General features: G+C 41.2%; 6 protein-coding genes across 9 annotated transcripts; 4 read left to right on the top strand and 2 right to left on the bottom strand.

Moving 5' to 3' along the window:
• Positions 1 to 27,318: 27,318 nt before the first annotated feature.
• On the bottom strand, positions 27,319 to 69,241 carry pth2ra (parathyroid hormone 2 receptor a). The gene is made up of 12 exons (XM_085764552.1): positions 69,136 to 69,241; positions 67,469 to 67,579; positions 66,308 to 66,429; positions 64,241 to 64,338; positions 61,082 to 61,265; positions 57,203 to 57,356; positions 53,230 to 53,290; positions 50,614 to 50,680; positions 43,244 to 43,338; positions 34,008 to 34,146; positions 29,034 to 29,075; positions 27,319 to 27,705 (listed from the first exon to the last, which is right to left on the bottom strand). The coding sequence occupies exons 1-12, from the start codon at positions 69,239 to 69,241 to the stop codon at positions 27,319 to 27,321; spliced, it is 1,566 nt and encodes a 521-aa protein (XP_085620678.1).
• A 40,974-nt stretch (positions 69,242 to 110,215) lies between these two features.
• On the bottom strand, positions 110,216 to 125,715 carry mrasa (muscle RAS oncogene homolog a). The gene is made up of 6 exons (XM_085764332.1): positions 125,535 to 125,715; positions 116,794 to 117,052; positions 115,857 to 116,010; positions 114,300 to 114,399; positions 113,579 to 113,658; positions 110,216 to 112,865 (listed from the first exon to the last, which is right to left on the bottom strand). Exons 2-6 carry the CDS (start codon positions 116,984 to 116,986, stop codon positions 112,766 to 112,768), a joined length of 627 nt encoding a protein of 208 aa, XP_085620458.1. The 5' UTR covers positions 116,987 to 117,052; positions 125,535 to 125,715; the 3' UTR covers positions 110,216 to 112,765.
• A 7,112-nt stretch (positions 125,716 to 132,827) lies between these two features.
• LOC146964800 (zinc-binding protein A33-like) lies at positions 132,828 to 134,243 on the top strand. Its single transcript, XM_085764217.1, has one exon. The coding sequence runs from the start codon at positions 132,828 to 132,830 to the stop codon at positions 134,241 to 134,243; it is 1,416 nt and encodes a 471-aa protein (XP_085620343.1).
• A 1,379-nt stretch (positions 134,244 to 135,622) lies between these two features.
• Positions 135,623 to 138,571, top strand: tmem177 (transmembrane protein 177). 2 transcript variants are annotated; one of them, XM_085765510.1, is made up of 3 exons: positions 135,623 to 135,725; positions 136,548 to 136,814; positions 137,323 to 138,569. In XM_085765510.1, the coding sequence occupies exons 2-3, from the start codon at positions 136,614 to 136,616 to the stop codon at positions 138,052 to 138,054; spliced, it is 933 nt and encodes a 310-aa protein (XP_085621636.1). In that variant the 5' UTR covers positions 135,623 to 135,725; positions 136,548 to 136,613; the 3' UTR covers positions 138,055 to 138,569. The 2 variants fall into 2 exon arrangements, with proteins under 2 accessions (XP_085621636.1, XP_085621637.1); XM_085765511.1 differs by lacking the exon at positions 135,623 to 135,725 and adding an exon at positions 135,744 to 135,762 and having other exon boundaries at positions 137,323 to 138,571.
• A 2,550-nt stretch (positions 138,572 to 141,121) lies between these two features.
• On the top strand, positions 141,122 to 203,604 carry ptpn4a (protein tyrosine phosphatase non-receptor type 4a). Of its 2 annotated transcripts, none has more exons than XM_085764638.1 (27): positions 141,122 to 141,615; positions 165,621 to 165,775; positions 173,234 to 173,341; positions 173,772 to 173,814; positions 174,535 to 174,613; positions 175,719 to 175,763; positions 175,970 to 176,022; positions 180,167 to 180,287; positions 180,702 to 180,789; positions 182,111 to 182,199; positions 185,888 to 185,951; positions 186,334 to 186,506; positions 187,412 to 187,480; positions 188,376 to 188,510; positions 188,843 to 189,004; positions 191,785 to 191,944; positions 192,266 to 192,349; positions 192,556 to 192,612; positions 192,999 to 193,155; positions 194,172 to 194,338; positions 194,733 to 194,823; positions 195,032 to 195,093; positions 195,954 to 196,100; positions 196,956 to 197,084; positions 198,540 to 198,688; positions 199,117 to 199,252; positions 199,338 to 203,604. In XM_085764638.1, exons 2-27 carry the CDS (start codon positions 165,638 to 165,640, stop codon positions 199,737 to 199,739), a joined length of 3,108 nt encoding a protein of 1,035 aa, XP_085620764.1. In that variant the 5' UTR covers positions 141,122 to 141,615; positions 165,621 to 165,637; the 3' UTR covers positions 199,740 to 203,604. The 2 variants fall into 2 exon arrangements, with proteins under 2 accessions (XP_085620764.1, XP_085620763.1); XM_085764637.1 differs by having other exon boundaries at positions 188,373 to 188,510.
• Positions 203,605 to 204,978: 1,374 nt separating this feature from the next.
• epb41l5 (erythrocyte membrane protein band 4.1 like 5) lies at positions 204,979 to 238,282 on the top strand. Of its 2 annotated transcripts, none has more exons than XM_085764640.1 (26): positions 204,979 to 205,167; positions 206,368 to 206,579; positions 211,490 to 211,594; positions 212,730 to 212,772; positions 213,006 to 213,084; positions 213,481 to 213,525; positions 215,287 to 215,339; positions 217,467 to 217,587; positions 217,835 to 217,922; positions 218,159 to 218,247; positions 218,352 to 218,421; positions 219,836 to 220,005; positions 220,804 to 220,910; positions 221,178 to 221,196; positions 221,774 to 221,819; positions 222,131 to 222,249; positions 228,986 to 229,137; positions 229,511 to 229,608; positions 229,799 to 229,933; positions 230,905 to 230,972; positions 231,786 to 231,908; positions 233,081 to 233,162; positions 233,484 to 233,564; positions 234,658 to 234,720; positions 235,020 to 235,159; positions 236,163 to 238,282. In XM_085764640.1, the coding sequence occupies exons 2-26, from the start codon at positions 206,400 to 206,402 to the stop codon at positions 236,230 to 236,232; spliced, it is 2,346 nt and encodes a 781-aa protein (XP_085620766.1). In that variant the 5' UTR covers positions 204,979 to 205,167; positions 206,368 to 206,399; the 3' UTR covers positions 236,233 to 238,282. The 2 variants fall into 2 exon arrangements, with proteins under 2 accessions (XP_085620766.1, XP_085620765.1); XM_085764639.1 differs by having other exon boundaries at positions 228,986 to 229,164.
• The last annotated feature ends 41,274 nt before the right edge of the window (positions 238,283 to 279,556 follow it).

Below are 279,556 nucleotides of genomic sequence, written 5' to 3'. Positions count from 1 at the left end.
CCTGTGTAAACATCTCTGTCGTATTTCTATTTTTTATTCAAATACTTTTTATCTATTAAATTGTATTTCTATTCTATTTATTACTGTAAGCTACTTTGTGTGTGTGTCCCTGCACGTATGTGTTTGTGTGTGTCTGTGTGTGTGGGGGGGGACACTTGGCAGAGGTTCATAAAGGGACCTGAGAGTGTATTGTCTTACTTTCACTTTCGTCAACTTACCAACTGGAGCTTTACCTGTAATAAAAAAAAGAAGAAAAAACAGGCTATTTGCACAGCTTTGCAGTAGAAATACCTTCTCGACAGTGCAGTCAGCCCCAGTTCGAATCCTGCATCAGGTGGCCCTTTACCACATGTCACCCCCCCCCTCTGCCTACCCATTTCCTGTCATTCTCAACAATGCTATCAAATAAAGGCAAAAATTTCCCCAAAATTATACTTTAAAGAAATACCTTCACTCAGTCAGTCAGTCAGTCAGTCACGGATATTTGAGGTTATAGTCCTGACTTCTCTGCTGCAGTCCAACCAAATATCACCAAAGGTAACAGGTTTCATTGTCTGGGAGCTGCGACTGATGGTTTTAACATTCTAACAGCGTGTCTGAAAGTTGTTGAAATATTTCAGTTTGTACCAAAGAGGTGAACCCACTGACTGTCTCTGCCATCCCAATAGCTGAATCATCATTATTCAATGTCCAACTGAAGGAAGTGATCGACTAATATATGAAATTTATACTCCTTTAGAGTTATGCTGGTTGGATGAAATATACTGCACATATCAGGCATCAAGGTGAGGAGATTTAATTGGCCCTGAGCTGAGAGCCAGCTTTACTACCTTGTTAATGGATCCTAGGTATAGTCTGTGCACCAACTTAACACCTGCATACACCAGGAAGTGACACCTCAACATAAATTAACTAATGATTAAGACAGTAATTGGAGAAACACATCCTACATAGTGCTGTCTTACTTAATGTTTTGAGGGTTTATCTAAGACTTAGTTTTATTGGAGCAGTGAGCAGCAAAAATGTAAACCCCCTTTTTCTGTTGTCAGTCTGATGACATCTAATGCAAAGTTTTTTGTTTTTTGATTGGTGTATGTGCAGAATATTCACAACTTTATGAGATTAGGCTATGATTTTTCTGACAAGCAGGGTACAAAGAGTCTGAGATAGGACAGTCACCATCCAGCATCATGAGGAAATAAAGCACAAGGCTGGTGTTTGATCTTATTGCAAGAGCCCAGTGAAATTTCATTAGAATAAAAAGCTTTTTGCAGTTTCTCAGTCACGTATTTCATCGATGGGGGAATGAAGTAGTGGTAGGAAGATAACTTCAGAGGTGGTGATAAAAAAAAGGTGTATGAAGTGTGAGTGTACTAAAAAGAAATTGAACCACAGGGTGACACTCACTGACTCATGGCTCTTTTAACACAAAGTGAAACGCTGACATCAAAGGGAGGACAGTGGCACACCAAGGGACTTTCAGCCATGGGTGTGTGTGTGTGTGTCACTGTGTTCTATGTCTGTGTGTTATTATGAGTGTCTCCTGCGTTGCACATGATTGCACCAAAACCGTACTTTAATTTGTGAGTACTCAGGTTGTTACAGCCTCGGAGTCAATGGACAGAAAAATGATGACTATGGTCACAGTGAGCTTTCCTGGTAGGAGCTGATGGTTATCTGTCCATGTTTTTCATTCCCTGGGCCTGCGTGATGGAGAGATTCTCCTGCTGTACCATCACTTTAACTCTACTGGTGGGTCTGAATGATAATGGAGATTCATGTCTGTATCACAACTGTAAGAGAGCAACAAACCTCTTTGCAGATTTACATCGGGGCTTTTATCACTCCCTCAGACACAGCAGAGTGATGTGTTCAGGGCTCTCATTAATTTTGTGCAACAAGAGTTACAGAAGTGCAGAGTTCCAATTTGGGAGCATTCACTGATGAAATCCTTTATCCTGCTCCCCTGGCGGCAGGTTGTTGATGAACCCCCATTCATCATGGATATTGATTTTGTTTCCATAGACTTTAAAAAACAATGAAACATAAACACAAAATTAAAGTGCCTGGACACTGTTTTGACACTGTTTTGCTTCCACTTATCACATAAAGTGCACCACCACCACCACCACCACCACACACACAAACAAATGACACCTGCACACTTGAAACCACCTCCGTGTTACCACATTTGATCACATTAAAGATCCCCATGGCAACTTTGATAAAAGGTTTGAGGGTGATGACAAAAGGTGTCCTCCACTTCAGGAGCCACATCCTTCATGTAGACTGAAGACTGAACTGAAATGATGTAGGATTTACACTTGAAGTCTGCCAGTTGTATACCTTTATGACTGTCACCAACCCCGTGTCATTCCTGCATCATTCCGACCTTGACAACACAGTTTTTTTCTTTGTCAAAAAAAAATTGAGACTTTAAGGCCCATTTTTTTCAATTCTGACCTGTTCAACTGAGTTGAAACCAAACCAATTACTTAGATGTAAAAGTGTAATCCCCAGGCTCTCTGTCAGTGTTGCTTGCTGCCTTTTCATTTTCATTACAGTAGTAGTACAATGAAAATGGCTCTGACTGTTGGAGCCTTCCTTGAAAAGGAGGTCATACCTAAAGCAGGCACAGTATAGTTACATTTGTGTAATACAGTTTCAGTTCAATTTAAATTTAAAATACTCTTTTGTGAGGATTTCCGGGTCACTGATGGAGTAGACGTGCTTTCCTCGAGCTCCCGCTCAACTTTGCATATAAATCGGTTTCAGAGCCTCATTTGCACATCCAATCGAACTGGACCAAACAATTAATGCACAGAGAACCCATTTTCTCCAAAAAACACAAAAATGGCTGCGAAGAACAACAAAAAGAAGGACTCATCCGCCCCGGCCCCGGCTCCGGCCCCGACCCCGGCCCGGGCCCCGACCTCACCAGCCCCGGCTTCCACTCAAGACATCATGGCTAACATGACGAGGGTCCTCAAGCAACATAAAGAAGCCCTCTCGCTTGAATTCAAATCGGCTATTACACCGCTGGAACAGAAACTGGACTTTGTTCAAGCCACGGTCACCGACCACGAGCACCGCCTGTCCTCACTCGAAGAGAACGCTAACCAACTCAGCGACCAAGTTGGGATGCTACAGGCTAAGTGTGAGGCTATGGAAGAGGGCTACGCTAAGCTAAAGGCTAAGACCATCGATCTTGAGTCCCGCTGCCGCCGCAATAATATAAGAATAGTCGGCCTACCGGAATCTATTGAAGGCACACAGCCCACGACTTTTTTCTCCAAGTTACTGGTGGATATTCTCGGTGAAGGGATCCTCCACGCCCCCCCAGAGCTCGATCGTGCCCACAGAGCCCTCACAGCAAAACCAGCCCCGGGGTCCAGGCCCAGAGCGGTAATCGCCCGTGTCCACCATTACAAAACCAAGGAAGCGATCATCCAGGAGGCCAGACGAAGACGAGGTGAGCTGTCCTATCAGGGAAAACCGGTGGCGATATTCGAAGACTACTGCCCCGAGGTCATCGAACAGCGCACGGCGTACCGGGGGGTGATGTCGAAGCTGTACCAACAAGGCCTGAAGCCATCGCTGTTGTACCCGGCTAGGCTACGGATCACAGCTAAAGACGGGAGGAAAAGAATGTTCACATCGGTGGAGGATGCCGAGGCTTTCGTGACACGCAGCGATGATGCACCACACTCACCAACCGGGGAAAAGCGGTAACTTACTCAGGGTGGCCGATGCTATAGCAATGATGCTATTTAGCATGACAAGCTAATGTTTACAATGAATGTTGCGTTCACTTTCTCTGTTTACACCTAGTAGGCCTTTTTATAGCACTTTGAATACAATATAAACATATGTTCCACGTTGGACTGTCTTTACAATGATGCTTTTGTACATTCGGCTGCCCTGTAGTAGGTCAACTACCCTTCTTTTTTTCTTTTTTCTCGCAACAAGCTGCGGCAATAACATTTTCACATGGCTACTACGGGGCCGCCATGTTGTTGTTTACACGGAGACTGTTTAACACTGTTGCGTAGCAACAGAGACATGTGCCTGGGAACTCAGCCACTATACACTGCACTTGGCTGAGGCTCCTCACAACTCCAGAAAGATAGCTTCTATTTATTTGTGGCACCTCAAATCTTTACTTCTGGTCACTTATTGTTATTTTGAATATTATAATTGGTGCTATTTTTAGTTTATTTTACTCTACCACTATTGCTATCTGTATTTATTTATCCACCACAGCCAAGTGTATAAGACAGCTTTTATTTATTTACATTATCTAGCCTACTACTATTGTGACTAGCCTACTATTATTGGTTCTATCTCTTTGTTTATTCTACTACTGTGTTAGCCATGTATTTCCTCATCCACCCTAGTGTCATTTGATAGAAGAGTAATCAAAGACAGCCTTTATCTGAGGCTCCTGTTATCATATGGGATTGAGGTAATTCCACAGGAAGTATATGTGCAGTTCTGTAAAAGTTAGGAAGAGCTTGCAACTGGCTGTTGCAGTTGCTGTCTGGGATTTACATGACGTTCTCATTTTGTTTTTGTTTTGGGGTTTTTGGGGATTTTTGGTAGTCTCTCTGGGACAGAGACTGAGGGATGTGTTACTGTGCTCCAAACTAGGCACACTACTGTGTTTTTTCAGGGAGGCTGCAGTGGTGCTACCTCATGGAGTCTGCTTCATTGGGAAACTTTTCACTCACATCTTGCACAAGACTCATGGGTAGCCCCCTTAATTTTGTGAGTTGGAATGTCAAGGGCCTAAACCACCCAGTAAAAAGAAAGAAAATATTCACTCATCTCAAACAACTTAAAACAGATATTGTCTTCCTACAGGAAACGCATGTGCGCTCCTCTGATAACTCCAGACTTATGGCGTGCTGGGCGGGGCAGCATTTCCACTCCACCTTCCAGGCAAAGGCAAGAGGGGTCTCAATTCTGGTAGCCAAACACATATTATTCGAACCAAACAATGTTACAGCAGATAAAAATGGAAGATTTGTAATTGTCTCTGGGAAGCTATTTAACACAAAAGTTATCCTTGCCAATGTATACGCTCCAAATGTAGATGATGTCAGCTTTTTTGACCGTGTCTTCTCTCTCCTCCATGACCTCAACTCACACTTCTTAATACTCGGAGGGGACTTCAACTGTTGGTTGGACCCAACTTTAGATCGTTCTTCTAGTAGACCTGGGGTAGTGAGTAAATCTGCCTCGTGTATTCAGTCTTTTCTCTCAGAGTTTGGGGTATCGGATATATGGCGGTTTCTCCACCCGCAGGATAGACAATATTCCTTTTTCTCCAGTGTCCATCACTCGTACTCGAGAATAGACTACATCTTTATTGACAATAGATTGATCCCCCAAGTTCGCTCTTGTACGTACCACGGTATTGTCATATCTGACCACGCCCCTGTAGTAATGGCATTGTTTCTTCCTAATGCACCACAACCCATGAGGCAGTGGCGCTTTAACTCAACCCTACTCTCAGACAGCGAGTTTGTCAAATTTATTGAACAAAAAATTAGCTTCTTTTTTGAAACTAACATCACTCCAGATGTGTCTGCTCTCGTGATCTGGGATACACTTAAGGCTTACTTAAGAGGGGAAATCATAGCATTCACCGCAAATAAGAAAAGACTTTCTCAGAAAGACCAACTAGACTTGATATCCAAAATTAGAGAGATTGATCAACAATATGCGCATACTCAAACCCCCGAACTATACAACAAACGTCTGGAACTAAAAACTAGGTTTGACCTTCTTACCACCTATCAAACACAGAACATTCTGTTAAAAAACAAGAGTAACTACTATGAACACGGCGAGAAATGCGGAAAGCTCTTGGCTAGCCAACTAAAAGGGCAAAGGGCTAAACAACTCATAAAAAATATCAACACTAAAAGTGGAGAGGTCACTGTAGATCACACTAAAATAAATGACACCTTTAAGGATTTCTACTCTGAACTGTACACCTCCCAATGCGATGATGATGCTGCATCAATTAAGGCATTTCTTGACCCACTGTCCATTCCAACAATTTCCCCTGAGGTGGCAGGGGGATTGGAGGCACCTCTTACCCAGACAGAAATAGCCCAAGCAATATCGTCAATGCAATCTGGGAAATCGCCAGGCCCGGACGGCCTTCCGGCCGAATTTTTCAAGAAGTTCTCAACGCTTCTATCTCCATTCTTGACAACGGTCTTAGCTGAATCCCTTAAGCAGGGATCACTTCCCCCATCAATGAACGAGGCCCGTATAGTTCTTATAGCAAAGAAAGGAAAAGACCCTGCTCACTGCGCCTCATATAGGCCGATTTCTCTGCTGAACACGGACGCGAAAATCTTCGCTAAGACGTTAGCACATAGACTGGACGATGTGGCCCCTTCAATAATAACACAAGACCAGACGGGTTTTATTAAGAGCCGCCACTCATTCTTTAATGTCCGACGTTTATTTAACATTCTGTACCCCACCTCAAACAACACACCCGAGTGTGTTGTATCCTTAGATGCCGAAAAGGCTTTCGATCGGGTGGAGTGGGTGTACCTTTTCAAGGTCTTGGAGAAGTTTGGATTTGGACCATCATTTATAGCTTATATCAAGTTACTTTATACCTCTCCCATTGCAAAAGTTCAAACAAACAGTATAATATCTCAATCTTTCACCCTAAGCCGTGGAACCCGTCAGGGATGCCCACTGAGCCCGATCCTTTTCGACCTAGCAATCGAACCGCTTGCAGTGGCCCTCCGAAATAATTTAAACATCCCCGGCATCTTGAGAGCAGACACCGAACATAAAGTCTCGCTATATGCAGACGATCTCTTATTATATTTGTCAGATCCGATTGCATCCCTACCCACAGTGCTCGCCTTGCTCAAACAGTTTGGATCGATATCTGGGTACAAGGTTAACATGCATAAGAGTCAGCTATTTCCAATCAACAATAAGGCACTTGGCCTTGATTATAGCAATATACCATTTCAAATTGAAAGGAAACAATTTACCTATCTGGGAGTAGCAGTCACAAGACAATTCAAAAATCTTCTGAGAGAAAATTTTCTCGCCTTGCTAAATCAGGTAAAGACTTTGCTCACACAGTGGTCCCCCCTCAAGTTATCACTTGCCGGACGAATAAACTCCATAAAAATGAATGTCCTCCCGAAATTCACATATCTATTCCAGTGCATCCCAATATTTATTCCCAATTCATTTTTTCTGTCACTCAATTCAATCATTTCTTCGTATATATGGCAGGGTAAGAGGCCTAGGCTTAACAAAACTTTGCTTCAGAGGCCAAGAAAAGATGGAGGTATGGGGCTCCCTGACTTCCGCCACTACTATTGGGCCGCTAACATTCGCTGCATGGCCTTCTGGACCCACTCTTATCTGCGGTCTAAGGGCCCAGACTGGACCCTTTTGGAGCTCAATTCATGCAAAGATGTCTCTCTCGAGGCACTCTTAGGTTCACCCCTTGATGGCTCCTCCCCAAAACCTCTAGACAATCCTGTGGTGCGTCACACCTTTAAGATATGGGTACAGTTTCGGAAGGTCTTTGGCTTAAAACGCCTTTCCCTCCTGAGCCCAATTGCCTCTAACCACCTCTTCATTCCCTCGTGCTCCGACCCAACTTTTAAGACATGGCACAGGAATGGTATCAAACGTTTTGCAGACCTGTTTGTGGACGGATATTTTGCCTCCTTCAACCAATTGTCTGTGAAATACAACCTACCAAAAACCGACTTTTTTCGATATTTACAGGTTAGACAGTACATTCGTTCTCACCTACCAAGCTTTCCCTCAAAACCAGACATTAACCCGATAGATTCCTTTCTTTCTTTCGACCCACTATCTAAAGGTTCAATGTCTAAATTATACAGGAACATATCCATATTGTCGCCCCCGTCCCTGGATAGGACTAGATCAGCCTGGGAACAGGATTTGGGACCCTTGTCTGATGACCAGTGGGACTCTATATTACGGGCAATACACAAAACCTCACTCTGTGCAAGACATTGTTTGATTCAGTTCAAGATTGTCCACCGGGCTCACATGTCTAAGACTAAGCTGTTTAGCTTCTACCCTAGCTTAAGTCCAATCTGTGACAAATGCAAAGCCAACGACGGTACCCTCTTCCACATGTATTGGATGTGCCCCAAATTACAGATATTCTGGAGCAATGTTTTTAATACGTTATCTAAAATTTTGGGCAAGAACTTTGCCCCTAGCCCCACTCTAGCTTTATTTGGCATTGCCACTGGTGGCAACCCACAATTGACACTTAGCGAACAACATATGGTTGGTTTTGCCCTGCTTCTGGCCAGGCGCGCAATTCTGCTTAGATGGAGGGATGCTGCCTCGCCCACGCTGAGCCAATGGCTTCAAGACATAATGTCCTGTCTCAAGTTGGAGATGCTGCGCTTCTCTATCGGCGGCTCAGAGAAAAAGTTCTATAAAACATGGGATCCTTTTTTGTTATATTTTCATAATACCCAAACAACATGACGGTGCTCAGATTTGGCCCTTGACATAAGCATTTGCAGCCTGACCCCGTGAGGGGGATACACCATAAGCTTTTGAACTGTGCCTTAAAAATGCTCTCACTACTGTAAAGGGAGGGGGGTTGTTACGTGCAGGATTGTTAATTGTACTTGTTAAACCCTGCACTTATTGTTTGTTGAAATAAGGATCTACTGTCTACTTTGTGATCAACATGAACCTATGTCTGAAAAATCCAAATAAAAATATTTGAAATTAAAATACTCTTTTGTCAATGCACAAAATTATCCAATGGCACATAGATTAAACATACTGTAACTATATATAGTTAGAACAAGTTGGCACATTGCAATGGTAAGAAATAAATCAATTGGAATTCTTATGCAGCTACCAAAGAATGCAGCCTCTAAAGTGGGACGCCACAATTGACTCCTTCAGATGACCAGCAGTGCCACAGACCTTCTTGGTGACTCTTTTTTTAAATTATTTGTTTGATGCTTTGTTTGTTTATTTGTTGATTCCAACAGTACAAATGTCTGCTTTTGGTAGAACATTAAATCCGATCTGTGTGATTTGCCTGTGATGTTCTCTTTGTGTTGCATTTCTGAACTGGTAGAAATTAAGATCTGTCAAGAATTACTAAGAAGCAAAACTGATGATCATTTTAGGGACATTTAGCCCAGGGGCTGTATGAATGTGCTTTCTTGCTTTGGAGCAGGTGGTGGTGATTGTTGCTTCACAATAGCTTAGCAGTACTACACCCTCTGAGCAGTGGTACATATTTAGGGTAAATTGGAGGCTGGGGTAGCTGGTTATCATGCTCATTTCAGTAGCAGAAAAATATGTGGAAGAGACAGTAGGAATTAACTTTGTTGGTGAACTTGTAACCTTTCTTCTACTGCAGGTAAACAGCTGTCAATGCAAACGTTGGTTGTGTGGCAACAGAAAAACTTACAAATGGCTCCTTTATCAAAAAACAAGTACATACATTTTTTCCAGCTGAGTGAATTAAAGCAGAAGTAAGCGGAATATTTGTGTTAATATAAGTCTTAAATAGTTATATCTTCCGACGGTAATTACTTATATAGAGTGTTTGGTCCGAAACACGGGTCTGTCAGTCACTCTGCTCTGCTGTAAGCCGAGGAGAAAACTTTCCTTGTATCCTACAACCATTATCCAATGAGGAGAGAGAACGGCATAAAGGGGCGGTCCTCTCTGTGTGTGCAGCCAAGGGATGCGCGTGAATGTGGTGACGTAGGGACGAGGGCGGGGACTGCTAACTCCATCGACAAGAAGTTAGCCAAAACGACCGGATCACTTACTTCAGCTTTAATACAATGAGGAGTTTTAGCCTTACTTGGCCTGGTATGAGCAGTAGCCTATTGCTTTAGATAGATACAGTTCTACTGTTGATATTGTGTAGGTTTAGCTATTAGAATAAATTAATATTGAAGAGAACCCCTAGAAAGATGTAGAGAGCCTTGCAAGTTGCATAGCAGGTCACTTAATTATTGGCAGAAGGATGAACATACCAGAGAAAGTGTTATACTCTGTATGCTGGGGAACAGGGATCATAAATATTAAATCAATGTTGCTATGTTCTAATAACTGACAGCTGGGATTTCCCTAATGAATCTCTAATGCAGAGGATAAAACATATGTCCCTCCACTTACTGCACTTCAACTTAAGTTGACAAAATCATGTGGGAATAGATACATTTTTTCATTTTTAATTAACAAATGTCAAATAAGCGAAATTAACGCGACATATCAATGTCATTATACTGGTGGTTGAAGTTTGTGTGGGACCTGAGTCCTGAGAGGATGCATTTTCCCCCTGCATCTACAATAGGAAGAGACAAAAATCATCTAAGCCATCACCAAAAACAACAAAACAAATTACACAACAGGGTACGCAATGGCAGCAATCAGTAGAATCTGATTGTAAGTCTGTGCACAAAGTGATAATTAAAGCCCAATGCACGGCTTGGTTTTTGTTGGAAACCAGCCACACAGCCTTTGAACGTGCCAATTTAGACTTTTATGTGAATACACCTTCCACTCTATAATCTCGTTTTTATACACTATATACCCAACAAGTCATCCAACCAAAATGACCAGTGCTCTGATATGACCCATAGTAGTATTTCCTGAAATAGCATCACTACAGCAGGGGCGTGCCACTCTGAAGTCATCATGCTTGCTTACTTGCAGTGATAGTGACAGGACTGGGCCTTCATCATCAGAATATGGGTAGGTTTAGGTAGCCTACTAAAAGAACTGGGAAAAAAGGAATGGTTAGACAAACAGTGGGCTGCCAAGTAAAAGGCCAGTTTTTTGTCATAACAACTTTCTCTTGCTGCAGATGTTGTCGCTTTTCGTATCATGTCACAAAAAGCATGATAATGCTGGACAAAGAAGGCAAGACTACACAAGGTGTGTCTAAAGATTCATTTATCCTACATTCTGCGAAGAAAATTAATGTTTCACAAAATAATGTAGCACAGGAACGAACGGGGTGGAGGTCCTCCTTGAAGACACAAAATTCAGCTGTAATTCTTACACTGTTACTCAATACAGTTTAACACAAATGTTATGCCAATGCATATCCAAACAGTCATAGGTCAACTTTACTGTGACATCATAATGCCCCGCAAAACACCTCAGGTTACAATACAAAACTATAACTCAGGAGGGGGACATGTGTAAATATTTTCATGTAATTTGGATGGTAGATCAAGATAGACAGAGACATGAGGCAGATCTTTTTATTTTATTTTAAAGGGAGCGATCACACAATATCAGTAATTAACAAATGGTTTGGATCTCCTACGTCAAAATGTGGAGACATGTTGATCTGTTGTTTCATTAACATAAATTGTAGTTGTGTGCCAAAACAAACCTTAGATTTATTTAGGATAATCTTATCCTATTACTTGAAATGAATAAACACCCTGTTCCTGTAAACAAACATGTTGTTTACATTCAGAGCTAGAGTGTGCTTACTGTGCAGGACGCTTATTGAGAAGAAAATTAAATTTGTTGTATTCAATTAAGCACCACTTTATAGGGAACAACTAATAGAAGCGTTTACCCTTTGTCCATAAGTACTGCATTTACTGTTCAAGGGTGCTTTAAATGTGGGATAAGAATCACATTTTGAGGGTGATAATGGGACATAATCTTTTAAAACACAGTGGCACAGCTGAGCACAGAACCATTTACTTGCTTTGCTTCCATTCTCTCATCTCTTAAACTCACTTATATAACTACTGATTATCAGATGCTTCATGTATTTGCACATTGATGGATTCAGTCTAATGACCACTGCAGAGATGTTTTAGAGATGACAGTGCTACTTTAGCATATAGCTCAGGTGTGTGGGCACAGCACATTATTTTAAAACTCTTTCATGGTCAGTTTAACCCTGTTTAGACATTTTATCATGTCATAAGAAAAGCACAGGTGTCGTTAACAACATAACTAATTATTTCAATCAGCTCAGTAGCTCGCTGTAGTCCTGCTATCAAGCATTCTGGCTCACTGGGCTGCTTCCTCATTAACAAAGTGATATAAATAATATTTGTGGGTGAGCGTTAGGGTTAGGATTAGACATAAGGAAGGACAAGGTTGAAGTTAGGGTTAGGGTGTTTAAGGTAATGGGTTTGGTAGAGGTGGGATGGAGGGAGAGGGACAGGGGTTAGGGGTAAAGGTAAAGGGGTGAGATTACAAGTTAGGGTAAGGTAAGAGGGAGGCGGGGGCTAGGGCACAGGTCAGCTGGGGTCAGGGTAGAGGTTAGGGTTAGGGTAGAGGTAACGTTCAGGTTCAGGAAATGTGAAATGTGAAATGGGGAGATGGTTGGGTTTAGGGCTCATTAGGGCTGTAGTTAGAATAGTGCAGCAGATTACTGGTAATGGTATTTTCTTTTAGAAACATTCACTTGGTGATACAAGCATGAAATCTGTCACAAATATTCACTAAGGGTCAGGGTCAGGGTTAGGGGTTAGGGTTAGGGTCTCTCTTAAAAAAATAAATATGGGGGCCATTTTTCAAGATGGCTTCCGCATATTGTATCAATATGTCCGATGTCAGCCATGTAATTATCAGAGCATAATTTACTAACTTAATAACTTAATAGAGTGAATGTCATTGCACAACCAGGGCACAATGGCAACATCACTGCTGTGGAACACTCAGCATGGGGTTCAGCATATAGTTTTACTGATAGTATAGCTAAATTCAGTGCCCCAAATGCTAACAGCCCCCAACCAATTAGCTGGTAATAGTACAGTAAGTAGAAATAGTTAGATTGCCACGTCTGAATCTACAGGGTGCACCAGCCTGGGCCAGAAGGTGTTTCACTGCACACTAGACTCAAATTGTACTGGATGAATGATCAGGCTAGGTGTAGGGCACCTGAACCTAGTCGTATCCCATACCTGTGGTATCACTCCGCTTTTTGAAAAGTGTCTCTTTTAAATGGTTTAAGTCATACTTATCTGACAGGTTTCAATTTGTTAATGTTAATAACGACCATTCAGAGTATAGCAGAGTTACGTATGGTGTACCGCAGGGTTCAGTCTTAGGGCCAATCCTCTTCATTCTTTACATGCTCCCATTAGGTGGCATCATCCGGAAGCACTCAATCAATTTTCACTGTTATGCGGATGATACGCAACTCTACTTGTCCATGGAGCCAGATGACAGAAGCCGCCTCATCAATCTGAAAGACTGCCTGAAAGACATTAGATCCTGGATGTCCTCTAACTTCTTGCTACTGAATTCAGATAAAACTGAGGTCATTGTGTTTGGACCAAAACATCTCAGGGACACTTTCTCTAATCAGATCGCTACTCTAGATGGCATCACCCTGACCCCGAGTACAACCGCGAGGAACCTTGGAGTCATTTTTGACCAGGACCTTTCCTTTAGCTCCCACATAAAACACGTGACTAGGACCGCCTTCTTCCATCTGCGCAGTATCACTAAGATTAGGAATATCCTCTCCCAGGGTGATGCTGAGAAACTAGTGCATGCATTTATCACTTCTAGGCTAGACTACTGCAACTCTCTCCTGTCAGGATGTCCGAAAAACTCTCTAAAGAGTCTCCAGCTGGTCCAGAATGCCGCAGCAAGGGTTTTGACAGGAGTTAGGAAGAGAGAGCACATCTCTCCCACCTTAGCTTCTCTCCACTGGCTTCCTGTAGGATTTAGAATAGACTTCAAAATCCTTCTGCTGACTTATAAGGCTCTTAATGATAAAGCTCCAACCTATCTGAAAGAACTAATCATTCCTTACTGTCCTACCAGAGCACTCCGCTCCCAGAACGCAGGTCTGTTAGTGACTCCCAGTATCTCTAAAAACAGACTGGGAGGTAGAGCCTTCAGTTACCGGGCTCCTTTACTGTGGAACCAGCTCTCTCCATGGGTCAAAGAGGCAGACACTCTAACTACATTTAAGTCTAGACTTAAGACCTTCCTTTATGACAGGGCTTTTAGTTAGGGCTGGTTCAAGTAGCTCTGAACCATTTTATAGCTACGCTGCTATAGGCTTAGACTGCTGGGGACACGTCTGGTTACACAGAGCCCTCTCCTCTCCTCTCCTCTCCTCTCCACTCCTCTCCACTCCTCTCCCCACCCCTCCCCTCCTCTCCTCAGTATATTTTTGAACTTTGTAGTTTGGCCTTGGTGTCTCGCACTCTCTCTGTGTTTCCGCAGATCCACCGGAGCTCCATCTCTCTGCACCAGCCGCCGCCTGCATCGCCCCCCCTCCCACCCTTTCCCCTGCTGTTAGACCGACCTCCCCTCCCTTCCCATGGACGAGTCTACCACCCAGTCCTCCCATCGAGCTGGCCAGCTCTCCCCCCCCCCCCCCCCCCCCCCCCCACAACTGTAAACTGTTTTCTTTTCTGTAACAACATCTATTGCACGTCTGTCCGTCCTGGGTGAGGGATCCCTCCTCTGTTGCTCACCCTGAGGTCACCATGGAGTTTTTCCTCAGTCGATGTGAGGGTCTAAGGACAGAGGATGTTGTTACGATGCCATGTAAAGCCCTTTGAGACAAACTGTTTGTAAAAACGGGCTATACAAATAAAATTGCCTTGCCTTGCCTTGCCATTGCCTTAACCAGGCCACAGTTTTTAACCATCAGACAAACCGATCATTTTATTTTTATCCTGGATTTGACCAACCCGCTCCCTGGTTGTTTGGCTACTGTAGCAACACCGGCTTGTTTTAAGCACCTGAAGCTAACCTGTCCTGCTTACCGGATGCCTAATCTCCTCAGTGGGCCCAATTTCTGGGCCCTCGCCGGTAAGTCTCTGTTCGACTGAAAGACGACAAGCAGATCCCACTTTGCTACTGCCTTCCTAAAGCCGTGGACTTCTTTTAGAGTCCTCACACGTAAGTTTCCATTTCACTGCCACGGCTGCTCGCCTTCTGACTGGCAATAAAAGACGTAAACACATCACCCCTGTCCTGGCCTCCCTCCACTGGCTTCCCATCCGCTTTAGGATTAATTTTAAAGTGTTAGTAATTGTTTTTAAGATTTTAACTGTTCTGGCTCCTCTATATCTGGTGGAACTCATACAAGTCCGTAATCCACCCAGAGATCTACGGTCATCTAGAGAGTTGTTGCTGGATGTACGGTACCTAGATCAAAATTGAAGACCAAGGCCGATCGTGCCTTCTCTGTAACTACTCTGGAACAGCTTGCCACTACATTACTATTTAGACATGCGGGATCCATGGAGAGGTTTAAAGGGACAACGAGGAGTTTTGGAAAAGCGAAGCGTTTTCACACTACATTTATGAGCCTCCGCGCGCACCGTAAAATTCTTTTGACCGGCGCAAGACGGACTCATGTTTTCATTCATCAATAATTAAAGTCAGAGGTTCAAAGAGGTTCACATACCGTCGTAGTTCTGACCATAAACGGCGATTCAGCTACGTTATTCTCATGACTCATTGCGAAACTGAAAGTAAAGAAACGCTGGTCGGCTCGACCAGCATCTCCGCCACCACTAATAATAACAAAATAACGATAGAGACAGAACGATATATTTATCGAAAATGGGCCCATTAACAAGTGTGGGTAGCGGAGATTCATCCACATTAACGTGGATTAGAAACTCCTCGTTGTCCCTTTAAGGCTGCTTTAAAAACACATCTTTTCTCCTTAGCCTTCGGATCCACAGGGACCTCTAACCCAGCCTAGTTTTGTCAAAATGCCTATGTGCATTTTTTTTAACATAATCTTGCACTGTTGTTTTGTGACTGCTGTAACCATGCACATATGTGTAACAGAGGTGCACTCACTCACCCATAAAGGACATGCAAACCGGCTGCCTAGCGCTCATTGAGCTCTTGGCAAAACAGTTTGCATCGTCGCCTGCCGTGTAGGAGACCAGGGTTCGAAGCCCACTTGGGGCAGTTCGTACCGAGAAAACACAACGCAGAGGGCCAGATATGACATATGCGTATGTGTGTGTATGCGCATGTGTTCGTATATATATGTACATGTGTGATGATATTTATGTTTTTATTGTTTCTTGTACATGCGTTCTTTTTGTTTTTGTCTCTGCTCTTAGATGACTGTTACAGGTCTTTTTAATTGTGCTATATAAATAAAAGTGAACTTGAACTTTAAAAGTGGCTGGTTGGCAGAACTCTCCACGGATAATTAAAACTAACTTTATAAAGCCAATTAAAAGAACAAAAAGACCAACAAAAGCTGAGGTTTAGTAGCTTTTAAAGGTAAAAGCAAAAATAAAGGGAGTCATGGTAATGTGCAAAAGAGCAAAAAGCCGAGATTTTTTGCAAACAAATCTTCGTCATGGAGATAAGAGGGTATGGGCTGCTTGCTCTTTAACAAAATGATATAAATAATATTTAGGGAATTAGGGTTGGATACGATAAGATGAATCCTATTCGTCCCACAGTGGGGAAATTTGCGAGGTTGCAGCAGCAGACAACAGCAAAGTAATGTACAGTATAGCACAGATATTAAATAGCAAATGGCAATAGCAGTAAAAAGAACTGGTGCTTAGTGCTTTAGACATAGGTTTATACACATTTGATAATTAATCACATGGCATCAAATCTGTTCCTTCTGTAAGGAAGGTTCAGTGCATTCTGGGCTAAATTAGCTCAAATAAAACTAAAACTAACCCTAACCCTCAGCATTTAGATATCTCCACCAACTCTGATTATGGCTGCTTCTGCAATTTTCAGTTGAAAACTTTTCCTTTCCTTCTGTTTATAGTGCCTGATTTATTAAAAATGATTATAGAATGTGTCCATAGTTATTCCTTCTTTCTGTCTTTGTGTTTTCCACCTGTGATTAACTGCTCCACCCCAATGTGCTGCACCTGTTTCTCATTACTGTACTTCTGTTCCACTCTTTGTTAAATCTGTTGTTTCCTGCATTCATACTGTATGTCAGTGTTTCCTTTGTGCCCACAGCTTATTCTGCTGTCTCCACTAGCCTCATCTGCCTGTTTATTTCATCATTAAATCATCATCACTGCACCTCTATGTTTCCGTGTGTGTCTGTAATTGGATCCTGAAATCAGTGAACTGTGACATGTTCAGTTTTCCCACCTGATCTGGACCTTTCCTGGTTTTAAACATCAGCTCTCTGCTTTATTAGGCTGCTCATACATCCTGTCTGTCGATTTTATGCTTGCTAATTTGTCTCTGTACGTAATTAGCACAAGTTGGAGGCTCCCATCAGGTCAGGTTGCATTTGATAGTGTGGTTTCTGTGGTGTTAACTAAAGGAGCTGGAGCTAAAAGAGATCAAATCAAATGGGGGTCAACCTGTATCGTAACCCAAAGGTGGGTGATTTGAATTAATAGAAAAAAATATAACGTAGTCAACTTTATTGCATGAACTAAAAAAAAAAAAAAAAAGTTAATGTGTTTCGTCTTGAAAAGACCACTATTGATTGATTGGATGTTGAGGTCTCTCTTTCAGATTCTTGATTGGCTGCCTCTCAACCTCAGACAATGTTTCCATTGGCTCCAGTTCATCTTTAAATGTGTCCACTTCAACTATCCCTCCTACTTAAAACAATATCTAGTCCAGACTATAACTTTTTTGTGAGCAGTTTTAGGCGGATTACTTTGGAAATGCATTTAAAATACTTTAGAACAGCCTCTAGTAGGACAGCGGAGCAGGCTGATGTTATAGCCCAGGACAGGTGCTCTCTGTGGGTGAGAGGAGAGGAGAGACTCGGCTGCCTGGAGCATGAACCAGCTGCCTCACTGTGTCCGGTTATTAATTATCATCCTAAAATACATATTTAAAGGGGACGGTCTTGAGCCCTGCCGCGTGTGCCTTCTCATTTGCTGTTGTAGGTCACACAGGGACATCAGCAGAAACCAGAGACTTTTGCATATCCAGTTAATAGTTCCTTGTAGGGGCTTTAAAGCAGAAGTAAGCAGAATGTTGGTGTTAATATAAGTCTTAAATAGTTGTGGCGGTACGAGGGATGGACCAAAAATAATAATTAAATTAATAAAGGGAATTTACTCAAATCTATAATTTCTATAACTTAAACCGACAACGCCACCTGGGGGGTTTCACCCCAGGACCTTTAAAGTGAAACTTAAATATAAACAGCAAAACAAAAAGGACACACAGGTACATACTGTAATGTTCCTCACTTCTTCTTATTAACATTAACTCACGGACTCGCTCGGACAGTCATCACACTCTTTATTGAATTCCTTTCCGCTTCCATACATGTTACGTACTGTGACATCATCACGCATAGTCACACGCATACTCACAACGTGAGTTGCCAGACACTACATCCCTCCCCTTCTAGATAATGACTTACATCACAATAACCCATTATACAACCATTAACACTACTTAAATTGTTGATAATGTACCAACCTGTGATAACATCTGTAACCTTGTAATACTGTTTTCTTAACATGTTACACTTATAACAGACTCAATTATAACTTTACTGTGACACTTATTCGTGTTCAATACTCTTGCATACAAAACATAAATTCCCCTTCATTATACTGTAACCAAAATAGTTTTGTTAAGGCTAGGGATGTATTCAAACTTATCGATTTAACCAAAACCCTTATTACAACCATAAACTCAATTTCACGAAACTTCTTCAGTTTACTCAAAATATAGCTATCAAATATATCAAGAAATCGTCAATTTAGGAAACTTAAACTTCTTCCTTTTACACGAAATGTAACAAAGCAATAATCTTTAGCTCAGAGTTCTTACTTGAGATGCATTTTTTTTTTTTAGTTTTTTCTTCTTTTCATGTTATAACAACCTGAATGGCGAGGGGTGGACTACCCTGCCATTAAGACATGCGCCGGGGATTATTCTGCCCCTTTATGGCACTGTCTGTCTAAGTGACAAAGTGTGTGAGATGAGCTGGTAGCCTCCTGGTTCTTTGAGGTCTACCATCCTGCTGGAAAGCGTCATCCGGCAGTATTTCAGCAGGTTGAGTTACACGATTCGGCTCAGCAGTGTCTTGTTCACGCTCAACCCATAGCTTCACAAATGATACATGACGCATCATCTTCTTGCCATCCTTTTCAATGATGACTGATTGACCTTTCCAATTTATCACTGTGTAGGGGTCACGTTCATATGCTGTTGATAATTTGTTCTTCTTCTGCTGCCGTAACAGTACTTTGTCACCCTGCTTTTTTTTGCGCTTCTGACTGTGTTTGCATGTACACGTCCCTTCTCCTTCCTCACAGCATCAGCTGTACGCACAGCAGCATCTTGTCCTGCAGGTTGCAGCTGAGATTCTGACAGTTCAGGAAGTTTGGTTCTGATCTGGCGGTTGAATAGTAGCTCGGCCGGACTGCGACCTGTGACACAGTGCGGAGTGCTGCGATAAGCCAGAAGAAAAACGTCCAGCTCAGTGCGCCAGTCCTTTCCTTCAGCGTGAGCTGCACGTATGGCCTTACAAAGTGTTCTGTTCTGCCTTTCAACTTCGCCATTTGCCTGAGGCCAGTATGGCGTGACACAGCGATGTGTTATCCCATGTTCCTGCAGATATGTCTTGAATTCCTTTGACAGAAATGGAGTGCCGTTATCTGTCACAATGCATTCTGGGAGCCCGTGTGTTGCAAATGAGTGTCTCAAACGATTAATTATGTTCACAGAGGTGGGGTTCTGAAGGATATCAACACTCACCCACCTGGAGTAATAGTCAGTCAGTACCAGCAGATGTGAAGTCGGACTGTTGATTTGACATGCATGACATGACCTCACTAGCTCCTCAGCTTCTCGATCAATTCCCGGCCACCACACTTTTGTTCTCAGTCTCTGTTTTGTTTTTACTATTCCTTGATGACCTTCATGAGCTAACATCAGTGTCTGTCGTCGTGCAGCCTGAGGAATCACAATTCTTGAACCTCTCAACACTATTTTCCCCACGGTGGAGAGCTCAGATTTAACTGTCTGATAAACAGGTTCACATTTACTCCAGTCACCAGTTTTGATACAGCTCCGTAAAGTAACTAGAGTGGGGTCTGCTGCTGACAATTCCTCCATTTGCTGTGATGTGAAAGCATGCGGCACTGCATGTTGAGCCACCCAGCAAACGTGGTCCTCCATTGTTCCTTTCTGTACTGGCTGGTTGACTGTTAGGCGTGACAGCGAATCAGCTGCGTTCTGTGGGCCTGGCTTATAGACGACCTTAAAGCGATATGGCTGCAGCCGCAAAGCCCATCTTTCAATCCTGGCTGGTGGTTTGGACTTTGGTGAATAGATTGTTTCCAGGGGTTTATGGTCAGTGACCAACACAAAGTCTTTTCCATAGAGAAATACATGAAATTTCTCACATGCCCACACAATAGCGAGGGCTTCTCTTTCAGTCTGGGAATAGCGACGCTCTACATCAGACAAGGCTCGGCTAGCATAGTAGACAGGCTTGTGTGTTCCGTCACTTTGTTTCTGGCTCAGTATCGCTCCTAATCCCACTGGACTAGCATCCACAACCACATGTGTCTCTGCATCTTGTTTGAAATATGCCATTACATGAGAACTGCATGGCCAGCTGTCTCTTTAACTCCACAAATGCCATTTCCTGCTCTGATCCCCATGTCCATTTGCAGGACTGCCTTGTGAGCCTCCCCTTCAGACGTGGCTAGATTAGGGATGAACCTGCCACAATAATTCACAAGTCCCAAAAAGCTCCTCACCTCAGCAGAATTCGTTGGTCGACGTGTATTCTCCACTGCCTCGATCTTAGACTGAGCTGCTCCTATTCCATTTTTGGATAGCACATGTCCCATGAATTCCAGTTGTGACATTCTGAATTGGCACTTTTTGCTGTTGACTGTCAGATGCCTCTCTTGCAACCGTTGCATGACTTGGTGCAGCCTCTCATCATGTTGCTGTATGGTTTCTCCTGATACAATGATGTCATCTGATATGTTGTGCACTCCCGGAATGGCTTGTAGGACCTGTCCAATGATGTGCTGATTTATCTCAGGTGCAGATGAGATACCAAACATCAGCCTCTTGTAACACCATAGCCCCGTGTGTGTTACAAAAGTAGTGAGCGACCTTGACTCTGGCTCCAGCTCTATTTGATGGTATCCCAACTTCAGATCAATTTTTGAGAATACTGTGGCTCCTGTCATGTCCTCCAGTATTTTGTCTATGACGGGGATGGGGTGCCTTTCTCACACTATGGCCTCATTCGCTCTGCGCATGTCCACACACAATCTAGGCTCTTTCTTACCATGTACCACAACCAGAGGTGATACCCACGGTGTTGGTCCGTTCACTCTCTCAATGACATCAGCTTCCTCAAGTTGTTTCAATTTGTCCTCCACTTGCTTTCTCACACTGAAAGGGATCCTGCGAACCGGCTGTGCAACTGGCCGTACACTGTCATCCACATGCAGCTTGAGCTATAAGTCTTTCAGTTTTCCTAAGCCCTGAAAACAGTCTTTGTATTTGTCCTCTATTTCAGCTGTGAAAGCTTTTATGTCTTGTGGCTGGACTATGTTCACATGTTCAATAGGGCCGATCTGCAGAAGTCCCAATTTCACAGCGGTGTGTCTGCCTAACACACAGATCTGTGCCTCTTCAATCACTTGAATTGTTGCTGTGATTGTTTCTGATGTCTCATTAGCTTTGAATTCAGCAGTGAAAACACCTTTTACATGGAGTGGTGTTGTAGAGCTGAATGGATAGACTCTCTTCACTGGACGCTGTAGCTTGATGCAACTTTTTGACTTTAATTGCTTAAACTTGGATTCTGTCACAATATTACATGAAGCCCCTGAATGTATCAACATGTCTACTGGTTGGTCATTTATTAATATGGACAGTGTTCCCTCAGCAGCACATTCATTTACTGTAAACACATGGTCATCTTCACTGTCGCTGGGTCCTTGGTGTGTTACTGTGGTTGTGACACTGTTTACTTTATGTGTTTTCTTTGTCTTACACATCTTTGCGAAATGTCCTTCTTTCCCACAGTTATTACACTTTTTGTTTTTTGTCACTGTGCACTCACGGCTCATGTGTCCTGTACGTCCACACCTGAAACACTTCATGCTGTGTTCTTCACGTGGTGACTGACTTTGGGTCTTAGAGAATCTGGGTCTTACAGATTTATCTTTACTTTTGTCCCATTTCTTTTCCACAGCATTAACTGTTAATTTCTCCATCCTTTCAGCTTGATAATCTGCTGTCTCCATCACTCTTGCAATGTCTTGGAGGTCTGGGAGTTTTAAATATTTTTCTCGCAGCAAGTGTCTGCGCAGTGTGTTTGACGAGCATTTATCAATCACTTGATCACGTATGAAATCGTCTCTGTTATCCCCAAACTCACATGTAGCTGCAAGCTTCTTTAATCTGCGCACAAAACTGTCTATGGACTCTCCTTGTGTTTGTTCTGCTTGTCTAAACACGTGTCTCTCATAGGGGATATTTTTCTGCGGTGTAAAATAGTCATTTAGCTTGTTTACTGCACCGTCATATCCACCGTCGTTTGCAGTGTCATCCATAGTGAAGAAGATGTCTTGGACTTCAGCTCCTGCTTCAGCTTTTTTTCCTTTAATTGATAGCAAAGTTGAGAGAGACAGGAAATGGGGAGGCTGAGAGAGGGGAAATGACATGCAGTAAAGGGCCACCTGATGCAAGATTCAAACCGGGGCCGACTGCAGCGATGACTCTAGCCTCTGCATCCACTGCGCCCCTCAAGTTTCCAGTTTATATCCTGTTTTATTTGGAAGTCTTGTCTTCCTGTGTTCGCCCTCCTGTGATTACATCATGTGTCTCACCTGTGTGTGATTGCCCCACCCGTGTCTCGTTTATTTTACCTCAATGGTTATTGCTCTTTGTTGGTACATCCTGCGAGTACCCTCATGTTACTTTTCTGAGTTACTGTAGTTGTTTGTTTGTTTCCCTTCTGTGTTAGTTTTCTACGTCAATTCCTTATTATCCGCCTTTTGCTCTGGTAATAGTCTTTATTTATAGAGCACTCCTCTCAACCAATGTTACAAGGTGTTTCACACATAGCATTTCACGCTGACAGCATGTAAAAACATGTGACAGCATGGAAAAGGTGCTGATCCTTAGAAGAAGAAGAAGAAGAAGAAGAAGAAGAAGAAGAAGAAGAAGAAGAAGAAGAAGAAATTAATTAATTAGTACATTCTTTAAAAAGTGTAATGGAAACATTCAATTTAATCTTTTATCCAATGCACATCACAGTGATATTGCCGGGGACAGCCTTCCATTCCGGAACCCCCCACATACTTCAAAACTTCACCCAGGCGCCACCGCTGCTGCAGGAGTTGGGGGGTCAGAATGGAGGGTTTTCCCCAATAGCCTTTTCGGAATACCGGGGTCTTTTGAACAAATGGGAAACCCTGCCAATACGAAGAATAAAAGTCTATTTTCGGAACGGCGGGGTTTCGGAAAGGCAGGGTGTAACCAATATTGCCTTATATGCCTTCTTGATAAGTGTGTTATGTCATGCCTTGTGTCTGCCTGATTCCAACTTTGAGAATAAGGCAGGCTGCATCACATCATTATCTTCATGGTGCAGACTAGTGGGGCTAATTAACAGTAGTATTGTGTAAAGTAAAGCTGATTGGGGCACAGCAGCCTACTCTAATTATCTGTTGTGGATCTGTTCACAAAATTATCTGCATTATTTAAAGACCTGGGAGACAAATATAGAGTTATTGGCGCTGCCGATGCCAAAACAACACACATTTAATGTGTGCAAAAAAGAAAAAAAAAATGAAATAGAACCACTATAGTACTAAGTAATTGAATTATACTTACTTATACTAATTATACTCAAAGGAGTTCTGAGTGAGTTAGGTAGTTCCAGATAACAAACTTTTTTCCAACTTGCTGATGCATCACTGGCGTTGTCTTTTCTGCGGTCGTAACCAAGGGGGCAGTTGTCGGTCTGAGAAGTGAAGCTCACTTCCGCGTTCAAAAAACTACAATCCCCTCGGCGTCCTCTGGGGGCTGGTGTCAGAAGGGAGCATTCACCATAGACCCCCATTTTAAAAAGCACAGATTTTACATCCTCAATAAACATGTTAAAAGCCTGGTGTCAGAACATTTTTTTGTCTCAATCGATAGTTTCTACCCCCGCACACACTCTGAGGGGGGTGAATTTTTTTTAAACTATACCGTTTTACTGTTATTAGGTTAAAATTCTGGCCAATTAAGGCGCGGAAACGTTGAGTGACAGGTCCGAGCAGCTCCGTGGACAGCTGCTTCGAGGCCAGTGGGCGGGTTCTCGGCCGGCCAGTCCAACATGGCGCTGTTCAGGCCGCCATATTTGAGTCACAAAAACGACTCCCCAAAACCAATGGGTGACGTCACAGGTGCTACGTCCATTCTTTTTACAGTCTATGGTCGTAACTCGTTGGAGACGCTGATCGCGCACGCGTTTAGTGTGGTAGAGCAGTACGCACAGGAGGGGCGGACAGAGAAGGCAGCTTGATTGACACATCAAGATCCAATTGACTTGACACTTGAAATTTGTCGGCCACGACAAAATCGTGTGAAAATTGGCCTGAAATCATGTAGTCTGATCCGGCCTTAATACTGAGAATTGGAAAAGACAAAAACTGGAGGTAAATTACAACTTTGTTTGGACGGACTTACTTTTGCTTCTAAAATCTCTACATACACTCAAAAACATGCCCTATAACACTTCCTCAGGCGAAAAAAACTATGATACTCTTTTTTGGGAAATGGTGGCAAAGCCCAAGACGATCGCTACGTGTGACCAAAGAAGTTATTTCTGTTACACAACCCAGCTCCAACAGTGCTGCCCTTCAGCAACTTTAAAATCACCACACACAAATGGGGCATATAAAATGACATGTGCTGTGTTTCAATTTGAATACTTCCACAGCGTAGCAATAGACTGTGCCCAGATCATACACTCACAATGGTCTAAAAGTTCGGCTGACATTTTTGCCACGTAACAGAAGGATATGGATCACTATCATATTTTCAATCTTGTGACTAACTGTCACTGACAAGTCATTGTCATTGTGCACACATTGCAATCACAGTCCAACCACCTACAGAACAGTATAACATTTCAGTTACAAAACAAACACATGCCTGCTGAGCACAACAATCTGGCACAGTGGCAAAATTAGCATGACTACTTCTACAGGGTCCCAGACACAGCACCACAGAATCTGCCAATACAGAGTAGAACATCTATCACAGTGAGGGCAAAGAATAAGTAAAGCTGGAAACTGCACTGTTGATTTTTTTGTCTAGTTAAGTCAGTTCTGTCTCAAAGAAATGGTGAGAAATCCTCAGACTGACTCACCGCTGATGCTCTGATGTCAGATTTTGTCTGACCGTCTCTCTGTTGTGCAGGTGATAAGAATTTCTTGGTAATAGTTTTGTACTAGATTTCTTCATACTTGTCCCACCGTGAGATCATTATTTGTCTAGCTCAGTGTATCAATTCCCTGTGAGAATACAGCTTCACAGATACTGGTTGAAAACACAAAACATTTATTAGCAGATAACAGAGAGGAGGGTAGGGGCAATAGATAGAGGATAGAGAGGAAAAGAAAAGATATCACAGGAAGAATCCTTTTAAATCAGTTCCTTTAAAGCTTCTGCTGGGGCAGGAGAGGCACATGGACAGCTTCTGTTTTCATGATAAGCACTGAATCTAATTCACTGACAAACATGCATTCACAAAGTAAACATACAGTAAAACCCTTAAGAGCCCATCAAATGTAGCCCTTCACAATGAGCACAATAGTTGATTGTCCAAAATAGAAAATGACTTTAATGCTGTCACATTTTCAAGGTAATAAATGTAAAAATCCTCTGTGCATGTGTGTAAATCAAAACCTCTGTTAAAAAGTTCATGTTTTCAATATCATTTGAAATTAATTTGTAAGCCACCTGTGAGTGACAAGCTTCTTCTTCACAAAATGCATGAATCACCACAACGTGGGCTGACAACCAACAAGGATACACATTACAGCAATTCAACAGGACACTGAATACAAACCAAAAGAGGAAAGAAAGAGTCATCATTAGGATGTCTTCTCCTCTACCGTGACAGATGCTGTCGTTCTCTGAAGCTCAGATTAAACAGGGAGGGTAAGAAACTCCAATGAATCACTGAAACTGACACTATCTGCAGTACGGAGCGTTGGGTGTGTGGAGAAAATAACCTGCATTAATCTTACACGAGCTGACAAGCTTCAACAAGTGTCTGCGTTCCAGGAGATGAGTTTTATTCTGCCACTGTGGTGTTACTGGTGTGGCCATTGTTTTCTTTACACCCCTGTGTTGTCACCTATTTTTCAAGTATATTTCTGTTTCATTTGTTTCCGTGTATTTTCCAACTGTGCCTTATTATCCTCCGTGTTCAAAACAATTGAGGTAATAGTAGGAAATGGTCGCTTTACTGGCAAAGCTGAGTTAAATGACGTCAGGCAGCTACATGCAACTACAGACTGTGAATACAGATGCACTGAGCCTCTGACATCACCCACAGGTTTCTGAAGAGTGTGATTGCTTCACCATTACTACCTCATCAGAGCCTGACGTAAATGAGTAACAGTAGTGTGTGTGTGTGTGTGTGTGTGTGTGTGTGTGTGTGTGTGTGTGTGTGTGTGTGTGTCTGTGTGTGGATTGGAGACTTTGGTGCAAACAGGTTTGTGGCAAGCAGAGACTTCCAAACCTTGGTAAACAAGCGGGTCAATTTCTGCTTTAAATTTGGGCATTATAATATGAGAGTCAGCCTCAACAGAGGAAGCATTGTTGCTTGTATGCAACACTAATTTTACAACATGCCATGTGACCTCCAGTGCATGCTGGACAACAGAGGGCACTATGGTGTTACCCTCCCTGAGGCAAAACAAAAGGCAGAGACATCCGAAGGTCTCATCCCTGTTAGCGTAAGGTCTCCCACAAGTTGTGCTCACATACGTACAAGTTTGTCTTTAGCACCTGAAGCCTCTGTGTGTAAAGTCTGAAAATGTTTTAATACATTCAGATTTCAGTGACACTTAGTTGTTGTTTAGTTGTAGTATCAAGACTATAGTGTGACAACTGCTGCCAGCTGGCATTCAACCTCATAACTTATTCAGGAGTTATTTTCCTTAAAGCAATGCAAGATGTTTTCCTTCACAAACAGTGAAATGTATTTACCTTTGGCTCCCTCTTCAGAATTTGAATTACATGAGGCTGTAATGAGTTGGCAGAGCTCCACCTGCAAAATTTCCTATCAGTCTCCCCGGTCTTTTTAAACACTGACAACTGCTACAACGTTTCCTCCTCATCCTCAGCGGTTGCATTCAGGTTTAGGACGGGCTGGTTTTCTTTCAGCGAGATATCATCCACCTGCTTGGGGCCACTGTCCTCAGGTTCTTCAGGAATAGATGGATCTGAGTTGCTGATCACGTAACCCGGGAGAGTCGCGTGCATGCTGATCACGGGGGTGGCGGTGCTCCGGTAAGCACGGCTCGACACGAGTGTGGTGGAGCGGGTGGAGGGCCCGGCTCCAGCCAGGTGGGACTGACTGCTGGTGCTGTTGTTGTTGAGGCCGACAACCACTGAGCCGTAACGGTAGCGGCCGCAGACCACTGGGCCCTCCCACTCAAAGGCCAGGTTCCAGCGTGTCCATGTTTTCTTGATCTCCGTCTGGACCTGAGGCGGTAGGAGGAATAAAATTATATTATAAAAATATTAAATCTGTGCAGAACAGTTGCCTTACCTTACCTGATCAACAGAATCATTTCACAAGTTAGGAAAGGTTTTGCCTTCATTTTAGATCTTTGCAAATGCTGTTCAACCTAGTTAATTTCTTATCGGTTCAGACCATCAATATTGATGGAAATATAATTAGTTTACAGAATAAGTAAACATAAGCCTTGCAGCGGCTCCTGTTAAAATCCCAAATCTGGTGGCCCTTTGCTGCATGTCATTACCCCTCTTTCTGCCTCCCCATTTCCTGTCTCTCTCAACTATCCTATCAATTAAAGGCAAAAATATATAAAAAGCAAACAAACAACAACAAAAAAACACAAGCCTAAGATGTTAATCATCTTAGTCTAATGTTTTTATTATTACACAATTATCTTTCACTATTTTTATGGTTTTTGTTTTAATTTTCTTCTACATATTTTATCATCTACTGTCATTCTATTTTCAGTGTTAATTTCAGTGTGTTTCTATAGCCTTGTTTTTGTTTCAAGTTAAGATATATCCCTTGCTTATGAAGTGCTCTCTGAATACATTTTATTATCAAAATTCACTATTAGCTTGAATTGGACTCCAACAACTCCTGACAACGGTATTGTGGTAGATGTTTCTCTTCACTAGCTTCATGTTTATTCACTGTGTCTTAATACTTTGGTTGGTAACAAGCCTGAGCGCAGACGTCTACAGTTTTCTAATGAAATGGCAAAATTCATCTTGTGTGCACGGCATGTAACTAATACAATGCACTGACAGCAGCTTTAAGCTGAGCAGAGGCAGAGCAGGGTCTTGTTACTATGTTTTGGACGACACTGTCTCCCATTACATGAGTCAGTTGGTTTAGTGCTAAGTTATGCTTTATGGATCTCTAATCTCTAACAGAAAATTAATTAATTAATTAAAAAAAGTTCAGTTTTGACTAGTTTGAATTACAGCCACATGAACATGGCTTGAGAGATGAAAGGAGCGCTCCACAGGATTCAAACAAGCCATCCAGTTGGGACTGTTGAGGACGAAGTGAGTGGGACAGCAGCGAGACACAGAGAGAATGACTAACATCATGACGTATTTTTTCATTACACTGTATTTGACGTGGCAGGAAACTGATTTGCATTCAAATTGTGTGAGCCCCCACAGTTATCATTTATTTCAACTTAAAAACTAGTTTGCTTGGTAGTTTGGTTTTATTTTTTTACTATTCAGTTAGCAATGTCTTTATTTTCGACAGTTCTGGAGTGTCTGGGCCCACAGAAAGAAAGAGAAATGTTTTCACTCACCTCTCCGTTGCAGTAGCAATAGATAATGGACACAAAGAATCCCTGAAATGAAGAGATCGATGTGTAAGTTTTGAGCTCAGATCATACTGCAGTTCAAGTGAAAAGAAAACAGTGGGTTTAGGATGATTAAAACAGTTTATAACATATCTTATTTGAAGACAAACCCTGACTATTAGCATATAAAGATAACCAATAATTGCCAATAATCTCTGCCTCCAGTGCTCATGAGGAAACCAGACACAGCAGAAAGAGAGAAACCTGTCTGTCTGCTTGCTTTTGTGTCTCTGCTTGGTGGTAAAGAGGAGGCTTTATGAAAGTGATGGTGTGAAGATGAGGGAGTCTGTGTCTATATATACTATATGTGTTTGTATGCGTATGTGGGTGTGCTCAACGGCTTTGCCACTGAGAGACAACCAGGCAGTGAATGCCTGGAAAGTCTAAATCAACACAGTGGAGCTTTGGAAAGAATAATAGCTGCCAGCAAATCTCATCCTCACAGCCATTTAATAATGAGTTTTTACCAAACAGAGAAGAGCAGGACTTTTCTGCTGTAGTTCAATCCTTGTTTAAAAACCCAACTAGTCTTTTTTTTTATTCAAATAACTTGGTGTTCTGTCAGAGTTCTTTTTATTATTAATATCATTATTATACAAAGACCCACATATCCACATTTATGGAGTGAGAACAAACAGAACAAAATATAAGACTGAAAGCACAACCACCATGTTGCTAACACTGCAGCTGCCTAAGGCCAGGATCCCTAAAGTTTCCGGATCACTGTGCCAAAAGGTAGTGATGTCCAGACGAAGCCTCATGAAGCCCTTAAGCTTTCCATCCAAAGGGTTAGAAAAAAGGCTGGAATTTTTTGGAGAAAATTTCTGGAGGCTTCATGTGCACACAAACCCCCCTGCTGGTCAAAACCTTTCTTGTCATTTCAACTATTTGTGATGTCTCATGGCTGGCTAACAGTGTCAGAATGGGAATTATCACCGTCAAGAATAGAAATAAAAACATCTTACTTTGATTTTGTGTGGTTCACTCATTCATTTATCTAACATTTTGAATAATGTGTAATGGTAATATATAGGTCTATGTCAAAAAAACCTGTCTGAAATATTTCAGTCAATGTTTAAATAATTCCAATTGGGCATGAACTGTTTTCAAAAGGGAGTTGTGCTTATGAATACATAGGATGATGGTGTCTTTATTCATTTTTATTAAGAAACAATACTTTTTCCATTGTGTTTGGAAATTGGCCAAATTCCAACACATTTTGTGGGGATCTATTGTGCTTTATACATGTTCGTAAATCACTCAAACCACTCACTGAACCAGCAAGACTTCAGACGTCACAAGTGACGTCGCTCATACTAAATGAAGCAAGCCTCGATACACGCTCCGTAAAAGACTTCCTGGATTTCGGCACAGTACGGTCCATCACTACTAAAAGGTTTGTTCTGATTTCATAGAAGATGCCTCATGCCAGAACATTTTCATTATTCTTTTACTAAATCTCTGACATTTTGTGGTGAGTTTTTTAAATCTCTGGTCATAAATAACTGCTACCAGCCTGCAGAATGAATATGCCATTAGAGCAGCACGTACTGTGCAACTGACATGTATGAAGTGGGAAGCCTTGGACAGGATACCAAAGAGGTCCATGGCTGATGTATAGGTGGCTGTGACACAGAGATATTAGATGGTACTACAGTACTACAGACTAGTATAGGAACCTTGCTTTGACCAGCATGGTGACCCTGGACTTGGACTTCTTTCAGATTAAAGTATTTCATTGCCCTGTTAGGACAAAGATACAGCAGGGGCTGAATGCACTCTGTAAAAACCATTTCTGGCATGTACACTGATATTCATGAAAATAGACAGTTGAGAGTGTGGCACCTCACATGTCTTGTGCATACAGACAGTTTTCCAAAGTGATGCTGTACTGTATAGACAGTAGCAATAATTTTACAATTCAATTAATCATCGTTTAACATCCTTCAGGAAAATTGTGCTTCTTTTTTGTCATCTTTCTTTTCCGTCTTGTGGCACAAGGTAGGGGCAGGGCCAGACGCAAAGCCATTCAGACTGAGTTGTACCCCAGTAGAGCTTAGTTGCTTGCAACGTGCCAAGGAGGGTGTTCTTTATTCAAACTGATTAATAAAGGGAGTGTCTTTATCCATTCATGACCATTTGTGGGAGTGAAAATGAGGCTTATGCATGTGCAGTCTTTTTGTCAATTAATGATATTTATAAAGAGGAACAACATGCACTCATGCCTTCATAACTCTAAAAAAAAAAAATGTGTACACAGATTTCTGGTTTTGTGTGTACACACAATTTTAGTGGTGAGGTGTATGCATCTGGCTCTGGACCTGGACCACGCAAACATTTTGTTCATCCATGAGAGAAAATTGCAAAAAATAAAATAAAATAAAAAAAGGACAGTGGTTAGTTCCATAAATATTGCCACACTTACTGTAGGTCACCAATATGTATCACAGAATAAGTCAGTTCTGATTATTTCATAATTTTTTGGGCTTTACTTCCATAAAAGCTCTACTCGGAACCCACCTTTTCATTTGGTTGTTACCTCTTTATAAAATGACTTTGGAAATATTTCATGGCCAAGAAGAGAACACCTATTATCTTAACATTAATTGGTGAGAAACCACTAATGTTTTATTTCAGTCTGAGCAGATGTGTGCGACTCTGACTCACTGTGTTCATTATAATCTTTTTATGAAGGTGCATAAAACACTCATCTCTAGGTGCCTTGCAGGTGTTGGGTAAAATACTTCAAATAGGTAAGCACATGGAGGGGACTGATGAATAGGGCTCTTTCTCCCTTCTCTTTTTATCTGAGTTTATTATAGTTCAGAAGTTGAATGGCGCATATGAATATGTGAACACAGTGACTTGTGCTTTTTTCTTTTTTTTTTTTTTTTTTTTTACAATACTTTTTGATCTTATAGGGCCTAGGTCTATTATCATTAATGTGGCTGTCAGTTCTTTTTCGGACTTACTCTCCTAATTTTTCTACTCACGTAAGCACAAGCATACATTTTCAGAGCACCAACCTCTGACAGCACATTGCCTTAAGGGACACGGTGGAGGGTCTACTTCCATTGGACTCCACATGTACTCCTTAATTACTTCTATTCACTGTGTTTTCCAGCACATGTATTCTCTGTAAATATGCCAACTTTGAAATTCTAATTATTCTTACTAATTTAGTTTCATTTTCAGATGTAACAGAAGCCTGAAGCAAGATAAATACAGTGCAGGGAAGTAAAACATATAGATTACTGCAATGTTACAACAATTAGCAGCAACACATTAAATACTAAAAGCTGCAGAATATTTCAAAAGTGTGGAGTTATTATATAGACTGTGATACAGTTAAGATTGCTGTCCAAACTGTTATTTCCACACAAGTGTGGGTCATGACATATTATTGAAGCCGTGCCTGTGTGGTAATAGTGTGGCTTCAACCAGATGTGGCATGCTGAGGTGGGTGGAGTGATGTAGCTGAGGGGTTTTTGGAACATGAGGTGGCTCAGTGTCATTTTTCAACTCAGCATGAAATTGTGCTTTTGTTTCTGGCCAACATCACAAATACAACAATTGGGAGGAATTTTTCTGGCAAGACTATAGTTGGCAGAGGTACACACCCACACATGCATGCGCACACATGCACACAAACAAAACTGATAACTGAAAACTGAAACAAGCCAATTCAATTTCTCTCACCAGTAAATAACTGTAGCTTTCCGATTTCTACATGGATTCCTTGTGGTATCTAATTATGTATAAGTCACACCCTTACATGTGTACATTTATTAATACTATAGGCATCTATGAACAAAGGTATATGACATTTTTCACACTGGTACTATGTTCCACACTGGAGTCTTGTTTTAAAACCAATCGTTTTTGTTGTTAGAATCAAAACAATGAAAAAAATGGCAATTACTTTTATCATTATTTTATTTGTAGCATGTTTTATTAGATTTTTGATTTTAAACCAAACACAAAAAAAAAACAAAATCACAATCACACTGTCAATTTTGTTTGTCTCCAAACAAATGAAACAATACAAAAAGGTCTAATTTTGTCATTTTCTGTGTGCATGTTGTCCCTGTGACTGTGGGTTCTCACAAGCTTCCTTGCACAGTCAAAACTCATGCTCATATAGGTTGACTGGCAACTCTAAAATACCCATATGTGAATATACTGTAAATGGTTTCTGTGTCAGCCTTGTGATAGACCCCGTCCTGCCCAGATAAATGATGGATGGATAGATTTCCCATTTGGCAACAACCATATAGAACAGTGGGAAGGCAGAGGAGGACGTGAAGTGTTAAGAATTCAAAATAAAATCCATGAGGACATACAGTAAAGTGAAGCAAAAATAAAGCAAACGTGGCATCGTGCAGGGATAAGAAGGGGTAGAAAGATGAGCCACCAAAAGCACCAATGATCTTAATATCAAGCAAGCCAACTGATCTGTTGCTCTGAAACTGTGGCATCAGTTCTGAATTTCCCTGAACACAGTATCATTTATAATTGATGTGCAGCTACCTATGGCTGAGCTCTGTGGTATAATTTGATTAGACGCATCCATTTTCATTTTCCCATCCAAGGGCTCATTTCCGTATTCATTCATTATCTTTGAAATGGCCCTCTTTAACAGGGACAGGTTACGACACCAAATCAATCTCATTATCAAACTGCTTGACTGCACAATACAGTCTTGATTGATTTGCAGGTTTTTACAGGGCACAACGAGCAGGTGTGTGTGACACAATGTTGTTATTTGTGCGGTAAAAAACAAATGCAAACTACGCTTACAGTATTTTGAGATACGGACTTAGTGAGCCATGTGAATCTATGAGAGCAAAGATTTCATTCCAGAGTTCATTACATGTTCATGATAGTTTTTCATATTAGTGTAAAGAAAACAGGAAGTACCTGAAATGAGTTGAAGAACAGTTCAAAGTACATACGGACCTCCCAGCTCTGCCCCTCAAATGTATGAGGCATACCCACAAAGATGATATAGTGGATACCAAACACGAGCACTAGCACAAGAGTGGACTTGGCCAGTTTCCTGTGGACACACACAAAAATACAAAATAAATGACAATATATTGAAATGCAATTGTATTTACATACAATATATTTGACCAAGTTATAACAAATACTGTACAATATTAAACACTATTAATGCCCTTGTTTCCCCTACATTATAATGTCTTATAAACCATGAAACTAGACTGATAGATACTAAATAGAAGAAATTGGGTTGAGTGTAAAAAACAGTCAAGTTTCTTTGTCTCAAACTGAATGAAAGAAAGTGCTGAGACAGATCAGTAGCTAATTATTTTACATTCAAAATTTAATGAATGTGGTGGTAAATTAGTTTTAAACCCTATCACAAACTATTTGTGGGGATCCTTCTGTTCTAAAACTAAAAAGAAGGAGAAAAGATAAGAGGAGGAAAAGAAAAAAGAGAACAAGGAAAGCCACCATATTAGACCAGACAATAGTCTTGACTGGCCTGAACAAAACACTATAAATTAAAAGCATTTCGCAGTGAATATATCGTATATATATATATATTAAAAACAACTTGTATATAGTATAGTCACAGCTTTCCATAAAAATGAGTGTGTCCATGACAAAAAATAATTCACTGACATAAGAAACTGTGAAAACTCAAGCCTGAATATAGCTTATTTCCTTTGTTAATACTTGTAGAGACCTTCCTACGTAATTAAAATTCTTCATCGGGTGACTGAGAATGTCAACACAGGACGTGATTAGACTGTGGCAGCAAGAACAGGCAATCACAACTACAGAGAGAGAGAGAGAGAGATATTATAGTAGGGCTGCAGCACATAAACCCCTCATTACATACATGAATACACATTGCAGTTCAATGGTGCGAGACCGACAGGCACATGTCTACAGAGATACGATCAGATGAGTCATCCTCTAACATGCTCTCCTTAAATGGGCGGGTGCATGTTGCCACTTATGTGACCACTGCAGGGCTGAATGCTTGATCCCTACAGTAAGGGGATCTCGTAGCTCTGTTAAGGTGGTAGGGAGTGGGGCAGTATTTAGGTGGAGCACCCGCCCCATGTGTTGAGGCTATAGTTCTCACTGCAGGTGGCCCCGGTTTGAATCCCGCGCCGAGTGGTCCTATCCTGCGTGTCATTCCCCCCCTCTCTGCCTCCCATATCCTGTCTCTCTCTCAACTCTCCAGTCAATTAAAGGCTAAAAAAGCCCCCAAAAATATACTTTTGTGGTGGAAATTTGCTATGATTAGTATTCTCCTTGTAATAAGTAGTAACATAGTCTTTGAAGAAGTTGCAGTAAAACCTTGTAGAAAATAAACTTGGGTGCATGCTACCTCTCCAGTCTTGTTCTTTGACTCTCCACCGGCAGAACCAAAATTTTCACGACACTTAAAAGAAAAAAATAATAAGGTGGTAGGGAGCATTTAGGCGGAAGGGTCACTGCAAACCAATCCAAGGTTTTCAGTATAATTACTATGATCCTAGGCTGTTTCTGTCCTGTGGAAGTCTCTTCCAGGATGACAATATCCAATCACAGGGTTTGTCAGGTCAGTGAATGGTTGAAGGAGAATTACACAAGTCATGTGCTGTGGCCTTCAATCAAAACATCTATATCCAGTTAAACAGCTAAACAGTGCTCTAACATCACCAAGGCACCAGGGGATGTTTTTTTTTGTAATTGTGTTTTACAATTTACCTAATTTGACATTTGTTTTAAGGCTTCACGAATATTTTGTTTGCAGAAGATATTGATATGAATAATGATTTTTGTTTCCAAGTTTGTTGCCATATTCCTTCCACAGATCGAAGTCTAATTTGCAAACTTCCCTTTGATGGAATATTAATAAATAACTTCTAAATTACCTCCTCTGCGTCCTCTGCTCTATAACAACTAGACTGCAAGACTTACTGTAAGTGCAGGGTACGTTTTTATTAGCCCACTACTTCAGCGTAGGATGAGGAGGATTACAAATTCTGCACACAAAGTCTGGGTCTCTATTTCCCCCAAGCATATCACAGCTTTTCCATATTTTGCTGACTTTCAGAATCTAGCAAACTTGCACATTTCAATTAAGATGTGACAGATGTTTCTACCAGATTGCTTTATCAGAGACTATATCCTGGTGGAGGCACATTTTTAGTTGAGGTGTCACCAAGGCTTTATGTTTCAGCTATAGTTATCCTATACAATATTCCTAAACTCGAGCTAAAACAATATAATGCTACTTTGTGAGCTTGGTACCTACCACAGCTTCATGTGCCTCTTAATGTGAAATACCTTTCAGCCTCTACAAACAAACAAAAAACCCTTTTTATCAAACGATACCTGAGCAAACACACAGTTGGACACCTGACGCATCTCTACTTGCCTCATTTGCATGCATCTGCATACATTTCTTTCCTAAGTCTCAGTGCCTCTCAGCCATCAACCAACACCCAGACCTCTTCACACGGTGAAGGTGCAGGCAGCCCTCCTGAGAAAATAATTCTCAGGACAATACAATCAACCTGACCACATTGAGGATTCCTTATTGGAGAAGCAGCATGATTATTTCCATTTCTTTGCACGTAGAATTGAAATTTCAGCACTCCCCCACAGTCAAAATGACAATGTTGTCTCTCCTTAAAGTGTTTCAAGTCACTCATCCTGGGAAGAGAGGGGATGTTAGGTAGCTATTCAAACTCAGCTGGAGATGTAAGAAGTCCTGTGTAGACTCCTATAGGGAAATGGAACAGCAAACATCTCCAGGCAATGAAAATTCAATGGAAGGAGATGACTCACTGACACAGGGGTAATCTGCAAACCAGTAGCAAACCCCTATCAGATGAAGAACTACCTGAAAGGACATATTCATTCATGTGCTTCCTGAACAGAATAGCAGCAATTCTTACATTACATTATTACACATTATGACTACGGTATCCTCTGTCACAGGGGGAAGGTGAGGTACGCCGTGGGCAGGTCGCAAGTCCATCACAGGACACAACACTCACATTGACACACAAATACTCACTAGTCTGATATAGAATCAATACATACATATTTTGATTAAGAAATAATGCTATATAACTGCAAACATTTTAAGTATGCAAAAGACAAAACAAAACAAATAAACAAACAAACAAACAAAAACAAATTATACTGCTACAACATAATGGAAATGTTGGCATTGTTTAATCAAACAAGAGGTCTCTGACTTCCTGTTTTTGCATTGTTGGAAAAGAGATCAGCCTTTTCATTCAATGCAATATATGATCTAATTTTCACACAATTTTAACATTCTTTGGCAAAAGAATGCTGTCAACACCATCCATCCATCCATCCATTGTCCGCCGCTTATCTGAGTCCGGGTCGCGGGGGCAGCAGCCGGAGCAGGGATCCCCAGACTTCCCTCTCCCCGGACACTTCCTCCAGCTCTTCCGGGGGGACCCCAAGGCGTTCCCAGGCCAGCCGAGCGACGTAGTCACTCCAACGTGTCCTGGGTCTTCCTCGGGGCCTCCTCCCGGTGGGACATGCCCGGAACACCTCACGAGGGAGGCGTCCAGGGGGCATCCTATACAGGTGCCCGAGCCACCTCAGCTGGCTCCTCTCGATGTGGAGGAGCAGCGGCTCTACTCCGAGCTCCTCCCGGGTGACAGAGCTCCTCACCCTATCTCTAAGGGAGCGCCCCGCCACCCTGCGGAGGAAACTCATTTCGGCCGCTTGTATCCGGGATCCAGTTCTTTCGGTCATGACCCAGAGTTCATGACCATAGGTGAGGGTGGGAACGTAGATCGACCGGTAAATCGAGAGCTTTGCCTTTCGGCTCAGCTCCTTCTTCACCACGACGGACCGATACAATGACCGCATTACTGCGGCCGCCGCACCGATCCGCCTGTCGATCTCGCGCTCCGTTCTCCCCTCACTCGTGAACAAGACCCCAAGATACTTAAACTCCTCCACCTGGGGCAGGAACTCTCCCCCGACCTGGAGGGTGCAAGCCACCTTTTTCCGGTCGAGAACCATGGCCTCGGACTTAGAGGTGCTGATTCTCATCCCGGCTGCAAACCGCCCCAGTGCATGCTGAAGGTCCTGGCTGTCAACACATCAGAGACTAAATATGCCTTTGTTTGGAGGTAGAACTGAAAGTCAGGGAACCTTTTATACTGGTTGTCTGAAGCTGACTTCAGACAATTCTGAAGTCTTAGCCTCCCATGATACAACATGTGCACACATACTGTATACGTGTGCATGGTGGTTTGTAGACTATTGTTCTTCTATCATTTCACACAACCCACAGAAATAATGTGGTGATGTGTGTGAAATTTCAGGCTTGTATTAACAGTACTATGAGCAGCGTTTGTGTGTTTTATGTGACCTTGGCACTATTGAAGATTAGTTGCATTTTCTGTTTCATTGTCCTCTGTATGATAAACTGAGACATTCCCTGTATGAGAAAGCCCAAGAACCCAGACTTATTCTGGATGTCTGAACATGATATGTTGTGTTGGCTTTTTAAAGAGGGGATCTATGCTCTAGCTGGATTCATTGATGGAGCTTGGAAATTGAGACAGGAAGGATTATATCCCACATAAAATCATGGTTTGCTGAAAAAAATTAATGTGCATGACACCTAAATAAAACAATCAATTAACCAATCAACTATGAATGAATTGTGGTTCACACGGTAGCTTTTCATGGTGTGACAGAATTTACTCATCACATTATTAGTGTACAGCAGCAGTGCTGCCCCCTGAAAGATGTTGCCCATGTCATGAGAAACACACATGCAGGCAGGTACAAACAAGTCAGGCTGAGGAATAATAGTGAGAGGACAAATATTTGAAAGTAGAATCAAAGTGATAAAAAAAATACAAATCACAATTTCAGGTCATGACTTTCAGAATAAACTCAGAGTGGATACGGGATGCAGAGATTTGTGATTTAGTTGCCTGTAGACAAAACTTGTCACCTCAACCCTACGTGCACAATTAGTCACGTGATCATGAGTTCAACTAAATCTTGCGATTAAGATTTTGATTCTACCAAAAATAATCTTTTGGCATATTTTGGCAAAATCCCCCAAAGACTCCCACAACGGTTATTATCACTGTACCTGCTTCACTTCTTACTTAACTGTCTCTTCTTAGTATCCTTGCTTGGCCTAGATTTATTGGCTTGTAAAAGGAAGTTGTATTGGGCTAAAATTCAACTTCCAACATGGCTTCCATTTTAGTGCACCTGATCACCATCATCTCCTCGTCCCCGTGCTTGCAGCATTCAAAATGTTCCTCTTCTTGGATAATACACTGTAATAACAACGTTTTTATCTGACACGCTGCTGCCAGCATCAGCAGGGGAGAATAATAGTGATAATTGCACATGTGAAAATGTGATACATAATGGTGTGTTTTTGTGTGTAAGTGCGTGTAGCAACACCACAGCTATCATTGAGAAGGTCCAATACCACACCCCCTACGCAGATTAAAGAGCTCTAATCGGCCCTCTACTGCCCTCACCACTGAAAGCACATTAACCTCCTGCTTTACTCCCTTTGCATCGCTTCCCTTCCCTCCAACCAGGAGGAAGATGGACACCAGCTGAACAAGGAAGTGTTTCGCTGCCATCCTTGCTGCCACATACCACTGATGCTACATCTGCAGTAACCTTGCTTCCCTCCCACAGGCTGTTTTCCCTAAGTGTGATAAAAGGTACAGGAGACCCCCGCACAACAACCTCCAAGAAATTGTGTAGTTTTCTTTTCCCCAGGCCATTCGACTAAACTCACAGCAACCAGGATCTGCCAACCCCATCCATCCACCTGCTCTCTTATGGTCATGGTTTTGGTATCAGGCTTGACTGCAATTAACAGAAGTGCAATGCAATAGCTATGCAAGCATGTAGGTTGGTGCGTGAACAAATAGACTGTTTAGTAAGGTATACCCAAAAAATGAATTTGTGTGGATGCAAAACGTGGAGAAGCTAAAGTGTATTTTTCAGTTTGATATATTTGCATTTTCTTTGTATCTTGAAAAGGCCTGGGCAATGAGAAGTAGAGCTATATACAGATGAATGTTGTTAGCAGTCTTAAGTTGTTTATGTATGTGCCAACAGGAAGGACTGCCTAGTTTTTTTGATGTTCTTACTAAATGTGTCTTGTAATCCCATATAGGATGGGCCACAGTGATGGCATCACACAAAAATGAAAAATATTCATTCAGTCATTCATTCATTCATTCATACTGGGGAAACAAATCTTGTTACACAGTCACATTGTGGGAACATACAGTAGGAGTTTAATTTTAGGGTTAAGTCTATGTCAATTCCATGAAAGAGACAGAATCAAATAATGAATGTACTAAATGTTAATGTTGTACACCTTGTAAACCATGTCAGGTAAATATGAAAATAACAATGCTACGTTTAAAAGGCTTGTGATATTTTTGAATTAATCAGTTTTACGGCAATTCAATGAAGATAACCAGGAATTGATTAGAACAACTGATTTGTGTATCGAAACACAAATGTAACTTTTGTTGTCTCTGTTGTTGTTCAAAAGTCTATTACAAACACATCAGTGATGCGCACCGTGGCCCTGGGTGATGTTCCTTCATTGTGATAAACAATTTATTGTGAGTAATTCACACTGTGCTGCCAAAACACTCGTTATCTGACTAATTCCTCTGCTGAGAATTGTCCCCAATCGATATAGTGTTTGCTCCTGTGTGAGGGGACGATAGCTGGACTCTACACCCACTAGCTCTGTTTAGGAATTGGTAAGCCTTCAAAAGTTTAACTACTCCTACTTTTTATAAGTTTGTGTCTTCTGTGGGCTCAATACTGAGAGCCAGACAGGAAAATGAGGTCAGACAGCCTGTTGACTTTTGCTCTACTGACTGTGGTTTGATGATCAGCAGTGGGTTAGTAATAAATGACATCAGCGATCACTTACCAGTGTTTGTAACATATGATTGTCACATAAAGAGTAAGGTAAAGGAAAACTGTTACAGATATGCAAGGGTAAGATCAGAGGAAGCAATACTTAAGCTTTGAAATGATTTACTAAAAGAAGAATGGAATGAGGTTATACAGAGGGAGTAAATGATGCATATGATTCTTTTTTTAAATGTTTCATATTACATTACGACAAACATTGTCCAATAATCCAATTTAAGCACAAAGGTAGCAACAACAAAAAACCCTGAATTACCAAGGGTTTACAAAATGCTTGCAAAAAGAAAAATACACTGTATAGAGACTTTATCAAATTTAGAACAAATGATGCGGAAAAGAATTATAAGAGGTATAAAAATAAGTTGATAATAATAATGAGGCAGGCCAAAAGGGAGTATTAAAATAAAATGCTAAAAGAAAATAAAGATAACTTGAAAGTATCATGGAGGATCCTAAATTAGGTAATGAGGAATAAAACAGCTATGCCAAATTATTTTATTAGTGAGAATCGGGAAATCAAAAAGATATGACTCAAGTGGCCAATGAATTGAATTCTTATTTTGTAAACATTGGGCCAAATTTAGCCAACTCAATTTCAACACATAAGGAACAATCAGAGAGTAAATGAAAAATGGGAAGCAAGGTGTTACAGTCCATGTATCTAGGTGGGGTGAGTGAAAATGATATAATATCTATTATAACCAAAATAAAGAGTAAGACATCAACAGACAGCGATGGGATAGACATGTGTATAGTGAAAAAAACTATTGATTGTATAATTAAACCTTTAAGTATATATATTATATATTTAATCTTTCTTTTAGTACAGGTGTTTTTCCAGATAGGATGAAAACCATATGTACAGCTGGAGGGTTATAAATCTGAATGCATGAGGACTGTATGTGGAGTCCCACAAGGATCCGTTTTGGGACCTAAACTTTTTATTTTTAATGGTATTTGTGAAGCTTCCAAGATTCTACAGTTTGTCTTGTTTGCTGACGACACAAATTTTTTCTGTTCTGGGGATGATTTAGAGCTTATTGCTGAAGATATCACTAATGAAATGGTTAAACTTAAAAGATGATTTGATGAAAATAAGCTTTTGTTAAATTTGAAAAAAACTAAATTCATGGTTTTTACAAATCGAAGAAAGGATGAAATTATACTTTCATTTGCAGGAGAGAATATTGAGAGAGTGTCTGTATTTAGGTTTTTGGGTGTTATCCTGGAGGAAAAGCTGACATGGAAAATCTTATCTTGCCATATCTTAATTATTGCATGGAAGTGTGGGGCAATACCTATGCAAGTAATATCACTCCTCTGTTTCTGCTACAGAAAAGAGCAGTAAGAGTTATTCACAAGGCAGGCAATAGAGAACCCTCAAATAGATTTTTTTATTTCTGCAGGTTTGTTGAAAGTGGCCGATATAATAGAATTACAGACCTTAAAAATAATGTTTAAAGCAAGGAACAGATCATTACCAGAACATTTACAGAACTTGTTCAAACTGGAGGAAGAGGACAACAGACTGAAGCTTAATTTTAAACATACAATACATTTGCAAGGCTAAGCTTCAAACAAATGTGTATTTCTGTTGTAGGTGTAAAACTATGGCATTCACAAAGCAAGGAACTGAAAAGTATATCTCAGTTAAATAAAATGTTTAACAAAGAAAAGATAAGCACCTACAAAAAAGAAGAAGGAGAAAGAGAAAAAGAAGGGGAAAAAAAGAAAAGATAGATAGACGAGTGATGCCCACTGCTATTTTGCTTGTTTGTTTTCTTGTTACTATTATATGTTTCATCATCTTTAATTTTTGGAAATAGAGTATAATATTGGTGTTGATAGCAAGCCAATGCAATTACAATAGAGTTTTTCTTCATCCTGCTCCTTTTCATTTATGGTAACTATGTGTACATTATGCAAATATGTGCAACCATGTGTAGTATGTAGTATACCATGAATGGAATAAATCAAAATGAAATGAAATGAAATTTAAGTGGTTTATAGATGCTACCACTAAACCAAGAAGTCATATTGGCAGAAGCACATGACAGTGTAAACGTGCAGTTGTAATGTAGATCGATGGAAATAACTGTATGATGTAATCAACACATAATTTACAACACACTGCAACCTTGGATATACCACACTAATGGCCGGTGTTAAAGACACAGTTAGTTCAGTACCTGTACTGTTTCCTGGTGTCGTATCTCCCTGCGTTTGTCTCTCGAATTTTAGTGGCCAACACTCGCACAATGTTCACAAACAAGACAAAGTTGAGCTGAAAAAGAAGACAGGTTTGTGCAATTAAAAAAAGAAAAGAAAACATTACTGATTTGCAATAATTGCCATGAAAATAAGTATGGTAACATATATAACATATGTTACACAACTTTCTCAGATATATTTTGCATATTGGTTGCAGCAGTTTCAGGTCTATGTATCATATAGCAGATAAAACCAAATATTGAGTGGCTGCAGATTAATTCTAAACAATAGAAAAAGGAAAAAAAGAAATCTGCATTCATGCCTTTCTGCCAAGTTCGAGGATTTTTCCTCAAAGCCTTTAATGAGTTCAGGGAAAAGTCAATGGTTGGACGCAAATTGCAGCTTATGTTTGCAGCCAAAGACTTGCACCCTTAAATCTGCATCATCCTTTCAATCCTATGTGCCACTTGAATGAGCCAGAACGAGAATATAGCTTGTGAACATGCCAAGACAAACAGCACTCTGTGTGCAGATATAATCCAGACAAGAAAGAGTGTCTTTGATCTAAATCCAGAGTTCCTCTACAAGTGTAAAGAAGAAAGAGCAGATTAAGCATGAACACAATTCACATCTGTCAATATTAACATACATAATTAGGGTTAAAAATAAACATTTACTACTGTCTTGCTTGACAATAAATGCATAATTTGTATGAGGCATGCTTTATCCACTCTTGCCCATAAAGATGAAATTAAATATTTTGTTTTACCACTTCTCATGAAATGATTGTGACAATGTCATTCATTCTTGATAGATAAAATGTGACAATGTGATTCATTATTGATGGATAAAATGCATATCTTCTCAAAACCATTAACTGGGACTGAATATGTTATCATTGCACCTGGTCAAATGTGATTACTGAAAAATAGGAATAAAAAGAGGAATGCGTCTGAAAACAAAATTATTTCAGCTTTATGGGCAACAGTGTATATCAGTGAGTCATCTAAATCTAAAAACCCACAAAAATCTGTCACTTTGTTTGATGATACACTTTGATAGTAAACACAGCAGAAGTATTGCTCTCCAAGGACAGTGATGACTCTCACAACAATTATTCCTGTGCAATGATCCCATTTTTGTTGATAAAATCAAATCATGTACTTGACACTTGACATACCAAACGTATTAGATGCTCCTTCTAATTAGCTAATAATATATCACCATGTGACAGGTTTTTGGTGTGTAATTTACAACCGTATGAACCCATTTAAAATTGCCTTTCTGATTGTGTGGATGTTTCTGCATTTACTGAGAAAAGGGCTAAAGTGCCCATGAAATATAACAATTTCATGTATATGTTTAGCATTCTGTGTATTGAAATAGGAAGAAAAATTCTGAAAAAGAAATATACAACCTTCAAAAGTGCAATTTTGCTGAAGAAAGCAGAGCAGCAAAAACCAAAGTAGTAGCGTAATCTTTTGCATTCCCTGCTTGGTCCTTTAATTGCTATCAGGCCACTCAGGATACGATCAAAACACTAAGATTTCAATGATTAGAGGCTTTAGAAATTTGATTTGAGCTTTTCTCGAGATACTGCATGAATAAAAATTCTCCCTTCATCTTCCCTTTCCTCAATTTGTGCTTTTATGGCAGGCTCTAATACTAAACGAGAGGGAAAGAGACATGTGGTTAATCTTATTGATTTTCATGATTTGCATTGGCCAGAAAAGCTGTTGCTGCGAGCCAGAACACTAATTTGAATGGGAGGAATAGAGACACAACAGCATGTTGTACATATTCATCACCAAACACTTGCTGATGTGGAGCTAAACCTGTACAGTTACAGTGGCTAGTGTGTGCATATTAAGTAGAGCAAAAGCCACACTCTCTCATATTGATAATCATATCTACATCATTTCCCCCAGTAAAAGACACAACCAGCCAGATTCAGCCTTTAGATGATCTGTCCTCCCTGCTCCTCTCAGTGTCTTAACTGTGCTGTTCCCTCGTTTGCAGAGGAACTCACAGATCATTAAAAACAAACACCTTCAACTAACTCTGATATCACTTTGTTTTCTTTGTATTAATGACGCAGAATCTGTTCTTAACCACATACACACACACAAACACGTACCACCTATCTGTCAGCACAGCGCTGTGTTTATTTGTCTCAGTGGGGAAATGAGGAAATACCTGAGGGATGCTGTTTGCAATTGCCTGTTTTGTAGCAGTACTATTGGTCCACCCACAGAACCATCTTGGAAACTGTTCTCATAGTTTTCTGCTGCTTATAAATTCCCATATGAGAACAGAACTGAAAGCAAGACATACATACAATCCAGTCACGTACTTTGCTGCTTGTGCACAACAATTACAAATATGCACCCACTGTCAATCTGTCTGAACAAATCTTCCTTCTTAATGGTTATAATGTTCAGTCTTTATTAAAATTGTCTTAGAGAGGTGTTGATTAAATTCATAAACATTTTGGAAGATGTTGTGGTGCTGTTGAACTGTGTCACATAATAGAGAGGGGTGCTCCTGTTAGTCTTATATTTAGTATTAGTGAGGTGGACAGATATACAGTCAGCATAAACATCTGGACACCATAGCAGTCTTTTATGTAGCAGTGGTTTTGAGTGTTGGTATATCAATAGTGGTGATAGATTCATCCCTGAAGTTGATCTCTAACTATTAGCAGCAAAGTTATTATTTTCTTTGATCTGAGATATGTCCATCAAAACAGAGCATGTTAAGTAAAAGCAGTAGCTACTGTATACTGTATGTCTGTGAACCTGACCTGCCTTCACCTTTGAGAGGAAATCCTTTGTACTGTCATCACCTCAATATTGAAATCAAATGCAACAGTTCACAGAATTTTGTCTTGAACTGTGTTTTGAGAGATGCTTATGGGAGTTGAATGTACAGAATATTTTTTTACTTTTACTCTTTGCATGAAATACTTTGTAGTTTCCCAATGTTCCTAGTGCCATGGATAGAATCATAACTGTCTCATTAATGCTAAAGCATGTATACTAAAAACCTTGCAGCCAAGTCATGTGGGTTCTAAATTAGGCTCAGAAAATGTATGATGATCAAGTGCCTGAAATGTGAAATGTCTCTTGTGTGTACTGTAAGAGACTTTGACTTTGTGAGGAACTGTATCTCCTTGAAGACTTTGGACAATTACACAGTAAACAATTAAATTGTTAATAACTAATATTAGCTGTACAAACATGTAGGCTAGTTGCTGTTTGAGTAGTTTGATGATGAAACATGGCAGCCACTGATTGCTGCTTTGGGGTAAACATGAACAGATGCACTGCACAGTCAGTGTTATGTTTGCAGGAGGAGCAGCAGAGGCAGGTAGATCCACAGGATCTCAGCTAAGATCCGACTGTGGCTTAAGCCTGCCACACACATAAAGATTTTATAAATCTCAACCGATTTATTATCTGTGAGAGACCCCACACATGAAGATAAAAAATCTGTGATTGAACAGTTTTGATCGTATTGTGTGTGGTGTCCTGCGATATTCCAAACACAACACACCACACACATTGAGATTTTTCAGAATCTTGACCCTCTGGTCAGAAAACAATCCGGCATCAGCAGCGATACCAGGGGTGTCGTTGTAGCTACTCTTTCGGGTCTATTTCCGGAATGGACAATAAGAGAGACGTAATTTTTTTTTTAATGAAAGCGGGACACTTCAGCCTTTACAACGATCCCATCTGTGTGTGTCTGTGTGTCTGTGGCTCCGGACGCCGAGCAGTCAAGCGGCTGTCCAATAGGGAGGCGTGCGCTGTCACATGACGGGCTGTGAGCGGCGGTCACATGATCGTTTAAACATGGCTGCTGTATTGCCGGCTGTGGCCGGCTACGAGCGCTACTGTCTCAGTGGAGAAATGAAGAAATACCTGAGGGATGCTGTTTGCAATTGCCTGTTTTGTAGCAGTACTATTGGTCCACCCACAGAACCATCTTGGAAACTGTTCTCATAGTTTTCTGCTGCTTATAAATTCCCATATGAGAACAGAACTGAAAGCAAGACATACATACAATCCAGTCACGTACTTTGCTGCTTGTGCACACAATTACAAATATGCACCCACTGTCAATCTGTCTGAACAAATCTTCCTTCTTAATGGTTATAATGTTCAGTCTTTATTAAAATTGTCTTAGAGAGGTGTTGATTAAATTCATAAACATTTTGGAAGATGTTGTGGTGCTGTTGAACTGTGTCACATAATAGAGAGGGGTGCTCCTGTTAGTCTTATATTTAGTATTAGTGAGGTGGACAGATATACAGTCAGCATAAACATCTGGACACCATAGCAGTCTTTTATGTAGCAGTGGTTTTGAGTGTTGGTATATCAATAGTGGTGATAGATTCATCCCTGAAGTTGATCTCTAACTATTAGCAGCAAAGTTATTATTTTCTTTGATCTGAGATATGTCCATCAAAACAGAGCATGTTAAGTAAAAGCAGTAGCTACTGTATACTGTATGTCTGTGAACCTGACCTGCCTTCACCTTTGAGAGGAAATCCTTTGTACTGTCATCACCTCAATATTGAAATCAAATGCAACAGTTCACAGAATTTTGTCTTGAACTGTGTTTTGAGAGATGCTTATGGGAGTTGAATGTACAGAATATTTTTTTACTTTTACTCTTTGCATGAAATACTTTGTAGTTTCCCAATGTTCCTAGTGCCATGGATAGAATCATAACTGTCTCATTAATGCTAAAGCATGTATACTAAAAACCTTGCAGCCAAGTCATGTGGGTTCTAAATTAGGCTCAGAAAATGTATGATGATCAAGTGCCTGAAATGTGAAATGTCTCTTGTGTGTACTGTAAGAGACTTTGACTTTGTGAGGAACTGTATCTCCTTGAAGACTTTGGACAATTACACAGTAAACAATTAAATTGTTAATAACTAATATTAGCTGTACAAACATGTAGGCTAGTTGCTGTTTGAGTAGTTTGATGATGAAACATGGCAGCCACTGATTGCTGCTTTGGGGTAAACATGAACAGATGCACTGCACAGTCAGTGTTATGTTTGCAGGAGGAGCAGCAGAGGCAGGTAGATCCACAGGATCTCAGCTAAGATCCGACTGTGGCTTAGAAAAAGTACAACAACATTACTTTGTGAGAGAAAGGCAGAGTGTTACCTTAGGCAAGCCCTGTGCTGCAAATTGCCCCTGATTGCTGCCATCAGTGCATGAATGTGTGATGGCAGTGATGTATGTGCATATGGGTGGCTGAATGAGTTGTGTATTTTGATGCCTAGAAAAGTTTGTACCATTTACCATTACATATCATGTCAGTGTCTTTTTTGCTACTTCAGTGGTTGCTGCCACACTGCATGGTTCAAAGGCGGTTGCACTTAGTCTCACATATTTCTATTGCAATGTAGAAGTGTTTTAGACAGAATTAGATTCAATTTGTGGTCAGTTGAACACATATGTCACTGACCACTGACCAGTGAGCACAGTCCCAGCACATGCACACAGCAGCTCTGACTCTGGTGAGCAAATAGGGGCTGTGTGTGTCAATGCACTGGGTCCAGGTCAACAGTGAAGTAATGGCACAAATCTCAATGTTCAATGATGAGTTTGATATAAAACTGTGCTGACAAAATCAGGTGATGGATGGAAACACTGGGGAGGATTTAGCAGGTAGTAAGAAGGTTCTCGGCTTCTGTGCCTTGTACGAGAGTCGTCCATGATGCTTGCCAACATCATACAACTCACAGCATGTCACAATGGAGCTGTGATCTTCTGAGGTTGTATTATGATGTTCACCCTGAATGATTCTACAGCGAAGTACATTTTCACCTCTGTTTGTGTGTAAGAGGTGTGACTATGTTCACTTTGTGTGAACATATTACTCTTTGGACAATATGTGCTAAACTAAAAATGAAAACTACAGCAGGAGGACTAGGTTTTATGCTGCATTCACATGAAATCAAGTAGATGGCAGATGGCAAACCGGATGTCATTTTAAAGAGAAGGATGGTAAACTAAATGAGGCCAGCAGAGACGGCAACGGTACTAAATGGTAATGCCATCCAAGGTTAAAATATTTCAACTTTTTACCTTCCACCGCCACGGAATTCACAGCTGGATTTAACCTAAGTTTCAACATGCAATGTAATATCAAGAGAAATCTGAGCCATATATGTATAGATATGATAATAACATTAATTAACACACAAGAATTTGTTGTAAACAATAGGTATGTGTGTTATCGTTTTGCCATCATGCCGTTCTGTTGGACTTCTTGCTTGTTTTTCATGTCCTCTGTCCCATGGCTGTAGTCTGCCTGGTGTCTGCTGTCTGCCTGATTACATGTGAATGCAACATTACTCACACAATCACACTGTCTCAAGATACCAATGCGCCAACAGTAGACTACACCTGACCATACCTCATTTTAAGACCAATACGCCATGGACACATAGAGAAGTGCACCTGTATTTGCTATTTAAACAATGTGGGAATTGGACAGAAAATGACAACTGTGTCAATCTGATACTAGCAGAGGAACTGTGTTTTTCTTTGTACCAGGTGTGAGATGGGTGCAGATGACTTGATAGTTGTGGAGATGTTTAACACTTCCTCCATCTGGCTTTTTCACTTAGGTTCAGACGAGACGTAAAATCTCCTATCTACAAAGGATTGAATAAAAAGCCAAAAATAGTTCTTGCTGACAACCAAAGCACAATAGGTCTAGGAGGCAGCTTGCAATCTTACAACCACATGAAGTGAAAAACACTGTACGGCAGGAAAACTGACTGCCCAGTAACACAAAAGAGAATCAACTGCTAATTATCCAATTAATTCACTTCAGCTATAAATCCTGGCTGTAGTTGTCACAGGTGGTCTCTTGAGCTCCTTTAGGCTTTTACCTCCTTTAACAGCCTGCCATGCTGTTAATTCACAATGATTTAAAACAGTACGCTGTGCCACAGCTGTGACAGTGGATAGTAAGTACTACTCACAATAATCACAATGGTGTGGGAGGCCTTTTATTGTTGTTATTGTATTACTGAGCTTAGTGTGGTGTCACATTAAGATGAGACAGATAATTCATTGTGTCAGCTGCTTGGTTTTGAACACAAAACTTCTGTATCTATTCTCATACACTTGAACCCCTGTTTAATATTAATTCAGAGTGAGGGAGGGAAATAAATAAATGTGTAATCAAAGTGTGATCCTGACACAAGATCAGAAAACTACTAGTTCTACTTTAACTCAGACATATAAATAGCCACTTCTTGAACACTTATTTAGCAAACAGCAAACTCTGATTGCATACTGACTGTCACTCTTACCCCAATGGCTGTCAGGATGGGAACCTGGTAGATCCATTTAATGTTACCAGCACTCAGCTCCCAACATCTGCAGAATGCACAGACAGGAGAGGACAGGGTGGCATTAGAGAGAAAGATAAAGAAAGGAGCAAGGCAATGAGGAAGGTGGGTGCTAGCCTATTACCCAAAAAGATGCCTGGAGTTGCAGAGAAAGAGGAGACAGATTACGAGGTCGATTTTCAACATTACACATCCTCCTCCAGGTGACCCAGCTGATTCTGATCAGGCCCAGCTTGTGTCCATATGGCAAACTACCTACTTTCCCCCCCATGGTCTTTTGAGTCTCATCTTTCTTGAGGCTCTCTCCACCATCTTAGTGTCTTTGTTAAAGGCTTTTTTCTTCCTCATTCCTTTGAGGCTCAATGAACCAAGTGCTGTGGCAGGGACTGGGCTGAAAAATGTAGAAAAGTAAGGTCTGGCAAAACTACCACCATTTATAGGAACATCATATTTCTTTTGAAGCACTTCTTGCTGTTTTTATATCAAGAATCCCTCTTTCCTGTGCATTTGGTGTAAATTAGTACATGAACACAGGGTTGCCAACTCTCACGCATCTGGCGTGTGTCACACGCTTTTAGGTCCTGTCTCACGCTCTCACGCCACTCAAACAATTCTCACGCCAAAATCAAGCGATTTGGAAAAAAAAAAAAAAAAAAAATTTAAAGCAAGCTTTGGCACTCATCAATAGGCTCTCTGATTGGTGTGCGCGATGCTTATCCGCGTGTTGATTGGACGGCTGCTCAAGCCTGTGATCACAGCACAGTAGGACGGGGAGTTGTCGATCCGCGACCCCCCCCCCCTCCACCAACAGCGGCACGGTGCTGAAGCCTGGACCCGACTTGGTCCGAATCCGATGGCCAAAAAAAAGAGGGAGAGAGCGAAGCCCGAGACACAACCTGACCTGACCGAGTTATGTTTTCGGACTGAACGCGGCTCGAACTGACGCCTGCGGTCGGGCTGGTTGGGCCAGTCCGTTGAAAACTATAAAATCAAGATGCAGACTGGGTAGCACAAAAGTACAGCCAGGCAGCTCAGTCCAGAGAGCAGAGGAGAGAGAGACAGCGCAGCAACAGGTGTGTGTGTGTGTGTGTGTGTGTGTGTGTGTGTGTGTGTACGTGTGTGTACGTGTGTGCGCAACTGCGCATGCATGCACGTGTGCCATACCTGCAAACTCCGAATGGGTATGTAGAATGTTTATTACAGAAGAGAAACACACATTTCAGGACCTGACTTGTATCATCAGGCTGTAGTAGAAGACTGAAAATCACAGGACGTGTCTGTTCTGTCCTTTCATATATTAATAGGCTCAATAGGCTGGTCCAGGCCAAAAGCCAGAGCTCCCCACTAGACCAGTTTCATACACTCCAGCCATACAATGATAGGAACCACAGATCTGCTTTTTTCCCTCTTATCTGAAGCAAATGTTGTGTTTTCCCTTCATTTTCTTCTCAGAGTACACCAGAATGCTTCAAATACATGTTAATATCACAATTTTTTCCTGGGGGGGTGCCCCCAGACCCCCCTAGAGGGATATATTTTGTCACCTATTACACCTCTAGCCTACTCAGTTTGCAGGTATAGCCTAATGTGTGTGTGTGTGTGTGTGTGTGTGTGTGAGAGAGAGAGAGAGAGAGAGAGAGAGAGAGAGAGAGAGACAGAGAGAAAAACTACAAAAACATAACTATTATTATTATTATTATAGACAAACACCCCCCCCCCCCCGCCAACAGAATCTCACTCCAGCCCAGGACCAAAAGTTGGCAACCCTGCATGAACAGAGCGTCTTGCAAATTGATGGGGCGTTCAGAACTCATTCACGTTGAGTAGATTCTACCTCTTTTCCCCTGGAAACACAACAAAAGTGAATTTTATGTTTCCTTGGTGGGAACTTTTCCATCTGGCTGTTGGCTGAATTGTCTGTTGTATACACTTTATTCAAATCTTCAGACAGTCACTGTTTTGCGTTTATTTAGTGTGTCCTCACACAATTTCCACTACATAATTGGAGGTCCCACTGAGATTTCTAACTTGCTGGCAGTTTCCAAGAAAGTCTGAGGACTGAGTAAACATATGTCTCAGGGGGAATTTGCCTCAGGAAAGATAGTGAAAACCTCTTTCTCTTGTACAAAATAGAGGTGTTCTTGCTTATGCAGTTAACTATATGGAGAGCCACTCAATAATGTTTCCAGATTTGTTTTGTTTTGTTTTTCAGGCTTTGAATCAGACAGTAGACCTACTAGTAATATGTTAGGTACTAAGCAGCAGTAGAAGTACATATTTGGCAGAACCATGTACCAAGTACCATTACTCAACAGTGAATAGCTTAACTTGACATCTTTTATATAATGACCATCCACATAGAAACATAAATTCAACATTTTTCAAGTCATGAGTACTTGGATTTCACTGGTCATTCAAATGGCATCATCACTGAGCACTATTCATACAATTCATGTCTCTTGTAATGTATTACTTAATCCATGTCCTTTAGATCGTCCTTTCAAATCTTGACATCATAACTTTATATACAATATATGAAAAAGGACATACAGTAGATAGTGTGACTTGCTCTCTCACCTTGCATCTGCTAGTGTTGCCCTGACAATCGCCCAAACTGCCACGAACACAGCTGGAACACCTGAAATTACATAAAGCAAACCATGAGCTGAGCGTGGATGCCTTTGTGTCGTTATGAAAATCACGGAGGTGAAGGATAAAATCCATATTCAACTTTTTTTAAACAGGCCCACACCAGAGCTATTACCCACATTACTCAAAAATGACATATCGCTCCCATCAGCAATGAGTCCAGAGCAGGTCTTGGAATTATTACAGAAAACCTTATCATCCAGGGCTGCTGACTTGGGCACAGAACAGGGAAGGTCAACTCAGGAGCAGACAAGTCGTGAGACCCCTGATGCTGGAACAAGCCAAGTATTGGCTAGGACAGTGGAACCAGGTACAGGCATGGACCCAGGCAGAGCAGCTGAGTCTCCCTGCCATGAAAGGAGTCATCGATGGTTTTGTCTAAGATTGCAGCCTCCATGGAAACTTGGGAAAACGCTCAAACAAGAGGGGACTGCACAGGAAAAAGATTTGGAGACCGACCATGAGACAGAGGTTTCCCACTTTGGTTGTGGACTAGTATTTAGCTAACCTGAAAGCAGGCTAAAGGCTAAAGGGCCAGGGTGCAGGCAGAGGGTTAGCATAGTGATAAGCATGCTAGACTTATTGTTGAGGTTTGGTTGTATACAGGCTGAAAGCTAGCAGGCTCCTGGGTAATCTGCAGGTGGTAAGCTAAGTGTATTAAACACTGGACAAGTGGGGTGTAGGTTTGCAGATAGCTCTACAGATGGCAGCTGACTGGGAAGCTGGAGCAGAGGCACAAGGCTAGATAAACAACTGCTGTAAGTAAGTAAACGAATGGCATCTCAATGGCACCACAGATAGGTGCCAAAGGTAGGCTAACTGAAGGACAGGATTTGGCCAACAGGACTAGCCAATCAAAAAGGAGGAAAACTGGGTAAAGACATAGCAAAACATCCATGGTAATAATTTCAAAATAAAACAGGAAGGGTACACGTAAAGTCCAGACCAAGAATCCAATCAGGATCAGGGCATGACAATATGATTGATGTCCTCATCATGATGAATCTTTATTGCTATATCCACCAGCCTCGGTTGGTGTCAGATCTCAATAGAAGAAGCTATTTGATCTCTTTCATTCCCCAGAACAGAACATCCCAGTAACTTTTGAGTATTTCCTCTGTCTGGTGAGAGCTTACCGGAGGAAACTGATGTTTTGGTCCGGGAGGTCCAAGCTCACCGCGACAGAATATATGGTAATGTGAATGTGCAAAAGTAGTCTGGGAGGAGGTTATTATAGTAATATCGTTAATCAGGTTTGCCCTGATGCACTAAGAACCGCTGCCCAGTGTGGAAAAAAAAAACTAACAAAAAAACACTTTTTCCAGTTCAGAATTTTATCTCAAAAACGGAATTTTTGAGAACATTTTGAATTCTGCTCTTAAGGGAACAACTGCAGTCAATGTAAGAGTGTCATTTTTAAACATCAGATTTTCTCTTATGATGCAAAACATTTATCATTAAAAACAAATCACCAACATTTCCATGCTGTCAAGATGCAATTTATGTATTATCAGATTTTTGTTTAGATGTCATACCCCCCTCTCTCTGCCTCCCATTTCCTGTCTCTCTCTCGACTATACTATCGATTAAAGGCAAAATATATACAAAAAAACAAGGAATACATAAACCACAAAGCATAACAGTCTCTAGGAGACAGGAGGCACTGTGGAGTAATCCTCATCCTAAAAGCCAAGACAAGTATGATCCACAAAAAGAAAACTTCATATTTACAGTTCAGAAATAATTGTGGCAAAGTTTGTTTTTAAAAGACTGGCCAAACTCTGAAATCTAACAGGGAATATAATTTGTATTTTATCAAAGCCTCCTAAAATCATACCATTTAGGCAGGAGTAATTGCATATGAGTGTGATTTTGGTTGCGTAGTGTTCGTTCTCCACCATCCCCTGAATGCTAATTTAAATCTGGCAGCTTAATTACAGCTAACGTGATTTGTCAATGAAACGTTAAATGGTGGATAATTGTCCCTCCACTTTTCCAACATATATTCTGCTAAATAGAGGCATTTGAAATAAATGTTGAATGTTATCAGAAGCTAAAACGAAGAAGACAATAGAGAGAAAAGACAGAGTTGGCAGAGCTTTAGGAGACTAAGGAACAAAGCAAAGTACTGAGATGTGACTAGAACCACAAGCAGTTACTTAACACTAACATCTGTGTTGACCTGATGGTAGCTGCTGAAAGTATCGTTCAAGCAGCTGGTCCAGGGAATGGATTTGCCATCTGGTTGTTCACGTTCAGGTAGATGGCAGAGGACCAAATAAGTTCCACACATTAACATGTGTGTTGGAATGGTGACATTACTGTAATATTGTCAGTGTAATTGTGCTCATGTTGAAATTGATTAATGTGAGTTATGGATTCTCCGCATAAAAGTGAATTTGCTGATAGTTGGTTATACTTGCTTATACCTTAAACTGTGGCAGCCACAGTTTGCTTCTTTCTACAAATAGAAATAAACTTACTTATTTAATTAGAAAGTCATATTATATTGTCTTCCATGAGCAGTCAGTGACTAGTCTGCTGAAAAGTCCCCAAAAAAAAACAACTTCTAGAAACTTCAAAAGTACCACCTGGAACTTTGAGGGCGGTAATTGAGCAAGCTCACCGGACACCATACTGCGCTTCCACCTGCGCTTTGCTCGGCGCAGTAACAAACCATTGTGGCGCAGCACAAACCATTAGAAATAATGAGTTTCCGAGCACAGTAATGTAATTGCATCTCAAGGATTCACACAATGCATCTCAATGTACTGTAACTAACAACAAAAGTTTGTATAGAACCAGACACACTGGAGACAGAAAAGTACAAGGACCCAAATCTCTTTCATTCTGTTTTTATACGTTCATTACTATTCAAAATACAACATGAGTCTACAAGCTAACAGTTGAAGATATGAGATTGTGCTCATGAATAAGTGCTTGTGTGTGTGTGTGTGTGTGTGTGTGTGTGTGTGTGTGTGTGTGTGTGTGTGTGTCAAAAATACAGCAATGCAGACATCGAATTAAACACCTCCTGACTAAATCACTGAAACAGGTGTGTAGATGCATTTCCCCTGAAATCAATTGAATAGTTATAATACCGTATTAAGACCAAACACAAATCATAGTTCCATGATGGAAAAACTCAGTCTCCCGTAATCTTCCAGCCACAAAACACATCAAAATTAACAGGACAATATCCCAAAACAGTATATCTGTTTGCAGTTATCACTCAGCTAGCAATGGTAGATTCAATGTGGAAGCAGCAGGCCTAACACAGCAAAAACACAATCGATACTTGGAATCACACTGAGCAATAAAACTATTGTGACTACTGCATAATGCATTTGCCTTGCAGAAAATGGCAATGCACGATAGTAAATCTAAATGCATTGTGCACTTGTGGTATAATTTTTCATTTATAGCAGAAGTAAGCAGAATATTTGTGTTAATATAAGTCTTAAATAGTTATATGTTCTGACAGCAATCACATATATAGAGTGTTTGGTCTGAAACACAAGTCTGTCAGTCACTCTGCTCTGCTGTAAGCCGAGGAGAAAACTTTCCTTGTATCCTACAACCTTTATCCAATGAGGAGAGAGAACGGCATAAAGGGGCGGTCCTCTCTGTGTGTGCAGCCAAGGGATGCGCGTGCATGTGGTGACGTAGGGACGAGGGTGGGGACTGCTAACTCCATCGGCTGACAGAAAGTTAGCCAAAACGACCGGATCTCTTACTTCTGCTTTAATGATCTGGTAATGTAGCTGTAATGCAAGTGTGAACTGTACATGACCTAAAGATATGTTTGCCAGAGGCTTGTTTAGCAGAGATGGTTTAGTCATACTGCTCCATGTCATAAAAGCCATGTGTGATATGGGAAAAGTGTGTTTTTATTCCTTACCCCATCCGATGAGTGTGAAGCCCCAGAGGTATTTGGAGTCTGAGCGGAAGGCCATGAAGATGAGACTGTGAAGGTAGAGGCCTTCCACCAGGATCCAGTAATAGTTGGTGGCCAGAAAATAGATGAAGAGCAACACCGTCACCTTGCAGCCAATCTGATAACGAAACATTAACACTAATGTTACATCCAATTTGTACCTGCTATTATAGTGTTTATTTTTGTTTGTCTGTGTTACCACCTTATTGTGATCACAGTATTTAACATACCTAAATCTTACACCACAGGTGTCCCCATGAGAGTCAATGAACTGATTGCATTTTGTAACACCTTGCTGTATAAATTTGCACAAGAATGAGAAAAAGTACAGTGCGATGAAACTGGGAATACAAGCTTCATGTTAATTAAAGCCAACAAATGTATTCTTATTTAAGATGGTTGGCCTAAACATTAAACGGACTGTCTGTGTGTTTGAGCTAAGATAATTAATGGTCTCACTTTAGAAATATAACTTTTTAAAGACAAACATACAATAAAGGAACATTACCAGATGTATTTTTAATTATAGTCCATATGCCAATCTCACTGAAGTCCCACATACTGTACTCATTGTGCATATGACATCAATCATCCATGAAGTAGTCCATCTTTCTGTAGCTTCCTGTATATCAGCATTAGATATTATGGTGCATTAAGCCTATGTTACACAAGTGTGTTTAAGACCAATGATTATGGATAGCTGAACTCTAACGCAGCACTTTAATCCAAAATATGTTGTACTGACTGTTACTTCACACATCTCTTCACGTTTAAGCTTCATTGTGCATTTATGTGCTGGGTTTGAGACTACGGCACTGTTTTCACATTCATCTGCTAGAAGGGAAAAGTGGTGATTTCTGATGACATCTGAGTTTCAAGTATTTTAATGTAGAGCTTTGTGACATCATATGTGGTAATCCTGGGCCCCATTACACTATTTGTTTTGGCTTGTCCCTTCTTCCTTTTTTCTGCGTTCTTTCCCACCTCAGTATAGGACTGACTTATCCTGGTGGAAGCCTCATGTGGGATTCAACGTGGCCTCTCTCTCAGTCCTCCTTAGTCCTGTTTAGTTAAGGCTCAGTTCTTGACTCACTTCTGACTACATATTCTTTGGGTTGAGTGATCTTTTGCGTTACTATGTGGGCCTCCCTTACAGCAACTTTGTCAATGTGTATTATACTTATTGTTTAGTATTCTTCGATTTTTGTCTGAACTCAACTGAACAGATCATTTGGATCCTTCGCTGAATAAATTATTGGCATTAACTAGAGGAGGGACTTCAGTTTGACTACAGGGCAACAACAAAAATATGAACTCACTTCCCCCAGATGTGACTGAGTGAGTCACTGACTGAAATATGTGCAAAAAGGAGGAAAAATGAGAGAACTGTAAACCCCCCTATGGGCTCTAATTTCATACCAGGCACAGGCGAGGCGCACGGTGGCGCAGTGTGGCACTAAAATCAAGGTTTTTGGCAATAGACCAAGGTGCACCGAGATGGGTGTGGCAGCACAGTAGGGAGAGGCAGGGCCGTAATGTGGAAATTCTGGGCGCCTTGAAAAAATACTGAAGTTGGGCCCCTGCCCCCTGACTTTTCATCACCACTTTTTTCATAGACTATGTATTGTAATTTTTTATTTATCTTAACCAGGGCAACGATGACAGTCAGTGGCAGTAATAGACAACTTGCCAGTCATTCTGATTTAATAGTTGTCTCATGAAGCTTTTGCTATACTATAATAATTTCATCTAATTTAGATTAGGCTACTGGGGGGTTTTGCGGTCCCTACTGGGCTGTGGGCCCCTAGAATTGCCTTCACCTTTCTCCCCTATGTAACGGCCCTGGGGGGAGGTGTCGACAGATTCAGCTTGGCGCAGTAACAATTTTGTGGCAAAAGGCTGCGCCGAAGGTGCGCTGAAAGCTTGCCAAGTTGTTTGTCGAGTGGTAATTTGGCTGACCAGCGTACAGTGCGTACATGTCACCCAAACCTCACAGGCAGGCTTCCAGAATGTCAGGCACATTTCAATGCAATAAATAATCACAACAACCACTATTTGATGTAACTATCTGAATCGGCACATAATTTTATATCGATTGTCCTGTCACATCTGATGTCTGATCAAAGACATTTGTCATACATAATGGAATCTTAACCTGACTGAATTAACACAGTTCGAAAGAAAAGAGAAAAAGAGAGACGCTCGGCGATGCGTCCTTTACGCACAGGTGCTTCTGATTTCATCCCCATTACGCGTGGTATTTGTTTATGTTGTGATCTGTCCACACTACTTTGTTAGATGGGGTTTAACTATAGGTTTGTGAGTGTCTTTATAAGTGGAAAAGGGGTCTGTTTAACCTGATTAACGATATTAATAACCTCCTCCCAGACTACTTTTGCTTCTTGAGCCGTGGAGGTCTGTTTGCATTACCATTCTGCCACTGTGAGCTTGGACCTCCCAGACCCGGACCAAAACATTGGTTTCCTCCTGTAAAATGTTTGGCCTTCTGGCATCACTGTCTCCTACAGGATAGCCACACTTTCAAGATAACAGCCTTCTTTTCACAAACCATTAGCAATATACAGTACATAATTACACACCCGAAGTCTTTTATTTTTTAGCAGTGTAAAACAAATCAACTTTTCTCATTAAGTCAACTTAAGTTTTTGTTAACTTATCTTTAGAACATCTAGTTTTCATGCTCAGACATTTCATTTACAAACATGAACTGACAAACTTTAGGTCTCTTGCCTTGAAATGATAGATGAGTGAAATGAACTGCTGAGAGTTCACTCAGCTCATTAAATGAAGATTTTAAAGAAGCAAAACTAGCAGAATTCAGACTATTTAAGCATGGATTATTTGAGAGCCTTTTTTAAGTCCCTGCCCTTGCAGCCTTGAATATAACCGATTAACTGTGAAAAGACGGCCTTGTCTGATATTTCTGTAATGAGGTTGGTACATATGAAGACCTGGTTTTTTGTACTGATGTGTTTTCAACCCTAACTCTCAACAGCATTTTAAAACTCTCCAACCATACAAACATGCCTGAAAAATGTGTCACATGGCTTTCATGTAGAGTGGGCTACTGTTTGTCAGAATAAACAGAAAGCAGTGTTCTGCAGCTGGTTGCTTGTTATGAACTTATGAGCTTCTTTTTTAATTATTTTGATTGATTGTTGATGATTCTACAATATTATTCCAGAGTTTCAACAAAAAATGTTTTCTGTTATATGTTTTTCAATAAGGTGAATATATGAGCATGAAATTTTTATGTGAGTGAAACAGAGAAAACAAACTGAACAGCACACCAATGGTACCAGCCTCAGGACATCTGTTTATCATGCAAACTTCACCCGCTCTTAATAAACTGAAGGTCAAACTCATTTTTGTCCATGAAAGGTGTTTCCTGAGAATCTTCTTAATGATCGCTTATCCCAGAGTTATCCCAAAGTCATCTAATAACAGTTCTGTGTTTATGAACAAAACATACTCATGTGGTGGTACACTTCTGCGTGGAATAGTTAAGGTTTGATGATATATACTGTAGAATATATGTCAAGTAAACAGCTTGGGTAGTTTCACACCACTAAAGATTTGTTTGGTGATGCAAGAAGAGGAGGAATCAATAAGGAAATTAAAGTATAAGCAAGGTCAATATTTTCCTGGTGAATTGCCAAATAGTTATGGTTTCTCTATGATAACATCACACAGCCTGAAAAATAGAGAAAACAGACATGTTTGAGAGCTGTGATTATTCTGTAGTCATTGTTTCAGTTTTACTACAGCTTTTTTTTTTTTTTTACCAGGCATTTTTGTGCAGGTGGACGGCCTGGTACTTACATACTGAGACTTGTCCAGTGATGTTATGCTAACTGTCTTTAAGTTCTCCAACAGGGCGGAGTCAAAGTCCTGCAATCCAGCACTGGAATGGACGACTTTGTCCTTCACAAAGATGCTGACCGCTCGTAACATGAAGGACACAAACAGGTGCATGTGGATGTAGTTTCTGGTGCAGTGAAGACGCCTGCCAGGAAAACAAATAAAAGTGACAAATAAGTTGATAACTAGAGCACAATAAAATTGAATCCAAACCACTGGGACATTTTGCTGAAGTTCAAATCACAGAATCAAGGCATGAAAATGAAATGCATTATTTAATGAAATGACAGACAAAAGTCTTAGTGGGCCTCTTGATGATATGATCACAGATTGTCACTTTGGAGTCTGATTTGTGCTCTCTCTCAGAGGCCAATGAGATAAACTATTTGTTGACACCATTGCTCAGAAGACACTGCCAATCAATTTTGTGCAGGATACTGCACTGTAGGTCCATTTCTGCTCCAACAGAGAACAGATGGCTCCTCAGTGAACCTTCCTATTTCTGTCAGAGGGGAGAGACTGTCAATGCAGCACAAGCCTCTGCTGCAAATCACCAGCTTGCCAGATTCAGTTTCAGTTTTTTCAGACCTACAGTAAACTAGTGGCAACCAAGAAGTTGTCACAGATCCACATTGTATAAAGGAGCAACATCACCTGTTGAAAATGTTGTTTAAGTAAGATTGAGTTATCCAAGCTAACGTATCAGGAACATTAAGAGAGAATTTTATTACATTTCTGTGACCTCACAAAAGATGTTTTTGGACATTTCACAGATTAATAATCATGATGCACATTAATTCAATGCTGTAAGTCAGGAGGGGAAATTGTGACTACATATATATTATATATATACATATATACATACATCCGACCACAAGATGATGTGGACATAAAGATATTTCTCTACATGAGAAGTATTCATGGCTTTATCATGAAAGCTGTTTCCACTGATTTTACTGATATTTAAAATCACTGTGTTGCATTAGATAACCTAACTATCCCACAGCTGCTTGGCAATGTAATAAGCTCGCTGCTTTTTTACAGTTTAATGTACTGGGGCTTTGAAATGGATCATGTGCATTGTTTACAGTGACAGTCTCAGAGGCAGAGAGCAGTGGGAGCTATAGGAGGATGAGGAAGATTTCTAAGTTGCTTTATGAAGTCAGAAGACAGCAGATGTAAGACCTGAGTTTGTCAAAGTGCATCTTGATGGCTCTTTGAAATTGTAACTGCAGCTGATCCAGAAGATGTACTCTTTGAAGTGTTACCATTTAAACATGCAACCCTGATCACATTCGGGACTTTCCTGTCTGCAAAGTCAGATGCTGTTGACTTAACTTTATACTTCCACCGCTCCTAATGAAATGCAACCCACTCATGTTGGATAACTGGTGGGATTCAAATCAGGACACAGGCTGTTTTTATACACCCATCAAGGAGGTACAAGTCAACCATAACATCAAGTTCAATATGATGGATTAGCTTTGCATATGAATAGGTAAGATGTCTTTAAAAGAAATGGGCAACGCGTGTGTCACCCTGCAAAGGCTGGAAAAAAATACCCAAACTTTTTTTTTGTCTCCATCCTTCTCTTCCAGCCTTTACACATTAACACTGGCCACTTCAACTGAGTGGGCTGGTGTGTTACATTCAGTTTCAAGAGGGCAAGGATTTACAAAAGCAGTTTGAAGTACTGATGGGAAGATTACAGTGTGCGTTCCCATCTGTGTCACACACCCAGCTCTGCTAAGGATGAAGTCTCTCTCTTCCTGTTGCTGTGGGGGTGAGTGTGACTCTCTCAGACAGGTGCACTGGAGACTGAACAGAACAGAGCTTCAGCAAATACTCAGCTCTGCCATTGCTGCCACATACCTTCTCTGTCAAGCCTTCCCCAGATATAGTGTGTCTGTTAACCTGATTTCCTCTCCTGGTCCCCTCTGCTTTGCTCTGGCCCCTCCAGCCCTCTGTCCTGTCAACCCTGCTCCTTGGCCCTGGACCACTTCTCAGCTCAGCCAAATCGTTTACTCCCCACTCAGCACAACCAGCCAAGAGTCAACTCCCCTCTGCCCTCTTCATACTTTGCTCAAATCCCAGTCCTTCAGACCTGCAATAAATGTTCTTCTAATCACCTCTGTGTTTTGCCCATGGGACTTTCTAGGCTGTGGCTCTAATAGTCTGTGTTGCTTTTGTTATTGAACAACCCTTATTTTACCCACAGCTCTGAAAATGGTCTCCTCTCCCCTACTAAATGGGTTTGCAGTAATAACAAAAAATAATTAAAATGACTTCTTTATTAGGTTATCACTCCCTAATCTGTAAATTTCTTGAAAAGAAAAGAATCTTAATTAATTATCAAATTGTATGCACTATATATACTGTACATATTTATATGTATTTGACTGTATGCTTTCATGCAAACAAACTTTATTTAAGATTTGTATCGATTCAACTTGCTGAACACTGACTAAAAGACAGTTTAGGTTACACTACCAAGCCAATGGGATTCATGTATTGAAATAGTCCTACATTGCTTCTATAATGAGCATCAAATCGCATAACGTCTTTTTGGAGTATGGTTCTGACAAATGAGGCCAGCTATTTATTATTTTTTATCAATGCTTTTGCCCCAAACATGCTGTGTATATTAATAAGCTTAGAGCCATATTTTCATTATGTGATGTTGGCACATGTCCCAGCCCAGAAAATGAGTAAATTCCATTCAGCCATTAATTTGTCAATTCAGCTTTGCAATTTTGTTCAAAACATGTTTAGAAATGTGGTACACAACTGAAACATAGCAGGACAGTCAGGAGACAAACAAAAGGTGGTGCAGGTGTTGGAAAGAGATTCAGTCTACACAGGGGAAGAGCGACTTTTCAGAAACACTTTAGATAACCTGTTAAGTGCATGGCTGGCAGGTATTACAATTTTCCTGTTGTTTGGGCACACCTGCAGCTCACACCTTTCATTGTGGAAATAAAGACGGAGGAGATGACCACCTCCTTCTATTATTCCACTAACCTCTGTGTTTCTGTATTGGTTCATCGCATCATGAGTGTTTTTTTCATTTCCTTTTGCACTGTCAGTTACAAAGCATAAGTATCAAAACCCCTCTCATACCTGAAGTATCCAATGATGAAGATGGCCACAAGCAGAGAGCTGAAGGACACAGCGTAGCCAATGGTGTACATGACATACAGTCGCTCAAAGAAGTCTTGCTGTGAACACACAAAGAAATATATCCAATAAAAAAACAGACTCAAAGTCTACCTAATGCCTTCTTCTAATGCCTGCAAAGAATAGAGGAAATACTACAAATATCTAGGAGAGATGGGAGAAAGAATAAATTACAAAATAACCTGTCAACAATGGGAAAACATTGTGTGAAAAAGTTTTTTCTACTTTTTGTTCTATGTATTGGTGTGAATTTTGTAAATGAAAGTATATCTAATATAAACTGTTCACACATGCTGGAGAAATTGTGGAGATGAAGAAGCAAACCACCACACCACATTCAAGGTAACAATCATTTTAGGAAAGTATCTGGAGATACCAGATACCATTTTGAAAATACTGACAATAGCTGCAAAAAAAAAAGACAGAAAAAGTAATCACACGTAAATGGTTACAGACCGACCCACCTAGAGTCAACAAATTGTTTTATAAATCATAAAAAGAGATTCATGAGATGGAAAGATTGACTTGACTGAGAAAGGACAAAATGTTTTTGTTGGAATAAGGAAGATGAAAAATGTAATTTTCCTTCCTCATGATAAATGTTCTACAAATGAATTAGAAACCCCTGTTCAAAATCCATACATATTGTATAGAGGTAGAGATGGTGTCAAGTGCCTAGTCATTATGTTTTTTGTACTGTGTTGTATCAAAAGATCAAATTAAATTGAAGGGATGGCTATACTGTAGCTGTCTCCTTCTATTCATCTTCACAGAGACAGAGCAGATGAGGTATTGCCCCCCTGCAATATGGCTGCTTAGCTAAATAGTGTGAATATAAAAAAGTGACTAGATCAATCATATTACCATCAGTGAACATTCTTACCATACGTTTACATTTTAGAATCCCTAATCAGTTTATTATAATGCTCTGTAGTTCCTCTGAGCCTAAAACAAAACAAAAGCTTTTTTTTAAATCAACACTGCCTCTGATGTGAGGTCAAAAGTTGATGTTGCTTTATAGAGCTAAAGGTAGTTGAAGCTATTGCTTTAAAGAAGCTTTTCATCATGTGGTGAAATGTGAATTTGAATCTCAATACCAAAAACCTTGAACGTTGTGTCCTTAGATGTGTGATGAAGCACACATAATGCAGCTGTCTTACTTTTCATGCCACTTCCAAAGAACAACTGTGATTGCTCATAGTCATCCACCACAATAGCTCATTGAGAAGATACCAAGTGTTCTTTCAGCTGCGATTCCTATGCAAACAACTTACCTTTTTTCTGAATGTGAGAGTATGTATGTGGGTACACATAGCACACACATCCCAAGAAAAGTGTGTAAAGCTGGGTGCTGGACCAGAGAGTAAGTATGAGATGAAAGATGAAGTCCGCACACCAGAAGTAGCTCCTGCAAGTTTTATTTAAGTGTAATGTTTCGAGCACCAGCCCTTCGTCAGACATGAGAGTGTGAGAAATGCTGGCTGTGTTAAATTGGTTCTTTGGTTGTTGACTGTTCGGGGCGACAGTGCCGTCCAATAACCAGAGGGTTAGCGGTTCGAATCCCGCTCTGTCCCAGTTGCTGTCGTAGTGTCCTTGGGCAAGACACCTTACCCAACTTGCCTCGAGTTAATGCGTATGAATGATCATGCTTCCGTCAGTCTGCCCCAGGGCAGCTGTGGCTACACACGTAGCTTACCACCACCGGTGTGAATGTGTATGAATGAATAATGGTTTCTGTAAAGCGCTTTGGGTGTTGGGTGAAAAGCGCTATATAAAAGTAATCCATCGTTATTATTATTATTATTATTCTTTACTTATGTTGTATGTTTATCTTAATGTTGGCAGTGGTTTTGTAGCTTATTTGAACCTTCACATATCATCATCAGGTTTTTAGAATAACTTTATGTGGCTGATGTTTTATAGTCCCTGGCCTGATGTAATACTTTGGAATATTGGATTAGTTTGTTAACCAAATCAGCTGCAGCTTCAATATTTTACATTCATACTCACTCTCTCTTCTTCATCATCTGGCTGCAGGAAGCGCAGACACTCTGAGTAGTTGGTCCACGTTTTGTTCCAACGGTCCACAAACACCCAGGAACCGTTGACATCACACTTTCTGTAAGCATGTCCTGAAAAAACATATATTTAAATGATTTTTAGACATTACCAATACATTTCAGGGTAAAGGAATAATAATAATAATAATAATAATTTCATTTCATTCAAAAACAAGAACTATTGCTATACTGCTACTGTATATTTTGTGTTCTTTAAAGCAGGGATGTTAAAGTTAATGGTTGAATTCCATTTAGCTGTTTCAGGTTTGTGCATGTTTAAATAGAACAGTGTCTTCATTGATTCATTCATACATTCATTTATGCATTTTATCCTGGTATTTCCTACTAAGACAATAAAAATGGCTAGGACTATAAAATGATTTCCTTAAAGAAATCTAATATAATTTAAGTTCTTGTGTTGACCTAATACGAAGTACTGAAGACATGTACTTGGCCCTGCTATGGATCCATGAGTGGTTAGAGCAGTTATGGTCTGGCTTTAAATATAGGTTTGGCAACTTAACGTTCATTCCTGACCTCTACTCCAGCACAATTTAACAAAAAGAGGCTTGTTCGTGCTGCCTACCAATGTTATATAAGGGGTTGATTTAATAAGATCAGACATGTTTTGCCTGTTTGTGCGAGAGTGAGAAATCAGTTATGGTCAAAATTTGTTGTGGTTTCCGAATGATGGGAAACAATGAGATAAAAAAACAAAAAAACAGACACGATGTAGTCTCTGGATAATTTCTTTTCCTGGGCATCACATTTTCCTGACATGTGCAAATGGCTTGAAAAATATGGATGCATGTGGCCGCTGTGCAAATTCCCAGGGGAGAGCATGTGCCCTGGATATAGACTGAGCCCTGAATGTTTACAAAGTCTGGCCCCGCCCTTGATCTCAGCCCCATAGTGTGAACTAAGAATACTTAGAATCTACAGTATTTGCATACAGAAAACAACAAGGATAATCCAAACACTGATCATGACCAGGTTAGACTTTTGTGCAAGTGAGCCATGTTGCATAATTAATTTTCACATTTAGAGTTCCTCACAGTCCTCAGTGTTCTCAGTGATGTAATACTGAAAATATAAAGCCAGGTAGGTAAACCTTTGTGATTGAAGTCATAGATGTAAGACGGACAGGGAACCTTGGTAACCAGCCCTGGGGAGCCACGGGGCCAACAGATAAGACCATCCCAGTCTGGAGGGCATACCTCATCTGCAGTGAAAAGGAGAGGAAGTAGATTTAAGGTGATCTATAAACCTTTGCTGAAAAAGTGTACTGATAGGTTTATTTGCTCTATGGCCTAATCAGTCTGTGTTGTGGCAGCGGCTCTAACAAATTATTTCTAATTACAGTTAATATACCTTACATCTTAAATCTGCACTTGCCACTGGTTGCTTGATGATAAACTCCAGGCCAAAGTTATTTCCTAAATGCCAAATGTGGTCTTTAACAAAAGGCATGTAATTGTTGTGTTAGTGTAATTGATGCCTTTATAATAAAAATATGTCTTGAATATTGAATGAGTCTCTCTGTCTCCTCTAAATGTATTCTCATAGTCTAATTGAATCTGTCTGTGACTCACAGTGACAGATCAGAAGCAAGTGAAATTTACTCTGACAGATGTGATGCGATAAATAACACTGAACAAAATGTTCATGTTTTGCACTGACTAGACAAGAACTGGTTTGTCGTCTGCTGGAGCACGAAAGGGTTAGTAGTTGCTCTGAACAGCCTTATACTGACATTTAAACACAGACATTTAAATGTGTTATGTTATTCAGTACATAAAATGTCGCCATTTCTAAAATAGCATAAGAGATGTCACTGAATCTCAGCTAATATCCGTAAAATCGCCCCAGACTCCACATTTCTCTGAACCCTCTATATATGTAAGATAACTGTTATCAACACTTGTTTTTAAGCCCATTTATAAGCTATCATGAATTCTAACATCGACCTTAGCTATTTCATACACCCAAATGGTGCAGCTCGGACACATCCTCAGTGATGAACCCAGGGTCATAGGATGTTTCGGGTCTCAGATCATCAGACACCCTCTCCTGGGGGGTGTCTGTGACCCTGAGACAGAAGAAGATAATTGTTATCAACACTTGTTTCAAGCCCATTTATTAGCTATCATGAAGTCTAACATCGACCTTATAATGACTCAGACTTTAATTCACTTGAACTCCAACATTAATGGAAAGTGGAAGTGAACTACTGAACTCCCCTCTGCTGACTCACCTTTTAGCGTCTAACATATTGCATTGCAAAAAAATTAGAAAAAAACAAAAAAACAATTGCAGAACTCATGCTATTCGCTCACTAATACAGTAAATATTGACAAATCAATCAAAATCAATATTAGTCAGTTAATAGAGGTATTCTGAGGCTGGCTGCTAAATGGATCATTTTAGTGGATAATAGTTCCAAATTTAAGAGTGGTTTTGTGATAGGATGTACAGTCGCTGTAGCTTTGATGATGAAGTTCAGCATGAGAATCTGTACCTCAGGCTGTATCACACTCAAACTCAAAATTGATGGTCCAATCATAGAGACCTTAATAGACCTGCCAGGTTTTGGATTTGGAAGCGGAAGTGGTTTGTAACTTTCCTGAGTAGGCTACAGTGAAGAATATACCAGTGCTGTTGTTGACAGGTTGGCACAGACTGTGAAAAAAAAAAACTGAACTGAAAAAAAGACAGATTATGTTTAAATTATTTTATGTTAAAGATTAGAAAAAAGGACTTTGTGTACACATATTGTACCTGTGGCCTCTGCATCAATGTTGGAGAGGTTCTGGTGGCACTGCAGTTTGATTTCATAAAGGATGTACATCTGCTCCTGTGCAGAGAGTGGACCATCGAACCCCATCTGTGGAGCACAACAAACAAGATCAGATCTTTGATCCTTGTACGTGTGAATAACACCACTGCCTGAAAATTGGCTTTTAAATCACTTTTGAGCTGCCTTGCCACACGTCTGCTGCTGATGGTCAGCCCATCATTTGGAAAGTTGTGACAATATAGTGGCTGGATGCAGTGGGTTACATTGCATATTTTTCATTCTTCTGTTAACTAAACATAGTGTGAACTTATTGGCTTTCTGTCCATCCTACATTACTTGTGTAACATCCAATGGTGCACATCCCAATTTCTGACACATGTGCACAATATGTGTTGCCATGCAAAGATGGCAACAGCAAACAGCAATGCTGTCCAAAGTTAAAATAGTTTAACTATTTACCATCGGCTGCCAAAGAATTCACAACCAGATGTGACGTTTTAGAGGGAATTTAACAAGTTTCAGTTTGCAATGCAATATCAAGAGAAATGAGAATTATATCGGCATATAGCTATGATAATTATGTTGTAAACAGTACGCCATCAGCATAGCAACATATTGTCACATGTGCGTCGTTCTGTCATCCTGCCCATTCTGTTGGGCCGCCTGTTTGTTTTTTTGCGTTCTGTCTCATGGCTGTAGTCCGTGTGCCATCTCCCTTCTGCTGGATTCCATCCATGTGAATGCAGCAGTCAGCTGCACATGCATGCTGATGACCTCCTGATGGCTACAGTGCACTCATGTCACTGTCATGGAATTCTAGCGTGATTCATATTAAGCGCCCAAACTGTGCCAAGAAAACATTCCCCCTCACAAGTAAGTCCATCTGACCTCACCATATGTGTGTCTAAGCAGAAATCAAGACTCATCAGGCCAGACCGGTTGTTTTAGTCATTAGCTTCAAATCTTTAATATAAATTGTGCACCTAAATGTTCTGCTTGTGCTCATAAAATTGTTAGTAAATTTTTAGTAAAAAAAATTGGTCTGGACTGGAGTCTTTATTCTCAGCCAACAGGTGAGAGAACTGACGTCTTCTTTTGTTCACCATAGTTGTAAAGAGAGGTTTTCTGAGTCAAGAGTGGCCTTTCTGTCACTGTTACATTGGCCTTTCTGTCATTGTGTACTATAGGGGTTGAATGGAGTCGTAACAGTCATCTCCAGCCATTCCCTGACCATTTTCCTTTGAGGTCTCTTTTCAGCAAGACATTGATGTCTACAGAGCTGCCATTCACAATGTTTTTTACTTTTACAGATTGTTGTGTGTGAAAATGCAAAATTATCAGTTTCTGAAATACACAAAGCCCATCTGGGTCCAACAATTCGGTCATGGTCCAGGGCACTGCGATCATTTTTTGTATTGATAAACAGTAACTAAACATTAGCTCTGGGAGCGAATAGGTAGTGTAGTCTGGGTGTACAGTACCACTTTGTGGCTGTGTGCCTCAGCCAGCAAGTCATGTAAAATATGTCCACAATCTCCCCTTCTGTTCCTGAGTTACTGTGTTGAGTAATGCCCAAAAGCACAAACACATTGGTCTTTATAATAAACACTCTCTCTATTTCAGATCATTTTTGTCCTTGACAAACGTTTAACAGTGTGACCAATTAAGTTTAATGCCAGTTTGTGATATCGGTCTGGTGTTTTAGCCATCTAAACCTTGGTTGTTCACCTTAATGTCCTCTGAGTGTCATTGTAGTGTCATCAGTTAGGAAACTGTGAAGGAGGGTATCATTTTAATGACTGTCTGTTTACTCAGCTCCAGCTGTAAAACCATCTGACAGACAGTTTGAAAGCAGACTGACTGACGTAAGGTCATCAGTACAATTTTGTCTTATTATGAGCTTGAGAATTAACATAATGCTGTTCCCGCAATAAAAGCAAATCTTGGTGTCATAAAAGATCAATTTCAAACTTTAAGACAAATTTCATACTTTAACACCAGTTTCATCTCTGCTGGTTTCTCTTTGAGAGTATGACCCTGCATCACTAAAGCAATGCTAAAGGACTTTTCTATTGCAGTTTGAACCAATTTGGAGATCTACTTGCAATGAAAAACTCAAGTTCATTATAAAGATAACATCAGTCATTCTTGCCCCTAACTGCATTCCTAATCTATTCCAACAGCTTCTACATACAAAGCCAGGCATAAGGCATGCTGCAGCAGGGCTGTCACAAAAATCTTCTTCCTTTCAGAACATAGTTCATCACCTGAGGAAAATAGCTGAAATTAAACGAATAATGTGGCAAGATTTGCCACTCTAGCCCAGACACTACAGACACGACAACAGTTTGGCTATCACAGTCATATAAATCACATCCTTATCTAATCCAAAAGAGAAAGGAGGTGTATGTATGTATTTTATTTGTTTGTTTTTTTAATATATACAGTATTATTATTATTAAGTCAAGACATTACCCATTTGTCTTACATTCACACTGCATCACAAGAAATTACTTTTTAAACTTTTTCATAAGTGGAATCACCCAGAAGGGTTTCATATTATCTAAAGAGGAAATGGAAAAAGCCAAGACTTACAACATTTGAGAACATTTAAAGGGACAACGAGGAGTTTTGGAAAAGCGAAGCGTTTTCACACTACCTTTATGAGCCTCCGCGCGCACCGTAAAATTCTTTTGACCGGCGCAAGACAGACTCATGTTTTCATTCATCAATAATTAAAGTCAGAGGTTCAAAGAGGTTCACATACCGTCGTAGTTCCGACCATAAACGGCGATTCAGCTACGTTATTCTCATGACTCGTTGCGAAACTGAAAGTAAAGAAACGCTGGTCGGCTCGACCAGCATCTCCGCCACCACTAATAGTAACAAAATAACGATAGAGACAGAATGATATATTTATCGAAAATGGGCCCATTAACAAGTGTGGGTAGCGGAGATTCATCCACATTAACGTGAGACTTTTTTATAACCGATTAGAAACTCCTCGTTGTCCCTTTAAGAAACTTGTGGAGTAGAGACAGCTCGGGCCACCCCCACATCTATAATGTCAGGTCAATAAACAGACTTTGAGGTGTTAACAAACAAGACATTTGTGTTTAGCCTTTGTAACAGTCAAGTAGACATCCTCTCTATTTGTCTGTATGACAATTTAATTTGATAAATAAACTGAAAATCTGAAGGTCATGATTATGGATTCAAGCTGTCTCCTTGCCAGCCAGACAAGGAATGTGACATTTGCTTTATAGTACAAAGTTAAAAATATGAACTGAGGTTTGAAATAAGACTTTTTTTGTACAAATCATGCATATCGATTAGATTTTACAGACTCTAACCATTGATAACAAAGGAAGAGGATGTTTTTTAAGTGTATGCCATTTCTCAGCAGTGGTTATTATAGTAAGTTTCTTTGATGTTGTTTCTCAGATCTCTTATTATGGAACAGTTATGGCTTTTTTTCTTTCTTTTTTTCAAAAGATAATTACATTTTTAGTGGTCATGTTCTGTAATTCAAATATTTTGTCATGGCTAAAGAAATATCACCATCTTGGTTAACTGCTGGGCAAGTCAAATTTGACCTCAAGCACAAGATGGGATGTGTTTACCAAAACTATCATTTTCATGTAATCACCATCTTTCCCTGACTGCTTTTGCAGCCTTAACCACACACAACACACATACACACACCCCAGTCTAGGGAATCAAAGTCATATGGTTTGTACACCCACCATCTACCCCAAACATCTCCCTGTGGCTCTGCAGCACAAGAACACAAAAAAGCAAAACAACGTTTAAACAGCAGTTACATTTTCTCGAAAACATATCAAGCAATGCCATTTAAACTTAACTTCCAGGAGACAGGGTTGCACAATGAGATAAGGAGAGAGGTTGAGGGGAAGAGAGGAGAGAAGTTTTAATTACAGAGGTAGAGGGTGAGCTGTTGTTTCTTCACGGTTATCTATGGTGCAGGCACCCACACAACAAGGATTCCAGCACAGAGGTAAATTTGCTGTCAGTCTCAAATAACACAGTGTTTATGTGGATGAGCTTCGTCCCTTTATCATTAAAAAAAAGCAATTGCCATGGAATACTTAGATTCAGCCTGTGGTGTGTTTCTTCATGCTTTACAACTGATTGTCTCAAATTGAATCTCTTCTTGAATATCTTATTGAAGTGGCAGAAACATGTACAATATGTACAACTAGTGCCAAGTATGATTTTTTTAATACATATATTTCGAAGTGCTCTGAATTTTAAATTGTTTGCAATGTAAATGTTTTTTCACAAAACATTTACGTTAGAAATCACAGCTCCTCAACAACCTATTCATGGGCAAATATTACGATGGCTGCAGGCAAAAGCAATGCTGTACTTTCAAAGGCGTCAAGGTTCTAATTTTCATGTCTGCATGTCTAAATGTCAGGAGCATACATTTCTACACCAACTCTTTCCTAAAGTCATAAGACAAATTTAACCTACCATACAACATGTGCACGGTGACTGCAAGATCAAGAGGGAGCCACATCTAAGAGGATTAACAAAAATGAATTTTAAGAATGAGTCCCATTTAGTGTAAATGCTTTATGAAAAAGACATTGGGCTTGCAAGCTGCAGCTGTTGCAGCAGTGATTCCAGCTGCTACAGCACCAGGGTCAGTTTATTAATTAAACTGTGACCTGAAATTGCACAATCCTCAGGCCCATGTATGTAACTTACCAATTCAGGCAGCCAAGGCTGCTTTTGTTCTGACTCTAGGCTTCTGAATTGCTGCCCACGTCCACTTTGCTCAGTGATTCAAACAGATCATCATCTGGACAATTGCAGAAGGCATTAATGAAACAGATGTAGCTGTGAAGGTTGTTGTCTCCATAAGACTTACAGATAGAACAACTTTGAAGTGGGTTCATTTTGAACATGAACCTAACCTTTACAGTACTCCTACTACCTGACCTGTTATCTTTGCCTGCCCTTACCACATCCAAGAAAGCAAATGTAAATGCTGCTGGCAGAAGAGACTCTCCCCTGGTTTGATTAAGCAAAAGATGAACACGAGTGCAACAAAACTGCACCTATGTTTGAATAAAACATAAAGCACTATTGAGAGAGCCCTCTAGTGACAAACATGGGAAGGCAAGGCAAGGCATGGCAATTTTATTTGTATAACCCATTTTTACAGTTTGTCTCAAAGGGCTTTACATGGCATCATAACAACACCCTCTGCCCTTAGAAGTATCCCTGTAGCCAGAGGGTGAATCATACAGTGAGGGAAGATATTGTTTTAATTCCTTACCCCTGCCCCCACTCCCCAACCCCACCTCCACCCCAGTAAACTGAATGTTGTCTCACATGCAAGTGTGGGACCATGCGATCCTGCATCGGTCTGGATGCATTTTTATTTTTCTGACCACATTTCATGATTCAGAAATTAGAAAAACAAGAATATTTAAATGCATTGGTTGAGCTTTTTTTTCAGAATTATTCATAATTATTCTTTGATTTGCTATTCATCCTATCAGCCAGTTTAACATGAGTTGTGCTGTCATTGCATTTGAGTCCTTGCAGTATGTTTTTAAAGGACTCCTATCTATCATTCATTTTAGTGGATAATGCTGCTCAAGGCGCTGTCCATGGTGCTGATAATAAAGAAGACTCTTCAGGATTCATTTTAACAAATCACAGTAGTAAGATAGAGGAAACCACACTCAAATTGGAGATTCCACTTGACTCTGACACCAGACGAGCATGATTATCAGTCAGTGTTCTTTCAAGAGTCAGTAGCTCAGATATTTCTTTTGTTGCATTTTATTACAACCAGAGTTCAAAAGAAACCACATCTAAAAGTAACCTTTCATCACTCCGGGGGTGTTTGTATACTCGCTCTAGGAGTTCACATCATGTATCATATCACTTATGAATCTAATGATACATTATAAATGTCCATTAGATGCTGGATCTATTAGATATAAAACTATCAACAATCAAATAATGTGTCCAATACAGACACATTGGACACAAACTGGCTGACAGTATTAATATAACTCCTTAACAGTCCAACTGGAAATAAACGACTTGTTCTGATGACTGATAAAAAGGACTGGGGGAAAAGAGAATGATGTTGGCTAGATATCAACAGGTTATGTTGCAAAAACGTGGAGAAGCAGAAATCAGAAAAGAATATCATACAAAATGACTCATAAGGTAATTCCCTGGTAAAGGTGTTACACATGCCTGAAAGCACAAAGAGAACACAATAGGCACCTAATAAATTGAGGATTAAATGTCTTGTGCAATCACAGACAAATACCTTACTGGAGCCTGAAGGATGTTTCAGGGAAGGGGAAGCTAAAAACTCAGCCTTTACAGATATTCTAGACTCATTTCTTAAGAAATTGGGAAAAACTCATCTGCTTTACACAATGTGTGCAGAGGGAGGGGTACCCTAATACCCTAATAAACTCTGGGACGCGTTTAGCGTTATGTATTATCTTGGGCTCCATGAATCCCTGCAGACACTCAAAGGCACAGTAAAAAGCACATGGAAGTTACAACGTGAATATGCGACAGCTAATAACTCATACCAGTGTGTCTTTGACAGCGACTTCGTCTCTTTGCTCTAGAGGCTGAACACCTCTGATACAAAATAGGATCTTGCTGCCTACAGGAGGAGCACATATAAACCAAACTGTAACTGTAAATTCATATCAGCTGTTTGCTCTTCGCTTGACTGACTGCGTCTGTTGGCAGTGTCGCAGGTGAAGTGAGCCGTGTGACTGCTTCTTGTCACCTTTTTTTTTCTCCCTGACGGCGATTCTTCCTGTTGCTTTTGTCGGACCTCTCTAAATAGCCTATGTTATAACAATATAATAGTATTACAATATAAGGCTCAGTAGAGACTTACTATTATGTAGCTACACCACTAATGGAGAAAATATCGACCGCTGTGGTGCAATCACTTGTCCAGTTAATGTTTGCTTACCTGTGCTTCAACCGACATCCAGCAAAGGAAAAAGTTCATGAGCAATATCCAAGAGAGCAACTTCATAGTTCCCCTGTCTGCCGTCATCTCCAGCAGCGTCACAATAACACTGACCGTTCATTTGAATTCCAACAACTTCATGTTTTACATAAACATCGCCTTTGTCACAGCTTCACATATTTATGAAGTTTAATCGCCAGTTGTCCAGAAGGACGCAGCAAAGCGGCTCATCAGATTCCACGTGGCTCCCCCCCCATCCACGCAGATCCTCGCAGAGATGAGTCGGTCACCGTGGCATAGCCTATAGCAGAGGATGAGCCCAGTGAGCTCTCAAGATCGCCGTGATGTGACACGTGAGGAGTGTGGTGTGCTTCCCGTTAACGTACGGTAAACTTTTGTCCGCTCTAGTGCTCACTGCCACAGAGTTGCGGTGACTTACTGCTGCCTCCACCTGTTTTTGTACCGCTCACATGACAGCACGTGATCCCCTCGCGCAGTAATTCATGACGCGCTATATTATCAAAGCGGACGGGGCACCCACTGGGTCCCCTGCGTCATTTATGGCAGAAGCGCTTTTCATGTGTTTTTGTTCAATAGACTATAAAATAAATTTAGTTTTTTTTTTTTTTAGATCCCCGGGGCAAAGACGTGGGCTGCTCAGCGAACACAATGGAGGTGACAGAACGGTACAGGTCCCCTCTCCCTCATCAAACTCATCAAATACTATATAATCCAACAACTCCAAAACATTCTTGTGGACAAGTTGTGACCTGCATTCCCCACGCTATTAAGTAATCATGTAACATTATGAGACAGAGTGATTTCAAAAGCACAAGTAATAGTTCCTATTTGCTTCAAGTGTCATAGGCTAATCTTACATCATTTTATAGGCTATGATTATTTCAAATATGCCCAGCTGTGCTAACAATGAGAGTGTTGGAGCTATTTATTTATTTGTAGTATTTAGTGCTGTTTAGTTTATTATTTTGTTTAGTGAGTATTTAGTTTTGGTTATTCTCAGTCAATTTGCTTGATTTCATTATGATTAGATTTCTATTAGTATTCTAGTTTATTATTTGTTTACTTTAGGTGTTTCTTGTTTATTATTTGTGTTTTGTTTCATTTGGGCACGGTAGGAGGGCACCTGAAGTTATAGGGGAGACCGGGGTCAATTGTAACATTTTTTGGTTTTGATGTCATAACTCAAAAACCACTTGAGCTATTTGGATAATTTTTTTAATGTAGGAATCCTCTATCTATGTTCTACTTGTTAACAGTAATTAAATGTTTTTACAAAAAATGTTTGAGTCACAATATTGATTCAAACACCAAGAAGTCAAATGTTACAATCGTCCCCACGTGCGGGGGCGATTGTAACACATACGGGGGCAATTGTAACAACATACTTTATACCTTTATATCAATACCAAGGACCAAAGTAAACTCCCAAGAATGTAGCTATAGTTAATACCATTTAATATCAATTGAACATATATAAAAAACACTTGTCTACTGGTAAGAACAGTTATTAGTGAACCGTTAAGATCAAGAAGTCCATCTCAAGACCCCGGAGGCCATGATTAGTTTTCAAAATGTCTTCTTTTGTCAACTTATAGTCCAGAATACAGAGATAATCAATTTTTATTATCATATAAAAGTATGAAAACCAGAAAATATTCATATTTAGGAAGCTGAAACCAGTGAATTTATTACATTTTTGCTTAAAAGTAGCTTGAACTGATTATTCGAAATCATTGCAGAACAATTTTCTGTCGATCAATTCATTGAATAATTGTTGCCGCTCTAAAATAAATAAATAGGCTACATAAAAAAATAGTTACAACCAATTTTTGAATCAGTTTCAATACTAAGCTATGATTTAAAGCTACCCTGCTTGCCTGCTCGCTAGCTTTTTGACAGAGTTATCAGAATAGTCATCAAAACTAGATTTTAACTTTAATAGACAACAAAGGTAAATATATAAATTAATATAGCACTTTTCTACATTATAAAGGGGGGGGAATCATCTAATTTGAGGGTGTTACTGAACTGGACATCATTTTGATGGTGTCGGGGGCAATTGTAACGCCCTGTTACAATTGCCCCCGATTCACCACCCATGATAAAAAGCTGCCTGCTGGCAACAAACAACAAAGTTAACATATGACAAATATAGCAAATGATAGCCAACAAAATTGTCAACAAAACTGGATGTGTTTAAATTATTAGACATTAAAGGTTAAGAAGGAATGAGAAAAATACCGATGATGAAATTTTTCACTTTCATACCTCAAAAATGAGTCATGTCAGATAAAATCAGAAATGCATGAGATATAAGTTTTTCCTTTGGTAGGCAGAGAGGGAACATCAAAATACAAGTGCATAATGAATTTCATGGTTGTATCTCATTTCTGATTGGTGCAATTTAAAATGTTACAATTGCCCCCTGTTACAATTGACCCCGGTCTCCCCTATAGGTAGGCTGTCGGTAAGGGACCAGCATGCACCTGGGTGGGCAAATGTTTTTTTACCGGAGCGGGAGAGGCACAGGAATTTTCTTTGTTCTTTGTTTGCTCGCTTTTTGATTAAATAAACCACGCTTTTTGTTGAAACTGGACATTTGTTTGGACATTATGTTTTTCCCATCCGCGTACACCACAACCCATGGTGCAACAGTGGCCCTTTGATTAGTATAATTTGAAGTTTGATTTGATACTTTTATTTGTTTGACAATCGGCTGCTACAGAGAGAATATGATTTTCTGTGTGTGGTAACTGTATGTGTTAAACATGGAAAACAGACCTACTTTTCATGCCTAAATGTGTTTCACAATCATAGGTCACAATGCATTCAGTCAATGTGTTCCTTCCTCGGTTTCAGAGCAGCAGTGAGAACACACAGTACTAAGTAACTTTGTTTTGCTCGTAAAATTCATATAGGCTAGCGAACTCGTTCAAGAGTGTGCATCCAGCACGTATCTGTCTTTTTAGCTAATAGAGCCATCCAAACAAAATTCAAATTTAGCATGTGTGTATAATTGATATTTTGCTAGTGACCTGATGATATAGGACCAGAACTTCTTCTTTCATCAGTTACCTGTGATTGGACCTGTCCTGATAAATGTTAAGCTAACTCTCACGCATTGAAATCTAAGTGCAGTTCATTTAAATTAGCTGCTAATTTAAATGAACTGCACTTAGATTTCAACTGAGATTGACAGTAAAATAAGTCCCTTTTCTATGGTTGAATCATTGCACAATAACTTTTCCATGGTTGAAACATTGCACAATAACAGTGCAGAAACAATACATATTTTAATATTTAATTGGGCATTTTCAAGGAGAAAAAACAGCTGGAACACCATGGTCAACAGTTTCACAATAAAATTCTATTCAACTTACCATTCAATGGTATGTTAAATCAAGCCGTATTATTTTTTAAGTGTATTCCTTCCATTAAGTGTTTGAAGTGGCAGTGGTGCTGAAGAAGCTGTCCATGGTGCTGACAAGGCAGGATAAAACAGCAGCCCAATTCAATTCAATTCACTTCGAAAAATGTGTTTGTTAGAGGACAACCACTTCTCAGCACAGATGAGATCAATTTGGAGGGATCTTTCGATTTCAGACCTGTTAGCATATGTGTAACACTGCGTCGCTGGCATAGATACTTGACAATCAGAAAAACAGAAGAAAAGGAAGAAGAAAAAAAGAAGAGGTCCTAGAGAGAAGCCTTGTAGACCCCTTTCTCAGTAGTTAGGAAACCAGACTGACTTCCATTAAAGGTGACACACTGATATCTGTTATGGAGGTATAACCAAAGGAGAAAGAAGCCAATGGAGTTAAGTTTATCAAGAAGTAGGTACTAGTCAACAAAATCAAAATGCCTTAGTTAAAGGGACAGTATGTAACTAATTTGGCTAAAATCAAATATTGCTTTCATAAGTACGTATTTACCGAAGTCTAATCACAATCGCACACAAATGAAAGCTGTCTCGTAGCTTAGAATGAGTTGTACAGTATTTGTTGTACAAATACTGTACATACAGTAGGTGGCCAGTGCACACACCGGAGGCTGCCATGTTGCAGCGCCATCTTTAAATATGGTACGTGAAAGCAGACAAACTTGGCTCAAACGCTCTATTGAGTGTCTGTGACTAGGCTTGTGCCTGAAGGATGATCGTTGTTGTTGTTTTGGGGTTTTGTCTGCCATTATAAAACACACACGGCACAGCTGAGCAGCATTAGCAGGCTCAGCTACATGACAATGTTGAACTGTCCTTATATAAATTGCAGCCAAACACCAGGCTGAAGAGAGAGGGGCAGCAGAGGCTGCTCTGACAGCTGTGGAGTGGCAGCTGAACCGGCTGGAGAGCATAGCGACCCACGTCCTTTTTTTTTTTTTTAGCAGCCATATATGTCTGAGTATTTTTGTCCTCTGATCTTCCTTCATGGGACCGCACTACATAACTGGCACATCCTGTAAGTCATCCTGTGTAACTTTTTGCTGTGAAATATGACTGAGTGTCACGGTTTAACTCCAATAATACATAAGGCTTTAAGTCAAGAAAAATAGCACCAGTGAGTTTACCATTCAATAGTGATCACATCATTGGTGAATTTTAACAGAGCTGTGGTTGTAGAGCGATTAGGCCTAAGACAGACTGGCTAGGGGATAAGAGGTTGAAAGCTGAGACATACTGTAATGTGATAGCTGATTAAAGGGTAAATAAATAAATTAAAAAGTGCCTCCAATATGCAGGAAGCTTACCTTAGGGTGGGCAGTGATAAGGAATAAAGTTTGAGGATGGGACGTCTTCATGAGGGGAAAACCTGTGATCAAAGGGTTTGATTGGACAGTTGAGGTGATGAAACCTCACCCTTTCATCACCCTTTCACCTGGGTTGTAACATTGCTGTGCAACAATGCTGAAATATCAGTTGAATGACAACAGAGAGACAGAACACTTTTTAAGTTTGACAGCTTGCGAATAATTGGCTTAGGGCGAGTGTGTTATGTTACTGTATGGGTTAATGAAGACAACAATGAGTTGAGGGAGTTTAGAAATAGCGGGGAAATTGAACTACTCAACTTAAAGGCATGAATGCACAAGAAGATAGTTTTTCTGACTGAGCTGTTGCTAAGCTTCAGAGTTGTTGTTTTTTTTGTTTTTTTTTACCTCTAGTAGCAGTCTTGTGCCGTGTTGTGTTTTTAATTTAAAAAGAAAAAAAATCCTGGCATCGTAAAATACCGTATTCGTGATTTGACACCGCAAAGGTCATCCGGGACATTAAGATCATCACACACCAGACTCAAATTTCATCTACACAGCCTCATTGCTCAGTGCTTGCACCATTGCAAGTAATTTATTAGGAACAGGAAAGGTAAGCATGCTGAACAAGAAATTGAGGCTCATGGTCTTTAAAAAGCCACTGGAATTTTAACAAACAAACAACATTCTATCTTTAACTGGCTTGTGCGACAGGATTACACCTCTCATATTAAAATATAAAAAGTATAGGGTAAATTTCAGTGAAAAATGGTCCCTGCTGACCTCTTCTTTAAAAGCTTTCTAATTATGTTGCAGAGAAAACCAGAAACCTGCACATGTGAGCAGAGCATGCCTTATCTCATTGATAAGCTAATACATGTATTGCACATACCAGAACATCACACTGCGTGCAATGTCTTATTCAGACGATAGTTGCTGATGCCATGCAGCTGTCAAATGACATCTGTGGGCCAGCATCAATCCAGTATGGATGGGTGTGAAATAGAGAAAGGCAGACCTTGGGATACTGGGGGTATGCACACGTCTCGCATGAATAACAGTTTGAATAGTCTATGATTGTTGTATAATTTTTATTACAAAAGGCTCTTTTTTTAAGATAAACCAGTAGAAAAGCTCAATCTGCTTATGTCTTTGTGAGTCATCAGAGTTCAGCATCCCAAAAAGACATCATAACAGTGCCGGAGGCTGTATCCATAAAATACAAAGTGGTAAGAACCCATTGAGTGCTTGTTAGAAAGTCTCTGTAAACCCCCTCTTGAAGCTTTGTTGCACATACCTTAGAATAGAATAGAATAGAATAGACCTTTATTGATCCTCCAAGGGGGAAATTCACGGTGTCACAGCAGCAACAAATACAAAGACAAGGCACACAAAGAAGGTAACATATCACTGTTCCTCTGTGCAACATTCGCAATAAATTGAGTCTCTGGCTGAAGGTGCTCCCACTCAGCCACAGCTCCTCATGGAGAGGGTGGGAGGGGTTTGTCAGGATATTGTTGATCTTGTCGTTTATCCTCCTCTCCACCACTGCCTCCAATCTGTCCAGTTTGTGTCCCACCGCACTGCTGGCCTTCCTGACCAGCCTGTTGACCCTGTTCCGCTCTCCCTCCTTGATGCCTCCACCCCGGCACACCACAGCAAAGAACAAGACACTGGCCACCATGGATTGGTAAAAAGTGGCCAACAGTTTGCTGCACACATTAAAGGACCTGAGCCTCCGCAGGAAGTACATGCGCGGCCCTGTCCTTTCCTGTATACAGCATCTGTGTTGTCCTTCCAGTCCAGCCTGTTGTTGATGTGGACCCCCAGAAACTTGTAGGAGTCCACTATCTCCACTTCCTCCCCCTGGATGGTAATGGGGGTTGGGGGCCTCCCGTGCCTCCGGAAATCAATAACCAGCTCTTTGGTTTTGATTATGTTGAGCCTGATATGGTTCTCCTCTGACCAGCGAACAAAGTTCTGCACCACACCTCTGTACTCCTCATTGTCCTCACTGATACAGCCAACAATAGAGGAGTTGTCAGAGAACTTCTGAAGGTGACACTTGCTGGAGTCTGAAGTCCGAAGTGTAGATGGTGAAGAGGAACGGTGACAGCACCGTTCCCTGGGGTGCACCAGTGCTTCTTGTCACCACATCTGACAGTGTCGACTGCAGTTTGACATATTGTGGCCTGCCGGATAAGTAGTTAGTTATCCAGGCCACCATGTCATGGTTCACCTGCATGGCATGGAGCTTCTCTGCTAACAGGGAGGGCTGGATGGTATCGAATGCACTGGAGAAGTCGAAGAACATCAATCTCACTGCGCTCCCCGACTCCTCCAGGTGTGAGACAGCCTGATGCAGCAGGAAAATGATGCTGTCATCCACACCAACTTTGGCCTGGTAGGAGAATTGCAGGGGGTCCATGGAACTGCTCACCAAGGGCCTCAGCTGCTGCAGAACCAGTCTCTCAAAGACCTTCATGACGTGTGAGGTCAATGCCACTGGCATATAGTCATTGAGAGTCTTGGGATGTTTCACCTTTGGCACTGGAATAATGCATGAGGTCTTCCACAGCTGGGGAACTCAGTTCCAGCAAGAGGCTGAACAGGTAGTGGAACACCTCTGATGCAAGTGAAGACAGTTTGTGGCAGTTTTCACTTTTGAATTTTGTTTGCCGTTCAGTCTTCCCGACGCACCTGTTGATCTTTTGTGGTGTGCATAAGTTTTTCATGTTTCACTATGGCACTTGAAATTTAACTCACAGTTCCTTTTGATCATCTCTGAGATGTTTCTGCACATTGTTTGGACCGGCCTGTGGTCAATTCAGTTGATTGGAGAAGATTTGGGAAGGTCAGGTCTTCTTTCAGAGTTACACTGAAGGCTAGTCTAATCGACAGCTCTATTCATTAGTATCTTACTCTGAAATGAACTTCAGCCTTATGTCACACAATCTGCCCACTAACATCTTTTGAGTATAACAACTCTGTAGCATGGCATTATTTATGGAGTGGTAGCTTAAAGCAGAAGTAAGCGATCTGGTCGTTTTGGCTAACTTCGTTAGTTAGCATTGGTCCTCGTCCCTACGTCACCACATTCACGCGCATCCCTTGGCTGCACACACAGCCCTTTATGCCGTTCTCTCTCCTCATTGGATAAAGCTTGAAGTATTGAACTTGAAGTATACAAGACGTTTCTCCTCGGCTTACAGCAGAGCAGAGTGACTGACAGACCCGTGTTCCGGACCAAACACTCTACGTAAGTGATTGCTGTTGGAAGGTATAACTATTTAAGACTTATATTAACACAAATATTCCGCTTACTTTTGCTTTAACTCTTTTCCCTTGTATGTGCAGTGTGCACTCTACTTGATAATAATATTAGCCTACTGTTGTGCACGGTATAAAATTGTGTTGAGGCACAGGCCTTGGAAAGGAAGTATGAGTGGAAAATGCATGCAAGAGTTTGAAAAACAGCACCTAAAGGACCAGGAGGTACACAATTCTATGGTCTGATGAAAGTGGAACTGCTTTGCTTCAATCAAGAATGAGAGAAAATAAGTAACCAAAAGAAGGGAAGCCAATGAAACCAACCTACAAAGAGGTCCGTCTGACGTCTTTCCTTCAACCTAACCCAAGCAAGAAATTTACAAAATAAATAAATAAACAAAAATGGGGCCATGTAGTGTAACTACCTGTCACAAAAATAACTGTGATAAGATAAGCACATTAGCACAACTGCTGCTGCAGTGGTGATGAATTTGAGGATGCCAAGATTCCTCTCTGCCCCAATACTGGGAGCTGTAGGCTTTTCAGGCTGCTGCATACAGAGACATAGAAAAACACTGTTTTTCTATAACCCTAAACAAAAACACAGACCTTTCCTTACTGACAGCTGAATGGGAAAACACAATTTTCTTAAAACTATATGGTAACACTTTACTTGAATAGGTATTCATAAGATTGACATAACACTGTCATAACAGTGTCATAAGTCAGTCATGAATGTGTCATAAACATTATGTCAAATATCATAATCGTTTATGACTGTTGTCATTAAGTGTCATTCGGTTTTTGTAATGACAACTTGACATTGTTTGGGTTGTCTTGATTATGACAACTTGACATTAATCAAAGTGACATTGCCAGAAGTTGTCTTTGTCATGACAACTTGACATTAAATTTGTTTGGGATGTCCTTCTTATGACAACTTGACATTAATCAAAGTGACATCACCAGAAAATGTCTTTGTCATGACAACTTGACATTAACGGAATATGCACCTATTTTTGTGTTCATGGCAAGTTGACATAATGATATAATAGATGTACTAGGTTACAGACCATGATGTTTGACAGGATACCCAAAACTGACTGTCATGACACCATTATGACAGTGTAATGAAGATATTCTGCAACCTCAAGTAAAGTGTTAGCATTTTGAGTATTTATCAGTATTTATTTCACACAACACACATGATATTTATAGACAGAGCAGAAAAGGAAGGAAGCAATTGTGTGGAGCGCCAGGTCTCCCAAGAAGCTATTTAAATTAATATTAATAATATTTTGTTTTTAAAACAAATTCTGCCTACCCCAGCTTTAAGCGCTGAGTAAAATTTTGTTTAGTTCAGTTAGGTGACAACATAACAAAATGTGTGATGATGCAGGACTCGTCTTATTCTGAATGTAATACTTTATAGCTACTGCGTATGCACAGCTTGCGTGGTAACACTCATTTCACCCCTATCGTAACTAGCAGAGATAAAAGTCAAAGGATTACTTTGTCAAGTGTTTTGCATTAAATTAAGTGTTTACTATCTGCCACAGATTTCAAATGACATCTGACGAAGACCATCTAACAAGACAATCTCGTCAGGAAGTTATTTGCTCTGAATAGAGCATTAGTCAGAGAGTGTGGCTGCTCCACTGCCTGACGTTGGAGTGTCAGAGATGAGAGAGGAGCTGCTTGCTCACTTCTCAGCATGAAATCTGTGTTGTGGCGTGGTGGTGAACACTCTTCTATTCTTTGTCTCAGTTGTGTGAATATTCCACTGTGAAAACCTCTTCAACTGCAGTGGTTAAAATTTCGAGCAGCTAAGCTGTATGTGTATGTGAAAGGAACATGCAGAGTTGGCAGTGGTGGTGGCACATGGTACTGAACTAATTGCAGCACAATGTAAAACTGCATAACTTGATATTACTGTGTATTTGCCAAGATGTACAATTATATTAATTTATTCTCGGACCACTCGGATCATCCACTGCACCTTGATGGATCAGGAAAGCAGCGGTGGTGGACAGCTCCTCTCTCTTTGCTGCAGGACGGAGAACAATCCCTTGTACCTGTAGCCATCAGGCATTTTGATTCTTCTGCAAATGGTGATGAGCTGACAGACAAATGAATTTCCATTTGGGGATTAATGAAGTAATTTGTATTTGTATTATATTCTACAGTGTTCATGGCAGGGGTTGTATGACTACTGTAAATGGGATTTTTCAGCAACCCAATCAAAAACAACAAAAACAGATACTGCATGATTCAAGGACATAAAAACAGTCGACAGAAAGTTCATTCTGAAAGGGAGACAGCAAAGTTAGATGGTGTGTTTTTTTTTTTAATCTACTGGGACAAGGACAACTGACACCGCAAATACAAAAGAAGTTACAGTTTACATGGCTGGATACATTCCCCTAGACTGGTGAACACAGATAGAATCAAATTGTACTGAACCCTGCTGGATATGTAGGTTATTATAAAAAAAGAACTGAAAAATAAAAACTGAAACGAAGCCATCTCCTGTGTATACTGTAGGTCAGCCAGTTCATTCACACTAAAAAAGATGAACTAAAGCAAGTGCAAAAGCAACGACTTATATAACACTGAAACTGATGCTAAAGATTGTTTCATAATGAGAAAATGAGAAATACCTTTTTTTTTTAACATTTGCAGATCGAAGAATGTCTCACTCACTCTAATTACCTCTGGAATGTGTCAGCATTTGTTGGCTTAATGTTTCATATCAGGCACAAAAAAACTGTTTTACTTGCCAATCATTTTCCTTTGTACTGGTTTCCTTTGTAATGATTCATTGTCATGATGGAGTGAATGAATCATTTACTGATTATCACAAAGCCTGGACAGGATATTCATTTTTTTTTTAGCTTTTTTTTTACTGTTGTTTTTGGTTATACCTGTTTAAATTGTATTCAGGAGGAGGTAGCCTACTTGAAATCAACAGGGTGCCTGGGTGAAGGACTGCGTAATGTACTACTTACAAAATAATAAGAGTCTTTTTAGAGAATTTAACAACATAGAAACTCCATTGAAACAAGCTTCCGAAATAGACATGTTTCACTGCCTGAACAACATAGTCTCATTTTGCATTGCATATGTAGAACAAATCTTTTTTTACATGTGATGCATTATCTTGGATTGAAAATCCATTGTAGCTAAATTAAGCCCAACTCCTCTCCTCTGACTCCGATGTCCTGCAGACCATCTTCACATGAAAAATACTTGACACTCATGCATGTGGGATTTGAGAAAAGCTGAATGGAGTCACATTTGAGAACGTCTTACTGAATACTTCACAGTGCTTAATGGATTGGTGCTGCTTGAATCATGGAAATGAATGATGGCTGGTACAACACTGTTTCCATGAACACAAAAAGCAAGCAATCTGACGCCTGCTGAATCCAGTCATGTTATTATGTCAGACACCATTCAGTTCCATTTTACTTCCTGGCACATCACTATTGTCTGTTTTCAGTCTATTTTCCCATAAGTGGTCTCTCTAGCTGTTGCCCATATACACTGAACAAAAATATAAATGCAACACTTTTGTTTTTGCTCCCATTTTTCACAAGCTGAACTCAAACTTTTTCTATGTACACAAAAGAACAATTTCTCTCAAATATTGTTGCTGCCATCTGCCCCATACAGTGAAGAGAACACCTCTCCAAAGTGCTATAGATGCCATCGAATGTGAGTATTTGCCCACTCAAGTCAGTTACGAGGACAAACTGCAGTCAGGTCAAGACCCTAATGAGGACGACGAACATGCAGATGAGCTTCCCTGAGACGGTTTCTGACAGTTTGTGCAGAAATTCTATTCTGGTTATGCAAACCGGTTGTTGCAGCAGCTGTCCGGGTGGCTGATCTCAGACGATCTTGGAGGTGAACATGCCAGATGTGGAGGTCCAGGGCTGGTGTGGTTACACGTGGTCTGGGGTTGTGAGGCCGGTTGGATGTACGCCTTTGGGAGAGAAATGAACATTCAATTCACAGGCAACAGCTCTGTCTGGTGGACATTCCTGTAGTCAGCATGCCAACTGCATGCTCCCTCAAAACTTCAACATCTGTGACATTGTGCTGTGTGATAAAACTGCACATTTTAGAGTGGCCTTTTACAGTTTTTCTCAATTGCTAAAACTCTAAACCCTATTGTGTGAACCAAATCCTCACTCACTTTTCACCTAGTTATACACAACTTGCAAACATATTCTCACCCACTAAAACACATTTTGCACTGTGATGCATTTGTGTTGCATAATGGTAAGCACAGGTAGCAAAAGTGAAACTCGATCAAAGCACAGGTGTCTAAACTTAAACAGAGCAACTCAAAATTGATGACACTGTAGATTAATAATTGTACAGTATACTGTATGCCCTTTTGAAGTTGTAATGTGATTCTAATATTTTTTTATTTTGAGTGCTAAACAGGAATATTGTTTTGTTTTACAAAATTAATTTTCCTATTGTGAACGTAAAGATTATTTCTACTGTTTTTGTTTTTTTCTATGTTGTGTGTAATGACTGTTCAGTGGTGTTTTTCATTTAGATTGACTCGGGGTTTGATCTGACAACAAGGTTTGGTTTTGAGCAGGGGCGGGGTTAGGGGATGGCTACTTGGGCTCAAGCCCCGGATGTTTTTGCCAAAGCCCCGAATGTTTTACAGTTGGGGCAAAAAAAAAAAAAATCTCAACGCGGTTTATGTCAGTCTCCCTCCACTGACCGCATCGGAACTGTTTATTGAGAGGGGGGGGGGGTGGTTATTGGGAGGGTCGGGACGGGAGAGAGTGATTTGAAGTTACTTTATAATAAATAGCATATACCGCAAATAATGGCCTGTATTAAATCATTACACGAACAAAAAAAGGCCGGCCCTAAATACAAGCTCGGTCAAAAAAAAAAAAAAAACTCATGTGTGGACTGTCTGTGAAGACTGACGGCCGGGAGTGAAGCTGGCCTCGTCCTCTGCTTCAGAGAGGGACAGCTTTCCACTGTTGGACCTGGGTCTCTGCTCTGTGTCCGGAGCCCACTCGGAACCGGAGCATGGATATACTATTATAGGTTCATGGACCGAAGACGGACCGCAGCGCACGCTGTAAAAATGCGACTTGAATGGGATTGAAGCGATACAGCGTAACGGAGACAGAGACCCAGGTCTGACAGCGCAGCGAGGAGAAAAGCACGTGAAGAAGATGACAGGGTTCCTACATATTTGAAATTTCCAAATTCCATACTTTTTCCAGACCATAATTTCCAGACTTCTCGGTAAAAAAAATTCAAATAATTTGTGATATTTGAGTAAATAGTTGTGCATTATATAATAAAAGTCATGCAATTAATCTTTTTTTTTCATTATTCTGAATGTGTATGCCATTATGTAACTAGCTATAGGTACAATAGTGCATACAAAAATAATTAACCCAGATAACTTCAGATAAGACCAAACCCAGATAAGTATTAAGATAAATATATTTCCATACAATAATTTCCATTTTCCATACTTTTCCAGACCTGGAAATGTATCAAATCAAATTCCATACTTTTCCATACTTTCCATACTTGCGTAGGAACCCTGAGATGAAGATGATCTAATGAACGATGAGCTTGGTCGCTGTGTGTAAAAAAAAAGAAGGAGGGATTTAGAAATAAAGGCTTCCCTCAGATAAAAGCCTGCCTCCCATAAAGGCCGTTGGCCGTAGCCTACGTCACACTGAGCTGTCAGATGCAGCCTGACTCCATTATGCCAGATGCCAGGCTGCTGTATGAGCAGGCTGCATATCACATCAAAAGCAGAGATCTATGCGTTATGTGATACTCACAAAAAGTTAGGGATGTTTGGCTTTTGGATAAAATTTCAGAATGCACCTAAAATGCACTATAACCTTTACAGGTGAACTTAATTTAACCTTCTCTAAACTTTTGAATGCACATGTCCAGTTGTTCATGTTTCACCTACTTATTGAATAACATGCTGTTCTCTAACAAGCTGATTAACTACAAAAATCACAAGCACCACCTGATTTAGTGGTTCAGTTGTCAATTTGTATACAGTCCTCTTCTCTCTCCCTCTCCTCTCCACCATGTTCAAATGTTGACATCATGAGACCAAGACAACACAAAGTTATTGAGACATTGAGATTTTTGTTGTGCTATAGCCACCACTGTTGTTAGCTTTTGTTTGAGAAAAAGAAATTACCATTGCATCCTTCTACTTAAAAGGCCTCATGATAGAATATCACTGTAGCAGAACTTTTTTATAGGGATATTCTTATCAAATATCCCTAACTTTTTGTGAGTTGTGTAAATGTAAGTCAGACAAATTGAGATTAAATTCAGATTCTTTCCTTTTTTTTAAAGCGTAATGCTGTGGGTAGGGAGGCTGATGTCAATCAGGATTACATGCACTGCCATATCATTTTTATTTGAGTATCTTATGATCATTTTTATATTTTCTTTTTTTATGATGTAACACCTGTTTGTGGACCCTTCAGGACAACGCTTTTGTCTACCTAAAGTTGATATGTTGAAATTTCCAGTAGGCCTATCACAGTCAGCAACAAAGACAAAAAAAAAAAAGGCAGATCTTTGTCTTTACTCCCTCTGGGCTAAGCCTCGGATCTCCCATGAACCTAGATCCGCCCCTGGTTTTGAGCACAGTTTGATCTGTTTTGAAGCATAGTTTGGTTTTGCAGGAAGAGTCAGAGGTTTTGTGAATGTAGTTTGAAAACTGGGTTTTGTGTTTACAGTTACGAGAAAAGGAGGGAAGGTTTCAAGAAATGTGTAGCAATTGAGAAAAAACTGTATTGGGGCCAGACTAAGGCACACCTGTGCAATAATCATGCTGTCTAATCAGCATCTTGATATGCCACACATGTGAGGTGGATGGATTATCTCGGCTCACTAACACCGATTTAGACAGATTTGTGAACAATATTTGAGAGAAATAGTTATTTTGTGTGACATTTCAGATCTTTGAGTTCAGCTCATGAAAAATGGGAACAAAAACAAAAGTGTTGCATTTATATTTTTGTTAAGGGTATTATAGTTTAAGGAGAAAGTAATATTTTTGTAAAAAAAGATCCCAGGATTAATAACAATGGTCTGTGAACTTTATTGCTGTGTTGCTGGTCCTTGTATAGTGCTGTTGGGTTTGTGGTTTGAAACAAGCTTGTGTGTGTGTGTGTTTTTGTCCCACCCACTGAGTCATTTTCAGCATTCACAGGAAATTAACCGTGTATTAATTGTGTCTGCACACACTTCTGTAAAAAATATAACTGATAAACTACTTCATTAACATGGGATACAACTGAAATTGTCCAAGTATCACTTTTCCAAACTCTTCATACACTGTATATGAAATACTCGTGAATGCTGTTTTGTATTGTATTAACAACTGAAAGGAACAAATTTTACTTTGTTGAAAAAACAGTGTTGTCATGTATTGTTGTTCAGAAGAGAAAAATACATTTCAGTGCCACACAATATACCAAATGAAACCAACTATACAACCATTTGCACACACATTATTTATATAGCACCCAGACCTACTTTATAAGAAAAAGAGACATTTAAATTTCATTTTCTACAGTATAAGGACAACAAAAGAGATAGTTTGCCAAAAGTGTGGAATTGCATTTCGATTTTGAACCTCAAGAGAGAAAAACACATCTACAGCAGGCACTGCAGTAAAGGATAACTTTTAATTGTCTAACATAGAAAATTGCAGAAGAAGTTGCGAAATAAAGAAAGTGAAACTCAGTTCAATAAAATGTTATAGAATAAAATCACCAAAAGACTTCAGCTGACCACAAGGAGGACCTCCTTCATCTTTGTCATTACTTGTGGGGAAATTGAGTTGAATTGAGTCAAATTATAGACCTGTTAACTTTTTTCAAATGAAGCAACTTTTGATAAACTGAGGATCCAAAAAGTGACTTTGCACATCACGAGGCAATTTAAATGACAGACATGCAGAAGTAGGAAGAGGTCATAACTGGTCAATAATGTTCTTATCTCATCCTGTGAGAGCGTTTAAGGAGAATTCTTCTGTGCAGACATTTCTACTCTCATCTGGAACAACAATATGGTTTTTAATAAAGAAGATTTTCTCCAGTAAAATTCCTCTCTAGGAAATTTGAATATCTAAATCTGGCACTACAATGTCCGTACCCTCAGAAAACTGGCAACAAGAATAAGCATCAATTCCACCACAAAGTTGAAGACCTAAATCACAGACATTTTCGTAGTGACCAACAGCACTAAAACAAAGCTTATACAGTAGATGGAAATCCCAGAGCCACATCTCCATGGTAATTGCTGACTGCATACAAAACTCCCCTGATGCCCTCCCCACGTGCTTCCTGGCTCAGCACTTCCATCCAACCTTTCTAGTAATCACTGACTTTTTAACCCCCTTGGGTCTGTGCTTTCCACTCCCCTCCCACTCCCATTCCCTCTATTCCCCTTACAAGACACATCCTCCTCCACTTATCTTTTTTCCCCCACATTTATTATTTACATTTTTCTTTTGCCTCTCCTTATATTGTAGCTATCTTTTTTTTTTTTTTCATTTTCTTTAGTCTTCCGCCACACATGAATCAAACACAACTCCACAGATATTTACTATCATCTGAGAGACTAACTGAAACATGAGTTTGTTTAAAATCTCTGGGGCATGACCCGGGCTCAAAGATGTATAGTCCAGTGTGCTGCACAATGATCCTCAGATATCAAATTCTGTCATCACATGTTAGGTGTTGCTGGAAATATGTTTTTTTTTTTTGTTTTTTTTTTAAATCACAGTAGATAATTAAATTAAAAACACAGATCCAGCCAGATCCAGAGTCTGCATTTTTATCAAATTTTCTAAATTTCCACAAAACATGGTCAACATTAAAGTTTCTGTATAAAACCAACACAGTGTAGAAGCACTCCTCTATCATGACTCACTCTGCTTTGGGATTTGTCTTCAGACAGTCTCTGATGACAAATCCCTAACATTAATCATACTCCTTTCGCTTGCTCCATTTTCTAACCACTAGCCCTAAATTGGGCACCTGCCACTCTAAATTGCTATGATAGGTCATGGTCCAATCACAAATGTGTAAAGCTTTTTCAGTTAAGTTCCATTTATTTTGCTTTCAAGCTTGTTATCGTGTGAATCCTTTTACTCTGTGCAACAACAAAAAAAGAGAACAAAGAAAAAAAAATGATAATAAATCATTCTCTAAGGCATCTAAAAATACAGCTTTGGTCTTATTTCTAATGGATCCAAAGAACACACAGCAGGAATAAGGTCTTTTGTATTTATTCCAGGATTTTTCCTTTCTTTTGTTTTGTTGTTGCTACAGGTCTACAGGGAACAGTTTACTCATCACTTGTCTCTCTTTGTGTCTGCACGATGTCAAAGATGTCTTATACCGACTTCCGGTGGCGCGCTACACGGCATGGCAGCATAGTGACTGAGCTCCGGGCATCAGCCTCAAATTCAATAATCTTTACTCAATAGGACTACACATAAACAAACAAATTACACTCCGCTTCGACGATGAACGCTGACAAAGCCAAGAAAGAAAGGTACGACCTGCGCAGTAACCCAGAAAGAGAACTCGAGACGGAGGCTGAAGCTAGCGAAACTCCGAATCAAGATGGAGGCGGCAGGGAGACCGAAACTTTGGATTCAATACGCACGGCGGTGAGTGAAGTTTTGACTACGGGAATGGCAGCGCTACAAGCCGAATTGAAAAAAGACCTCTCAGACTTCCGCGCGTGCTTCATGGAAGATATCAAAAAACAAATGGACGAATTTGTATCAGAAGTAAACCGGAAAATACAGGATGTGACAGGCCAAATTGAGGGGGCAGTGGAACGCGTGAGCCAGATGGAGGAAAACATGCTCGGCATGGAAAGATGGGACATTGGAGTCAAAGACACTCTCACCCAGCTGCTCACTAAACAACGGGCGCTACAGGAAAAAGTGACTGATCTGGAAGGGCGCTCTCGGCGCAAGAATATCAGGATTTATGGCATCCCGGAGGACGCCGAGGGCACGTCTGCAGTGACTTTTATTGAAAACTTCATCAAGACGGAGCTGGGGAGCGAACCCGGCCGTGGACTGGGAATTGAGCGCGCGCACCGCGCCTTGGCACCAAAACCACCACCGAGTGCCCCCCCATGCTCCATGGTGGTTTGTTTCCTCCAGTTCTCAGTCAAAGAAAAGATCCTTCACGCAGACTGGAAAAAAGAGCTCCGTGTCCAAAACAAACGGGTGTATTTTGATCATGATTATGCAACGGAGGTACAGAACCAAAGGAAGGAATATATACCCATCAAGAAAATACTGCGAGAGAATGGCGTACGCTTCCAGACCCCGCTGACAAAACTGCGAGCCTTTTTTGACACGGGCCCTGTAACTTATAACAGCGCCGCACAAGCAGCAGAAGATTTGCGGAGGAGAGGATACACGGTGGGCGAGATCCCCGGCAGGACCAGGAGCAAAGACATCTCGGAGGAGACACTGGCTCGGCTTCTCCCCTGGGAGACAACGGAGGCCCGACCCGGTAGAGAAAAACAAAGATTCCAGCGGCAGATCCGAGATAAGCTGAAGGAATATCGCAGAACGGAACCGGGAGCAACAGCAAGGGATGAGTGTGACACTTAATGATAACCTCCCCACTATCTTATTATTACGTTAAAATACAGGCTGGTGCCTATGGGCAATAGACAGAGCCACCAAACTCTCTTTTCTTTTTCTTTTTTTTCTACTGAGTGAGGGCCCCACCCTGTGGCCAGCTCCCTCACTGTCGAAAGCGACATGACAGCTTTTCTGATGGAGGTTCAGTTCACTGTTCTACTACGTTCTCGATGTTCATCTGTTTTATACTGTATTGTTTATTACCATTGGTCCGGGGTGATACAAGAATGTTTCAATTGCAAGACTGATGCATTATCAACACTATAATATACAGTCCCTGAATGTAAATGGGCTGAATAACCCCGTCAAAAGAAGCAAAATGATTGCTAAAATAAAAAAGGAAAAAGTAAACGTGGCATTTTGGCAGGAAACGCACCTTTCAGGTGCTGAACATGAAAAACTTAAAAAGATGGGGTATAGAAATACTTTCTTTTCATCATATACGAAAGGAAAAAAGAAGGGGAGTAGGCTATTTGATCTCAAATGCGGTCAAATTCGAATTTATATCCCAAATTAATGATAGAGAAGGTAGATTTGTTTGGTGAAAGGAAAAAATAGACCAAAAAGAAGTAACATTATTTAATGTCTATGCTCCCCCGGGAAGCAATATAACCTTTTTCAGAAAGATATTTGAATTAATTACATCACAAACGTATGGGACTCTTATTTGTGCAGGAGATTTCAATATGCTTCTGAACCCTTCTTTAGATACAACCAATAGAACAAGAAAAAGGAATTTGACTGAAAAACGCATAAACAAAGTACTTAAAGATTTGGGACTTATTGATGTGTGCCGGGCTCTGAATGGATCAACCCCAGGTTATACTTTTTATTCTGCAAGACACGCAGTCCATTCAAGGATTGATTATTTTTTCATGTATAACAAAGATCTTCATAGGTTGAAATGTTGCAGAATAGGTCAGAGGGATCTTTCAGACCACTCAGGGATTTTTCTAACCTTACATTTAGATGGAAGACAGCGAAAAACTTTGTGGCGACTTAATACTGGCTTGCTAAATGACCATATCTTTAGAGATTCAATGGAAAAGGACTTTGCACTATATATGCAGGACAATAATAATGGAGAGGTAAACCCCAGCATATTGTGGGACGCTGCTAAAGCTGTTCTCAGGGGGAAGATTATTGCCAGGACAGCTGCACTAAAAAAAATAAAGACCCAAAAATTAGCTGGTCTACAGGAAAAACTGAGAAACTTGGAACAAATACACATAACAAATAAAGAACCCTCGATCATACAACAAATTAGACATACTAAACAGGAAATAGATAAAATATTAAGCGAGGAGGTGGAGCAGAGGCGGTCCTGGCTAGTTTTACGCCCTGGGCGAAACCATCCCTTGGTGCCCCCCCCCCCCCAAAAAAAAGAAACAACAAAAACCCACCAACGGACAAACACACGAATATATTATAATCAGTGTTGGGGGGGGTTCTTTTAAAATGTATTCTCCTACAGATTACTGACTACATGTCCCAAAATCTGTAATCTGTAATGCATTTCGATTATTCAAGTAAAGTAATACTAATAGTAGCCTACTTTCTGGATTACTTTTAGCGTATTTCAAAATCACCTGCCTGAGCGCCTTTAACACTGAATTTGATCTTACACATGATCTTATAGGCTACCGTGGTTCCTTTAAATTAAATCATCAATAAATGTGTTGTCAAACCACAGTTTAATTTGTTATTGATCATCCAGCCATATTTAAATGATTTTTTAAAATAGCCAATCACATAAAATTATAGGCTTAGGCTATATTAAAACTGAGCAGCTTGACTACAGCCTCTGAACCTCTAAAAAAATACACAATTTAAAATAGTTTTGGTTTGTGAGTGTAGGGCCAGCAACATGATGATATTTTGAATATAAAGTAATGACAGGAACCACTGTTCCATCTGTAGGCTAAACTAAAAATGTGCTTAAACTCACATCTCTGCTGAAGTCGGTGTGGTTTTGGAAACAGCGTGATGTTGCTGTTAAACCATGCTCATTACAAACATCATGACAGTCCAGGATCCTTTTTAACAACGTGATCCTGTCGCAGTTCATTCATGTTGTTTACCAGAGACCGGACATTGAAGAGGAAGAAGAGGAATATTGCTGGGCATCCCATAGCAACATTACCAAAATGAAGCCAACTTCAGGGCGAGGAGTTTAGCGCTTAACCCTCCTTTCTTTCCTAGCATGAGAGCACTCTGGGCCGGCGGAGCATCCGACGTGAGACCTCAGCAGTCGCAAGTTGATCCCCCCCCGCCCCCTTTGTCTCTCCTGACACACACACAACCTGTAGTAGACCCAGCAGCCTATATGCAGTAGGCCTATGACTCTCAGCAGCAAGTTGACGTGACATAGGGGCGCCCCAGCGACCACTCCACTAACTTGACGGCGAGTTTTGTTTTGTCTTTTTTTTTTTTTTTTTTTAAAGCGCTCGTGCGCCCTCACAAAGATTGCGCCCTGGGCGGTCGCCCATATTGCCCATAGCTAAAACCGGCCCTGAGGTGGAGAAAAATATAAGATTCATGAAACAAAGATATTATGAGGCTGGCCCCAAGGCTGCAAAATTATTGGCTTGGAGGCTCAAAAAACAACAGGCAGAAAACACTATCCATAAGATCAGGGATCCTACTACAAATAGAATTACTAACAATCTGGACGGCATACAAAAAGCATTTGAAAGATATTATAAATCTTTATACTCTCAGTCCAGAAACAGGTTAAATAGCCACTCAGCTGCTGAATTTTTGAGCTCTTTAGACCTTCCCACGTTAGGTAAAGAAGCTAACGATAAACTTACCTCGCCAATAACAAAGGAGGAAATAAGTAAAGCCATCTCAAGCTTGAACACTAACAAATCACCTGGGACGGATGGCTTTCCTCCAGAATGGTATAAGTCAATGAAAGATCACCTGCTCCCCTATTTGGAATCCAGCTTTAATTATATTCTAAAAGGAGGCTCCCTCCCCCCCTCCTGGAGAGAGGCCTTCATATCTGTGATCCCCAAAGAAGGGAAGGATAGAGTGGACTGTAAAGGGTTACAGGACCCATTAGTGTTTTAAATTCAGACTATAAATTGTATGCCACCATCCTTGCAAAAAGAATGGAACCTGTAATGCCCTTACTAATAGACGAGGATCAAACAGGATTCATAAAGAATAGACAGACACAGGACAACATAAGAAGAGCCTTACATACTATCGAACAGATTAACAAAGATCAAATCAGTGCCATCATTCTCAGCTTAGATGCTGAAAAAGCTTTTGATTCAGTCGGGTGGGAATCTGTATCTGTATTTAGTTATGAAAAGATTCAATTTTAGTAAGGATTTTATACAGGACTTTACACCTCCCCCACGGCAAGAATCAAAGTTAATGGCAGTCTGTCTGACTCTATAACTTTACAACGTGGCTGCAGGCAGGGCTGCCCCCTCAGTCCCAGCCTATTTAATTTATTCATCGAACCCTTAGCCCAAGCAATACGCCAGGAAATAGAATTAGAGGGTATATCCATGGGAGGAGAGGAATATAAAATAAGTCTGTATGCGGACGATGTGTTGATCACAATAAAAAATCCTAATTCAGGCCTGCCTCTGTTAATGAAAATGCTAGAAACATATGGGGGATATTCAGGATATGCCCTAAATATACATAAAACACAGGTTATGACATTTAATTACACACCTAATGAAGAAATCAACGTAACGTGTAGTTTTAAATGGAACACGCCCTTTATTAAATATCTGGGAGTAAATTTGCCTAAAGACATGCCACAGTTATTCAATATTAACTATAACAGTATTAACAAAAAAATATATGATGACCTTGATGGGTGGAGCCTGTTGCCTCTTGACTTTGGAAGCAGAATTAGATCAATAAAAATGAATATTCTCCCTAGGTTATTATATCTTTTTTTATCATTGCCAGTGGAAATCCCTCTGAAACAATTTAGAGAGTGGAACAAACATATTTCACGATTCATTTGGAATAAACAGAGACCAAGGGTAAAATTTTCCACTCTTCAGCTTCCGGAGGAGAGGGGCGGCAGGGCCCTCCCATCTTTAAGGGACTATTATTTAGCAGCCCAACTGAGGCCTCTTGTATATTGGTGTAACCCTTCTTATGAAGCGAAATGGAAAACCATGGAGTTATCTTTAACAAACACTACATACAGAGAGCCAATGGGTGAACTGTTCATTGAAGGTATGGGGTGAGGTGGTTAAAAAATTTGAACTCCAGAAACAGATAAAACTACTTAGATGGCCAGCGTATGACCCCGAATTCACACCAGCATTATTAGATCACAGATATAAACAATGGACCTATTATGGTGTTACTGCTCTATGCAAAATTGTTAAAAAATGGGAACTTATCAGCTTTAACGATTTGTGTCAAATGTATGGACTAGGTGGGCAAGACTTCTACAGGTATTTACAGGTCCGTGATTATTTTTGTAAAAAGCTAAAAGGTTGTAACCCAGCAGAGCTATCATTGTTTATTTATGGATGCATACAACTCTGGGAAAATTAAAGGACTTATAAGCAAGCTATACCACAGCATCACCTCTCTGAAGAAGGACTCAACTGACTACATAAAACAACGGTGGGAAAAGGAGTTAAATACTGTAATAACAGAGGACATGTGGTCAAAGGCCTGGAAAACACAATCATCCTCCACCAATTCATGGACCTGGAGAGATTTTTGCTGGAAAAGTTTAATTCGTTTTTTTATAACTCCAAAACAGAAGTCCAAACAGACTGGTACACAAATGACCTGCTGGAGAGAATGTGGAGAAGCTCTTGCTGATCATGTCCATATTTTTTGGTCTTGCCCCTCCATTCAGTCTTTTTGGAGAGAAGTGACAAAAATTATTTCAAAGGTTCTATGTTTTAATATGAATGTATCGTTCACAACTCTCTACCTTGGGAATATGCCAGATGGGTTGAGTGAAGCTGATCAGTATCTACTCAGGGTCTTGCTGGCCTCAAGTAAGAAGGCCATCACAAAATGTTGGCTCCAGAAAAATGCTCCCACTACAGAATCTTTTGTTAATATTGTAAAACAACTACATGTACTAGAGCAAATGACATACTCAATCAGACTCCAAAAAGATCTAGGTGAAAAACGGTGGCAGAAATGGAAAGACTACTTAGCAAATGAATGAGACTGGATGCACACATTTGTCTTGAGGACTTATTGATCACCCCCGGACCTTGAATATGGGTAATTGTTCAATGTCTTGTATCTGTTTTTTGTTCTGTACTAAAAGTTGAAAATGACTTTTAAATAAAGAGTTTTAAAAAAAAAAGATGTCTTATACCATGGGAAACAGGTTTCCTGAGCAGGTGTTTATGTATCTTTTCATGTAACCAACAATAAAGTTAATAATTAGAAATTGAATTAAATGACAGCATGGTTGAGCAAAACCTTTTTCTAGTTACATAAAATGGTTACATTTTCTCCAAAACCACCGGCCCGATTTCAACCAAACCTTCTGCGTTGGACTCCCCTCGGACCCCCAGATGATATATCCGAGTTTGGAGAAATTAAAATTTTTGGTCAAAAAAAAAAAAAAATTTGGTCAAAAAAAAAAAAAAAAGTTTGGTCAAAAAAAAAAAAATCTAACCCGCAGGGTGGCCTTTTCTTTTCAAAATGGCCTGTGTGGCTTTTGGTCATTTTCTCCAAAACCACCGGCCCAATTTCAACCAAACCTTCTGCATTGGACTCCCCTCGGACCCCCAGATGATATATCCGAGTTTGGAGAAATTTTAATTTTTGGTCAAAAAAAAAAAAAAAAAGTCAAAAAAAAAAAAATCTAACCCGCGGGGTGGCCTTTTTTTTCAAAATGGCCTGTGTGGTTTTTGGTCATTTTCTCCAAAACCACCGGCCCGATTTCAACCAAACCTTCTGCGTTGGACTCCCCTCGAACCCCCAGATGATATATCTGAGTTTGGAGAAATTTTAATTTTTGGTCAAAAAAAAAAAAGTAACCCGCGGGGTGGCCGTTTTTTTCAAAATGGCCTGTGTGGTTTTTGGTCATTTTCTCCAAAACCACAGACAGATCGGATCTTTCCTGGCAATGTGCGTGTCGTATAGCCTCGTAAACCAGCCTCTCACAGAAATGCATTTCATTTAATTTCTCGGGAGAGTCTGGCCTCATCCCCCCTGCAAGCGTTTGGGGTGGGCGGGAGCTGGGCGAGAGTAGTAGCAAAGACGGTTTAATATCTTTGGTAGTAGCGTTGACAGACAACCCCATTCAGCCATAGACTGTAAAAAAAAATGGACGTAGACTTCCGGTCTGAAAAGTGAAGCCAACGCGGAAGTAACTTTACTTGCAATCCCCCCGAGATCCGCTAGGGGTGTTTCCAAGAAGCCCTGGTTCCAATCCACTCCCATTCATTTTCAATCATGAAATACTCGATCAATAATTTTTTTTCACAACTGATAACGGTCTAAAAAGCTAAAGTTCCTCATCCTTAAATATGACCTGGTGGTCCATCTGAAAAAAATTATATAATTATTTAGATATTAATCCTTAAAGGTTGGTATAACTGACCAATCACCTTCCAGCACGGAATATGATTGACAGCCTGATGACTGAGACGTCACAGGTCAGACACAGTGGATCAGACACCGAGGATTAACACCGGAGGGGACCTCCCGTCGTTTGTGTATTGTGTTCAGTCAGTTTTAATTTAATTTCTGATATTTTGTCGATATGTGTGATGATAGATAAGCAGGGTACGTGTTGGCAGTTTAATTAATTTCACCCAGTTTTTTTTTCGTTTATGATTCGTTCCGACGGTGCTAACAACCGGAGGAAGCTGATATCACGATTTGGTGAGTAAAGTTATTTTTTTTTCTTTTTCTGAATGTGTAAAAATTATATCTAATTTGTTGTATATTCCAGAAGACCACTGATTACTTTCCCGTGTGTTCTCCGGTGTGTTCTGACCGGAGAACATGAGACTGTCACCGTCCAAGACAAGTTAATTTATAGTTAATGTGAATAACCGATTCACTTTGCTACACGGCTAACGTTAGCTCGCCGTTAGCTCCGTGTTAGCTCCCGTGTTAGCCATGCTAACCGTTAGCTCGTCTCCGACTTTTACCGGACCGGGATAAATCCGGTTTAATATTTAACGACCACGGCGTCATGTTTAGCAGAACAGTGATCGGTAGGATCGGTCTACAAGCTGCAAAGCCCCCAGGTTTATCCATCAACTTATCTTGCTCGTAACGTTATCATACTGTAACGTTACTGATAACTACAGGGATTTGTCATTTACTGCTGTAAAATCACACACAAAAAACTGAAGCAGACAGTCCTGCACCTCTCAACAATGTTTTAATCTAAGTTCTTGTGTTTTACTGTGATTCTAAGGAGCCACTGAGAACTGAGTGACCGGTGCCAACAGAAGGAGGACATCATGTGAAGTTGTGGAGCTGTGATGATGATGAAACCAGAAAACCTCTGATGAGAGAACAGACCAACTGTTTTATTATTCTATGTCCACATTTGACCTCACACTTTTTAGGGTGAACCTAAAATTGACAGTGAAGATTTTGAAGCAGCTATTTTCATAGTCCAGTTAATACAAATGCTTTATTCAGTCGATGATTATCATTGAAAAATGTAATAATAAAGAAAGTTACTGTGATTAAACTTTAGTATTTCTTTTACATATTTAACATAACCTCGTGGCCAATATAATGTGACACTTTCCGTGAATTATTGTTTTCAGTATCATAGATTAGTTGACAAGAAACATCAGGAAAGCACAAGCACTGATATTCATCTCTTTATTATTTCAAGGGAGGGTAACATTAAACATTTGTATTTTTCTTGTGTGTAATGAAAGCATACATAGAAATAGTCCTGTAAGTTTTTCCTGAATGGTATTGATTACAGCATGTGTCTTGGCATTCATGTTACTGTACAGATCTGGCCCATTAAAAATCAGTGAAGCAATTCTTAGTAAATAAATTAATTTCAGGTTTAAGATGCACTAATTTTAGCATTTTACAGCACTGAAAACGTTTTATAAGCTGTGGATGATGTAAAGGTGAGCCATACTGTCAAAAGACAAGCTTGTATTGTATTAGCTGAATTTCCAGTACATCTACATGTTGGTAACCTGCAAAAAAAGACGTGCATATATATAATAGGAATGTAAAATAAATAGCTAATAGCTGGGTGAATGCTGTAACGTGGTCGACAGGTCGGAGCTCCAGCAGCCGATCATCGGTGATGCAGGTGAGGTAACATCAAGTCCAGGAGCCGTCACCCACCAGTCTCAGTCCATGACAGTTTAATGTGTTGCAGGCAGCTTTACAGTTTGAGACAGAAACTAGTCTCTGGGTTCTGTAAAACAATTTAAAACAATATCAAAATACGTTTGACAGCTTTACATTAGCTTATTAATGCTAACATCGGCTACAATAACGTGTCACATTACTCCTCATGGGATCTTATGTAGGCTAGTTCAAACATGGATATGTATTTAATAAGCTTCTGAGATTACTTTCACCATTAAATATTAAGTTTACCTCGAGTTGTAGATGCTAACGGTGTTAGCAGCGTAGCCGCTCAGCAGTTAGCCGGTGTTGCTGGGTAAATTAGCAGCCTCGCAGACACGGGTCCGACCCGCCCCTCGACCTCCTTAGCTCCGCCCCCTCGTCCAAATATGGTTTCTTCTGGCTCCAAAAATCAAAAATGGCGGCGCCCTGAAAGCCAATCTCCGGGCTTCACAAACGGCCCTTCACAAACCAATGGGTGACGTCACGGAGGGTTGCCACCTGCATTCAGCCAATCAGCAAGTTGGTGTAGTGACGGGGCGTTGCACCAGTCGGTCCCTGATTGGCCAACGTGCTGTGTCAATCACAGCGGGCGACGCTGATTGGCTAGGCCTTCTGAGGGTTTCAGTCCAAACGCTTAGAATGGGGATGAGGCCAGACTCTCCCTCGGAATGAAATGAAATGCACTTCTGCGAGAGGCTGGTTTACGAGGCTATGTGTCGTACAATGATAATATTAATTTGTGTGCCCACACGTTGCACTGAACCTCTGTAGCCTGTGATTGACACGTGGGGCTGACCTGGACTACCATGGCCAGCTGTGGCCAGCTGTGGTCACTGTCACAGGAGTTTTTACAGTGTTTCATTTTCGTGGTGTCTACGCATCTGTTTTTTTTCCCTCACTAGTTCTTGTTTTCATATAACATTCATCTCTAGGGTAGGGCTGCTCATCTCACAACAGGTCCACTCCACTCAGGCACTTCAACTTTATTTTGTAAGGACAGACTAGATGTTCACAGTGATGTGTTGGATATAAAAAAGAGCCAGTGAACTATAAAAAGTTCACTGGCTTATTTCCTCTTCAGTGGGTTGTTTCACACGCAAAGCAGGTTATATCAGATATGGGTCACTTCTGATCTGAACAATATAGACAGTCAAAACAATCGAATATAAGCATCAAATCGGAATTGGGCATCAAGGTCTGCATAGAAATGAATGTTACATGAAAACAAGAACTAGTGAGAAAAAAAAACAGATGCGCGGATACCACGAAAATTAAACACTGTAATAACTCCTGTGACAGTGACCACAGGTGGCCACAGCTGGCCATGGTAGTCCAGGTCAGTCCCACGTGGCTACAGAGATTCAGCGAAATGTGTGGGCACGCAGGGAATTAACATTATCATCCTTAGAGCCATAGAGACTTATATCGTGGCAGAAGATACGAAGCTCCCATTTCACATTTGGAGTTTAACCTCTCAGCATTGGGGTTGCTGTGCTATCACACATAGATTTGGATGTCTGAATTTTCTGTTTTATTTTTTCAATTTTAAGTTTGCTGGTGAACAACGCGTAACAGCATTTGTGCCACCACAGTTTTTCCACATCTGTTAGATATTTCCTTTACATCGATTGCTAGCCGGTTGTCTCGAGTCTGTGCAGCACATTGTATGTGTCAAACCCCTGCTGTCCTCCTTTTGATAACTTTTCATTTTTTGTCTCCTGACAGATGAGACATTCTTTTAGAATTTCCATGATCAGGCTGAAACAGAAATTATACTGCTTATTTAGCCAGCTTGTTTTTATAATGTGGTTTACATAAAATGTCAAGCAATTCAGGAATGGAACTAGTAGGACTAATAACTAATTAATAGTTAGTTTCAAATAACTTAATTGACTTACATAAACACATTCATCAAATCAAAATGAGTGTTAGTTGCCTTTACTAGAGTAGATGGATACCAACAAAATTTTGAAAGCTGTCAGCATGCGTGTTGGCTTCTTGCCTGCAGTAACTCCCTATAGTCAGGTTCCAGGCTCACAGTCCCCCAGATTGTAATAATATGGTGATATTATACATTTTCTGAAACTCCATAGGTAAGTAAGTATTTCAGTATCTGTTTTTTGTATCCCTGGTGTTCCTATGTACCACAGGGTTAAAATAAAGAAAAAGAACTTAGGCGGAAATTGTGAAAAACAATATGTTCTTTGTGGTTTGAGGAGCTCTAGTGACCTCCATGTATGTCAGAAAGGTCCATAATTGGATTTGAATGAAAGCTACATATGTCCCCTTTAAAATGATACCAAACACAATATTATTGAACATTGAGAAGTGCCCTAACTATGAGCCTAAACCAGGATAGGCAACAGCATCTAACATCCAATTTACCATGTAAGGGGGGTTAACTTGGAGGAGGATAGAAAACCAGGGGCCTTATTTGAAGGGCAATCGGTGGATTCTTATTTGGGACACCTTGAACTTTCAAAAAATGCTGGTTGCCCACTTTTCCTCAAAAATGCCTACAGGGTCACATGATTCTGAAGTTACAGCCCAGTCTATAGAGACATACAGTAGTCTAGGCTATATGGTATGAGTGAAATGGGAGCCCATTTCACAGCCTGTGTAGACAGCTGGATGGATGTTGCAGTAGGCCTATAACATGTACCAACATGGGGCACCAAGCTGATACAACATTTTTTTTTTTAAATGTTTTCTTTCTTCCTCACTACATTTGAATTTCATGCTTTCTTCCATCTCTTTGATTACTGATGCCGTGCTTGATTTCAGGTAAACTGTCATTGACTAATGGATTAATGAGATGTCTTGGCCTCCACATTTCTCTTTCATTTGATTGCTTTCATCTACCCTTTATATCTTTCTAATTCCTGCCATCACTCATTTCCTATAATTTCATGAGGTACAGGGAAATCCACAACCTCATACCTTCACCCTGCTAACTGCCTGCCCTGCCTCCCTCCTGAAATGTATGATCCTTCCAACCTGTCCTCTTTAACCACCTGCTTACATCACCATGAGCACCACTGTTGTCACCCACCACCTTTATCTATGGCACCTGAAGTTGCATCTTCTATTTGCAGAGTATTTTTTGTAGTCACACTAATATGACACAGAAATCTCTCTCCTTCAGTGTATTTTTAGCATTATACATGCATTGTTGACCTGCAGTAGGCTCTTTTACTACATGACTAAGAGCAGGACTCAATGTGCATTTCGATGAAGAAAAGAGCAGAACGTATGTTTCTGTACTCAAATGAAACAGTCCATTTATAGCCTTATCTGAGGTGGAGAAACACGTTGTGACACACACAGTGTCAGTGATGAACAACAGCAGAACCTGCAAATCTACACTCAAATGAACAGGGAGGACAGTTGTTTTTAATTATCGTGATCAGTCTGGCAGCTGATGTATTACTAGTTGTAAGGAAAGGACACCCAATTGGGCTTAATTTGCTGAGAAGTCCTGAATGATCTCCAGTGGAAAGAGCAGCAGTACTCTCTAGTGACCAAAGCAGAGAACAGCACTTTAGTGGCCTTCTTTAACAAAGTCCCCATTTGGGGGACTGGCAGACATACAGAACAACCACAGAGCCTCTACAGCACTAATTATGAAAGAATATAGTCATATTTTACATCAAATTAAACAGCAGAAGGTCTACAACGTGTAAAAAGTAAAAACCATGTTTATATGACCCAAACACAGCCCAAACACTTCTCAAATAAACAACTAAACATCAAACTTAATTCAGCACCTCTGTGTGGATCCAATCGCCACATGTCTGGCTCGTATATTACTGTACATTATGCAAAACACATCAGCTACCGCTCATATGAAAGAGCCGGCTACAAAGATTGGAACGATAGGCCTGACATAGCACCCGCGGCTACACAGAAGCACGGCAGAGAGAGAAGCCAAAAACGAGCAAAGTCGAGCAAACACAGACACTGCTTGGCCAAAACATGGTTGTAAATTTCCTCTTACCTTTGCTGTTTTGCCGTGAAGTTTGTTTTATGGGTAAATCCACCTTTGTGAGCGCCGCACACAACAGCCTGTGGGTCACCATGGATGTATTATGTGGGTCACACCAGAGACGTTCTAATATGAGCCTAGAAGGACTTTGGTCACACATTTCAGGATTTGGCTGATTCTGATTGGCTGCCAGTACTGTCAATCACATCACATCGGGGGGGGGGGGATATTAATTTTATTAATTTTTTTTCTGTGTGCCATCTTCATTTACTCTTCACCAGTAACACATACTGAAATTTACACATCTCAGCAATTTCTCTTTTTTTCCCCTTTACTATGACACCAAAAGTATTCAAATAGACCTTGTGGTTGCAGAGATACTCATTTTATTATGGATATGCAATTTCGAGAAAAGGCCTAGAAAATAGACTTGGTTTATGTCCTGTTATCAACATCTAACCTATTTGTCCGCTGAGGCTTTGGACCTTTAATGAAAAATTGCAAAAGCTCTTTATTATCAGTGCAGCAGAGGGAAGATGTACAGGGTGATGACCTGGATGAACCACAAGGACAAAGTAAGGTTGTAACATTGCTACTGAGGAAGACAAAACTCAACTATTGTCCAACTATTTCCTTTAACTGTGTCTAAACTGATTTATGGTTGATGTTCATATTGGGGCCATGCATCTAAAGTATGTTGCTGTGGTGTACGTATATATCAGCTTGTTGGCCTCAGTGATGGTCACAATAGGGGTTCTCTGTAGTGCTGCATTCTAGTAGAAAGTGTCCTGCTTGTTTATCATATTCAGCCTCAAGTCAGCTGCTCTTGCATCACATCTGTCTGTGCTGTAGTGTCTTGTTGGGGCTTGGTCCGAAAAATCCACAAAAAGTCACACATCCTCTGCATGTAACACTTCTCACTAGGTTTGTGTAGAAAAACTCTAATAGTTCCTCATGCTCTACTTTTGTCCATGAATGTCTTGTTCCAGCATCCCACCACTCATCAGGTTTCCCTGATTCCCAAACACCCAACGCAGACCTTGTTGACCCGGGCAACATCCAAGCCGGTGTGACTCTTGTATTCTGACCACTCATCAGATATGAGGTAGCCAGGTAGCGTTACGGACACTGGCCATGCTCTGGTCATTTTTGTGTTTTGTTCTGACAGTTCTTTTTTTTCATTTAGCATGCAAAATGATTGATGGTCCAGACACTGAAAGACTTTTTTCAGGGATTGGTTTATTTATGTTTTTCTGTATAACACATCTCTGATGGATTTCGATATTTATTTGATAAACTCTAACTGAAAAAGTAATCATAGTGAGTAAATGCTGACCCCACTGGTTAACCCTCCAATAGCAACCAAAGAGAGTTCAGAGACTTGAAGGTAGGCAAAATGCACCTGATTATGTCAACATTCTGTCTTTGGTTCCTCTCTACAGACTCTAATTGATGCTGCATGAACCAAATTACATCTGATCTTTCAGACTCACTTGTATAATGCATGTTTGAATTATTTTCCTTTTAAGTCAGTCACATGGTTCCTTTCGTATTCAAATGGTACCCCTTCTTCTTCTTAACCCTGAAGAATGTCTTGCAGCTCTCTTGTACCTTGTCTCGCGCTGATACCTTCTCCATGTTTCACTCGGAGACAAACACAGAATATAAATCAATAGCAGAGATGCAGTACCTGATCTATGTGCCGGCCTGCCTCACTTCCCACAGGGGCTGAAATCAATTAGGCAAAATGGAGCTTTTAGCGTTCCTACAGCACCGAGCTTGACAGCCCTGAAGAATAATGAGGGGAGCTTCTGCTGAACAAGCAGGTTGACTCTCAAAACATATGTGGGCTTGTTCATCGTGGCTGTTGGACACAGCTCTGATTACAAGCTTATTCAGGAGTGAGATAGTGTGTGGTTCTGCATTTTAATACCATCATAAAAAAAAATACAGGAGTCAAACATCTAAAGTCACAATACTTGTATTTTTTTATTGAAATATAATCGAACCCTGAGGCTAGATAAGAAGGCCACAGTTTGTTTGTGCCTCGTCTAGCTCCTCAGTCTGACACAGCCAGTTAGAACACAACAGACCTGTCCAAAAACACGCATTACACAACTAGTGTGAAAACTCCAATTTTTTTTTTCCTCTCTTATTGTTTAAATGGCCCCTCACATACTGATGAAGTTTCAGTATAAACACAACTGAAATCAGTTGCATAATCCCAACAATATTTGGTGTCTATTTGAAAATGCTACCTCTCCAGTCATTGAAAACCTTAGTGATCAATTTAGCTCACATATAATCCAGGGTCAAATATATAAAACCATCATAATATATAAAATCAGTAGATTTATTTGTACCAGCCATGATGACAAATATGAGCAAGGTAACAAGAGCATAGTCAGCTTCCCGGAATAGTTTGGGAAGTAACCGTATTTGCTTTGTTGCTCTGCATTAGGTGAGTAGATTGATCCCACTTTTATGTCTGTGAAGCAAATGTAAAGCTTGAGCCAACTGCTGGTTAGCTTAGCTTTGTTTAGCACGAGTCAGAAAATCAAGCACTATTCAACAATAAGAAAGAATCCAGGACATAAACCAACGTAAAACCGAGGTTTAAAACAACTGAGATTTTACCAGCGAATTATAGAGCTTTATCTAATTGGCTGTTACCTTTCGGCCAATTTCCAGTCTTTATCCTGAGCTAAACTAACCAGTTGCTGGGTACTAGTCCACATTGAAGAATTAAAACATATTTAAAGTTACAAACTTGTCTCATTTTGACCCTTGTATGATTATCTTGTCAATGTGAGGCCATCCACATGAGCTTCAATAGAGTTGAGGTCTTAAATCTTATTTTATTTGATCTTTTGTACCTCAGGACCAACTTGTGTTTCTTCATCTTGGTCCACAACACATACATTTTACGTCTCTTCACTTGAGAGCTTAAAGACAAAAAGGTCTTTGAGCTAATGAGAGTCCCAAAAAATGAAAAAGAAAAAAAATGTGGGGGAGTTTGTTTTTTTTTCCTTTTTTTGTCCAGGTCTGGGACACACTGAGGTAACATAGACATTAATAAATTATTCAGTTGTTTAAAAAACACTTTGCAATAATCATATCAATAATTCATATCAATAATACAAAATGGTATCAAACATACATGATGCAACATTTTCATCAAACACATTCTTTTTTTTTGTTGTTGTTGTCTTTTTTTGTTTTTGTTTTTTTTTTTTACTTTTTTTTCTCCCCAACGATCCAGAGTCTGTTGCTTCATTGTTCTGTGATCAGTACTTCAATGTTTTCAGTCCTGCTCCGGAAACTCTCCGTGAGGTCCCTTGAACAGCAGATGCAGATTGACACTGTATTCTGTCTTTTGTTGAGGTTGATTCTCCACTTTCATGCTGAGGTGCAGTTGTATGCCATCCACTTTGAGAGATTTTTCACACTCAACCTTCTTAATTCAAAACAGAATAATATGGAACTTTTCTTTCAATGCCTTTCGAATGAATCGATTCAAACTTCTTCTAATCTCAATCATCAGTTACAATCATCGCAAAGGCAACAGGCATACACAGGCACACAGGGCTACGACACTATCGCCTATTTGCTTCATTTGTTGTTTGATTTTTACATTCAAATCACTCTGCCCGTGCCTTTTTGTTTCACTTACAGGATTGAACAGAAAAAAACATGCCAATAGGAAAGTCAGAAATTGTATTAAAAGTGCAAAAATGTATTCCTTCAAGAAAAGGTATTCATCCAGACAAAAAATGTTGTCCACCGAAACTTTAGTGCGATAACAGTACAAGCCATTTCATAGGTTATTAAATTGTACATTCCCATCCACCTTGCAACTACAAACATGTATACACTGAATATTTTGTTGCTTGGAGTGTGTGTGGTTTTCCTACACCTACAACAGAGCCTGTAGCTGGGTTTACATGGCTTTATCTGCCTGGTGGTCAGCAAGGCTTTCTCACTCTGACATAGTCCGAGGGCTACAGCATATATAAGCCCGATCTGAAAGAGTATTGTCATTTACCGAGCGTGTTTCATCTTAAGCACATAGTCCTGAATTCAGTGGTGCAGTCTGAAAAGCCCCTAGATTGAAATAAAGTGACATCACATTATTTTGGTTAGTGGCCAGTGCAATCAGCTTCTCCAGCCTGTTTCAGCTCTGAAACGAGAGGCTCCCATTATACTTTATTCTATTTCATTAAGAATTTCCTTTGTAAAACAGCATTTAATATGTTTTCATTGCCACCTATAATTAGATTTATTTATATCACAAATATAATTCTGATTTTCTCTATTTTTGATACAAAAAACATGGAAAGTATGTTGTGTTGAAGATTCTGTTAAGACTAAAAATTAACAAAAAATATATACAGTACATATATTTATTTATATATTAGGGCTATTGTTCTTACAGTACTGATGAAGACTGCACATATCATGCCATTGAAAATGACTGAAGAGGCAACCTAAACCAAACATAATTCCTTTGTTAAGTGGCTCTCATGTCTGTATTTTATGGGAAAATAATCCTTTAAGTGTCTGTAAACATGGCTGCTGACACCTCAGTGTTGATAAAAACCCTGTAACGTTTATATTAAAGTGTAACCACATACACCGACCAATCTCACTCTCTTTTACAATTATAATATTTAAACACGAATTCAACAAGTTGATATGGCCATGGCATTCACCTGTCAATCGATGACACACTTTCTCAGCATCACGCCACATTTCTTTCACTTTCTACAACACGTCCTTTCATCCTCTCTGAACTGACATCTCACAGCCAGTGACATCACATGACCACAAGGTACACGCTACACTCACAGAACCAGCAGCTCACTCATCAACAACACCACACGACATCTATTTTCATGGTGAGACAAAAAAAAAATCACTGTCAGAGCTCTCATACTCATTCACTATGCCCTTACGGTGACCATTCTTCAAAGAGAGAACAGCCTATCTAGAGATCACACAGGTGCTTTTCTCTGAGAAACAGTAGGGGTGTGAGGACAGAAATGTGATGACCATCAGTTTTGTTGCAGGTCTGTAATACACCAGGCGCCCTTTCCAGCCTGTTCCTCCCTTTTCCTTTCCTTTATCCAGGATACCTAAGTTCCGATATCCAGGTGATTGTGATATCCGTCGCTTGTTTTCCTCAGTCTGTCATCTTTGTGCACTTTTGATAATCAATTCAACAATACACTTTGATTGAGAAACAGTTCAGTGACACTGCTGTTCTGTGTTGAATACAGATGGGAGGGGTCGAGAGATCTTCAAAGGGGACCACAAATTGAGGATGGGAGGACATAGCACTCATTCCAAGGCATTTTGAAGGGCTGAGGGGACATCAGTCCGACACTGCAGATTCACGTGTCCTTGTGGATCCACATGCCCTTCAGATGCGTCCAGCCATTCAGCGACACCCCCCCACCTTTTGTGCTCCAGTAGTTAACCACTGCTGGGGGGTTCCCTGACATCTAAAAAGGTATGTGGGTGTGCGTGTGAGTGTGTGTATGTTATATAGAAAAACGAGGGAAGTCACAATATGGCACAGTGAAACCTGTGGGAACCAGTGGAACGTTCTGCTCTCCACTTCATCTTCTTTTTCTTCTTCTGGTTTCGCTCTGGCACCTGTTGTCTGTGGGTGTGGAGAAGGAGAGCAAAGCAGACACGCTTTGATTAAATAATCATACAAAATAATTAATTTAAAAAGATATGGTAGAACCAGTAATAGGTTTCACCTCTAATGAAGTTTTACATTAAGTGTTCATGAAAGCTGTAAGCAAATGACACAAATACAGATGATGCATCACAATCACTATGTTTCTATGCAGTCCTCGTACAACTGGCTTTCTACAGTCTGGCCACAAGAGGGCAATGTGGGTTCAGCAGTCCACACTTCAGTTAAGATTTTTTTTTGTGAGGAGTTTCCTTATGAGTCAGTTAGAGAGCTGGCATGTTCAACAATGAGAGCACTCCACTACTCCGTGGTTGATTTTCTTTTCACAAACACAGGGGTTCACAGCAGTCCTCGCCTGCTATGTGTGAGAACAATTCTTAAAATACTACTTGCTGCTCAATGGCCCTGGTGACAAGTCAAGGCCTTAAAACAGGATATGAACACATAGAAAACATGGACATAAACCAAATTCTTCTGAAATTACATGTGTCAAGACAGGAAATAGCTCTGGGACTTTACTCTCCTATTTCTATTCTTCTGTGCAACAATTTCACAACCCTCACACAGCAGTGTCATGCTCTCTCATTGTTCCTAACCTCTAAATAAATTAAATACAGTGGGAGTAAGAGGAATGATGGCTGGATGGTGACTGTAAGTGAATCTGTAGTTACCTTATAACACGGACCAGCTCATGAAAGGCTTTGTCCACATTCATCGGAGGATCCTTAGCACTGGTTTCAATATAAGTTATCTGAAGATACAAACACAAATATTGAAAATAACGCACATTACTGGAGTGGTGTTGGTTGGTGAGTTGGAGTTTCACATTAATGAAATACATAAGGGATTTACAGTATAAAATCAGATTAGAATCGGCATTCAGCTCTTACAACCAGATGCTATGAAGCTGAGAAACAGGGTCACAAATAACAGCCCACTAAAGACCTGAAACTAGAAGGGAGTCACAGGAAGACAGGATTTGTTTAAGATCTAAAACTCCCCCACAACCATTAATTCAGTCTCATCCTAGACAAAGACTGAGACAGATGTCATGATGCCAAGCCGCATGTGAACACTGCAATTTGCAAAGCTAAAAAGGGAACCTTGAATCCAAAATAGAAAAGAAAAAAAGCCTGACATAACAAGTCCCGAGAAGTCACATCTCTAGACAAAGCAAACTCAGCAACTCTGTGCTGAAAGCTGAGGTTACATTCTTAAGATTCACATTGTGTTACTGCAGTAGCTAACAAAAAGCTTAAGGGAATAAAGAAAAGGTTTAGTTGTGGAAATCAAATTAAACTTTATTGTACATTGTTTGTTTGTTTATTTCAGTTTCAGTTCCACCCTGACGGACACACATGAGTGATTTCAAGCATTGAATTCACTACTTACACTATGTTTTGCTGCCATCTCTTGGCCCTGGTCAGAGGTGACCTTTCTCAGATGAACCAGGTCCACTTTGTTTGCAACCAACACCATGGGGAAGGCCTCCCTGAGATGAAAACCACACACAAGTGATGTAAAACATCAGGTGCCACTGGCATTTGTATTAAAAGAAAGCGAAAAAAAACCACCATGTGCTTCACACTTTCTTCTGTGAGGTGTCAAATTTCCGAAACACTTAAATTCTTGTGAGCTAAAGAAAACCACCTAATATGGACAGACAGCGACTAGCTAAATCCTAGCTTCTATTTTTGTTCCAACACAAGCTCAACTTTTATTGGCTGTTGTCAGTCAGAGAACAGATACTTTTCGTTTCTCACAATGAACAGAGTTGTTCTGAAAACAAAAGTGATGTTGTGACCGACGGCCTGCAGCTTTTCAAGGGTGAGGCACAGAAGAGATCCATGGTCACTGCCTTCGCTCCAGATCCAGGAAAGACTGTGGAAAAATACCTACCAAGATATGACAATGCTACCAGTGCTGACTCAACCACTTACTGCTGAGTCATCGAAACTGAAAACTGTCCAAGCTGAGGCTGGCAAAGTTTGGTATTCTGTGAGGATATGAAGTGACAAGGTAGCATTAAGTAAAAATGGCTTCTATTTTGAATTTTTGTATGGTGTTTTTGTTCTGAAATGGGATTTGGTAATTGTTGAGTCAGCCATAACAGCCATATATGGTGGAGCTTACAGTAGGCCTTTGAAGTAAACAAAAGGTCAGAGGATCAGTTAAGTTAAAAAAAAAAATCGTCAAGTTTTCCCAATAACATCTAATCTAATAATTATTATTAATCTTTTATTTATCCATCTAATAATTTCAGCCTCCTGTATGGAAATTTCCTTCTGCTATAGTTGGTGCACCCACAGTTTCTCAGAGTAATGGCTGAATGTACTGGGTATTTTAGGTGCTTTCTCTTCTATTTCACTTCACTCAATACTCTAGTAAGATGACTGGGACAAACTCAGTCTTTATTTTGCTGCAACCACTCTAAAGTGACTCAGTCGAGTCAGGCCATACTGTTCCTCGATCACAGCTGTTATATTGGTGAAGAAAAATGGGATCTTAACCAATAGATATAACTTAAAGCAGAAAAAAAGACATGTGTTAAAAGTCTGTTCCTCAGAAAGAAAGGGGAAGTTGAGCTGAGGTCAAAGCATACGTCTTATCTTTACTAATCAAAAGACTTTTGAATGTTTTAACATCCCAACCAGTGAGACTGACTGGGCTGGTTGGATGATTTCTCACCTCTCTTTATCTCTACAGGAAAAGCTATGGGTTTCAGGCTTGTGGTGTTTGACACTAAACCCATTTCAAAGAGTTCCTCTCGACTCAGGTTCTCTCTTTCAAGAAGACTTGTTTGTTTCAAGAAAGTCTCATACAAGTCTTAATACATCATTTAAATTAAATCATATACTGTTTAAGTTAACATGAGTGTTGTAGACAATGGAAATATACATTTCAAAATACCTCAGTTTTACTTTGCAGGGTGTGTGTACATGGACCCACCTGTCTTTGACCCGTAGTATGAGTTGATGGAATCGGTCGACGTGTTCAAAGCTGGCCTTGTCTGTCACAGAGAAGACGATGAGGAAGCCGTCCCCTGTCCTCATGTACTGCTCTCTCATCGCACTGAACTCCTCCTGGCCGGCTGTGTCCAGCACTGGTGTGGGTGGAGGGACACAAATTAATTTGCATCATTCTGCTGCAGGGTTAGGTGTAGTGTTACCTTTTATTTAGTTTTTTTGATTACCCCATCTACACAACTGATTCAACATAAGAGTCAATCAGAAACTTCTGACATCATAACCTGTACAGAGTGAAGGTTGTTCATATTAACTCTTGAGTCTTCCAAACTGAAAGCATCTGTTTTGTAAAACATTTTAATTGATATGTGTATCATTGTTGCTTCAATTTCCTACACATAGATTTTGAGAACAAGAGTTTTTTTGTATGATCACCTCCACCCACACACTTTCATAATCCTAAGAGAAAGCCCCTTGTAGATTTTGGTGAACCTGTGACACAGTAATCTGTCCCCGACTGCCACCTTCAATCCCTGGTTGCATTTTACAGCTATTGTGTCTGAACTGTTTTCAGACCGTGGCAGAGCTAATTAGTTGTCAATACTTGATAACAGGTGATGTCAAGAGTTTACACAAAGACTCTTTCCTATAAACTATCAAACTGTTTCCCAGAGTTTTATACGCTTCCAGCAAATTGAATACTTCACAGGGGGAAGGATGTATAATTTCTCCCACATGCAGCAACCAAAACAGAGCTTTTTTTTTCCAAATTTTATATTAGGGAGTTACCATTTCAAAAACATGTTCAGTGATGGATGTGTTTAAGAGAAAACTAAGAGGGAAATGAAAAATAAACAAAATAGTAGATGGGCCATGGACAAATATAGGTCATTCTCTCACACACATACTAGTCCACTCACCATCCAGTATTGCCCACTGCCCGTCTATCTCTGTGTGTTTCAGATACGAGTCCTCTATCGTGGGATCATAGTCTGGCACAAAGATCTTCTGGAAGAATTGGATGGTGAGGGCGCTCTTCCCAACACCACCATCCCCCACCACCACCAGCTTGTACGTTGGCAGGTTGTCACTTGGCACAGCGCTGGTTGCCATGGCTACCTCTACAGTGGTGGTAAAGGTGGGAAGTAGGCTAGTAGGTGGCTGATGAGACACGCCGGGCTGAAATGGAACAGAGAGAGAGAGAGAGAGAAAGAGTAAGACAAAGAGATTGATAATGAAGAGAGAAGGAAGCATCAGGCAGAGAGGAATAGAGAACATGTGAGAGAGGTGGAAAGGTTCTTTGTTGTAGCTGCTGTTTTTTTTAATCACAATGGAGATAACAGACCACAGCTTGGAGTTGTGGCAAGATGGAAAAGAAAATCCTAAAAATAGAGAAACAAGGGGCAAAAGATACGAGTCCAGCACTATTTATGTTCATCTAAACATATATTTTCAAACCTGGGTAAGCCGGTGCATATTCTCATTTGTCCAGGTCATAGTATTTCAAAGGAGGTTAAATCGAAAGCAACTGGACTTAGTTATTTGTCTAGGAAGACATTTCACCTCTCATCCAAGAGGCTTCATCAGTTCATGTACGCATCTGACCAGGCTGGGACTGGTCCAACTATCTGGTGTGGAGACTCACTATTTAACCTCTTGTGTGGGCGTTCACAAGGTTCCCTTTTGTGCTCCAAGTGCCAACGACAGTCGTTTAAATGACTGTCTTTGATGAAGAACTTAAATGAACTTAGAGTGAAGTGAAAAGTGCAACAACTGACATTTTATTTATTAAAAGTTCAACAGTTAGGCAACAAAAGGCATTTACACTCATTTTATAAGATGTGCAGAATCGCCAAACAATATCAAGTCAATTTTCAACTGTTTTAAAAAATTTAACAATTCAGTATAAACCCTAGAATGACTGTTGTGCACCATGCTGTGATCTCATGTAGGCTATCACAGTTGCATCAGAACAGGTGATAACTGCACAGAACATTATCATCACCTTGCTTTTGGTGAAGCAAGTCAAAACTGTACTCAACCCCAGCTGAGCTGTATCATCGCAATAACCTAATAAAAGAGCAGGCACGAAGTCGCCAAGAGGAAGCACCATTTTTTTTTAAAGATCTGCCATGTTCAGCTTTCAGTCGTCTCAGTGTAACATTAGAGTCTCTCTGATTTGGATTTCTCTGCCACAGTTGTATTCCTGTTCTGACTTTCAGACAGATATGAGTTTCACTGTTTTCTGATCCACTCTCCTACAGCTGTACGTGCCGTCATTAATATACTTGTGATGCTAACCGGACATTCCCTCCAGCTTCTCTGTCATATCAAAAGCTTACCACCGAAAAACTGTGAAAGCCTTATCAAACAGACACAGAAATTGCAAAACTAGTTGTAATTATCACACTTGAACACTAGTGCCTGAATACTACTGAGACTAAATTAAGTACAGTATGGATATGAAAAATCCAGAAGTCGTTGATGACATTTTTCACAAAATGTCAAAGACTTCTCTTGTGAGTTAAAAATCAAAAGTTCAGATGAGTTACAAATAATAGTTAAAGCTGGCACAATAAACCTAGTTGAATGAAGGCTTGTTGCTACTACTGTAGGCCTTATTGTCCTGTTGTATAGAAAACAAAATATCTACTTCCAACATTTATCAATTATTCATTGCATTATACGCATTTCAGAGGAAGTCAGGGGAACAGCTTGTACAGTATGTTCACTTATACAGTTGTACTTTATTGTTCAAATCAGTTACTGGAGCTTTAATATGTGTCCTGCGATCTTATGCTGTTGTGGCAAAAACAACTCACACCACAGCAAGCCACAAAGCTGTGAAAGAATGGGAGAGGAGCATGAAAAGAAGAGCTGGAGAGAAGAGTGAGAGAACTCTGAAACAGAAGAGTGGGGGAAAGGAAGGAAGGTCACATGAGGACAAAGTTGAATTGATCCATACACACCACTATTTTACCATCAGTTTCCTGTTTTTGGCCACTTTTGGTACGCTTATTTCTCCTGCCAGATTGTATCAAAAACAAAAACTGTCTTAGACACAAAATTAGTACATGCTTATAATAATCCAATCCAAACTGATGAGCTTTGATCTGATCAGCTGGCATATATCAGAATCACTTAGGACCACACACTGTGATTATTATTTTCCACTGTCAACAACAACGCTGTAGCAGACATCAGTCACAACACTCACAATAAATCACCAATCATGACCACAATTTGTGTATCGTCGTTTTCTTTCCAGCCTGATTATGATCCAGCAAACACTAAATAGACTAAACTTGAACCACATTTTAAGATGTTAAGAAAATCAAATTCAGGCTGAAGTTGAGTCTCCATCCAAATCAAGTTCATTTCAAGGTTTCCTGTGGAGGCTTGGTGACCTAGTGCTATTGTGCAATGCTTTTATAGGTGGAACGGTGGGACCACAGTTTGTGTCAGCGACACCACACATTCTACCCTCTGGTTGCAAACTATTAATTTCATGCTAACACTAGCATGAGTGTAGCTTCATGTGTGTATATTTGTGGTAAAAATTTGAAGCTCGATTTAAAAGCATGCCGACGATTGAAGTTGAGCCACCCACAGTGTTAGTAGAAATCTTAATATGAAATCTATCTATCCCACCTCACTGTGAAACCTTGAAATTTATGGATTTCATTAGCCTGTAGCAACAGCCAAAAGCACACAAAAACACGCACATTAACTCAGTACAAGCAATACACCCCCACTACCCACCCACACACCCTCCTTCATCCACCAGGAAACAGCTGTCAGCTGGCCAAAGTCCATCCTTTCGTGACAAACACAATGGAGGGAAGGAAGATGTTTCCTTCCTTTCCAAAGCGAGCCAGCCAATCAATCAGTCTGCAGAAGTCAGCCTGCCAGGTTGGGCAAAACATTCCTCGGCCAAATTCCTTATGTTAGAAGGATTTTTTAGGCAGTCACAAAGTGTCAACATAGGTGTCTAAGCCATTATCCTATTTCAGAGGAGTGTCTTGGATGGATTTTCAATGCAGTGCATGGAGAGAAAAAACACAACAGCCTGAGAAGCACCATGAAATCACAGAACCTACCACAAGTTGAGGTTTCCACACCAATCATGCATGTCGTGGCCCAGCTGAAGCCAAGTCAGGTCTCAACCATGTTGGGTGTGTCAGCATTTTCCCCTGTGAGTCTCTTTGGTGGGGTACACATTTTTCTGAAAAGCCACTGGTCTCATGCAGTGAGACTGAAATAATGCACAAACACCACTTTAAACCAAATTGCCTTGGGAGTAGAAGCTTGCTTTGGGAAATTTTACTATGTGTACAACCAAAGTTAGTCATATAACCAATGTGGTAGACTACATGCAAACCATACAAACCAGAAAGTTTCATCAGGCCGAACAACATTGAAAAGACATCTTACAGCATGATGAATAACACTTCAGCCATGTCCACACCAGTGCTTAAAAATCTCAATTTTGACTAAATTTCCCACCACCGGAAAAAAAAAAAAAAAGAGGATCCAATGGAAAACAGCAATCTCTTTATGTATTGTAGAAAGGAGTTTATACAACAAAAGTCAGTTAAATCCTTACATCCCACCCACCATGGCATCAACTAGATATTTCAAGTAAACAAGATAAGGTCCAATCAAAATGAATGAAGAGCCATATCATCACTTTCAGTGATCACTGGGACATAAAACTGCATGTATTTCATCACTTGTCAAAGTCTTTTATGACTTTGAGGAGAGTAATATGAGTTATGACCAAAACATCTTCTGTCAATTCTACATTTCAGCTTTTTCAGTATTCCACAACCAAACTAAATATACATTTTCATCTGTCTTTACTACTTGTGATAAGTAGGAGTCAAGTGATGGGACACTTGGTCATTGTTTTTGGTCATATCCCAAGCTAAGCAGTTTTTGGGGTTGGCGTGTTTCATTTGTATAGCAGCAGACAATGAATCCCAGATTGTCTCTTAAAGGGATAGTTCACCCTAGAATGATATTTCGCTCATTATCTACTCACCCTCATGTTGACTAAGGGCTGGAAGAAGTTTCAGAGTCCACCGTCCCTTCTCTGAGTTACAGGGGGTCTTGGCGTAGCAGTGCATGTCCATATAACGGTTGCAAAGGGACACCATTTGCGCCGGCGTCAGTGCGGTTACTGCGAATCACGCGAGATTTGGACGGACCAGGAAGAGGAGCTTCGAAAAGCTTCCGCTACAAACAAGCTTAAAATATAGACTTATTTAATTTTTTTTCGGGACAATTACGCAATTTGGGGCTTCAGCACAAGACGGACATTACATACGAGCATCATGGAGGTATTTGGATGTTTTTTTGTGTGTGTTTTTTTACGAAGAGCTCTGGTGTCCCTTTGCAACCGCTATATGGACATGCACTGCTACGCCAAGACCCCCTGTAACTCAGAGAAGGGACGGTGGACTCTGAAACTTTTTCCAGCCCTTAGTCAACATGAGGGTGAGTAGATAATGAGCGAAATATCATTCTAGGGTGAACTATCCCTTTAATGATACTGAAACTTTGATGCCCTGCTTTAAAACAAGTCCAAATGCTTGGTATGGTCTTAGCAATAAGGGTTATCCTGAGAGAATGGAAATGTCTCTTATCTTTAAAAAAAAAAAAAAAACTAAATACCATGGTTTCCTGAAAATTTGGTATAGTCCAAATTTCTTAAAAAATTGGGTACCTTTATGGAACATATGATAAGGAAAGGGTGTGTACCCAAGAACTCATCACCCTGGTAAGCAGTGAACTGTTATGTTGGCTCTCTTGCTTGGACCTTCCTCATTCTCACTTTCTGTATGAGCTGGCAGCAGTCTGCTTTATTTTTCTTCTTTTCTGTTATGTCCATCTCAAACGTGATTGTGTCAATACAACAGCTCGATTGGCTTGATATTTTGTATCTTGTTTGCCAGTTATAAAGACAAGACAGTTTTTTTTTGTGAGCTGGGCAGGATAAGTGTCATCATCCTTCGCATTACTGACTTTTCCATTAGGCATTCTTTAAGTGGTTTGTTTCTTTCCTCTGGAGGTCTCTGAGTATGTATGACTGACAACCCTGATATGATGATTCTGCATAGAAGCTACTGTGTAAGCTGAGAGGAGGCAACATATTGATACTTAAATTCCTGAAACCAAACACTCTATCAACATCTATTCAAATGTACTGGATTCTGTGTGTTATTTCACTTGATTCATCACGTGAACAGCTGATCTCAACAGCTCTGGATAGTCAGGAAATATCTCAAGTTTCTCTGCATCCATGGTGACAACTACCAAAGGGGGGTAAACCAAAGATGGAGTCAGTCAATTTGCAGAACATTTGCCTACACTGATATGTGACTCTCTTGGTGTGCGCCAAACACATCATTGTTTCCAGTGATTGACACTGGTGTACACACTTTGTGCTGCTCTGCTTGTCTGCGCTGTCTCTGATGGCTCAGTGAGGTGGTAAGCTACCAGGTGAGTCCATAGATTTGATGATGTAGGAAGGTAGGTAGCTGCCTTTTACAAAGTTGACAAACAGCTGTACTTCTGACTTTCATGGTATAGAAACATATCCACTCGCTGCTTCTGAGATATTTTGGTGCTGTTACACCTCTGCTCACTTTTCTCCTCCATCTTCGTAACAAAACAAGACGTCATTGTCTTTAGCCTAGTTTAGGTCAATAGGGCATGCAATAATAAGAGTAGCTATCTTCTCCTCTGCTGGATCACAGGGCAACCTCCTTCAGATGGTTTGATGTGCTTATTGAGACTTTAGCCTACATTTCCAATGGGTCGTTGGAACTGACAGCCTGCATATTGTGCATATTAACATTTAACATAGCTGAACCTTGTACTAGTTCTCACAGCTACTCCATAAAGGCTCCATGGGCTCTTGAGAAGTGGCTTGTTTCTTCCCTGGGAAAGGATAAAGACACTTCCCTCCTCACAAGGGAACAAAGCAGCAACATAACTCACAGAACAGGAATAAGGAGGGACATGGTGCACACCCCAGGCTGTACTGTACCACTGATATCAACTCTCTCACTGATGTTTCAAAGGAGGTGTTAAGACATAGTTCAGAGAGTTCACCAAAAATCAAGATGCTGTCATATGGACAACTGTAGACCAACTCTAGCGTAATTTAAACATTTTTTTAAAGAATTTGCGAATGAAAATTTGTAAACTTTCCCTGAATGTTGAAACCCTGATTTTGGATGATTAGTATAAAATGGGCTCTAGTTTTGTCACCAAGACAACTGAGGTAAAAGCAATAAGACAGTAAAAAGTCTCAGTGAACTGGGTCCGATACAACTAAAAAAAAGAAAGAAATGAGAATGATGAGTGTCTCTCTATCTTAATACCTCTAACATCTCCCTCCCACAAATTTGGTCTTATTGAACAGGGTTGTTTCCCTACCACTGATAACTTGTGTATTCAGATGCCAATAACCTTTAGGTGTATGAACTCAACCTGACTACTAATGTGTATATATGTAGGCCATTTCAATATCAGTCCATTTATATTAAGTAAGCTGTAAATGGTATAAGAAAAATGAGGCTGGTCCCCTCATCACATTTCCTCCAACAATGACAGTTCACACCCTAATCTAACACATATCTTGCTGTGCAACATTAGGCCGAGAGGAAAACGTGTGTGTAGCTAAAGAGGATGGCTCTATGGTAGATCACATGACTGTGGGTCGTCACCAGTGACTCACTTGGCAGTCTTCAGTCTCATGCTGCTGCTCTTTGAGATCCCATTTAGCCTAACCATAAACTGCATGGATGTCTTTTTCATAATACTGTACAACACCATTTCAATATTATTATTTTTTCTGTAGAGGAGGCTGCCACTCAATACAAATTCTCTCACATACAATCCAAATATCACCAGTAGCCTACTGTGACCAGCCTGGGTTATTTCATTCTCTGACCTTTCCATTCATTTAGGCTACAATAATAATTTACTCTTTGTTTTCCAACCAGGTCATAACACGTCAAGACAGTATCCAGTAATCAATGGCACAGAAAAAACAATTGAGCACTTGTTGCTATGTGCACTTTGCTGATTTACAGTAGGGAGAAAAAATAAAAGATATAGCCTAACAGGTTGGGAGGATTATAAACCCCTCTACTTGATGGTGAGATAGGCTAAATATCTTAATTTCTTATACCCATTAGACACACCACTGACAGCAGACAACCATGGTCTAAAAGAAAAAACATTAACACCATGTTGTTGAGCCCAGCTCGGTTTGGTAAAAATAAGATACATAGGCTACTACTATTATTATTATTTATCCAGGTCAGGTACCGTTCATATACAATAAACCTCCACACATCACATAAGGTGTTTTATCTGTTACTCTTGAGCAGGTCAGGAGACATTTGCTCTGCCTAAAAGCAATCATCTATCATTTCTAATTAATTTCCTTTTCTTCATTTGTCATACCACAAGCCTGCTTTTCTATAGGCCAACCTTTTGTCAGAGTTGGCCGTTTCCAGGTCTGAGGAATCAGTTTTTACTAAGCGGAGACACCAGGCCAATACAAATGTATACGCTATAGATCAGTCTTCTGATCGGGAAACACAGTATCTACGAATCATCCCAAGTGGGATTTATGATTGGTCAGAGCAGAGGTCACAATTAAGTTTCAGAGAAAGTGTAAAACAGCATGCAAAAAAAAAAATCATACCAACATTAGCCTATTGGCTAGGCTACTCATCAGCAATAGCACTTAGCAGTGTTTGACATTTCTATGAATTAATAATGGCAGGATAAGAGTAGGTCTACTCCAGACAGCCAAATTATCTGGTGATTTCACTTTGCTATTAATAGTGATTAACGTGCTTGTGTGTGTCACTACACTATGTGTGTGTGTGTGTGTGTGTGTGTGTGTGTGTGTGTGTGTGTGTGTGTGTGTGTGTGTGTGTGTGTGTGTGTGTGTGTGTGTGTGTGTGTCTGCGGACTGACTGGTGCTTCTGAATGATCTCATCCTATGATTTGATACATGAAGAATCTCTCTGTTCTCCCTGTCCAGCTGTTAAGTCTCCACACTATTTCTCCTTCAGCTGGACGCCGCTGTGTGTACACAGCTGGCATAGATACGCTGGTTAAAATACATACATTACATACAGTACAAGGTTTCGTATTCGTTTCTGTCAGACGAGAAAAGACGAGAACTGTGTTTTTCTTCTTTTTTGTTTCGTCCCCAGGGGATTTTTTCTCTCTCTCTTTTGACACACACAGGCAAGGCCCGTCTGTGTGTGAGAGTGAGTATGAGTGTGTAAGGGGAAAAAGAGAGAGAGAGAGACAGCGAGGCCGTATGGAAAACCGACAGTAGCCGCCCCTGAATAACGGATTTCTGTTGCTTCATCTCCCTTGAAGTTTGCAGCAAAAAAAATGAATTTCCGCAAACCGTTCACAGTGGTTGTTATACCCCATTAAAACAAGCTAACCCTCAGTGACCGCTCGCGTTGTCTTTAGTCGAAATTGTGACAATTAGCTCGGCTGCAGTAAGTTGTTTATACACTAAGGATTTTACATTGAGGGTAGGTGTTGCCTTAACTGTCCGTGAATTACAGACGCACGCATTCACGACCTCCACAGTCTCCACAGGAAAGCTACTCACCGACACGAGCTCCTCCGGTGTCGTGGACTCCAAGGGGAAAAAAAAAAAAAAAAAAAAAAACAACCCGTCCTCACACCGACATATTCCTCCTCATCTTTTTCTCCCTCGGCTTCAAGCCACCGCCGCCCTTTCGCCGCAGATGGGAGTGTGCTCCCCACATCTGCGAAACAATACGTCGAGTAGCTAATCTTTGTATTGCAACAGCTGATGTTATAAATAGAAAAGCACCGAAGGGGTGGCCACCGTTTCTGTGAAAACACGAAACGACTAAATATTGATTTTCAATTATGTTATGACATCGGTATTCACGAGCAACTGGAAATGATGTGTTTGTTTTCTATCATGGTGCATGGTTTCTTTTTAAAATTCAGAAATCTCACGAGGCGTTAAAAAGAGTTCCCCTTTTTACAGTAATGGACTGTTCCCACATATAGCGGACTGCTTTAAAGGGATAGTCTTGTCGAATTAGACGTTCCTAATTTAGGGAGAATCGAATGGATTCATCAAGGGCCGGGAAGAAACGTGTGTGTCTGTGGGCAGTGGCTACAGATTTTATACACATAGCCTACTCAGTGAGCACGTAATTCTCCTCAAATATTTGTGAACCATATTAGGCTACATGCTTCAGACATAAAGACCGAGAATGCACTGAGAAACTCAGCACTAGAGGCTAACTGAGGTTTCCTGTTGTCAGGTTATCCAGGTCAGTTATTCACTCCTCTGTCTCCTCTGAGCATGGACAAAGAAGCCTATTGTGTGTGTGCTCTAGCCTTTTTCACACAAGAAAATTTGAGAAAAGCACAGGTGTTATCAACAACATTGGCTCTGTTCTATACTCAAGTGTCCCAGTAGGCTAAGTCATGAGAGAGTGATGGCAAGCCTCAACCCCCCCTGGAGCTGAAGCAGCTAAATGAAATTCAGCCACTATTAATCATATTATTTACACTTGGGCTTTTTGTGATATGTCACAATTTTTGGCCATGTAGCTACATACATGCAATATGTGAATTTGACATGTTTTAGATGAGAGCAGAGTTTATAGCCTATTTAGCATTAAATAAAGCATCTGTACAGTGAACAGTTTGATTTTCTTAGGGGTCAAAGAGACAGATTAGGATCAGATCAGTTCTGGAAAAAAAGAAGTGTGCGTGGATGTATGTGCACAATTCTTGAGAGCACAAGGGTAAAGATGGCATAGACCCCTGCAGACTTTTCCTAGTGTACAATAGAGGGTTTTCGTTACTGATTTTGAAGAGCAGAGCCCACTGCTGAGGGACGACGCATCTGTATGCAGCTGCACGAGCGCCCTGATAGCACACTGTGTTTTGCGGCGGAGGGATTCAACTTGCAGTGCAGTGTGTCGTGCCCTTCGGGGATGCATGCAGTGTGAGTTTTCTGCACCCGTGAGGTTGTACCCACTGCTCCTGCTACGTGTCATATACATGCTGTCTGGTAATGCAAGTCCACATCACATGCCAGGTTGAGTGAGCACCCTGCTCCATTACTGACAGATGACAGGTGAGTAAATACCCATAGACTTTGAAAAGGTGAAGCCCCCTATAATGACTAGCCTAAATAATAGAAGTGCACATTCAGTGCATAAATACCATCTACTTGATAAATTACAGTAAGAAATGCATTGCAGGTAGCCTAACTCTACACTACACTTAACTACACTATACACTACACATACACTAACACTACCAGAAAGCAATATATATCATTGCGTCCTCCTTTCACCTTCTTTTCTACCTTGAACAGTCTCTGACCTAAACCAAGAGTTGTTTGAGGAGAGATGCCTCTCTTACTCACCAAAAGTTACCACTACTGATAAATCTAAGTGAGTCAAATCTGTTTGTTGTTGTCTTTGAGGAGGAGTGCATGCTAGTCAGATCTAGATCAGATGTGAAGAAAGGTGCTGAAAGTATTGCCTTGTTTTGAACTTGACAACTTTGCCTTTTCACCTTACTGGATTTAAAAGGTTTTTCATGGTGTAACAACTGTATTAATATACTGGCCATAATATTATGTCAGCAAATACAAAAGTGTGGTTAATGAACAAATACTGCCATTTTAAAATGATAATAAACTAAATAGAATTAGCACAGTAATATGATGATTAGCTCCATCAGAGCTAAATCAGTGACCCCACCTACTGTAGCCTTGACTACATCAGGCCAATGTCTATTTCTCAGTATGCAGTTTTTGTCGGTTTTATAACTGGTTGGATTGACTAATAATATCAGTGAATGTGGTTTTGTTTTTTGTTTTCTTGGGAGGACAAAATTACTCATCATATTGGTTGTTCTTACACTTCTAAATTTCTATGAGTCAACATCGTAGTGCAATGCTAATAAGACTTAAAATGTTACAGTAGCCTACTCTTCAACACTCATTTTCTGCAGTAGGCTAGGCTTTTAACCACTGAACTCCTTGCAGTAGCAAAGTGCTGATGTCCAGACCACTATAAGTGTTATCCGATACAAATCATGACCTAGGTCCCCTTATACAAGCCAGAACTTGCCATCTAGCAGAAAGTGATGCATGACATCTAAAGACATCAAGAGTTGGAAAGCAGCTTATTAAAGAACACTAACTAATAATTTGGCATTTAAATACAAACAAAATGTAACTTTGGAGTTATCAATTGAGGAAAAGCATTACACAAAATATGTTATTTTATGAAACCCATTCAGCTTTTTGATGAGGCTAAACAACCTGCTTTCAACACAGTAGTAACATGTGGGTAAATATATCTTATCAAATAGATTTGCTTGAACAACTGACAAATGATTCAGAATCATGTCAGGGTATGAATGGCATTTGAACTACAAACAGCTCAGTGGTTAAAATCTATTGATTACTTTTATCAAGCTTAAGCAAATTCAGCTGCCTGTCTTGAGCCTGTATTGTGATAAGATCATTCACTCCACCCATTGTAAAAAAAAACAAAACAAAACAAAAAAACATTGATCAGATCAGTGATCAGATGAAGACAAAGTTTCCTTACATATCAGTACCAAAGTAGAGTTATGATTCCATTACTTCTATATACAAACCTCAGAAATATTAGAGGTCAGGACTTCTGTGACCACAATGGTGTGCACAGCCATGCATAATGTAGTATAAGTGCAGATGTGGGTGTTCAGAAAAAAAAAAACATATGCACACATTTTTCACATTACTGGTCAGACTGTTTATGTTGAAGTCCATTGCCAGTAACTGTCAGAGATGAGAGAAGGGAAGAGAAAGCTTGATGTACATTTTACCTCTGTAAATAGTCCGGGCATTAGACTGGTTTTATAGCTCATGTTTCAGTGACTAAGTGAAGGGAAATTAAATGGTCTCATTCTCTTGGTATGTTTTCCTGGTATCTCCAGGAAAATCTACTCTGTTTAAAAGCATGTACAGTATATAGGCCATACACACTCACACACCAAGCATGCATTCACATTAGCAGTCATTTTTTCCACATATTTTATAGCAAAGAAAGAAAGAAAGAACATATTTTGTTCATGAAATCAAGCACGTTTTAGCATTTACAGTTTTTATTTTATTTTTTTAGATTGAAATCTTTTTACAGTTAATGAGTCCAGATTTATGACATGCAAAAAGACATAGGTTGCCTTTGATCCATAGTGTAAAAGGCAATAGTGAATAGACTAAAAGTGCACATTTGTTCAATTTCAGGCTATAAGCCAAGGGAACAGAAGCTTTCTTATCTAGCAGGTATGGTTTCACTATCCACATCCCATCCTTTCACCAGTTCAAATGGCTTGGTAATACTAATATTCTGTTGTTTAGATAGCATTAGATGTCTACCATGTTCTTCATGGGCCAACAGGTTTGTCAACGGCAGCATCGCCAGAGCAGTGCTGAAATCCTGCCATGTTAAGATTTTTTGATTACTTTTCCTACCGTCTCTTACTGTGTGACATTGTTGGCCAGCCCAGCTACACCCCAACAAAATCAAGTCAGTCATAGAACACACCTGATAGTGCTTTTTCCACACATCTCCAGGAATGCGCATCAACAGCATGGAAAAAGGAAACCATCGACCTAGATCTATGCAGATCCAGTGCATTTGATTTGTGATAATATATTATCAGATTTTTATTTGACATTTACCATAAGGTCTTCTTTAGATACGGGAGACCTTGAAAATAAAAAGGACTTACTGTATATGTTATGTTCTGTCTCTGTTTTCCTGGTAATGTTCCTCAAGGAGTCACACACTTCTGCTGTTTGACGTAAGGATTTATTGATTTAGGCTTTGGAAGACTTGTAGGAAGCAATCAAGAAGTGGTGAATTGATGGACTGGGTTACTGATTTATTCATTCACTGAGAGGTCACTCCACTGAATTGGACAGCAAGTTGATGGGATCTTAATTTGAGAATTGATTGCTTTGTGTCTCATTTTTCTTCAGATGCTGCTGCTGTTTGCAGGACAGGGTCAGACAGAGTGTATGGCAGCCCTGGACATACAGTCACAGGAAGGTCATTGACTATGAGTACAATTAAACTGAACCAGATATGTTCAAATCTTCTATCCTGAGATGAATAATTATAGCATATGTTCAGTTTCTAATGACGATTTTCCTCAAAAAATCCACTTCTTCATCATGTCTTGTGTAACTTCCTTGTCATTGATCATTAGGCACCAGTGACGTAGTTTTGTGTGTTTGTCAATATTTATCCACTGACACATAAAGGGCATATAGTATGTGCACATGTGTGTGAAGAAGACTGAGACTGACACTGAATTCTACACATTTCTTTGTCCAGCAAATAATCTCCATGACATCTAGGGATACCATCAAAATCTTCTGACTCTTCTTTATTTGCATGGATGCATTCTATCCTAAAGAGATACTTTAATGTATATTGCCTAATTAATATAAATTTATAATTCAGAGAGCCTGTGTAAGAGGTTCCTGTGACCGTCAATTCTCAAAAAAATGTTCATGCACTTCCTGCCTAACTTGTCAGGCAGTTGCAGAGATTCGGTATCTTCCAGCATGCATTGTGCTTCCAGTCCATCGCAGGACTGACACAGATTCGTTTGATGATAATTATGATAATGGCATATGAATGTCATGAACACACAAACTAACCATATTCCCTTGTATCATTATGCTTTGTGTGCTGCTTTATTAGAGGTTGAGAGCTCACAAAATGAATAGAATAGAATAGAATAAGGGATTTTTTCTTGTTTTTTTCTTCAAACACACACACATTATGCACACGTCACACACTTACATTGCCTCCTGCCTGTTTCCATGGAGACAGTTGTGAGCTGTTTCTTCTCACTAGGATCAGACAGTCTGACTTGATCACAATGCATATGCACACACACACACACACATACACACACACACACTTGCATGCACACATATTGTAAAAGGGTAGTTATGTTTTTTCAACTGCCACACTGTCCTACTTAGGGATTATCCTCCCATGTACTATCATCATTCTACTGCTGTTATGTTGACTACTGATCCAGTCTTCTCTGTCTGTCTTTTCTATTTTCTGCAATAGCTTCTCCTCTCCAATTTTCTGCAGAGTTTTATGTTGAAATTCATGTTTTTATAAATACATCGCTTTTCATATTGTAATTTAACAAATACTGTACATAGTGTAAAACACTGCCAGTTCAGAGGGCAATGACTCTACATTGAATTACTGTCATCAGAGGTCATACACACTGCACACGGTCTTAAATACTGACAGTTTTCTCACTAGTGTCTTTAGTAACTGCACAGCTTTCACTTCCTCCTCCAGCAGTGCCTTGTGCAGCCACTCAGGGTTCTAATACACATAGGTCTACAATAAATAATAATAAATAAAAAAATCGACAACCCTGCGGGTTAGATTTTTTTGTGTGTGGTTTTTGGTAATTTTCTCAAAAACCACCGGCCCAATTTCAACCAAACCTTCTGCGTTGGACTCCCCTCGGACCCCCAGATGATATATCCGAGTTTGGAGAAATTTGAAGAAATTTTAATTTTTGGTTAGATTTTTTCAAAATCGCCATTTCCTGAATTGTTCTTCAATAACTTATTTTATCCAAAGTTGACTAACTTAATTTAATTGTTTTCTGTCCTAGTCCATGAGTCCTGTAGGACTAGCTAAAAGTTCACATTCTGTTATAATGCTTATTTGCAAATAAAGAAGTCATTCTAGCAATACAGCACCATCCTGTGTTGCAGTGATATATCAGCAGATTACAGTATTGTTTGATGGCAATCTACTAAATATTTGATTACTTTCTTTGCTGCCTCGGGCTGATGCCACATTCCTGCACACTGCAAAACCCCAGCATCCATCCATCCATCCATCTTAGTCAATCGGGCCTGACACATATTATGCTTATTAATAATAATACCTACAGTCAAAAGTTTGAACTCACATTCTCATTCAGTGGTCTTTCTTTATTTCTTATTACTTTCTACATTGTAGATTCAAGACATTAAAACATTGAAGGAAAACAAAAGTGTTATGTCACCTGACCTAAACCCAGCTGAGATGGATGAGTTGGACCGCAGAGTGAAGGCAAAACAGCCAACAAGCGCTCAGCACCTCTCAGAACTCCTTCAAGACTGTTGGAAAACCGTTAGGTGACGACCTAGTGAAGCTGATGAGAGAATCAAAAGTGTGCAAAAAGCTGTCATCAAAACATAAGGTGGCTACTTCGAAGAATCTAATAAAACATATTCTGCTTTATTTAGGACTTTTTTGTTTACTAGCCTACATAATAGTTGTGAGTTTGAATCTACAATGTAGAAAGTAATAAAAACAAAGAAAAAAATATTGAATGAGAAGGTGTGTCCAAACTTTTGACTGGTAGGCTATAGTCATTGTAGGCTACTAATATTTTACCAGTTACCCTAACCTGTGGAAAGAAAATGGAGCACAGAGTAGGCTACTGCTGCGATTTTTTCACTCCACTGTGAGAATTACAAGGTAGATGTGACTAGGCTTAATGTTTGCTTGATTTTTATTGTTTTAATTTAATTCAATCTAATTTAAGATTGCATTAGCCTAACACCGTGTTTAGACAATTATTCTATCTGGGACTCTTTCTAAATCTGGCTAATTGACATGGTTTAGTCAGGCACACATGACATGATGCCCCATGTTTGAGTAGAGGGGCCATCAGACCTACTTCAGGCCTTCCACACTCTTAACAGTGGGTGGCAGTAATGCGCAATAATGCTGGTTGGCTGTCATTGGCCGAATAAGTAAAGTTCACAGAATTTGAAGAGGTCGGGAAAGGGAGGAGTTCTGTCAACATGGCTACTAGCTGGTCAGTCGCCACCACAGAGCTCTTCTGTCCGGTGTGCCAGGACATCTTTAGGGATCCTATCCTGCTTCCTTGCAGTCACGGCTTTTGTAACGTCTGCATACAGCAATGGTGGAGAACGAGACAGACAACCTCGTGTCCCATCTGCAAGGCAGTGTGCCCCGGGTCTGCACCGCCGAGGAACCTGGTGCTGAAGAACTTATGCGAGGCTTTCCTCCTGGAGATGGAGTCAGGGGTGGTCTGCTCCCAGCACACCGAGAGACTGAAGCTCTACTGCCTGGACCACCAGACACCCGTCTGTGTCGTATGCAAGCACTCGAACCAGCACCGAAACCACAGGTTTACACCCGTGGACGAAGCCGCGCAGCTTCACAGGGAGGACCTGTTGAAGCGGCTGAAGCCTTTACGGGAAAAGGTGAAACTGTTCCACGAAGTGATAACGAAATGGGAGAAAACGGATGAAGACGTAAAGAATCAGACTGAAGACACAGAGAAGAGGGTGAGACAGGAGTTTCAGATGCTTCGTGCGTTTTTGGAAGAGGAGGAAAGCATCAGGATTACAGCGCTGAAGCAAGAGGAGACGGAGAAAAGGGAGATGATCAAGGACAAGATCTCATGTCTGAGCAGTGTGATTAACAGCCTGGAAAGTACCATCAGTACCATAGAGGTAGCTCTGTCAGATGAGGACACGTCTTTGCTGTTGAAAGTCAACACTCTGAAGAAGGAAACTGAGCGTCCCCTGCCGGATGATCCACAGCAGATCTCTGGAGTCCTGATCGACGTTGGCAAACACAGAGCAAATATAAGCTTCAGGGTCTGGTGCAAAATGATGAAGAGAGTGTCACTGACACCCATAGCCCTGAATCCCAACACTGCCCACGAGAAGCTGCACCTGTCTGACTGTCTGACCAGCGTAAGATGTGGACTGAGACAAGATCTCCCCTCAACCCCAGAGAGGATGGAGAACCGAGCTGTCCTGGGCCTTGACGGATACCACTCAGGGAGACACAGCTGGACAGTGGAGGTGGGACTCAGTGAGGTGTGGGCACTGGGTGTGATAACAAAGGGAGCTCAGAGGACAGGAAACATACTGTCCGGATTGTGGATGGTGAGGTTCTGCAATGGTAAATTCACAGCGTACTCCCCATCATGTCCAGCCTGTGTCCTCCCACTGACGGACAGGTTTTCCACAGTCAAAGTGCACCTGGACTGTGTCGCAGGGAAGCTGACTTTCTTCGATGCACAAACTGACACAGTCATACACACCTTCACGCACACGTTCACTTCCAAAATGTATCCATACATCAACACCTGGAGCATCCATCCACTGAAGATTTTACCTATAAAGTTATCGACAGTAGCACACCCGTTAAAGACGTGGATCGAAGAGAAGTTAACATATTGAGGTGAGGAAGACAATTGAAAGAAATGTAGGGAACAAAAATTTAAGTTACTAATCTACTGCACTAAACTGAACTAAAACAGCCTATACAAATTGTAAGCAGTGTTGGCCTAAGATGCAGCATGATTATTTATGTAGGTATAGAGACAGAGAGATATGTGCAATGTTATAAGAAAAAGAAAAAAAAAGACCATAAAATGGTAGTTGACAACTCAGGTGATAATATTAATGCCATCAAAGCCTGCTCAAATGTGACACCTCTGAGAATAATGCTGACGTGGACATTTCCCACCAACCCAATGGCAGCAAAAATGTAAATAGTTGCACACGTTTTACCATTATTGCCTCTGTGTTTTTCTCATTTTACACATTATTGAGGTTTATTCATCATAGTGCTACTTTGGTGGTCAGATTGTGACATCAAACAATACGGTAGTCAGAAAGATCCTTGTTCTTGTTTTCTCTCTGACACCGTTGGAGTGCCTTTGTTTCACATGTAGGCTAAAAAAAAATGTGTTTATTAAGATTCTGAAGAACAGTTATTTGTTATTGAAATAACTATGTTGAAGAATGGTGCTTGCATCATTAAAACAAGGTTCACCTTCACATGTTAAATGTATTCACATAGCCTAAGTTAATGGGACAATAACAAATAAATACAAACACTACTCTGCCTTGTGTAAAATAATAAGGTGTTGTGAGACAGCTCTTAGTGAGTTCATTCTGCTGTTGCTTTATCGCTTTACGGACAGGAGTTTCTGTCTTCTTGTAGCCTAACTGGCACTGGATCCCTGTCCTTGTGAAAATGCTTACTGTGAGTATTTAAAGCTGTTGGCTGTAAACACAGATATTGAAATGGCTCTGTACTCTGTTGAGGAATGGTTGCATCATTAAAAGAAGGTTCACCTAAATATGTTGAATTTATTCACATAAGTAAATAAATAAAATAAAAACAAACACAATAGGCTACTCTGCTTTGTGTAAAATAATAAGGTGTTGTGAGACAGCTCTTAGTGAGTTCATTCTACTGTTGCTTCATAACAATCTTGATTATTTCACGCTATGTTCAGTAATTGATATGGTTCATATTGCAAACCTCATTATTTCCCATTCAACAGAAGATCACTACCTAACCGAGTGCTGTTCACATCTTGCAACATACTGATTTTCTGTTCTCATCAGTCAGGGCATATTAGGCTAGTTATTTGATACATTGTTTTAGAGTCACTTCTTTGCATTATCATATTGACAACGTTATTGCAGTGTGTACGGCGTAAATATATTAATCTGAATGGTTACATCTTGGCCAAACACATTGTAACGTAGTGTCGTGTATTTGGCCCAAACTAAAACTGTCATGCCAATTACGACAGTTTTACGACAGTGTTTGCGCAATGACGGCCACCAAACCGCTTTACGGACAGGAGTTTCTGTCTTCATGGAACTGGCACTGGATCCCTGTCCTTGTGAAAATGCTTACAACGTGTGAGTATTTAAAGCTGTCTATTGGCTGTGAACACAGGTAGTGCAACTGTTTTTTTATTCCTTATTATTTGTTTTTATCAATTGAGTGCGATAAAGCGGATTGTATTGGAGTATTTGTCCTGGGGTCGTTACGGGTCGTTAGCTAACGGTAATGAATAGTAAAAAGAAAACTGGCGTTACAGGCTGAATTTATCTAACGTTACTTAACGTTATAAGTTTGTCAAGGATAGTTAGAGGGTGTTTTAGTGCCGTTGCTCAGTTTTATGCCTACGTTAAATATAGTGATGGTCTCATGGTAATGCTTGGCTGATTTCTATTCGTCTGTGCTGAGACGTGATAATTACAGTAGCCCTATGTTTTGAGTATGAGTTTTCTCTCATGTACATTTCAATCAAGATCTATTCTATTCCCGCAAAAGACACTTAATACAAATAAAACCCTTATTTGTGTCTTATTAGCAAGTAGATATTGCATATCTGTGTAGGCTACGAGAACTAAACTGTATCATAGAGCAGGACTGATGGCACCTTACTTTCCCCTTGAACACATGATGACCAGGGTGTTGTGTAAGCCTCTTAACTGAAGTTGACTGTAGATTGTCTGTGATGTTGCTGAGGTCAGTTTATTAAAGACAGTGTGTCTTAAACAGGACATTAAAGGTTGTAATCCCTGCCTGAAGGACATTTGAAGAAAACAACTCTTTATCGCTACCTACTAGTCTCTTTCAAAAGGAGTGAGCTGTTTCAGTTGCCTTTTGAGATTCTATTACAGACAAGCCTGTTGGCAGCAGACTCCTCAGTTTACTCTCTGTTTCTTTCACAGATGCTGGTTACTGAAGTCTGCAGCACTCAACTGACACCAAATTAGTCAGGAGGAAAAAAACCTGACATGGCGTCTCGGTTCCTCAAGTACTCAGTGCTTCTTCAGAAGTACCGGACTCCGCTGCTCGTCGCAAGCTGTGGCGGGGTCTTTGCAGCTAAAATGTTTTACCACGCCTTCCCCAACGATTCCTACCGTCCGCTGTATCAGGCCTGGTTCAAAGGAGAGCCAGTCACGCTGTCGGAAAAACTGGAGGAGGTTTTCCAGCAGGTAGTGTATGTGTAGATGTGTGCAGTAGTTTTGTTTGAGCCGAAAGTAAAATTGAATAGCATTTTTGCATATCAATTAGATTTACACATTTATTTGCAGATGCTACAGATGAGATGACAAAACAAAACAAAACAAAACAATACAACAACACATAGGACATTAGCAATTTACTTGACTGACTACTATTTAGACATGCCTTTAATTGATAGGATAGTTGAGAGAGACAGGACAGGAAATGAGGAGGCAGAGAGAGGGGGAATGACATGCAGCAAAGGGCCACCAGATTCGGGATTCAAATGGGGCTGGCTGCAGCGATGACTGTAGCCTCTGCATATGGGGCGCAGCCTGCTCAACCCACTTAGCTACACAGTGCCCAACAGATTACACGTTCAATTGACAAATAACTATAAATCCATTCGTCATACAGGAGAGATGCCAATAGAGATGACAATGTGCAGTGAAAATAGTTGCAAAATGCACATTTCAATGTTGCCCTTGTCATTTGCAGGTGTTGAAGGATTATGGGATCAGCTCAACCAAAACCTTCTCTGCCTTCGCCTCGTTTGGGTTCCATCCAGTTGGTGCCGGCGTCCCATGGCTCCCTGCAGGCGCTCAGATTGGCATCCCAGCAAACTTCAACAGCACAGCAGACGACGCAAGTGGGATCACCAACCGCAGCATTTTCATCAACGGTAAAACGGTGGACTGGGACAGTGATACAGGAGGTGCGCTAAAAGAGGCGCTGACCTTTTCCATTGGAGCGCAAAAGTTTGCCGTAGCGCGTGAGGTGGCGCGTTTGCAGTCCGGGGGGCCTGTTCTGAACGCTGCTGTCGCCCCCCTCTGCCTGGGTGGGGTTTGGGTGTACAGCGTGGTGCTGAAGCAGGTGTTTGGGCTCCACGCAGGGCCCGCTCTGTTTCGTGGTGCCGTGAACGCCCTCGCACTCGGCCTCGGCGCCGTGTCGTACTTCCTCACCTCGGATGCTGTCAGCCAGTGGATTGACTACAGCTCAGACAAGAGCGCTGCAGGACTGTCACGGGAATATGCCAAGGGAGGGGTCGAGTTTTATGACAAGATTCTGTCCAGAAACAAGACTCTGCGCTCTCTGATGGGCCAGAAGGGAGAGGAGATGTATGCTCCCAGTGGGAACCTGTTTCCCGCTAACGTCCTTCAGCTGAAACATACGCCATACACATCCAGGAGGGAAGGGATCCTTGCTTTGCTGAATGAGCAGAAGGCTTGAAAAGGGATGAGAGAAGGACTGTTGTGTTGAGATTGAAAATCTGTTACTCGGTTTGATATAAACAACTTTGATGACCCACTGTAAATTGGAGTTGTCTCTGAATAGACTGTGGTGGTGTGGGAGGGTCTCTGAGCTTTTTTTTTTTTTAGCAGTAAAAAGAACCTGGCCAAAAGAATTCCTAGGATTTAGAGAAATCTGTCATCTCTGATGTCCTGAGTTTTATTTTGTGTAACATTTTGTGAAGGGCAGAAACATTCAAATGGAAAGAAAAATCTTCTTGTAAACCACTCAGGTGCCAGATTTTTAGTGGCAAGCGTGACTAGTGACATGTTTACCCAATAAATGAATTCAAGATCCATGGTACAAAATGAACCACTGTTTTATGTTTCAGAACTTGTGCTGCTTATATAACCACGTTCTCCAAGTAAAACAGAAACACGTCTTTGTCATGAAGAACGAGGTGTTACTTTAATCATGTAATAACGTGAACCTGAACATCCTCGTCAGTTTCTTTTAGATGGGACATATTCTTGTTCTCCACCTGTTTTTTTCGGAGTGTGTGGGGACTGTACGGGTTCTCTCTTTTCTACTGAAAAATAAATCAAAAAAAAAAATTTGAATCAAAAATCAGTGTTGGAAACAGCCCTCAGTAATACGGTTTTCAGAAATTCACTTTTGAAGACTTATGTAACTGCAGTTAAAACTTGTAATGCATCTGCTCTATAATCAGTGGACAGTTTTTATCCTCAAAACCATCACAGTACAGGATAATAGTAATATTTCCTAGTGCACGTCTTCAGTATGAGCCCATATCTCCAACAAACTCACTAGATAAAAAGTCTCTCCCTGATTTGGAAGAGTTGGTGGTGTTGGAGAATCTGAAGCCCCCCTCATGCATGACATTCAGCTGTGTTATCACTCAATGAAATACAGGAACAATCATTATGGAGAAAAATATGCTTAATTGCTGTAGAATGGACTTGCAATTTAAAGCCCTGTACTGTTTGTGTATGCGTACACCGATCACATCTCAGTGATCATCTGACATTGCCATAATAAAAACGAACGTTTTTTTTATGCTTCTGAGTTCAGGTCTCAAAATAACCTTCAAAGATAGTAACACTCTTGACATCATTTGCATGATCTTAAGTAATTTACGCAGAGATAATTATCTAAATGTGCAGCTTATTGTGACTCCGGACTCATCATATAGCACCCAAGTTCCCTGAGGTTGTCTGTCTGCATATTAACGAGGCTCCGATATGGTGTTTAATTACATTTTCTACATCTTTTACCCTGGGGACTGAACTAAATATAGAAGCATGTAATTAATAGTGTTGCAGACAGATATGCATTGACATGTTTTACATTGTTGTACTGAGGTAGACCATTCCATAGACGTAACTCTATTCTATCCATCCTCTGCTTTTTCTCTGTTATCTGATTGGGATCAAAACTAGAAGTCATGTTCTGATAAACTCTTGACATAAATAGCATGCAGACAGCAGAACTGATGAAGAAGAGTGGTGGGACTGTTCTTAATCAGGGCAGCTTGGTTTCAGTGTCCTCTCTGCATTTGTGCCCTTGAGCAAGATGCTGACTTTGCTCCAGATCTGTGGTTATGCAGCAGATTGTAGACTTTAACATTATGCACTCTTCAATGAGGAATATTTACCAGATACATGAACAAAATATTTTCATTGTTGCAAAACACTCTCCCTATTATCAGGTCCAGTAAATTGAAAACACTTTTAAAAAAAAAAGGGAAAGTCTCTGTGAAGAATATGCCAAGAAAAAAAAAACACAAAAAGCTTTGACTAGATTTTCGGTCTACTCCATCATCTCCCTGGCTACAAAGTGGCTTTTGAGATATGCATATCAACAACACTGAGTTTATTGTGCTGCTCTCACTGCTCCGCTTCATCTGCTTACTTCATTGTTTGCTCTACAGAGATAACTCTACAATGGACCATTGTTCGTTGCATTGTAGAGTGTTTCCATTGTGAGCCACTGGAGGTCAGTAGAGCCCACATTACCACTATCACAATTTACTACTATTTTTCTTTCACACTGTCTACATTGGTGTCACAGTGATAGATAAAAGGACATTCATTCTAAAATTCAGAAAGACAGAAATGCATTTCAGGCAAAGAATATTCTCAGTGTGTGTTTGTATAAAGTTACTGTAAAAACAATAAGGGCCCACTAGAAACTGTCTTTTTTAATGTAAAATATTTTATCATATTATTTAAACATACTATTTGTGCTACATCCCCATATGCTATGGCATATTTCCATCCCAAAAATTATTATTATTATTATTATAACCTTTATTTAACCAGGTTTGTCCCATTGAGATCCAAGATCTCTTTTGCAAGAGAGACCTGGCCAAGAATGACAGCAGAGTTTCAACACATAGTCACATTAATTAAAAACATAAAACAAACAAACAAAACAAAAAACAAAATTGAATTTAAAAAAAAAAAAAAAAAAGTTAAAATAATTTACAAGATTAGTCAAACATTTGCACTCAATTAAAACATTTGCACTCCTGAAAACATTTGCACTCCTGAAAAATGGCCAATTAAGACATTTAAGGTACAGTAAATATCACAAACTATGTCAATATAATATAGTAGTGTATTACAATATAATGATGGTGTATTATAATTATATTATAGCATAATATTATATTGCATTTTATTATATTATATTATAGTAGGCCTAACCTATATGAAACGTCCATAGCCGGGACATGCAAAATGTAGTACTGTATCAATTCCCAATCATTCACGATTATAATGCATACATAAGTGTACGTTTACATACACATACATGCTGTATTTCTGTATTGGTATGCATGTGAACCTAATGATATGAACACACATACAGTAAATACATACCAATACAGATTTTGCAGTGGGTTCTACTTGGGGTTCGCTGAGAAACAAACAGCGCGCCTCCCGCCCTGTAGCCCCGCCCCTGTGCGCTCGGTTTGCGCCATTACGTCGCTGTACTGATCACTGCTGTGGTGCAAGGCAGTCAAGCAGGCAGGCAAAGCAGCTGCAGAGAGACCAGGGAGCGCTGACAACAACGGACAGCCAGGCTCATGTTGGGAAAGTCAGAAACGCAACATTTGCCTTTTTCGGCGATTTGATGTCCAAATTTGTTCACTCACAACGTTTTTGCTGACTGCATTTTCTTTATTTTCACGTGCGTGGGATTATATTTCACACTCTCTCGACCTGAAATGACTGCAAGTCGCCGTGTCTAGCCAATGGTTACTGCGGGGGCTCCTGTCTTGTGGATTATCCGTCGTCGCCGAGCCAGTCGCATGGTCGAGCCCGGAGGAGGCCCCGCTCTGCTGGATGGATGTGTGTGAAGCAGCGCCGGACTCCGAGTACTGATGAAGACGGTGATAGTAACGATGCTCGAGTTTCACCCACAGTGGCTGAACTGATCTTGGATGTTCGGGCTATATCGCCCCTACACAAACCATTTCCACATACAGAAAAAATTATATTCCTTAAAAACTGGACCCCCCTGGAGCAGTTTATGACGGTAAGAAAAAGACACTCATTCACAGGCCACCAGTTTTTACAGCCCACTGACGTTAGCTAGCTTAGCTTAGCTTAGCGCTGTCACTTTTATCCAAGTTGCTACCCGCACAGCTACATTTGCTAATATTGCGAAATAACACTGGGATAATGTTACTCCGGAGGGCATGTGTTGTAATTACGAGTGTGTCTATTTGAGTGAGGTCTTTTAAATAGAAACAGAAACCCCGAGTGTACACATTACTCTGTAACCCCAATAGCCACAGTGCCTGTGTAGCCTGTTAGCTTGCTGTTTCTTAGCTCATTCAATATCTCGGAGCTTTACTTTACAGTAGCTAATCTACCGTGCGCTGTATTGGTGTGCATTTAAAGCTTTATTGAGCCAGTAAAACTTTACTCAGGCTTCTTGCAGTCGACATTTATAATTTAGTTAAACGGGCCGTTAATAGCTCATTCATTGTACAGTGTACAATAAGCCCTTTAATGACAGTGTCCAGTTGGCGTTCAATGGGACCAGTGCGGCGTCAGTCATGCTACGACTGTGGCTTTAATATGAAACGGTTTCATAATAGAAAGCAATAGCCGTTGATTAATAATGAGGTTTGAATTGCCGCGTATCGGCGCAAGTGTTGCTTGACAGAGCTGATATAATTTTGTAACCCTACAGTACCTATACAGTTTATGCATATGCGCAATACAAACACCATTCACATAAACTGAATGTGGCATTTTTTTTGTCATTCATTGCTGAATGAGTGGTGAAGCAGCGTTTGTTAAACTGCTCTCATGTACGTGTCACATTCTGGAAATGTCACACGAGAGGGCCTATATGGATAAGCCTCTTATTGCGACCCCTCATTCAGTTTTGTCTGTGCAGCAATTACAGTTGTGTTTTTTTGTTTTTTGCGAGGATACGATAGAAAAGGCTGGTGTCTGCCGGGTGAAAGCTGTTAACAGTGTGCTGGTAAGTCACGGATGTGATGGTTTTGCTGTGATGAGGCGTCCTCCTTTTTTTCGATGACGTAATCCTCCACCATCCGTGCCACATCTTTTGGGTCGCAGTCGGTTCCACTGCTGCCTGCTGCTTTCCAGTCTGCTACCGCTGCTGAGATCATATGGACCCTGCTCTGTCCTGTTTGTCTAGCCTCCCTCTCTCCCCTCCCTGGCTCTCCCTTGTCCCTTAGGCTATCTAAACTGCAAAATGACTTCAGATTCATTCCTCAATTGCTTCTGAATGGGGTCTCAGTCAGGGGAAGCAAAGGAAGGGAACTGTGAATGAAAATCCTGTAGGTGGGTTCGGCTTTACAACTGTGCACCCAAATCAACAGCCCTCAAAAATTGTGCGACTGAGGATCCCCAGGGATTATGTGACAGGGGCACAACAAGCCCTCCACGCCCACAATCTGATGGTATACTGTGGATTTCCTGTATAATTTTACTGACTTTTCATGTGTAAGATGAGACAGCTGGCATTGTTTTGACAAGAGCCTTTCTACAGTATCCATTTCTGAAGGAATCCCCATAAACAAAATGCCTAACAGATGGGGGTCCAACAAAATGACTTTGACCTAATGTTTGTAGCTCTTCTTGACCTGAATACATTTGGGAATCCCTGTCTGGGGGGGCTGATGGTTGCTGAAGCTGAACTGCTTATCTTGGGAATTAGGCCTGCCATGTTTGCACATTTATCATATGGGACCCAATTCTAGACCTGTATTGCCACCATATTATGTGTCAAAGCTGGGGAAGTAGGGATTATTATTTGCATTTGTCCATACCAGACTGGAGCACTAGTAAAGCACAGGCTTGTTCACTTTTAACAGCAAAATGTTAGTTATCAAATTAGATTTAAATGTGTATAAAATTATTATTGAATTTATAAAATAGTATTTGTTGTCACCGCTCTGTCATATATTGTGAATTCTAGCAATGTTTTTTTTTTACTGACCCCCTGAATTTTTGGTACCTAAACATAACTGAATAATGCTGAGAAAAGCTGTCATGCAGCCTGACCATTTTTATTTGATGCTTTTTATAAATTCATAAATGATGTGCTGAACAGAATCCTGGATTGAGCTCTACATTTCTTTGCTTTTGCCTCGTCTAAACCTGAAGAAGTGGACGGACTCAGCTGGTGAAGATTAAATTGCCTGTGGCAATGGCCCCATTTTACTTGAGCGGCGCACCTGAACCAGCCATCCTTGTGGTTTACAACAGAGGTGTGTGTTTGAGATGGGGGAGAGGAAGCAAATAGTAAAAAGTGAGTGGACCAAGGGAGGAGAACACAGATGTAGGGTGACAGAGGGGGCACAGGTGTGGCAGAGGTAATTGGGATTAACTTCACCTGCTAGCAGAGGGCTGGGGGGGATCCCATGGGAGTCAGGTAGTATCATCAAACCCCAAGGCAACGTGGGATCAAATTCAACTTGTATCTTGTAAATGTTTTCTTCATTAGATAATCTTGAGGATGTTATTAAAAGCAGAGAAGACAAGATTTTTGCCAGTTGTCCTTACTGCTATTTAAATTATATTCAGCTGTAGGGATACACTGGGTTGGAGTTAATAGTTTGAGAAACTGTAGTGCTTAATCTCTTCTTTATCCATGACTTTATGTTCCTTCCTGCATTGTATCACTTGGAAGGGAAACATACATTAACTGAGGAACAGTGTTGGATACCACACTTTAATTGCCAGCAATTAAACACATCTTCAGTGCTTTGGTCATTGGGTGAATCCGGGAGGTGAAGAAAATTCATGTCCATCCATTGACCTCTTACTCTTACAGCTCCAATTTATCATTGTGCCATTTTTGCGGATGCGTCTCCACACAGTTAAGACCAGCCCCAGTTGCACCAGTAGAGAAGATGCCTTCTAATTAAACATCATAAACTGGCCCACATAGCAGAGAGTGGTCACAGGTCAACCATTGTTCTTGCTTGTTTGAAGGGTTGAAAGATGTGTATACACTGTGGGATGGGCGAGGAGTATAGGCAACGTGTGGAGCAGTGTAAGCTTAAAGATTGTGTTCTCTACAAATGTTGAGTGGTAGTTGAGCAGTGTATGTGTGTGTATATTGTGTGTGTCGGTCAGGTGGATGACTGACTTGAGATTTAGCTGTTATCTGACCCATTGTCTGTCCAACATTTCCTCCTCTCTCTCTCTCAAAGCTCTTTGCTCTTGGTTTTCTACTCTTCCCTTTTTCTCTATCTTTGTGTGACACCTTATGTCTGGTTTGTGTCAACGTTGAAAAGACACACCCTGCCACTGTCAGTGGTCCTGCTGACGGCTTAGTTATTGGTGTGAACTGACAAGTGTTGGTAAGAGGACTAGATAGTTGGGTGCTGTGTGTAAGATACATTATCAAGCTCCTAGCATTTGCGAATATCTTGCATTGGTAGGCCATGAAGTTGATATTGGTGAACTTTTACTTCTATCATCAGAAACCTGCCAAACTATTTTTCAGTCCATACATTCAGTCATGGTTCACTCACTATCAATCCAGTGCTACTGACTGGATCATTTAAACCCCATGCCTATATCAAAGATTTTAACCAGTGTGGTATTTACCCACCTAAGATCCTTCTCTTTCTTTGGGCGACACCAGGCTCCTCCTGACCCATGTTGATTGTTGAAGACAGCTTGTTCATGTTTAACCAAGAGGACCAGCTGTCATCTCATTCCATTCTAACCCTTTGGAAAACTCACAGTCCTGTCGGCAGCAAGGAAGAGATGTAAGCTCAGCCATTGATGGGCAGAGCTTGGCCATTTCATTTTACAGTGGCTGCACACCAACCTGTCTGGTGCCAAGCTGGTTGGGATAGTGTGCCAATTTATTTCTTGAATGTTATGCCTCTTGCATCAGTAATTACACAAGGGGTAATTGCTTCCAATAAGGCGTTTTTTAGAATCAGAGGCAAAATAATTATGATACATTTGCATATTTGCCTCACATGGCACAGGCCTGGAGCACTCACAGTTCACCATCATTGTGCCAAGCCCCAGGTCTTTCAGTCGGTCCGACTTTCAGTCATGGAGGGAACCAGCCTAAGAGCCATCCATTCACATAAAAATCCAGCCAGATAACTCTCAGAAAGGCATCTAGTTAGGTCTGTCAGGGTGGATATGGCACAACTCCTCAGTTAAAAATCATCTCCCCAGCTCCAAACACAGCTGTGTTTATTCTGTACGAGTTACCACAGCTACAGAACCAAGATGCCTTGACAGAGCCACGCTTCCAAAATAGAAAGCAAGTAGTTCCTTATTAATAGTGGCCCATTTTGATTGGTTACAAAGAATAATCGCTCTATATCAAACATGGATATATCTGGGATGGCTTGCAGCATGGTTGTCTCAGTATCATTCAGACAGTAGTGGAGAAGACTTGCGTGTGATTATTTTCTGCCTGTGAACACTGGGACAAAAATAACATTGGCCTTGTGAATTGGGTGTAAATGATTGGAGGTATATTCAGTTGTGGTAGGGAGAAAGCCCTTTTTATTTCAGTAGGAACAATGTTTATTCATAGTTTGAGAGCCACTGTATATTATATATCACAGTGATTCTTCATGCTTAAATAAGAATGCTGTAAGGAGCCTTTCTGTCAAATATCACTCAATTGTATATTTTAATGTGGAGTTTGTAGTGGTTTTAGCTCTCCTGAGAATTCTCTCTCTCTCTCTCACTCTCTCTCTCTCTCTCTCTCTCTCTCTTATTCTCTCTCATTGGCATTGGTGAAACTGAATTATGCATAACTAATCAGAAAAAAACCTGCATATTATGGTAATGGTGTACTCAGTGCGCAGCCATAGTAGTTTGATTAGCAGTTATCCAGCCAGACAGATTACACACCCTCCTCTTACTGCACACACTCACACATATTAGAGTCCAGTTGTTACATCCAGGTGAACAGGATTCAGACATTTTCTTGGTACAAGAGGTGATGACGACACTCATGGTCACTCTAGTGGAGCTTCAGAGATCCCGTGTGGAGATGAAAGAAACTTCTGGAACGTACCTTCCCTCACATGGTTTGGCTAGCGCTCTGATATATATCGTCAGCTGTTAGACGTTTTTAGAGATGGACAAGTGGCTTTCCAAATCACGTCCAAATGACTGAATTCACTCAAGGGAGACCTCGATCAAGATGTAGAAAGATGATCAAGAGAAACAGACGCACCTAAATAAAATGTCAGGTGTCATAACAAAGTGTCAGAATACTTAAGTCAATATGATATTTCAGTTACGGTATTTCTGGAGTTTTCCTCCCAATCGCCATCACACTGTGTCATCAAATCCGGCCTGCCCAGTAGAGGGGGTGGTCTTCTCTCTGTCCCACTGGGGGCAAAAAAAACCCCCACTCTTGTCTAAGGCCTCTCTCAGAGGAGCCTAAAAATATAGACATTGTGATTAAGAATTGGAAAAGGTGGTCAAGTTATGAAATGAAAAAGACGTTGTTTTTAAATGACTTAATTAACCCTTGCAAGGTGAATTGTTCAATTTCAGCGAGGACTTCAAATTGTTTCATTACATTGACATCTCACCCCACTTGTTTAGTTTATGAAGATTTGGTAACATAAATGGTGGTTCTAGATATCTATTGTAAATCCTTTGTTGTCCCTATGAGTCACTTGTGTGTTCTAACCCAGTTTCTGAAAAGTGCAGGGCCTGATTATACCAACAGAGCTAGGAGATAAAGATGGCTAGATTATGGTTCAGGGGCTGTGAGATAGTCCTAGCTGGCTGTGCAGAGGTTGGATTAAGGGAGCGCAACATAAAGACATTAAAGGATTAAAACGATCATTGATGATCACTGTGTATGAGATGGATGGATAGCCATCAGATAAATGTGTGGGAGCGAGAAAGGGCACCAGAGATGGGCTTAATTAAATAATGAACAACACCATATGAGGTGCTTTACTGGAAATATTTTTTTAAAGCCAAATCCATTACACAGCTTTATTCCTTCATGTCATGTCAAACAACCTTTACTGACCCGCCCTGAGCTGATTGATATCAGTCGGGCACATATTGTGATTGGTCACATGCAGCACACAGTGCACCTTAAATGCCGGTGAAGAGTCAAAACGGGAACAGTGAAAATGGAATGGATTTTTTTTTTCATAGTCCACCACCATTGTGGCAATTTAGTCCAATGATGACTGATTGGTTCATTGGCTGTTGGACTGTGAGTGAGAGCACAGGAGGAGCTGAGCAAATGAATGCGCAAGCTCTACAATTAAACAAGATTTTACCCATTTGAAAAATTTGAAAAACATCCTGTGGCTGTCATTGTTAATACTGCAGTGGGCTACTGCTAATAAAACAGTTAAAGGGAAACATTGGTAACAGTTCATTCTCATCATCATTCTCATCAATAATCTGAATACAGTTCTCAATACCACAGTGCACACACATACATGACTATACCTTAATACAGCCTATGTTAAAGAGGACTCCTTTCCAATGCAGCCCCACCCCCACCTGTACACCTCAGGTATGTGTGTACAGCTGGCTCCTAATTCTTGACTCAAGAGCTATGCACCATCGCGTGTTTCGACTTGTCCCTTCCTTCACTACCACCCATCCCATTTTCCCTCAAAATGTCTAGCGTTCAGCAAGGACGGCACCTATTGCCGTGCGCCAATTTTAACCTCGTGCAACCTGCGGCTCAGCATGCGAGTGAGTGTCAGCCTCAGATCCCCAGGTCTGCCTTTGAAACAGCTGCGTAAAAAGCTTTGAATACTCCAGGAGGTCAAAGGACACAGTTGCCTAAGAACAGCGGGACAGAGCCAAAAATGGATGGCTTTGCTTATTCTGCTGGCTCCTCATGAGAACTACCAAGGTGTCTCTGTGTTTTTTTATTGCTTGCAATGACACAGTGGGCTCCAAAAACTGAGAAGTGGTGACCTCGCAGCCCTGAGATAATTACCCTAAATGAGAAGTTTTGGTCATACTGAAAGTTACATTTTGGTTTCATCTTTAATAATAATAATTACAAAAAAAAAACAGAAGCAGAAACCTGGGGCCTGTTTCATGTGTCTAAACCTGTACTTCCTTGCCTGGTTTTTCAGTATGCAGCATGTTTTTGTGTGACACTTGACAGGGTTATTTCTAGAAGATCAACAGTTTACATGGTAAAACCTAGTTTTATCCGCTGCTTGTTTTGCTTGGAGATCTGCGAAGGAAGTGCAAAGGGAATCCATATCCAACTCAAACAAAAGCAGACAGTGCAGCCGAAAAACACGGGGACATTAGTGGTGCTGTTTTTATTTTACACCACTCTCAGTCTCTCCACTGTAAAGCTTGCTTTCTGTCCCTCCTCCTCTCCTGCATCTGCTTTATTTTTATCCTTATTACTCTTGAATGCTGGTCTACAGGACCAGCTTGTTCAAGACAACGCCTTTTGCTAAATTCTCTCCTGTGTTTTAGTCAACAGATGGATGCCGAATGTGGATGTGTGAACATGTCGTCACTGCATGCGAGATGATGCAGCAAAGAGGGCAAGAGGGAAAGGGTGGACAACATGCGTAGAGATATCTGGTTTCAAAGGCTGATGGGCATGCTTTTTTGGAGGGTGTGTCCACCCACGTGAGCTTGGATTACCCTGAACACCACTAGCTCACACAAACATTCGCACTCTTTTGTTGACATCGTCAGGGACTGCTCTCACCCTTCTCAACTCTTAAGTCGTAGCCTGAGGACAGGAATGATCCTTTCCTCCAGCAAATATTTGTTCCATAATAAATCAAGGCTCCATTTTTGCTCCCTTAAGTTACATTTAACAGCTGCAAAGAGCTGGGTTATTTGTTGAAAAGGGTGCCATATTAATGAGGCTATTTTACAGATTGATTCATGTAACAGTAAGAAATGTTACAGAACATGACAATGGACTAGAATGGCCCAACGCCATCATGTTTATAAGATCTAGATCTAGATTTAGATTCCCTTGGCAGAAAGGGCCTTAAAAACAGCTGTACAGTAGGCAGCTAAACAGGCCTCAATGGATGAAGAAGAGCCAAATATTTAAAATTTAATGAAGGTTTAAAAAACAAGCAAACGTGATATGAAGTTTATGACTTCATAATTTTGACTTTGAGAAGAAAAAATGGCCACAGAGTTGCATGGCAACTTGCTGTCCCCTGGTAACCTTACAACAAATTGTTTGTTAGATCTAAAAGCGCGCCGATAACTAGGCTATTTGTTGTTGTAAGTTAATAGGGACTCATGCAGTCTTACGTTGTGTTAATTGTGTAAACTACACAGACTTGTAGCAGTTATGATCTGTGTGCTATTAATTTGTCGGCCTTTCAATCTATTGATCTGTTTTACTGTGCGTCCGCTGGCTAGGTAGTTAAATGGTTGTATGTCTGACAGCCGTGGGTTTGTGGCAGATCTCAGCAGGAAAAACAAATTGCAGAGTATGTGACTTTGCACTGTCAACTCCTCTGAGTGTGTGAGCTCACAGACTATCGATGTGTGCAGAAACAAAGTGAGCAAAATGGACAGTCATACCCGTAGAGAATCTGTGTGTTTGCCTCAGTGATGAGAACGAGAACAGAAAGAACATGAGAGCAAGATTGTGTGTGCGTGTGTGTGTTAGAGAAACAGGCAGCGTTGCTGCTATTTTCTGGGGCAGGCTATCAGGCAGGGAGGCAGCAGGGAGGGATAATAACAGAAGCTGTTACATTCTTGTGGTTTCTCTGATTTCAGCATGAGGCAGGGGGCTGGCTCTGGCTCTGGCTCTGGCTGACTCACTGCTGCTCTGCCTGCTTTGTCTCTATCAGCCTCTGAGCCAGCATGGACACTGCTAGGAAGAGGACAATACATGACATTTCTTGGACACTTAAATCTAAGACACATTAATTATAGGACTGTGAATCTGTGCCCATATTAGCACGTTTTGCGCAAACATCAACCTGGCAACAGATTAACACTGACTAAGCCAACACCGTGGTTTATAGTTTGTTAGAGCAGGTTAGATCCTCAGGCAATTTGACAGCCAGTTTCAGATGCTACAGTTGGAAACATAGTTAGCCTACTGATTTACTCCTCATCTTGCCCAGGGGTTGTTTCACTGAACTGCAGTATTGACTTGTAGAGGAGCAGATAAATTGTCATAGCCACATCAGTGTGACAAAACAATCAAGCCCTCACTCCAAAAACAACAACTGAGTTGTACAGCTTGGAAACGAATGTGATGATGTAGGACGTATAAAGTTCAAATAATTACGACCTAAGGACTGAACTCATGATATTTTAAAGGTATAGTTCAACATTTTGACAAATTGGCCCATTGCCATAATCCCTATAGTTTTAGGAGTAGGTTTGTTACCATTAATTGTCGGTGCAAGCTATTTTTAGAATGGCGGAGCAGAGCTGCGAGCTGCTCAGAGCTACGCTACAGAGGCTCATGGGATTTCTTGGTTTCCCTCATCAAACTCATCAAATACACAATCCAACAACTCCAAAACGCTCTGGTTGACAAGTTGTGACCTGCACATTCACCGCGCTATGAGATAATAATGGAATGTTACGAGACAGAGTTGTTTTCGAAGCAAATGCAGAGTCTCCTTGCAGAAAAACTGCCCCAGACGAGAACGCGCATCAGCGGTTTTGCATGAATTTACCTCGAAAACAACTCTGTCTCATAACGTTCCGTTATTGTCTCGTGGTGAATGTGCAGGTCACAACTTGTCCACAAGAGCCTTTTGGAGTTGTTGGATTGTGTATTTGATGAGTTTGATGAGGGAAACCAAGAAATTCCATTAGCCTCCGTAGTGTAGCTCTGAGCAGCTCGCGGCTCTGCTCCGCCGTTCTAAAAATAGCTTGCACCGACAATTAAAGGTAACAAAACTATAGGGATTATGACAATGGGCCACTTTGCCAAAATGTTGAACTATCCCTTTAAGATTTTGTGTGGTTTACATATTTTTGTTGAGAGGAATCAGAAAACAAATGACAGACATAAACATAAGAATAAAAGATTAGACTTCATTCACACATTACATCAAAAGTTATATAAAGCCATGCCGAATCATTACCCATCTGTGCATAGTGTCTTTGAGTCCATAATTAATTTTCTTGACATTTATACTTTTATATAATAACATCATTATTTCATTGGTTCATTTAAGCCCTCACATAGTTCTGGGGTTGCACTAATCTCCTTTCGTCAGATCAGATTAATGCAGAGCAGGCTACCCACGTTTGTGAAACCTGGTTTGAGGCTGTGGTATATCAGGCCAGTGCTGCGGAGGAAATGCCATCTGCATAGTAACGCTACCCCAAATGCATAACCTGCACTGGCCTACATATGTAACCTCATGAAGCTACATGATTAATTCAGCTCTACGGCAAACATTTAACTTGCATTTTTGATAAAGCAGAATGCATATACTCATCCCAAAATAGCTAATGTCTAAGATGAAAATGCACTGGTTTGAATTGTTCCAGCTGATCAGAGGCCAATGCTTTTGAAAATACAGTGCTTTCACATTCTGGTATGTTTTGCTAAACATAATCGTTGCTATACTGCCCTGCATCTGTATCAAAGCTTTGCCAGTGACAGGATGTTGACGGTACACTAAGCTAACTGACGCTAGTAGGAAAAAAAAAAAAAAAAATTCACTTAAGCCTCATGCTGCGAGATTTTGTATTAGCTGTTCGCGTAAAACACAGAAGCATGCACCTCTGTATTTTTTTTTTTTTGCACAAAGCCTTTTTAAGTAGATTAATCCTGCCTCGAATTTCTGCCTCCATACATCAGCACAAGCGAAAAAAAAGAACGAAGGGAGAAAGTGCTGCCTCAGTGTTTTTTTCACCAGCAGCTAACCTTATTTTCTACAGTGTGGAAACATTGTAAGAAGCATGAAGAGACTGTCAGGTGGTCCCACGCTTTCCTGTTTTGGCCCTGTTTACCGACCACAATGTGTTCCACACACCTCTATCTCTTCATCCTCACCTCTTCATACAACCTGTGGTACAGAGACATCCACTTACGCCTCACCCACTCACATGTTTTCTTTTTGTTATGTGAACTAGAAAAAAAAAGCTATTCAATCGCCAGCTTCTCTCGAATCGCCTCTGCTGCTGGAATAGCCTGTTCTGCAGCAGGGTAGTAGTTGAAGAGTGTGCAGTTTATAAGGGCATGGTGTTGAGCATTCATGATACTGCTAGCCACATCCCCTGTCACTTAGTTGTCACTGTATCTTGCCACCCAAAGATGAAAAATCACACTTCCAATTTGTTCACACCCGCAGGAACTAGGACGCTTCAAATGACACAATATACAGTTCAAGCATGCTGCTCTAAATAAAGTAAATGTGACCAAAAAAAGTAACACCAAATGCAAAAAAGCTGTTAAAATTGTGTGTGAGAGAGAGAGTGTGTGTAATTCTAATCAAGAACAAAGAAATAAGAAGTGTTAAAGCCAGCTGTAGGAACCATGAAGTTGCATCCTTGAAAGTGCATTGAAGCAGCGTGTCCCGTAGGAAGGCTTCTTCGGGCGGGGCTGTTAGCTTCAGGCCTAGCTTCACCTCCATCAGCCGCAGAGCTGCTTGCATCCTCGCCACTGTTGCCAGATAGCTGATAAGATACACACAAAGAAACAGGAGGCAGAGGAGAGGAGAGAAACGCCACCATATCAGCAAAAACACTGCAGAGCCTCTTCACACTGAATATGTGGGCCCACCTCCCAAGCCGCTAGTAGGGGCGTATGTGTGTGTGTGTATTTTTTTTTCTTTTGTGTAATTCCATTTCCTACTCATTATTGAATAACTGTAATGCAAACAAGCCTGCAGATCACACTGGATTATACTTGGACCTTGAAAGGTCATTGTTGAATATGAAGAAAAATACTGGCGTATTAGACGACCTCTTATCAGAAACCCTGAACACGTGACCTTCTGGCATTGGTATGAACACATTTTTGAAAAGAGTTTCCAAGAAAATTGACTGTTGTATTGCTTCTAAAAAGATGATGCTGATGACAAAAGCCCTTTCCTAGTACTCTTTCCTCAACTACCATGCTGCCTTTCTCTCATTTCAGATGTCAGTCTCAGTGTGCCTCGAGTTCTCAGCAAAGAGCAGGAACAGAATATCCAAGGCTTCTTAGAAACAGGCTTTGGTCATGTGGGGGAGACGGGTAACGACAGAACTTAAATGAGAAAAGCTCTGATTGGTTTTTGAGTTCTGATTGGTGTTTGAGTCATCATCGTCTCAACAGTTATAGCTTTTAAGAATAGGAATAGAGGGTCATCCTAAGGGTGCAGGGGATTAAATGAATCATGTAGTCATCATGTCTTTGTCACATGCAATCCCCTCTGTCTGACAGATTTTGTTACATTGGCTTTACCGAAGCCAAGCATTAATTTTGAGTGTATGTATTTTGAACTTGTCCGTGCCTGTGTTGTGTGAGTATCTGACCCTGTACCTCTCGTCATTTACGTTCAGAAAAAAAAACAGTGTAGAGTAGAGATGCTGCAATCATGTTTTTTTTTTTTGCCGCAGATACCAACCCTTTGAGTGAGATAAGCCGATTCATGGCTGATACTGATACTTTTTGGCATGCATGGTAGATAACAAATGTTATATCCGTCTTTGTAAAAGTTCCACATGGCGACACATTTCATTTGCTGCTGGTGCACCGATCATGCATGCATTTTTTTGGCTGATATTGAACGGCAGCTGATCAAAGTAGTAATAATAATCACTTATTAGATGGGCTGTCCCTTGTGACGCCGAAACGATTCGGTCTTCGATATTGCCTCGCCCTCACTGTCACTGAGTGATAAAGTAGAATATTGTGTTGAATACTTAAAGGGATACTTCTCCCAAAATCAATTGCCGTTGCAAAAGTTTTCCAAACCCTTCCTTGGCATGACGGTGAGTAGAAAATTGGTGAATTATTGATTTTGGGTGACGTATCCCTTTAAAACACGACATGGCAATTGGATTTTTCCACTGTGAGACCTGTGTGAGCTTGTTGGCACTGTCAACGCTGAAGCTGCCTCAGCTGCCTCAGCTGTATGGCATCATGGGAGCTTTTACATCCTAATGAAGAGAGACTGATTAACTTACTGTTTATTGATCCTACAGGCTAAATGAGAATAATTACAAAGCTGCATAGAGAAGCGACATGTGAAAGCACAACTGTACGTCTGACCGTTGAAAAATGGCAAATGTCAGATGTTGTCACTGTTTAAAATCCTCTCGCTAAAGAGGACAAAAGACTAGATGATAGAAAATGATCATTTTAAATTCTGCATGAAATTCAGATAAAAAGCCTGAGACATGAGCTTCAGTTTCTCTTCAATAGGTGTAGCTAAATAGATTACTGCTCCTATCAGGTGCAAGTGTGTCTGTCCTCACCCCCGTAGCTGAGCTGCTTATGCCTCCCTAACCTTTTGTGCGCTTGGTACAAAACACCTGGCCTCCCTGCCGGTGGGGCAGGAATGTGCAGGGCTGAGGTGGATGCGGGTGGAAATTTGCAGCGTTCTCAGAACATGACCCCCGGTAACATTCAAAGGTGCCAGTGTCAGCAGGAAAGGAAAAAATCAGGGGAATGTGCTGCTTTAATCAAACCAGCATCTCTGTTTCTCTGCTTTCTGTGTGCGCGCCGGCTGGGAATGTTGTCCTGTGTGTTTATTATGTGTACATGTAAACCAGAGGCCCTCTTGGTTTTTAAAAAATGAGGCAGCGTTGTCACTTCATTCTGTGTTGGTCAGTTTAGTTTTCATTTCAAATCCCACATTAAATTCAGATTCATAGATGGTAGATTTATCACTGGCCAGTCACAAGCTTATACTGTATCCTTCTCCAATTCATTCGCCCATCCAGACTGTGTTGACATTTGATTTACCAAAGTTGTGTTATTAAGGATCCCTTTGCATTGAATGAAGCCGTAAAAGCTCAGCAGGAAACAAATCTCCAGAGTATCCTGTCACCTGCACAGTGCAGCACGGAGATGGTTACACAATTCATAACTGTTTGGTAGATGAAAGCTTTTTGGGATGATTCAGAGAAATGAATACACATTAGTTGCTGTTGCCAGTTAAATCAATGATTGACCCGGCCGTGTGCCTTTTTGTCTAATGTTTGTGTCAGTGATTCAACTGTTGAATGATTCTTGAACTGTTTGTTCCACAGAACAACTTGACTACCGGGGATGAATAATTGAAAAATGGAATAGTTGGATGTTAACGTATTTGTGGAGCAGCAGCAAGTCGTTATTTGCAGCGTTTAAGTGTGAAAGCAGGAGACCTAAAAATGTGAACTTCCTCCAGCACTGCTCGACAGCCACCACCACCGTGACCTCTGTGCTATATGTAAATTCAAACCATTAGCTTACACCAGAAAAAACAATGCTGCTTGTGTGTGTTTGTAAGGGAGTTTCTGTGTGAACTGAGATGTTTTCTTGCCATAGATTTAAACATTGCAGAAGTTGTGGATTGAGCACCACAATACGTGTAACTTCTGTCACATGACAGGAAATGTCTGGTATCCTGGTTACCGGTTTCAAGGTAGATCACGGTTCGAAACGATCAAGGTTTTAAAACCACTAATACGTTCCATCATACCATTCCTGCGGTATGAGCTGTCTCCTCTCTCAAGTTATAACAACTCGTCAAAGACCGAAAGTACAGGAATCCATGGGCTTGTGTGCGGTGTAGAGTGACACAACCCCCCCCCCCCCTCTGCTCGGCGCGAGCTGTCAGCTGTGTACAAGCAACCTGTGTTTATGATGGCAGAAAGAGAGGTGAACCTCCGAACTTCCCCTCCACCAAATACAGACGAAGCTGGCTGTATGGGAATTTTTATTTTTTGGCTCTGAATAAACAGAGACGGCCGCGGCTTGGAGGAGGATGGTCACCTGACATGCAAGACCAGGGATCTCCCTCAGCGCCGGCCAGAGGCCAAAGGGTTGGACGTTAAGCAACTCCAACCAGCTCCTCTCTCAGGAACGCTGTTTTTTTTTTTTGTTTGTTTTTTACATGAATCTGCATTATTGTGTTATATCAGGCCCATTTGTTTTGAATCAATTTGAAAAACAAGCAAACAATAAAACGTTACCAAAAAAAAAAGCATTCTTCACCAGCTATGCATCTAGTCTGCTGAGTCTCTCTGATCCAGCTGTATGTGTATGTCAGCACTACACCTACCTGAATTGATGTGAACCAAGCCTGTAGTTACTGTAAATATGTGCAATGAAACCATGCTACACCTACACTACACTACACTACACAACCGGTTTAAACGTGAACAGGTTGTGTTCAAACTGTACAAGCAGAAGAAGCAGAATCATTATTATAGCATTATTTTATATGTTTGATTATGTTTAGCAGCTGTAATGGCAACACCGTGGTGTCATGAGACCGGGATATTTTTGTACAAAGTTGTCACAGTGTCAGACTCTCATACCGGCCCTATGCCTAATCCTGGCTGAGTAATTGCAGTTACCAGGGTGTTACGGTTTTAAATCCAGCGTGTCTGTGGAAGTCACTGATTAATACACTGTATTAAGTAGTTGGAGTGCAGGAGGAAACATCCCTGTGCATGCATTACATTTGCAGCAACAGGCAATGCGATTTGGCAAAGTCAAGAGGGGAAACGGGAGTGAAGGGAAGGAAAAAAGAGAGAACAGTTCTGTAAAGCATAGCGCATTAGGTTGTAGTTGGTAGTATAACATTGAGGGTATTGGGGTGAGAGCAGGAAGCAGGACTGTTGATTGAATGATTTTATAATGAGGACATTATGATGGTATAGGCGCGATACATCTCGAGGACATGGTATAGAATGAGCAAAGAAAAGAGAGACTGCTGCAAAGGCCTATCTTTGATTCAGCAGGAATCTCAGTGACAGGTGTTGGCTTTTATAAATGGCTCTGTGTTTGTTTGTGTGTATTTGAGAGAGTAAATGGCTGCTCCTTGGCACTGATGACTGTAATTTGCATAATGGACTCACAGGCCATACTGACAATTAAAGACAGGAGGAGGAGAAGAGGGAAAAGCGAGAACGGAGAGAGGAAAAAAAAACCCAACCTCCAGCAGGGTTTCTCTCACGTTGCTCAGACACTCGTTGGCACTGGGTGGATTTGGTCAAGATTGTCAGCTTTACTATTTATACTGGGGCAGTTCTCTTGCATCTCTGGTGACTGGTTGTGACTTTTAACACAGCAGCAGACATTTTTCCTAGGGATACACAGGTGTAAGTAATAACATAATTGTGCATTGCACTGCAGTAATTGCAGGGCCAGAGCCACAGGTAATGACATTAGCTCCTCCTGTGCTTTGTCTGCAGTCAGAAGTGCACTATAAAGAAGCAGGAGTGCACTGATGATATTACGGTAATCAAATGGGTAGATTTAATATTTTAGGATAAGAAGCCATAGACAAACCTTGTGTTTACCTTGATATCTGACTTAACATTTTTCTTCTTCTTTTTTTTAAAACATGATAAAAAAAAGTTAAAATCTCTGAAATAGCATAGTGATACGTTTTCATATTGCCTCTACCTCTAACATTGACCTGATCGGTCCAGTCACTTGATTTCTACCATTAGTGCATTAAATTGTGTAACTTTCATTTTACACATTTACTGCAAAGCAGAACAAATGTGTCATTTTTAAAAAAAATATATATATGTTTATTTTTTTTTACCATAAACAGTTACAAACAAGTGTTTCTCAAAGACTGAATTATTTTTGGCTGGCTGAATATCAACATTGACCCCCTAACCCTATCAAAACAAATGGGTGAAATATTTTTTTCTCTCTGTGTGTCACTCACTGAGTTGTGATGTTACTGGTGTCACAACAGCGAGAGAAGCTTGTGCTGGTTAAAGAGAAACAATCAAAATTAAATTGTTCTCAATAATTAATAATTGATCTGCCTACTAGTGACCTTGGTCAGTGGCTAATGTTATGCTATTACCAGAAATCAATTTTTTTTTGCTGCTCTGTGAAAGCAGCTGCCTGTGACTGCACAGAGCAACTTCCTTCCGATCCAGTTACTTCAGGTCCTACAGACGCTAACTAGAAAGATGTTGTGGGTTGCTGTTCAAGCCTGTAGCTCCTTCTGTGTTGTCTGATGATACAGTGGGGAAAGTTACTGCTTTTTGTGTTTTTCTCCATGTAGACAGAATGAATAAACAGATGAGGTGCATTAAACCAAGTTGTATAAATTAGGAAAAGGTACTAAGTTTCCTCCTCTCCAAAGGAGCTCATGACATTCTATTTCTATATAAGGTCTGTGTGCTGTAGCATAAAAGTGTGCAATTTGATAAGAATTGCACCTGCTGCCAGCCTCATCATGCATGTCTGCTTTCACAATGCTAAATAAGAATAAAATATAGATGAAACAAAAGTCCAGTTGGCAAATACACAATATTACAGGAGTTCCTGGGCCCATAGCTTGGGACAGCGTACTTTTTTTTGGCATTGCATATTTCGCTATATTTAACATTAAACATTGGAGTTAAGGAGTTTGATGTGGGGCTGGCTTTTTAGTGGGCTTACTGCAGGATGCATGTTTGAGGGTCTGTATAACTGAAAGCTGATGAATTCAGTCTAGGTTGGGCGAACACATGCATGCACACAGCACATTTGCCTCATGTAGCCTAATGATTGTGCATTTGCTCCGTTTTAGTTTATTGGAAGTGGACACACAACATGCGTTATAATAATAACTGCAGGTCAGATTTTACCCAGGAAGTATGTCATGAATGATTACAGAAAACATTTATGGTAATAACTAATGCTAATGTTTCTTTTTTAGATAAATACTTACAGTGGCTTACCGAGGCATATATTTGCATGAATGATAACAAAATGAATGCACTGTGTTAGAGAGTCTTAACTCGTACAAACACACTGTGAGGCTCTGACTCGGTTGTCTCTCATCTTTTGGCTCATGTGTTGATACGTGAACTGCAGGTTGTCCTGCTGCAGAGTCCTAATGCTTCAGGTTGTATTTTTCTTTTTTCATGCATAACCATCAATAAATTATTGTTTGTTTTTAGCTTTTGAAAAAAAAATAAAAAATCTGTATTTACTCTCAAGGCAACTAACTATATTAGCAGTGCTTAGTCTAGTTAAATGTTTACAACAGTTTGAACCAAAATCAAATTTTAAAGGGATAATTGTGTGACAAAAGATGAGAGTCTTTCTACTCTGAAGGATGACACATTTCTTGGAAATCACTGATTGGGCCTGTTAAAGGAGAATATACTGTAGCAGTCAGATTACACGCAGCACTATATGACTTTACCATTAGCCAGGGCCACATATGGCTACCCGTAAAGGAGGTCAAAGGTCAGTCACTGCCCACATTCCTAAAGCTACAACTTCCCTGGCACCTCACCTCCCCCACAGAGACACATGTTAAATGCTTTGTTTAAATCCATCAGTTAGTTTCACACACACACATGTGCACACACACATGCTAAACAACTCTGTCTGCCATTGTTGTTGCCCTACATAAAGTAAGTGGAAGTAAAGAGATCATGTGGGTGGTTTGGACATGGGCACTGGAGGGTGAAGGGTGGATGGAGAGAAAAAGGAGGAGAACTGTGATGCTGACTGGGAAGGAGGGGGTTGGTAAAGGTGAATCACGGAGGGTTGTAGGTGTTCAGAGACTGATACAGGATAGATGAGTTTGCTGTGGGGGCACAATGGAAAGAAATACTCGGAACAGGAAGTCTTTTTTTCTTTTTTTTCTTTGAGGCTGAGAGCAGACCTTGGACTTGTAAAGCGTAATACCAAGTATACCTCTTCCTTTATGAGGCCAACTACAGCATCACACTGGGTCACAGCAGGTTTTAGACGTGTGTCATCACGGAGCCCTCCATTTAGAGTGCATGTTTCATTCCTCCGTTGCTATTTAAACATCGTACACTGAATGAGAAAAAAGATCTATGAGGGATTTTAAGTAGTTTTCTTCCAGTCATTTATTATGAAAGCTCACAGCATTTGCAAGCTATCTGCAATCTCTCTCTCTCTCTCGCTTTCTCTTTCACACACACGCACACACATAGTGGCACACATCTGTAATTGACCACCTGTTTGTCTGTGGCCTAGTTTACGCTTTATGAAACACTGGAGCAGTGATGTACAGTTCCTTTGGGATTCCTAAATGCTCGCCTATTATTTCAATTGTTCTAAAGGAACACAAAGGGACAGAAAAAAATCTATATACACGCCACAACGTCTTTGGAGTTTCTTTTGAAGAAATGACGTGTATAAATAGAAAAGACTGGGGCAAATAAAGTTCAGTAGTAGGCCCGTATTTGAACTGGGGATGGCTGTGGTGTCTATTGTTCAACTCTTCCTTTGAAGACTTTTATTTTCGAAGTGCAAATGAGAGATGTGAGGAGAATCATTGGTCAGTAGTTGGGAGTAAGTTGTATTGTTGTACTTCTCTTTTTGTGTGTTGTGTGTATTGATGCAAGATTACTTTTTTCTCACCACTCGTGCATGTGTGTGCGAGTGCGTGTTGTGCATGTTTATGCGTTGCAGTAGGTGTGTTTATAAGAAGGGCGTGTATCCCAGCGCGCAGACAGGAAGGCTGCAGGACCGTCTGTGTTTGCAATAAGCTGCGAGAGCCAGAGGAGCCCACCAGTGAGGGAAGCTTTTGGGTCAAGAGCCCTCATACACACACACACACACACACACACACACACACACACACACACACACGCTCCTGCCTGTTTGTAAGCTCTGCTGACTGCAGGAAGCAATAATGGTAGCGTGCTTCCGGAGTTCCGGAGGGTTCTCTCAGGGGAGTGTGGCCGTCCTGTCCAGCTCAGCAGAGCAAAACTGAAAAGAACACAGCAGAGCAGAAAATTATAGAACAATGAGAGTAGAAAGCAAAAGAATAATAAAAAAAATGGTACAATGGAACAACATAGAATGCAGTAGAAAAAGAACCGGAATGATTAGAATCTGTAAAGTACAACAAAAAAGAATGTATATGAAAATGTGAAAAACAAGTACAAAGTGAGGTGCGTAAATTCAGTTCCACTGCGTGTGAATGGTTGTTTACTACAGAGATGATCGGTGCTGTGCTCCTCTGTGGTCTTTAGAGTGTCTTCAGCTGGATGGCAGATATAAATGTTAGGACAGGGGAAGGCGATGCAGCCTGCGGAGAGCGTCTGTGTGTCGGGGCTCATCATCTGTGCGATCCACATCTCGCTCTCAGTCTGAGCCAGCGATAGGAGGGCGTCCCTCAGTCCCTCCTTCCTTCTGCATGGCTTCCTCCCCGCATACCTCTCTGCTCATCTCGCTGGTCCATCCGCTCCGTTTCCCAGGCTGGCATCGGCGTGCACGCGTCGCTGCACACATTTGCACTGTGCGGTTGTGCGCTCGCATGCATTACTGCGACCGTGCGCCTGCACTTATGGATGTGCGTTGTTTTTTTGTTTTTTTCCCCCCTGTTAATTTCACCATCCCATCACACGCTACAGTATGACCAGCTTTTACGCCCCCGTTGGATATCACCTGTTAACTGTCAGCCAAAGGGCCCGGCACTCAATTGCGTGTCTGTCTGCGTTCGAGCACCTCCCTCACCGGTAAACGCCCACTTCTTACAAACTCTACCCTCACCAGTTTGTTACACACAGGAAATTGTACGTAGAGGTGGCAAGCAGTGTCATCTGCTGAGCTGAATCACACAGACACTGATGGATATCATTAGTCACGAAATGACAACATAAACAATTGGCCACATTTTTAAAATATGCAGTGTGAGGGAACGCCTCTGCTATTTTCCTGTGAAGGTTAACTCTATATTTTCGAACCAGTATCATGAGTATTCCGACTGACGTTAGTCGGAGGTGGCAGTTTTAATTTCACTTGAAGTGGGTTAACATTTCTCTAACACAAATAAATTATGCAAACTTCCCATTAATTCCAGTAATTCTTCAAACTCTAAAATGCAGTCGCCCTGGTGACATCATCAGTGTGGATTTTTCTTGTCACAGAAGACATTATACTGTCACTGTTTTTCACAAGCTAAAATCTAACCCAAAGTACTCTATAAAAAATATGTTGTAGGTGCTAATATTTCTCTCAGTGTGGTACAGCAGTGGTGTCCCATTTATCATGTGCTAGCACTGATAAGAGATGTGGTCGGTGAAATGTGTATGTTATTCATTTTCTGACAGTATTAGCTGTGCCATAGACGTGAAATGTGGTGTCATTCAGATGTCAGAGGAACAAGAGAAACTCTGTTTATTAAAAAGCCTTTTCAGAAGATCTCAGACATGCCTTTTCCCGGCAGCTGCAGTGAGAAGCAAAAAAACAACAACAAAACATTGAACAAGTCACTGCAGATATGTCAAACTGTTTTTAAAATCAATAGTTTTGGAATTTTCTTAATATTGTCAAATGTTAGAGAGTTTCTTACCTCTTTCATATCAGATGTGAAGCAAGAGGCTCAAGCCAGGAGATGGTTAGCTTGGTTTAGGAGTGACTTTGTGGAGTCTCTGCTGGTTGCAATGTAACCTCACAGTGATGACCACACATTTATGTTTTCAAACTGCATAACATGTTAATTAGTGAATTAGATTTCCCTATCTATTTCCCAGTGACTTTTGCTAAAATGAAGTGGATTGGGCAGTTGGACACATGTATTGGTAATCCATAGCCAGTCCATCAACATTGTTTGTATTTTTTGGCATGTTATTAATTCATTTATTTTTTTCAGTCATTTTTGTCATTTTATTTTGCTGTTTTAATGGCCTGCCTCCTTCAGAATTCAACTCTGTAAATAATTAACCTGGAAAGCACAATTCAAAGTATGCACTAATAGAACTGGCAGTTGGAGTTTGGCCATATCATGCACAAACTTGTAGCACATCTCTGTAATAGTAGTTGACATGAAATGAAAAGCCATCTGTATGGTGCACTCTAATTGATTGGAGTCATTGTCAATTCATAACTTGCATGCGAGAACTACACCAAAAACTGAGTGTGGACTTGAGCACCCTGTAGCGTGTTATCCACATCTGACTTCATAAGACTTTTTTTAAAGTAGGCTAGCTCTTTTATTTATTTTATTTGACCAAAGCTCCAACATCTGGAGTTAAGTCCAGGTGAAGGCTTTGCTCAGGTCCCCTGGTTTGCTGGTTGTGTCAGGTTTAAAATGTCCTTTATCCAAGCCATTTTTAAATTGTTATTCATACGTATTTCTGCAGTGGTCAACAGACTATTAACCGAGCTTTTTCACGATACACTTGCTGATAAATGATGTAGTTACTTGGAGGTGATTGTATTGCAGATAAAAAAATTAGCAGATGTATCACATGTCGTAATGTTAATGAGCGTTGATCCTACAGATACATTCTAAAAGATGCACTTATGTCAGCAATATTGCTCTTTTACAATGATGACAGTCTGTGTACTCTGTGAGCAGATTCCCTCTTCGTACTGTGTTGAGTGAAAATGACATGTTTAAGATGCCGTGTGTAGTACATTTTCCACAATGAAGAGTGAAACCACTTTTATAATAATCACATATGTTTGAGAGTAGCATGAATGGCTGGAGGTGACAGGACTGTTGTGGCTGCTGTAGGTGGCCTCACCAATAGATTCTTTGCACAGTGTGCACGCCATCTGCCCATGGTCATAGCGTTTGCGCTGATATATAGTGACAAGTCGCTCAGACACGCAGGGAGCCCTCCATATATACAATATACGCACAAATGTGCTCACACAGAGCCATCGCTACAAATACAGCAGCTCTTGATGACGGGGTCATGACCCTTGTGGAGTTATTATGTCTTCTGTCATGGTAGATCACCTAAGAATAAAAAAAATTTTTAAAAGCAGGAGGCGGACAGGATGTGCACAAAACAAAACCCTCAGCATTGGCATACCGTATGTTGCCTAAGAAAATATATATATTTTTAAAAAAAAGGAAATACTGCTTCGGCTACACAGACAAGACAAGCTGAACTGACTTTGAAACTCTCAGTGCAAACACATGGTCTAACAGATTGAATAGCAGTGTGTATGTACTTATATGCATTTTTATGCATGTGTGTGTGCCGTTATTCATTTGGTGTGCCATGTAGGGAGACAAAGGAAAGCAGTCAGACATGACTTCAGTTATGAGGGGCTTTGGTTTGCTCTAAAAGGAAATAATTGAATTATTGTTATTTATTCCCACTGATCGACAGACATGGCACCAGCGGACACTGTTTTTGCGCTGCACATTCACCAGCCAATCATGAGACTTCCCCAGCCAGGCACATTTGTGATGAAATGACACAGTTAAAAATACTAATTTTAATATTAGTTTAGAAAAAATAGTGATGATTACAGTGATTGTAGGTAGATGTAACGAAAAGTATCAGGTTGTTGGTTGCACAAGATTCCCTCCCACTGAAGAATAGAGTGGCAAACATGTGAAGCTCTTTTGCTAAGTGACCTTTTCCTCATTTTATAGCACCTTGTGAGTGATTTAGTGCTGGGCTGCTGTATAGGCTGCACATCCCCTGGTCGGGAATCTGCTACTTGCCTTCTCATTGACATTCTTTTCTTATGAAGCAGTCGCTCTTTGCGTCTTCACTGTGCTTGTGCAGACTTGCCTTGCTGTGTGGCTGCCTTCACTAACACAGTTGAGAGAAAAGCACATCATTGACTAACTGTGTTCTTGGTAAACAGAAAGGGGGTTTTGGTGTCCTATAGGTTATATAGTCAAAGTCAGCTTAATTTGTCAATACTGTTCTACATGATATACGATCTACAATGATGTACAGAGGATTGAAATTGTGTTTCTCTCCAACCACAGTGCCATTTAAATAAAAATCAAAACACAATCTAAAAGATGTAGGACACACATTTAAAGTATGTATGGGTGTAACGTTTGCAAATACGGATGCAGCATGTAAACTTTACAGGTGATAAGAAAATGTTGCCAGATGTCACATCAAACTAATGATGATTTTCTTTTTTCAGCTTCACCTTTTGCTTTTCTCACTGGCTTCTCCTCCTGTGTTGTGTCTTTGTCACAGACCCTGGTAGGAGCGTGATGAGCGCGCGCTTCCGCTTGCCTGCTGGCAGATCCTACAATGTCCGGGCGACGGAGCTGGAGCGAGACAGGCAGCACACACAGGTTGTGTGCAACGTACTGCTGCTGGACAACACTGTCCAGGCCTTCAAAGTCAGCGTGAGTACCGCTCCACCATCCACGTCTCTCAGTGTACATCCTGTTTAAATGGGAGGGGTGGGGATAAAATGGTAAAAATCCAAAATCGGGACACAGAGACCTGGTACACATACTTGATGGCATTACCTCCAGTGTACATTGGAAATAAACTTTATAAGATGCCCCTTGTTATGGCAAAACCTGCTTGAGGAATCATGACACTTAAAAGCTGTGTTCAGTATTAAAGTGATCAAACGATAGACTGACAGACAATCTATTGGTTCACTGCAGCAAGAGTAGCTGTTTGGCACACTTTAATGGGGTGCCAAAATGCAAAGTTCAGAAAGAACTATTGACACTGTGAACACAAACACTCTGTCCTTTTATGGGTGAGTCAGTAAAACCATTGATTCATTTGAACCCAGCTGTTGAAAACCCATACATTTAATTACATTTTTATGTTTTTTTTTTTTTTAATTCAAACAAATGTACATCCGGATGTTCATCAGTCCATGAGATGAGCAGTGAGGCCTTAGATAACCATACATTAACCCAAGCAAAACCTCAATAAAGAAAAACAGGAAGTTAAAGTACTAACATTACGCCCCTTCCTCCCTCTCTCTCTCTCTCTCCCTACCCAAACAACCCCCATTTACTGTAAATTTCCCCTCAAGCCCACCTCAAATTAACTTAGGAGTTGGTGGGGAAAAAGCCACTGTCTGTCTCTACATGTTTGCAGACATTTAAAAACCAACCCACACTATATTTCCTTCTCGTGGTGATAGCATGAAATTCAAATGTCTTCTCTCAGACCGGCTACAGATTCACCCCACTGAGCTTCCACTTCCACAGCGGCAGGTCACGCGGCTTAAGGATTCATTCACACGCAGTCACAACTCGGGGAGGCAGAAGGCAGATGTACGCGCGGTTGTCTCTCATTTGCTTTATTTTGTGCCCAATGCAGGTCACAACGTTGCATGTGACCTGCGTTAAATTGTCACTTGATGTGATAGCACACTTCCTTTCCTCTCTCTCCTTTCATCTGTCTTCATGTCTCCGGGCGCTTGATAAGAGTTGCGACAGCACAAAGCGGGAAATTCCCTTTGTGAGTCAGAAAATACAAATCCTCTAACAACATCCCCTCTGACACATCACATCCTGTATGTGTGTGTGAGCACCTGCATTTTTATGTGCGTTCACAGAAATGCACAAACAATAATGTGCACATTATGAAGACGTTAAAATGTTCTTCTTTTTTTTTTGAAGAGTAATTGTATTTCAGTCGTAAGAGAGAAGCAGGTGATTAGAGAAAAAGCCGTGTTTGACTTTTCAGGTACTCTCTCACACTCATTTCTTTTTCAAGTCTTTCACTTCCTGCCACTCTTCTCTGTTCTGCTCTTTCTGTGGTTCCCACCAAAAGTACTACAGATATAAATGTTCATGTGAACTGTATGCTTGAAGAACTTTTGTAAGAATTTTAGTTTTGATACTACATATTCAGATTCGTATTGATTAAAACAAATGGCCAATAAAGTTAAAATATTCACATTCAATATCTCCTGAAATGTGGCCATGGTTTTCAGACATTTGTTGAAACTGTAAAATGAGATATTTGACATGATAAAGGCGGTTTGCTGGAACCAGTTTGGTTTTGTGATTTATTTGGTCAAAGCACTGAAATAATTGTTCTTGAACATCTATGAAGCAGAGTCATAAGATAATCAGGATTCTCCTTTTCGCTGTGATTGTGGATCTCTATCACAGCCTTTTTCTATAAAAACTCTCCCCTCCATTTTCTTTCTTTACATTCCTCCCTGCAGATCTCCCTCTCTCCCTCTCTGCTTCCTGCTCCAGACACCCGCCCCCCACCCCCACCCCACCCCCTCTCTGCTGAATGAATGACTCGGTCTCTGTCAGTCTCTTTGACAGTGTCATTGATCAGACCCCTGCAGCAGCAGTAACTTCCTGGAAAGACAAGCCATCCTAAGACCAACAATACTTCTATTGATCTTCTCCCTGGCCGACTGGTCTTGATTTTTTTTTTTTTTTTTTTTTTTTGAGAGTGAAAATCCAGAAGCAGTTGCTTATTGACATGGGAACTGCAGGGTGGGCGCACACGAGGGCTCGTATTGACGATCCTATAGATGGAAGTCTTTGGCAGCGATTTGAAATGATACCAGTATAAATCAGTATCTGATGTGGCTCTAAAGCCTGATAGATGACAAGAAATTAAAAAAAGACCAACCCACCACTGACCCACCGCTCCACCGGTACAAAAGCAGGGTCAGAAGCTGGATCTGTTCAGAATGAATTGACAAATGAAGCAGTAACCATAGTAACCACACCACATTGACTTCCAGATATCTGCATGAGAGATTTGGGAATCAAGTAGCTATTAATAATGAGAAAGTTAGAGCTGTACGGAGCAAAGGAGAAATAATCCCGCCTTTTGAATGAAGTATAAATGGAAAGAACGTGTAAGAAATGATTTGATGATACTGAGAGCGTCACATATTTTCTGTATAATTATGGTTTTTCTAGTAACTGAAACTCTGACCCCTTAATGTCTTTTGTTCATGATTATACATTTCTGCATTTTGTGCCAACTAATTTAACATTTCTTCTACCGCAACGGAAAATGTGTCTGAGGGTCATGCTTCAAGTCTGCATCAATTTAATTAGTAACTGAAACTGTAATCTTATCCTAACATGACCAAATTGCTTTATGTCTGTGTGACGAGTTTGTGAGGATGTTTCCTTCTACACTCAGCAGGTGAATGGACTGGAGGTTCTTTTTTTATTTTATCAATAGACAGGGACAGTGATTTTCGTACACACTGTCATAACGGTTATTCACAAAAAGTACAAGAAGTAGCAGGACATGCCGGAGGGGAAGGTTTAATTTTATTAAGATGTTATTTGATTAAGCTCTAAATTGGTTAATAAGTTGTAACCAGTGTAAAAAAAAAAGGCGGCTGACACAGCTGTTTTTATGAGGCATGACTTGTATGACAATCAAAAAAAACCCCAAAAAACCACCACTGTTTTAAAGGTTGAGTCTGGATTTTTTTTGCCCCCAAATAAACGCTAGACTTATACAAATGAAATGGTGAGTTAGCTCGGTGCTAACTTCGGATAGCGATAACGGTTAACGGTTAACACCCTCTTCCCAGCTCATCACCACGGCCCTCCTGCTCGTTACAACATAACACGGGAGGCTCCCGTTGTTGGTGACGGACGGCTATCGGCCCACAGCTCCAGCGCTTCACTCAGACTGTATTTCCTTTCTTCCTGACAACTGCTGCTGTCAGGGGCAGGAGGCTACAGAGTTGGGCCGGAGAGGAGGGGCCCAGTTTGAATGTTTTGTTTACAAGCTGCAACGAACAAAACTCTAGACTCTACCTTTAACTTTGCCTCAATAAATGTTTCTAAATAATCCAGAGTTCTCACACATTAAAAGTCCAAGCATTACTGATCATTAAAGTACAAAAAGTAGTGACATTTTGAACTATTTCATCAAACCTTACGTCAAGAAGGAATGAGGTTTATACACAGTCCTATTAAAGAGCAAATGCACAATGAACAAACAATGACAGTTTTTCAGTATAGATTGTCCTGAATCATTACTACAAGCAGGGTTAAGATGGGTCTACATATTTCTCTACACAATCTTGCTGCATAATGTTTCCTACTCTATTAGTTTCCCCTTTTAGATGCTCAGTGATCCATCATCTCCTAATGACATGTGCCCCAACAACTGACGTGCCATCTCTGTCACTGAGTGAGCCAAATGATCAGACTACAGCTCCTCTGTGAAATTACTTCATGTTAATTATGTGTTAGACTGAAAAATGTGAAGAATTGCACAAGATATTTATGTTGTGGGATGGGCGTGGCTGTGGGAGCAATTTTGCTCATTTAGCTCCTCCATCCAGAAACAGGGAGCTGTGAGGGAGTCTGACGGAGCTTGTACACATATACCTCTTAAGTTACTTAATGTGTTATGTTCTGAATTTCCATTTCATTTTGTTATGCTAAACTGGTCCAGCACCAGTCCCTACTTATAGGACCCATGTTTGACACTTTTACAGTGGATAGCCATAAGAGGATATGGTTTAAACTAAGCCTAGCAACAACATAGCAGAAATATAGACTCGCTGAGTGTGACAGAGGTTGATGTGAATGAACTTCTCCTGCCTGTAGTTCTCTTCCTGTCTGGACAAGCTTCCCCATGCATCCCTGAATTTCCATCATTCTTTAACACACGCACATACACACAGACATACTCACACACACACATACACACATACAAACCACAGCAAGCAGAGGAAAATAAATGTGTCACATTTTGCTTTTTTTTTTATTGTTTACCTGCCATTAAAAACACATCGGGGCTTTCCCTCAAGTGCAACTTTGGCTTTCACCTCTGCCTGCTGTTATTGATGTCTGGGTTCCTCTCCCCTCTCACGCTGTAGATAAACCCAAGGGGAAAGAAAAAAACAACTTATCAGATCTCGCTCTCATAGTCTCTCACAGTCTCTGGTGCTGTGATTGCTCTCTGTCACCAAGTCTTCCTCCTCTGTCCTCACTCTCATGCACACAGACACTATTACAGCCAATGGTGCTGGTGGACTGCACAAAGAGCATTTGTCTTACCCACACACACACATGCACATGCACATGCACATGCACGCACACTCAGTGTGTCGTCAATCACTCCTTTTCTCTTTTCCCCCCTGTCTCTATGACTCTCTGTCTTCCTTTTGCTTTAGTCTCCGCTTGCTCGCTTTTACTTTCCTCTTTATGAATCTTTCTATCACTGCGTCCCTGCGCTGTCCGCACTATGGAGTTGTTGCTGCTGGTTGTTCGTTGTGTAAAAGTACAGGGGAAGAACGTGTGAAATTGTATGTGTTTGGGGAACCTGCTCGGTTTTAACAGTGTATAGCTGTTTGTTAGCACGATCACACATTTGGCTTGCATGCTTTTAGAATACCAGAAGAGGCTTGGACCAGCACACATACACACACACACACACACAGGGTGGCAGTGGGTTTCCTGGGAGCGCACTATAAGGAGCACACAGAGGGCGCACACATCCAACTTGAAAAGCAGCTCCATACACAGGGGAAGTAGTGGACACACACATACACATACGAACACACACAAACTCGCACAAAGTCTCTCATGACAGACACGTGAGCATCAGCATACCCTTACATGGTAAAGCCTCACGTCTAGCATGTGTTTTTTTTTTTTTTTGTTAGTCACATCACATTTGCTGTTTTTCTTTTTCTTTTTAAAGCAAACTCATAATTCTCAACAACAGTAGACGACAGATCCCAGGTCAGTCAAATGTCCTGGTTCATTTGAAAGTTGAACATGATCTGTTTCTAAAGGTCTGTTTTTATGACCGGTAATATAAAATGATATGTTCACATTGAGATAAATGTTTAACTGGTTCTTTTTCTCAATCATCTGGACATGATAGTAACACAGTCGTTGACTCAGAGTTGACTCACCTAGCAAAGCTTTGACAGTTGTAGATTGGGAGAGCACACACAGACACACAACACAGCACTAAAAGGCTGCTGGTGATCCTTAGAGGGCTGTTGCTATGTCAACATGTCAACTGTCAAGTATCATTCCATTTGTCACGCACACGCATGCACTCACACATGCACACACATGCTGGACTCTAAAAGTGTGTCACAACAAGGGGAGGGGAGAGTTGGACGACAGCAGTAGCTGTGTGTGTGTGTCAGTCTAACTGCTCTCTGATGGAGTCGTCTGTCCCTCCTCCTCCTCCTCTTCCTCCTCTTCCTCCCCTCTCTCTCCAAGTTGTAGCCACTTGTGGTCCAACAGTTTATCTCTCTCATGACTCAATGTGATATTATGAGCTGTTTATTAAATGATTTGTTGGTTTGTTTTTTAAATCTCCTTTCACCCCAACCCCTCCCTGCCCTGTGGCTCTTTATTAAGTATTTTCTGACCCTACCATTTTAAACAATGTATTCACCTCCTCCACTGATAAGGTACAACTGGTTCCCTAGTTCCATATTCGAAGGCCCCTTGCTTTTAATTGTCGGGTGTAATTGTAGGTATCTCAGATGTTTGTGAGTGAAATGTAACCAAAAGTGATCGTGAAATTGGGAAAAACAAGTAAATAGAACAGCAGTAATGCGATTTTAAAAGTGGATATTTGATATTTGATAGCAAATTATTAGTATGACATAAACCATAATTGCCGATGTAGCGTAGCTGAGCACTTCCCATCTTAACCTTTGCAGTGAGACTTTGGAAAGCAGAAGTTAAACCATGTTAAAGCTCATGGTCATTGATTTACTTGAAATTAATGACTGTTTCAGTCTTGAAGTCAAGAGTTCCTCTTTCCATGTCTCCCTGTTATGCAAGCTTGACCACAGACAGATTGATTCAGTCTTTTACTCTTTTACCAGACTGCCTCGGTTATTCTCAGCTGCTTTTTCCTCAGTATGAAACCTCTGACTCTCTTTCTATGTCATCAAAAGACACATGACGAGTGTTTTTACTGAGCCGTTTCCATTTGGGTAGAGGAAGTTAATATTGAATGAATCCCCCCTTCCCTCCTCCACAAATTCCATATATGAACGAAGTGCAGTTTGTATTGTTAAAGTTGGGCTTTCCGTTCATGAACGTAACATGTTGTGGTCGGATGCTTCCAGTTCCAATGAAGGCAAAGTCCCTAGACGTCTCCCTGAAGACAAGAAGACAAAAAGACAAACCAAGATTCACATTCACCAGCTCATGTGTAATTCCATTTGTGTGTAGTTGTAAAACACACTGTAATTTATACCCACATGCTTTTTTCTCTTTACACCTTTATCTTTGCCTTTCACACTTTTAACTTAGACGGTTTCTCTTTTAGTATCCCCAGTGCAGAAATGATGGCTTTATAACCACAGGTGCAAGTAGCTGAACAGTGCAGAATAATGGGTTTTGTATCTTTTTATGGGTTTTTTTTAGGACTGTATGTAATTTTTCTCAGTGGTTACAAAGTTGTTTCACAGTCACTCAACAAACCAAGTGACAAAGAAGATAAATATTGTATATGACAATAGCCCACAGGCACGCACCAAGTTAATTTCTTATACATGTTCCTCCCTCTGTGGTTGGAAAGATATTAAATAAAACCTAACACAGACGATTCACACATGAATCTGAACTCAGTGAAATGTTTCTGGAGCAATGTGAATTTTCAAATACAGTAATTTCGACATCTGTTGTGGGAAAAGACAGTTTCCAGCCATCACTGTTCTCCTCCAGTCTTCACTATAACACGGCGCAGGACATCTGTTCGTTGCACATTCACGTGTCCTCCTCGCCAGTCCCCCTGTGCGACCTTTTCACCGACGAGACTCGGGTAGCAGCGAAGAGCCAGGAGAGTCTTTGGCACGGTAACAACTTCTGAATCCATTCTCTGTTTTCTGTCCCTCTCCACAGAAGTCGGATCATGGCCAGGTGTTGCTGGATGCTGTCTTCAAGCACCTGGAGCTGACTGAGAGAGACTACTTTGGCCTGCACTTGGCTGACGACTCCTCAGATGCACCAGTCAGTGTGATGTTTTCACTCAAGCTTGTGTCAAAGTTGAAAGTTTTGCTATAATTCATCGTGTGGGCGTATTGACTTTGACTTGCATTACCAAAGGTCATCTTTAATCCTTGGTGTGGTGCGTGCATGCGTGTGTGTGGCTCCATGTGTTAGCTTGTAGGCGGCTGACTCTACAGATGCTCTGAATGTGAATGGGAGTCCTAAAGTCAGATGTATTCCATCAGTGTGAAAATAACTCTTTAGAGTTTACATTTATGTGACAGTGAATATATGCTGGTGTGTGTGTTTGTTCCTGTGCATTCAGTGTTTGAGCATTTCTGACAGGTGTGTATGTGTGTGTATGTGGCTATTGGTGAATAATTTAGCCTGTGTAGTCATGATGTGGAAGCGTTATGGTGTCTCTAAGTGTCTCTCAATCAATATTTTACAGCGCTGGCTCGATCCCAACAAGCCCATCAGGAAACAGTTAAAAAGTAGGTGAAATCCACAACACACACACACCCCCCCCTCCCCTTAACTAAACTGAAGAGTCCAAAGCGAACTGAAATTGAACTGCTTGAATTTCGCAAATTCGCCAGCTGTATGGTAGCGTCAGCGATGGTAATCCACACTCCAACCTCAAGCAAAAAATCTCCAATCCACAACGAGCGTTGTTTGAAATTAGCAATCCGCCGTTAGCAGTGATTAAACTTCATCTCAACCCTGCTCTTATTTTTCATAATGAGTAAAGGAATTTGTAGCATGTTGAGCTGAGAAGTAGCCCAAACGAGATCTGCAAATCCTCCTCTAGCAATGATTGAACTGTGTTTCAACTCTGTTTTCCTGCTGACTGAGTGACTGACTCATTGAGGAGTAACCACAGGATTTTTGTCTTTCACACAGTACTAAAAATAGAGTCAGATGCTTTTTGTATAAATATAGGCTTATTTTTTTTTTTAAAAAGGATTTGTTTAAGTTACATCGGTAATGCCTGTAGCATGTTCGGATTTGTGTAGAAATTGTGTATGGATAATAAGAGATGAAAGCGCACTAAGCGCAATAGCAGCCATGTGTTCTCTAAATCAAGCATTCAAGCCTAAGATCAAATACAGCTGGCTTGTTCAGTGTATTAGCTTACATTGCAGTTCCACTTTGTATTTAGTGACTCATGCCAAGTTGTGTTTCATCCATCTAACCCTCATTGCTTGTCGTAGGAGGGTCCCCCCACAACTTGAGCTTCAGAGTCAAATTCTTTGTGACCGACCCCAGTAAACTTCAGGAAGAGTACACACGGTAAGAGATTGACTGTTACACACTGATCATCACTCACATAAACACTCAATATTATTTGTAAGGTGAGAAGAACGGGCATCTATCGCGATTGTATTATTTAAGGTCAGTGTAGGACGAGATTTAAAAAGGCAAAATGAGTGTATTGAGTGAATTATATTTCCTCTTCTGTAAGCCAGGTAATATAAAAACTGGTTCTCTTAAAGTCTTGGTTATTTGTCTAGGAAGACGTTTCACCTGTCATCCAAGAGGCTTCATCAGTTCATGTACGCATTTGACCAGGCTAGGCCAAGTCCAGTTGCATTTCCTTGAGATAACTATGACCTGGACAAATGAGAATATTCACAGGGTTAGTTCTCTTAAAATGACCTTTAGGATCTTAACATTGCAAACTGTCTCCCAGGACCAGAGTTTAGTTTTCTGTCTTGATACAGACTCATTAAAGTAAATAAGAATCTGATAGGGTTTGTATAAAGGCTGTAGTTCAACCCACAGCTCTATACACTCTCTACATAAGTGCTGTGCACAGAGGAGGTGTCACAGCGCCGTATCGTCTTCTCTGCTCGGTGTTTGTTACAGCCTCTGAGCCGCGGCCTCGCTCTCCCGGCCTTATCAACACTTTGCATACAGCTTGTTACAGTGAATAGCGAGCCTTGGATCTGACACGCTGATCTGCTGTATTGAACATTCACGTCAAAACAAAAACTCTCCTGATAGCCTTGTCGCACCATGTCTGTGCTGTTACCTGTGTCAGCAGCACTGTGTTAAACAATGCTGTAGTCAAGAGCAGTGAGGTGAGTTTTCAGCCTCAAGTTCAAGCAAGATATGCTGTATGCACATTCTCTCACATATCTGTAATGAAAGGACTCTCCATGGAGTCATATAAAAAGCAACTGCTTCATGTCAGTTATGGCAAACATGTTCATTCTATCACTAATTTAAAAAAAAAATGGCTTCGCTAAAGGTTTTCCATTAATTTCACACAACAGGCACCTCCATTAGTGGTGTCACCACTATAATCAGTCCTTAGATCATGTTATACTCCATTTAAACAGAGGCTGTGTCTCACTCGTCTCTTATCCTAATGCAGTGTGTGGTCTTCCCTCAGGTACCAATATTTTCTCCAGATCAAGCAGGATATATTAACTGGAAGGTGAGTACATTGGCCCTCTGTGTATTAAATGCTGCTGTACAAACATTTAGTGAAATTAAGCACACCACTGTTTTTTTTCTTTCTATATTTCTGTACAACTGCTGTGAACAAAAATGTTTAATCTTAACTATAATGTCCAATGTATTGATCCAAAGCTGAATCATCTGTATGTCTGTTTTATGTGTGTGTGTGTCTGTGGCTTCCAGATTGCCCTGTCCACACAACACAGCTGCACTGCTGGCGTCCTATTCTGTTCAATGTAAGTACAGCTCCCAGGATACACCCACTCTACATAACGATGGAAAGGCAATTCATTAGGCCTCTCTTAAGCTACACACACTGTTAAATATAATGACTGTGGTCACTACGGAGTCAGTGCTCTGAAGCCATTACCATTCAATTAAGCTGTGTGGTGATATTTGTTATTAACTTCAGGGATATAAATATTCGATGAGGTTGTGGCTTGTTTTTGGTTTTTTCCTCTTTGTAATAACACTTGGCTCAAACCTACGAGCCGAGTGTTATATAGAGGCAAATTGAAGGGTGCCGGGGTCAAGGCGAACAAAGAGTTCAGAGGGTGTTTTGAGTAACAGTTTATTTCTTCTGTCCTCATTGGCTACACAAATGAGTGAGATTATTTGAGCTCTAGTGCTGAGACCACAAACACATGAACGTTTCAGATGTGCTGATGAAGCTCAGTGGCTCTGGATGAAATGAAACACAAAGAATAGCTCTTAAATCATAGAAACCCAACTACTGCCGCATCAATGCAGTTGGCAATAAATACAATGCTGTTCTCCTGCTGTGCTGTTTTAACACCTCCTGGCCTCCGAGTTTAGCAACCTACAGACCAGCAGCGAGCATGCAGCCTCTACACTGGTCTCATCTACTGGTGTGATTTAGCATTTGGGTTAAAAGCTGACGAGGCCCCTCTGTCATCAGAATAATAACTCCTGACACACTGGTGTGTCTCACTCGGGCTTTCTCTTTTGCTGCAGCCCTTTGTTTCCAGGCAGCCTGTTTTGCCCACTGTCTGTGTCTTTCTTTTATCTCTGTTTAGTCTTTCTCATCCCATTCTGCTTATCCCCCACTCATGAGCCCCCTCCTCCCCTCTCTTTACTGGCTTCCGTGCCCTCCCCCCATCCCTCCTTCTTTCTTTCTGTCCTCCACCTCTCTGGCGCATTTTGTGTGGAATTTGCACTGCTACAGTATATAGGTCAGAGAAGCGATTTGGCCTAGTCTACCAACATCATGACACTACTGCTCTTACACACACACACACACACACACACAGACAGACACACAAACACGCTTACACACGCAGTCTGCAGCTACGTCCGTGTTGTCACTTCGCTCAGTGCCAGCCCAGATTATGAAGATAAATGTTTGCTTTTGGAAAAAACGACTTGAAGCAGCTGCTATGCTGCTAATTCAGTTAGCTCGGCTCAAAGTGCCAGCGCAGATCACTTCAAATCCCACACTAAAGCTTTGCATTCTCAAAACATCACAAATCCCACCCAGTAGACCCAAAATTGTTGTTTTGTTGTTTAAAATTTACCAAACACTGTCTGGAAACCATAGCAACCCCATCCTCTGTAATGAACACATTTTTGAAAAAAAGAAAAACAACAACAACAAAAAACTAAATCTAGAAATGGCACTTTTGTTTGTTTGTTCAAAAGCTGTAGATATCAGTATGTTTTAATGCAGTTTTTTTTATTTCTACAAAGATGTTACATCACCAAACAAACAAGCTGGTTTTCATACAGTTGCATTGTGTCGCATTTATTAATTTATTCTATACTGACAGAGATTGATGTTGGGGGGAATAAACACACAGTCAGGTTCTCTGTCCAGTGTCCACACACACAACACAGGCACATACACACACATAATACATTCGGATTTGGACTAAATTACCCTCAGCGAATGTAAATCCATCATCACAAATGGAGACTTGAACATCTTGTTTGTGCTTTGTTGGTCAATAGCATCATTACAATGACCCTGAGCTCAAGCTAACCTCTCCCACTTTGAGCTAATCTATAGCAGAGTATGGATTTCACATCAAGTGATGAATATAAAAAGAAAGATCAAGTTGTCAGCTGCTCTTTGTGCTTCATTGGCCTTAACATTGAACATTGTTCAAGCAGTAACAGCAGCATAAGATAGAGCCAACGTTAACCTAGTGTTCTGAGACATAAGCTATTGACTGTACATATATTTCTCCCTGGAGCTGTGTGCACATCAATATGTGGGTGAGCTGGAATCGATTCATTAGTCAATATGCTTAGGCTACTGGCTAGTAGGTTAGTCCAGGGACTACTTGAGTGAATTGATGCGTTTGAGCTTCAACTGCTAGCTGCTGCTGAGCTAATGGCTCGGTGTGTTCCTTCTCTCTGAGGGCTCTGGAAGCTTCCAGAGACCGGCGTATCGTTTCACTCTTTGTGGTTCTTCCTTTTATCTGCAATCAATTTCTTCTCACAGCTTTATCGATTTGATCTTGTTTTTTTTACTGTCATATATTAAAGCTTCTCTTCATCTGCTATATGAAGTACACTCTTTTTAAGAAAGTGGCCAAAACATGAATGGTAATCCTAAGTGACCGGCTGTATAGTTTCCATTTATGATTTGATCTGTTCTTAAAGATACACACATCTGTTCTTTAAGATACACACAATGGAGGGATCGTAGTATGATGCTGGAGACTTATGTGGCCTTGTAACATCTAGTAACACACGTACACACACGCGCCCACTTGTACACAACATAATATTCAAAATAACAGGGTATTACTGTACTACACGAGAAGCACTCTGCTTATAATCTGCTGCCATTTTCTATAAGCTTCAATACTAAGTGCACATTTGATATGTGTCCATACAGTACTTGCTGTGGTGATGTTCACTTGTCTTAATACAAAAGGATTGCCTGAGGCTGTGAGGAAAATTTACAGCTTGAGTGTGGAGATGCATTGTTTCCACACCTTCTTGTGTAAACATACCAGGAAGTGTAGCTAGGTGTTTGAGCTGTTCGAGAAGGTGTTGAGAAAAGGGGGTTGATTATCAAGTGGCAGTTCAGTGAAATATAATGACAAAAAAAAGTATCTGTGTGCCAGCTGTTTGGCTCTGTTTGGGTTAATAATTAGACAACATGCACACCCTGAAGATGTTTGTCAGTTAAAGTGGCTTTGGTCTACATCGTTTAAAGGGATAGTTCAACATTTTGGCAAATTGGCCCATTGCCATAATTCCTATAGTCATAGCAGTAGGTTTGTTACCTTTAATTGTCAGTGCAAACTATTTTAGATAGAGCTGCTCAGAGCTACGCTACGAAGGCTAATGGGATTTCTTGGTTTCCCTCAGCAAAATCATCGAATACACAATCCAACAACTCCAAAATGCTCTGGTGGACAAGTTGTGACCTGCACATTCACCACGCTATGAGATAATAAAGGAACGTTACGAGACAAGAGTTGTTTTCAAGGTAAATCCATGTAAAACCGATGATGTGCGTTCCCGTCGGGGGCAGTTTTTTTGGCAAGCAGTCTGTGCATCTGCCTAGAAAACAACTCTGTCTCGTAACGTTCCGTTATTATCTCATAGCGTGGTGAATGTGCAGGTCACAACTTGTCCACCAGAGCGTTTTGGAGTTGTTGGATTGTGTATTTGATGAGTTTGATGAGGGAAACCAAGAAAGTCCATTAGCCTCCGTAGTGTAGCTCTGAGCAGCTCACGGCTCTGCTCCGCCGTTCTAAAAATAGTTTGCACCGACAATTAAAGGTAATGAATCTACTCCTAAAACTATAGGCATTATGGCAATGGGCTAATTTGCCAAAATGTTGAACTATCCCTTTAAATGTTTTCCATTGTCAACAGGCCTGTTATGCAGTGGAAATGTATTTAAGCAGCTCTGCCACAAACTGTTAGCTGTAGACATCTTCAGGTCAAGGACAACACAATGTACCTTTTGCTAATAAATTGCACATTATAATCTGCAGTCTAAATTGTAGGACATTTTCACAGGAGTATCTGCTTGTCCTGTGTTTTGGTCCACCGCTGTACATTTTCAGTACGAGTGGGGGTGGACTGATCCCTTTAATACGTTTAAATCAAAAGGAAAAGGCAGCAATTAGAAATTGTATATTGCTTGTTATAGAAATTTGTTTCTGTTTTATTTCTTCAACCAGTCACTAAACACTTGGTCAAATTACTACTAATTATAAGCCACAGTATTTGGTCTTGAGTGTGTTCTGTAACATTACCTGTGCGCAATGAGTGTAGGCCTCTCTCACACCCCTGAGGTCTCAGTATCTGTCTCAGTTCATTAAGTGAAGATGGAGAAAGACAAAAGCTTTGATGCACTGACATTTCGATTCTCTCCTTCCTTCTCTCCTCCTATAGCTGAGTTAGGGGACTACAGTGAATCAGAACACAGTCAAGGCTACCTGTCCGAGTACTGCTTCATCCCCAACCCTCCCCAAGACTTCCACAAAGAAGTCGCCAAACATCACCAGCAGCACAGGTACGCACACAATACATCTGCCATCCCATGTCTGCTCACTTTAAGTTGCCGTATGGTCAATGTCTTGATGCATGTTATATTAGCGCCATTTGGTTACAGTAATGGAGCAGAATACGTTTTTATAGCTGTGTTATTATGAGAGAAAGCTCACTACTTCATACTGTTTAATGTGACTTCTACACATGCAAAAACATAAAAAGCGTTTATGCTACATTTTATCTGATATTTTACTGCATATTATTTCTGAAATAATTTTTTGTTGTTGTTTTTTTGTGTTCCTCTTTACCCTCTCCATATGTCGTCATCACCCTGTGCTCCCACACACAACCTCCCGTCCCCGTCTGTCTTTGTACCCTTCTCTCTCTCCCTCTCCCTCTCTTGCTTTCCCTCTCTCTCTATCTCTCTCTCTCTCAGCGGTCTATCTCCTGCCCAGTCAGAGTTTAATTATCTGAACACAGCACGTACGCTGGAGCTCTACGGGGTAGAGCTGCACTATGCAAGGGTGAGTCAGGTCTCTATTTCATGTCTGTTTTGGTGTTTGTTTCTTAAAAGCTGCTGTGTGTATAAATTGTGCTTGTGTCGGTCTGTGTTGCAGTTTTGTTTAGTTTTGCCATGCAACCCTGTCAGATATGGCAACGTATCTGCAATCTCACTCTAATCTTATGTCTTTGCAACACCCCCCCCCCACCCCACCCCCACAAAAAGATGATGGTCTAGTCCATATCCACCTATAACAATTGTGATCAAACCTGATATTACAGAGTCACAAACTGAGGAAGGTTTTCGCTCCTCCACTGTCGCAACATGGTTGATATCACACTGTTTTCATTCTGCCAATAACCAAGGCGCCAAGAAATCTCAGTGCTGGAACAGGTTTTAGGGGCTTCACTGTGTATATTTGAATGAAATGCCAAAGAGTGGCATTCAGCAACAGATTGTGCCATAGAAGCAAAATCAACACAATATTTTTTTTATATATTTATTCTGGGTCGCTGTAAAAGATCACATGAAGTGAAATGACTGCATTTACTGTAACCTGCAGTAGTCCCTAGTAAACACTGCAATAAAGGAACTGAAACCATGTGATATTAATAATGGCAGTATGGTGTTTTAAAAGTTGTAACACTTTCAATTTATTACATTTTCATACACTGGCGCTTTTTATGTTAGATATTTTGTAAATTAAGATAACTATGTATTACATGCATCAGTTTGTTGAGGAATACACTTCTTCTTCTTTTTATATAATAATATTTTGCTTTGCTCTTTCAAAATAAAGCATTAAGACAAGAGCAAACCAAAGACATGTAAAACGTTAACAGATTTAACATAAGAACTCAAAGTGAACACAGAAGGAAAATGAACCGCAGTGAGAAAAAACAGTCTCACCAGCCATAAACAACTGTCTTTTTTTCTAGCCTATGATATTCATGATTATTTTGTCAAAATGCATCAAAGCTGATGAGCCAGTCAACACAAAAGCCTAATGCTGGACAACATATAGTTTACTGTAGATGTTCACTGGACCCAGGATCAAACCCAACCTCACACACTCTGCTCTTGTCCCACGCAATTTCTCATTTTTGTTCTGTGTGGGTTTTGTAGAGCATCACTTTAACCTCTGCTGTTGGTTTACGTCAGATCTTACATCAGTAACATCTACACTTTTTTCGTAGCAGTGAGGAAGCCTATTCAAAAATTTCTCTGCCCATTTTTTTTTTTTTTTTTTTCCCTTTGTTGTTGCACTGTCCTCCTCCCCCTGTTCGCTCTTCTCCCCCGCCACCACCCCTCACTGAACACACCCACTGCTCTCCTTTCTTTAGGACCAGAGCAACACAGAGATTCTCATCGGGGTGATGTCCGCCGGTATTGTGGTTTACAAGAACAGGGTACGGATCAACTACTTTCCATGGTGAGTGACGCACAAATCCACAACTCAAAAGTGCATTCAGCGTGAGCGTGGCTTACATTTCTCCTCCATTCTGGTAGTTAGCTGTGATAAAGTAAGCACAACCAAACAAGTGTAAAGATTGCGGTGTGATTTATGATGATCAAAAGACCTTGGTTTAAAGGATTACTCCAAGGTTGCAGAAGCGTGGGGTGATGATGACAGTCAGAGAATTAGTGAGTTATTTTGATGTGAGCTCAGAGACTGACAATTGTCACATGAACTTTGCCACAGTTATGTTTGAGGAAGCTGGCTTGCATCAGTGATTTAATTTCATCGGGGCACTTGTTCAGGGTAAAGTGAGCTGCAGCGGTAATGGATTTCATGAATGTGTAATTATCACCATAGCAGTGACCATGACGATGGAGTGATGTTACTATGCAAGAGTATGTGGATGATGAGCAGTAGAAGACCAAGTAGTAAACTGGTAAGACAGCTTGGGTTAAAAACATTCCCTCACTAGCTCGAGCCATAAAAGCTTGTGTGTGTTTGTGTTTGGGTAGCAGAGAGAGATCATAACTGAACCGAAATGCACTCGCTTCTTTTGAACAGGCTCGTGTATCGGTAAACAAACTGCTGTTTCAGAGACTCGGTGTGAACTGCGAAAGAAACGTGTGATCTGAACTTCAGCAGTTTCTTGTACACCTGCCGGGAGCCCACAAGCTAGGTTGTTGAAAACCAGCTGCTTTGGTGAAGCTCCTCTGTGGCCAACAGAAAAACCTGGCAGCAATCAGGTGTGAATGAGTTGATCTGTGTGGATGGGAAACTGAGCACAGACTGTGTTCTTCACAGATGTTTTCACACCAAACGCAGCTACACAGAGAGAAGCAGAGAGAATCTTTACTCCCTTGTTTTCTGTGGACCGAGCTGTAATTGTTGTCCATCCTTTTTCTTTTTTTTTTGCTGAGAAAGAGGCTGGATAATGTTTGGTCAACCTCTCCCACAGTCATTGTTGACATGGCATGTTCATGTTTAATCTTCTCTTCATCTTTTCTAGAACCATGCATTTGATTTGACCAGATTTTTCCGGGAGGGTCAGGGATTCGCGTCGAACTGGGTTTCCCGGAAATATTATCATTATCAAAATCTGCTTGCTCTTCCTCTGTCGTTGCCCTCCTCTTCCTCTCTGTCTAATTCACTTTCTCTCATCACTCTGTATGGCTCTGGCTCTCGTTGTCTCTCCAAAGCATTGATTCTTGGAAATCTCCCATACTCTCTCCTGCTGCACCGTGGGAGGCTAAATGTTAATGGGTGCCAGGGGTGGGAGAGTAGCTACTCAAACCCCTGTAACTCCACAAGATAGAGTCACTCATGTGTAGGCTTAACACATACACAGACCGGCCAAATGCGCAAAGCACCTGGTGTGCGTGAGCGTGTGTATGTGTATAGACATCAGTCTGTGTCTGACAGCAGTCGTATATTTGCAGTAGGATTTGTATGTGTGTGTGTGTGTGTGTGTGTATTCATATAGGATTATAAAAACAATGATTGTGTGTAACTTTGTGGGCATGAAATTCATAAACATAGAAAATGAGAAATTTTAGGTGAGGATACGAATTCAAGTAACTGCAGCGTCTTCCTAAGTAGAGAAAAGGACTGACTTTTGTGTGTGAGTGTGTGTGCTTGTGTGAGCATATCCAGTCAGTTGGGATAAATTTAGAGAGCAACAGTGGTGCCCTCAACAGCTGCCCACTACCATGTGTGTGAGAGAGAGAGGGGGACATATCATATTCTTTCAACCCTGCACTGACTGATTTCCCTCTTCCTCTGCTTCATCCCTTCTTGAGCTTCACTTCTTCTATATCTAACTGTCACTTCTCACTCTCTTCAATCTGTCCCCTTTTTGTCATTCGACCTGCAAGACGAGGAACGGTCAAGACAGATATAGGGAGAAAGTGAACAGAGAGAGACATTTAGGTTTTTGCCCCTTTTCCTATTTCTGTTTGCAGCAGCCTGACAAATGAGCTACACTTAGATGGGGCATGACTCACAGCCTGCTTAAGCACGCGCGCACATGTGCGTGTGTGTGTTTGCCCATGCAAGTGTGTGAGTAAGTATGTAAAATATATTTAGCATGGAGCGATGAGTCACAGCAACAACAGAGCTCTAGGAAAGGATTATGTTTCTCTGCTGCTCATCAGCAGACCTCTTACTGTGGCCGTGCGTGTGCAGTCTACTGAATCGAATATTACTTTATACCGTTTCTGCTTCTTCAGATGCACGGCCAGATAATGTGCAGGTTGACGTGAGGCTACAGGTATCACTGAACCACTGGGAAGCTCAAGTGCTGTAACCCTTTTTATACCTCGTTCCCCTCCAGTGATGGGAAGAGGAACAGGTCAGAGGTTAGATGAGCAGTTTTGATGTTACACATAGGTCGTTTGTCTCGGTGAACTGGCAAGTCATTGCAAAGTGTGGTTTTTCACCTCTAGTTATTCCAGAAAGAAAAGTTTGGACCCACTGTTCTTCAATCTACATGGTCAATTGGGAATCAGGTGCTTAGAATATGTTAGATTTGAGTAATACTGAGCATGGCCAAGGTTCAACTTGGCCAACTTAAATCAAACACTTTCTATTTCAACTTTTGAAATACTTCTGTTCTGATATGCTGGAGGGTCAAGTCATTACATATGCAGGCTGTACACCAAAATCAACTACAACTTTTTTATCCTAAAGTTTCTTAAGACACCAAACATGCCGAACTCTGAGCAGCCGCCCAGGACTATGATTTTATTTTTTCAGGCCATGGTGCTCACTGATAGGTGTTTGTGCACGTTGGAGAATCAGTTTACCTATTAGGTAAAAAAGTGTTGTTGAAATACCAACTCTTGAATTCTGGAAATGGAACAAGCCTTTATAGAATATTTCTATTTTAATGTCAGAGAGATAATCCAATCTTAAAGCTATAGAAATAGAAAGTAAATGGGATTTCAAGGAGTTGACAAATGGCTGTTGAAAGCTGCCTGACACTGCTGAAAAATCATTGTATTTGGTTTCCTCCTTACTCAGATCGTATGGCAGGAATCAGCATTTCTTTATTTAGTGCTACATAGTTGCGCAGCTTTAACTGACTGTAAGAAGCTCTCAAGAGCAGGAACATGTATTGTGTACATCTTAGCAATGAGAATAACTAACTTTTGTGCTACCACAGATTTATATTAGAGCTGTCTCAATCAGATGATGTCACAATAGCCATGGTTATGAGGACGAGCACTTATCAACAAACACAAGGAATTTAAAAGCACTGGTCACGTTATGCTTGCACCAGAATACGATACCTTTTTTCACACTTTTTGTTGACATAATGCATATTTGCTTTTACCTCTGAATAACTTGCCATTCCTTTTTTCCAATGGTTACTGCTTACAAACACATTTATCTACTATTCTACAGTGAACCATGTTTGAAATATTTCAGATAATTAAAAGTGATGAATGATTTCTCTTTAGCATCACAAATGACAAATACATCATCAAATATGATTCAAACCATATTCATTTCATTCATGATTATCGCAGTTTTGTGATGGTATATGTGCACCAGTAGCACACTTCTGTGTAACAATTTAAAATCAGTGTCTCGGTGCAGGTAATGAGCTCACTGACCTGGAGACATAAACTTCCCTCTTTTCTTTTCCTCTTCCTGCTTCCAGGTTGAAAATAGTGAAAATCTCCTTCAAGTGCAAACAGTTCTTCATCCAGCTGAGAAGAGAGTCGGTAGGTACACACACACTGCATACAGTATGAATGCTTACACACTAACTGCTTAACCACCATCTGTCACCCCAGTTGGGTGTTGTATGTGAACAGATAATAATATATCTACCATTATACCAAACCCCATGTGTGGAAATAACAACAACAATTGATAAATGGTTGAAATAGTTCAGTTAAACAACGAGTGGACAAATAGATCAATGAAAATCGTGGTTGATAACAGATTAAACACTCTAAAGTGATTCAATGGAACCATGTTGTTATGTAGTAGATGAACAGCTGGAATGTTTTGCTGAGAGCAATGAATATATTGTTGAAAAATCAATGTTTGTATCTTTCTTTAATTTCCCACTAACCATTGTCCCTAATTTGCTGGACACAGACTGAGACTCGGGAGACGCTGCTGGGTTTCAACATGGTGAACTACCGGGCCTGTAAGAACCTGTGGAAGGCCTGCGTGGAGCACCACACCTTCTTCAGGTTGGAGCGGCCCATCCCGCCGCAGAAGAACTTCTTTGCTCATTACTTCACACTGGGCTCAAAGTTCAGATACTGGTAAGAGCAAGAGGACACACATTGACTTACCCTGAGGGAACACGGAGATAATTGACAAAAACACACAAACACCCAGCTTCAGTCCCACTTGAAGTAAACACCAACAGGAGTGTGTTGATGTGATGTTTGTTTGGAAGTTGATGTGCTTGTTTCCATTTGGGTTGAGAAGCTGAAACACTGCAGGGCTAAAGGTCGCCTCTTGCCTCTCGCCTCTGCTAACATGCCTCAGAAAAGCACAACTTCATTATTCATGGTTTCCATGAATCTTTTGTGTCCATGTCCAGGTCACTGTGTGCAAGTTACTTCATAGACCCACACTGCTGCTGTCGTCACACCTGTCTCGCGCAAAACATTTATTTGAATTGATGATATATAATTTCAAGTTTGGGGACTGAAAACGTAAAATGACATAACTCGTATCAACGTTTTTCTTCTTTCTCTAATATGACAATGCCTTGTGACAACTTTGGTTCACTTCATTGGCTGCATTTCTTTTTTCCTTTTTCTGTGAAATGTGAGCGGGGGATGAACTGAGAGTCTGATGTCTTGTGATGCATTATTGAGCAGCAGTGATGCAACGTGAATGAGCCTTGCTCTGATGTTTGGCTGACTGTGTGTGTGTGTTTGCCCTTGAGATATTGACTGACTGTCCAATGTGGATTGTTCACACGTCAACGGTGGATCATATGGTTAAAAGATGCATTTTAAATATACTGTTTATAAGCTCAACCTTTGTTGTTGTCCCTTTTATTTTATCAGGAAGTCATCAAGATTGATTACACTGAAGTGCCGTAGCTCTTTCTGTTACAAAATAACCCAGACTTCAGCATTGTTCACATCTTATAAAAAGTTTTAGTTTCTTTTTTTCCAAGTTCACCGACAGTTGTTTTTGTTTCTGTCCCCAGTGGACGGACGGAGGTGCAGTCTGTGCAGTATGGGAAGGAGAAAGGCATCAAGGACAGAGTGTTTGCCAGGTAATGAATAAGTCTTTCTTTAATCTGGCTGTTGCCCAACTCTCAGGAGAGATAAACTCCTCATGAGTTTGAATGTATTATTAGTAGTACTGGGAAGGCCCTTTCAATCAATTATCCATCACATATTAGTCAAGTCAAGCTTTATTTATATACATCCTTTAACCAAGGTGCTTTTACAATTACAAACAAATACAATTGTGAATAAATACCTTGCAATACAATATACATATATAATACATTACAAATGTGCAATAAAATAAACATAAAGTCTTTAAGAAACAATAAGAACCATCATGATAAGGAGGAGGGGGAGGAGGGGTGGGCTTTAAAATTGTTCCAAAGATTTGGAGCAGCCACCGCAAAGGCTCGATCCCTTCTTGTTTTCAGCCTAGAGTTTGGTATATTGAGGAGGTATTGGTCGGCGAACTGTGATGCTCTAGCTGGAGCATGAGCAACAAGCAGCTCACTTAGATAAGGGGGTGCCAAGCCAGCTATGGCCTTGAACGTCGACAACCTGTGATTGTGACTTTTGTTTGGGTTGTTCTTGACCATTAGAAGAGTGGTAGCCTGCCATCCAAACTCTCATCTGTTGCAAATGTAGGTGCCTCCTGGACATGGCAGCCAAGATGACACAATGAGACAAGACAAGGCTGAATTGGCTGAATTTGATAGAGGGGAACAGCATCACTTAACCACACTACTTATAACACATAACTGACCACTGAACATGCAGACAGACCAAAGCCCCCATCCTCAAAACACTGAACAAGCATCCCACAAGTAAAGGAGCATTTAGGAACTGTACAGAATGAATTTCAAGTAGTATTCACTTACACTGTGAATTACGAATGTTTTAACTTTGGCCACAACTCAATTTATGTCTCGGTCTAAGTAGGTCTCCCAGCAAGCCATTGGCTAGAAAGTTGATGGGCGGAACTGACTGGGAGTCAGTCAGCAGGAACAGCCTGTCAGACGAGAGGCTGGAGACGCAGAGCCTGCCCACTCGCTCACCGCCCGGGACGCCCAACCAGTGAGTCCCAGTTCCAGTGTCCACACCAGGCTGGAGGTCACTCCAGCTTCACTTTACACTTGTAACTGCCCTAAAAAAAAAAGTTAACTCTCTTCTCCTAATGGGCAGCACAGCAACTGCACAACAGACAGTGTTTGAACAAAGTCGTTGAGAACCAAATCAACGAACATTTATGCTACGTATGTGTCCTTGAGCATTTAAGAATTCATATATCCTAAAAGAATCAAACATAATCTCATGTCTCTTCCTTTAGTTTAATGTGTGTATTTTATATGAAGCGCCACTAGTGAGGTTTTTTGACATCATGTGATTTGTACACGTGTCCTTGTCAGGAACTCACTTTTTGTACAAGAGGGCACACGACTACGCCCGTCGTCCGTTGGCCATCTGGTCGATCATGTGATCCACGCTTCACCCAGCCTACCTGTCTTCTCCTCCAATCACAAGTCGGCATCATCCACGCAGGCCAACAGCATCAGTCTGGACTCTACACCGTAAGTTTCTGAATGCGTTAAAAACTTCCAGTTTCTTAAGTCAAATCAGTCCCGTCTTCTTTCCATCTTTTTTGCCTTTTCCCCATCTCTTCCTCTGCCTTCTTGTTTTGATGCACATTTCTCTTTGGGGTGAAAAATCAGTCTGTGGGAGACCATTAAATTTTGCTATAAATTCGCTGCCTCATAAATAAAGCAACCTCAAAAAAACAGCCACCCTTTAATTTTGAAGTTAGATTTTACTCATCAGTGTAAGTGCCACTCTGTCTGAGTGCGCTGCTGTGATGACTTGTTTTTAAGTGTCTGTCTGTGTCTGTGGCTTCTCCAAACAGTTTACACCCTTTCCCAGTGTCACTTAACTGGCCTCACTGGAAAGTTGAAGCCTTCGGCAGGGCTGAACTAGGACTCTGTGCATGTGCGTGTGCGTGCGTGTCACACACTATAAAGTTCTTCAATAATGTTTCAAATGTTGGAAAAAAAGGAAAGTGAGTTAAAAATCTTCTAAGCAATTGTCAGATCTCAGTTAGAGTTTAGTGAAGAAGAGAAAAAAAAGAGTTCAAAATGAGCCTTGGATTTAATATACATATGTGCCTATGGGACCAGTTTGTGCTTGTGTATGGCATGCAACCTCTGTTGACACAGCAGGAGTGTGTGTCAGAGAGACGGAGAGAAAGAGAATAAATATGGAGCACTTCTCAGTTGGAAATCAGGACGGTTAAGTAACATTACAGTGGTAGTTCAGCTGCCTACAAAGCTACACACACACAGTTTTTAGTTTATTGCACTTTTACAGAGCCAAAAGATGTACACAGACTTCATCCATGCATGCATTTTATTGGCTTTATTTTTCAACAGCTTTGTTGTCATGATGTGTTTTTGTAATGTGATTATTTCATATATGCTGTCATGCGCAAAAACTATACCCCGTAATTTTAGAGTGGAAGAGGAAACCTAGTTGTTTATCTTGACTTTATTATTGTCTGTAAATTGAGTTAATCAGGACAGGCAGTCAGCGTCAGGCGGTGGGAACCAGGTGAAACTGAAGGTTTTGCCAGTCTCAGTTTCAGCATCTCAGTTTTACAACCTGCTGATTTCCTCGCCTCACTAATGTTTACCCTCCAGAGAAGATTAGTTGATGCTTTATCTGGGCCATGAAAACCCCAAGGACAAGAAAAGAAATCCTCCAGAGATCCCAATCTGTGGCTGGACTGGACCTTCCTAATCTCAGATATTACAACTGGCTGTTTACTGGTCGTCATTTCTGAAAGTAGTAAAAGGCCGTCGGTCAGATTGGAGCCCATGGCTGCCGCAGTTAGGACAAAGCCTACGTGGTATGTGCTCTAGTGGCTGAGCCACCAGGGTGCAATGACTTTCTTATAATTAAAACTACATAAAAGTCAGATTTGTCTCCCACAAGGCCACAGTTATATGTTGTGTCAGTTCCACACTTAGGCAATACAACAAACCCATAACCCTTGGACACACTCTCTATAATGTTCTGTTTTTAGCTGTGTAGAGTGAAAATTACTTGTTTAGCAAACCATGGCACGTTACAGAGAAACGCAACATTTATTTCCTTGACAGTGTCATAGAACAAAAAGGCATGATTATACAATGTAGCGTAACACAACAGTTCATTCAGCTGATGCACCATGATAAATCTAATTTGTTTGTCATAATCACACCTGTTTTTTTTTTTTCAAATAAGCAAAGTTATTGTTTAAACAACTCTACTTTATTGCTACTTGCAGTTCCTCTGTCCTCTGTCATGCCTTCAAAATTTGCCTTGAAGCAAAATAGGACATTTCAGATTTGTTAACAGTCAAAGCATTTGACAGATGGAAAAACCAAAAGCTGGAATTGGTTATATCCAGTTTAAATCTCCTCGTCGCAGGGCCTTGGCTAAGTTGCATATCCGTTTCACTCATGTGTGTCGTGTCGACTAAATTGAGGATGTGCCGTCTTGGCTCTGGCCTACTGTGCACTGCCCTCCTTCTTCTCTGAAAGCCTGACCCGCTTCTGACCCATAATAAATGTAAGTTTGCGTGTGTGTGTTTAAGACACAAAGTGGCACCGGTAACAGCAGCCAAAACAAAGGCAATGCTCTTTGACGGGTGCTCCCGCCCCTGAGGAGTGCCTTCACAAACACACACACACACACAGTGAAATGTTGAAATGAGTGGCTCTTACCCTCCAGAGAAAGAGACATGATGCCACTGAAAGCCTTACCTGACTGTCTGTGTTTCACCATCCACACTGACTGCTTTTTATTGTCTGGATGATGGAGGGGGATGTTTTTCCTTCCTTTTGCAGCCCTTTATTGAGGTTAATTTATTGTGACTAACACAGTGCTATTAAGCCTCTCTGTATCTTGCCATCTCTTACTCCTCTTTATCTGTGTTTTTTCTCTTTGTTTCTTTCCAAAGCCCACCTCTTAAACAAACAGGAAGGCCTCCAGCTAGACCACTAGCTGTGTCCTTTTATCTTCTGTGTGTTTATGGCAGTTAGATTCTCATCAAGTTTATAGCTGCCGAGCAGAGTCTGCTTAGTGTGTACATTCATTTCTTAATTATTTGGTGTTTAGTGTGTTTATTTAATGTTGTGTTCTGAAAAGGGTACAGGTGTAGGGAGGGATGCACAGTGCTGACATCCGGGACCTGTTTTCTCCAGTCGGATTTCTTGGCAAAAATTTAACCAAACATGTTTTTCCGTACCTTTTCTTTATTTATGTGTCCTTTTCTATGTCCCTGACTCACTCCCTCGCTCTCTCTTTTCCTCCCCAGGTCCCCTGAGGGGGTAGATGGCCAGCCTCCAGCTCTGCCTCCCAAACAGCTGAGCAGGAAGACCTTGAGCCAGATCATCCAGGCCCATTCTCAACAGAGCCTCCTGGACAACCACCTCAACGAGATGTATGACGTCCCTGTCAATGCTGACAAGACCACGGTCAGTGTGCAAACAAAGGACGCAGATACTAATGACATCACTATATACACATTTACACATCTTTTCGTTGATTAAAAAAGAACACTGACAGCGTCATTGGTAGACTCCCGTTAGCAAAGTCCTGCCTGAATAAACAAACTGTCTAAAAGCCAAGTAATAAGTAGCCCTACGTCCGTCATCTGTTGAGCAGTTGAACATGGATATTTTTTTTAACCATGTTGTCCATTATGCAGTGTTGCTTATTATTGTTCCATAAAGGGACTAGAGTCTAGACTAGAGGACTAGAATTTGATGTATCTGTGTTTAACTGTGTCCTTTCAGCTAAATGGAGTAGTCCCTCATGACAATTTGGTCCTGATCAAGATGAGACCTGATGAACATGGACGATTTGGCTTCAATGTAAAGGTGAGAGCGGATACTCGCTGGGACATCACTGAAAAGGGTCTGTTGGTGGTCTTTGGATCCATCCATTCTAGCCTTTGATTTTTGACTGGAATGTTTTCTATGCCAAGTTTTTCAAAACCTTTGCTGCATAGCACCATCTGTATCTTCCACACTCTCCATCTAAAATGTTTACTCTCTCCTAAATATGTGTCTCCCTGCGTCTCCAGGGTGGAGCTGACCAGAAGATGCCTATCATCGTGTCTAGAGTAGCTCCAGGAACATCAGTAAGTTGACATCTACTTAAGTATTTTCAAATTTGCTACCTCTGATCTCTAATTGCACCTCTGCAAAACTAAAAACATAACCTGTCAAGACATTTCAAGAAATCTGTCTTTCATTTATCTAATTTTGTGTCTCTTCTCTTCTCTTCTTTCCTCCTCATCTTTTCTTTCTCTTTCTTTTCTCTTCTCTTCTCTTCCTCTTCTTTCTCTTTTTCTTTCTCTTTCTCTTCTCTTCTCTTCCTCTTCTCTTTTTCCTCTTCTCTTTCTCTTTTCTTCTCTTCTCTTCTCTTCTCTTCTCTTCTCTTCTCTTCTCTTCTCTTCTCTTCTCTTCTCTTCTCTTCTCTTCTCTTCTCTTCTCTTCTCTTCTCTTCTCTTCTCTTCTCTTCCAGGCTGACCTGTGTGTGCCACGCCTTAACGAAGGCGACCAGGTGGTCTTGATTAATGGGCGGGACATCTCTGACCACACCCATGACCAGGTGGTCATGTTCATCAAGGCCAGCTGTGAGAGCCACTCTGGGGAGCTCATTCTATTGGTCAGACCGAATGGTGAGTTGTTCACAACGGTAGATGTGCTGTGAAATGTTTTAATGTAAACAAGTGCAAGTGACACATGTCCCAGTTTAGTCTTTACATCATCACCAGAGCAATTTAATCCATTGTCAGACTAATATCCACTGTGCCTCTCAGTCTAAAATAAATGGCTCATCTTAGTTTTTGTCCTGAGCTTTTAACCTCATCTCATGGTCCTCCCTAGCAGAGGTCGTGTTTCTATATATACAGTATAAGATCCATAGATGACAAACTATGGATAGTAGTACTGTGTATTACAGTAGCTTCATGACAGTTACACATGTACTGTGTGAATATCTAGTAACAACTAATTTCTATGTTAGAAAGAGTTGACCCATTTTTATTTTGTGGTGCATGAATCTCCATTTTGTAAACATTGTGATACATAGCTTAGTGTATCACACAGAGCTGGTGTGACCCACAGTTGAATATTAAAGGCTTCATGTGTGATCACAAGTCTGGATCCTGATTCCGGTCTCCTCTGGGCTGCCCAGTCTCATTTTTGTAATTGCAAATGAGGTTTATGAGGTTGTGTATTTTACTCTCGGTACATCTCATCTATATGTGCTCTCCATGTAGGAAGATAGCAAAGCATTTTCTTTAATCAGCATTAGTGAAGCGGGGAGGGGAGCTTTTTAAGATGATGAAACATGGAAATTCTTGATATTTTAACTGGGTCAAAGAGGGATTTGCACATTCTATCCGGTATTACATCAAAGACCGCATCAGTGTGCTGAATGCCTGTAAATGCACATTAGATTTTACATAATATAGGCACATACTGTGTAGAGGAAGTGTAAGCAAATAAATATTTGCACTGTGTATCGCTATGGTGCATTGCATTGGTTGTGATTGTTAGTGCTGCTTTTATTGTCGTTCTCTGTTTCTCTTTATATACGTGAAGATACATCAGCCCCCCCTGGGGCCTCAGCTTGCATAAACACTGATGTGTATGTAACCTGTGACCTATTTCTTTCCCTTTTCCCATTCAGCCATCTATGACGTGGTGGAGGAGAAGGTGGACTCGGAGCCAGATTTTCAGTACATCCCCGAGAAGTCCCCCCAGGACCCCACCCAGCTGGATCAGCACGCTTTGAGGGACTCCATGGTTACACTGAAGGACGGCCTGAACAGTGGAGCCATACTGGCACAGTTTGATGTGAGGAGAAACACATAGATAAGCAGACTCACACAGAGATACAGAGATGAGTCAGTAGTTATTACTTAAACTCCTTTTCAGTAATAAACTACTGAGTCACACATTTTTTTCCCCCTCCTCCTCGTTTCAAAAACCTCTTGTCCTCGATCATCATCACCTAAACAGCTTCATGTTTCAGTGTTGTGCTATTAGTGAAGAGAGATGTTAAATACAAACACACACTGCACATAAGGTCAGCGCTCCAAAAAAAACGTGTGTATTTATAGTGTGAGTGTGTTTTCAAAGCAATTTTATTAACTTGAACTTGCCAAGAAGCCTGCGTATATTCATAACAAGGGCAAATAAATGTGTTGCTGTACATTACTAATATGAATGTGTGTTCCTTTTCTTACAGCAACTGTACAGGAAGAGGCCGGGGATGACCATGCTGTGTGCCAAATTACCTCAGAACGTTTCCAAAAATCGATACAGAGACATCTCTCCTTGTAAGTGACCGCACGTCGTCATTTCCTCATTTCTCCAGGCTTCTGTGTTCAAATATGGATCGGCCTTAATCTTTTCTACTTCGCTTCACTCTCTCCTCTCTACCTGTTTTCCTCTCAAGCTTTAATTCTTTCCTCCTTTGTGAAATTGTTCTCATCTTTCTCCATTTGTAATTTTACCCTCTCTTCCTCCCCTTCCTTCCTCTGACAGATGATGCCACGCGGGTCATTCTGAAAAGCACAGATGACTACATCAATGCAAATTACATCAATGTGAGTTTCAGCCTCCTCGATTTGTCCTTTCATCTTTGCATCAATATCTCTGCACTTTCATTTTCATTTGAAGCACAGTGGGTGGGCTGATCTGTTAACAGATTTGAAAACACTGTGGTGGCCACACTGGTGAATGAACTAACCACATTGGCTTTATGAGGCAGACATTGAGCTTTCATGGTTTGTCAGTCAGCCAAGCATTTGTCCTTCTAACTTACCAGCAACTAGTGGATGTTAAAAAGTCTCTCCTTTCTTGTAGCTGCACTCAACGTGGACATTTCTCTCTTCACCTCCATTTATTAGATCTGTCATTGATCTAATCTGACATTGACCAAGCATTGTTGAAAGTAAAAAGATGTACAGCTGCTTCCTTCATTTAGTTTCTGATAAATGTGGGGGGCTGAATGTAGAGTTCCAGGATATTCAATTTCTATGCAGTTGGCAACAGTGAAAGTTGAAGTTTGACAGTTAGAGAGGATTTCTAAAGAGTGTTTCTTCTTTTGTGCCCCACCGTGAAGTGAAAAGTGAAAGCTGACTGATTTAACAGGATGTGACTCAAGAAGTACCGTAAATGCACAGTTTATACTGGTATTAATCTCTTCATGTGGTGACGTTCAGTTCATACTTTGATGTTGTGATAGTGTTACAAGGTCAGATCGTGTAAGTCATTTAGAGGCTTGTTTGAACAAAGGACAAACTTCTCTTGACTTAAATATATCAGTGATTGAAAGACACTTGATTCATTTGAAACTGGTGAAAATACACAAAGCAAAATCTAACCAAGTGAAAAGAGGCTGTAAATTGAGATTCTTGCAGTGTAATACCTCTGTATCTTGATGTCTTTGTCTGTCTTTCTGTAGATGGAGATTCCAGGCTCCAGTCTGATAAATCGCTACATAGCATGCCAGGGCCCGCTGCCCAACACCTGCCCCGACTTCTGGCAAATGACCTGGGAACAGGGCTCATCCATGGTTGTCATGCTGACTACGCAGGTCGAGAGGGGGCGGGTATGTTGGACATTTTCTTTCTAAAAACCACAACTGGAAACCATACATGTTACCAAATCCATTGCAGAATCTCCAGGGACCTTTACTGTTATGGCACCCCCCTAGATGCAGCTTTATCATGTGAAGGCATCCTGTGAGCAGCACATAAGCAGAACAGCAACCGCCGCTCCAGTGCTCCACATAACACGCACAGGCACTGTATGAAGTTGTAGGTCACCCTAATTTTGGCAGGGCTCAGAGCCCATTACACAATCACTGTAGGCATGTGCATAAAATGCAGGAAAATGGACTCGGAGTGTAAAAATATGCTTTGGGTGGCGCTTGCTGGCTTGTGGTGCAAGTAAAATGCGTGTTAGACAATTGGGTTGATTAAAAAGAGAGTTTCATTTCTGTTAGACATGTGTAAGATGGACAATTGAAAATGCAGCTGAAACCCTTTGTGGTGAGACACCCTGTCCCACAGAGAGAGTTTCAAAGAAATCCCTGGTTTTCTGTCTTTCTGTCTTATCTCACTCAACTCAACAGTGAAAACTATGCATCAAGATTTATTATTCATTAAAGTAGGTGTGAATATAAAACAGTACATACAGTTATAAGAAAGTAAGCCTCAAACAAGCTTGGCTGCAAATGTGTAAGTTCTGGGTCCCGTGACAACAAATGTGAGAATCCGGACTAACATCAGGGGGTTTAAAGTGAATCCAGATGCTCTGGATTCACTGCATGTGCAATAAACTTGTTAGTCAGATCTATTGCAAAGAAAGGATGACTTTCTGAATAGCTGCGAGGGAATTGAGAGAGATGCTGACACTGTAGCAAACCAGAGCAGGAAACTTAATGCTTTGTCCATGTTCATAGGTAAAGTGTCACCAGTACTGGCCCAACCCAGACAGCACCACCACCTATGGAAACTTTGCGGTTACCTGCCACAACGAAGAGGGCAACGCCGCCTTCCTGGTCCGAGAGATGACTCTCGTACACACGCAGGTAACCGCACGCACAAACACACACGGTGTCATCCACAGGCACATAATGAGAGAGGTGAAACAAGGACAAACTGGAGAGTAAAACCAGAGGAGAATGAAGGGAAAGGTGAAAGTGAGAGGGCGTGTGCTGACGGGTGAAAGAGCCCGGGTCCAATCAGAAAAGAGGGACCAGAGTCTCAGGAAAGGCTGCGCTGCCGAGGACCCCGGGGTAGGTGTGTTGCCATAGTGACCAGTGTGGGCTGTTCTTTTTCTGGCTCCCGCTGCTGCATGCAGGCCACGTATTGGGATCTGGTTACCATGACAACCCAAACCACCCCAGTCAGTCACATTGCTGAAATAAGAGAGAGAAAGAAAGAGAAAGCAGAAACAGAGGAACAGAGAGTGGGATGATGATGATAGTTTGAAACACTGAAATGGAAAATGTGAGTTTGTTTCACCGTGATGTTGAAGCTGCTGATGACTCCGGTCATACTTCAGCGTGACATGGTGAACTTTTAGTTAGCGTGCCTCCAAACTGAAGGCTTTTATTCTTAAATAAGCAAAATCAATCTTTGTGCCTGACTTTGGGCTGTGGTATAAAGTATGCAACACGCCATCTATTAAGAACAACATCTAATTAAACGTTATTTTTTAATTAAGAGTTTCACATTTCCCTGCTGTTTTCTCATTGTTTCCTGCTGGCTGTGTTTTCCTGATTCACCTCCCTGCGTGCTGCCCTTGTATCATGACCTTTCAAGTGTATGGCTGTAGAGGAGGCAATTAGCATTCTCCTCTGCCTGTGATTGTTGCCATGGAGATAGATGGGTTACCATGGCAATGCAGCGAGGCAGTATGTTAAAGAGGAGCATGGGCTATGAGACGCACATAAACAGTGGTCAGTAGTTGCTTTCTGCCGTAGGGTGTGTGTGTGTGTTATCCTACTACACTCTTCTCTTTGTCAGGTTTCTCTTTCTTTCATTCGTCCTCAAATCAAGAAAAGAGGAAGTGTGTGTCATGCTTATTTATAGTTTGATGCAGAAATATAAAATTAGCACTAACACTATCATCAGTATGCTTCACAAAATGGGAAATTGCGGCATGAATTACCAAATGGTCCAGTGGTCCAGAATAAAACCACTGTTTGTTATTCACGCTTCCTGTTTCATAACATGTTTAAAGGCCATCATTTCTTGAAAAGAGGTGACCATGCAGGCTCTTGCTGGGACACAGAGCTCATTCAGACATGCTTGGAGGTTGCCCTCATGAAATACAGTGACCTGTATCGGGTCAAGTATGAGTGATATTTGAGAATAATTCTTTCTGTACTGAGCTGGGGTCTCGACCGAGGAGGGAGTGAATACCCTTTGTTTGTTACAAGGGCCTCAGAGAGGTTTTTTTGAAAATCAGTACATGAAAATGTAATATGGTTTATGGTGTAATTGTATTTTTCTTTTCCCCTGTCTGTGTGCGTGTTCAGAGTGAGCAGCAGAGAGAGCTTACTCAGATTCAGTACCTTGCTTGGCCAGACCATGGCGTTCCTGACGACTCCACCGATTTCCTGGACTTTGTGGCCCTGGTACGGACAAAACGGGCTGGACAGGACCAGCCAATGGTGGTACACTGCAGGTACAGTGAAGTTACTGTGTGAATCCTGGCGAAAAAAAATCATTTGCCGACCAAAATTTCATTGGTCGATTGGTCGCAGAAAAAAACAAAAACATTTTGAGCCGCGTCTTGTCAAAATTATGTCAAAATCAATATGACTGAACTGTATATGAAAGACTACAGGCTTTTAATTTGAAGGGCCAGATGCAGGAAGTTGTGACATTCGCTAGCACAGAACGACAGGTCCCTATTTATTTATTTTTTGTCAAAAGTGACTTTTTCGGATGTTGTTACAGACGTTTCCCTGGGTTGTCGATTAGTCGACTAATCGCCATAAAATGACGACTATTAGGGGGCAGCCCTAAACACCTCCACTTCTCTGTGCTCAACACTGTTTGTTGCACTTGTAGCTCAACACTTAATTCTGTCCATGCTTTGTTTTTCTCCAGTGCGGGCATTGGTCGGACAGGGGTTCTGATTACCATGGAGACAGCCTTGTGTCTAATGGAGTGCGGTCAGCCGGTGTATCCTCTAGATATCGTCAGGACAATGAGAGACCAGAGGGCCATGATGATACAAACACCTGTAAGTAGCCACAGCCATTTGTGTGGCAGTTGCTCTCAACCGGTCTAAACCACCAGCTGAACGTCTCTCTGCTTCTCTCAAACAGAGCCAGTACCGCTTTGTGTGCGAGGCCATCCTGAGAGTCTACGAGGAAGGTCTGGTCAAACCGGTCAAGACCGTGGTCTACCAGCAGAGAGAGAAGGTGAACGACGAGAGGGAGGAGGACAAGAAAGAGCAGCAGAAGGCCGGAGAAGAGAAGGAAGAGACGGCAGCGATGGAGGAGGGTGAGGCGGCGGCGGTGGAGCTGTTGGAGGGAGGGCTGGACGAAGAGGACGACGACGACGAGGAGGTAGAAATGCTGGAGGTGGGGGAAGTGACGGAAGAGGGCGAGGAGGAGGAGGAGGAGGAAGAAGAGGAGGAAGAAGTGGAGGAGCCGAGCGTCGCGAGCGCCACCAGCGTGACAAGTGAGACCAGCGTGAACCCTGAGCCTGATACTGCTAACCTGTGACCTTTGACCCCTGAGGGTCATCAGGGGTCACCAGGAAGAGGCCAGGCGGCCGGAGGAGAGAACAAAAGCACTGTTGCACTTTACGCGGACAAAAATGGAAAAAAAAGACAAACAAACAAACAAACGTGAAAATTATGGACAAGATAGAATAAAGAAAAAAGAAATCCAGCTGTTGACTAGGTACCATTAGGGGATATTGTATGTTCAGGGTAAAGAAAAAAAGTATACAAAGAATGAGAAAAGTATAAGAGAATAAAATGTGGATGGGGAATTGCTGTAGTGCCATATGTATGAAGGGGAAGGGCTGCCCCCATGGATGGGGAGCCCCGCCCACCACCCCCTCCTTTTTTTTTTTTTTTTTTTACCCTAAGGGTCGCCCTGTCCCCTTCTGAGCGAGTCTGCCAGACGGACCTGCCTTTTTTTAGTGTCCTTTTAGCTGATTAAGAGATATACCTTATCTTTTGTTCCTCAGAAAGAGTATTTATTGTGTTTTAGTTTGTGTCAAACCCTGTCCACTGAACAAAAAAAAAAAAGCTATATGTTTTGTTTGTATGAGTCTAGAGCTTCATGCTTTCCCGATTAAATCTTAGGTAGTAAAGTAGTGTGATTCCTCTTCTTCTAACTACTTCTTTATTTCTTTTTTTGCTTTTTTTGTGGAAAAAAAAAACAGTGATTTAATTTATTGTACTTGGTTTTTATCTTTCTCGGCTTTCTTGTCTAAGTTTCTGACAGCACAGACTGACAGATGGACAGCTGAAAGCACTTTGTATCTCACCTCTTGTTCAATGCTGTGGTGAGTTGGATACTTCATCCTGCTTTGTGCTGTGTTTTTGAGCTTACAGACACACATGCTCTGAAGTGGCCGTCGTTTGGTGTGGTGAGGAATATAACTGGTTTACAATCCTCAGGGCTTGTGTTTACTGGGAACCTCCCTGTCACTTCTGTACCAGTCACAGCAGCTACTGTCGATTCTGTGACTCCACACATCCCACTGAATGAAATTGTGAAAGATCTTTTAACTTTTGAGTCTTGACTGAAATTAATTCAATAAAAGAAAACAAAGACAATGGCCCAGTAGACACATGGTCTCACTGTTACAATCAAAGCTATTTTCCAGCTGTCATTGTTGATAAAGCTAAAAGAAAAAAGAAAAAGAAAAACAAGGCTGAAGACAGTTCATGTATTTCTTCAAATTCATACTCAGTTAATCATTTCAATGAAATATGCTGTTCACAGACAGAGTGGGCAGCAGAGTCCCTGCTGAAGTGTCCTTGAGCCCGACACTAGCAAAGCCCCACTCAGACTTGACCAGGAGACTTTCAGTAAATGTTGATCCACTTGATTAACAGGTCATTATGCTACAAACAAACAGGGGTCATATGATCAGACGCCAGTTTAACTTATTAGTTCTCAAGTGGTTGAAAGCTGCTGGAAGTTTTATGCAATCAGTATTCGTATTTCACCCGAGACATTGCTTGCCGAGTTGACGGTGAACTGACCTCAACCTTTGTGTGAAGAGTAAAAACTGAACTATAGCTCCCTCCATTGGCCTCACCACGTTTTTTTTTTTTTTTAATTTACATCCAGAGACTTTTGTGACCTGTAAAATGGAACAAACCCACGTACAGTGACAAAGATTCATGGCTTATTGCTTAATGTGAGCAATTAATGTGACCCAACATTAAAATCAGCTAGACAAATTTGTTGTTAATTAAGCTCCAGTAGAGCCAAGAGGTCGCTGAAACGCAGCATAAAACCAATGATTGCTCATTATTTTTATCTGAGTGTGTGTCTGCCAGGGAACAGTTCACAGTTCAAAGAGGCAGCACAAGCAGAAAATTCAACCAATACCTTATCTTTTTTTCTTTTCTTTTTGGAATCCAATTGATCTTTCCCAGTGGTATTTTATCATTTTTAAGGCACATGTTGTTTTCAAGCCAAGATGATGTGTTAACGAGTGATAAGGAGACTAAATGAGGACTTGTATTTTTAATTCACAAAGCCCAGCATCAGTTTGATTTGTTGTTGACATTTTTTTTTTTTTTTTTTTGATCCAAGTACAGGTCACCCTGTCGACGTGTTTTTCGTAGCGGTATGGAATAGAGTGTAGCCTGTTTATAATTTGAGATAGTTTTCCTATCGGTTGCTTCAGTACCTGCTGTCATTGGCTCCTACAATGGACTCTGCTGGAAAACCTACTGCTGTGTGTGTGTGTGTGTGTGTGTGTGTACTCAGATTTGTCTTTATCTATCTCTCTCTGTACCTCTCCCTCTCAAATATAGTTTGTTAGCTGTCTGATCTAAGCCTGCTTGTTCGTTAACTGGAATGAAAGGTTGTGCCATAAAGCCATAAACCTAATCTTAACCTGATCTCAAGTTTTTGGAAGAAAAATGCAAAGAGGGCCATCTTGGAGAGTCATTTCTTCCTATGTCAGGCTTGAACCGCTGCCTGTGAGACAATTCAAACTGTTCTCATACCTCCCTTTCAAACAGCTGAATCATATTTTTGCCGCATGTAGAGGTGGGAAGAAAAAACCTAGAAACAGCTTTTTCTCTTCACTCTGTGTTTTTAAAAACCTCTCCTGTGTTGCATCCCTCTCCCAAAGAACTCCTTCTCTCAGGCAACATCAGTCATTATTTCAGAGCCCACGCAACATCCACAGTCCATTCTACTCATTGTTTTCCCCCTGATGCCTCTCTTTTGGATCATTATACATGGATCCTGCTCTCTCTGCATGGCCTTGAGGCGAATGACACATCTGAGCAAATTACCATGGGTACAGTAGTGCAGTTTCAAACAGCTTGTTTTCCCCAGAAGGACAAACTGAGGCCAACCAGTGAATGACTGACCGTTTTTGCTGGTTTTTTAACTTTTTTTTTTTTTAATATATTGACAGTTACTAATTCTTCAAAGACCCAACGTGTATGAGCTTATAATCGAATCAACAACAACTATCCATCCCCCAGTGGCTTCTTTCCATCAGTGTTTGTATTTGCCAACCAGGCTGATCAAATCAAAATACCACAAACTCAGAATCGTTTATCACTTAAATTGAAGTTCAAAAATGCCTGGTCAATTTCTAACGAGAAAACAAAACACTGGCGCTGCAGTGAAAAGTTAATAATTGATCAGTCAGGGCTGCCAGAATTTCCATCTGCGCAAAATGTTCAGCAATGAGCTGTCTGTGTTCAAAGTGTTTTGATGTTGACACATAATTGGTACTGTCTGTGTGTTCAGGGTACTGATCAAAGGTAGTTTGGAGGGTACCAGACGTAGAGAGGTTGTGGGTTAGTTGTATTTTTGTAAAGATGAAAACAGTTCTAGTTGGGTAGGGAAAGGACAGCACTTTGTAGAAAGGCTTAGTGGCAGGTAGTGCTACTGAAAAAAAAATTGGAGACATAACGCATTGTTAAAAAAGAGTTGTTGATGAGTTGAGTCTTTTTTTTTTATTTATCATTTTATTTTGTTTAAAGATAAGACACCTGTAGGGAACAAGAAAAAGAAAAGAACTCCTAACTACACAGTGCCACTTGTTAATTTTGTGTAAATAATACTAGACCATGTAAATACAATGTTGTATATGAAAAAAAAATCTTTAAAATAAAAGGGAAAATCATTTGTGAGCAGAAAGAATTTGTTTTTATTTTTGATTTTTTTTCTCTCTCTCTTCTTCCTTTGAATGATTCAAATGTGACACAAAATGTTGTGTATTTCAAGACTGCTACTTCAAAAATTTTGTTTTATTTGAAACGTCTAATAATCTATAACAGCAAGTGTATATATAATGAACACAAAATAATGAGAAATGTTTTACCGTATTATACCCTTGGTTAACTCCTTCCTGTGTCATAAAAACCTTTGTCCTCAGTTGCTTGTTTCTTTTTGGTATCATGGTGTTACGGTGCTTTGGACATGTCTATAAGCTTGATTGTGAACAATTAAAGCTTGTCTGTCAAAGCATGGAGACATGGCTTCAGATCTACTTGCTTTTCCACACTGTAAAAGTGAGGTTGGGCAACATAGAGTGAGCAGATGAGACGCAGCAATGCAAAAGAATCTGATAGAAATAACTTTAATTTTTAGATTTTTGAATTGTAAGTTTTACCATAGAGTGAAGCCATTAGTTACACGAGGTGGCTGTAGTGCGAAATCTGTAATGCCAGGCTCCAAAGAAGACAAACACACTGATGCTATGAGGGACATCCAAAGGGAAAAAGAACATAAACAATTCAGAGTTGTGAATGAAAAATAAGAAAAAAATCTATGGGTACCCCATTATACAGCTTTCCCTCTGTGTTGCATTCAAGCCAACCATATAGATTTGTAAGTGTGACATGAGTTAATGGAAGCAAGTAGGCTACTTTTGATCTCAGCATTTTTTTTAAATAAAGGTGCTATGCTATCGAGCAAAGGGTGCTATCATTGCACCCTTTGAAGCCCCAAAGTGGAAAAAAATTGTGGTAATGCAGTAATTTAAGTAGGTCTTCTTTATTGTTTCTGTGCACAGATGTCAACTACAGCTGGATTATGTAGGCTAGCTATACCAGATGTGGTCTACTGTGTCAGGAGGAGATTACTAGTGTTGTGTTGCAGAGTAAAGGCATATTTCTAGGCAGTATAACAACAATTTAGATGTCATACAAATTACTTTATTATTCTCCAAAGGGAAATTGTTAAAAGGACATAAATTGTAGTCATCAACCAATTCCTGGCTACACTATGACGTATTTGTTTTATTAATAGGCCTACAATAGACTTCACAGTTTACAGACAGAGTATTAATCTTTCACAATTAATTTGGAAATTAGGTGAGAGGTCAGAATAAGCTACAGCTAGAGCTCTGTTTCTGGATTCAAAATACACTTAAATTATCACTGTTTTATGATTACACCTGCCGTTTTTACTCGTAATGCCCAAGCAAGATCAAATCATTAATCTTATACTATCCAGGAGGGGGTGCTGCCATCAAATGGAGCCCGGCCGAACTGTGCGTCTGAAATTCAAGGGGGAAAAAAAGAAAAAAGAGGAGGCCGCTCGGCTAACACTGGAAGTTTTTAAATGGCATCGAGACACTGTCATGAATTAATGGCTGTATGTGTATTGTATGCGTTACGTTGGGAAAGACAATCACGAAGAGCACAATTTTACTAAAAGACAGAAGAAAGGAAAACAGGTTTGTCGCTTTAAAAATGCTAATCAAGTTTTGTTGGGGATTTATGGTGACGTCACATCCTGAGGAGAGCTTTGCCTCCTATTTTTTGTTGGGACCAGGGAGGAAATTATCCCGCAGGGGCAACGAGCCGGAATAAAAGAACAAGTAGAAACAAGGAAACAAGTTACAAACTATGGACATGTACGAGGTTGCTGTTTAATTGTCTGCAATGCAAGCAGACGTGTTTTCGCGGTGATTTCATACCAGGAGGTTTGTGTAAGTATCTCTTCATCCAGGCGTCCTCCCCGAGCCACAAGTGGCTGCGGAGCAAGTGTCTGTCTGATCCAGCTCTCGGAGCTAAAGGCGGCGTTTGATTTGCTGTGCGGGGCAGCGCTGCGCGGTCGGAGTGAGAACGTTTCTCGTGTGTTCATTGCTAACGGTTAGCTCGTACATTAAAACAAGCGGACACCTGTTGCTTTTGCTTTACACCAGGTACCTCAGGCCCGAGCAGACTTTAAATGCAGCTGGCTCTATTTTTGTGTTTTTATTTTATCAATATCCTTTCCAGTGGATATGTAATATGTTTTTTTTAAGTGTATTTTATCTTTTAGACGAAGTTGGTAGCCCGGGAACTTGCGGCCATCTCCGTTTTTCTGTCTGACCTGGCTGAAAGTTATCACATCTGAGGAGTCGAGCATAGCGACTTCTCCTTTAAGCTAACCACGGTAGTGTGTAATCTCAAACCTCGTCTTTGTACATCCAACTGTATATTTTTTGTAGCTTTGTGCAGTATTATTTCATCTGTAGGACATGTTTAGCCTTGTCAGTGTACTATCAGTTATAACAAATACCTGTGACGGTTACTACGGAAACACAAGAACCCCGAGTGACCTCATAGGAGGTAATGACCGTGGTTGTATATCTTCATTTTTAACTCCTAGTCTTTGAACTTTTAATATTTTATTCACTAGGAAGTCTTACTATAACATATAATCATGACTAAACGTGTGTGATATAGCAGCAACCTTCAAGTTTAAGCTCAATTGGACCCAACATGTTTCATACTGATGTTATTTCTGTAGGGCTATGTGATATCGATGATGCACCTGCTTCGACACTGTTAAATGGTCAGATGCTCAGTCTTGAAAACACAAACAGAGAGCATCTGTGTTTCTCTGGTAGTACTGTTGATCTAGTTTATAATATTTCCTCAAATGCAAAAGTTATCCTCTTTTTTTCTCAGAGTCTTTTTCTTTTTTGTCATTTAAACTTTTATTTGCAGCCATAGAGTCACAGATGATACAAAGCAGAATGACAAGATCAATTTAGTCATAATATAAAAAAGAAAGAAAGGAAAAAGAGAGGAAAAAACAGACACCCGAAGAACAGAAATACAGAAATTTAGTGGGGAAAGAAGAACAGAAATGAAAGAAGAGAGGAAACAAGTGTTTTAATCTCTCCCTTCATCTCCTGCAGGTCTGGTACTGTAACCCAGCCTCTCCACCATCATGCTGAGTTTCCTGCGCAGGACGCTGGGGCGACGCTCCATCCGGAAACATGTAGAGAAAACCCGGTTAAGGGAGGCCCAGCGAGCCATAACACACATCCCTGCTGCTGGGGATGCAAAGTCTATCATCACCTGCCGTGTGTCCTTACTGGACGGGACGGACGTCAGCGTCGACCTGCCGGTAAGAAGAGTTGAGGTTTTTGTGCTCTGAGTTCTTCTCTCTCAGTTTTAAACCAGGACTTACTTGTGTACTGGGAGAGTAAATATAGTAGAAACCCATTAAACAGACATCACATGTAAACTTGTATGAAAGTATGCATGCACTGTTGTTAGGGTGGACCTTTAATGCTCAGTAGATGTTGAATGGTTTGGACATTAATCGTTACCAGCAGTGTTTTGTATGTTAAGCATGGGAAGCAATTAAGCACATGAGGTGTACTAGTAGCCAATGTATGGCTGTGTCAGTAGAGCAGTCCTTTTAAGCCTGTGTGTGTGGGTGTGTGGGTGGGGAGTGTGTGTTGCTGATCACCTGTAATTCCATGATCCTCTCTGGAGAACACACTTAATCACATGACCATATCATGTGACATGTTGGGCTCATCACCAAGTGGACACAGAGCAGAACTCCACCCTACCCACAGTCTCTGACTGTCTCTTCAGTCTTTCTGCTCCATGTCCTGTCCTTGTCATTAATGCTGTGTCATTTTTGTCTCTATATCAATCACCAAGCCACTGCTGGGGAGAAAAAAATAATGTAGCATCTTCTTCTTATCTCTAAACTTGGCTGTCTGGCTTTATATCCCAAAGATGACAGAAGAAGAGAAGAGAAGGAATTGTTCCTTGGATTTTACATCAAGTATCTTGTTATTAGTTTAGACTCTTAGTTCTCTACTAAGAATGTTATTTCTCTTTATACCTCAAACTGACTCGGGAAGGTGACCATTCCCCACAACCGACAAGCATTTCAGAATTCCTGAGCAGCTTATTGAACAAGAATGCGTGAAAGTATTTTATTCAGCACGTCTTGGAAGTGATATCACACAGCATAAGACCCGCCAAATCCCTCCTATCAGCTCAGTATGTGCAGTGTAGAGGTCAGATGATATTCTTATTCAGTCTTTCTTCTCGTGGTCTGTTTGTCTTTCTCTCTCTCTCTCGCCCTCACTCTTTTGTTTTTACTCGAGCAGAGAGATTTTTATAGTACCTATTTTACGGATGGACGTCATTATTTTTGTCCAAGCGAGAAGCTTTCTTTGATGCCTTTAAAACTCCCCGGGCGTTTAGCGGGTGCACATAAAGGTTTTGAAATTTCACTGAATTTCTGAATGCATTCCAGTAGGGCCTTACCCTAACTCTGTGTTGGGTTTCAAATGAGCTTTCTTTGTTTCCCCCCCTCCCCCAGATAAAGGTAGCCTCTGCAAACCCTTATGTCTTATCATTCGACTCTTTCTAAGTGATAAGGTAATAAGGAAAACTCACAGCACAACTAGGCTAGACATGTGGAAGGGAGGACATCAAGGAAAGAGGACTTGTCTATGTCTACCATTATTTGGCTTCCTTCAATTAGCTCTTACAGTTAGCCAATAACTGTATGCTCTACTAGCTGTGTAACAGAACTGTCCTTGCAGGCACTGTGTGAACATAAGTAGACACACCATCGGGGCAAGTTTGCTGGAAAACATCACAGGTTCCCATTATCAGTGTGTCAGCCAGGCCTTTTACTAAGCTAAACACTCTCTGAGAAAAAAACATCACCCTTGCACATGCTGCCTTCTGGTGATGGTCTGCCTTTGCTTTAAGTGTAGTGTATTGTCCACAGGACTTGGGAAATAGCAGCTTGGTTGTTGGTTACAAAGGCTGTAGCTCTGCTTGTTGCAGTCTGGCATCATGCGGTGTTGTTCTTCAGCTAGATAGTTGTCAATTTAACTCAGGGTGGCAGAAATGTGGGGGAACCCCTGCTAAACAGAGCAGTTTGTTTTTCTGTTTAGATGTCCAAGTGGCTGTAAATACACAGCCACGATCTAAAAGTGAATAGGGCCCATTCACACACTGTGGCTCTCCAGCTGTGTGTGTCTATAGTACGTAAGGCCACCCAAAGCTGTTTCCCAGGGATACGTCTGTTTAGCAGCATCTATGTCCACACTACCTTATGATTCTCACTCTTTAAATGTATTTAGTTCCCTCTCCTCGCCCCGCCACTCACCACCCAAGATGTGTGGCCCAGACCAAAGGTATATGTTTTACTTTTCATGCAAAATAGATATTATTCCATTATGAACAGTATTATTATTATTTATGAATGGCTGTAAGTGCAATTGTGTACTCATTATTTATCTCAATGCTATTTATGCACTGTATCCACCTTTTTTCCGAACGTCAAAACCGGAAGCCGGATTTGCTCTTCTGGTGGAATTGTATGTTTATGTTTCCATGGTTTCAGTAGTCGCAGTAAATGCATGCATTTTTTTTTTTCGTTGAAAATCTGTGAAAAGCATGAATCATCACGCCAGCTTTAACAATGGATATCACACAAATGGACATCCATTGTTAAAAGCCAGCGTTAATAGATCCATGTGTCATAGCTGCGGTAAACGCATGGATCTATTATAATACAACCATGCTGTGACAACTACTGAAACCATGGAAACGTAAACATACAATTCCACCAGAAGAGCAAAACCAGCTTCCGGTTTTGACGTTCGGAAACTCTTGGATATAATAACTGTATCTGGCTGTGGTAACCAGGACACATTGAAGGATACAAGAGTTTTTACTGTGATCATTAACAGTGCAACCGATGAAGTGCGAGTATATGTGGTCATCTTGTGTCCCTTGTGTTGGTATGTGGTATTTGCAGACAGTACAAACTTAAATGTGCGTGTGACTTGAAGAATGACTGAGTACAGATGGATGACTGCTTTATCTTATCTTTTGTGGTTAAGTGAAGGACTGTTTTTGGGGGGGCGGGTTTTGGACAACCAATGCTAAAACTGCTAGTTGTTGTAGTACTGTCAGGTAAAGCCTCTCCTAAGTCTACTACTTGGCCCTTTTATACAAATGCATTACTCCACTGGTTGGTTTTCTGGCTGTAGATGAAGAGCATCAGTTCCATCTGACAGTCTGACAGAGCGTCTGAAGGACAGAGCAGTATGCTCATAGGCAAGCACAAAGACTGCAAACAGTCAAACAATACTGCAAGCGCTATAACAAGGCTTTGGGTGCAGCACTCACACACACACACACACACACACACACACACACACACACACACACACACACACACACACACAATGAGTCCTTTGTACTCTCCCTCCCTGGGTACTGTAGGGGTGCGGTATGCCTTCTCAGCTATGCCAACTAGCATGGGGCCAGCCCCCCTGAGCTGCTCAGGAGCGCTCTTGGTGTGTGTGTATGTGCGCGCGCAAGTGTGTGCAAGTGTGAGAGAGAGTGTGTGGAGGAGACACAGGGAAACCTTTGGAGCACCATGCTCCTCTCCTTTACTCATTCATAGTTTTGCTTTTTTCCCCTTGATTTTGGCAGATATTTTCTACGTAGTGTGTGAATGTCTCTCTCTCTTATGGTGAGTCAGGGTCAGTGTTCAGTCATGCTCATTTAAAAAAAAGAGCTTTAAGGCACCAGTGATCCTAGATTTGTGACGGATTCGTTGTTTATCATTTTAATATCAGAAAAATAAATCAGTATTGATGTCGACCTGGTTGCACACCAGTGGTGAAATGTTTTTTTACTACGTTGTTGCCCTGATCCCACTCCAGTATCATAGACAGTGGTTATCTGACAGTCAGTCAGTCACTTGACTGACATGATTAGCTTAATATTGTGGATGTTGTGGCTCTCTAACTTTGTTTGATGCTGGTGAAAACACAGGAAAAGACATGAAAATGATTTCTGCAACTGCACTGCAGAAGGTGTGCGGAAATAGAGAGGGAAGAGTAAAAAAAAACAATTCTCTCCATTAACATCACAGATCATTCTAGTGCAAGAGCAAATATGGATAATTGATCAAGACGGAATGATAAGAAACAATCTAAATGGATGGAGGAGAAGAGAAATCCAGCAGCCTGCATCTTTTCCACTCTCTTAGAACCAGATGATCACATGACGTGTTCAGCCACCCCAATTCCCTCAGCTCCTTGGCGTCAGGGGCACTTCAACACAGGTTACCATGACAACCCAGTCACTGTGCCTCATAGTGGGGTTAGAAAGTTGTGTGTGTGTGTGTGTGTGTGTGTGTGTGTGTGTGTGTGTGTGTGTGTGTGTGTGTGTGAGAGACAGGAAGTGTACATGTGAGGGAGAGGTTTCCCAGCCGAAGGCAGCAGATCACAGGCAGTAACTGGTACGGCTTGGTCAGAAAGGGCAACACCTGTTCATACTCTGAAAACTGAGCGCTGATATTTTCTCTCCTATCTCTCCATATTCAAACCCAGAATATACAAAACACAACAAATACACTGAAACCAAACTAAAGTCTCCACTTACACAACAGGTTTATGAAGAGGTGCAGAGTGCAAGTGTGACCGTTTTCAGAGGACATTTTGATCTTGTGAATTTCTGTATGTCTGTTAAAAAAAAATGAACTTACCTCATCAAAGCAATCAATTGTAGAACTGCAATTAATCCATTTTTTGTGGTCAACAGAAAATGAGTTGAGAACTATTGAGATAATAAAGTAATAATTTTAGTAATTTTATACACAACAATGTCAAATATTTTCTGGTTCCAGCTTCATCTAGTTGAGGATTTGATGCTTTCATCATTTTAAATAATAAACTAATAACTGTAGGATTTTGACACTTGGATAAAGATATTTGACAACATCACCTTGGGCTGTGGGGAATTGCAGAAATTGATCAGTTGATAATAAAAAATAAAGACCCTTCTCAGGTTAAGCATGCAGAGCTGTCAACATGAAAAGTAAAGCCATATTTCACATTCCTACATTCCTGCACTGTAATGTAACCTTGGGATTTTTGGATGCCAGTGTCTTCCGGACTCGGTTGATATATTAACCATCCTCTGACTCTCCTGAGTATTAATTGTCAATGTGAACATGTTCCTCTTTGTGTGTTTCAGAAAAAAGCCAAAGGAGAGGAGCTGTTTGACCAGATCATGTACCATCTGGACATCGTAGAGAAAGACTACTTCGGACTGCGCTTCATGGACTCGGCTCAAGTGCCGGTAGGTTTGGAGATGCACTTCACACAGTTGTCTCTTTTTATTTTATACTCTTTGCTTGTGTTTTTTGTTTGTTTGTTTCAAAATTCACTGTTCAATCCAACAAATATTGCACACACAACATGACATAAACAAATTGTATTGGGCCCTTCGTTACTATAGTTAACGGTTGTGGGAAAATATTAAAACATGAAGATGAACTGTGCTTATGTCTGTTCAGTAGTATTATTTCATGTTTCACCAAGTGTTTCAGGCAGATCACTTCTTATCCAGACTTTCCATTTTAGTCCAATTCAGTACTATTCACCCATTTGGTGGAAGGCTTGAGGAAAGAACTTTCCCTCTCAGTGAATGGGCTAAAGGGATTGGTTATGGGACTCTTGTCAGCTCGGGGAGTCAGGCTGGGCTCTCAGACAAAGAGATTTAAGTCACTGGTCTGACACTGACCCTGTTCCTTCACACTAATACTCTGTGAAGGCCATGGAGGGAGGGAGAGCTGGTGAGAGTAAAGATGAAGCAGAGTGGAGGGACAAAGAGGAGAGGGATGGAGGAAAAGAGTAAAACGGGTGGGAGATTGAATTGAAGTTGAACGAGAGTGAGAGAGGGAGAGGGAGAGAGGGAGGGAGGACTGTAATAAGGAATGTGGGGGAGAGCAGACCAGAGAGTGCTGTGAGTTCCTCCCTTATCTCTCTCTGTCTCTCTCTGTAACTTACACATGCACACACACTACCAACCAACACAGGCTCTTCTTGACGGTGTTTGTGCTTTGTAGAGTCAGAACAAGGAGAATTACACACAGAATGCTGACTTTAATGTGTTTGTGTGTCCATGTGCCCAATTTCACCTTCTTTAACCCAATGATCTGTTTTGTGTGAATTAATTCAGTGGCTCATAGGTATATGTAATTGTTATGTTGAATGCAGACAGGTGTAGTGGTGGGGTTAAAACAATATCGCTGTTGACTGATAATTAGATTTTTTAAATACTGAACTTAACTTTGGTGAAAACTCTGGGCTCTTAGAAGCACTGACAGAAATTTGAGGAAAATATATCAATTATCCAACATGCCATATAAATTTGATTTTTAGATACCAAACCTGTACTATTTTAACTGCTAATATCCTTCATGTTGTTTCAGCATTGGCTTGATGTTACAAAAAGTATCAAAAAGCAAGTGAAAAGTAAGTACACAGAGGCTGTGCCTCAACCTATTTCCTCTTTCCTCTATGAACATATAAACATTCTTGCTCTATATCAAAACCCAGGGAACAGAACAGTTCTCCCTGTATTGTTATACATTGTATTATACAAGGTTTATTATTTAATCCTGGCACTTTGGTTATTACATTCTCATTGTTAATGTACAGTATAGTAACACTTGATAATATTGACTTGATTTGAATGTGTTGTTCAGTCGGCCCACCATACTGCCTTCACATGAGAGTGAAGTTCTACTCTTCAGAACCAAACAACCTACACGAAGAGCTCACGAGGTAAGTTACTGTGGCTCACTTTCTCTAAGACACACTGTTAGGGTTCTTCATATCTTCAATCTCTTCATCTCAAAAAGTCTGGATTTTATTTTGTTGCAATAAGTGTGTGTGAACTGGAACACAACAGTAAAGTAATATTGTGATGTGATTGTGTTTTACTGGTTACATAATAAGGACGCCTCCTGCAGAGTTGATTTAACTCACTCATATCATCAAAGAACTGGTAGCGAAAGCATTGTTTTTTTTTCAACTATAAATTCCAAAATAAAACATGATTTAGTTTAGTCATTCACACAAACAGTTTGGCATAGGTGATTGTTCTTGTGTCATGTCCTATAAAATTGCCAGATTTAGTCACATTTCATCTTTAACTATATTGTTGTGTTTTACTTTCAGATACTTGTTTGTATTACAGTTAAAACAAGACATCCTCAGTGGCAAGTAAGTCATTTCCCTGCATTTTAACAACCATTAAATTATGACTGATGAGTAACTGTTATCCAGTTTACCACAAGACTTGATGGTGGCATGTCAGTAACATTGTACCAGTGCACAGTTTAACTCATTGAGTGCCAACCACGTAATTTCTTGTTTTTCGTTCCCATGCGTTGAGTGCCAAAAACGAGATTTTACGTTTTTTGCTTTTTTTTTAAATTATGAAAATAGACACTTTAATACACATTATGTGTAAATTTGGGGACTCTACGACGAGCAGAACTGAAATAGATGACGATCAAAGTCTCATGACAGCTCATGATCTGGAAGTTTTCATCATAACTTGGCTTTTGCAAACGGAGTTCTGCATGTGGATGCAGCAGCTGCTCCGCTCTCACCCGCGAGGCTCCAGCAGCTCGGAGCCGAAACAGGAAGCTCTCAGCCGACAGTCCCGCCCGGTTTTCATCTCGAGCAACACCGTGTCCTCCCCAAGGTCCTCCCGCGGTAAAATCTGATGGTCTCTGGGCCAAAGCAGACCGGTACCACCGACCCGTACCACAGAAGGACCGCGACCACCGGTGGGACCGGTGTTCCCGAGCTGCTGTGGCCGAGACACCATCGCGTTCCGCGGCGAGAGGCTGTGACACGGCACGGTGCGTCTGTGTTATTGTTGTTTAGTGGCGCCCCCGCCCCCGATGGTGGTTTTGTGAATAGAACAACAATTGTTGTATATATTTATCTTACACGAGCCCCTTGATCCAGAAATGCGAGTGTCAGAAGAGCAACAGGCACAAACAGAGCACCTTTCATAAAAGACGCTGTATCTCCTTTTCTAGAAAAAAAGGAGGGATTTTGGTGAAACCCAGCCATGTTTAGCTTGACTTTTCTCAGGAATGGAGGCACGTAGAAACAAACGGTTTGTGGCCATTTGAAGCATAAAGTTTCACCTTTCAAATGAGCTAGAGTATGTGTTGGTGGCAATAATATAGAATACACTATGGCTCTACTTAAATCGTCAAAAATGGTCTAAATTGCCGGTACACTTGACTAAAACTTTGGAAAGGAGCGCGGCACTCAATGAGTTAAGTGATACCAGCAGTTGCTTTAGCTACACTGTCATGCACCAGTAATTTTATATTCCATTTTTGAAAGGCACATCTGATTGATCTACACTATCAGGAAATCCCTGAAATATTTTTTTATGGCAAAGCTGTAGAAAAGTGAAGTAGCAACTTCTGAATGGGTATCCAGTCTGATTGTTCATAGGCTGTCAGAAGTAGTCAGCCTCAGAGCAGACGAGAACAGATAATCAGCTTATCACAGGGTGGGAGACACTAACAATTAAACTTTCTTCCAGTATGCTCAGTGCTAGCTTATGTCAAGATATTACTGCTTCGTGTACAATCATTTTTGGTTTGTGCTGCATTTGCTATTTCACACAAATAACTCGGCTAAATCACTAAACTAACACAATGTACTGTACTTGCTTTATGATTGGTTAAAAACTTGAATCCATCATTTGTGTTGGTAGTCATGGTCATCTTACTTGAAGAGGCTTATAGGATTACATGCTGGTGTACAGAATAGATTTATTAACAGTAGTTAGACTGGGATTGTACTGTAGTTCTTTAGTTGTAGGTTTTTTATTACAAAGAGATTCACTTTTTTTTTATTTTTGAGGAAGTGGTAGAGACCATCAGACCTCAGTTAGAGGTGTGTGTTTTATTCATTAAACTGTGACTGACTCTTACATGTCTGTATTTTCAGGCTAGAGTGTCCATTTGAAATAGCAGTGGAGTTGGCTGCATTCTCACTACAGGGTAAGCACAGCAGGTATCCAGGATCTCTCCAACTTTGTTTTTTTTGTAGTTATAATCACCTTTTCCAACAGCTGACACTCTAGATGTGATGTTTGTAGCAGTGCAGAATGCATTGCATTGCAGTGTTGAGATGCATGCTGTCATCTCTGCACAGAACGCCTGCGTAGCAAAAATACAGCACCACCGTGGTGGGAGCCAAACACGTTGGAGCAGAGAGTGTTTTTTCCTTCTGCAGTGAAGTAATCCTTTTTCTAAAAGCTGGTTTCTTTTGTCCACGTACCTTGAATCTGTTACAACCCTCCCACATGCCCAACAGACATTTCTCCCAAGCTCTACGGTGACTTTGTAGCCAGTGAGCCTGTAACAGAATGTAACCACATCGCGCCATCTCAATACGCTCACCTGACAGAGCCATGTGCTCACAAGTCCAGCTGCCAGAGAGGACCCTTGTGTCTCTCCTACACATGAAAATTACCCTTGATCTTTTCCCAGTAGCCATGGGTGTCATTGTGAATCACCATCCGCTTTGAGTGACGTTCCTGGCAACATCGCTGCCATGGTCACTGGCGCACATAAACCATTCCACCACAATACGACTGCAAATCAGAGGAGTGGTGTAGCTTTAGTGGTATAGCTGAGATGTGATTTCCCATACTACTTTAAATGGGGGGGGGGGACTCCCAACTTTTCAAAAGAACGTTAGCAGTGAGCCATTGCTCCTCTGCATTAACGCGCTGATGGGCTCTTAGAGAGTGATAGGCCGCTATTCATTGTGAATGGGCTCGGCACCGCCTGCTGAGCTGCAAAGATTTACGAGCAGAGGAGCCAGCTGAAGAGGTGTTGACAACTGTTACAGATTCACCACAGGAGAGGTTGAGGGGTAGTTGAGAGGTGCGTGGTTTAAAGGGCAGCTGTGTTTTATTAATCATTAAAAGGGCAACAAGATTTTTTTTAAATCTTGCCTCTGTGGTTTAAAAAAATTACAACACGTCTTTACTCTCTTTTGTAGGACTGCAAAATTATTTCATGGCATTCTGACACTATTGTCTCTCACTTCTGTTAATTCCATGGTATTTTCTGGATCAAATCTTCTGCCTAGAACGGAACAGAGGGAATATTCCCCTTTGCTTTCTGCCAATGTTTAGCTAATGTTTAGAAAATGCCAGTTATTCCATAACTATATATCACAAATATTGAAACTACACATATTTACTGATTTTTAGAAATGATAAATGCAGCATTTACCTGCGAGTGCCTCATAAAAAGAGCTGCTTCAGACAGACAAAGATTGAGTCAGTAGAGACGTTTATGGAATGGGATTGCGTGTATAAACCCTCGGACACACACAGTCACTGTGGGGTAAATGCCAGCTCATTAGTGCTCCATCCTCTTGAGAGGCCCCCTAATCCACTACCCTCTCTGTCTTTTCTCTTTTCCTCAGTTGAGCTTTCTCTCTTCATTTTCCTTTTTTCCAGAATCAAGTTGGTCCACTGACATTTACTGGGACGCAATAGGACGATTTTTATCTTTTCCCACTTCTATATGCTGAAGCTGTGCTCACAGTTGGACTAGCTAAACAGTGCAGAGCTCCCAGCAAGTCAGAGTCTCTCCTATCTAGCCCAACATTGCAAAATGTAATCAGGACCAGGACTTTCAGTCTTTGTCCAATCCACAGTACCAGAGATAAGGTTTTTCCACTATGTCTTGTGTTCAGCACACTATTCTAGCTCTTATCTAGTGAAGATTTATGTTTTATTTCAGCCTCCACCTTCCTTTGTCTTCTTTTTTCACCTGATAAAATCTATGACCTCTTGTCCAGAGAGATCAGTCCCTGACCTGATGTTACACTGTGCTTTGTGTGCTGTGACATGGTGGGAGAGGTTTGTTTGGTATTTGTCCATTCCCTTTACTAGCCACCTCAATATTTGGCACTCTTGTCATGGTCTTCTCTCAGGATTTAAAGTCATGGTCTCAGTGAATACTGAAGTATAATCTAAAGAATGCCTTTCGTCTTCAATTGAACAATATGACACATACAGTCTTGTGCAGTTAACATCTATAGCTCCTTAATAAATCTGTCTATTCAGCTCAGCCTTAACTGACAAGTGTGTTTGTGTGTGTTTTCAGCTGAGCTGGGTGATTGTGACCCATTAGAACATAATCTGGATCTGGTGTCAGAGTTTCGCTTCATTCCCGAACAAACGGAAAATGTGGAGCTGGCTATATACAACACATGGAAGGAATGCAGGTTTGAGTTCAATATTACTTAACTACTGTATGTGTGGGCAGTCTGTGAATCTTTACGTGAATGAGGAGGAATTCATTAAAGATGGTCACAGATGGCACATATGTTATGCAACAGATGTGTGTCACTCTGTCGTCTGTAGAATGTGTGAATTTGGCCTGAAACTGTTACCACTGCCCTTCTCTCTGCTGGGAGATGCATTTCTTTCTGTTTATCCACCTACTCTCTTTTTTTCCATGTTCTCCATCAGAGGTCAGACACCAGCGCAGGCGGAGATTAACTACCTGAATAAAGCCAAGTGGCTAGAAATGTATGGGGTGGACATGCATATGGTCAAGGTAACTGACACACTCTTTCTCTGTGTAGCCTCCGTCTACATATTTCACCTACTGTATGAGTAGCTGGAGGCATATGGAGTTTCAGATCAATAGCTGGAATTTTAAAACAGGAAGCATCCTACATAGAAGTAGATAGAATGTGTGTAAGGGCATGAAACTGAAAGGTTCATAAAACTGTCTCCATTGTCTCTTCTTCTTTTCTTTTCCTTTTTTTTTTGTCCATATCTGCATTGCAGGCGAGAGATGGTAATGAATACAGTCTGGGTTTGACACCCACTGGAGTCCTGGTGTTTGAAGGAGAAACCAAAATTGGACTCTTCTTCTGGTATATTTGGTTTTGAACTAATTTACAGAAATATTTACTTAAATAGTTTATCGAATTACGGTTAACTTTTATAATATTTTTTTGTGTGTTTGTGTTTATTTTAGGCCCAAGATCACACGTCTAGACTTCAGGAAGAGCAAACTGACGCTTGTCGTAGTGGAGGATGATGAACAGGTGAGCAGGAGGGCGCACTTGCCATACGGACTGTACTATGTGTGGTACCCGACATAACAAATGTACTCACAACAGATTGTTCTTGTTGTATTTGGGCCATAAAATGAATATCTCACTCTACTGTATGAGCTGTTGTAGTCAGTTACATCTGTATCATAAGCACTATTTTACGCAAGTGTGGGGCTGTGTAGGGAAAAAGAAGAAGGCTCTCAGTTTGTAGAGGGCGGCAGATGCGCTTGGTTTTAAGGCTGTAAGGTGGTAACAGTAGTTTGAATAGTTCCACAGGTTGATGACAGAAGTATTACATTTAGTGAACTTGTGTTTGTCATTTGAATTATATGAATCCCAGCTTGTAAAATGAACCGACCCCATATCATCTGTCGCTTACAGAAGCAGAACTGAAACGATTAAACAAACAAATCACTTTACACTTGAATAAATATCAACCGGTATATTATGTTTTATTTTAATCTAAAAGTTTTCACAACACATCATAAACTTTTCACTGCAGTGTTTTACAGACTTCGATAAAACATGCAAGTCATGTTTTAATCACTTGAAAGACAATGTACAAACATGCAGAGCTTGCTTTGTTTGTAATAAAAGAAAAGAAGAAATGAATTATTAAAAGAAATCTTTTGTTTGAAGGTGTGCCCAAGCCTTAAGAGAGGCTGCTACCAACACAAAATGAAAGACTTAGTACTGTACTACCCAGAGGCGGGTGAATATGAGAGAGGGAGAGTCTGTTTATGTCCATCCTGCAGGTCTGTGAGTGAGGTTAATAAAGAAGCCTGTCCCCTCTGGTATTTCTGGTATGCACCATTCTCCTACACACACACACACACACACACGCAGCTCTCCCCTCTCAGCTCTTTCCAAAACAGTCGTACTGTTTGCTAGTGTTGTCAACACACGGATGTATGCTGTCATTGGGGGTTTAATTATCTAACAAGATGCTCGTCTGACACACACACACACACACAGCAGGAGCTTTAGATATAAACAGAAAGGGGTGGGGGTTGTGAGTCTTGTTAGAGGGTCATTGCTTTGACAAGTGTTGCGCATAGTTTCAGAGTAAATTGTGTCTGCATTCTGTTACATTTTATGGAGGAAGTGAGCCACATCCGATAGTCAACAACAGGTGTTTTGTTAGAATGCACAGTAGGGAACAAAGATTTTCTGGTTGTCATGACATCAAGCCATTTCCTGACCGGTTACTATTTCTTTTCTAAATAAGCTGTCTAATGGTGATAATTGATGTCTGTCTATGACTGACTCAATGTGTTTTGTTGTAACTACACAACTCTCTGCCATGGCTGCAAGTTCTACTTCACCTGAAAATGCTGACATGAGAAACTTTCACTGACGCCTTCTCTGTGTGACCCAAATCTTACCCCATGTCAATCCCCCGCAGGGTAAAGAGCAGGAGCACACCTTTGTCTTCAGGATGGATCATCCCAAGGCCTGTAAGCACCTGTGGAAGTGTGCTGTGGAGCACCACGCCTTCTTCAGGCTGAGAGGGCCAGTGCAGAAGAACTCTGCACGCTCTGGGTTCATACGCATGGGATCACGCTTCAGATACAGGTAACGGACTTTTTTTTAATCCAATTTTCAGTTATCTTGCACTTATTGATTCACTAAATAAAGCAACAATAACAATACCATTTTTTCATTAGAAATTAGTTTTACATAATGTTAAGTGTAATTATGTCCAGTGCTGTGTAAATTAGGGAGTGTTTTTACTGGACTTTTTAGTAATATATTATTTTACATAAATGTAAAACGTCAAAGAAAAGCAAGCAAAAATGTAAAGCATAAAATAAATGATTGGACAAGCATTCATATCCATTACTATAACACTATATAATCAGAAAACTATATAATCGTTAATGGTAAGAAGACTTTGGGGCTAGGATGACAAAGATTTTTGCTCACTAAGATGTTACAATTAAAAGAGCTGTGTTTGTTTCTGCGCCTTGTGTTTGAACGTACCAACAGAGATAATCCTGGTGTGACATACAGTATCGTTCCTCTGTACGTACATAAACATGTGTACACATAGATACTTGCAGTGGTACAAACCAGGCACTCAGTGTCAACACACTGCAGTAGCCAGCTAGTTCCCCTCTCTGTGTGTTTAAACATTACCCAGTTGGATAAGCACTGGCAGTAATGTTGGTTTAACACAGAGGTTACAGGGTTTGTTGTTAATGGAAGGTTATCGCCTGGATGGGTCCAGAGTTCAGCGGAGGTCATCTCTGTGCCTGTTGTTTTTTGAGACAATGAGATTTAACAAAAAGATTTGGCCTGTTTAGTCCTTAACGTGAAAGTCCAAGACTTTTTTTAAACTAAGTTTACGTTCTTGTGTGTTTGTGTTGCCAGTGGCAAGACAGAGTATCAGACAACCAAGGGCAACAAAGCAAGGCGGTCAGCCTCCTTTGAGAGAAGGCCCAGTCGACGTTACTCAAGAAGAACCATGCATAACAGAGGTTAGTACAACAGTCTTAGTCACACACCTGCACAGCACATAGGAATCTACTGAGTAGATGCATCACATACAAAAAATACACACGTTAAAGCATACACATACATTGCATATACACATCAGAAACAGAAATATCTGACATGATGTAGACTATATTAAACATCCATGCAGTCTGTGAAAAACATGTGTTTCATTCATTCTTTCATTGTCGTATACATCTGAATCATCTGTGTACTACAGTGTTGTCCCTTCTCTGTTTATGTTTCTACAGGACCGTTCAACCCACAGGAGTGAGTACACTGATATTAGTTGATTTCTGGTGTAGAACTGGTGTGTATTGTGGCTTGACTAGAATTTGCTTAGCGATATACCTTACAGATACCAGTGCAGTATTATTGCTCACAGAGCTGTGACACACACACACACACACACACACGCTCACACACTCTAGTCATCCAGTTTCAAGTCATGTCTATAATCATGTTACAGAGGTTGCCTTTTGTTAAAGGGATATATGTGGGGGCTAAAGACATGATGTCAGTGGTAGTTCTAAGCCATCATGGGACTGACTGACTCAAAGCATTGTTATGTTAACACTTTCATCACACCTAATTGGCCAAATTTACACCAACACAGAATGCTGGTACTTTTGAAGCAACAAAACATTTGCCCTGACAAGAGGATGTAACAATGTCATCTTAGACAAGGATGGGGATTTGTGAATTGTCTTGCAGATAACCTGGCAGACTAAATAGAAGGAGCAAATGTATCCAAGCTGTACAATGCACACTGTTTGGAATTCGTTAAAGGTGCTGTGCTGATTTTTTTTTTTTTTTCAACAAAATCTCAATTTGTTTCTTTGGTCAGAGTTCTTTCCTCGGGCAACGGAGTCAGCTCAAGCAAAGACAACAAGGTGAGGAGCTGTGGTTTTTAATCTCTTCTCTATTATATTGCAAAACAAAACAGTGTAGTGCCATAGACTCAGGCAGGTTTTGAACTCAGATAGACAGTAGCCTACATAGGAGACAAAATCATCTGTATGACCAGATACAGTTGGGTAATGTAAAATATTAGTGCTTTTATAAAAGACTTACATGAAAGTGACAAGTGGAAGATTTTAGCGTTGTGTTAATTTGTTTTATCAGTCTTCGCAATGCTATGTTTACTTCCTAACTTGTTTGCATTGCTTAATACATTTCTGGCCTTTCTCTCTCCCACCCTCAGGTTTCTCACAGCAGAGGGGCTTGGTCAAGCGTGCCTGTAGTCGCCCCAGCAGCCGCTTCTGCCTGTGGACCAATGGAAATCGAGGCACTGCCCAGAAGTCCTGGAGGTGAAAAACGAAGGTTGGTGCTTAAATGTTCCATCTGACTCGGCCATTTCTTTTGATATCTTTCTTATTTGTTGAAATACAGTTCAGTCCCTCACAACTCACTTTGCTTTAGAAAATGAAGAATTCATGTTTTTTTTTACCAGCCTAGGGAAGCTTACAAGACATGTGAGGGAAACAGAAACCAGGTTAGGAAAGATTGGCACAGGCTAACTGATCACTGTTGGGTGCTGAAAGAAGTGGTCGGATAGCTAGGTGTGTTTTTCATGGTCTAATGCTTTGTGAGTGGCTTAACATGGCTTATCCACTGACCCTGTCTTGTTGTGACCAGGGAAGGCAGGAAAGAAGAGGTTAGGAAGGCAGAGAAAACATGTATATTCATTTCTTCTGTTTGGGCTTGCTCTGTTCTGTGAGAGTGCACAAAAACAGTGTGTGTGTATGTTTGAGAGAATGTAAAAGTAAATGTACTTATACATACAAGATGTATGCACTCGCCTGAGTTACAAAGCTGCAATGTTCCCCTGTGTGTTCCAGTATTGTCATGTACTGAGGACTTTTTGTCTGGAGGCAGGTCAGGTAGGTACGACCCAGCCCTGAATCTTGCCATCGCTCGTGCTTTAACCAATCAAACACTTGTCTAGTGATGGGCTTAACGACTCTGGCTTTGGGAAGGGTTCTCTGCTGCAGTGCAATCGTCTCCTGTGATTCTCTGTTTTTTTGTTGTTGTTTTTTTCAACCGTCAATCAGCATGAAATTCCAACCTAATCGGTTCAGGAAATGATGGGATGATTTTGTGCGGGATCTTGTGTTTGGCATCATGAATCAGTCATGTGATGATTTCACCTCTGAGTCTATTCTGGTCAAGAATTTGATGTGTGTGTGGAGGTGTCTGTCCTTTCAGTCATCTAATGCCATGCTGTGCACCCTGTGAACCTGCTGCTTTTATATCCTTTGAACTGTGTAGTAGTAGTCTGGAGGATATAATGACAATATTGGAGCGTTAGTGGAGGTTTTGCTGCCACATTGAAGACACTATGACCTTATGGTCTTAAGAAAACATTATTCATCTCCATGCTTTTTTTTGTAAAGCATCATACATTGTAACCAGGCCTCTTTGGCTTTTGCCTACAAAAAAAGCTCATTCATATTTCCAGCACAGGCTGATCCTGTTTCCAGTAAAGTACATTTCTGGTCAGCTGTAGTAAGAGGATTGCCCGTCATTGTGTGTGGTATGGTTTAAAGCAGGGTGCACTGGCATGATACTGGATAGGCCATTGCATAGGGTGCGTAATGACCTATCACACTAATTATATTTTATCCTCCTCTTTTGGACTTGCTCAAAGGCTGAATGGTAAATCCTGTAGGCTGCAAATATTGATAACTCCATAGGGAAAATATTTCTAAAGCCTCCCTTCATTTGTACATTTTTTGTCCTCAGTGTTTTAAATTGCACTGTTTATGCTGTGCAGCAAGGGCTCTCAATATTGTCACTTCACAGCTAGTTTTTTTTTCTTTGCCACTGATGCTACTGTTTTTAGACCTAACATGCACAAATTCTGGTCAATAGTTTTTACACTTTTTTTTTTTTTACACTAGTTTTACACTTTTACACTGCTGTCAAGTCTTCAAAAGTGCCTTCAAAAATACTTCATCAACATAAGTACAAGTATTTTATCAATGCAATATGTTAGACTGAGATGAACACTGATTTGATACCACCTCTTATTTGTACCATTAACTCATGGTACTGTATAAAGTGGAGGTATAGAATGGACTCTGTGGACATGAGGAGGATGTTTTGAATGATCACTTATACTTCAGACTAATCCCTGGTGCTCTTCACTCTCTCCTCCCACGCCTTTCTCCCTTGCTTTAGTACAGTAAAACTCCTGATTTTGCATGGAACACTTTAACCCACAGCGGCTCTCCCCACAGGAACAGTCAATGTACTCTGTCTCCCCCTCCTCTGTGTCATAATCCATTTTAACCAAGCACAGAAGAGAAAGAATATGAGTGATGTGATGCCTTAAAGCTGACAATATCATCCAAATTACATTTAATGTATACAGTCAGAGTCACTGACATCGTTGATTCAAAGATTCACAGAAATAGTTCAAGTCAGTGAGTTTCGTGAAGGAATTCCACTGCACAATTGGTAAAAGTCTTTCCATTCAGATGAAGTGCAACGGCATCAAACAACTCCTAATCAACACTTAACACTATTTGAACAATTAAAAACTGAAAAGTTAATGAATTATTTAAATATTCTCTTTGAGGAAATGTCATATTTTCTGCTATGCTGTGCTTTACTTTCTCTTCTTCATGTTAATATGCTTACAGCTGTATTCATCCTCCTTGTAAGCTGTCATGTAGTGTCTTCATCTGTTGCCTTCTCCTGCCCTCCCATTCCTCCTCTTTGGAGCAGTATCATCAGTGAGAGTAGATAAGTCTCTGGAGCCAGTTAAAAAAACGTATAATTTCTATTGCTAATGAGAGACTGTACGTAAAATACGAGGTCAGTTGAAGTTCATCTACTGTCTGTCTCGTCGAACACCATCAATTAAGTCACTTTTTTTAAAGTGGCAAGGGGAGGCTGCATGCTCCCTTGCCCTTTATGCTCCCAGTAGAGCTGTCCTCATGAATAAAACTGTCTTGGAGCCTGCAGCACTGCATATATAAACACAGATTTGACATAAGACATTAAACCTCAGCCGTTACAGCTGCAAAGCCAGGTCACTGATGCTCCAGAGACACCCAGTCCACTTCACTTAACTCAAGTGTGCATGTCACAACACTTGTCACCATACACTTAAATGTGCGCTGTAGTGCACAATGTAGCAGAAGTAAGCTACCGTAGTATAAGTTGTATGGGTTATTCAGTATCCTGACTCTGCTGAGGCTATCACAGCCGTGCATACTATTTATTCATGTTGTTTAATGTCCACTAAAACAACATTGTTGTTGTTATTAACAGCTTGACTTCTTTCCAAGCTGTAGTTTAGAACAAACAGAGCCCATTGGCACAAATAGAAAAGCCTTACGGTGGATTTAACCCAAAGATTCACACCAAAACTAATTGAAACTTGTAGCTACTTGCAATGCGCTGATCGCTGAAAATTATTGTTTCCATAGCAACAACTCCGTATTTTCATCCTAATGCAGCTTTTCTATGGATGGGCACTTTGTAGTATGTTAAAACAGAAATAGTGACCGTATGTTTCTTTCTACAGTTATAGTTATAGTATTTATGAAATGGGAAAAAAATATAAAAATAATCACAAATAAAAAAGAGGGTTATGAATTTTGAAGCAAAGTCATTGAACAGTCAGACATATTGCAATTTGTTTATCACGTTTTGAGAATGTTTGATGGCTTGTGTTCAAAATGTGGGAAACCGTTTTAATCAGCTGATCATTTGTAGCTGGCTTGACCTGCTGATCTCACTACAAGCTGATTGGCTGTTGAAACAAGTGTTCTAAAACTATCCACTGGCGACTTGACAAGCTGAGTCACAGGCGACACCACCATCAGCCTCAGCTGAGCCGACTTATTTTAGACTGCTACAGTCTAAAGAAGGAAAAGCTACAGTCTACCATGACTTGTTGTGAATCTTTGGTCTTAACCCTAAGGAGTCATTTTCAATCTAACATGTAGGGGCACACAACAAAGTTTGGCATACTGCATGTTATTACACCTTTTTTTTCTTTTCTTTTTTTTTTTACTTTTATACTAATGTTATCAACTTCCTGCTTCAAATTCTCTTCTGCTGTCTTCTCTCTCCCGATACTTGCTTCCCCCTCTTCTCTCATTTATCTGCATACAATCTCCTCTTTGTCTCTGCTGTTTTCAATGAAACCCCCCCCATCCACACTCTCACACACACCCCATTTCTTAAATCCCCCTCCTATTTGTCCTCTCCCCAATGTCCTTCTCCAGCCTGTTCTCCTCAGGTCTCCTCTTCCCTCCATCCTCCCTGCTCATGTCTCATCAAAGCTCCCCACACGGTGTTGGACAGATCCGACCAACTGACAACAGTCTCACCATCTGTACTGACACGAATTGGACAGCACACTAATAAATGGGAATGGCTCAGCGGTGACTCGCCCATGAAAAACATCTGGTATTTGTGTCAGTGACTGTACCACATGGAAGGACACACTTGGTGTGAATGCACACGTGCCTTTTTAACTGAAGCAGTCCTCAACAAAAACCTCCGTCAGTGTCACTTATTCAGTCTTGTAACACCCATCACAGACTGACACAAGTTCACTGTCACACTTCATTATGTGTCTCAGTTCATCTCTTCATCTCCTGACACTTTTCCTTCATCTTTGTTCCAGTGACAAGTCAGAAAGTCCATCTCCCTTTGCCCCGTTCACTTTTTTTTGTCCTCCTGTCTTTGTTTTCTTACTCTCAGTACTTTCTCTCCTCCCCCCTTCCTTCCTCTGACCTTCACTCCTCACCTCAGTGAAACTGGCTGTCTCAGGTGAGATGGTATCAATGTGAGGCTAGGAATTCAGCCCCACTCTTGTCTCTGCAAGGAAACAATAGGTCACTCAGTTCCTGGAAGGTTTCACTCTGCTTCATGTTTTTTTTGAAAGACTTTAAGCACTGTTGCTTTATTAAGTTTAACTTCAAATCATTTTTATCTGATAATATAATTTTTCTTAAATATTTAATTTGTACTGCACATTTCATGGACTTGCTGCTCTGTTTTAAATAGAGGTTGGATAAGAAGGTTGATAACTGTTGTAACCTGTAAAGAGATGCGTCCAGCACATTGCTAGCCAAGCTTAACGCAAAAAGTAGGGTGAAAGAGTTACTTACTGTCACAGATGCATTCCAAAAAATCCAAGTCCCTTTAATTTGCACATTGTTTCTACTGAAATAAGCATTGTTGCCTTTTGTTGGAATTAACAGTTTGTGCCTGTTTCCATTACTGAACATGTCCTGAACTCAGAAATGATGTTGATGATACTGACCTTCTCATCCAACCTCTGGGAAGAAATCAAACAAGCCTAATATATTTAAAAAATGTTCAATTCTGAATCAACATTGAATGGAAATAGTTAATTTGTTTTAGTACACTGCAACTCTTTTTTTTTTCTTTTTTGTGAACACACACATGCAGTGGTGAGGGCGCAGTTCAAAGAGTTTTCAGTTACCATTATGGTAACTGTTGATACTTTCTGAATGCTCACTCACGCCTCAGCTATAACCACTGTACAACTGTTTCCTGCACGTTCCACTCAATTAAGGTGATTATATGATTTTCATCATATTTTTTGCTTAGTCAAATGTTTACAGTATAACTGACCAAAGGATGTATATCTTTATGAACACTGTTTAAAATCATTTCAGAGAATAAAGACATGATTGCTGGTGACACAGATGAGTAGAGACGAGCTTTAAATAGCATCTTTCGTGTGCGTGTGTCTGTGTGTATGATTTCTTCTGCCTCTGTGCTGTAGAGAGATCACAGGCTTCCTTCAGTACATAAATGTTCTGAAATGCTCATTCAAGTTGTGCCTGGACTATAATTGTGCATCCACTGCATTCGATATTGAAATGCTATACATATAAGCTGGTGGGCTGATGGTATGGTTGTTGCTGTTTACTATGAAGTCCAGGAACAAAGGAAATCAATACAGCAGGTTACTGTTGAGATTGAACTTGTCAAAAATATTTCCTGATAACTTAATGCTGTAAATCTTCCGCTCTAAAAATAACCTAACTTTCCTGCCAGTTTAAAAGATCAGAGAAAAACAAACTAGTTGTTGTATAATGGATGCGAGGAGACTGTACAACTTTGCTGTGTGCATATGTCGTTTTTTTTGTCCTTCTTGTCTTACTGTATTTTTGTGTAGATACATCTTCACTACCCGTCGTGTTTCCCTCATGGATTACTGAACATATGGGGAGTGTTTATATACATTTGGTTTGTGAGTCCTTTGGTAAAGCATTGTGCTTTTCTCCTTATATTTGTATGTGAATGGCTCTTCAGCTCCTGTTCCTGTGGCAGCACACAGTAATATATACTCCTTGAGTTTCACTCTGTCCTCAGGCTACAGAAATATGAGGTAATTACAGGGCTGCTGGAAGAGCTTCTACCAAAATCCGTGTATCAAATGTTTTTGCTTCAGGACACTTCAGGTTCTGAGAATATTACACCACATTATTTCCCTCAAAAGTTATTACTTATTATCACAGGTTGGATCTTGTTTCTGTAAAAATGCCCCTTTACCTCCCGAGAAGACATTTGGTTCTGAGCAATGTTATTTATTTGTCGGGCCTCCCTCTTTGGATACAAAGCTTCCATATCTTCCTGGTAGACAGTACTCTAACTGCCTTTTGTACCTCTTTGTGGCTCAGTTCCTTGTTGATTCTTAGTACAGTGGGTATATGATCATATTTGCCAAACTAAAGCATCTATCTATGGGTTATTAATTGAGATATTTTCCAATACAGAAACTTAAATCCTTTTCTGTTTTCTATATTTATGTTTCATTCAAATTTTTTATGAGAAATGGTATATCATCATGGGCAAGTTGCCATCTTTGCAGAGTCCATGCATAAACTTATGGATGCTGCAGGTAAGTTGTACAGCTGTATAATCCTGCATTCCTTTGTTCCAGTTCTGCATTATTTCCTCTTGTGTTCATATTTAAACCCACTTGTTGTTAACCCCCCCTCCCCAATCTTTACAGACCACTTGTTTTATATTGTTCTTGTCTCCCTTGTATTGTCTCTAGTGTGCCCGTGGTTGCTGACCTGATGGAGACATGCATAGATGATGCCCCCAGGGCTCCTGTTGTTCCCACGGTGACAGCTACAGAGGAGGCCGGGCCAAGCAATGCCTTTGCCAGTGCCAGCGTCTCAGCAGAGGATCCACTCAATCTCTGTGGTGAGGCTCTGGAAAACCTACAACAAAGTAAAATCACTTTGAAAATTATGCAAGAAAAAAAAAGTAGAAAATGTTTCATATCTTGTTTTAGAAGCCAGTCTCCCACTAATCTTATAATAAAGACACTGGCACCACCAACCACCGCAGATTCACCTGTTATTATATGAAGTCAGTCATTAACAGACCCTGAGGTGGTCATGTGGTACATGTTAATAAGTAAATGAAGCAAACTTGTGGATGTACCTTTCAGTTCCCTGAAAAAAGGGACAGACTGTGCATATCATTTCAAATTTCTTTATAGTAATAATGCAATAATACAAACTAGTTTGTTACAGTTGGTGTGTAATTGCCTAAAATATATCTTTGCGTCCAGAAGCAGCAGCTCGTCTGAAACAGCTGGAGCTTGAGAGCAGTCCACTTCTTGCTGCTCAGAGAAACAACGTTAATGTCAACATGGCCATGAACAATCAGGTGGGTGCTTGTTTGTACAACATTCCTACTACTGTACCAATAGTCTAATAACACCTGTAAAGCTCTGAACCACGCCTGCACAGACCGACCTGGAGAAAAGACTGCTGGTGTGGTACAACATGAGGTGTGTTCAAAAACAAATCAACTAGAAGTCAGTATTTGGACTAAATGCATGAACCTGCCCCAACAGGAGGATGTGGTGAAGCTCACTGAGAAGTGTGGTCTGAGCAGCACAGGCAGCAGTCCGGTTGTCACTCCACTGCGCACTCCAGAGGATCTGAAGAGTAACATCCTTAAGGCACAAGCTGAGGCTGCTGTCCTCAAGGTGGGGAATAGACTCTGACAAAACGCACAATAAGAGAGAAGAGGTGGAGGAAACATACTTTAGATGATGCAGTTGCAATATTTCATATGGTACATATCAAAGCATTTTACTTTGCACTGCTAAGATTCAGATTCATTTAGATTTGGTACAATTTATTTTCCATTATAAGCTGAATTAAATCATCATATCAAGTTACTGAGCATCAAAGAGCATTGGGAATGGCTGTAGCCCTGCTGTTTTCATCTACATTTAGCATTTCCACTTTCTACTTCAGTGTGCAAGGGTAATGAGTGAACAGTGAAACTTCACTGAAACAAATCTCAGTAAATTTATGTTGGAAATCTTGTGAGCTGATGTAGGGAGATTCACTAGGAGAGAGGTGTCTAAGAAGTATCGATCAAAGCCTAATCAATTAATGAGAAAAGAGAAGGGCAGTTATAAAATTAACAACTGTGAAAAACACGAGCTATCATGCATAGAAATCTATGATCTATGGCTGGCTGTGCCTGCTGCTGGTTTTGTTTGACTGAACCTTTTTCAGATTTAAACTTACTTGAGGCATATTATTCCACATAAAATCAGCCTTGTCTGCACAATTTCAACTTGAGTGCTCTTTCTTCAGGCCTGTGCCCCTCTTTGATCTCTCTCATTGAAATAATAATTATTTTATTTATCAGTATAAAACTGTAGTACATTCTACCAGAGCTTTCTCTTGTATCACTACCAGTTTTTATCCACCTCACACCCTTTTAATGCAGCTCATTTTGCCCTTACACCGTCTCACAGTAGATTCAAGTCATTACAGCCATAGTATACCACACCATTAGAAATGTGGCACGTCTCATATTTGTGAACTTATAATGGTATTCTACTTTTACGTGGGCAGGAGATATGTGTCTGTCCCTCACTCCCAACACTTGTCTGTGTCTGTCTGAGCATCCATTTATCTGTCTGTGTTTACATCTGTGTAGGGCTCTTTGGAGGAGCATGTCGTAATGGCTGGAGATAAAAACTGTAACTTGCAGGAAGCTACTGCCAGGTATGACCTCACATTACATATTTTACACATTTACCCATACAATCATGATGAATTCATGATTGAATGAAAGAATTAATGAGAAAACGGTTTGTTTGTTTGTTTGTTTGTTTGTTTGTTTGTTTGTTTGTTTGTTTGTTTGTTTCAAACTGAATTTGAGTGTCAGAAATTATCTGATTTTATTTTACCATGCAAAATCCATACACACGTTATATATACATATCTATGTTATATACAGATATATACATTTTTATGCTTGATGCTGTATTTACAAAATCTGCAACAGACCAGTCAATCTGGAGTGAACATGGACAGGAGAGAAAGCCATTGTCGCTTGTGCCTCATTGTCTTGAAACTGGGCCTTTTCCCTCCTCCTCCTCCATCTTCCTGAGTCATACCAACTGTCATAGCATTGTCTCGACCAATCACAAATCACAATCCTTGCTGGTGGAGCCGATTAACCTCCTGAATATTCATGAGGATTATTAGCATAGCTCAAAACATTACATCACCTGCAGCTCATCCCTGTAAGCAAGGCCACGCAGATACGACAAGCATGCCGCTGTCTTGTGCGTGTGTGTGTGGCAGTGGCTGGAGGAGAGGCTGCAGTAGATTTGATGAAAGCTGTTGGTTACAGTGCACAATGCATACCCTACTGTGCAGAGATTGTACTGTAATGAGATCCATCTAATCCTGTCTCCTGAGTCATGTTTTTACTCTGAAAATCACACTGTGTCATGCAGGTTTGTGCGTTATGTGGACTTGTGTGACTGGCACAGTCTAAAAGATGTGATGTGTTTTTGTTTTTTTTTTCAGGTTGAAGATTCGTACGGGGCGAATGGGCAGTAACTCATCTCTGTCTGTCAGCAGTCGCCCTGACACCCAGGACTCCTGGGACCTGCTGAAGCCAGCTTCACTGGTCTCATCAGCAGGGACCAGGTCAGTGTGCTTTTAATACTTTTATGTGCATTTTTTTTTACTTTGTATGTGCATGTCGTAACTCATCACCCAGTTAATATTCTGTATTTATCCATAATTTCCAGAAATTTCAAAGACACAGGGATAACAGATTAGTGCTTGGGGGATCTTTGGCACAAGCTGCAGATTGATCTTTTATCTAACTTTTAAATGCATTTTACATTTCATGAAAATCATCTCTAGTAGTTTTGTCATGGAATAATTACTATGTCCTGATCACATGCAGTAATTTCAGTTAGCTCGCTGTACCTCCAGCTTTAAAGTTGCCTTGTGTAATGATCACGTTCACTTAACCTATTTCAGCTGTCTGGAATCATTAGAAAAGGAAGAAAGAAACAGATCTTTGTTTAATTTAGATCTTTGGTAGAAATCATTAATTTTGAAGATAGAAATAAGGCTGTAAAAAAAAAAAGAGTTCAGTGAGTAAAAATTGATGCATTGAGGTTACAATGTTTTTTCTTCTGTGACATCGAACTCACTGTACTATGCTCTCTAACAGATAATTATACAGACCTGCTTTGACCCATACAGAACATAAAACATAAATAATCCAGTTTCCCTGATCAGAAACAAAGGCCTCCTCTTTGTAGTCTTTGCTGACATCTGTTGGTTTGTTCGAGTAACGCATGTGTGCATATGCGCATTTGTATTTGGGTGAGTTCGGGGTGTGTTGGGTCACATGACTCCAGTTCTGCCTGGATACTGCTGGTGGTGTCTCCGTTCAAGAACTGTTTACAGTAGGACGACACAAAAATACAGACGCACACAGACGCTTGACCAGACAATTCACAAAGGCTGTTTTGCTCCAGGCTCATTGATGCAGTAAATGCTTCTGCTGTCCAGGCTGTTCCTGCTCTGCAGTCTGGAGAATGGAGACTCTTGTTTTGCAGGAACTAAAAACTGATTAATCACCATTCATCAACAGTAATTTAGTTTTTCTCTTTTCTTTTTTCTTTTTTTTTTGCTGTACAGGGTCAAATGCTGTTGTGAAAAATACTCTGTAGCTTTGAAATGTTGGTCAAGCAACACACAAGCAATTTGAAAGCACAATGTTGGGCTGTGTGGAAGGTTCAGAAGATGTTGGGAGTATGTCGAAATCTGAAATTCTCTCTCTTTGCTCATTTCTTCTCCAGTGCCGAGAGGTTAACTGAGGATTTAAATCCCTCTGTTGCTAAGATGCCCTGTGAGCCAGCCATTGAAGTAATGGCACCAAAGGTAATAAGTTATTGTGACACATTTACATTTGTCACCATGAATGATACATATGCACTTAATATTTACTATTACTTGAAGGCTGTAGAATAAATAGTGTTTCACCGTGGTTTTCAATGTATTAAATAATAATGTAGAACACCTCATAACATTAACTGTATTACACATTATGATACATCCTATTGTACGCACCTGATGTGACTCATGGAGGAAACTACACACTGTGCTGCATGGCTATTTGAGTCATGTGTCACGTTGAACCCAATGTGAACTGATTTATAAGCTGTTTGTATGCAGTAATTGAGTATTTGTGTCATTCTGCAGGTTCAAGCAGAAGACATTGACCTGCAAATTGCTGCCCCACTATCTGACAACCTGATCGACTTCACTGATCCAACACCTGTGGTAAATCTAAACCGCCGCATGTGCAACAGCATATGCAACCATTTGTTGATATTGTGAGCTACTGTGCAGCAGGAAAAAGCTTTGGTCACTTCCTCAAGAGCAGCAGGCAGGATTTATGCATACCATTTATCTCAGGAGTCAGAAACAGAGCTGTGAATGAGGTCACATCTGACTCGACCACGTTCCAAAAGCAGCTTTAATAAACAGTGCAATTTTTAGCTTTAATTCATTGTTGATGCACAGAGCAGCCATCTTGGATTGCGAGCTCAGCGTTACTGAAGTTCCTACTAAGTTCTCAAGTTGGATTTCCAACATCAGGGGACGTTTCTGATGATGCAGCCAACTGGAAATCTGGGTTCTAATTTAACGCACTAGTATTGTCCATCTCAACTCAAGACAAACTCAGTCTAACCAACACATCTAATATTATAACCCATGTCTGCAGCCCTGACACATTTGTGTCTAGCGTCAGGCTATAGTACTTTATTTACTTACTTTATATATTTCTATCAGGGAGGATTTTAATTTAAAGGAGACCTATTATGCTCATTTACGCTTTTAATATTATATTGGACCCCAGTGGGGCATTATTAGAAGTTTCTCCATAACTATTGCATACAAGCTGTCTATGTACTCCTCCATTCTGGCTCCCCCCTCCTCCCCACCACACCTACTCTCTCACATTTCCACTGGACACTGAGGCCAGAGCCAGGCGAGTTGCCATATAGGGACTTCCACTGAAGTTGTGACAATACAAAATGAGACTTTAAAAAAAAAACTCTCTAAACTGGAGCATTTGCAGCGATTCGGAGCTGCCTGAAACCGCCCCAGGGGATTACTTTAACACACGCCTACCTCATGATATGGCACTTTCACGTCCTCTGAAACAAGTATCCAACATTTCAAACATATTTATAAGTCTGAAAAGCTGGAAAAGCATAATAGGTCCCACATAAATGGGGGAAGAAAGAATTAATGTGTGTGTGAAAGGAGAATTTTGTGTATTTTATTTGCATCTGTATGTTTGGGATCTTTGGTCAATGCACCTTTCTAACAGTATGACAGGTTAAAATATGGTCTAACTGTCTTGTAGCTACCACCAGTGCAGCAGCCCAAACCTCTCATCACACCTCGCTGGATCATTCCAACAACTGCCGTGAGTCCTAAGTCTTTATTCGCCCGTCTGACATGTCTCCTGCTCGCCTGTCTTCCTGTCTGTCCGGCTTTTGTGTCTACCTTGTCCTGTCCGCAGGTTCTTTTGAGAAATCTTCCAGACAGTTATGATGTGCATATAATTGTTGTAACTTGTGACCATTGTCCTCAAACTGATGATACAAGCCTCGGGATGTTCTTCCATACACACTCTGTCTGCATAGTTGCTGTAAAGTTAAGCTGATGTAGAGGCTCTGTAGAAACTGACCTTCCCTCCTTCTCCCTCGTTCCCCTCTAATGCAGCCTCCTGGCGTCTTTACTAACGGCCTGCTCGACCTCGACCCCCCTCCTAAGGTCGCCCCTCTTCTCCCTGCTGATGGGGGAGCTGCTCTCACCCCAGCCTTCCCCCACCTCGCTCGCACACGTAACACCAGCTCCGCCAGGTAAAATTCTTGGCATTCGAAACCAGTGCAGTTAAAAAGTTGCTTTCAAGGCGAAGCGTTGTGTTTTCGCTGACCCCTGCTGATCAAGCAAGACCGTGCTTCCTTCAGCTTGAATCCCAATGCAAAAAAGCACTTCAGACGGCCAGCAAGTAAGCAGTTTATAGATGGGATGTGTAGCTGTCGTTGCTCTTGGCTGAAACTGCTACTTTGAGAGTTCAAGAGTTTACTTTAAAGGGATGGTTCAACATTTTGGCAAATTGGCCCATTGACATAATCCCTATAGTTTTAGGAGTAGGTTCATTACCTTTAATTGTCGGTGCAAGCTATTTTTAGAACGGCGGAGCAGAGTCCCGAGCTGCTCAGTGCTACGCTACGGAGGCTGATGGGATTTGTTGGTTTCCCTCATCAAACTCATCAAATACACAATCCAACAACTCCAAAACGCTCTCATGGACAAGTTGTGACCTGCACATTCACCACGCTATGAGATAACAAACAAACAACTCCATCTCGTAACGTTCCGTTATTATCTCATAGTTTGGTGAATGTGCAGGTCACAACTTGTCCATGAGAGCGTTTTGGAGTTGTTGGATTGTGTATTTGATGAGTTTGATGAGGGAAACCAAGAAATTCCATTAGCCTCCGTAGCGTAGCTCTGAGCAGCTCACAGCTCTGCTATGCCATTCTAAATATAGCATACACCGACAATTAAAGGTAACAAACGTACTCCTACTGTAAAACTATAGGGATTATGGCAATGGGCCAATTTGCCACATGCTGAACTATCCCTTTAAGGGCTTTTAACATTGTTTCTGTCTGTGAACCACAACCAGATGCTGATGAATTATAATTTTGTATAATGCAGGTTGTTTTTTTTTTGCTGTAAACTGGTTGTCAAAAGTGCTAATGGACAATAATGTCAAGTCATATTTAGTATTGCACTGTGACTCAAAGTACACATCTTTCTCCGAGCCAGTCTTTTTTACCATCCTGTGTCCCACAGCACTGTGGGTCAGCCGCCAGCCTCAGAGGATGGAGCCAAACCCAGAGGCCTCCTGACCACTGAGCTCTGATGAAGAAGTGAGGAGCCGCCACCATCAACACTCACCTCCCAGACTTCTCTCCCACCTCATCCCGTCACCCTCACACCCCTCTGTGAACAAGCTGGGCCAGGTGCACTGAACTCTGCGGGCTAAGAGGAAGGAGGAGGCAGCTGACGAGCCCACTCTCAACTAAATGAACTTAGTACACTGACTGATCAGCAATAGGAGTATGAGCACAGTTTGTCATCACACAAAGCTGAGTTTTTGTAAAATAATTCAAGCAAACATTTAGCTCAAGTATTAACATCACAAAAACATCTAATAACTCGTGTATTTGCTGTTTGAGTTTCACCATTAGTGACCTGCCATTTATTTAATCCATCCAGTCAACCAAACCTCAGCCTCTAACAACCTGCACCATCGTCTTGTAGACAACAGGTAATGACAGCCGCGTCTGCCGCAAGAGGTCAAGTCGAGACTCACACACAGAAATCCACCATCTCATCACACTGCAAGGTACATGGCATAAAAGCATCAACCATTAGCTTATTACATTAATGGTAGGTTGTCTCCTTAGTGCTGCTCCCCCAACACCTTTATATATATATATATCACTGACGATGAATTCCACTGGATCCCTGCGACTCTGAGCTTTTCTGAGCTACACTGGCACAGGACTGAAAAGACAAGGAGGAGAAGGACAGAGAGACGTGTAACTTCAATGTTGATTTAAAGAGATAAACAACACCTGGACTCTTTAACATGACGAGACACGTGGATGTGACACTGTCCACCTTTTTTTATTTGAACCCTTTCAGTTTAATATGTGAAACTTGTCTGTTGCAGCCACTGGATATGAACACTACTCTGGATTATCTTTGCAACACTGGACATTTAATGAATTCTTTGTAATGGAAGAAGATAGAGCAACTTTGTTTTTGTTCAACATTTGTTTTTATTATTCTGCTCTTACATTTTTGTCTGTTTTCAATGCTTTTAATTCCCCTTTGCAGTACGTTTTTAAATCTGCACATTTTGGTACCAGCATCAAGAGAGACTGAGCATCACTAGTGAGGTTACAGCATTTGGTCTAAAATGTGATCCTATAATTAGGTCTCACTAGAAACCACTGTTTTCATACACAGATTTTGATTAAAATAATCCACAATTATTTTTAATTTGTACATCGGATTGTAATGGACACGTGACCATGAGCCGACTGCGGTCAGTCTCTGAAAGTTATCTGTGACCCTTGGAGTTTGTGATGGACAGTGTGTCCAGTTTTTGCATCATCTAACAGGATAATTGAGACGGTTCTAGACACTTCTCTGACCCTGTGACTCCAAGTATTAACATGCTGTAGCTATTACCCTGCCTTATGTAAATGAATGTATTCAAAATGTCTATTATGAAATGCTGGAGTACGAATATATCACTTGTTCAACTTCTCATCATATTTGCTAATACTCTTAATAAGTGAAGGAAAACTTTTGTACATGTGAAATTGAGGCCTAATTCTACATTGTCTGAGTTGTTATTGAACTTTATCACATTGACTCTTAAATGGTAGAGTTGTAGATGTCATGATTTTTTTTTTTTTTTTACCCCATACGTACATCATAACCACTGAGTCTGGACCCTGATTCAAGTTGTATCTGTGTAGCTATTGTAGTGCGATGTCGACAAACAAGGGAAGCTGACTGTTTTACATTGTCTTCTTAACAGTGACAGTTATTTATGCTACTACTCACTGTGGTTGTTCAAATATTCCATGTTGTCCAGAAGTGTTGTAGTGTACAGTTATAATTTGTTGTCAGTATAATGGCATCAGCTGGCTGTAGATATGAAGTAGATTTATATATATATTTTTTGAAGATAACGTCGGCAGTATTGTTAATACACACTAAGGAGAAGAATTTCAGCAGTGAGGTGTTTTCTAATTACAAAACAAGTAGAAATTGTGTCACGGATCAAACTGGAGAAAACACAGGTCGTGACATCTCAAATTCATTTTTATATAAACTTTTTTTTTTCCTGGAATATCTTGATCATGATTCAGTAAAGCTTTGCTACAGTAGGAGTCACTTGTTGTTCTTTCTTTTGAATGCTATGCCCATTGTTGATTATTTGCAAATACATTCACAGGTGATTACAGTTTGATTTATGCAAGACGCTGCCATGGACCAGATGTGATTTGGTCATGTTAAACCAGCTCTGAAGCAATAACCTGGATCACCCAAAGGTAAAAAACAAAAAAAACAACACAAAGCACATTTTGTTTTTAAACCAACACTTTCACTTATACGTAAAGCTTTTTGTAACTGTTTCAGATGTCTGTTTTGAAGCCGACAGCCAGAGTTTATTTGCTAGTGTTACCAGTTGTCATCTAACAGTGAAGTGGTATTTTTCCTGCCATAGCGCCCATCTGAATGTGGTAATTATGCTTTTTGAAGTCCATCATCACTAAAATATTAAGATAAACCTGCCTTCCCATTCAGGACTGTAAAGCTGATAGGGCCCAGTTTTGATGCAACATTTAGTTGTTCAAAACTGTTGACATAATAACTGAACAGGCTGACATGAAACCAGTTAACACTCCTTTAGTCAAAAGGTTCAGCTTCATCTGTCAGTTATTAGAGATTGGTTAAATCCTGAAGTGCAGTATTTTGACTTCTACAAAGGGTTAATCACTCAGGCAAGTCAGTGTGAACTTCCTCTCTGTACAGTACAATCTGTAAAAACCTCCGCTGACATGAAACAGATTTTTTCTTCTCACCAAACTGGAACAGTGCTGAATAGCAAAGAGACATTGACTCCTTTTATACAGAGTGTTTGTATTGGCAGAGATTGATGTGTTACAGTAGGAAAATCACAGGTTGTGCTAATAACATCAACCATGGATCTGAAATGTTCACAGTTTTTCCTCAGTTGCTCTGATGCAAGTCTCACATCAGAAACATCATTCAGCTCATGATACAATTCTCACAATATTTCTTCTTAGCATGTTTCAATGTGGTTTATTCTCTGAATTTACAGATACAGCTCTGTAAGTTAAAGCAACTGCATTAACACACTTTATAAACCAGATCTAATCTATCAAAACTCTACACACAAATGCAAACCCTGTAAATATTGCATGTCTACTGCCAAGTGAAACACTTTACTGGAAATATGATACAGTAAATACATCTCAGTTAAACAAGTATTTGCAAAAGACTTTTTTATTATGTTATAGTATGTTTTTGATAGTAGATAATTAATGTTCTAAAATTATAAATCTCTTACTGAGATTTAGTGCAGTTTGTGTCTGAACATTTAACTTTATATTTTTTACAATCCCCTTTTTCTGCAGAATATTTGGGTTTTTTCAACATATCAAAACATCTGGTGTCTTTGTCTCAAGGCTCTGCTTAAAACATTGAATTAATTGGTGACAATGTTGAAGCGATTCACTTGAACAAGGTTTTTGATCATTGTTATTAGAAATGTGTTAAATCTTCTGAGAGCTGAGATTGATGTTTCTGATGTGTGAACAGCATCAAAGCGACTGAGAACAACTGCATATGTCCCAGGAGGCCATGACAGTGAGCAGTCACACAGCACCACCCAGCTGTTGCTACTTTCACTGTGTTATTGTCAGTCTACCACAGGATGGCAGCACACAACCATTTTTTTTTATTTTATTTTTTTTATCTCTGGTGGAGCCAGAGTTGAGCAGATTTTTTGCGCCTCTTACCCTCCAGTTTATACAGTTATGTCCATGTACGTTGTGGTGCATTAGAAAGTGTGAGCTTACTAGTTCGTGTTCCTGAATTCAAACACTGTTTAAGCCTTTGAATTTGAACACACCCCTTTTTTAAATCAACATATGGAATTATCATTTTCTTATCTGATGTGTAACTAACACTAAACAACTAGACTGATCACAGGATTTCAGTGAATTTACCCCCAGATATATTTTGACATGTTTATAAATCATAGTCTGAAATCTCCAGGTTGAAGATTAGTGTCTCATTTGCTCATTGCTTGTCTGTTTATCAGATTTGACATGAGCAATATCTGCAGGGGCACTGATTTTAGGGTAGTGGATTGTTGTCAGAGGAGTGCATGACAATTAATGCTCAAGACAGTTTTTCTTTCTTTTTGAAATTTATTTATTTATTCAATAAATATATAAATAAAAAAAAACTAAAATAAAAAAGTAAACAATAATTGTTTACTTTTTTTATTTTAGTTTTTTTTTTTTTTTTTTTTTTTTTTACAAATGAACAGTTTATCCTCCCGTCCCATACAGTGAAATACCAAAACAATTACAAGATTGTATAGTCCACTGTTTGGTGGCTCTAACCAACAAGTAAAGTGAAATAAACTCTGCTCCTTCAGGATCGCACAATTACACATTTTCAATCAGCACGGGAATGAGGGCAGAGGCTCCGCTGGTGTTTCTGCTGTGTCCTATTGGTTTACATTTGAAATGCAGTAACTTGAAATTGATTGTGTGCGACTGCTCCATGCTACAGACCAATATATAGTTGGGCCATTATTAAACAGCAGAGCAGCCTACAGCTCAATAACTCAGCCAGGACTGCTCCCCTCAGCAGATGGGCTGACTTTCCCCCACCTTTCAAATGAATAATTGATTACGTACATGGACCTTATGCCAGGTCATGATTGCTTAAGCATGCTCAAAGCTCTGGGTGGATTCATAGAGATTTGGCACAAGTCCCGTGCCCTGATGTCACCAGCTCAGATCCAGCTGAAAACAAACATTACATGTCCTCCTCTAAATTTTAATATTCTTTGAGAGGATATCACTACTGTTGGGCGAATACCATACATGTTTTGTTTTGGGTTTTTTTTAATTATCAGCCTTGTTTATGGCTTGATGACCAGCTGTCTAATGTTAGTTTTCATTTTGAGATGGACCCATTAATCCCCATAAAGAACAGAAGGGCATAATTAAACAGAAATGAATCAGCAGGATGGAGAATCAAGGTTTTATGCCTCAGTCACTGTGAAACCTGCTAAGAACAAGTGAAATGTCAGTGCTCCATCAACTTAAGTACATCTGCGTTTTTCACTAATGACATACCTAAGGTTTGGTAGGTTATTTGATGTTATTAACATATCACATTGTGCTTGGTGCCCTCAAATGGGGCCATCTTAGGGTGTTTCCCGTTGCATAAACCCATTACGAAGACTCTACTGTTACGAATTTGTTTAAAAAAAATCTTAAAGCTCCAGAATTTTCTTTCATGTTATAGCTCATATAAGGTATATAATTATAAATATATTGGTCTATAATTTTTAGACACACGTATGTATGTATGTATATTGAAAAAAATTAAACTAACTTTTCTTCTCATATCTTAGTCTAACACTAAAAACACGTGATTCCCCTCAATGGAAAAATATTGTCATTTTAAGGCACATTACAGACCCTTCAAAACAAAAGTACAAACTGCAGGGTTTTCTTGTGTAGTGTGTAGTTTGTTGGCACCATACTAGAAATTTCCAATCATATTTCATACACAAAATGTAACTTTGAGTCTTTTATCAGTGTGGTCAAGCAAGTCTCAAGTCCACAAATCTGTGATTTAATTTGACTTAAGTCCAATCATGTGACTCAAATCCCTAACCTCTGCCAGTGAGCACTGGAACATTATTTTTCATGCTTACGGGTGAGCATAGCTAGCATGAATCTGCTACTGCTAACAGTGGGTTCATTTAACCACAGTCTTCTGAAGAGGAAAGAAAGAGAGTGATTTTTTATTTTGAAGGGTGAATAAACACAGTCTGCACTGAATAAAAATCCAAAAACGTTTCCCCAAATCAGACAAGTAAAACCTTTGCTCTGTCCAAACATGCCTTATGCAGGAGAAACCTTTTCCACAGAGACAGTTTCCCATTAAATCTGAGAGAGAGGGGGCCAAAAAAAATGTATGGATGAATTTATCAAGGAAATGGAAAATCAAAAGATTCTTCATGTACATGTGAAATTAAATTCTGTTGAATCCATGTGAGGGAAAAAAAGGAAATCTGTAACAAGCAGGTTTTTGTGTTCTAATTGAAACAGACTTTTACTCTCTGGGTAAAATCCAGATATGATGAAACGTAGTCTGCTCCTGCCCTCGCATCTGTCCACATCACTTGGTCTGTTCAGACTGTCACATCCTGATGAAGTTTCCTGCTTCTCCAGAGGAAACTGACCTTGAAGTAAAGTTTCATCTCCCAAAAAACGAGGAAATGTTGGAGCATCTGGACAGGAAGACAAACTGAGAGCTACAAATTGTTAGCCTCATAGCATAATTGCCTAAGTCATATTTGAAAATTTTCGGGGGGAAAAAAGAAAAAACACAATTTCTAGCACGCAAAGTCAAAAAGATGACTTAGTCCAAAATCACTATCTGCCTTATTGGTTGAGGACATAGCCAATAAGGCAAGGTGATGCAGCAGTGGTAGGAGAGGAAAGTTAGGCAGATATCTCAATTTGGCCAAAAAATGACTTAGGCAATTATGCTATGAGGCTAACGAAATACTGCTCAGGTGTACCCAGAGTAGCTGAAAATTCAACAGGTTTACACACACACACACACACACACACACACACACACACACACACACACACACACACACACACACACACACACATGCACACACACGACCCGACACACACAGACACACAGATGGGATTCTCTCTGTCTGTCATTACAATAAAGGCTATTGTGTTGGTTGGCTAGCTGTTGCAGGAGATAGCATTCTCTGACAGAGCATTTTGAAAAGGAGCTTAAACATCTCAACTATCAAAATGGGTTTATAGCCTTAGTGTGTGTGTGTGTGTGTGTGTGTGTGTGTGTGTGTGTGTGTGTGTGTGTGTGTGTGTGTGTGTGTGTGTGTGTGTGTGTGTGTGTGCGTGTGTGTGTGTGTGTGTGTGTGCGTGTGTGCGTGTGTGTGTGTGTGTGTGTGTGTGTCTGAGTGTGAGAGAGAGAGAGAGAGAGTCTGGGAGTGTGGGGAGGTATTCCAACTCAAAGCTTTGAGATGATAAAGATGTGAGTGAATGGTAATTGATCCCTAAAGGGCTGCATTGTGCCAGTAAGTGTGTCTACTGTATGCATTTGTGTGTGTGTGCCAGGTGAGATTGTGATGCGCCAGATTCAGTAAAAAGCCTCATTATTCAATACAAGAACTGACACACACATACACACACCCACACACCCACAATGCACACACAGACACACAGACACACACACACACACACCAGACCATCGTCCTTAATTGGCAATTTTCATGTCAGCGTAGTGTCTTTCTTTAGGAAAAGCTTATTATTTATCTGTCATGTATTCAGTACTGTGCGTTGTACTATTGTCTATTACAAACCAAACAGCTGGACTGAAGCAACCACACACACACACACACACACAGACACAGCACGGTGTTATCTGAATGGAGTCTTCAGCCATATATCTATGGAGTTACATTTGTTTCTTTATTAATCAATTAAACAGAGTAGGTTTTGCAATTAAAAAAAAAAAAAATTTGATCAGTGTTAACAAAAGTCAAAACAAGCACCCCTCAAAACACACTCCAGCATTATTGTCCCCAGCATTTTTCAAAATAAACTGACGCCCTTGCTAAGTGTACGACGCATGTCGATTCCACACTTTCAGGTGCTCACGCAAAACTTTCACTCCTGAAACTTTCGCACGTGCACACCCAAAATGTTTTTTTGTTTATTCCCCCCATGTCCCTTTAGGGGCTCCGTTAAGGCAGTAGGCGAATTTGCCAAAATGTTGAAATATTCCTTTAAATGCATCAAATGCCTCAAATTATAAGACAAGAAATTAACATAAAACATGCCCCAAAAAAAGTAAAATAAGATGAAATAATTATAAAAAGCAACAAAAAATGAAAAGAAATAATCAAGATTAAGTGACAAAAAAAAGAATGTAAAATCAATTGAGAAGTTTTTTTTGTTTGTTTTGTTTTTCCCAGGCGGAAAGACTTGTCATTGGAAGTTAAACTTTTTTCTACTCTAAATGGCACTTCAGCAGGACGGTTACATGCTATTTTTCCGACATTCCACCATTCCGACATCCCACCATTTATTCCAACATACCGCTATTCCGACATGCAAACTCCCTTCTTTAAGACATGCTGATAGAGGTTGTGCGTAATTACGCAGCAGAGTGCAGACAGGGACTAGTCTGCCTGTCTAGCCTCTATTGGTCTTTTTACTGTATAAACTTAACCAACTCCTTTCTTCATTGCCTAAGTCAAGCCAGTGCAAAATCTTTTTGGGGAAAAAAATACACTATTAAAGGAATTGTCGGAAAGGCGGGATGTTTGAAAAAAGAAAAAAATACCGTCATTCCGACCATAGGAGGCAAAATCTGTCGGAATGATGGGACGTTTGATAGAAAATTAAGTGTTGCCATTTAGACAATTAGAAGCCTATGTCGGACTGGTGGGATGTCGGAATGGCAGTTGCCCCCCCAGCAAGCAAGGACAGACCCTATTTTTTCGCATGGACACAAATGCACCACAGGGGTCACACACCAGGTCAGCCTCTTACAGCTGCTCCAAAACATTTTCCCTTTGGCTGTAATCTCACTGTGGGTTTTATCTGCACTGGCTACAACCACCCCTTCGGTGGTGCTGTGTAAGGTAACACACACACACGCACACACACACTGCAGTCTTTTCTTCCAAACTACCAATCACTGACATAAATACATATGAGAACATTTTAAAAGAAGTGCTGCAGTGCTACTGTAAGTACAGAGCACAGTGCAAAACCCCAGACCAGTATCAGGAAAGTCATTGCTAGTTAAAGACTGAATGTAAGGAGATATACGTTTTTAGGTTTCTTTAACCTCAGCTTTTACCCAGGGACTTAATTTCCCCTGAAACAAACTGCACCTCTCTTTTTGTTTTGAGGTGATTTCCAGGAATTCAGTTTTGTGCTCATTATTTACTGCTAGAAGATATGTAGCACTAACAGCAGCTGTATCATTTGGTTCAGCAGAGATGTACAGTTGTGCATCATCAGCGTAACTATGGAAACACGCTCACCAAGTGGCAGCATCTACAGTGAGAATAATTATGGACCAAAGCCGCTCCACTGAGAAACCTCACTGTGATTGTCATGTTTCTCAGACACATGATCTTGAAGATGTAAAACTTTCTCTCTCCGAGTCAGGAAATCCAACCAACTTCTCAAAATGACTGATTAGGGTGTCATAGGAAATCTGAGAGAAATATCATAATAGTTGCTTTGAAACTACCGGTATACCAACAATGGGCCAAAGGAGTATGTGGAAGGTGATTCTCCTAATGACAAAACCCAGTAAAAGGGTTGCAACCATCCAAACTGTTCATCAGTGCAGTGCTCCAATGAAATCACAGTTTCTTGCCTCTCACAAACACACATCTTTCTTTCCTAAAAACACTACCATATCTTCAAAGTTTGATGACAAAAGATGCCATCCTCAAACTGAGGAGTATCACTGCAAGTCTTCCATGTTAAATAAAACCCAGCCTTATACCACAAACAATACAAGCATGGCTACCCATTTATTCAAAAAAGCATTTCCCTGTGCCTTTTTCAATTGCTGTATTGAAATATACCCCTCCAAATGTCAGCCTGGTCTTTTCAAGCCGTCCACAGTGACAAACAAGTGACAGAGATTCCCCAACACATCAAGAGATACATATGAATGAGACAGTCTCTCCCTGCAGAGGAGAGGGCTGTTGTTGCTCTTATCAGTATACCAGGTTCAATGGCTGGCCACGGATAGGGCTGACAGGTTGTGTGTATGTGTGTGGGATTCGAGGTCTGTGAGAAGTGTGTGTTCCGGAGCAGACAGAGTGATTCTGTGTGTGTTAAACACAAACAAGAGTCAGAGTCAGGAGTCACTGGGAAAGAAATTGAGTTGCAGGTTGGTGTATGTGTGTGTGTGTGTGTGTGTGTGTGTGTGTGTGTGTGTGTGTGTGCATGTGTGTGCGAAAACAAAGGAGAGGAGGAGTATGTGTGGGTGTCTGACAGGCAGACAGCTTGACAGAACTCATCTGTGGCAGTCGCCCTCCTGTGTGTTATCAACAACGCCCAAACGGGCACTGCCAATCATCCCACATGCCGATGGGACTGCACATCCACCCACCAAGTCAGACCAGCTACACACACACACACACACCTGGCACCACATATTGTATATGGGAGGGTCTGTCGGCACAATCTGTAATGCACTATATGAGACGCAAAACTAGCCAGTGCAATGGTTAATATGTCTTTACTTTTTGATGTGTTAATTGTGCAACCTTGAGACAAGTTCCATATACAATGTCACAGAGTGTTGGCCTGAGTCAATGTTAAAAAAAATAATAATTCTGAATATAGTGAAATCTGACCAGATCAAACACAAAGAAATCAGCAATATATAGAAAAAGAAAATAACTTATTTTTTTAAGCTCTTCTACTTACTTATTAGCTACTGGAATTGATTGTTTATAATGTCTTGGTTTAGCAGAGAAGATCAGAAAAAAATCATTGCTTTATTGCTGCATTGAGAGTAATGAGCTAAACTAACATCTTACTTATATAATAAAGTAAAGTAAGTCAATAAATATAAGTTATATTACACATCTCAGGTAACTGACCAAAAGATTTTTTCATGGAATTTTGATTCACTGCAACTGGGAATGACATGATTATTTACACTTAATTAAGTCTCTATCTGTAATCAGGTGGAATGATGTCAACTGAAACATTTATTCTGGTTTGTTGGCATTTAATAATCTCTTTCTAGTAAATGAATGTGTTCATCCTCTGTGGTTTAGTATTTTATTTCCATTCTTTGTATTGTTCAGCTATCTATTTGCCAGTGCTTCCTCCGAATCCATGTGTGTGTGTCCCTTGTGGTTTGCCGTATCCTGATTGTCACAAATGCATCTGTCACACCAAACATTGTTTCCATAACAACCATTATTGAGACAGGCAACTGGAGTCTGTGCAGAGTGTCAATTAACTGAAAAGGGAAAAGATGCACAAGCCTATGGATGCACACACTGTCCATGCAAATTTTGCACACACGCACACTCGCACACACACAAATATCACAGTGATGGGATACATTTGCTTAACTGAAGACATTTTTATTCCACCAATTTAAACAGAAACAAAGATTAGTTGCTTATGACTGTCATTTTTTTATTCCTCTTCTTTGTTCAACTCTCTTGGACTCACTCACTCACTCACTCACTCACTCACTCACTCACTCACTCACTCACTCACTCACTCACTCACTCACTCACTCGCACTGATAGCAGTCACTTTCTGGACTGAGTGTCAAGCTGCCTTACTCAAGTTAATTAGCAAAGTATAATTCTGTCTGCAGGCCTAAATACTGAAGGGTCCCTCTCGCTGTCTCTCTATGTGGATGTGCCATAGAGACACCATCTGCTTAGACAACAACACATTTCATTATATTTCAAACTCAGTTTAATTAAAAAAAAACACACACACACACACACACACACACCACTGACACTGAAACAAGGATTAAGGGTTCAATGTGCACCAACAGCTCATTAAAAGACATTGAAGCATTTCTTTACAGAACACTGGTTCAGATAAGAGTGTTATTAAAAAGTGTGAAAATTAATGAACAGGAGGAAAAAAAAGTGGTAGTGACTCTTAGTTATCCAGGTGTGTAAGCTTAGTATTAGTTCTGGTCATTTAAGAGCCCGCAATGTGAGAAGAGGGAAAAGAAAGTGTATGTTTTATGATAACCTTAATTTCAGCTGAAGGGTTTTTTCCATATTTATTTATTTATTTATTTTAAAATATCGGTGTTGCAATTACATTTGGTTTCATAGACATAGATTTAAGAGGGAATGTTGTAAGACATCAGCTGTGCACACCAGATTTTACACTTTTTTTTGCCTGAGCAGACCTCGTTCAGGACCGTATAGTATAGCTGTCTCCTCTCTGCTCTCCTTTGAAGTCGTTTTGCACTTTAGGGTCAGACAATACCTGCAGACAATACTTGCGGACTTCAGCAACCTGACATGCATCCATCTTCTTCAGCTCAGTCACCGATGCAGGAAACCCATATCAGCTCTATTCTGCCCATATTACCCAGATCATGAACAAAGGTGAGGGTTGGTAGAAGGACCGACTTAAGAGCTTTTCTCACTCTTCACCATAACAGTTAGGAATATCTTTATGTTATGTCAATCTCAGGCTATATTCTATCCTAATTTAAGAGCAAGACTACTTGGACACCTTCATTGGGAACCTAACTAACCCAGAGGGAGCAATCACATTTTTTGGCTGCGCATTGGAGGAGATGAAACCACATCATCTGCAAAAAGAAAAGATGCAATTGTGAGTTCCCAAACCAGAGAACTAATTTCGGCTGTGTCCCAAGTTCCTGTCCATTGATATAACAAACAGGATCGGAAGCAAGAGTCAAACTTGAGTCCAATACTCACTGAAAACATGTTACATTTTGTGCCAAGAACGTGGATGCAGCTCTTAATTTGTTATCGAAGGACTAAATGGCCTGTAAAAATGGGCCCGGTACTCCCCAAAACAGCCCGCCAGGAATAAGCCTTGTCAAAGTCCTGACCTCGTTGGCACTCTCACAAGATTAAACAACTGGTCCACTGTTATATCTTACACAGGCTTCGCCCTCTACTGGACTCTATGGGTATATCTCTCCTCCAATCGCGTACGCGCGATGGCCCACTGAAATTTGCATGTACGTAGCCGGCCAGTATGGCGTGCCTACCTTTCCCGCCCTTTAGCGGGCTATATAAGCAGATGCACCGCCAGCTGCCCTCATTCCTTTTACTTTCAGCGTCGGCGAGTGCCCACTGTCACACTAGCTCCAAGGATGGAGTCGCCGCTTCAGGAACAACGCCTCTGCCCGGCCTGCCCTAACGGCATCATCGCCCTGGCAGACCAACATCTTCTTTGCTTCGAGTGTCTCGGGAGGAGGCACGCCACCGCCGGGCTGGAGCAGCGCCCGGCCTGCCCGTGCTGCCGAGACATCCCCCGGGTTCGCCGCCAGCAGCGAGCCGACTACTTCACCGGCGGTGAAGCTCTTCTCACCCTGTCTCCTGATGGCAGTGAGGAGGAAGAGCGGGAGTCGGAGGACGACGCCATGGAGGAGGAGGACGTCGCTCCAGGTCATTTCAATTTGCGCATCTGTGTTTTTTCCTTTTTATTTTTTTATAACATCTATGCGCATCGAGAGTGAGTGAGAAACAGAGAAACAGCGGGTGCACCAGATGATTGCCAACTGGCAAAAACTGAAACGAGACGGTTATAGAGAGGAAAAACACAGAATATAGGCTACAATAGGCTATATGTCCAAAAGACTTTGTCCCGTCGTCACGACGTGAGTGAGGAAGGATCGGATGGTCGCTTAGGTTTAGTGATGAGGAAACTGTCACTGTCAGCAGCTGCTCCAAACAGACACGTTACAAACTTTATTTTGAAGGGACAGATTAGATGTTGATTTCGTTAACAGTGACTTTGCACCCAAACATTAAGCATAGGGGTGCTGTCTCATCCGGTACAATCGACCCCGCGTGGAGGCCGTCCTTCAGTTCGGCGTCTGTTCTATTTTTCACGCGAGCCGTGAGCGCCGTTGTCAAGCTGGATAGACGGATCGTACCAGACAGGAAGTCGGGCACAGAAAAGGCGAGAGAATCCGGTCAATTTTCAAAATAAAATGATGATTACCGGTAATGAAGTTGTTGCTTGTCCGTCTATAAATATCTGTCAGTTGCGTCTGTACACGAGACACACACACACATCCACAGAACTAGAGACAGACCTGTGTGTGTGGAAAACCGAGTACAGACGAGTGGTCGATGTTTGACCGGTGCGGAGAGAGCAGGAGAAGCAGCTCCCTGTGTGAAGCGCCTGCGAGGACGCGCGCAGCGCCCGCTCCGGTCTGTGAGAACTCTTTAATCGAAGCTACATTGTTGCGAGTTGGCTCCGCGGCAGAAGCTCTGCGCCGTGCACACTGTTTCGGCTGCCTATTTTGTCATAGTTTATCAACGTTTTTTCGTCATTCTTAATTAGGATAATGTTAAGTTAATTTTGTGGTGGGGACAAAATTGTTCTTGACAAAAAGTGGTGGGGACATGTCCCCAGCGTCCCCAGCATAAATGACGCCTATGCCTGGGGCACACAGCGACCAAAGTGACAGTTAACGGGAGGGACGGCGCCAGCAGGCTGCCTCGCCGCCCTCCCTCATTGTTCATATGGTTCTGTGTTCACTGTTCTGTGGAGGTGACGGGACGGCTGGCAGAGCCCTGTCCAAGAAACGCTTGGCGAGGAGGCTGTGTGAATGCATCCTCTCAGCCTACAGTCAAGCGGGTCGAGAGCCGCCCACTGTGGTCCGGGCGCACTCCACAAGAAGTGTGGCGACGTCTACGGCCCTGTTCAGTGGTGCGAGTGTTGAGGACATATGTACGGCGGCATCGTGGTCTTCACCCTGCCCGTTCATAAGGTTCTATCTCTTGGATGTATCAGGCTCCTTCTCCAGGTCTGTGCTCACTGTAGGGTCACAGGACATGTGAGAGGAAGGATGTGTCAAGTGTTTTAAATACTTGATCCCCACAGGGTGTCATGCACCTGCATTGGACTGTGCTCTGCTAGGACACTGTCAATGAGATGCGCAAGGAGGTCTAGGGTTGAGACCCCTGCGAGGTTAGACCACAACTTCACCCAGCCTAGCCAGGTGCTGCTAACTGGGATGAAGTTGGACCCGTTATCACTCCATACGGTGGTTAAGATTAATAAAGTGGTTACTGGGTCTTGGTACCTGACCGGTAGCTGGTGTGGTCAGTGGGCGGAGCCTCTCCCACGGCAGGGAGTACATAAATCGGGCTTCGCCTACTGTACCCATAGAGTCCAGTAGAGGGCGAAGCCTGTGTGAGATATAACGAAGGTTACGATATTGTAACCCTAGTTATATTAACACAGGCGGAGCCCTCTACTTAGGGCCCTGCCGCTCTTTCGCCTTACGCTGAAGTTTGGTGGAATGAGGGCAGCTGGCGGTGCATCTGCTTATATAGCCCGCTAAAGGGCGGGAAAGGTAGGCACGCCATACTGGCCGGCTACGTACATTCAAATTTCAGTGGGCCATCGCGCGTACGCGATTGGAGGAGAGATATACCCATAGAGTCCAGTAGAGGGCTCCGCCTGTGTTAATATAACTAGGGTTACAATATCGTAACCTTCGTTCCAGGGCCAGGACAGCATCTGCAGTTCAACAAACAGTTGGTTCCTCATTTCTAGCATCCTGGAGTAAACTTTCTGTGATACCCCCAAAATCTGAGTGCACTCACTGCTTCCCTTTAAAAAAACAGAAAAGGAAAAAAAAAGAACCATTCAACCTCCACATGACAATGAAGAAACCATGATAACTGAGCGACTGCTAAAGCTTTCACCATTTCAGCGCAACTCTTACTCACACTTGGCATCCTGCAACAATGCACTTCTTGAGTACCTCACTGACTTTTTTTTACAGAGATGTTAGCCAGGTTCAGGGGCTCTTCAAAATGTTCTTTCTATCACTCAACAACATCCCAGTCTGGGTCAACAATTTTTCAAACACAAGGTCTTCAGCTCCACCTGTATTTTTGTGATGCCAACAGGGTTTTGACAAGGTTTGAACTATTTAAAGGCCAAGACAACAATGGAATTAAAAGTATGAAACGTCCACTGGACAGATATTGATAGATATAGATAGATAGATATTGGACAGAAAAAATGTCTCCACTTAATGCCTGGCAAATCCAAAAATGGGCAAAAAGGTGGGGCATGTGCAGAGCTGAGATTTCTGTGAAAAATGCCAGATAAATAACTGTATCAAACATAGCTTACACTCTCATCAGCATCAGACAGCTGGAACACATTCCAGCCAACATGAGGAAGACCGTCAAGCCTGGAAGGATAGTTTATTAATATATAAAAAAGAACTCCGTAATGCTAGAAGCAATTACTATTCATCTTTAATAGAAAAGAATAAGAACAACCCCAGGTTCCTTTTCAACACTGTGGCCAGGCTAACCAAGAACCATAGTGTCGTTGAGCCATCCATCCCTCCAACTCTCAGCGGTAATGACTTCCTAACTTTCTTTACCAAAAAGATAGTTAATATTAGAACAAAAATTGCCAGTAATAGAGCACAGATTACGGTACCCATAGAAGCACCTCCCAGACTTGGTACACACTTGGACAGCTTCTCTCCCATCGACCTGTCAGACTTAACTTCTGCAATTACTTCTTCCAAGTCAGCCACATGTCTGCTGGATCCAGTCCCGACAAGACTACTTAAGGATGTCTTCCCCTTAATTAACATTTCTTTTCTGAACCAAATCAATCTTTCCTTAGCCACAGGCTACGTGCCACAGGCCTTCAAGGTGGCTGTCATTAACCCTTTACTTAAAAAACCTTCTCTTGACCCAGATGTCCTAGCCAACTATCGGCCTATATCCAACCTTCCTTACATCTCTAAGATCCTTGAGAAGATTGTCCTGGAGCAGCTACATGAACATCTGCACAGCAACGAGCTCTTTGAAGCTTTCCAATCTGGATTCAGAGAACACCATAGCACTGAAACAGCACTTGTCAAAGTCTCTAATGATCTTCTTATAGCTTCAGACAGAGGTCTCGTCTCTGTACTTGTACTTTTGGACCTCAGTGCTGCATTCGACACCATCGACCACAGCATCCTGCTGCAGAGACTAGATCATGAAATTGGGATTAAAGGACCTGCCCTAAAATGGTTTAAGTCATACTTATCTGACAGGTTTCAATTTGTTAATGTTAATAACGACCATTCAGAGTATAGCAGAGTTACGTATGGTGTACCGCAGGGTTCAGTCTTAGGGCCAATCCTCTTCATTCTTTACATGCTCCCATTAGGTGGCATCATCCGGAAGCACTCAATCAATTTTCACTGTTATGCGGATGATACGCAACTCTACTTGTCCATGGAGCCAGACGACAGAAGCCGCCTCATCAATCTGCAAGACTGTCTGAAAGACATTAGATCCTGGATGTCCTCTAACTTCTTGCTACTGAATTCAGATAAAACTGAGGTCATTGTGTTTGGACCTAAACATCTCAGGGACACTTTCTCTAATCAGATCGCTACTCTAGATGGCATCACCCTGACCCCGAGTACAACCGCGAGGAACCTTGGAGTCATTTTTGACCAGGACCTTTCCTTTAGCTCCCACATAAAACACGTGACTAGGACCGCCTTCTTCCATCTGCACAGTATCACTAAGATTAGGAATATCCTCTCCCAGAGTGATGCTGAGAAACTAGTGCATGCATTTATCACTTCTAGGCTAGACTACTGCAACTCTCTCTTGTCAGGATGTCCGAAAAACTCTCTAAAGAGTCTCCAGCTGGTCCAGAATGCCGCAGCAAGGGTTTTGACAGGAGTTAGGAAGAGAGAGCACATCTCTCCCACCTTAGCTTCTCTCCACTGGCTTCCTGTAGGATTTAGAATAGACTTTAAAATCCTTCTGCTGACTTATAAGGCTCTTAATGATAAAGCTCCAACCTATCTGAAAGAACTAATCATTCCTTACTGTCCTACCAGAGCACTCCGCTCCCAGAACGCAGGTCTGTTAGTGACTCCCAGTATCTCTAAAAACAGACTGGGAGGTAGAGCCTTCAGTTACCGGGCTCCTTTACTGTGGAACCAGCTCTCTCCATGGGTCAAAGAGGCAGACACTCTAACTACATTTAATTAAGACCTTCCTTTATGACAGGGCTTTTAGTTAGGGCTGGTTCAAGTAGCTCTGAACCATTTTATAGCTACGCTGCTATAGGCTTAGACTGCTGGGGACACATCTGGTTACACAGAGCCCTCTCCTTTCCCCTCCTCTCCTCTCCTCTCCTCTCCTCCCCTCTCCACTCCTCTCCCCACCCCTCCTCTCCCCTCCTCTCCTCAGTATATTTTTGAACTGTCATTTTCTGTTGTACTTTGTAGTTTGGCCTTGGTGTCTCGCACTCTCTCTGTGTTTCCGCAGATCCACCGGAGCTCCATCTCTCTGCACCAGCCGCCGCCTGCATCACCCCCCCTCCCACCCTTTCCCCTGCTGCTAGACCGGCCTCCCCTCCCTTCCCATGGACCAGTCTACCACCCAGTCCTCCCATCGAGCTGGCCAGCTCCCCCCCCCCCCACCAGAGACTGCCTTCATCAACTCCTGCTAACATTTCCATATTTCGCACATTCTGTGACATAAACTGTAAACTGTTTTCTTGTCTGTAACAACATCTATTGCACGTCTGTCCGTCCTGGGTGAGGGATCCCTCCTCTGTTGCTCACCCTGAGGCGATTTTAGAGTCTGCTGGGGCCCTAAGCAAAAATCCCCAGGGGGCCCTCCAACCAGTGTTTATCACCATAATTTTATAAATAATCGAACACCAACAAAAAATGTATGAAATTTAAACTTTTTTTATTCCAAATGTCCAGTTATGGTGTAAGCTGGTGACATGTCGTCTTCATGATGGGCAGGTGTTGCTGTCTCACTGGAGGTGCACGTTCAACTGATATGACAAAAAAACAAAAGACAGTTTTACTTTAATTGATAACATATGCCATGCCCTCTAAAGATTCTTTATGACAATACACTTACAGTTTTCACTGTCAGCACTGGGAGGGGGCACTTTGTCCTTCTGTTATGCTGTTGTCAGAAACCTAAATAATAATCCTGAGGAGAGATAAGAGAGTGATTTTTAAATGTTTTCCTTGGGCATAGCTTTCATAGCACCAATATATTACACTTTCATATTATTATAATAATAATAGGCTACTCACTTCAATACTGTAACATAGCTTTACTATGTCACCCTGCTAGCTAGCAAGTTAATAGTGTTGTTACTTGCTGCCAAGGAGGCCAGCAGATAACGTTAAGTTAACCTTGCTCTTTTTTTTTTTTTGTCACTTAACGACCGTAACCGAGTGGAGCACCAGAACCGCACGCACCGAGTCCCTCAGTCCAGTGCAGTCCCACTCGCTAACTGGTCACCACTGGTCTGAAGCTAACATTAGACTATTAGCATTTGTTCAACAGTTATTTACTGTTCACGTTACACTCTGCTCCACTTACCACCACTGTCTTGCATTCTTTTTTACTTCAGCCTCTTTTTTCTTCACGTCTTGCTCCCAGGTGGACTCTTTTTTTCCCTCGGCTTCATTAGAAACTCCCAGTGATAAGGTGCATCATACAGGTTGACGTTAGATGGGATCAGGTCCGGAGAATGACATGGGGCCCCGTTAGGGGGGTTTCCTACTGCGATGTCATTGCAAATCGACGCTATACGACGATACGGGGAGGGGGGTGCGGTCACTGCGGGTAGCGCATTTTGAGATATTTCTGTCGATAAAACAGCCCTCGGGCCCCGTCCCTCGGGGGCCCCCTAATGGCTCGGGGCCCCAAGCAGTTGCCTGCCTTGCCTGTTCACAAGTAGCGCCTCTGTGCTCACCCTGAGGTTTCTCCGATTTTTCCCTGTTAAAAGGGTTTTCCATGGAGTTTTTCCTCAGTCGATGTGAGGGTCTAAGGACAGAGGATGTTGTTACGATGCCATGTAAAGCCCTTTGAGACAAACTGTTTGTAAAAACGGGCTCCATCCATCCATCCATCCATTTTCATCCGCTTATCCGAGTCCGGGTCGCGGGGGCAGCAGTCGGAGCAGGGATCCCCAGACTTCCCTCTCCCCGGACACTTCCTCCAGCTCTTCCGGGGGGACCCCAAGGCGTTCCCAGGCCAGCCGAGTGACGTAGTCACTCCAGCGTGTCCTGGGTCTTCCCCGGGGCCTCCTCCCGGTGGGGCATGCCCGGAACACCTCACGAGGGAGGCGTCCAGGGGGCATCCTATACAGGTGCCCGAGCCACCTCAGCTGGCTCCTCTCGATGTGGAGGAGCAGCGGCTCTACTCCGAGCTCCTCCCGGGTGACAGAGCTCCTCACCCTATCTCTAAGGGAGCGCCCCGCCACCCTGCGGAGGAAACTCATTTCGGCCGCTTGTATCCGGGATCCCGTTCTTTCGGTCATGACCCAGAGTTCATGACCATAGGTGAGGGTGGGAACGTAGATCGACCGGTAAATCGAGAGCTTTGCCTTTCGGCTCAGCTCCTTCTTCACCACGACGGACCGATACAATGACCGCATTACTGCGGCCGCCGCACCGATCCGCCTGTCGATCTCGCGCTCCGTTCTCCCCTCACTCGTGAACAAGACCCCAAGATACTTAAACTCCTCCACCTGAGGCAGGAACTCTCCCCCGACCTGGAGGGTGCAAGCCACCTTTTTCCGGTCGAGAACCATGGCCTCGGACTTAGAGGTGCTGATTCTCATCCCAGCTGCTTCACACTCGGCTGCAAACCGCCCCAGTGCATGCTGAAGGTCCTGGCTCGAGGGAGCCAACAAGACCACATCATCTGCAAAAAGCAGAGATGAAATCAAGTGGCTCCCGAACCGTACCCCCTCCGGCCCTTGGCTGCGCCTAGAAATTCTGTCCATATAAATAATGAACAGAACCGGTGACAAAGGGCAGCCCTGCCGGAGTCCAACACGCACCGGGAACAGGTCTGACTTACTGCCGGCAATGCGAACCAAGCTCCTGCTCCGGTCATACAGGGACCGTACAGCCCTCAGCAGAGGGCCTCCGACCCCATACTCTCGGAGCACCTCCCACAGGATGCCACGTGGGACACGGTCGAAAGCCTTCTCCAAGTCCACAAAACACATGTGGACTGGTTGGGCAAACTCCCATGCACCCTCGAGCACCCTGCGGAGGGTGTAGAGCTGGTCCAGCGTTCCACGGCCAGGACGAAAACCGCATTGTTCCTCCTGAATCCGAGGTTCGACTATCGGCCGAATTCTCCTCTCCAGCACCCTGGAATAGACTTTCCCCGGGAGGCTGAGGAGTGTGATCCCCCGGTAGTTGGAACACACCCTCCGGTCCCCCTTTTTGAAGAGAGGGACCACCACCCCGGTCTGCCAGTCCAGAGGCACTGTCCCCGACTGCCATGCGATGCTGCAGAGGCGTGTCAGCCACGACAGCCCCGCAACATCCAGAGACTTGAGGTACTCAGGGCGGATCTCATCCACCCCCGGTGCCTTGCCACCGAGGAGCTTCCGGACTACCTCAGTGACTTCAGCTTGGGTGATGAATGAATCAACCTCTGAATCCTCAGCCTCTGCTTCCTCGACGGAAGGCGTGTCAGTGGGATTGAGGAGATCCTCGAAGTATTCCTTCCACCGTCCGACGATATCCCCAGTCGAGGTCAACAGCTCCCCTCCTCCACTGTAAACAGTGTTGGCGGAGCACTGCTTCCCCCTCCTGAGGCGTCGGATGGTTTGCCAGAATTTCCTCGAGGCCGACCGGTAGTCCTCCTCCATGGCCTCCCCGAACTTTTCCCAGACCCGAGTTTTTGCTTCCGCGACCGCCCGGGCTGCCGTCCGCTTGGCCTGCCGGTACCCGTCAGCTGCCTCGGGAGTCCCCCGAGCTAGCCAGGCTCGGTAGGACTCCTTCTTCAGCTTGACGGCATCCCTTACTTCTGGTGTCCACCACCGGGTTCGGGGATTACCGCCACGACAAGCACCGGAGACCTTACGGCCACAGCTCCGGACGGCCGCGTCAACAATGGAAGTGGAGAACATGGTCCATTCAGACTCAATGTCTCCGGCCCCCCTCGGAATCCGGTCAAAGCTCTCCCGGAGGTGGGAGTTGAAGACCTCCCTGACAGGGGATTCTGCCAGACGTTCCCAGCAGACCCTCACGATACGCTTGGGTCTGCCAAGTCTGACCAGCTTCCTCCCCTGCCAGCGGATCCAACTCACCACCAGGTGGTGATCAGTTGACAGCTCAGCCCCTCTCTTCACCCGAGTGTCCAAGACATACGGCCGGAGATCAGATGACACGACTACAAAGTCGATCATTGACCTCCGGCCTAGGGTGTCCTGGTGCCACGTGCACTGATGGACACCCTTATGCTTGAACATGGTGTTCGTTATGGACAAACCGTGGCTAGCACAGAAGTCCAATAACAAAACACCGCTCGGGTTCAGATCGGGGAGGCCGTTCCTCCCAATCACACCTCTCCAGGTAACACTGTCGCTGCCCACGTGAGCGTTGAAGTCCCCCAACAGAACGATGGAGTCCCCGGTTGGAGCACTTTCCAGCACCCCTCCCAGGGCCTCCAGGAAGGCCGGGTACTCTGCACTGCCGTTCGGCCCGTAGGCCGAGACAACAGTGAGAGACCTATCCCCGACCCGAAGGCGCAGGGAAACGACCCTCTCGTTCAGTGGGGAGAACTCCAACACATGGCGGCTGAGCTGGGGGGCTATGAGCAAGCCCACACCAGCTCGCCGCCTCTCACCATGGGCAACTCCAGAGTGGAAGAGAGTCCAGCCTCTCTCAAGGAGTTGGGTTCCAGAGCCCAGGCTGTGCGTGGAGGTGAGCCCGACTATCTCTAGTCGATACCTCTCAGCCTCCCGCACGAGCTCAGGCTCTTTCCCCCCCAGCGAGGTGACATTCCATGTCCCTAAAGCCAGAGTCGTTGTCCGGGGATTGGGTCGCCGGGGCCCCCGCCCACGGCTGCCACCCAAAACACACGGCACCGGCCCCTCATGGTCCTTCCTGCGGGTGGTGGGCCTACTGGAAGGCGGGCCCACGTCGCTCCTTCGGGCTGGGCCCGGCCGGGTCCCGTGGGCGGAGACCCGGCCACCAGGCGCTCGCCTGCGAGCCCCAACCCCAGGCCTGGCTCCAGGGTGGGGCCCCGGTGACGCCGATCCGGGCGACGTGAACGTCCTTGATATTGTTCCACTCATAAGGGGTTTTGGAACCGCTCTTAGTCTGACCCGTCACCTAGGACCTGTTTGCCTTGGGAGACCCTACCAGGGGCATTAAGCCCCGGACAACATAGCTCCCAGGATCATTCGGGTGCTCAAACCCCTCCACCACGGTAAGGTGGCGGTTCAAGGAGGGGTAAAAAAACGGGGGTAAAAACGGGCTATACAAATAAAATTGCCTTGCCTTGCCTTGCCTTGCCTAGCAAAACTGGGCGTCTCTGTGAAGGCTAAACCAATGCTAATGAATTTTCTGGCTAATTAACTAGTAAACAAGCTAAGTTAACAATCCAGACACTGCAACTGCAAGGTGTACCTGTTAATTAGTGCTGACATACAACTAAAATAGTGCTTTAATTTAACTCACTTCATTACTGTAAACAGGACCATCGACTTCCCCACATCCTGCTAGTTAATCAACCACACAGTGAGTCATTTTATTTGTCTGACGTTTTCATGAAAAACTATCGAAAAGTCGTCAACACCACAAACGTGCCTTAAAGGTCATATCAGTAGGCTAAAATACTGTAGCTTAGGTGACACCTTGCAGTGTTAGCAGCTGCCTGACACACAAACTACCAATATATACACTCAGTTATACATAACTTAAATTTGAACAGATTAGTTTTATAAAATCAGCCAGACAGTTGTCATGAAAGGTAAACCAGCAAGATGGCGGCACAGACGCATGCAGCAGCTTTGCTCTCCCCGTGGTGGTTCGTGTTTGTCTTGTTCGTCTTCCCTTCCGTGTCTTTTGTGACAGCGAACACTTTGACTTACGATCGGTTTGACCTTATACGAGACTGACCAACAGCTTCTACCCCAGCGCCATCAGGCAACTGAACTCACACACATAGAACTGCCACATGGCTCCCACACTGACTGACTGCACTTTAAAATTTACTGCCGCACTTTAGAGGACTGTGCAATATTGAATTTTATTATTGTTTTATTGTTGTTGCTTGTGTGTCTTTCTTTTTCACTGATGTATTTTAAACCACATGGAGGTTTGCTTTTGAATTTCGTTTGCCTTTGTATGAATGACAATAAAGGTATTCAATTCAATTCAATTCAAAAAATGAGCTAAAAGTCATTTTTGTACCAGGCATTCAACACACACCTACTTGTGGTGTCAAGTTGGGGATTTTAACATGGGAGTCTGTGGGGAGTGAATTGCCTTGGAGCCGCCTGCAAACAAGCCATTCAGTGTAGCTGTAGTTTTTGGCACCTCCTTGTGTTGTAGTACTCAAGACCATTCTTGGTCTCAAGACCGGTCTTGAAACCACATTTTTAAGGTCTTGGTCTTGTCTTGGAATCAAATACATTTGTACTCGGTCTTGTCTCGGTCTCGGTCAAGCTGGACTCTGGATTTTCTCTCAAGACCAGTCAAGTCTTTTTTTTAAACCACAAATGTCTTTCTCTGTCACTTGCTCACTTTGGTTTATGTAAATGTGTTCTACAGAAGAGTATGCTTAAAATTATCTTTTCTTTTTAGCTGAGGAATAATGTAAATATCAAGCCACATGATTATGAGTGTTGGCACTGAATACTGTAATGGTCTTGAAAATCTCAATTCTCTTTGCAATTGTGTAGTTTTGTAATCTACAGCAATGCATAAACTAAGAGTTAAATGTAGTGTGTATTTAGCCAAAGAGGTGGGAGACTTTCATGCAGTCATAAAGGAGCTCCTAATCCAATCCAAATGACAAGAGCTGGCCCTGCAGTGAATAGACGGTTGGTCAAAAAGGGTAACGGTCCACTCGTCCTTACACCGCCAAATTTATATAAACACACACATTTGCATTGTTGCCAAACATTTCTGTAGTGTTCAATGAAAAGCCTCAGAGGTTTTCATAGATCAAAGAAAAGAGGAACAGAAGATATTAATCACCAGATCCATAAAGAGAATCAGTGTAAAGTTTAGTTTATTATTTCAGTGTGTGTGTGTGTGTGTGTGTGTGTGTGTGTGTGTGTGTGTGTGTGTGTGTGTGTGTGTGTGTGTGTCAATCAATCCATACTCACAGGAAATAGAAGCGTTGTGCTTTGATGGTTTAGCACAAAACAGGAAGTAGAAGTGTGAGTTTGCTTGTTTTTTGAACACAGCCTTGATGTCCTTGTCATGTGTTTGTTTCTGTGTTCAGATGCCCCAGTTAAAACTCAACGCTTTGTTCCTCAAACTAACATGAGCCTTTGCAAGTCTCAAAACAACACGCACAAATTTTACATATGCAAATGTGGTTGCATACACAGTGTTATTCAGGGATTTCAGAGTTACTTCTATCACCAGGGCCAATAGAGATGGTGCAGTAATTTACAGCTGACGATGGAGCACAGAGGAAGTTATTCTTTGCACAACTTGTTAAAACGTGATGTAGCTGAGAAAATCAGAGCCACAGCTCTCTATAAATATGCCGTTATTTTACAGTATACTGGAGCTATGTCACCTTTGAGTGAATGTGATCCAGTGGATTATCTGGACTCAGACATTTTACATTAAATGGCCCAGCACAAATGTATTAGGCCTAGTTCAGTGTTGATTCTTCATTTTAAAAAGCATCTCATGGAAGCTTACTTGTTAACACTGTTGCATTATTTTCCACCACAGATCCATGATTCCTAGAAAGACAAGAGACAGTGACACAGAAAAGGAATTTCTGACTGCTGCACACTGGCTGAAAATTAGTCCTGGGGCCTCATTTATCATTGTGGATACACCTTTTTTTACACCCTTTTTCCCCCGTTTTGTGCGTACGCACTTTTCTCCGCCAAATTTGGGATCTATCAAGCCAAAACCTGACGGGGAAAAGTGCGGACATTTACATCCATTTTGACCCTGGCGTACCGTGATTTACGCCTTTTTTGAGGAACAGGAGGAATTGGCGACACCGTTGCTGAGTCAGAGAACTGCAGTGTGAGAGGGAGAGAGGAGCGGAGTACATTTAGAAGAGACAGTAGGATTTCTTTGAAGTAATTGTGGTAGTGGTGGACCGTTGATGCTGGCAATCCAACCCGCTCTATAATAACACTAGGCTTTATGTTAATTGATAAACAGAGCGGATTGAGGATTTTGCTTTTTTGCTTTTACACACTCTAGTGTGACGTCCGACAAGGATCAAACCCAAGTTTAAAAACACACCGGCAGCAGCGCACACTGATCTGCAGCTACTGAGACTGTTATTATTCTGTCACCTGAGTTAACGAGGTGCACGTGAGTTTGGAGCTGACGAGAGAATAAAGACTGAGACAACGTAACCGTTCAAAGTGTGGCAAGGTGAAGAGGGCCCGGGCGGAGATTGAACCCACACCTCCCGGGTAAGAGTCATGCGCGCTTACCAGTCACCCAAAGGGACATCCCCTTGGCCAAGTAGCCAGGGCACATGATCAATTGGAGGCATAGTGACAGGACCACCACTGTCACATCTCTCCCCCTCTTTTCACAAGCACGTCCTCGTGCTTCCGCGCAGGCTGCCACACATTAGGAATCCATGGACCCACCCCTAGTGCTACATGGATCCTGCCAACAACGCCAGAATGTGGCAAGGTGAAGAGGGCCCGGGCGGAGATTGAACCCACACCTCCCGGGCAAGAGTCATGCACGCTTGCCAGTCACCCAAAGGGACATCCCCTTGGCCAAGTAGCCAGGGCACATGATCAATTGGAGACATAGTGACAGGACCACCACTGTCACAAAAGTAATGGTAACTATCGTGGAAACCCTGCTTATTGTTTTAACATCTAGGTGTAAAAAAAATAAATAAATAAAAAAATAAAAGATTTTCTGTGATAAAGGGGCAGATGATTACATAAGATTATTCTTCTTTCTGCTCCTGTTTGTTGAGATTTGGGAGGTTTTGGTTTTTATTGTAGCTTATTAAAATGCAAGATCATTTTTCTGACTGATTTATTGCCCGTGTATCTGCTTTCGGAGAAGCGGAGAAGTTCCGCTTCTTTCCCCCGTCCTCCGCCCGTTGTCTCCGTTGTCACTTTGTTGTCACTTTGTTGCCGCTCCACAGAGCGCACATGGCTAATTAAATATGCACGTGCTGACCATATATAGTTGTATATAGGCGTTCCGGGGTGGAGTAAGAGGTGTGTTCACGTGTGCACCATTCTTGGGTCCGGTGTGATTTATTGCGGAGAGTTGTGCGTACGCACAGTTTGATTGATCTGAAAAAGGTGTAAATATTTCGGGTGTACGCCATTTTCGTCTTTTCGCCGTATGCAAAACTTTAGTAGCAGTTTTACACCCTCTTTGATAAATGAGGCCCCAGGCTGTTTCACAGTGTTTTGGCATTGTACTAGCAGTTCTCCCCTGTGTGGTGTAATACCATGTTTGCCCACCCTTGCCAACAAGCAAAAATTATATTTATTGATATAGGTTTTACCGTAATCAATTTACCTAGTCATCTGTACTGAATCACTCCATTATCCTTGCATTACTTCCACATCTCTAAAAAAAAAAAAAGGAGACAATGTCACAAAAAACTGAAAAAAAATATTTAGAAAAAAAATGTTTTGGCCACTGGCTAAAGTTCCCTTCCACCGTGAACAACTGCAGCAGGCCCTCTATACTTATTACTCCTACAGAAAACATGTTTCTGAGAGTGATGACACTCAGATGTTCAGTTATACCAGCTTGGCAGCTCCTCATCTGGAAGTCAGTGGACTGTACTTTTGTAATACTGTCCTGGCCTTTTGTAAGAACTGATGAAAACTTAGATCTGTTGAAATCTAAATGACATGGTTGTCAAGGTATGTTCTGGGTAGCACATAATGGCAGATGTGGTGGGGATGGTTGTAACAACTTTTACCCCTTTCCCACTGGCCAAAAAACCCGTTTAAACCCGCTAACAATCGGCTTTTGGTGGCAGTGGGAAAGGCGCACCGAGCGACGTGGGTCAAACGACTCGGCAAGCGACGCGGGTTAAAATCGCCTTTAATCGGCTCGGCTCCGAACGGCTTGCAGTGGGAACGCCAGACCCGCGTCAACCCGCTAATTTACGTGATGACACTGAACGTTACGTGGCGCTACGTCATCGCGCCGGTCGCATCTCATATCACGTACCAAAACAAAGCTCTGCTCCGCTCTGCTCTCATCCGAGACTGGGATCAAAAGATCAGAGAACACTGACCAAAAACGATAGAAAAAAAGAAAAGAAAAGAAGCGACAGTCTGTTTAACTGACGTGTTGTGCCGCGGATGTCCGTCATCCGGCCGCAGCAGACTCTCTGTCCTCCGCGGTCCTGGTGCTCCAGGTCAGCCAGCCAGAGAGTCTGCCTCGGCGGATGGACACTCCGTGGCGGGCGGCTGTGGCATGACTGTGTGTGTCTCTTGCACCGCGGATGAGAGCGGGGCGACTGGTTTATGCTCTGTCTGATCCCTCAGCGGGGGGTCAGACTCGGCTCATTTTGGTCAATGGGAAAGGGGCCAAATGCCGATTGTTAGCGGGTCGACCCGCGTTTAAAAAACCCGCGTCGACCCGCTAATTTTAGTGGGAAAACGGCTTTACTGTGCTATTCCCAAGTTAAGCCGCCAGTTCAGTAACTAATCTTAAGCCGTTTTCCCACTAAAATTAGCGGGTCGACGTGGGTTTTTTAAACGCGGGTCGACCCGCTAACAATCGGCATTTGGCCCCTTTCCCATTGACCAAAATGAGCCGAGTCTGACCCCCCGCTGAGGGATCAGATAAGAGCATAAACCAGTCGCCCCGCTCTCATCCGCGGTGCAAGAGACACACACAGTCATGCCACAGCCGCCCGCCGCGGAGTGTCAGTCCGCCGAGGCAGACTCTCTGGCTGACCTGGAGCACCAGGACCGCGGAGGACAGAGAGTCTGCTGCGGCCGGATGACGGACGTCCGCGGCACAACACGTCAGTTAAACAGACTGTCGCTTCTTTTCTTTTCTTTTTTTCTATCGTTTTTGGTCAGTGTTCTCTGATCTTTTGATCCCAGTCTCGAGTGAGAGCAGAGCAGAGCAGAGCTTTGTTTTGGTACGTGATATGAGACGCGACCGGCGCGATGACGTAGCGTCACGTAATGTTCAGTCAAAGACGGTTTATAAACCAAGACCTTTCAACGAGGGTCACATAATGTCATACGAAATGTTTCTCCAACAAAAAGGTGTTCCCATCAAACCTAAGGAATATAGATTTGTAGTTAGTTCTATTTCCAATGGTTTAAAAGAACTAATGAAAGGATGTAATAATCCACATGAGGTTGTTAACTCTCAGCAGACACTTTACTTAGATGGAATCCAATTCATCAGTCACAAATGTACCAATAAACATATTAGAAGATGCTTTTATAGCAAAAGGAAAATAACTCCACATGGAAGGACTTATTGGAATTCTCTTTTCACTGATATTAACTGGAATAGAGCGTGGCTTGTTCCATTTAAATTTTTAATTTCTAATAAAGTTAGAGAATTACATCTCAAAATTTTACATAATATTTATCCTACTAATGTATACGTATCCAGGTTTTCCGACATTGATGACTGTTGTACCTTTTGTGGAGGGGATAGAGAAAGTATTGTTCATTTGTTTTACAAGTGCCCACTTTGTATTACTTTTTGGGAAGATGTAAAAAATTTTCTTTTGGTTAAAACTTCTGTTACTTATCACCTTAATGAAAAAAACGTTATTTTTGGTTACTCTTCTCCCAATAATAAATTTAACATTATTAATCTCTTCATATTATTAGGCAAATTTCATATTCACAAAGCAAAATGGTCCAAATCTACCCCATCATTTCCTTTTTTTTCAATTGAATTAAAAAAATATTTTGAATCTTTGCTACTTGTCGATTATAACAAAAAATGTATATCAGCTACTGAATTTTTTTTAAATCATATGAAATAACTTGTCTGCCTTAATTTATTTCTTCTCTCATGTATTTAATTTGATTTTGTTAATTTAATTTAATCTACCTCATCTGCTGTTTTTTTATTTATTTAAATGATTAACCTACTTGTCTTTAATTTCCAATACTATGTCTTGGAATGTCTGTCGCTTTGTTTTGTTGTTGTTGTAGTTCGTTTTGTCCATTGTTCAATTGTTGTAATGATTTGAAAAATAAATTTAAAAAAAAAAAAAAAAAAAAAAAACCAAGACCTTTCATGACGAGTCAGCTTCCTGTATGCATGTCACGTGGGCTTCTGCACGGCCACGCCCCTTTAGAGAGACCAGAGGCAGCTTGGAGTGTATTGATTCCTATGGGACAATTTAATGTGAACACCGATTATGGTCGGGCCTTTCTCCCCACGGTCACTGAAGCAAGTTTTGGACTCATTTTTCACAAGCCACATCTCTTCTGAACAGTTTGACACCAAAATGGTAATTTTCAGACGGAGAGATCCGGAGAAAATCCACTTTGTTCCAGACCTGTCTCTGTCTCTACGACACACTCTCGCGAGATTTGACACCGATCTCCTAGGCAACGTCAAACAAACGGCCGCGAACTCCCGTGAAAATGATTTAAATTATTTTTGCCATGCTAAATATTACTGTTAGTAGTGTAAATATTTAATGTTATCATAAGAAAATATAAATATCTCACTTTCATCTACCTACAAATTGTATAAATCCACACACACACGTTCACAGATGAGGTGGTGACGGTTGGCCACGCCCATTTAGAGAGACAGGAAGTGTATACCATTTCATATCATTGGAGCAGCCGCTCATGGAGTATCTTTCCATTTATTGAATATCTTTGGTTCAGTGTCATCACGTAAATTAGCAGGTTGACGCGGGTCTGGCGTTCCCACTGCAAGCCGTTCGGAGCCGAGCCGATTAAAGGCGATTTTAACCCGCGTCGCTTGCCGAGTCGTTTGACCCACGTCGCTCGGTTCGCCTTTCCCACTGCCACCAAAAGCCGATTGTTAGCGGGTTTAAACGGGTTTTTTGGCCAGTGGGAAAGGGGTATTAGTTCAGAATAGACACTATGTACAGTAAATGCTCATTTAACAGAGAGTACAGAATACTTAGATATTAGAATAGATGAATTGTACCTATTTTGACACAAGGTAATGCAAAACAATCTAAATGACTGTATTTTGGTGCAATTTCATTTGTAAAACAATGTACATTTTCAGAATGTTATGCTTACTGAGACAAAACAGGGAAAAGTTAACGAGTGAAATTTAATCTATTTTCATTATGTTGCAACTATCCCTGATTTGTGCTGCTGTCCCCAAGAGTGAGAGGGGTCAGTTGCAACATCATACATTCTTCCACTCAAATACAAACTGGGAACATCACAGGTCACCATTAAATGGTATGAAATTAGAAGATGTAAGTTTGATACATAAAGGTCTGGTTGGTCTCACCCAAATGGTCTGAGTAACAGACAGAAATCCAAAAATGTTGTTACTGTTCTCAGTTTCCTGTTTTTTGTGCTGTAATGTAACTGTAAATGTTGAAAATGTGGGCATGACGTACAGTGATGACATGATTTAGAGTTACTGGTGGTAATTGTAGGCTATTAATATGGACAAAGTGGTATAGCAGGTAACTCAGACTAATAGCTAGGCATAATACCCACAAAACCTGTGGTTATTTTTGGACATCACAACCAGCAATAAACTAAATATAATAAAGATTTGCAGAGGTCTAACGATGCACTTTAAAAAAGTGTGTTTTGATGTCAGTGTACTCTCCACCACATCAGTGATTTCTATTTCATGTGTTATGAAACGTCTTTTATCAGTAGGCTGAGCCAGCTGTCACTTGCAGTAAAAGGAAAATAAACAAATGGACAAAAACACCAAAATAAACAAGTTTTCTGCTGAATGCAGATACTATAATTTACATGAACTGTGGCTGTGATGGCAGTCGTAAAGAGGAACACTGAAATTGTCAAAAGTGAGTGATCTTTTTAATTTAGTCAGAGTGTGTGTAATGGTGAGGAACACACTGAATAGGGCCAAGTCAGTGGCATGAATAAAAATGATTGTCTTTTAGAAGAAAAAAGCCAATGTAAGGGTAATCACGACATTTTGAGTGCTAGCGATTAATATTTCACTATGACACTCAAATATTTTACTATTGCGAACACGCACATACAGTACATACACATGCATTAGACGCATCCTATTTCTATGTGTAAATACATAAACGCATACAAATTAAAAAATACAAGAATAAAAAGTGAACCAGAAAAATCTGATGGACTATGTGACTGAGTATCAATTATACAATGAAATGTTTAGCTGCATTAATAATAAAAAAAAAAAAATGTGACAAGCTTGATCATCAGACATAGCAGTCAGTGGAATCATAATAATTATAACAATAATTTATGCTGCTTTTCATTCCACTGCAGACCAGAAACGTAATTATACTATAATGATAATTGTATTGACAAATCCTTCAGACTTTTCTTTAAATGTCATGAATCATGGTTTGGTTAGAGTGAAATACCACAGCAACTTCTGCTTGGTTCCCATAACTTGTTTACAGACATTTATGGTCCTTAGTGGATGAATCCCAATGCTAATTGCCTGACTTTCTATCACCACGTCATAATATAACAGCTAGTTAATTTCAAAGAAACCATGGTAAACATAAGACTACACACATTAAATAAGCTATTTCTCACAGATGCTAACATGGCTGTATTAGTCTTTGTTGAGTTTTTCCTTTCATCATTTGACCACATTTAAACTCAATCCCTTGCTTATTCCATTCATTCAAGGTGGAATAAAAGAGTTTAAGTGTCATTTTTCCTGCTTTTAGTGATGCGGTGGGCTTTGTGAGAGTGACATCATATTTGCGCTGGTTCACTAAATCCTCCTCTTAACTCCTCTTGTGCACACCCATAGCCACACACACATGTCATCCACCTATTCATGTGGTCAGGGTTGTGATCTCAGGCGAGTCAGGCAGCTTTGTGAATAATATTGATTCTCCATGGGAAAACTAATGAGTGGTGGACATGCCCACCGGCCGCAGGGGACACAATCCATTCCTTCACACTGGGCGTCTGTCGGGGTCTGTGTTGTGTCTCCTGTCTGAGTGTGTGAAGCTGCTCGCTCAGTGGTCTGCCATATGGCCACTGTGTCAGACCCCACCAGGATTTTTCTTTTTTCGAGAGTCACCCTGCGGTCCTGACTTTCTGTGCCCAGACGAGTCCCACTCACGCTGGGTCAAGAAGGAGAGACAGTGTGTCCCCCAGATGGGAGAGGCGTAGGATATAAATGGAAGGTCTAAAGGACAGAAGGAGATTTGAACATTTGGGTAGACAAGAAATTAAGAGCATGGGTTAGAGGAGAAAGATTTAGAGACAACGTCTGATGCCGTAAAAAAAGGAAAGTGAAAAGGAAATAGAGGGAGGAGACACGGATGTCAAAAGCACGAATAGTAGAGATGGAGATGCTGTCAGATGGAGAAACAGATTGAGGATGACACAGAAAAGAAAGAACTATTGAGTTGAATAAAGGGGAGGGAGAGGAAGAGGAGGAGTAGGGTGAATCTGGGCAAATGCAGAAGAAAGAAATTATGTGAAAAAAGAGTAAAAGAGGGAAATGGAGTGAGAGAAAGTGAAGAGGCCAGGTGCAGTGGCAGAGCAGATGGAGAGAAGGAAAAGAGGGAGGGAGAGAAAGAGTGATGGCGGGGGGAAACAGTGAGAAGAGAGAAGTTAATGTCTCGACTGTTGTGTGATGGGGCGTGTCTGTTCCAATGCCAGGCCGCTTTTCCACACACACTACACTCACTTAGAGAGACTCCTTTTTGCTTTTCCCCAGTCTTTCTTTCTTTCTTTCTTTCTTTCTTTCTTTCTTTCTTTCTTTCTTTCTTTCTTTTCAAGCTTATCCTTCCTCACTCTTCATCTCAATTTCTTGCTCTTTCTAACGCCTATTCAGTTCACTGCACTGATGTAACTGCACCAATGAGTATGGTCAAACCACACAGCCAGAGCCACGCAGCTCATTTTCATGCTTATGAGTAATCTTTCAGCTAAAACCAAGTGTACACAGAATTTAATTTTAATGAATTAAATAATAAAAAACAACAACATTTTTTTCATTTTCCATGGGTTTACGTAGGTAAAGGGCTTTTCCCTGGTTGGATAAAATAACTTCTTTGATCTATCTTGGTCATGAAGCAAAAAGATGCATTTTTTGTGTTTGTGTATACTATACAATGTTTTAATTGTTATTTTATCTCTCTCTCTCTCTCTCTCTCTCTCTCTCTCTCTCTCTCTCTCTCTCTCTCTCACGCACACACACACACACATACACACATCTACATGAGACTGAAATCCTGGAGACGTTTGGAGTCCTTTCTGTCACAGGGTCACTGGAGCAGTGAGGACATAAACATAATAATCCCTTTGAGTACCACTGGGGGACAGGATGCCCATATATGGAAGCGAGGAGAAAGGGAGGCGTGGCGGGCCCTCCAGGGCCGCGATGGAGAACTTGACATGGCGGAACGGCTGAATTATATTGGAAAGCCTGAGAACAGTCAAGCATCCAGACTGCTGGAGTGGAGTCACTGTCTGTCTGGGGTTGGCGTACGCACACACACATACACACACAAACACAATCTGCTTGTATGCCTCCTTTTCCTCTTTCCGTTTCCCCCACTCCACGCCTCTGTCCATCATGCCTTTTCTCCCTAAAAACACTTATTTCTTTTTTGAACCCATCTGTCATCCACGGCAACTTTTGCTTCCTTTATTCTATCTTTAGTAGTGACTTTTCTTTTCTCCTTCCAGTCCACCCACTGTTTCCACCTCTGTGTCCCACACCTGTTAGCTTTCTGTATAACGTCCAACATTTTCCACCAGCATAAACACTGAATGATCAAGTTTCTCCTCCGACGGCCATTTCACTTCCTTCGCTGTGCATAAAAACAGTTTCAAGTGTCTCATGTGAGGGAAGCCACCCGAAACTCCACCATTTAAAATGAAATATGTTTATGGTTATACAAATAGCTTGACTAGACATGACTGCTCACCCACACCATGTCTTCACAAAAAGTCTAAATGAGAACTGTAGAAAGCAAAGTCTTCTGAACCAAAAACAAAAACAAACCCACCTCCAATATATCATGTTTCCAGCAAAAGTCTTGGAGACAAAGATGCCAAATCAGCATATTGTCAGAGTAACTGGGAAATTACTTTCATGGGCACATTGATACTTAAAACTTCAGGTTCTAATTTATGTCCAAGCCTCTAACTTTTGCTATGCCCATTGCCCACACTACTACTTTTTCATTTTAAAAAAACATCTCTTTTGGTAAATTTTGGTCTCCTGTCCACACTTACTTTGAGTTTCATTTGAAACCAGTTGGTATGTGCTGAAGTCTAAATGGGCGAAAACTGAGACATTTTGAAACAATGACGTAGCGGTATCTGACTCATTCTACCAGAGGCGAAAACCATAGGGGTGATGAAATAAAAGTGTTACTGACCTTTTGTTGTCTTTACCAAAAGCTGTTGCCCTGTTAAATTCTGTGTTTTAACACTGCAGATGCTCTTGCTGCTCCTCATTCAGTGTCTGTGATGCAGGTCATTTCTGATCTGAGCTAAAACATCATCTGGATGAAAACGTTTTTACTCTTAAAATGCTTCTTTAAAATGAAAACAAAACAGTATGGATCCAGATCATATAAACAGGAAATGTTGGTAGCACCTGGAGGTTGCATGAATTCTTTGCAGATTCAGTTCCTTATACTAGAGTGAGTCGTAGACCTTGGAAATAGATATATGATTCGGGAGTATGTAAAAATGAGGTGGCTGGAGAAGCATTTATAAAATATTGGGAAGTGAACACTCTGCCAGGGATGATTTACACATTACAGATTGTATTGTGGTAGTGTTAAATTCACAGAAACTGTAAGTATTCTCCAAGATGGTGAACTAGTCCTTCTGGACTGTTTTATTCAGATGTTTGGGCTGCAGGACAAATATCCTTTAACTGTCCTTCCTTTAACAAAACTCTTGTGTCCCTCTTTAACTCACTTACTTGAATAATTCCTTCAACTGGAAGGCCAGAGAAACAGACACTCGGTATCTTAAATTGGCTTTGATCAGCCTTTCCTATGCTGAAATGTGGTGAGTCATTAGCAAAATAAAGCACTTTGAAGCAGAGTCAGGACACTGTCGCATGTGGGACTCACATCATGAGTATTTACAGAGTTTGAAATGAGAGGTCAGGCAGTGGTGGCAGTGGAGATGGTGTTTTTTTTCTGTTTATGTAAGATTAAATTTGATCATTAACACTCCCTCCATCTTTCTTTTCACATCATTTCTCCATCACTCTCCTCCTCCCCTCCTTCTCCTCTGTCCTGACAGATTTTAAATGTTTACTCGGTGACTGCAGTTAATCATCAATCACACTGACACAGATGATTACTGAAGGCACACGTGCACATACACACACACACACAGTTTCAGTCATTACTAAACACCTAATGGACATGCAACCAGGCATTGCCCTTTAAGCACCATGTCTATCATGTACACACACATGCACACACACGTTATACTCTCAATCACTCAAGCTCTATCTCTTCTTCACATCGTCTCTTGCCAAACATAACTTTTCCTTTTCACCGTCTTGCTGTTGTCCAGTCTCTATCTCTCTGTATGTCTTTCTCTCTCTCTGCCACATTTCAGTCTCCATTTCTGTCCAACTGCATCTCCATCTCCCTCTATCTCTCCACCCACCGCACACACGGGGCGTCGTCCTCTATAGTAAATCTTGTTTCCCGTCCGCTGAGGCTGATGCTGCCTGCAGCTCTATACGGAGTGATAGATGATACAATATTTAGCCACTGCAAAGTTGTGACTGAGATCTAGGGTTCTCATAAGAAAAGGGCCTTTGTAGCCTGTAGGGAGAGAGAGACAGAGATCAGAGAGAGAGAGAGGACAGAAGTATGTGGGGGGGGGGGGGACAGAAATGAGACAAAGAATTTACACAGAGCGAGAGAAAAAGGGAAAGCAAGGATGACTGGCAGAAATAAGGCTCATGGGTAAGTGTGTGATCATGAATAATTTGCATGTCTTGGCAAATGGAAAAATGCCAGATAATTTATCTCCACTACAATGTAAAAACAATATTACTTACACATGCGGTGAGGCCAATGGCAGAAATGATTCATCTTCAGCAGAAGAGTAGAAAAGCAATATGAAAACATGAGCCTTACACTAATGGAAAACCACAGCCACAGGAAGTCCAGAAAGAAGAATCTCGGATGAAACATTTATTTTTCAAATTTAAAACATGAGCACATGTATGTATTCAAAAGCCATCCATCAGTGAACCTACTTTTTAAACGATTGTTTTTCTTTCTTGAAGCTGTCCTGGATCACACAGACAGCAACCGAAGAAACCTGTGTGTAATTAGGATGAGACTGTCATGTTCAGCTACAAGGGATAACAAAAAGAGGTAAGTGTTAAAGCAAAAATCCCAAACGCATTACTACAGATACTGTATATCATAACAAAAGAAACAAAGTTTTGCAAAACCATTTTTTGTAGGAGGATTTTAAGTGTGTTTTTTCTCTTTTATGATTGGTACTGTTCGTCTGGTCCATTCCTGACACTACACATCCTGATGAGTCAAATTGCAGCAAATGCTAAGACAGTTAAATACAATTTAGACAATTTACTGTACAGTGTTGACTTCCTGCAACAGTTAAACGATGAGAAAATGGTTAAGATACCAAACAGAAATGAACATTGAAACATGAAAATTAGACCAAGGCATTCAGAAACAAGTATTTCACTAAGACACTTCTCTACAAGGATCTGAAGAGGCCAAACAAGAGAGGGGGGAAAAACGCCTATAAAATATAACCATAAAAGTCTGATCTGAGGCAGAATACATCACTAGAATTATAGAGAGAACAATGTCTGTTGTCTTTGATCTATGATGTCAAGAAGAAAAGTTTCAAAGGGGATGTACTGGAGACAGGAGGGGGAGGGACAGTAGAGGAGTGAGAGAAACAACACCATAAAAAGCATCTGTTTTTGTCTCTGGACCATCAGCAACTTGGTTTGGACAAGGCGATGCACTCTGTGTATGTGCTGCTTTTATTTTTACACGCACACACAAACACACACACTAAGCACTGCCATTCTGTGTCACACTGTTAGATGCAGTGTTTTGACTGCTTAATAGAGCCACCTGCGGTTATCTGTAGTAATGGCACGCACACAGATACACACAGGCATTCACAGTCTCCTGACAGTGTTTGGACAGGTAGACATGAGCATGTACAGTATGGGTTGTTTTAGAGGGCACCGATAAACAGCATGCTGTGTGCGTGGACTTGTTGACAACCCCCCCCACACACACACACACACACTCACACACTTAATGGGATTGTCACCTCCTTGACGGTGGTAAGAACAGAACTGTAACTGATTCTAGTGGAGGACTGATGGCCAGAATGACACAGTATTCTCTGTAGTCTCGTCCATTTGTCTGTGTGCGTCAGTGAAGCCTCAGGTGGCGTATCTGTTGGATACACGCAGTCTAATTGTAGTCAGGTGCAACATAATGAGCCACCAACTCTCCAGGTACACTGCTGCAGGTTTGGACCAGCCTATTTGGTATAATTATACTGTATGTTTTTATAATCTATCAACAGGCCTACCATCTTAAAAGCACTTCAAGTGCTCACTCAGTAGAACTGTTTGTGAGGTCTCAACCTTACCCTGTAAAATGCTTTGAGAAAATGTTTGTCACCTTCCCATGCATACAAAACTACAATAACCAACCTGTGACTGGGTCTAGTCCTCTGGTCTAAATCCTGACGCTGCATATTCATCACTTTGCTGATGAAGATGCCATGAACGTGAATGATGATGAATGATAAGGGCGGTGATAAGCGAGCCTAGAAGCTAAAGCAGGCATGCAATGCTGAAATATGGTTCTAGTCAGGGTGGTGCAAGTTGCAGGCTTAAGGCAGCTGAGGGAAGTGGAGGTCAGAGGGCAGGCCCATGAGGGAATAATCAACACATCTGCCAATGTGGCTAGAAGGAACAGTCAATCTGGGCTGCCAAGTGATGATCTAGAAGCTAAGCATGACAGACACCTCCAGGTCTGATCATGCTGCAGTGGCCTTCGCTCTGCTGGGGGGATCTTGCGATAAAAGGCCAAAACAAGATAAGACATCAAGGCACATGACAACAGGATAGCAGTGACATCTTCTAGTTATCGTTTCTAACTAACATCACTGTAGAACAGAAATGTCAAAGATCCAAACACAGTCCTACTGATTAATCTTGGAGGAAACTGATATTATTAGTTCTTTAATCTACTGTATGGTATTGCAGCTGTGAAATGTCAAGTTAAAAAGAAAACAATAGTCCAAAGCTTTCAGTGTACATAACTGGAGATATGTCATAATAGTAGCTGATGATCTCCTTTAATCCAATGGTTCGGAAATGACTGGGACTGGGACTATTGGTCCTACATACAGTAAAAACATGTCAAGTTTGCAGGAAGACCGGACCCAAATGCAGACTTGGAGGAGCAGGTACATGACATGAAAGACTCAGGCACGACAGGAGGAACACTGTACAGGAAACACCACATGGACACGACAACGACAAATGAACCAACAAGAGACAATGGGAAAATACACGAGGAAAGGTGACACAGGTGGTGCAATCAGACACAGGTGAAACACATGAGGTAATCAAACAGGCGGGAGAACACAGGAAGACAAGACAGGAACTTCAAAGTAAAACAGGAAATCACTCAACCACAAAGAAAGTGACGCCAACACAAGACACAGGGACGCAGACCATGACACAACATTTACAAGCTGAATGGCCTCAGCAGACATTTTGCCAGTTACTGTCCATCCAGCCAGCCAACATTTAATGACACATACTGTAACATTATATTTGAGTTGTGTCCAAGTTTTTTGCCTGCACCAACCCCTGAAAGAAACATCTTGCTTTGAAGATGCTCCACTATGTTCACCAGTGTTCACCGTTCAGTGGGTTTATCAAAGCTTTCTCAGTGAAAACATCTGCCCACAGAGTAGGCATGGCATAAGGTATGGAGGCCAGATTGCTTGGGAGCCACTGTTTAAATCAAAACGAGCTTTTATTTACTGCTGCACAGTGGGTTTCCCCATGTCTGAACAGTTGTTGCTAAAAATCACCAGCTGTCACTTACTGCTACATGCTGAGAGGGGGCTGAGGAAGGACACAGAAAAACACTCATAAAATTATACTTGAAGCCACTCCGAATGGACTGTGTCTCACACGGTCACACACACCCACACAGTCACACACACACACACACACACACACACACACACACACACACACACACACACACACACACACACACACACACGCACACACACACACACACACACACACACACACCATGCTGTGCAGGACGTGTGCGGGGTCTGGTAACCTTCTCTTAACTCAGCAGGAAATGGTTGAACCTCCCCTGCTCTGCCTTTCTGGCTCCATCTTAGCAGATTGATGGGTGGTGCAGACTGGCCTTCTGCAGAGCACAAGCTGCAGAGGAGCCACTATTATAAATGAGGTGGGAGCTCAGATTGGTCTAGAATTGCATGTCTTTCCTTTGGCGACTCATAATGTGGTAATGCATTTTTGGAGTATCTTTGTGTCTCTGTATCTGTGAGTACTGTTCATCACCAACGACACAAGAAGAAGAAACAATTATTCTTATCTTTTGCTTCCAAAAGGGCACAATGCTAAATTACTCCATTCAAAAGTAGTATAATGAAAGACGTGTTCTTAAGCATCAGTAGTAAATACACTCATTAGTGTAGACTGTCACACCAAGGTTTGCTACACAAATAAAATACATTGTCAATTAACATTAAGTTACTATTGGCAACATGCTCCTTTGACACATTAATAACATTTACTCATTATGTTGATAAAACAACATAACAAGTAATGTATTATAACAATGTGTGAAAGCTACTGCTACTGCTACTCACTTAAAGAGAGTTGTTTCCTGTAACTGTCATTTATCTCACTTACCTGTGTTCTGTCTCCAGAATCCAGCACCTACGCCACTACACTGCCCAGCCTCCACACCTCCAGCTCCTGCCAATGACCCAGCAATGCTCGGACCATCCACAACCCAAGCATCTTGGCTCCTAGGCCTTTGCCTTTTCCACTACGTCTGGTGGTTTGCATTTTGGCTCTAGAGTATAACCAAGACACAACAGGAACAGGAACTGTGAAAATGTGGAATTTGATGGAAACTTTAACGTTGTGAAGTGAGGCTAAATGTTGTATGTGAAGTATTTAGAATAACTTGATCTAAAAAATAAAATCTGTTTCTGAATGCACTGTAGTCAGTATGAAGCTATGAGAAAACTTCAGTTAAGTGCCATAGATTTACACATAAGCTTCAACACTGATGGTCAGGCGCTTTTCACTGTCCCAACAGTCATTTTCTGTTTCATCCCTTTTTTTTTAATCAGTGCGCACACACAGAGAGCAGAGAGGTACAAAGAGATGCTCAAGAATGTGCTAAACAACAACGCATTCACACCACCTTTTCTTTACCTCTTGTTAAAAATGAACACGTCGATACACATGCATGCACTCATACAGAGAGTCATCCGTCACTCTCCATCAGGTGATGAATAATACACCAGTCTGTCACCAGTCCAATAAGCACACACTGCCCCGAGCTGCTGGTAAAATGCACAACATGGTGAAACATGAAAACCCACACATACATATACACACACGCATAGGAGAGAGAACACAAATAACCACAAATAATGCCGCTGCACATGCTCACACACTCCAAGCTGTGATTGATGTGTTGGTTCCATGTTCACATGTGAAGCCACGGGGACATTATTAGAAAATTAATGATAGTGGACTTTCATCCCCTATAGTGGTAAAGAGGGCAACGCACACTCTCACACACGCTTGCACACACAAAGGAAAAGCGAGGCGTTATTAGAAACCTCATGATGACAGAACTGACTCACATCATTACTTATTTTTTCCTTTGGTTTCATTATGTGACATTTTTCATTACAAAATATCACAGAACACCAGAAGCCTCTTTGTCACGCCAGAGAATACTGTAATGATGCTACAAAGAGAACAAAGGCAACTATTACAGCAAATTGTCGCTGTCAGGTGGTAACAGTAATTTCAACGGAATCAGGCTTGTGTGTAGATTGACCACAATGCATTTTAAAGCTCATCAGGACTAAAGTGAATAAAAGGAACTAAATGCTTCCTGTGACTAGTCTGTAATCATACAAGCTGGAAAGTCTCTGCCTGACCTGATACAGACCTCTGAATTCTGCTGGCATAATAGTCAGTTCTTCAATCATGACAAGCATTCATTTGAATAACTTATCACAAAGTGTGTGTGTTTTCAAGTTTGAAGCTTTAATTCAAATTAAGGTAACAGTCCATTTTATTTGGTCGCCTGTTACCGGCATCATATTACCGGCATTTGCATGTGTCAGTGTAGCTGTTGGCCAGAAGCTTAAAATTAACTTTTTATCCAGTTAATCAACAATTTTATGATATTATGATATTGATATTTGGTGTATATTAGCTAGATAAAAGGATTTTAGTCAGTGGTCATGTGGATCTTAAGCTCTAACTTGTCCTGTATTCACTCAACAAACATGCTGAAAAATTGAATGTTATGTTGAAACTGCACCGTGGTAATAATGAATATAATAATAATAATTATATAATTGACAGATTGAAATCAAAGCAGTCCAGTCCACCCAGCATGTCATCCTCAAAACCAAAGAAAGGGAGTGGCTCCTGTGTGGGCGGATGAGGTTTGACCCAGCAGCACATATTGACAGGAACAGGTACAAGCCTTTGCAGTACAATAAAGTTGCTGTGTGGGTGAGGACAGGACAGGGGAGGACAAAGCACAGGCATTTTGCGACTGGTGCCAGCAACCCTGCTCCCCTCCAAAACACACACACACACACACACACACACACACACACACACACACACACACACACACAGGCTTGTGCCACCTACACAGATGAAAGCGTTGGCTCCATGGCAGACCTCACTGTGGCTCCCTCAGGGGCCCCGGTGAGGGCTATTGTTGCTATTTATGGAATAAAGAGTCAGCAGGAGGAATGCCAGTGTGTACCTTACAGTATGATGTGTGTACTCTTTGTACTTGTGCGGCCCTCTGTCACTCACACCATAATGTTTCCATATCCTAAATAACAGTGTGTCATGTAAATGTAGTTCTGAATTTCTTGTAAAATTGTGTGTTACATTCACACTGTGGCTGGATCTTCATACAGTATCTTACACACACATACAGACACACACATGCTCACTCACTCACAATCCACTGAGAGGGAGAAGCGCAGCCTTGGATGGTTTAAGAGTCTTAATGTCAACAACCACCTCTAAAGGCACAAGTGTTTGTGGCTGAGCAGCCGGTTAAGATAAGCCAGAGGCTACTGAACGGAAAAGACTGATAT

This window comes from Trachurus japonicus, chromosome 21 (assembly GCF_045865225.1).
Source record: "Trachurus japonicus isolate A0001 chromosome 21, Traja_1.0".
In the NCBI taxonomy this organism is placed as follows: Eukaryota; Metazoa; Chordata; class Actinopteri; order Carangiformes; family Carangidae; genus Trachurus; species Trachurus japonicus.
The sequence above is the reverse complement of the archived record's forward strand: the minus strand, read 5'-3'. Positions and strand labels throughout refer to the sequence as shown.

Coding starts and splice junctions, on each gene's coding strand:
- tmem177 (XM_085765511.1), top strand. CDS start 136,614: ATGGCGTCTCGGTTCCTCAAGTACTCAGTGCTTCTTCAGAAGTACCGG. Junction 136,815..137,322: donor TGGAGGAGGTTTTCCAGCAG/GTAGTGTATGTG, acceptor TGTCATTTGCAG/GTGTTGAAGGATTATGGGAT.
- pth2ra (XM_085764552.1), bottom strand. CDS start 69,241: ATGGGGTTCGATGGTCCACTCTCTGCACAGGAGCAGATGTACATCCTT. Junction 66,430..67,468: donor CTATGACTTCAATCACAAAG/GTTTACCTACCT, acceptor ATGTTTTTTCAG/GACATGCTTACAGAAAGTGT. Junction 34,147..43,243: donor GACACCAGGAAACAGTACAG/GTACTGAACTAA, acceptor GTGTGTCCACAG/GAAACTGGCCAAGTCCACTC.
- epb41l5 (XM_085764639.1), top strand. CDS start 206,400: ATGCTGAGTTTCCTGCGCAGGACGCTGGGGCGACGCTCCATCCGGAAA. Junction 206,580..211,489: donor ACGTCAGCGTCGACCTGCCG/GTAAGAAGAGTT, acceptor TGTGTGTTTCAG/AAAAAAGCCAAAGGAGAGGA. Junction 211,595..212,729: donor TGGACTCGGCTCAAGTGCCG/GTAGGTTTGGAG, acceptor ATGTTGTTTCAG/CATTGGCTTGATGTTACAAA.
- mrasa (XM_085764332.1), bottom strand. CDS start 116,986: ATGGCAACCAGCGCTGTGCCAAGTGACAACCTGCCAACGTACAAGCTG. Junction 116,011..116,793: donor GCAGTGGGCAATACTGGATG/GTGAGTGGACTA, acceptor CACCCACACCAG/TGCTGGACACAGCCGGCCAG. Junction 112,866..113,578: donor GAGCTGGTCCGTGTTATAAG/GTAACTACAGAT, acceptor CCACACCCACAG/ACAACAGGTGCCAGAGCGAA.
- LOC146964800 (XM_085764217.1), top strand. CDS start 132,828: ATGGCTACTAGCTGGTCAGTCGCCACCACAGAGCTCTTCTGTCCGGTG.
- ptpn4a (XM_085764637.1), top strand. CDS start 165,638: ATGAGCGCGCGCTTCCGCTTGCCTGCTGGCAGATCCTACAATGTCCGG. Junction 185,952..186,333: donor TCCAGCTGAGAAGAGAGTCG/GTAGGTACACAC, acceptor TGCTGGACACAG/ACTGAGACTCGGGAGACGCT. Junction 195,094..195,953: donor TCAATGCAAATTACATCAAT/GTGAGTTTCAGC, acceptor GTCTTTCTGTAG/ATGGAGATTCCAGGCTCCAG.